At 41.3% G+C, this 254564-nt stretch overlaps 3 protein-coding genes, 2 long non-coding RNA genes and 1 pseudogene across 18 annotated transcripts; 2 read left to right on the forward strand and 4 right to left on the reverse strand.

Annotated features, from left to right (window-relative positions):
- Positions 1 to 17300: 17300 nt before the first annotated feature.
- ZBTB17 (zinc finger and BTB domain containing 17) lies at positions 17301 to 52094 on the forward strand. Of its 2 annotated transcripts, XM_077151173.1 has the most exons (16): positions 17301 to 17439; positions 19352 to 19438; positions 45783 to 45989; positions 46796 to 46984; positions 47617 to 47751; positions 48076 to 48201; positions 48783 to 49024; positions 49127 to 49269; positions 49377 to 49677; positions 50058 to 50145; positions 50233 to 50349; positions 50450 to 50570; positions 50795 to 50925; positions 51231 to 51440; positions 51546 to 51635; positions 51713 to 52094. In XM_077151173.1, the coding sequence occupies exons 3-16, from the start codon at positions 45785 to 45787 to the stop codon at positions 51994 to 51996; spliced, it is 2382 nt and encodes a 793-aa protein (XP_077007288.1). In that variant the 5' UTR covers positions 17301 to 17439; positions 19352 to 19438; positions 45783 to 45784; the 3' UTR covers positions 51997 to 52094. The 2 variants fall into 2 exon arrangements, with proteins under 2 accessions (XP_077007288.1, XP_077007289.1); XM_077151174.1 differs by lacking the exons at positions 17301 to 17439; positions 19352 to 19438 and adding an exon at positions 22116 to 22151.
- LOC143674866 (uncharacterized) lies at positions 50449 to 51560 on the reverse strand. Its single transcript, XR_013171247.1, has 3 exons — positions 51439 to 51560; positions 51194 to 51337; positions 50449 to 51116 (listed from the first exon to the last, which is right to left on the reverse strand). It is a non-coding gene; the product is annotated as an uncharacterized LOC143674866 (long non-coding RNA).
- Positions 52095 to 54273: 2179 nt separating the features above from the next.
- Positions 54274 to 162029, reverse strand: SPEN (spen family transcriptional repressor). Of its 3 annotated transcripts, none has more exons than XM_077151170.1 (15): positions 161358 to 162029; positions 125054 to 125374; positions 121532 to 122008; positions 90342 to 90502; positions 88707 to 88907; positions 80189 to 80340; positions 77236 to 77361; positions 76821 to 76934; positions 75651 to 75764; positions 72245 to 72345; positions 59721 to 67899; positions 55962 to 56474; positions 55599 to 55793; positions 55060 to 55218; positions 54274 to 54600 (listed from the first exon to the last, which is right to left on the reverse strand). In XM_077151170.1, exons 2-15 carry the CDS (start codon positions 125251 to 125253, stop codon positions 54469 to 54471), a joined length of 10824 nt encoding a protein of 3607 aa, XP_077007285.1. In that variant the 5' UTR covers positions 125254 to 125374; positions 161358 to 162029; the 3' UTR covers positions 54274 to 54468. The 3 variants fall into 3 exon arrangements, with proteins under 3 accessions (XP_077007285.1, XP_077007284.1, XP_077007287.1); XM_077151169.1 differs by lacking the exon at positions 161358 to 162029 and adding an exon at positions 153612 to 153965; XM_077151172.1 differs by lacking the exon at positions 161358 to 162029 and adding an exon at positions 152968 to 153129.
- Positions 162030 to 203385: 41356 nt separating this feature from the next.
- LOC143674867 (catenin alpha-1 pseudogene) lies at positions 203386 to 204487 on the reverse strand (annotated as a pseudogene).
- Positions 204488 to 224835: 20348 nt separating this feature from the next.
- On the reverse strand, positions 224836 to 247013 carry FBLIM1 (filamin binding LIM protein 1). 11 transcript variants are annotated; one of them, XM_077151184.1, is made up of 10 exons: positions 246868 to 247013; positions 245186 to 245301; positions 241368 to 241523; positions 240840 to 241109; positions 236475 to 236638; positions 235860 to 235965; positions 233686 to 233855; positions 231114 to 231292; positions 230161 to 230278; positions 224836 to 226296 (listed from the first exon to the last, which is right to left on the reverse strand). In XM_077151184.1, exons 4-10 carry the CDS (start codon positions 241090 to 241092, stop codon positions 226183 to 226185), a joined length of 1104 nt encoding a protein of 367 aa, XP_077007299.1. In that variant the 5' UTR covers positions 241093 to 241109; positions 241368 to 241523; positions 245186 to 245301; positions 246868 to 247013; the 3' UTR covers positions 224836 to 226182. The 11 variants fall into 11 exon arrangements, with proteins under 11 accessions (XP_077007299.1, XP_077007293.1, XP_077007292.1 ...); XM_077151178.1 differs by having other exon boundaries at positions 241363 to 241523; XM_077151177.1 differs by having other exon boundaries at positions 241470 to 241523; positions 246868 to 247012.
- Positions 243056 to 249110, forward strand: LOC143674869 (uncharacterized). Its single transcript, XR_013171249.1, has 3 exons — positions 243056 to 243444; positions 246507 to 247137; positions 247573 to 249110. It is a non-coding gene; the product is annotated as an uncharacterized LOC143674869 (long non-coding RNA).
- The last annotated feature ends 5454 nt before the right edge of the window (positions 249111 to 254564 follow it).

A 254564-nucleotide genomic window follows, 5' to 3' on the forward strand; every position in this document is an offset into this window, starting at 1 on the left:
CCGGAAGACAAAGCTAGCTGACTTCACCGTGTGCCCTTCCAGCTGAGAGAGAAACCCTGAACTTCATCGGCCTTCTTGAACCAAGGTATCTTTCGCTGGGTGCCTTAGATTGAACATTTCTATAGACGTGCTTTAATTGGGACATTTTCTCAGCCTTAGAACTGTAAACTAGCAACTTATTAAATTCCTCCCTGACCTTTTAAAATTTTTGTTGATAAAACAAAACAACATACAAACAGAAACATTCCCAACATGTGAACAAATTCCCCCTTTTTAAAAGCCATTCTATTTCTGGTATATTGCATTCCGGCAACCAGCAAACTAGAACAGAGATGTACCTTTTCATTGTTGGTAGGGAAACTGAGAGGTGAAGCCCTTTGGAGGGCAGTGTGGTGGCCCCATGGGAGGCCAGGGGTGGGGTTGCTATATGATCCTGAAACCCCATTGCTCAGCATCTACCTGGAGGAACTAAGTGTGGGGACACGAATGGACATTTGCACCCCAGTGTCTATGGTGGCAGTGTTTGCAATCCACAATGGATGGAGGCAGCCCGAGGGTACAATGACTGAGGAACAGAAGGGGCAACTATGGTGTATACATACAACAAACTACTGAGGAATGAAACTGTGAGGTATGCAAGTAGGTGAATGAACCTTAAAGACTGCATGTTGAATGAAATGTCAGAAACAAAAAGACGGACATCATCATGCCTCACTTATATGGACTAACTATAATATAAAAACTCGGTGAGGGTGTATGAGTGGTTCAGTGTAGAAAGCTTGCCTTTCATGCAGGAGACCCGGGTTCGATTCCCGGACCATGCATCCAAAAACAAAACAAAGCAAAACAAAAAACAACTCAGGGAACTGAAGTTGAGAGCATGGGTTATCAGGTTGGGGTCTATTGTAAAGGGTCGTAGATTGTAAGCTCTTACAGCAGTCGCATATATTCAGGATTGTAACTGTTATTTCTCAATTCTCAGATGCTGAGTTGTTTGTATATAACCTGGTCATTCCCAGAAACTTCCAGGTTATTTATGTGATACCTGAGACTCACAATCAGAGTTCTGAAGCTATGAAAGTCAGCAGTACCCCATACAGGAGCTATTTAAAAAGCTGAAAAAGGGATCTGACTCCAAGTAGAGATATGTATGAAGTTGATCTGGATAGGACTAAGGTAAGTCCAGGTATCCTGGATAGGATAAAGGATGATATGGTCCATATTTTAAAATTTCAACTTCTGTGTTTACCAAAGGGAGAGATGTTTATTTGGTGCAAAATTTATATTTTGGGTAGCACACTTCCGAATTTGACTTGTATGGTCAATTTAGTTGAACACCCTAAGTATATGGAATCTTGAATAGGGCATGAGACTTTGTTGGTTTGTCCAGGTTAGTATGATGCCCTAAATATCCCAGAGTGATTTAGGCTGTGAATAAAGAATGATTTACAATGTCTCCTTGGGGCACTGGGAAGAAAGGAGGATATATTCCACTTCCCCATTTGGAGAATTTCTGATATTCTCACAAGCAGTGGAGACAACCAAATCAATAGACTGAGCCCTTGATCTTGGGGTTTGTCCCTATGAAACCTATTCCTGCAAAGGATAGGCTAAGCCTACTTAAAATTAGGCTCAAGAGTCACCCCTAAATAACCTGTTTTGTTGCTCAGATATGGCCTCTCTCTCTAAGGTGATGTGGCAAGTGAACTCACTGCCCTCGCTCCTATGTGGGACATGAGTCCCAGGGGTGTAAATTTCTCTGGCAACATGGGACAGAACTCCGGGGATGAGTCAGGACCTGGCATCAAGGGATTGAGAAAGGCTTTTTGACCAAAAGGGGGAAGAGAGAAATGACACAAAATAAAGTCTCAGTGGCTGAGAGATTTCAAACAGAATTGAGAGGTTATGCTGGGGGTTATTCTTACGCATTATGTAGATATTCCTTTTTAACTTATGGTGTATTGGAGTGGTTGGAGGGAAGTACCTGAAACTACTGATTGAACTCTCCTACAGTAGCCTAGATTCTTGAAGATGATTGTCTAATGATATAACTTTTACAATGTGACTGTGTGATTTTGAAAACCTGTGTCTGATGCTCCTTTTATCTAGGGTATGGACAGATGAATAAAAAATATGGATAAAAATAAATAATAGGGGGACAAAGGTTAAAATAAATTGGGCAGATAGAAATACTAGTGGTCAATGAGAGGGAAGGGTAAGGGGCATGGTTGGTATGAGTTTTTTGTTTTTTCCTTTTATTTCTTTTTCTGGAATGATGCAAATGTTCAAAAAATGATCATGGTGATGCATATACAACTATGTGATGATATTGTGAGCCAGTGATTGTATATCGTGTATAGAATATTTGTATGTTAAGATTTGTCAATAAAAGTATTTTAAAAAAAGAAATGTGAACTCTAAAGATACTTCTGATAAGACTTTGGACAGAAATGATGAACACGTCATTGCAAACTGGAAGGAAAGCATTCTTTGTGGATGAAAGGCAGAATTTGTGAGTGAGTGAACTTAGATACCTAGCTGAAGAGATTTCCAAACTAACTATGGAAAATGCAGTCTGGCTGCACCTTGCAGCTTATAGTAAAATGTGACAGGAAAGATAAATTGAGGACTGGACTCTTGGGGACAAAGGAAACAGAAGTTGATGGCCTGGAAAATTCTGGGCTTCCAGAAAGTGAGATCCTAGAGAACAGTGCCCCACGTTGAGTATTCAACCAAACATGGAACCAGTCAGCCATTTCAGGAAAGGCCGGGACTGGAGATGGTGTTATCCGGAAAGGATTTGTGGAAAGTCCTATTGTCTGATGGTTATGATCCCTGCATAGAAAAAAACCAACAGGAGTTGGTTCTATATAAACAGGGATCTATATAAATGGCACCACTGCTAGTCTGGACAAAAAGGGACAGAAAAGGGACAAATGGAAGGAAAAATTACTTCAGAGGCAGAACTGTGGGAGCTAAGGTCTGGAGTTAGGAGGTCTTGGGCCAGGAGGGCACACCCACCCATACATGTGGAGAGGGCGAATTTGCCCCAGAAGCAGAGGGTGGACCTTCCACGTCGCTGAGGAAGAGTTGCTGTCCCAGGTCTTGGAGAGGTTGGAGTGCATAAACCAGGGATTAGGCGGAGCCTGGCTGCCACCCCATTGTTCTGGAGAGGTCGAGCTTGTGCCCAGGAGATGGAAGAGATCCCCGGTGCTTTCCCAAAGCTTGGAGAGGGTGGAGCTGAGAGAAAGGTGGTCTCCCCAATTGGCCCCAGTGTTGCAACTCAACCATCCTTTGGAGAGAGAGAGCAAGTCCACTGCGTAGGCCATTGGAAAGGGTGGGACTGCTGCTTTCTAAAGCCCCAAGGATAGTTGACTCTCAGATATTGAAATCCAATGGCATTTTCCCTGAAGGTTTTCAGGACTGTTTGTGTGACCCCCATTTACTTTTTGATTTCTCTCTATTGCAATGGAAATATGTATTCCTCCTTTGTATACTGGCAGCAGGTAACTTGTTCTGTGTTTCACAGGACCAGAGCCAAAGGAAAATTTTTGCCTTAGAACAGATCACACCTGTAGCTGACTTTAATGAGATTTTTGTACTGGTTTTGACTTTGTGTTTATATTGTTACTGAAATGGTTTAAGACTTTTTGGTATTGTAATGGAATTAATGTATTTTGTTTATGGAAGGAACATGACTTTTTGGGGTCCAGAGGGTGAAATGTGCTGGTTTAAAGCTATTATGTACCCCAGAAAATTCATGTTTTAATCCTGATATAGTCTTGTGGGGGCAGCTCTTTCTTGAAATTCCAATTCAGTATTGCAGGGTGGAAACTCTTTATTAGATTATCTCTGCAGGGATGTGGCACATCCACTTGTGGGTGTGGCCTTTTGATTAGATGGAGGAGTGATTCCACCCAGTCAGGATAGGCCTTGATTAGTCCTTTAAAAGGGGAAGCATTTTGGAGAAAGGCTATACAGAGCTAACAGAGGGAGCCGAAGTAGACGTTTGGAGATCCAGACAGAAATAGCCCAGGTGCTAAGAGAGGACTCACAGAAATAGCCAGAATCTAAAGAGAAGAAAGCTCTGGGCTCACCAAATGCTAAGCAAGCCAGAACCCAGAGTTGTGTCCCAGCGGAACTAAGTGAAGGCCCACAGGTGCTTAGAGAGGAACCACTGGCATCAGAAGCTGGAAGCAACAGAACCAGGAGCAAGGACGAGCGGATGCCAGCCAAGTGCCTTCCCAGCTGACAGAGGTGCTCTGAACAGCATCAGCCTTTCTTGAGTGAAGGTAACCTTTTGTTGTTGCCTTAATTTGGACATTTCCACTGCCTTAGAACTGTAAACCTGTAACTTATTAAAATCCCTTTTTAAAAGCTGTTCCATTTCTGGTATACTGCATGCCAGCAGCTTAACAAACTATTACACAAGTGTTGGAGAGGACGTGGAGAAACAGGAATACTCATTCATTGCAGGTGGGAATGTCAAATGGTGCAGCCTCTGTAAAAAACAGTTTGACAGTTCCTCAGAAAATTAAGTACAGATTTCCCATATCATCCAACAATCCAATGTCTAGGCACATATTCCAAAGAATTGAAAGCAGGGACTCAAACAGATATTTGAACGCTGTTGTTCATAGCCAAAAGGTGGAATCGCCAAAAGGTGGAAGCAAACTAAGTGTGCACCAACAGATGTGTAGTCTATCCATGAACTGGAATATTATTCAGCAGTAAAAAGGAATGAAGTTCTTGCTACAACATGGATGAACTTGGAAGACATCATTTGAGTCACATAGGCCAGAGGCAAAAGTCAAATATTGTATGATCTTACTTATATGAAATAATTAGAATATACAAATCCATAAAGTCAGAAAAAACTAGAATATAGGTTCCCAGGGACTGGAATGGGGAGTTAATGCTTAACTGGTACAGAGTTTCTGTTCTGGGTGATGGAAAAGTTTTGGTAAGGGATGGCGGTATGGTGGCACACTATTGTGAATATAATGTAATTGAAAGCAGATAAGTGGGAAATGTTAGGTTGTATGTAAGATACCAGAATAAAAAACAAACATTTTTGGATTGTACAACACAGAGTGAACTGTGATGGAAACGATGTACCACAGCTAATAGTATAATTACACTATTGTTTCATCAGTTATAACAAAGTTGCCATACTAATGCAAAATGTTAATAATGCAGAAAACTATGTGTGTATGTGGGGGGTGGTAATATACGGGAAGTCCGTATTATGTGCATGATTTTTCTGTAAACCTATAACTGCTCTAATTAAAAAATTAAAAGTGGGGGTGCAAGGGTAGTTCAGTGGTAGAATTCTCATCTGCCATACGGGAGACCCAGGTTTGATTCCCAGTCCATGCACTTTCCAAACAGACAAATGAAAAACCAGCCAAACAAACAAAAATTCAGCAAAAACGGTGCTGCAATACGGGGATACGCACGTGAAAAAAGAATAAAATGTGACCCCCGCCATACAGCATACAAAAAATAAATAAAAAAAAATTTTAGAGTTCATTATCTTCATTGTGATGCAGATATAGTGGATGTCTACATATGTCAAAACCTATTACATTGTGCAATTTAAATGCAAACAGTTTATTACAGGTCAATTATACAACAATAAAGCTGTCTGTTGTTGTTGCCGTTTTTAACTGCCTGGACGGCTTGATAAAACACAGATGGCTGGGCCTATCCCCTAGTATTTCTGATTTAGGGTGGGGCCTAAAATTGTGCATTTCTAACAAGTTCGCTGGTGCTGCTGGGCCCCACCGAGAGAAGCACTGTACTTGAGGGTTACTTCATGGCTAATCAACATCCACAGGAACAGTTAAAAAAAATAACTGTCCTCATGTCATGGAAATGGGCACCTGTAGCTTGGATTAAGATTTCCACGTCCAGGGTGGGCCACGGTGGCTCAGCAGGCAGGAATGCTTGCCTGCGATGCCAGAGGACCCGGGTTCGATTCCTGATGCCTGCCCATGTGAAAAAAAAAAAAAAAAGATTTCCAGGCCCAGCACCTAGGTGGCAGTGAGTGTGCTACACTCCGGACAACTGTGTTTGGTGATTTAGAAAGTGACTGGGCACATGTAGACAGCAGGCACCCCTGATATCACATGATGAGAAGGGCACTCATGTCCACTGCCTCTTCCCCTAAACCCAGAACACAGGGCTAATATGAGAAAAGCACTAGATAAATCCAAATTGAGGGTCATTTCTGCAGCATGCCTGACCAGGACCCTTCAAACTGTCAAGGTCATGACAAGCAAGGAAAGACTGAGAAACCCTCACAGAACAGGAGACGAAGGACGCATGCAGTGCGACATCCTGGGTTGCATCCTGGAACAGAAAAAGGACATCAGTGGAAAAACTGGTAGAATCTAAATAAAGTCTGGAGTTTAGTTATTAGTAATGTACCGATGTGGGTTTCTTTGTTTTGAGATATTAATAGGGGAAATTAATAGGGGTGTGGAGGGTACAGGTATTCTCTGTACTATGCTTGCAACTTTTCAGTAAATGGAAAATTATCTTCAAATAAAAAGTTTATATAAAAAGAAGGGAATGGGGAGAAGTCCCACTGGACATTAGAGGAAGTAACCAGGACACGATCTCCTTATTCTGAAAATTGGCAATTAAAAGGAAGTAAGGGGACACCTGGGAAGCCAAGCTTAAAATAAAATCACACTGGAAATCCCCAGGTATCCTTCCCCCAGTTTTACCCAATGGTAACATATTGCAAAACTGTTGTACAATATCATATTTACATTGATACAAAGTACAGAACATTTCCATCTCTGCAAGAATCCCTTTAGAGAAGCTTAGAGGCTTCTCTAAGCAAAAAGGAAATGGATACAGAGAATTAAATGTGTACAAAATTACTGGAAGGGGTGAAGGTATGGTCTATAGACTGGGCCTCCAGCAACAGTTTCCAGAACACCATCTGTCACAATCAGGATGGGGAATCAAGGGGCCTCCACAGAACACGTCACCATGGTGAGGATCCAAGGATTTAGAATATGGGACAGAGCTCGTTCCTGGGCATTGGGATACTGAGCTTGGCTGCTGCCACCGCCAGATGCTTCCAGACTCTCAGGAAGCTGGAGACTGGCCACCACACATTGTTGCAAATCCCCTTCTCTGCAGGTCCTGGCTTGCTGGCAGAAATCAGCCCAAAGCATCAGGATCATGGCCACTGACATCATCTCTCTAACTGGCAGAATCCATCAGCATCTAGGATTCCAGCTGCAACTGAACCTGAGAAATAAAATGCTAGTTTTTTAGATTCTGGAAGGAATGGATGGCAAGTCTCGATTAACCACATCCAACACAGATTTACACAGGTAGATTGATATGCTTAGTATTGGCAAGAAAAGGGGCTTTCTATCACATTTGTTACTATATTCCCTGTAAAATAAGAGTGTCAACTGCTGATTTTTTTTAGTGTCTCTAGTCATTGACAATAGAGGATAGAGAACTGGAGAGACTGATGTTTGTTGAGGTCCCACCTGTGGCTAGTGGCCATGAATTTATAGGGAACAATCTGCCCACTGGGTACTTTCTCCAACTGTGTTTGGCTATTTGGGTGCAGACAAGGAGAAAAGGGGCAATTGGATTCATCAGAGTGAACATTCTTACCACATCTGTGAGACAAAAAGATAGAGTATTGCTAAAATTATGGAACGTGGAAAATCAACAGATCAGAAGGGAAGAAAGGAGAAAGTCCACTAACTAGAGAGGAAGTAGAGAGATCACTGGCCTGGAGATACAGAGAAGGTGGAAAGAAGGGCTGGTGCAAGTCTGCAAGCACTTTTGTTTCCAGACACCCAAGCCAACAGTGGATCTGCCTAAATAGGGAAGGTGGTTACGGTGGGTTCAGAAGCAAGAAAAACAAAATCAGAAAGGGCTGGCTTTGAAGACACAACTGGGCTCCCATCTCCACTCCACTACACATATGATGTGTGACTATGGGAAATTTATTTGACCACAGTCACTGCTTTCCCCTCTTCAAAATGAGGAGAAGCCAAGCCAGGGAACTGTAAAGAAGGGGCCTTTACTCTGGATTCTCCAACTCAAGACCGATGTTGAAGCTGTGACTTACTGTCACTGATGAGACTGGAAGGAAAAGCATATATGTGGATAGATACATAGAGATAGATGATGCTCAGGAAACACTGTACCCTTGCATTGCTGCTCGGGCAGGTGGGGCAGTGGCCAACAACAAAGACCAATATTTGAACACCTGCATTATCCTTTGCTGACAAATTGAAGAATGGCGGGGCTATTTCAGGGGGAAAAAATAACAACAATAATCCCTTGCTCCCCACTTGCCTTGCTGAATGACGAAAGCAATCCAGGCTGCTCTGACTGTAGAAGTACAATATGACTCTGGTTCTGCCCAGGATATTTGGTGGATGAGCATTCCATGTGTTCTTCCCCAGCATGCTGCCCATTTAACTGCAAAGGAAAACATTTCTGCCACAAAGCCAGAGAAGCTGAAGCAGCAAGACACAACCATCTTTCTAGAAAGAAAGAAAATGCCCTACTTAGAAGGGAGGAGGAACACTGGATAATTTTTTGTGGGCTCTTGACATGGGGCTGCAAAACCCACCTTCTTTCTTTTGCCTCTCCTTACCCTCAACTTTCATGTGTCTTGTCATCATTTGCCCTAGCTCCCTCCTTGTCATCCCCCAGCCCATGCCCCACATACTCTGTGTCCTTGTCCTGCTGAGACCACTGCAGGTGACTCTCCTTTGAAATCAGTAGAAGAGAAGAAAGCAAGAACAGACAACTAAGCCACAGAAAGGGAAGTCAGCACTGTGTGCTTATGGTTTCTCATGAAAAAGGTGAAGCTTGTAGGAGTTTTGTATGGATGGGCTTTTTTAAGTAATGGATGTTACTTATAACAGGAAACAAATATTAAAATAAACAGGGTAGATAAGTATGAAGGTGGAAAAAAATGAGGAGAATGATACTGTCTTAAGACTGGTGTGAGGGTTTAATGAGATCATGAACGTGATATGCTCAGTGTACCTGGCACAGAGTAAGCACTGGACACATCAAAGTTGTTTTCATTATACTGTTGATTCTTATTATTCTCAGAAGTTATGCTGTATGAGGCTGTCACAAACACTGATTTCGCAAATACTGAGTCACTGCTCCTAGGGGAAATGCAGGGTGAGGGTAATCTTTGTTTATTTTTTTTTCAAGATTTTTATTCATATCACTGTACTGTGCAGTACACGGTATGTGCTCATAGTACTGCAAGTTCCGTACATGGGGCTGTGTGTGAGTATAACAGTTAAAATAGTACAATCACAGTACAGTCGAGAACATTACCCAAGAATGCTGTAATTGAAATACAGTTTTATCATAAATATAAAATAAGAAGTACATTTAATTATTTGTAAGAAATGTATAATAAATAAGGTGTCTTTAAACAGAAATACATAGTTAACCACGACAGTGGCACGAGATGCCCCAGGGTGCTGTTTCCCCACAGAATCTTTGAATAACTAGCAAAAATTGGCTAGTTAGAATGTTCCTCAAAATTCTGGAAAATATTTAAAGGATTGCAATAACATGGAAAGTGCTAAATCAAGAAGACACAGCTTTAAAAACCAGTAGGAGAAACTCACGCACCCTTGCTGGCCTCTGCCCGACCCTCTCCCCTGTGTGGTGTGGAGCCAGCCTGTGCTCCCGTTGTGGCCCCCTGGCCTGGCCCGCAGGGAGCAGAGTACCCCCATGTGCATACCGGGGAGTCTGTAGGTCAGAGAACATCTACCTGTCGGCAGCCTGGAAAAATGACCCAGGAAACTCTTCTCAGGCTCACCCTCCCACAACCTGCCCTGCAGGGAGAAGCAGCTTGTGGACAGCTAAAGCGCTGTAAGAAACAGTGAAGTCCAAGTGGCTGGAAGCAAAGGATTACTTGCATTAAGTCATACTCTACGGCACCTGGGAGGGGGAGATAGTCGACTTCATCGGGAGTAGAGGGGGCATTGGAGGTCCTGCAAGCAGGGGAACCCTAAGGCTGTGAGCAAGCACAAGCCAAGGACAAGACACAGGCTTGGAAAGAATGGAGAGGCTCCTGCACTTCCATTCACCTTAGAATGATCTTCTAGATAGAAGGGCTGACCTCTGAAGGATCACCAGCCAATGCAGAGCCAGTTCGTAAAGAATGTGAAAGGTGTTTTTTGCTTTGGTTCATTTGTTTTTGTTATCTCCTAGCACAATCTGTCTTATGACTAACTGGACACAGACTTAAGGGTAGACAGCTCAGGGGCTATGTCTCAGTGCTAACACTTTAAAATATTAAAATGTACAGTGTGCAACCAAGAATTACAGGACAAGAAATAGGAAATGATGTCCCATCCAAAGGAAAAAGATAGAAATTCAGAAATCATCAACGAAGGCCAGACTTAGGACAAACCCGTACAAGGACTTAAAGGGAAAAAAAAAGATCCTCAATATGCTCAAGGAGATAAAACACAGAAAGAGCTAAGACACCAGGAAAACAGTCAATGAACAATATGAGAATCTCAATAAAGAAATAAAAATTTTTTAAAGGAACCAAACAGAGATACTGGAGTTGAGATCCACAATAATGGAAATGAAAAGTTCTCTAGAAGGTTTCAAAAGGAGATTGGAGGGGGTGAGCCATGGTGGCTCAGTGGCAGATTCTTGCCTGCCATGCCGGAGACCCGGGTTCAATTCCTGGTGCCTGCCCATGCAAAAAAAGAAAAAGAAAAAAGGTAGATTGGAGGAGGTACAAGGGTAGTTCAGCAGTACAGTTCTCGCCTGCCATGTGGGAGACCCAGATTCAATTTCCGGCTCATGCACTCCCGCCAAAAAATTTTTTTCAAAATGGTGCTGCAATAACAGGATAATCACATGGAAAAGAATGAAATGTGACCCCCACCATACAGCATACAAAAAAAAAGAAAAAGGTAGATTGGAGCTGGCAGAAGAAATATTAGTGAACTCAAAAACTATGTGTCAAATGCAAAGTACAAACAAAGAGTTCTAAAAGCTACAAGAGAAAAGAAACATGTTATCTACAAAGGAATCCCAATAAGATTGTGTCAGTTTCTCAACAGAAACCATGAAGCCAAGAAGGCAATAGGACAGAATATTTAAAGTGGTGAGAGAAAATAATTGCCGACTGAGAATTGTATGTCTGGCAAGAATGTTTTTCACAAGAGGGAGAAATTGAGACATTCCCAGACAAGCAAAAGTCGAGGGAGTTTGTCACCACTAGATCTGCCCTATAAGCAGTGCTAAACAGAGTTTTTCAGACTGAAAGGAAAGGACAAGAGAGAATAGACGGAGGCAGCATAAAGGAATAAAGGCCTCCTTTCAAGGAGGTAGTTATAATGCCAGTACAGTTGTGATACAGTTGTATCACTCCAGTTTTTACTTCTTACAGGTTCTAAAGTACAAACTCAGAAAAGTAATAATAACTCCATGGTTTGGGATATACAACGTATAAAGATGTAATTTGTACAAATGCAACTAAAATGGGGGGTGGAGGGGTATAAAAACTATGCACTGGTATGCTATTGAAGTTAATTTGTCATCAAATCAAGCATGATTGTTCTAGATTTAGGATGTTGTTTAATCTGAATGGTAACTCTGCCAGTTTGAATCTGCGGTAGACCCTAGAAAAGCCATGTCATTTAATCCTCATTCAATATTGCTGGGTGGGAGCATTTTGATTGTTCCCATGGAGATGTGACCCACCCAATTGTGGGTGGTAACTTTTGATCAGATAGCTTCCATGGAGTTCTGACTCCACCCATTAATCCTTTAAAAGAGGAAACATTTTGGAGAGAGTTCCTTTTTGTAGAGCTACAAGGAAGCCAGCAGATGCTGCCATTTTCGCCACGTGCCCTTCCAGCTGAGAGAGAAACATTGAACATCATCGGCCTTCTTGAACCAAGGTATCTTTCCCTGGATGCCTTAGCTTGGACATTTCCTTAGATTTGCTTTAATTGGGACATTTTCTTGGCCTTAGAGCTATAAACCAGCAACTTATTAAATTCCCCTTTTTAAAAGCTGTTCCATTTCTGGTATATTGCATTCTGGTAACTAGCAAACTAGAACAGTAACTAAAAAGAAAATATATGAAAAAAAAACAATACAGAAAGAACTAAGAAAGGACTCAAAATGGTACAATACAGGGCAGTGAGACGGTTGCTCAGCGGCAGAATTCTCACCTGCTACACCAGAGACCCGGGTTCGATCTCTGGTGCCTGCTCACGAAAAAAAATGTACGATACAAAATGTCAAATAAATATGAAAGCTGGTATTAATGGAAGAATTGAAGGACAAAAGAAGTATAGCACGTACAAAGAATAGCAAAATGGAAGAAATAAAGTCCTTCATGATCAATATTTACTTTAAATTTAAATGGATTGAACTCTCCAGTCAAAAGAGATTAGCAGAAGGATTAAAATTTTAAAAAGCATGACCTAACTACTGCTGTTTATAAGAGATTCACCATAAATTCAAAGACACGAGTATGGTGAAAATGAAAGAATGGAAAAAATGCTATGTAAATAGTACTCAAAAGAGAACTGGAGTAGTTATACTAATATCAGATAAGTTGACTGTGAGTCAAAAACTGTTACAAAGGACAAAGAAGGCCACTATATACTGATAAAGAGAATAATTCAACAAGAAGACATAATGATTATAAACATTTATGTAACTAATGGTGGAGTCCCAAATATATGAAATAAATATTGACAGATTTGAAGGGAGGAATGGACAGTTCCACACTAATTAATGGTAGGAGACGTCAATATGTCACTTTCTGCTAGCTCCAATCTACTCTTTTTTTTTTTTTTTTCTTTGCATGGGCAGGCACCAGGAATTGAACCCAGGTCTCTGGCATGGCAGATGAGAACTGCCACTGAGTCACCGTGGCCTGCCCCCTCCAATCTACTTTTGAAACGTTCTAGAGAACTTTTCATTCCTATTTTTGTGGATTTCAACTCCAGTAGTTCTGTTTGGTACCTTTTTAAAATTTTTCTCTATTGAGATTATCATCTTGTTCATTGACTGTTTTCCTGGTGTCCTTTAGCTCTTTCTCTGTGTTTTCTTTTATCTCCTAGAGCACATTGAGGATCTTTTTTTTTTTCCCTTTAAGTACAGGTTTGTCCTAAGTCTGGTCTTCATTGATAATTTCTGAATTTCTATCTTTTTCCTTTGGATGGGACATCATTTCCTATTTCTTGTCCTGTAATTCTTGGTTGCACACTGTACATTTTAATATTTTAAAGTGTTAGCACTGAGACATAGCCCCTGAGCTGTCTGCCCTTAAGTCTGTGTCCAGTTAGTCATAAGACAGATTGTGCTAGGAGATAACAAAAACAAATGAACCAAAGCAAAAAACACCTTTCACATTCTTTACGAACTGGCTCTGCATTGGCTGGTGATCCTTCAGAGGTCAGCCTTCTATCTAGAAGATCATTCCGAGGTGAATGGAAGTGCAGGGGCCTCTCCATTCTTTCCAAGCCTGTGTCTTGTCCTTGGCTTGTGCTTGCTCACAGCCTTAGGGTTCCCCTGCTTGCAGGACCTCCAATGCCCCCTCTACTCCCGATGAAGTCGACTATCTCCCCCTCCCAGGTGCCGTAGAGTATGACTTAATGCAAGTAATCCTTTGCTTCCAGCCACTTGGACTTCACTGTTTCTTACAGCGCTTTAGCTGTCCACAAGCTGCTTCTCCCTGCAGGGCAGGTTGTGGGAGGGTGAGCCTGAGAAGAGTTTCCTGGGTCATTTTTCCAGGCTGCCGACAGGTAGATGTTCTCTGACCTACAGACCCTCCAGTATGCACATGGGGGTACTCTGCTCCCTGCGGGCCAGGCCAGGGGGCCACAACGGGAGCACAGGCTGGCTCCACACCACACAGGGGAGAGGGTCAGCCAGAGGCCAGCAAGGGTGCTGTGAGTTTCTCCTACCATATTTTTGTTTTTAACTTTTTTTATAGTATAATATAGCACATATACAAAGTAAAGAAAGAAAAAAGCAAGTTTTCAAAGCATTCTTCAACAAGTGGTTACAGGACAGATCCCAGAGCTAGTCATGGCCTACCATACGATCCTCTCAGACTTTTCCTTCTAGCTGCTCCAGAATATAGGAGGCTAGAAGGCATAAATATTTTTCATCATCAAAATTGACTTTTTTTTGAGAAATAACATATATACAAAAAAGCAATAAATTCCAGAGCACAACACAACAATCAGTTATAGAACAGATTTCAGAGTTTGGTATAGGTTACAATTCCACAATTTCAGGTTTTTATTTCTAGCTGCTCTAAGATACCAGAAACTACATGAAATATCAATATAATGATTCAGCAATCATACACATTTGTTAAACCCTACTTTCTCTGTGTAACTCCACCATTACCTTTGTTCTCTCTCCCACTCTTTAGGGGTTTTTGGGCTATGCCCATTCTAACTTCTTCATGTTGGAAGCTGTCAATAATAAGGGGTAGGGAGATCGAACTAGCTGATGTTCTGGAAAGGCTGACCCCTGTGCATTTCAGGACTTATCTGATCGAGAGACCCATTTGAAGATTGTAGGTTTCTGGAAAGTTACCTTAGTGCCTAGAACTTTTGTAGAACCTTATATAATGGCCTAGGTGTTCTTTAAGATTCTCTGGAACGGTTTTGGTTGGGATTTGGAAAGTTATGATAGGTAGCAATGTCTAACTGAAGCTTATGTAAGAGCAACCTCCAGAATAGTCTCTTGACTCTCTTTGAACTCTCTCAGCCACTGAAACCTTGTTACATTTCTTTTCCCCCTTTTGATAAGGATGGTATTGTTGATCCCACCATGCCAGGGCCAGGCTCATCCCTGGGAGTCATCTCCCACGCTGCCAGGGAGACTTTCATCCCTGGATGTCAGGCCCCACGTAGCGGGAGGACAATGATTTTCCTTGCAAATTTGGGCTTAGAGAGAGTGAGGCCACATCTGAGCAACAAGAGGTCTTTTGGAGGTGACCCTTAGGCATGTCTATAGGTAAGCTAAACTTCTCTGCTACATACATAAGCTTCACAAGAGCCTCAAGATCAAGGGCTTGCCTTATTAATTTGGGTGTCCCTCATGTTCTTTCTTATGATTTTTTTTTTTAACATGGGCAGGCACCGGGAATCGAACCCGGGTCCTCGGGCATGGCAGGCAAGCACTCTTACCTGCTGAGCCCCCGTGGCCCGCCCTCCCTCGTGTTTGACACAGTATCAGGGGCTTACCGAGTGGTAAAGTTTAATAGTTTCATATTTTTGTCCCATCCCTTTAGGAACTTTGCCAGTACTTTTTGATTATCTGCTTTATATTCTCCTACCATTCTTAAAGCTGTGTTTTCTTGATTTAGCACCTTCCCAGCTTCTGCAATCCTTTAATGATTTTCCAGAATTTTGAGGAACATGACTCTGCCAGTTTTTGCTAGTTATTCAAAGATTCTTTGGGGAAATAGCACCCTGGAGCATCTCATGCCACCATCTTGGTTAACCATGTATTTCTGGTTGAAGACACCTTATTTAGTATATATTTCTTACAAATAATTATATTTCTTATTTTACATTTATGATGACTGTATTCCAATTACAGCACTCTTGGGTAATGTACTCTACTGTACTGTGATTGTACTACTTTAGCTCTTGCACACACACACACACACACAGCACCACATACAGTACTTACATACTGTGAACAAATATCATACACTGCACAGCATAGTGATACAAAGTCTTGAAAAAATTTTAAAAAAAGATTAAGCATTTAAAGTTTCACAAAGACATTAACTTAATTCTTATTTTCGATGAACTACAGAATGTGTGCGGTAAAATTGTTCGAACTTGACTTTCCCCTGAACACCAAGGGGGAGGTCGGTGGAACTTATTCTGCACAGGAGGAACACATCAGTGAAGACGGCATGTCAATGCCTTGCAGTCCTACCTTAGGATTTTGGCTCTCATAACTCACTAACAGCATTGGAAAATTTCCCTCCCAGACTGTCTTGAAATATTACATCAGCTTCGTCTGCTTGGCTTTTTGCCTGATATCTTTACGTTTCTCCATGTAAGGAGCAAATGCAGCAGAAGTTAGGTGCTAAACTTTGAGGTTCCATTCGAGCATAGTATCACATTCTTCCATGTCACGGGACATTTTTTCCAAGGCAGAATTCTATTCTGATATTTTGGCCACGGAGAGAGGGACAATTCTTGGAGTCTTAGGCTGACGTTTTTTGCTGTCCACGTCATCACCAACTCGATGCTTGGGGTTGCCCTCTCATCCTGATCTCTTATGGTGAGTCCTGTGGCATTCTCTACTAAAATTTCCTCCGTTTTCTTTCTTTGTGCTGTGGAAACCTTCTCCATTTAGTTGATATTTTAAAAATTCTTCTGCAGCCTCCTGATCGGCAGAAGATGCTTTGCTTGCAAGTTTAATATTTTTCATGTTGCAGTGACTTTTGAAACATGTGAGCCAGCCAGCACTAAGAATTTAATATTCTCCTAGCCCTGAGTACCATAACCGTAAATTTCTTTAGCTTTCAGTCTCACAGCAATGCTCCCATAACTTACTTACACTTCTTTTTTTTAATCACTCATCATTTCATGGGGCTACAAATTTACCGACTTTTCCATGCCGTCACCACATACTATAGATGTTACTTTAGCACTTTCCTGCGTGGCCTCAGGTACAGATCAGCAAATTATCCTCTTACTTTTTCTGGATATACTGTATCTTCGGTTTATTAACATTGAGCTCACGGCCAAGACAACTATAATTCATGCATGACAGCTGGAACGCTTAGCAGCGTTACACAGCACTTCAACACTACGTTTGGGGGCCATTATAAAGAATAAAATCACCAGCAAAAGGCAAAAAAAAAGCAAAAATCATGGCACCAGAGAGACAATGAAAAGGACACTTGCTTACAGTACAAGAGCTGAACCCGCGTCGCCTTGTTCAACTTTGCTGGGAGCGTGCACAACGGAGACAAGTTTTTCAGCACTCTGCGCATGCCCTCGAATGTCAGGGAAAGGTCTGCTAGTATTGATTTGGGGCTTATAAGTAAATTTTACAGAATAGGCAAATTCGAAAATAAGGAATCCTTGAATAATGAGGATTGACTATATTCGGAACTGAAAAGCAAGGCAGGGTTATGATAAGGACAATTCTAAGCACAGAAGCACCATAAAGTAGAACTTCGGGATAGCTACGCGCTTGCGTATGTCCCTAGTCGCGCACCTAGCTCTGGCGCTGCGCATGCGCCGGAAGTTGCAGCCGGGAAGCCAGCGAGGTCGGTTCCGCCCGTTTCTAACATGGCGGCGCCCTTTGTCTGCTCTGAAGTGCAGTCCCCGGCCTTCTCGCGGCCGTGATGCACTTCCCTCTACGGTGGGGTCCAGGACATGGCAGGTGAGGGTCGGCAAGCGCCCGGAGCCCAAGGAGTCTGGGGAGCCGGAGCGGAGGCGGTGGAGGATAGGACGCGGGGGGATGCGGGGGACGGTTGTGGGGGGGAGGGGAGGGAAGTGGCATGGGATGGGACTGGGGCTTAGGGGACACTGCGGGGCAGGAGGGTGCGGGGTAGCTGCGTGGGGGGCGCCGCCGGGCGAGCGGGCGGGGAGTGAGCGGACGGATCAGCCGCCGGGCTTGGGGACGCGAGTCGCCTTCCAGGCTGGGTGACTCCCCAGCTGGTAGCATCTCCGCCCCTGCTGCCCGGCTGTCACCGCCCCTTGACCCCGCGCGCCGCGGCGGGTGGGCGTTCTGCGGCCGAGAGGCGGTGAGGTGCCGAGGGCAGCTCCCGTGGGGCGGCCGGGGTTGAAGAGCACAGGCTTGGGAGAGCCTAGGAGATGCCGGCAAAGTAGAGGCAGACATTGCCCTTATAAAACAATTTCGTTCATTCATTCGGTCGTTCCGCAGGCGGTGGTTATGCACCTGATAGGTTTTGAAGATACAGTGATCCAGACAGAATTGACCCCGGAGTAGTGGTTAGCAGCGTGAACCTGGGTTTGAATCCCTACTCTCAGCTATTTCCTTAAGCATGTTAGGTTCTCTCTCAGCCTTGGCTTCCTCATTCTTAAAGCAGAGATGATAATAAAATCTGCCCGCCCCCCACGTTATTTATTATAAAGATTAAATGGATTCATACGTGTAAAGTACTTAGAACACTATTGGCACAAAGTAAGTGCTGTACAAGTGTTTGTTGTTTGTATTGTCAGATCATCGAGCTCAGAGATACATGTGGGAGGTATACAGGTATATAGGCAGTTCTGATACTGCTGTAGAAGGAGAGCGCTCCTTGCTCTGGGAGCAAAGAGTAGGGTGCCTCTCTCATTCCAGGTAAATCCAGGGAGATTTCTTTCCCCCAGGAAGCTGAGGCCTGAAGGATGCTTAGGGGACAGAGGCAGAAAAAGGGGGGAGTATTCTAAGTTGAAGATATAGTTTGTGAGAAAGCTCAGGGCCAGTCAAATAATTGAATTGTCTGTGTGTCTAGAGAGAGAAAGATGACAGATAAGGCTGAAGAAGCAGGCTGTGGTCTGGTCCTATGAGGCCCTGTAAACCCAGTTAGAGACTCTGAATTTTAGATTAATGGGAAGCCATTTAAGGATCAAGTTGGTGGATTAGAAAGATCACATTAGAATGTTTCAATGGCTAAGAAGCTGCTAGAATAACCCAGGTGAGAAACAAGGGTGGCCTCAAGTTCGGGTAGAGGTAGAGGACAGGGAGAGATGTTTTGAAAGAAGAATTGACAAAATTTGGTGGTTGCTTTCAGTGAAGGAATTAGAAGCAGGGAGGAGTCAAGAATGACCCCAGTTTTTGAGTGATAGATGGTGTTGCCACTCAGTGCAGTAGGAAACAGGCCAGGGAGCAAGTTTGAGGAGAGAAGGTAAGTTCTGAGTTGAACGTGTTGAAGTTAAGGCGTCCAGTGGTGATCTAGTAGTTGTCATTCATCAAAGGTCACTAAAGTCGTAGAAGGGGACATGCTTATCTAGGGTGAGGGTATGAAATAAGAAACAAAGTGTTCAGGACATCCCAGAGGATTGTTAATGCTGCAATTAACACCGTGTTATGCTTTTTGTTAAGCAGAAGTTCCCTGGGTATAGGGATTAGCCTGAATTTATTTATCTTTGTGTTCCAGGTATCCAACAGTGTCTGTCAAGTAGCAGGCCACTAATAGTAAAATTTAACATTTATTGAGCACTACCTTTGTACTAGGCTCTGTGCTAAGTGCTCCACATTTACCTGTGTTTAGTGGATGAATGAAAAGGGGGCAGCTCTTAGGAAGCAGGTTCTCACCAGATTTTCCCCTTGGGTATCTTTGATTTAGGTAATGAACTGGAGGAGGGGAGCCAAGCTGGAATATATGCAGACAAACTGTCAGCAAAGAGTAGCCTGGGCTATTTGGAAATCTGAGGTATGTCTGTAATACTCAAGGATGAAACAAATGGGAAGGTTGGTTTGTCTGTCTTTCCCTGGGCCCAGTGTGATTCAAATCACCATTTCATAAAAGCTTTTTCTTTAAAATATATAATGATAACAATATCCTAGTTACATTTTGGTTGGGACATTGTTAATATTATTGTTATTTTACCAATCAAGGCCAGAGTGAGTTAATCACTGGGCAGTGCTCACATCTTGTTTTAGTTGGGTACAGTCTAAAATGCTCCAATAAAACGATCCTAAAATACAGTACCTGGAACAAAATAGAAGTGTATTCCTTAGCCCCTTTACAGTTTAGAAGCACATGGTGCAAAACTTGTAGGGCAGTTAGCTCTGTTCCAAGAGGTCATCCAGGAACAGTGTTCCTTCAGTCATATGGCTCTCCTTGCTGAAACCTGAACTTCTATCTCATGGTCTAAGCTGGCTGCTGCAGCATCTGCCATTGTGTATACACTCCATTTGGCAGAAATGAGGCACGCACGCTCATTTCTTTTAAGGTTCTAATGGACAGAGATACATGTTTTTGTACAACATGATCCCCAAATGTAAACCAGCACTGCATCTGATATACAACCAAAGAATGAATTATGACTATTCCAATGCTGGAGGAAAAGCTGACAGAGAAGATACTCCATCTCCTGTGTGACACTGTCCTAAAGGATTTTCAAGGGAAGGTTTTACTCTTCCCAACTGTAACAGAATTTTTGACTTTGGTGCTTGCTTCCAGCCTGAGGGCATCTCCCCTGACTTGGTATGAGGCCTGGGCGCACTACCTCCCTAAGGCTGGCACTTTCTGTTGCTTGGGCCCGGAGTGTCTAGGTTTGTTTGTTCTTGCAGCGTTATATGGGTCCAGTATGTGTCAGGCACAGTGCTGGGTGCTAGGGACCTGAAGATGAATGAGACTGCATCCCAGGAGCAGGAGAGCTTGTAGCTGTGTGGATAATTATTATAGTACATTGTGAGAAATAACATAGAGAAGAGTTTTGTTTCTTTAGTCTGTTCAGGAATGTGTGGGCACATAGAAGGAGAATTGACTGACGTTGGAAGGCTTTACTGGGGTGGCAGAGATTTAGAATGAATGACATGATCAGCTTTTTGTTTTGACTGATAACTATAAAGGTCACCTCGCGAAGGAAGCTGAGGGCCCTGGAGGTTGAATCTCTGCTCCTCTATTTACTGGGTCTTTATCCTGGGGGTCTGATACTGCGTTACCAAGCTTTGCTTTCCTCATTTGTAAAGCAGGTATAAAAATATCTACCTCATGGAATTGTTTTGAGAATTGAGTGAGGTCAGGTACAGAATTCCCAGTGTCTACTGTGTAGTGTCTGCTTGCTAAGTGTTAGTTACATCCCGCTGCAGAGGGCCGGCTGGTTCAGCGTCAGAGGCAAGTTAGGAGGCGATTGCAGCAGGATGAAGGCCAAGACCTGTGGAAAGCCAGTTTGCCCAGTTCCTTGCTGGAGGCAGGTACTTGATGTATCCAGGTTATATGTGGAGGACCAAGGGCTGCTCTGCATCCTCCCTGTTTTTTATTCAAGGGTTCCGCCAAGCTTTCTAATTAAACTCTTCACTCTGTGGACTCTCAGAGACCATACCTCAAACACCAGAAAGTTCTGGTCAGAGATTTTTTGGGAAGGTGAGGATGCCCACTGCCTATTTAATTCTTTCAGGCTCAGTTGTCTCTGGAAGACCTCTCTGAGACCTACCCAGCCTCTTCCCCACCTCCCCCGCTGCTGAGTTGGGAGCCTCTCCTCTGTGATCTTGTAGCATCCTGGAGTTATCTCTACTAACGCACTTCTCACCTACTATATTTGTAGGTTTCCTTGTCTGTCTCCCCATTAGACCATTAGCATCTTGAATGTGGGGCAGGGTCTTGTTATGCTGATATACCCACTGCATATCTCATTTCCTGGCACAGAGCTGGTGCTCAATAAGTGTTGTTGGACAGATGGATGATCAGCCTTGATTGGCTAAAGTGAAACTGGCTTTTGAGGGCTGGAGAGAACACTGATGTGATGCGGGGTTGGGCATGCTGTTGATTGGAAAGAGAGGAGGACCTGATGGTTTGTTTGGTCCTGGGTTGTGAGATGAGAAGTAGACATGGTGAACACATGGGAGAGTTTAGCTCAGAAGATGGTTTCTCTTGTTTTTCTGTCTTTTTCCAATAGAGCAGCTTTAGTTAACCTTGGCTGTAGTGATATTTGGAACCCGAAAATTCTTTGTTTTAGACGGGCTTCCTTGTGGATTGTAGGAATTCTCCCAGCATCCCTGGTCTCTACCCATTAGATGTTAATAGTGATTCCCCAGTTGTGACCATTAAAAACATCTCCAGACATTGCTAAATGTCTCAGTCACCCATGGTTGAGGACCACTGCAGTACAGGGAAATGGGTTAGATATAGCTGGGCCCATAGCTGGTTCTTATCCTTCCCGGCTTTTGCTTTTGGACCAAGAACTTGACCTCTTTAAGGCTCAGCTTCTTTAGTTTAAAATGGGGATAATGGTTACCTCCCACATAGCTTTTCTTAGTGGAATTATTATTGAAATAATGCATGTGAAATGCTGAGTAGTTTCTGACTCCATAATGGCTAACTGGTGTTATTATGTGTTAGCGGGAGGAGACTGTGGAGAGGATCAAGAGGGGCCAAGTTAAAGAAGAAGGAAAAATTGGCATAAGAATACATGCGCAAGGTACAAAAATCAGAAGATTCTAAAGAATTGAAGTGAGTCAGCTTCCCAGCCCTGCCCAGTTCCCCTCCCGGATAGCTGTGCAGCATGTGTATACTTCCCCAGCGATTCTGTGCATACATTTGTGTGTGCGAATGTCTAAGATGACTAGATTTGTTGCACATATACAGATGTGCCCAGACCTTCCACGTGGTACCCCTGAGCCCTCCCATTTAGAACCCAGAAAAGACATCCTCTGTGGGCGGAGTGTCCGAGTTGTAGCAGTTTGTTGGGGAAAGGCTGGGTGCCCCATTCTCTACAATCCTAGCATTCCCCGAGGGCTGGGGCCTGGTGTGCCTGCAGGATGGTAGGGGGGTTCACAGATGTGGAATCTGGCAGAGTGGGACCTTGTAGGCTGAGGGGCAGCACTACAGGGAGGCACCCCAACCTTAGCAAAAACAAAAAACTCCAAATACGTTTTGTGCACAAAACTTATTGTTCTGGAGATCAGAATCTACTTCTTTGCTGGCTACAATTTTTAACTAATAGAATTGAGAGTGGTCAAAGATTAAGCGTTTTAGCTTAGAATGATTCCAGGACCTCATCTACAGATGTGGAAATTGAGGATCGGTCAGCAGAGGTGCTTAGCACCCTAGGAGGTCTTTAAGGGTATTACCAGTTTAATAGTCACAGGGTGAATTAAAGTTCATCTCAAAAATGTACTCAACACACACACATAGAAGAAACCAGGGCTTGGGCTGGTGGCTTCACATCTGCTTGATAGGAAGTGAAGAGAGAATTCTTAGACCTTGAGCTTCAAGGGAAGGAAGCAAAGAGCTTGGTCAGGAGTGAGAATTGTTTACTCATGTATAAATGACAGCTCAGATGGAGTCTCAACGGTGGGGGTTCCAGCTGAGAGTGGGCACCAGCCCAGAAAACAGGCGTGGTGTGTTCATTGTAACAACAAAAATGCAGTCAGCGATGGGCGATGGGCAGCTTTTGGTCTTGACCTGTCAGGCGGTAGGGCCTCTTTCTCCTCCTCCTGCCCCCCTGCACCCCTGTGCTGCAGCATTAGGCAGTTGACTCTCCATTCCTGAATGGAAGGCTGTCCTGGAATTTCAAGGTCCTGCCCCGAGGGAAGCTCTATCTCTTTAGCTCCGCTGCCCTTCCTATTTCAGTGGTCTTGGGGTCACGTGGGGTCCTGTCAGGTACTTTACTGGCGTCCTGACACTCAGGCAGCTGTGCAAGTTAATTTTTCAAAACGTTGTTCAAGTAAGACAGAACTTTGTGTAATTTTGTAAATTGCTTCTGTTAAATATCAAGTAGATACAAAAGAATATATATAGTATAAAGAATAAAGATACAAGGAACACCCATGTATCCATCCCCCAGTTTAAGAAAAGGAATGTTACCATTTACCTTTGGAGTCCCCTGTGTCCCTGCCCCCCAGGTAGTCACTGAATTTCGCTTCTCTTGCTTTTCTTTATAGTTTTACCATGGGTGTTTGTATTGTTAAGCAATGTGTTTAATTTTGCATGTTTTTGAACTTAATATAAATATTATCACACTGCTTTTTCCAATGACTTAAATATTTGTTCTTGAGATTAAATCTATGCTGTTAAATCTGTTTGTATTTCCTTTTTTCCCCCCAAACCCTGTACTTTTTAAAAGATTTTATTTTATTATGGTAACATATGCACAACATAACCTACAATTCAGTGGTGTTAATAACATTTACAGTTCTGCCACCCTCACCACCATCCATTACTAAGACTTTTCCATCACCCCAGCCAGGAACTCTGTACCCAGTAAGCAGTAATTTCCCATCCTCCCATTTAGTGGTATTTCTTGTTCACTGATGAATCGTAGCCCATCATATGAGACTTGGTTTATGCTTTCCATTGTTGGTGGATATTTGAGTTGTTGCCACATTTTTGCTGAGATGCAGGGTGCTGCTGTGAACATTCCCGAACACATGGTGCATCTCTCCAGCGTGTATACCTGGTAGTGGAACTGGACCGTGCTCTTTAGTTTGACCAAATAATGTCACATTGCCTCCAAGGCCATTTTCCCAAGGAACTCTTCAACCAGCAGTGTGTAAGTGTTCTGCTTGCGTCACACCCTCCCAACAATGATGGCATCAGACTTAATTTTTTTTGCCAGTCTGATGGGAGTAAAATGATATCTCATGTTAATTATTATTATTATTAGAGAAGTTGTATGTTTATAGAAAAATCATGTAGAAAATAGAGTTCCCCTATACCCCCCCTTATTAACACCTTACATTCGTGTGTATATTTGTTACAACTGATGAAAGAATATTATTATACTTATACTATTGGCTGTAGTCCATAGTTTACATTAGGGCTCACTGCGTTGTACAGTCCTATTATATTTTGTCTTTAAAGTTTTTATTCTAGTAACATATATATGCAACCTAAAATTTCCCCCATTTAGTCATATTCAAATATATAATTCAGTGCTTTTACTTATGTTCACAATGTTTTGCTACCATCACCACTGTCTATTATCAAACTTTTTCTATCACCCCAAATAGCAACTCTGTACAATTTAAGCACTAACTCCCTCTTCCCTACCTTCACCCCAGCCCCTGGTAACCTGTATTCGTTTCTGACTCGATGAGTTTGCTTATTCTAATTATTTTATATCAGGGAGGTTATACAGTATTTGTCCTTTTGTGTCTGCCTTGAGTCACTCAACATGATATCTTCCAAGTTCATCCATGTTGTTGCATGTATCAGACAACATATGACATGTGGTTTTGATTTGCAACTTCCTTGATTTTTAATAGATTGAACATCTTTTCTTATAATTATTGGTCGTTCAGTTTCAGATTCTCTGCAATGCCTGTTGTAATTCTTTGCTCATCTTCTATTGGGTTGTTTATCTTTTTCTTATATGTAGAAGTTTTTGTTGTTAATTTTTTATGCTAATCCTTTGTAAGTTTTATGTGTCATTGTAAATATCCATTGTCAGTTTATGGCTTGTTTTTTTCATGCTAGATCTTTTATGGTTAGCAGAAATTCTTTATTTTAATGCCATTTATCAGTTTTTTCCTTTATGGTTAGCACTTTTTGTTTCTTTTTAAGAACTTCTTCCCTATTTCAAGTTCATAAAAATACCTTATATATTCCTTACAAACATTTTATAATTTTGATTTTTATGTGTTACCAAATTGTCCTGGTTCCATTTACGAAAATTACTTCCTTTTCACATGGATCTGTAATGTTACCAGTAATCATTACCTATACCAAGTGAATGCAGCTGTGTGGGTCTGTTTTTGGGTTCTTTACTCTCTATTCTGTCTCTGTGCCAATACCACCTGACTCAATTACTAATTTTTATAGTAATAAAATATTTTTGAAAATTGACATCTGATAAAGTCTTGGCCTTTTGTGCTTCCATATTAATTTTAGAATGTGCTTGTCAAGTTCAATAAAAATTGTTGGGATATTTTATTAGAAGTGTTCTGGATTTATTACATGTCAATTTGGATAGGATTAGCGTTTTTATGATATTGATTTTCCTGATCCATGAACATGGTATATCTCTCTATTTATGTAACCTACTAACATCTCAATTATCCCTGCACCTTGACTTATATTCTATAGTTGTGCATCTTAGTTCTTTTTTTTTGATTTTATAAGACAGTATTAGTTCAGTGTCTATTTAGATTTACCCACTTATTATTTATCACTTTTGTTGCTCCCATTCCTTCTTGAACTTAATACGTTCCTCTAGGAGTTGCTTTTCATCTGTCTAAAGTCTGTCTTTTAGAATGGGTGAATTGGGCTGCAGTCCATTTGGAGACTAATGGTCACCAGTTCGCAGGGGAGAATCCCACTCCCGCCCCCGTTCAGCACCAGATTGATGTAGGCAGTTTTCTGTGCAGTGTTTCCACTAGGTGTAACCTTTTGGGGCCCTGGCTTTATGCTGAGGGCTCTCCCGTGAGACCTCCCTCCTTGGCTGGGGGAGGTGCAGAGGTCTGGCCTACTCAGTTATGTAAATGCCTTTGGGCTACCCAGCGTGGATATTGCACTCACTATCTGAATTCCAGCCTTTGTTTAGTTTTGGTTTGATCATTCAGTATTCATTACTGACCTGCCCATTCTTTGATGCATTTTAAAAGATGTCTCAATATTTTTCTTCACCATTTTAGCTGTTGGCAGTGGGAAAGATAGCCAGAGTACCTGGTGTGCCATGCTTCCAGAAATGGAAATGTTTTGTAGTCTTAATTTTGTGTTTCATCTGACAGTGGCAAACTTCAAAGATTGAAACCAAGATTTAGTAATGTTCTATTCTGGATTTTATAAGCTGTTTTGTAACACTCATGTAGTATAAGGAAAAGGGGTGGGTAAATGCCTATTAATGGCAGAGAATCTGCCCTTTTCTGAGGGCCCATTGATCCTGGCATTCTGTGTCTGTCTGCAGAAGTTTGGCCTTGTCTCTAGTGGAAGCAGCAGTTTTAGAGTAAGATGGCCTTGGCTTTATGTCTGGGCATGGCAGTGAGACATTGCTGGATGACAACCTCTGTTTCTGTTAGTCTTGGTTTGCTCATCTGCAAAATAGGGATGATTTCATAAACACAGTCCTTGTTGGATTATTGAGAGTACTGATGAAGTAGAGGTAGGTATAGAGCGCTTTGTAACGCACCTGGTCCATTGTAGTTTACCGTGGTAATTATGCCAGCTCTCCCTTAGTGCTCTCTGTTAGTGGTGTTCACTCTACATGCTGCTGCCTTTTGGAAATGAAGAGTCTATGGATTGCTCTTGTTAGTAACCCCCTCGCCCCCACCTTGAGCGCTTAGCATGGTGGGCTTTTCATTATTAGTTTTCTATTATTATTCACGTGGTGACACCCACACAACCTTACCAGGACTAGCAATTTCTTTACAGGTTATGGAAGATACTCCAGGAGATTGGGAAATTGTAGTACCTACACCAGGGGCTGAGTGCTCTGATCAGTTGCTTGCTTATCTTGGATAAGCATTGATTTTTTTATTTTTAACTTTTTTTATTGTATACTATAACATATATACAAAGCAAAGAAAGAAAAAAGCAAGTTTTCAAAGCATTCATCAACAAGTAGTTACAGGACAGATCCCAGAGTTTGTCATGGGCTTCTATATGATCTTCTCATATTTTTCCTTCTAGCTGCTCCAGAATATAGGAGGCTAGAGGGCTTAAGTACTTTTTTATCATCACAATTGACTTTTTTTCCTTCTTTTTTTGTGAAAAATAACATGCATACAAAAAAGCTATTAAAAGAAAGCTATAAATTTCAAAGCACAGCATCACAGTTAGTTGTAGAACGTATTTCAGAGTTTAACATGGATTAAAATTTCACGATTTTAAAATTTTACTTCTAGCCGCTCTAAAATACTGGAGACTAAAAGAGATACCAATTTAATGATTCAGCATTCATATTCATTTGTTAAATCCTATCTTCTCTGTATAACCCCACCATCACCTTTAATCTTCCTATCCCTCTCTTTAGGGGTATTTGGGCTATGGAGATTCTAAATTTTTCATATTGGAAGGGTCTGTCACTATTATGGGGTAGGAAAATAAAACTGTCTGATGTTCTGGAGAGGCTGGGCTAGAGGAGGAGGACTTATCTGGACCAGGGACCCATCTGGAGGGTGTAGGTTTCTGGGAAGTTACTCTAGTGCATGGAACCCTTGTGGAATCTCTCCATAGGTGCTCTTTAGGATTGGATAGAATGGTCCTGGTTGGAGGTTGGCAGGTTATGATAGGTAGCCCGAGTAGCCTCTCTACTCTGTTTGAACTCTCTCTGCCACTGATACTTTATTAATTATATTTCTTTTCCCCCTTTTGGACAGGATGTAATTGTTGATTCCATGGTGCCAGGTCTGGATTCATCCCTGGGAATCATCTCCCACATCACCAGGGAAACTTTCTCCCCTGGATCCATGTCCCACGTAGGGGGGAGGGCAATGATTTCACTTGCAGAATTGGGCTTAGAGAGAGTTTAGCCACATCTGAGTAACAGAAGAGGTCTTCCAGAAGTAACTCTTGCCTATAGGAAGTATAAGCTTCTCAGCTACCTACATAAGCATCTCAAGAGTAAACCTCATGACCTAGAGAACATTATGCTGAGTGAGTCTAGCCCAAAACTAAAGGACAAATACTGTAAGGTCCCACTGATGTGAACCGACATTTGAGAATCAGCTTGGAATATATCATTGGTAACAGAGACCAGCAGGAGTTAGAAACAGGGTAAGATAATGGGTAATTGGAGCTGAAGGGATACAGACTGTGCAACAGGACTAGATACAAAAACTCAAAAATGGACAGCACAATAATACCTAAGTGTAATGTAACTATGTTGGAACACTGAATGAAGCTGCACCTGAAATATGGTTTTTTGTTTGTTTGTTTGTGTGTTTGTATCTTTTGTTTTTGTTTTTTTTCTTTTTCCTTTATATATACATATATATATTATTAGTATTATTATTTTAATTCTCTTCTCTATATTAACATTCTATATTTTTTTCTGCTGTTTTGCTAGTTCTTTTCCTAAATCGATGCAAATGTACTAAGAAATGATGATCATACATCTATGTAATGATACTAAGAATTACTGAGTGCATTTGTAGAATGGAATGATTTCTAAATGTTGTGTTAATTTCTTTTCTTTTTTTTGATTAATAAAAAAATTTAAAAAAAAAAAAAAAAAAAGAGTAAACCTCATGATCAAGGTCATGGCCTATTGATTTGGGTGTACCTAAAGTTTGACACAGTATCAGGGGATTCCCTGATGATAAGGTTTAATAGTTCCATATTTTTCTCCCATCCCTCAGGGAACTTTGCCAATACTTTTTGATTATCTGCTTAATATACTCTAGGATTTATCCAGGCATTACAATAATCTGCACAGGATTAAAGGGCCTCTTACTTATTCCGTGCTCCCTGTGTTTTAATTGTTCAAATGAGCTATACAAATAGGTTGAATTAGATTATGCACTACTGAAAATTTCAGCTCCACACCAAATAAACCTTTCTTCCATTGGTCTCAAAGTGAATGTGTGGTTCTAAAATATAGACACTGTCTTTGTTACCTGTATGTCACAAATTATTTTAACCCCAAACTGTTCGGCTTCATTCTTATCTCTGAATATCAGGTTATATATATAAAACAGCCCCTCAAAATCCAGAAATAATAATCACCACTCCGGACTTAACTTGTCTGCTCTAAAAGCTTACAATCTAGGCCCCTGTTTTCTTATAAGCATTTTCTAAAAGTGACCACACTATTCTTGTTCTTTTGTTTCTGGCTTATTTTGTCTTACCAAACATCCCACATGTTCATTCACACCGTTGCATGCTTCACAACTTTGTTCCTTTTTGTAGTAGCACAACCTTCGTTCATAAGTATACACCATCATTCACCAATCTACTTCTCCGTCAGTGCATCCTTCAGCCACCTGCATTCATCGGGCATCATGTAGAGGGTCCAAAGTCCACAGTCCATCAGCATTTCAATTTTAGATAATTTCATTGTTCCCAAGAGAAAGAAAACTGATAAACACACCCTCGCCAAATAGGAAATCTAAACCTCCTCTTAACTCTTGTTCCGCCCCGCATTATTTACTCTGCTGTTGCTGTGATAGTGCTGATGGTTTCCTTTTGAACTTGGCTCTCAGCATGCAATAGCAGTTTTCCCCCTGTACCCTGAACTTAAACACTCCAAGCATTAATTTTTACCGAACCGCTAAATACATTTAAAATTTGTGTCAATACTGGCAAACCACTGTCCAGGCAAAGTGTACCCTGTTGCACTCCTGTGGCCTGGGAATATAACCTGGCCCACAGGGGAAACTGTCATACTTTTACATCTTTGCCAGTCAGTTCCTGGAGGTGGTGTCCTGTGCTTATTTATGTATATTTTTTATTGTTAGTGAGGTTGAATATCTCTTTTTCTGCGTATTGAATATTGACCACTTTTCTTGTGAATTGTCTATTCATTTCCTTGACTCATGTTTTGGGGGGGGGCGAGATTAACCTTTTTCTTGATTAATTTTTATAACAGCTTTATTGAGATATAATCCATATATCATACAATTCATCCACTTAAAGTGTACGATTCAGCAGTTTTTAGAATTTTACTACAGTTAATTTTAGAATATTTTCATCACCCCAAAAAGTAACACTGTACCAATTAGTAGCCATGCCACATGCCCTGCAGCACCCCCATCCCTAGGCAACCACTAATTTTTACTCTTTGTCTCCAAGGATTTGCCTACACTGACCTAAATGGAGTCATTCACATGTGTAGACTTTTGTGCCTGGCTTCTTTCACTTAGAGTAATACTCTCAAGTTCACTCCTGTTATAGCCTGTATTGGTGCTTTTTATTGTTGAATAATACTCCATTTATATCTAGACCACCTTTTATTTATCCGTTCATCAATTGATGGGCTCTGGGTTATTTCCGCCTTTCTGACTGAGTAGGAATAATGCTGCCATGAACATTTGTGTACAGATTTTTCCATGGACATATGTTTTCTTTGTCGATTAATTTTTAAGAGCTTTTTATATATCTAGAGTGTTAACCCTTATTTACCATACAGGCTGTAGATATTCTTCCCCACTTTACAATGGCATTTCGCGAAGTTGAGAAGATAAGTTTAGAAATGTGGATGAAACAGAACATTTCAATTTCTGGCCGATCTTTCACAGCCCTAAGAATTAAGTTTGTACATTAAAGAATAAAGCATTTAAAATCATAAAGAAAAAAAAGAGAATTAAGTTTGTGTACGCTCCCTTCCCACCAGGGTCCCTTCAGTGTAGTCATGACACCGCGTGTGTTTCTGTCTTGGTGTGTGTGTCTGTCTCGGTGTGTGTGTGTGTGTGTGCTGTACCTACACAAGTGTTCTTTCCCTTCCTCCTCCCACCCCCCATCTTAGGGCCTGCAACCAGGCTATATTTGAGGGCAATTTCCGAGTTTCCCTCCGAAGCTCACACTTCAAAGTGGCAGGCTGAACATATGCCAGGGTTGTGAGTCCGCTGTTACCAGGGCTTCCGGCAGGCAGCTGCTGACTCAGTGCTGTAGCAGGTGAAGGGGATTTGAGGGTCTGGAGGGCTGCAGTGCTGTTTGTTCAAGGGCAGCTCTGGGGCACTGAGCCACTTGTAATCTGCCCGGGGCTGTCGCCTAAACCCTGTGCTAGGGCAGCACTTCAGCAACTGCATTCGAGGAGCATAGCAGTTTCAGAAAGTCACTGGGCATTGCAGATATTCCATTCTTGCCCACTCTTTATCTAGGCCTAGCTTGAACTTTTGAGATCCCTCTAAATAGCCCTGAAATATTCTCTTAACTCCTTTAGTTTTTTCCAATCAGATTTTACAAAATTGTAACTTTAGTTCCAATCCTGTTTGGAACAGTAAATGCATAATTTGATGTTGGCTTCTGTCTTTTACAGTTCATATTCATAGTTGGAAGTGAAGATAATATTATAGGGGAAGTTTAAAATAAAAAAATCTGCTCATATACGTACATATCTCATTTTTATTGTCACTCATAGTGTATCTGTTACACTTCAAATGCATGTATTTGCAATTGGCTGTCTCATTAATGAAATCATTCATTTACTCAACGTTTATTAAAGCCTTAGCACTACAAGGGACCTTAGCAAATGAGCAAACAAACCAAGAAAAAATCAGTCTCATGTGAAAAGCTTGTGCTAATTGAAGTCCAACTACATTTACCGCCGAACAGTTTGTATTGACTCTTCTTTCTCTCTCTCTCTCTTTTTTGTTTTTGGCTTGGATTCTTAATCTTAAATAATATTGTGGGACAACTAATCCTTCCTTTGAAATTGTCATATTTCTGTCTTTCTCAAGGAAAGCCTCAATGCTGTTCCAAAATCATTGTGTTCTTTGTAAAAGGAAGGTGGCTTTAAGCATGTATGTTTTCTGGTTATGGTTGAGTGTGGAAGCATTGCGTCTTGAAGGCCTTTCTTTGTCTTTTTTCAGGTTGAAGTTGTCTTTGTGATGGGTGCCTTGGTGACTTATGATATTTTATCATCCTTTTTTTTTTTTAACTTTTTTTATTGTGAAAAATAACATGTATACAAAAAAGCAATAAATTTCCAAGTACATTTTAACAAGTAGATATACAATAGATTTTAAAGTTTGGTATGGGTTACAGTTCCCTGATTTTTCATTTCTTTTTCTCCAAGGCACTGGAGACTGAAAGAAATATCAGTATGTTGATTAAGCAGTCATATTCATTTGTTGAATCTTATCTTTTCTATTATACTCTTCCTTTTCTTTTTTGTGAAAAATAACATATATACAAAAAAGTAATAAATTTCGAAGTACATTGCAATAATTAGTTGTAGAGCAGATTTCAGAGTTTGGTATGGGTTACAATTCCACAGTTTTAGGTTTTTATTTCTGGCTGCTCTAAAGTACTAGAGGCTAAAAGAAATATCAATATACTGATTCAGCACTCATACTCATTTGTTAAACCCAACCTTTTCTGTACAACTCCACCATTACCTTTGATCTTTCACTCTGTAGGGGTATTTGGGCTATGGCCATTCTAACTTTTTCATGTTGGAAGGGGCTGTCAATAATAAGGGGATGGAACTAGTTGATGTTCTGGAAAGGCTGGCTCCTCTGCATTTCAGGACTTATCTGGTCCAGGGACCCATCTAGAAGTTGTAGGTTTCTGGAAAGTTACCCTAGTGTGTGGAACCTTTGTAGAATCTTATATAATGCCCTAGGTATTCTTTAGGATTAGTAGGGATGGTTTTGGTTGGAGTTTGGCAAGTTATAATAGTAGCAGTGTCTAACTGAAGCTTGTGTAAGGGTGACCTCCAGAGTATCCTCCCTACTCTATCTGAACTCTCAGCCACTGATATCTTATTTCTTTCCCCCCTTTTGATCAGGATGGCATTGTTGATCCCACAGTGCCAGGGCTAGACTCATCTCTTGGGGTCATCTCCATGCCGTTGGGGAGACTTTCACTTCTGGATGTCATGTCCCATGTGGGTGGGAGGGCAATGGTTTCACTTACAAAGTTGGGCTTAGAGAGAGAGAGGCCACATCTGAGCAACAAAAGAGGTCCTCTGGAGGTAACTCTTAGGCATACCCACAGGTAGTCTAAGCTTCTCTGTTATATGCACAAGCTTCACAAGAGCAAGCCTCAATATCAAGGGCTTGGCCTATTGATTTGGGTGTCCCTAATGTTTGACACAGTACCTGGGGTTTCCCTGGTGGTTTAACATCCATTTTTAAGGCTTAGGAGATTTGGTTCCTCCTTTTTTCTATGATTTGTCAATTTTGCTGACGTGGGTCTTTGTGTAATGAGAATGATGATGGCCAGCATAGTGTGCTTGTTCAGTACAGGTCTCAGTAATTGGCACATTTGTTTCCCACAACAACTTTATGAAGTAGGAACTTTTATCATCATCCGCATTTTCCAGAAAGGAAATTGAAGTGTGGTGATTTAAATAACTTACCTGTGGTACCTACTTAGCTCTGGCTTGATTCCAGGGCAGGAGTTTTTAACTAGGTCCAAGAAGTTGGTAAACCCTGAAATTGTGTGCAGAGCTATGCACGTGCTGATCTCCGTGGGGAGGAGGTCTTTCACTTACAAGGTCAGCAGGTTTATCTGTGTCTAAAAAACTGGGTAGGTAAGAACCACTGTTTTAGGGGATTTTCAATTTTATTCCCTTAAGAAACTTTTGCTCATAAAGTTTTCCTAGTGTTTCATCCTATGTGCAAATTACCATAATTTTCCATTATTTTTTCCCGTTGAGAAGTTTTCAGCCACCAGGTCTTATAGAAATATCTTAAAGGGTCTGTGGTAACTAGAATTAAAGGTAATTCAAAATGGTAATTAAAATAAATTAGAGCTCTGGCTTTGTGGAAATTTTCCTTTAAATGAAGAGATATGAATTCTCTGCCTGGGTGTGTGGTTTGAGTTAAACAGCATAGCCCGGCCTCCCCTAGCAATAGTCAAGGTATAGATAGGTTCAGGGACTTTGAGCAACTCCAAGAAGAGGTACTTAAAACTTTCAAAGGATGTGAAAATATTTAATGGGGAGACACTTGCACAGGCTGCTCAGAAAGAGCCATGTAAATGTGTGTTGGATTCTGCTCCAGCTTAGCGCTCCCAGTGCCAGCCTGGGATGATATTGTCCATTTTTCACATATGGTGGGTCTAACTCTATGGGATTCCTCACTTGTTTTTCTACTTCTGGACTTCCCCTTTTCATCTATTCTCCATACTAGTGTAACCACAGTGAACTTGCAGAAATGTGAGCCTGACCAGGCCTTGCTTAAAACCCTGGAAGGGACCCCAGTGCTGAGGATATGTGCGAGTCCCGGGCATGGCCCCTGCACCTGGCTCCAACCTCTTCCTGCAGCTGCATGTCTCGCCCCTTTCTCCGCTCTCTCCTTACTTTTGTGATGCTGAGGTGTTCGACCTGCCGCCCCCACCCCTGTCCCCCAAGCATTCCTTAGCTTGCACCCCCCCCCCCTGCCGTTGCCTTTGCTCTGCCTGAGCATTGTTCATGGGGTTTTTTCAGGCTGTGGCTCCATGTGTCCCAGTGCCCTTCACCCTCGGGGGGCACCCAGCTCAGCCTTGCAGCACTCAGCCAGGGGAGTGGAAGAATTCTGGCCTTTCTCCCCTGGTGAAAGGTCCTTGAGAGGGGCTCAGATGTGGCCTTATTCCCCATGGAGTCACCAACTCCCAGCAGGGCACCTGGCCTTAAAAGTGCTCTGTAGTCGATTTATTTTTATTTTTACGGTGGTAACATATATACAATATAAAATTTCCCATTTTAATCCCTTTCAGTAGTATCAGTAACGGTCACAATGTTCTACTACCATCACCACCCTCCATTGTCAAAAATTTTCCATCCCTCCAAACAGAAACTCTGTACCCATTAAGCTATAACTTTCCATCCCCACCCCGCCCCAGGACACTGTAATCTCTTTTCATTCTGTATGAATCTGTGTATTCTAGTGATTTCATGTGAATAAAATAATGCAATATTTATCCTTTTGGGCCTGGCTTATTTCATTCAACAAGATGTTGTCAAGGTTCATCCATGTTGTATCACGTATTAGAACTCCATTCCTTTTTTCTTTTTTTTTTAACATGGGCAGGCATCGGGAATCAAACCTGGGTCCTCTGGCATGGCAGGCGAGTATTCTTGCCTGCTGAGCCACCATGGCCCAGAACTCCATTCCTTTTTGCTGCTGAATAATATTCCTTTCTGTGTGCATACATTTTGTTTATCTGTTCATCCATTGATGGACATGTGGGTTGCTTCCACTTTTGGGCTATTGTGACTAATAATACTATGGACATTGGTGTACAAATGTCTGTTCCACTCCCTGCTTTCAATTCTTTTGGGTATATACCTAGAAGTGAAATTGCTGGGTCAAATGCTAATTCTATACTTAAGTTTCTGAGGAATTGCGGAGCCATTTTCCACAGTGGCTGCACCATTTTACATTCCCACCAAAATCGTACAAGTGTTCTTATTTTCCCACATCCTTGCCAATTCTTGTTATCTTCCTTCTTTTTTTTTTTTTTTTTAATTATAGCCATTTGGTGGGGGAGGGGTGAAATGGTCTTGTGATTTTGATTTGTATTTCCTTAATGGCTAATTATGTCGAACCTCTTTTCATGTGCTTTTTGACCATTTGTATGTTTATCTTTGGTGAAATGTCTATTCAAGTCCTTTGCCCATTTTTAAGATGGGTTGTTTTTTTTGTTGTTGAGTTGTGTGAGTTGTTCATGTATTCTGTATAATAAACCCTTATAAGATATATGGTTATCTTTTCACTTTCTTAATAATGCACTTTGATGCACAAATGTTAATTTTGTTGATGACCAATTTATCTTTCTTTTGTTGCCTGTGCTTTTGTTTATATATTTAGGTCATTGATCCGCTTTGAGTGGATCAGTGGGTTAGGGTCATTGATCCACTTTGAGTTAAATTTTGTAAATACCCTGAGGTAGGGGGCCACTTTCATCCTTTTGCATGTGGAAATCCAGTTTTCCCAGCACCATTTGTTGAGGAGGTTATTCTTTCCCCATTGAGTGGACTTGGTACTCTTGCCATAGATGTCAGGTCTCCTCCATCCCTCCTTCTTTTGTTAGAGAAGCTGTAAGTTTACAGAAAAGTCATGCATAAAATACACGGTACCCATATACCACCCTATTATTAATACCTTGCATTAGTGTGGTACATTTATTACAGTTGGTGGAAGCACGTGCTTATAATTATACAAGTAACTATATTCCATGATTTAATTAGGGCCCACTGTTTGTGTTGTACTGTTCCATGGATTTTAAAAATTTTTTATTCTAGCAAGTGTTTATTACTGAACCCCAAATTCAATTCCATTGGTGTTTATGTCAGTCCTTCTGCCAGTACCACACTGTTTTGATTACTGTAGCTTTGTAATAGGTTTTAAAATTAGGAAGTGTGAGTCCTCCGACTTTGTTCTTTTTCAAGATGGTTTTTGCTGTTTGAGGCCCCTTGCTCTTTTGCATGAGTTTTGTCATTGGCTTTTTCATTTCTTTAAGAAGGTTGCCGGAATTTTGATTGGGATTGGATTGATTGTGTAAATCACTTTGGGTAGTATTGACATCTTAACAATTAAGTCTACCAGTCCTTGACCATGGGATGTATTTCTTTTTATTTAAGTCTTTGATTTTTTTTAGTAATATTTTGTAGTGTTTCTTGTGTGAGTCCTTTACATCTTTGGCTAAATTTTTTCCTAGATATTTGATTCTTTTAGTTGCTATTATAAATGGAATTGCTTTCTTGATTTCCTTTTCAGATTATTAATTGCTGGTATATAGAAACACCACTGAGTTTTGTGCATTGAGCTTGTACCCTGTCACTTTGTTGAATTCATTCATTAGCTCTAGTGCTTTCTTGTAGATTCTTTTGCATTTTCTATATGTAGGATCATGCCATCTGGAAACAGGGAAAGCTTTACTTCTTCCTTTTCAATTTGGATGCCTTTTATTTCTTTTTCTTGCTTAACTGCTTGGACTAGAATTTCTAGTAGAATGTTGAATAACAGGGGTGACAGAAGGCATCCTTGTTTTTTTCCTAATCTTATAGAGGAAAGCTTTCAGACTTTCACTGTTGAGTACTGCAGCCAAAGTGGTCCTTTAAAAATGTTGTCTTCTGCTCTCAACTCTCTCATCACGTCCCAGCACACTTAGAAGAAATCTGAAGACTAAGGTGCTGCTAAGACCCAGGGTGATCTCAGCTCCTTCTACTGCCACCCCCGCTTAGTTCATTCTTCCTTCTGCTTACTCCTCTCCAGACACCCTTTGCTGGGGCCAGGCTGGCCTCAGGACCTTTGCATTTACTCTTCCTTATGTCTGGAATGGTCCCTAGGCTGATAGTGGCATGGGTCACTCAAACACTTCATTCAGGTCTCTTCTTAAATGTCACCTCCTCAGAAATCCTCCTTGACCCCTATCTTAAATATTCAGAGGCCTCTCACCCTGTCCCTTCATTGTGCTTTCTCTTCAGAGCACTTGTGACCTGACGTACTATAAGTTGATTTATTGTCTCTATTCCCGCTAGACTGAAAGCTCCATCCCAGCCCATAAGAAAAGCACCAAGTAGGCTCCCATTACATGTTTGTGAAATTAATAACTCTTTTCTCTATTCCCATTTCCTAATTTGTGGTCTGAGGCTAGAGGGCTCTGAAGTCATTATGAGTAGTGGTGTAGCTGCCTCACACCACAGATTTTCTGTGTATAATGGTAAAATATCTCGTTTATGTAGCCAGAATTGTTTCTCAAAGGAATAGAGATGCTGTTGTGATTAATAGATCCATTTTTCATGGTGATTTTTTGCCTATTATTTTCTCAGTCAAAAGGATCATGACTACAAATATCACATAAGGGCCCATGGAATATTTTGACATTGAGTCTATCTTATTCAAAGAGGCCTGGAATCACTGGTTCCCCTCCTCCCCCCAAGCCTGTTCCCCAACTTGATTTGTAACCATTTGAGAGCAAGGTCTTGGGTTTGGTGCTATAAGGAGTAGTCCCACCCTGTGGGGATTATTAGCCTGGCAGGAGAGCTGAGACAACAGGCTGTGTCTAGGCTCCCTGCTGTGCGTGCAGAGGCTCTTTAAGTATTTGTAGGTGTGTGGGGTGGGGGAGTTAGGGGGATGGATCTGACACTGGGCAAGTCCCACTTGATCTTATTTTGTTTAGTAGCACGGCCCTTAATTTATCTTGCATCAAGCTTCTGAGAGTCCTTGGAGCTGGTACTAGCACAATGGACCTTAAATTGGATACAGGATATCTTCTTTCTCCTGGGCCCACCAACCTTTCCACTCTGCATATTCCTGCAGCTGCGTGTCCAAAATGGGCTAAGGCAGGAAACACCTTCTCCTCTATTCAAGTGTGGCCAAATCTTAGAATGGGGGGAGTTATGATGTTTGAAAATCAGAGTTAGTGTCACAATTTAATTTTATATAGAGATGTTTTTACAAAATGTATTTTTGTTTTTTTTCTAACATAAACTTCAGAAAAAAGAAATGTAACAAATCTTGACTTGTAGGAACATGGAGGGGTTCTCAAGGATGGGGAGGTATTGTCCATTAGAAGGTGTCATGTCAGAATCTAGAATGGTCGGGAGAGATTAAAGCAGTTTTTATATTTATATAAAGGGAAAGTTGATTTGCAAAGTTCAAGAAACACAAGCCTTAAGCAGTGTTTCTGGGCCAGGAGTGAAGTACTAGGACTTGTTTTGCTAATTTTCACTCCTCTGCCCATGTTGTAATGAAAAGGGACCAATTGTAAAACTGGGGTGGGGTGGGGATCAGGCATGTAGGCTTCATGCTTTGCAAGGCCAACTTGGTCTAAACTTCCGTTTCTTTGGCCTGAGTTTGTGTGTGCTACAGAATATACAGGAGCTACCTGTATTTCTAGAAAATCAGGACCTCTGAGCAACTGGGAGCTGGTTGGTGATCCTTTCACCTATTTCAGGTTCCTCCTGGTCCCTGGACATGAGGTGGCCATGTGTGTGTCCAGGCTTGGAACTGGGCACAGGCACAGCATGTTCTGGGGCGCTAGGGACCATAGTTTAGGAAGATCCTTGTGGTAGACCAGTTGTTTCCTGGCCTCATGGCTTCCCTGTGTGCAGCATTTTGGAAACCCTGCCTGCAATTGGATGCTTGCTAGTCATCTGGGTGATATTTTATGTGTGCCAGGTGCCCATTTTGCTCTAAGATTGAGCTAGTTGGTATCTGGGCAGGCTCTGCAGCCTACAGCCAGGAGCGCCCTCAGGGTTTAGTAGAGCTGTGATCCAATATGAAGTGCTTCCCTGACAGAGAAAATTGCTCTGAATGGTTCTGGCTCAGTACCCCCTCCCTTTCCTTCCTCCCTTTCTTTGTGCAGATGTGACTCCTGGATTTTTCCAGATGGCATTTAGAAGGAATAATATTGGGCTATGATTAATAAGGTCAAGTCACCAAATAGTTATTGAATGCACCCGAGATACCCAGCATAAAAAGGGATGTAAAAACCATCATTGGTCTAAAACACCTGTAATCTGCATTTCTGCCTCCTGGCAGTAGTTTGCCGAGTGCTTGTGTTCTTCCAGGCACCGTGCAGGTCTTTACATATGCCATTGAATGAGATCCCTTGACAGCTCCGAAGGAGCATCTTAGCTTTGTCTTTCAGATCAAGAAGCTTTGCTGAGATTGTCTGGCAGTCATTGGTGAAGCCAAGACTCCACACATGCCATTTTGTTGTTACTGGGGACTCTGGGTTCAGATTTTGCTGATTTGAGTAGGTGGATTTCACAACCCCAGGAGAAAACTTTTATTTCATCAGTAGTCTGCGGGTACTTTGCAACTGAAAATGGTTTGTGTTTTTGGCACCCAGCCCTCCTGAATTCCACCCCCCTGAGCCTGGTGGCTCTGTCAGCTACCCTGAAACCTTGCTTGCAGTGCTGCTGGTCCTGGAGGAGGTGGCCAAAATAAATTGGGAACCACCTGTCTCTGTGCTTGAGCCCTGGGCCATGGCTAGAGTCAGTTTGGCACCTGTACCTCACTTTTTTCTTATTAAAAAATTTTGTTCAATTTTGAACTATGTCATTCATACAGAAATTTATGAAATAAAGGTTTCCTGCACTAGGCTTGCCTACCTGGAACATATAATTCCTAAGGTTCTTAAGTCAGATAAATCCTGAAACCCAGAGGGACCATCAATTAATTACATCCCTGTCCTTCAGTGTGGATACCCCTTCTCAACATGAAGAAGTCAGAAGAGGTATTCCCCAAAGATCCCTTTAGATTGGGAGAAGAATTAAAAGAGAAGGAGTGGTGTTCTAGTTTGCTAGCTGCCGGAATGCAACACACCAGAGACGGATTGGCTTTTAATAAAAGGGGATTTATTTTGTTGGTTCTTCAGAGGAAAGGCAGCTAACTTTCCACTGAGGTTCTTTCTTATGTGGAAGGCACAAGATGGTCTCTGCTGGTCTTCTCTCCAGGCCCCTGGGTTCCAACAACTTTCCCTGGGGTGACTTCTTTCTGCATCTCCAAAGGCCTGGGCTGAGCTGCAGGTGCTGAGATGAGGAATGCCGAGCTGCTAGCTGTGCTACATTGCTTCTCTCATTTAAGCACCAGCCAATTAAGTCAAACGCCACTCATTGCAGCAGACACACCTCCTAGCCGACTGCCGATGTAATTGGCAACAGATGAGGTTCACATACCGTTGGCTTATGTCCGCAGCAACAAGACTAGGTATGCTCACCTGGCCAAGTTGACAACTGAATCTAACTAACACAAGTGGTATAACAGACAAAATGGGATTTAACAAACAAGTATGGTTGCTGAATCACTATGTTAATATACTTTTAGCCCCCAGTATTTTGGAGCGGTTATAAGGAAAAATCTGAGATCATGGAATAGTGGGCCATGATAAGCTCTGGGATCTGTTCTATAAGTTACTTGTGGAACTGTGCTTTGAAAATTAGTGCTTTTTTCTTTCTTTGCTTTATATATATGTTATATTGATACAATAGAAAAAAAAATGTATAAAACCAACCAAAGAAAAAGTCTATGAAATGTACCCATGTTTAAATAATAAACCCAGGCATATCCCAGGAAAGAATTAGCACTCCCAGCTTGCCTTTACCCCAACCCCCAACATCCACCCTCCATCCAGAGAGAACCAGTATCCGAGATTTTTTTAACTGTTCCCTTTTATTTGTAGTTTTTCCATTCGTTTCACTTATCTATTGCTGCCAAACAGACCAACCCCAAATTGAACCATCAGTGATTTATTATTTCTCACAATGTGGGTTGATCAGGGAGTTCTTTTGCTCCAGCGATATTGGTTGAGGTCAGTCCTGGGCCAGCATTCAGCTGGTGTCAGGGCTGGAAGGTCCAAGAAGATGTCTCCCTCATGCGGGAGCCTTGGAGCTGTCAGCTGAGGTGCGTTTGCCTCTCTGTGTAGGTGTCTCATCCTCCAGAGCCTTTCCAAATGTCCTCTCTCTCCCACAGAGAGGGAGCGTGGCAGCTGTTTCCAAGAGAGCAAAGACAGAATCTTCCAGGCCTTTTAAAGGCTGGGCCTAGAACTGGTGCAGAATTGCTGCTGCATCCTATAGGTCAGAGTTGCACGGGCCCCTTCCAGACTCACTTGGAAAGTAGGAGGTATGGCAGGTGCTTAGGGGAAGGGAGGAGTTGTTGGTTGCTACTCCCGACACCACCTCCACTGTCCGCATAGTTAAATTATACCCGGGTGGACCCCTACTGCAGGTGTCCCCCCAGTGCAAACGAGATCCTTGGGAGGCTGTGAGGGCTGAGGGCCTAGCCAGGCCACTGGTCATCAGAAGAGCATCCCAGCTCTGACACCTGAGGTCCGGCCACTGATCAAGTATAAAGGCTGAGTGACCGGAGTCAAGGGCATAGTGCCCGCTTGCAGCTGGGTGTTCGTGTAGGAAAGTGAGGTCAGTCTCTGAGCAGCCAGAGGATCTTGGCAAGACATGTGCACCCTCTGGGCTTCATTTCCTATTCTGAAAGGAGGACTCTGGGCTCAGTGGACTCTGATCTTGTTCTGGATGCATTTTCTATAGTTCCATGTTTGGGGAGACAGCCTTGAAGCAAAATGAAGTAAAGGCTAAGGGATCCCCACACTTGTGCTTCCCCACACTCTGAGACATCATCACCTGCACCCAGGCAAGCCTCTCCCCGTCCCTGCTCTTGGGGGGCCAAGCATCCTGCGTGGTGGTCCAGCCAGCTTCACCCTCCTCCTTGTACTCGCCTCTGCACCTCTGCGCCGGGCCAGGGCCTCCCGGGGCTCCTGCTGCTGTGGAGTGGAGAAAAGAGGAAACAGGCTCTAAAGCACTGACCATCCTCGAGGCCTTCACATGGGTTTGGGGGCAGAACAGCGCCTGCTTCTAGCGCAGTACCCCTGAAGAAGGGTGGTGCTGCAGGCCCGCTCTGCACTGGCCACATTCCTTGGGCAGGAAGGGGCTGTTGGCGCCTTTGAGAGGCAGCCAGCTGGTGGAGGAGAGTGTGAAGGCGGCCTGCTGACTCGAAGCTCCTGCTGCTCCTTTGCCGGGAGGGTGGTACAGTGGCAAAATCCACAGCTACAGCCTGATGGTGGCAACATGGGCTCATTTTTGTGGGAAATGCCAGTTAGCATCAGACCCGCCCCCTGTGGGCCAATCCTGGGATTGTGTGTGTGAGTGTCGTTAAGCCGCTGCTTGTCTGTTGGTTGGAACAGGGCTGCTTTTTCTTTTTTCCCCTCCTTTAGGGTCTTTCCTCTTCATCCCACCCCTTACTCTCCCCTTCTTCACTTTTCTTTGATCTTCTCTCTCTTGTCTTTGATTTTGTTAGAATAGATGCTCCTTTATTTGTACTTCCTGTTGACACAGCCTCTGAGCATTACGGATGCCCCTGGTTTTCTCCTCCCGGCCCTGATGTGAGACGAGGAACCCAGCTCTGTTCACAGCCTTTTGGCATTGGGTGGAAACGTTGTTCCGGGGCACCCAGCTGCTCTCTTCGGTGGGTGTGGGTGTTGAAAGGCCTGGAGGTACTGTGGCACTATCCCCCCTACTCCAGGGCCTGGACTGACCTTCCCCCAAAGCCTCTGAAAGTGGCCCCCCTCCCCCATGGGTCCTGCCCCAGAAGGGGAAGGTGCAGTTTGCACAGGGCGGGTTTTGCTGCCTTTTCCCTGGAGGCTCTGGGGTATGTGGCAGGCTCCTAGCAGCTTTGCATCCCGGACAGAATGAGTGACCACCTGACCTTTAAGCCTTAGGCCCCATCCACCATGGTGGCCAGGAATCTCTTCACATGTTCATTTTCCCAGCAAGTCAGTTTTCCAGGTGAAAAGCTCTCTTCTCGGCAGGTTTCTGCCAAGTAGTTCATCTGGTGCTCCTCTGTACTTCTGGGGGCTCAGCTAGTACTCCCTGGGTTGTTTTGGGGCCTGGGAGATATCTCAGCTTAGTTTTCAGGTTGGCTCTTGGTGTGGGTAAGGGAGTTAGGCCCAGGGCAAAAAGGGAAGGGATTGGACCTGACTTGCACGTTCTGACCAGCTTCTTTTCCCCAGCCGTCCAGACTCAGGGCAGGCAGACTGAGGGGTTCCCTGGCATTCCCTCCCCTCTGTGCTTGCTCTGAGGATGGAGAGGCTGATGGTTGATCAAGACCCACCCCCACCCCCCACCTCTGTCCTCATTTCTCTGTCATAGCAGAGAGAAGGCAGCTCTGGGATTGATTTGGTTCCTTCCACTCCATGCCTGGTGATAACCCCCTTCAGGTCCAAGGTCCCAGATACCCCAAGTGCTGGACTGGACATCAGTTCTTTTCCAGGTTATCCATATATTTCTCTGTATTAGCTTTTGTCTGCTCTGAACCAGAGCAGCCCAAGATTCCCCTTACATTCTTTCAGGTCACAAATGGGAACTTGCTTTTTCCAGGACTTGAAGGTCCTAGAGAAAGACGTATTGATGAGATGTCTTGTGTCACTTGCAGCCTCCACCCCACATGGCGAGAACACAGGGCCAAGCTGCCTCGCCTGCCTCCCTCTTGACCTCAGGGCTGGCTTCTGACTCTTTCCCTGCCACAGTCATTTATAAATACAACCACCATGTCTGGGTGTGTGTTTGTGCAGGCCGGCCCAAAAGGGAGCCCTCGGATACGTGAAGGGTGGGAGGGGTCCTGGCTCCAGCAGCAGCACCTCTAACCCATGGCTCCAGCTGGTCAGCCAGGATACCAGGTTCCCCCATCCTGTTGGCTCTTTGCCCACCTACAACAGATACATGGCCCACTTCTGAAAATCCCACAGGGTGGGTGGGCTTTGCATCCTTCAGAACTGATCTGGGCTGGCTGAGCCCTGTGTGTGAGGTGGGGCAGTGCCCTTGCTGCGGCTTCTCACAGCCAGGTGCTCATACATGGTCCCTGAGGCCTCCAGAGCTATAGCCACAGTGACTCACCCTCAAGAGGCTGATGGAACCCAGGAGACAGCTGGAGTCCGTGGGGAGCCAGGGCCCCACATTGTCACCCTCAGCGCCCAGACCCAGGCCACAGAAGAGAGGTTCAAACTTGGTTCTGGAACAGCCAGAAGAGAAACCACTGCCTTCCATCAGATTAAGGGCTGGGGTGGGACAGCCTTGCCCTACTGGCTCTGTGTGACGTGGTCCCAGAGTGGGTCTTGATTGTTATCCTGAAAATTTCTGAAGTTGGCTCTTTCTAGAAAGTATGGCCAGCTTAGTTTCCCTAGAAAAGAACTGATCGGCTGACTCTGGGTGGTGCTGGGGGAGGGGAGAGCTGTTTTAGAGGCTTATTTAGTCACAGCTTGTGCAGTTCGTGGTTACTTGGCGCCAGGCCATGGAATTTTTCTGAGCGTTTTCACTTGGGAGTTGTGGGATTTGCAGGCATGAAGTGAGGCCCCTGACTGCGAGACCATGGCCAGGCCAGCAGCAGCTTGAGATCAGGGTCAAGGTCATTGTTTCTCCAGGGACAGTCAACAGGAAAAGGTGTCTGGAGGCAGTGGACTCCCCAGCTCTATGTGGGCCCGTAAACCAGAGAGAGACCCTGAGTCCCGCGGCTCTGTCCGTACCACAGAGGAGTGGCCCGAGCAACTCTCCACCTTGGCTGATTCCAAAACTCCACACAGCTAAAAGTCTGCTTTGTCTTCTTTCTATACACACATTTCACCTGCCCATGACAGAATGAGAAAATCAGGAACAAAAAAGAAAGTTTTTATAAAGCCAGATGTATCCAGTTGAAAGATCTGTTTATGTCTTGCATACTTTGAAAAATATATGTTAAACTGGCCATGCCTTTTCTTTCTTCAAATGATGGCAGTACTCAGTGTTTTGTTTCCCTTTGTTTTGACGTTTTAATGCCATTACCTGGCATGGCATAAAGGTGGCTTCAATGCTTTTTGCTTTTTGGAGATTTTCCTGGCAGTGAAACCCAGGAGGCGCCACTTACCGGTCTTGGCTTGCAGTGAACATCTGATGTAATCTGTGCCTCTTGTGTGTTTTAATTCTTCCCGACTCCTCTGCCTTTCTTTATCTGGGAAGTTTGGGATTGACAGTTGAGACCAATGGGCATCTCTTTTCCACGCTAACATGACGGCCCTTTGACTTCTGCAGCCATGGACTTTCCCCAGCACAGCCAGCATGTCTTGGAACGGCTGAACCAGCAGCGGCAGCTGGGGCTCTTATGCGACTGCACCTTCGTGGTGGACGGCGTGGACTTTAAGGCCCACAAAGCAGTGCTGGCTGCCTGCAGCGAGTACTTCAAGATGCTTTTTGTGGACCAAAAGGATGTGGTGCACCTGGACATCAGTAACGCGGCAGGTACCCCGTCGGGTCCAGGGCAGGGCTTGTGGGGGGCCAGGAGGCTGTGGCTGGATCTTGGTGCTGGGCAAGGCCTTCCTAACACAGCCCCTGCCCCCTGGAGAGCACCACCTTCAAGCTGTAGGATGTGCCAGGCCTCCACCCGGGCCTCAGGCCAAGCGGACATGGGTACTGAGTTGCTGCCATCTGCTGGGGGCCTCTTTTGGCTGAGGGTGGGGTGGCAAGGAGAGGGACAGCAGGGTGGGCTGGCAGTGAGCTCTAGCCCAGAGTGAACATGGGGCAAGCTCCATCAGGAGGGGCAGAGAATAGGTGGGCTCTGTGCACCCCAGCTCCTTGCCATGGATGAGTCTGGCCTGAACCCCGTACCCCAGTGCTAACCAGGAGTATGTGGTGCGATGGTGGTGTGGCCAGGCTGGGTGTGAGAGGGGACGGGCTGCATCAGGAAGGACTTGGGCTTGAGGGAGGAGCTGGCCTGGATTCAGTCTACCAACATAGGATGGCCGGACATGCTGTGAGGTCAGGGCAAGATGTCATTCCCCATTTCCCAGATGTGGAAACTGAAATGCTAGTGCCGACACTTGAGTTTAGCGCCCTTGGTTGGGAAGTGCGGTGGCTAGGTGGTGGACAGAGGGGTGCCATTCACTGCCCACTATCCTCTGTAGGCCAAGAGTCCCCAGGTGGCCAACTCTCCTCTGGCCTGGGAGATGGGGAGATAGGTGGCCTGCTACTTTGCTTTTCATAAAGCTCTGGATGCCGCTGCTGAGTGGAGTGGCTGGGTCCATGATGGCTGACTGTGTCCCTGGCAGGCCTGGGGCAGGTGCTGGAGTTTATGTACACGGCCAAGCTGAGCCTGAGCCCTGAGAACGTGGACGACGTGCTGGCTGTGGCCAGTTTCCTCCAGATGCAGGACATCATAACGGCCTGCCACGCCCTGAAGTCACTTGCTGAGCCAGGTGTCAGCCCGGGGGAAAATATGGTGGCCTCTGCCTCGGAAGGTAAGATGATTGGCAGGCCATTGTCAAGCAAGTGGCCAGAAACCCCAGCATTTGTTGGGGCTCTGTCTCTGCCTCTCTGTGACACCTCCCTGCATCTCTGTCTCCTCGCCTGGGTCTGCCACCACCATGGGGTACCAGAGAGGCTTAGCTGCAGTGAGTCTGGGAGAGGCCTCTCCAAGGGAGCCATTTTGCCTACACCTTTCCTGGTCCTTCACCAGCTTCCTTCGTGCTCCTCGGCCCTCCTTTCTGCTCACCTTACCTCCTCAAAAGGCCCTCCAATGCCCAGCCATGGATTAGATTCCTTTGTTGTATCTTCAAAGAACCATGCTCCTTTCTTCCCAAGCACTGATCTCTTACCAGTGACTTTGGTCCACATCGGAGGTCCTTCTCTCCAACCAAACTGTGCCCCATGAGACCAGGGCCCATGACTGCTGCTATCCCCATCGTATTCCCATTGCCCATTCAAGAGCCCTGTATGGAGTGAATAATTTGTTGAATGAACAAAACAGCAGACCACTTCTTAGATGTGTTCTCAGGGAGGATCCAGAAGAGTTGGCTAGCTCTGGGCTTGCTCCCCATCCCAGTGGTGGACACTCAGCGGGAAATGGAGGTCTGTCCTGTGTCATGTGCAGGAGGAGACAAAAGAGCCCGAGAGGAGCAGGCTACCTTGCGGAGTGAGCTGGACCAGGCAGGAAGCCATGCAACCCCAGGCCCAGGCAGAGAGCCCAAAGAGGAGCGAGGTGGCCAGGCCGAGAGTACGGCCCGTGGTGAGTTGGGACCCAGTGGCCTGCAGGTGCTTGTCGGCCAAGACACTGCCCCTCTCCTCCCAGCAGCCTGGGCCTGGCCTGGTGAGAGGCTTCCTCAGGGAGGTCCTGGGGGCAAGGAGGTCGGGTGGCATAAGTCAGCTGCACTTCTTGAACGTAGTACCTGGGAAGGACCTATCATTTGTTCTAGGGTATCTTTCCAACCAGAGCCAGGGACATAACCAACCTGAGTTTAGGGGTGCTGGGTCCTGGGTCCAGCCACCACCAGGGGCCTCTGAACAGAGAAGGTCCCAACCCAGCCTCCTGGGCTTCCCCTCCTGCCCCCAGGTGCCGAGCAGACGGAGAAGGCTGATGCCCCCCGGGAACCCTTGCCGGCGGAGCTCAAGCCAGACCCCACCAGCGGCTTGGCTGCCGCAGAAGCCGAAGCCACCTTATCGGAGAGATCAGAGCAAGGTAGGCCCTCCAGCTGGGCCAGCCTGGACTGGGCCCTCAGTGCGCAGCCACCCTCCCCTTACAGCCACCCTCCCCATTTGGACTTCTACTTCCTTCTCCAGCCAGGCCCACTCTCAGCTACCCACTCACTTTAGCTTTTGGACAGATGTCCTTTCCTATCCTTGAATTTGGAGATTGGTTTCTTGGCTGTTCCTCCTGGCCATGTTCCCCATTAGCGCAGACACTTCACCAGTGCAGGACCAGAGTTCTGCTTCTTCCCAGCCTGAGCACTGAGCACCCCCTCCAGTGCCTGCTGGCTCATGGCACCTCTGCTGCCATGCGGCCAGCCTGGGTTACCCCCACCCCAAATTGACTGCAGCCCCACACCTGCACTCCTCAAGCAGCAAATATCTGCTGACTCCCCTGGTACTTCCCCAGTGCTGAGGACCATTTCTTGGGCACTCCCATATGTTGCTAGAGTTCCTGCAGAGAAAGGGATGGGCATGGAGATGAGAAAGAGCAGGGCCCGACCTGGGGAGTTGCCCGTCCACTGCCCCTTCTCGCCTGCCTATGGCTCCTGCATGCCTCCCTTCTCTCTGCAGACATGGAGGTGGAGCTGGCAAGGAAAGGAGAAGAAGAGCAAGAGGAGGCTGGTGCCAGGCCTGCGGTGGTCAAGGAAGAGGGGCTTCCCCTGGAGAACGGAGAGGCCCCCGAGGAGAACGAGGAGTCCGCAGGCACAGACTCCGGACACGAGCTTGGCGTGGAGGCCCGAAATCTGCGCTCAGGCACCTATGGTGACCGCACCGAGTCCAAGGCCTACGGCTCTGTCACCCACAAGTGCGAGGTGCGAGGCCCCCAGGTGGAGCCAGCCCTCCCCCCCCAGCCTGAGTGCCTGGCCCCCAGCCCCAGCAGTCTCTCATGCCCCCTTCCCTGCCGCCCTCTGCAGGACTGCGGGAAGGAGTTCACGCACACAGGGAACTTTAAGCGGCACATCCGCATCCACACAGGGGAGAAGCCCTTCTCGTGCCGGGAGTGCAGCAAGGCCTTCTCTGACCCGGCTGCGTGCAAGGCCCACGAGAAGACACACAGGTAGGTTTGCCCCCACCACCGCTGGCGCTGAGACCCTGCCCCGCCCCCCTGTCCCAGCCCATTGGAACCCGTGCCCCCTTCTCTCCCGGCGCCCCTGGACCCCGCAGCCCGCTGAAGCCCTACGGCTGTGATGAATGTGGGAAGAGCTACCGGCTCATCAGCCTCCTGAACCTGCACAAGAAGCGGCACTCGGGCGAGGCACGCTACCGCTGTGACGACTGCGGCAAGCTCTTTACCACCTCTGGCAACCTCAAGCGCCACCAGCTGGTGCATAGCGGTGAGAAGCCGTACCAGTGCGACTACTGCGGCCGCTCCTTCTCAGACCCCACCTCCAAGATGCGCCACCTGGAGACGCATGACACCGACAAGGAGCACAAGTGCCCGCACTGCGACAAGAAGTTCAACCAGGTCGGTGGGCCCCGGCTGGGAGCGCTGGGGTCTCAAGTGCTGGTTTGTAGGCTGAGGAGAGGGAGAAGAGGCGGCCCTTGTCCTCCAGGAGCTTCCCGCCTAAGAGGGCCAGTGATACTCCAGGGGGGACAGATTGAGAGGGCAGCAGGTGCATGTGTCTGGGGAGGAGGAGGCGGTGGCCAAGGAGACGGGACCCCCACCAGGACGGGGCACTTGACTCCCCTACGGAGGGAACTGGGCAGGCGGGTGGAGGAGGGGCTGGGCTGGGGCAGAAAGAACTGGGGTGAGGCTTGAGACCTGGGACACTCTGGCCTTGCGGAGAGACGGGGCCCGGGGCCGAGTTCTCTGGGGTGGCCTTTGTGACCGCATGCCCGGCACAGGTGGGGAACCTGAAGGCCCACCTGAAGATCCACATCGCGGACGGGCCCCTCAAGTGCCGCGAGTGCGGGAAGCAGTTCACCACCTCAGGTAGGGCCCGGCCGCCCCGCACCCCAGCCCCTCCACCAGCCCCGCCTTGCGCCGTGCCCAGCCCTCCCTCCCTCCCTCTCACTGCAGGGAACCTCAAGCGGCACCTTCGCATCCACAGCGGGGAGAAGCCCTACGTGTGCGTCCACTGCCAGCGGCAGTTTGCTGACCCCGGTGCGCTGCAGCGGCATGTCCGCATCCACACGGGTGGGTCAGCAGGCCCTGCGGGGGCGGGGGCAGTGGACCCAAAGGAGGGGGAAGCTGAGGGAGAGGGGACGCTAATGTCTTCTCCTGGCCCTGTCCCCAGGCGAGAAGCCATGCCAGTGTGTGATGTGCGGCAAGGCCTTCACCCAGGCCAGCTCTCTCATCGCCCACGTGCGCCAGCACACTGGGGAGAAGCCCTACGTTTGCGAACGCTGCGGCAAGAGGTCCTGCCCCCGCCGCCCCACCCCGTCTGGGCACACTACACCTTGCAGGGGCCTAGGAAACAAACTCGGGGCCCATCTGGGGACAAGCAAACTGCTGCCCCAGCCCCAGGCTTAGGTCCCAGGGGTCCTCTCCAATCTAATGATGAGGCAGGAGGCCCCCGCCCAGCTCCCCAGTCCCAGGCTCGGGCTGTTCAATGCGCGCCCTTCCCTCTGCGGCCCTACAGATTCGTCCAGTCCAGCCAGTTGGCCAATCACATTCGCCACCATGACAACATCCGCCCACACAAGTGCAGTGTGTGCAGCAAGGCCTTCGTGAACGTGGGGGACCTGTCCAAGCACATCATCATCCACACTGGTGAGCAGGGGCCTGTCTCTCACATGGGGAGCGGGTGGGAAGTCAAGTTCCCCGTGGGTCCAGTCCTGGGTGCTGGCCTTGCTATAGGCAGTTCAGTTCTGATGAGGATGCCGACGAGGATGGATGGATGAAGCTCCGTTTTCTTGGCGCTTCCAGAAGGTGCAGGTGCCCCTGGAGGCTTCTGAGCACTTCTGCTGGAAAAGACAGGACTGCTGGAAAAGCTGGAGGCCCCTGAGGCCCTCCTACCCCCACCTCCAGCCATCCCTACCTCAAAAGGCAGGAGATAGCCATGCCTTTTCCCCCAGGAGAAAAGCCTTATCTTTGTGACAAGTGCGGGCGTGGCTTCAACCGGGTGGACAACCTGCGCTCCCACGTGAAAACCGTGCACCAGGGTAAGGCTGGCATCAAGATCCTGGAACCAGAGGAGGGCGGTGAGGTCAGCGTAGTCACGGTTGACGACATGGTCACTCTGGCCACCGAGGCACTGGCAGCCACAGCCGTCACTCAACTCACAGGTATGCACTGCATGTGTTGATGTGTGGTCCCAGGTAATTTTCCCCTGGGGTGGCAAAGATGGGGCAGGTACCTCCAGCCTTAGGCCCTGCTGATTCTGCCCACAGTGGTACCAGTGGGGACCCCAGTGACAGCTGATGAAACAGAAGCACTTAAAGCTGAGATCACAAAAGCTGTGAAGCAAGTACAGGAAGCAGGTAAGGAGCTGTCCAGCGTGTGAAGGCTGGTGGATCAGGGGCCCTTTCAATTCTGACCATACTGCCACCCCCTACAGACCCCAACACCCAGATTCTCTACGCCTGTGACTCCTGTGGGGACAAATTCCTGGATGCAAACAGCCTGGCCCAACACGTGCGGATCCACACAGCCCAAGCACTGGTCATGTTCCAGGCAGACCCGGACTTCTACCAGCAGTACGGGCCAGGCAGCACGTGGCCGGCTGGGCAGGTGCTGCAGGCCGGGGAGCTGATCTTCCGCCCTCGGGACGGGGCGGAGGGCCAGCCCACTCTGGCAGAGACCCCACCCACAGCTCCTGAATGTCCACCGACTGCTGAGTGAGCAGGCATCCCTTCTGACTGTTTATTTAAAGACGGATGGCACCCTGGAACTGAATGGGGTGGCCCCATCCCTAGAGAATAAATTTGATTATTTTCTAATGCTGCCTACAGCTCCCTATGGAGGGTGGGGGAAGCTGGCAGCTGTGGATGATGCCACAGAAAAGCTGTCCCAGCCAGCAAAGACCCACTTTTCGGGAAAGCCAGGTAGTTCCTTTTGCAGAATGAGGCAGCACATTAGGGAACAGCTCCACATGCCTTCACCCCTTTCAGCCTTCTCACCTGTTGAACTTGAGGACCTGACCAGCCCTCCCCATGGAGCACAACTGTGACCCTGCTTCCCCTTCACCCCGGGAATTGGAAAGCTGGAAGTGAGGCCGGCAGGCTTACCAGGACCCAGGCAACCCAGAGAGCTTGGCTACTAATGCCAGTCAGGGGGCCATTCAGCTAGAGCCACAAAGTGGGCAGAGAATAGGCCCAGCAGGCCACTGACTCAGTCCTGTTGGGCTTGGGGAAGCAGGAGGGCTTCTCTGCACTCAATTCACCAATAACCCTGACCTGAGGACTTAGGCCAAGCCAGTGCTGTCTGTCTTTCAGGAACATTACCTTGCCCTGAAATTAATGGAGCCTCTACCCCAGGTTGGGGGCTTAGAGGGCCAGGGGTGAGCAGCCAGGAGCTTGATAGGTGAGGAGAGGGAATGCGGCACTGCTTAAACTAGGACCAGCAAGCAGGGGCTAGTAGAACAACTCATTCTGGAATTCGTTTTGTCATCAGGGAGCCATCAGACACAGTCTGTGCACTCCTTTGCAGTTTGCCTCCCCGAGGCTGGAATACCTCACTCAGAGATGATACCATCTTCTTGCACCAAAAGTAGGTTCTATTTATAGGTGCTCCATCTGATACCACAAGAGAGGCCACAGACTCTCTAGTTCCCGTATTCTATGCTGCCTTGCCCCCCTCTCCCATCATCCCATGTGGATACAGGTGCAGGATTAACTGAGCCCCAGGGAGCACCACTTGGCCAGGCAATGACCAATATTTTTGCAGGACCAGCTTTGTACCATACTGGGAGAAGGAAAGAGGTCAAGAGACAAGAAACCAAAGGTCACCTAGGATGTTTTTTTGTGTGTGGGGGATGGTTTTATTCATTCAGAATTTGAAGTGCCTTTGACACTACCTCAGAACCAACCAGGATCTTGAAACGTCAATTACTTCTACCACAACATTGAAAAATGATGAAAATACTGCAACTGTGATAAAATTCTTTTGCACAAGATAAAATGATCCTTGGGGAGGATTTATGATTAAATGGCGGAAAGGAAGCAGGTTCCATAAACAGACTTAACGGAGAGACCGAAGGGCATCTCAGAAAGCAGAAGTGGGGTGAGGGCTAGCTATTCTCTCCCATCCAAATGACAATCACGTTCACACTTGACGTGTTTTATATTTTTTAATAAAGTTTGTAATCCAATGGACACACAAAACAAAACTGCGCTGAGAAAAACAGTCTCATAAATTAATAAGTGTTAGGAAGTTGGGGAAGAGGTCCAGGTAACAGGAGGAGAGGCTTAGCCAGTCTTTTTGTACAGGTGCTGTGTGACACTTCCACGTCACGGGGGCAGAGCCCGTGTTGTAACGAAGCGCACTTATACAAATGAGTGACGATACAAAGTCTGAGTATGAAAATAAGATTTTCTCTGAAAACACATTTTTGGCACAGATTAAAAAAAATGTATGTCGGGGGAATTTGATTTAAGTCAGTATTATATATATTTTTATATATTATATATTTATATATACACATCCCAAGTTCTGCATATCCACCAAGGAAAGGAAATTATCCTTCTGTTTGCTCTTTTTTGATTGTAAACTGTACATCCCATGTGAATCAGAGATGGTGGTGGCAAGAGAATTAAGAAAGATGACATCCAAATGAGCAGGGAGAAGGGAGGGGGTAGGGACAAAAAACCCAATGAAATGTTCCTCGACCCCAAGGTTTCAGCAGAAGTTCCAACTGAGCTCCACGATGTGTGTTCACAGACACCAAGACATCCAGAGTGTCACAGCCTGTCTTCACTGTGCAAAAGTCCTAGTCACTAATTTAGTGCAAAGGCAGTTCCATTTTCTTGTTTCTTAAAAATAAAAACAAACAAACAAAAATAATTCCACTGCCCTGTTCCTTTTCTCCAGAAAGGAGAGAGAAACCCAGCCCCAAGGTGTCTGCGAGTGAGTACACGGTTGGTGGTCTGTTCTTGGGTGAAAAGCATCATGTAAACATACAAGGTAGCAGCACCACTGCCCAGAGAAGGTCTGTCCAGCTGAAGCCGGGCGGGCAGAAGGGCAGGAGGCTGGCCGTCTGGCAGTGGAGTCTGTCCTCTTCGGCAGCTTCCTCCTCCACTTGGCTGGGTTGTCCTGTGTTGACTTTTTGCTGCAGAGCCTCAGGAAAATACACCAAGATGGTGACCACTCAGCAGCTCACACGGAGGCAATGACAATCATGAGGTGGGGAGAAATGTTGGAGATACTGGCAAGGAGGTCAGGAGCCAGGCGAGACAGGTGACTCTCAGAGAACTCGCAGGGTGGGAAGATCTGCAGCACATAGGCGGGCTGAAGAATGGGATAAGAGAGAAAAGTGGGACCCTCTCTCCTCATAGTTGCCTATCCCAGTACCATTCTACCTTTTCCCTGAAGAGGTCCAATGTAGAGAGCCAAGTTAAGCTCAGTTTCCCAACAGCTAACATTTCTATTGTTATGTCTACCAGAACAAATCTAGAAGGTGTCAGAAAACTATTAAAATGACCTCCCTGAGGATCTCTTTTGTAGCCTTAAACTAAAGAAAACTGTGTGCTGTTCTCAGCTGCTCCACTGACACTCTTGCATCCCCTCTGCTGTTCTATCTAAAAGGCCCTTGTGATACAACTCTGAGGAGTTTTTCTGGACTATGCTAGTTGGCACTGAAAATCCATGCAACCGGGTTAGTCAGACTGCCGTTGGATTCCTCACAAACCTGCCCTAGACTAGTTCCCTTCTCCCCCTGTGGCCGTGCAGGAAGCTGAGTGAACTGACCTGATTGGAGCCAGGGTTAGGAACATTGATGATCCCTGCTGCCTGCTTGGCCTGCAGGTAGGTGATGAAGGCGGCCTTGAGGGACTCGGTCTGGCTCACAACGTCCTCCTGGTCACGGCCACAAGGCAGAGCCAACAGCAGGCAGTAATCTGTCTCCACCTGGGGAAGAGAGGCTAGTTCGTCAGTGGTCTCTAGGAGCCTCCTCACCGAAACAGCAGCCTATGGAGTAAGGTCTGTCCAGCCTAGGGTACTGAACTCCTAAGTCTTCAAAAGCCCCACCTACTGCAATGACTCTAAATCCACCCTATCTGTGTTGAATGAGAAAAGCCTTGGGTCTAGAAACATTTCACACCCCTGCCTGAATGCAGACAGGATGTGCCCTTCATTATCCACTTCAAGAATAACATTACTATGTCCTGTGACAAGCCAAAATGAGGAGCAGGGTCATCTATGCCTCTCCTTTGGGGGGAAGGTGGGATCACAGTGGTACTGCCAAAACACTGCCCTCAGCAGTTGCTGACGAGAGGCCTAGGTCTTACCGTCATTCTTCGGGCAACCCCTTCTAGTTGTGAGGCCTCCAGTCGCATCCTCTGGGCGATCCTCAGGGGGGGGCCCCCTTCAGAAAGGGGGAGGGACCGATGGGCCAGGACATTGTTGCCAGAGACGAAGTGAAGCTGCACAGCAGCTGTGTCATTCTTGAGGGCCAGGAGACCCTGCCACACGATGGGATACTTCTGCACCGAGGGAAATAAACAGTAAGTGAACTCCAGGTTGGAAAGCTGAGCCATGGTGGGCAAGGCCCTCAGGCAGCAGCTCACTGGTCCAATCAACTAGGAGTCTGAGGACACTGAACACAGCACAAAGCTTGGGGGACAGGAAGGCAGATCCCTGCCTACACTTACCTTCAGAAGTTGAACCATATCCACAGGTCTCTGGGAAGTCAAGTGTGGAGAAGAATCTTGTTTGGGAGTAGGCTGAGCGTCACTGTGTGGCAGAGCCAGTCCTGGGGGGGTGCTGGGGCCTGAGGTTGTGGGGACAAACAATGGCTGCTTTGGGGCAGCCTGAGCAGGAAGAGGGGCCGGGAGGTCAGGTTTCATGGAGACAGATACTGGGGAAGGGTAGGAAGTCTGGCCTGTTTCCACCTGGGCTCTCTGAACCTGGGCGAGAGGCTCAGGTGGCCTGTTTGCAGGTACAGTTGTGAGGCGAGATTGTTCTACTCCTCCTGTCTGGGTCCCCTTCGCCTCTTGGGAGACCTGAGGCATTTTGCTGCTTGGTGGCTGGCTGGGCTGGCTGAGCTGGGAGAGTTGGCAGGGCTGCACAGGCTGGGTGGGTTGTGTGGACTGGGCAGGCTGGGCAGGTTGCGTAGACTGGGTAGGCTGAGTGGGCTGCACGGGCTCACCTTCAGGTGGAGGGCCCTGGGGCGGGGCAAGAAAAAAGTGAGTCAGAGTCTGCTGTTCACAATACCCTGCCCTCAACAAGTGACTGAAGGGGTCATCTTTCTGCCCACATCTGTGGGCAGGAACCATCCTGTGCTGGTTTGAAAGGATGTATGGACCCTAGAAAAGCCATGTTTTAATCAAAATCCTATTTTGTAAATAATCCCTATTCAATACTGTATGTTTGAAACTGTAATCAGATCATTCCCCTGGAAATGTGATTTAATCAAGAGTGGTTGTTACGCTGGATTAGGTGACGACATGTCTCTACCCAATTGGGTGGGTCTTGATAAGTTTCTGGAGTTCTATAAAAGAGGAAATATTTTGGAGAATGAAGACGATTCAGAGAGAGCAGAAAATGATGCAGCACCACGAAGCAGAGAGTCCATCAGTCAGCGCTTTGGAGACGAAGAAGGAAAATGCTTCCTGGGGAACTTCATGAAACAGGAAGCCAGGAGAAGCTAGAAGATGATGCTGTGTTCACAATGTGCCCTTCCAGATGAGAGCAGAACCTTGACCGTGTTCACCATGTGCTTTCCAGATAAGAGAGAAACTATATGTTCGCCCCGTGCCCTTCCACTTGAGAAACCCTGAACTTCATTGGCCTTCTTGAACCACGGTATCTCTCCCTGGATGCTTTTGATTGGACATTTCTATAGACCTGCTTTAATTGGGACATTTTCTTGGCCTTAGAATTGTAAACTAGCAACTTACTAAATTCCCCTTTTTTTAAAGCCATTCTGTTTCTGGTATACTGCATTCTGGTAGCTAGCAAACTAGAACAGATTTTGGTATTGGAGAGTGGGGTACTGCTGCTACGGTTTGCAAATACCAAACATGTTGGGATGGCTTTCTAAATGGATAAGGGGAAGAATATGGAAGAGGTGTGAGAACCTTGATAGAGAAGGCCTAGAATGCTTCGAAGAGACTGTTGGTAGAAATGTGGACTCTAAAGATACCTCTGATGAAGCCTTAGACAGAAATGAGACGTGTTACTGCAAACTGGAAGGAAGGCGATCCTTGTTTTAAAATGGCAGATAATCTGGCAAAATTGACTACTGACTTTGGCTGGAAGGCAGATTTTTAAAAGCGATCAACCTGGATATTCAGCAGAAGAGATCTCCAAATTAAATGTCGAAAGTGCAGCCTGGTTTCTCCTTGCAGCTTATAGTGAAATGCGACAGTAAAGACATAAGCTGAGAACTGAACTCTTGGGTACAAAGAAACTAGGAAGTGATATTCTAGAAAATTCTGGGCTTCCAGGAGGGGAGACCCCAGAGAACAGTGCCCCACATGAAGATCTGGCCAAATGTGGAACCTGTCAGCCATTTCAGAGAAAGCCAGGATTGGAAATGGAGTTATCCAGGAAGGATTTGAGGAAATTCCTTATGTCTTATGGGCATGATTCAAGGCTACTGCATAGAAAGCCAATGACAGTGCTGTGGGACCTGTATAAACAGAGCTGCTGCCAGTCTGGACTGGGGGGTTCAGAGAAAAGACACAATGGAGGAAAAATAACTTCAGCGGCAAAACCAGGGTCTGAAGTCAAGAAGCCTCAGGCCAGGAGAGTAGACACACTCAAGCACGTGTAGAGGGTGAGTTTGCCCCAAAGACAGAGGATGGGCCTTCCACCTCGTTGCAGTGGAAGAGTCATGCCACCTCAGGCCTTGGAGAGGGTGAAGCATATTCCTTGGGGTTTGGGGAGAGCCTGGCTGCCATCACATCGAGGAGTTGAGCGTGTGCCCCAAAGATGGCAGAGAGCCAGGGTGCAGCCCCAATGCTTGGAGAGGGTGGAGCTGAGAAAAAGGTGTCCTCCAAGGTTGTATTTGGGGAGTGGCAGACCTCTGCATAGGCACTTGGAAAGGGTGGGACTGCTGCTTTCAGAAGCCCCGATGATAAATGACTCAGACTTTGAAATCTAATGGACTTTGCCCTGCAGGTTTTCAAAACTGCTTGGGTCCTGTGACCCCTATGTCCTTCCTCCCTATGGAAATAGGTATATGTATTCTATGACTGTTCCTCCTTTGTATGTTGGCAGCAAATAACTTGTTTTGAGTTTTTATAGGTCCAGAGACAAAGGATAATTCTGCCTTAGAACAGACTATGCCTGTAACTAACTTTGAAAGGAATTTTTACGTTTCCAACTTTGTATTTCATGTGTATTCCTACTGAAATGGTTCAAGGATTTCTGATATCATTATGAAATTAATGTATTTTGTATATGGGGAAACATGTCTTTTTTAGGGTCCAGCGGGTGGAATGTGCTGGTTTGAAAGGATGTATGGACCCTAGAAAAGCCATGTGTTAATCAAAATCCCATTTTGTAAATAATCCCTATTCAATACTGTATGTTTGAAACAGCAGTCAGATCATCTCCCTGGAGATGTGATTTAATCAAGAGTGGTTGTTAAACTGGATTAGGTGACGACATGTCTCCATCCATTTGGGTGGGTCTTGATAAGTTTCTGGAGTTCTGTAAAAGAGGAAACATTTTGGAGAATAAGGGTGATTTGGAGAGAGCAGAGAATGCTGCAGCACCATGAAGGAGAGAGTCTATCAACCAGCGCTTTGGAGACAAAGAAGGAAAACGTCCTCCCGGGGAGCTTCATGAAACAAGAAGCCAGGAGAAGCAGCTAGCAGATGATGCTGTGTTCACCATGTGCCCTTCAAGATGAGAGAGGAACCCTGACCGTGTTCATCATGTGCCTTCCAAATAAGAAATTCTGACTGTGTTCACTATGTGCCCTTCCACTTGAGAGAGAAACCCTGAACTTCATCAGCCTTCTTGAACCAAGGTATCTCTCCCTGGATGCCTTTGATTGGACATTTCTATAGACTTGCTTTAATTGGGACATTTTCTTGGCCTTAGACCTGTAAACTAGCAACTTACTAAATTCCCCTTTTTAAAAGCCATTCTGTTTCTGGTATATTGCATTCTGGCAGCTAGCAAACTAGAACACACCCACTCCAATCGTTCCCATAAAGAGCTCCTGAACTCTGCAATGTGATCCAACGCTTTCAACCTGAAAATTTTAGGAAGGCCCTCTGTGCCCTGCTTTTATCTCATACAAACATACAAAAAAGATTAAAACATTTCAGGGACTATATGGCTTGTTCTCAAATACCCCCGACCACCATCTTGACTGAAGAATGATTTGCTCTGAGCCCTCTGAGCCCCTCAAGTGCTTGTGTAACAGATGGGAGGAGGAAATTTGACTTTCTCACCTGGGCAGGAATCTTGGTCCTGGAAGGAAGGCCAATTGAGGAAGCAGCAGGAAACTGAGTGTGTGTGAGCTGAGCCGGGGCATGGTAGGTGCGGATGTCACCGTACCTGTACTCCTGAAACAACTCCCCACTGGAATGCACAATCTGCACCCCATGAGTCACCACCACAGGTGGAGTCAGAGGCAGCCCTTGGAGCTGGCTGCTGGGGGTGACTGTGAGGATGCGGGCCTCGCTGTGTGGGGCAGCTGCTGCTTTGGTATCTACGGTCTTGGCAGGTTCTTTCCCTGACAGCTGAGGGGCCTTGCTTGCTGGTGGCACCTTTACCACTCCATCGGCTGCCCTGGGCTGCTCACTGACTGCCGTCACATGAGGGTGCACCATGATCCTCACGTCCCGGGGTACGGTGTACGGGTGTAGCCGGTACTCAGACTGCATGACCAGCACCTCAGACTGCACAGGAGCTGTGGCTCGACCAACAGGGAGGTGATAATGTACTTCATCCTCAGGAGAATGCTGGGAGGCCAGAGCAGGTACACCAGCTGTGGCAGGCTGGGGTGTACCTGCGCGCTTCTGGGCTCTGACCTCTATCTGCTGGGGCTGTAGGGGGGCCCGAGGAGAATGAAGTGTCTCTGGCCGGATGCTATAGGTGATGCTGGGCAGCGTGGGTGTGTTCATTCTCACCTCGCCCTGGGACAAGTGGCCAAGGGACACAGTCTGGGTTATGCTGTGGGGTGGCATGATGACAGACTGCTCTGGGTGTATGCTTGAGATGAACTGAGGCACGGGAATGCCTGCAGCCAGCATGACTGTGGCATTAGTGGAGAGAGCTGTGGATGCAGTGCTGCTGGGGTGACAAGCCCTCGGGAATGGGGATGGAGTAGGCCCACTCGGTCGAGGAGAATGTGTCTCTGGCTTTGTGACTGCCAAATGGGAGACAGTTCGATCTGTTGAGGTACTGGGCCCTGAATTTACATGGTTCACTTCTGCAGGCAGTTTGCTGGGCAGAGCAGGAGGGTGATGAGGAGTGAGGGCTGACCCCAGGTTGGCAGGCTGAAGGACCTTTGTCTCAATTTTGAGGGTAACAGGGTCAGCAAGCTTTTTATTAGTGGTGACTATGCTTGGGGTGAGGACCAGCTGGTTATGAACCAGCACTGGGGGTGTGTTTATGCCTTGGGTGAGAACCTTCACTGTGCCACCCTGAGTGACAGGGGTGGACACTGAGAGGTGAATAGGCTCAGGCTTCTCCAAGGATGGGCGATCAGCTTTAACAGATGAAATCACAGGAGATGCGTTGTATGTTTGGGCAGTTAGTACCAGAGTAGAATGCGTGGCTACGTTCGCATAGCCTGAAGGGGCTTGAGGGCCTTTGGGCGGAGGTTGAGAAGGTGTGACAGAGTCAGGTTTGACCTGGGATTTGGACACTGACTGTTGAAACTCAATGTCCATAGCACTGGCTGGAGGAATCTGACTAATTTTGGCGCTAATGCGCTGTGGGCCTTCAGTCTTCTGCCCTGAATAGCTCAGAAGCACAACCCCTTCAGACGTGTTCACACGCAGTCCAGCCCCAGAACCCGTGTCTGCAGGACGATCATCAATCACAGACATAGATCCTGGGTGGAACCGACTGTTTTCGTTAGTATTTGATCTCTGCTTGCCTTTGGCCAATGGGGCAATCACTGCCCCTGCCCCTGTTGTGGCAGTCACGCCACCTGATGCAGCAGTAACTACACCTGCTGGGACTGTCACTGCACCTGTGGCAGTGTTGACAGTGCCTGCAGCAGCATTGACGGTGCCCGTAGCGGTGTTCACTGTACCTGTGGTGGCATTCACTGTGCCCACAGCGGCATTCACCGGAGTGGTGAGCACATTCACCGGCCCCGTGAGCACATTTACTGGCCCCTTTAGGACATTGACGGGACCGGCAGGAGTGTTCACCAGACCTTTCAGAGTAGTCACTGAGCCCTTCACGGGACCCTTCAGGGCACTCACTGGGCCGGCCAGGGCATTAACTGGAACCAGTGAGACATTCACCAGGCCAGTTAGGGCACTCACCAGGCCAGTCAAGGTCTGAGGAGCTGGTTTTGCCAGAGTTATCTTTTGCGAATTTTCCAAATCAATGCTGACAGGCATCCGGCTAATAACAGAAGTAATTTTGGGAGCAATAACGGGAGCCACCTTTTCTTTGTCAGTGGCCACTGGAATTTCTGAAGTCTGTGTGTCGGAGGGGTTTGTAACTGGAGCTGCTTGTTTTTCTTCCAGAAGAGGCTTTTTAGATTCAACTGGAGGGGGTGGTTCCTCGTGTATAGAAGGGGCGGCACTGACAGGTTCTGCAATGGCAGTTGTGACACTTGTTGAAGTGATGCCTGTAGCAGACACATACTTGGGGTCCATAAGAATCTTCCTCAGTGTACTGGAGCTGGTGTCAATGTCAGAGGCTTTTGTGTCTGGGGGAAGAGCTGGAGATGGGGTAGACTGAGCCCGTGGCTCCTCCTGCCTTGTTATCCATTCTGTCACTTTAGTAGGACTCTGATGTGGGATCCCCCCAGAGGCAACAGGGTTTGGGAGTTTTGCTGCAGTTATAGAAGGAACTGTGGGTGTGGGTATGCTTGAATCACTGGGTGGGGTTACTGGATCACTTTCAATAATTGAATGTACCTTGAATCTGGCTTGATGGTCATCATCTACTGGAACTGGTTGTGAAGAAGGGGGAAGGTCTGGAAGGTCTGGAAGCACTGACACTTTGGTTGGAGTCTTTTCTTCAACACTGCTTTCTTGGGACAAATTCTCCCCAGAGGGAGTCTTGCTTGGGTCAGAAGCACAGGACTCAGGAGGAGTGGAGTGGGGCTCTTCATTTTGCTTTTCTTCCTGTGGAGTTTCTGCGGGTTGTTCTGCTGTCCTCTCATTTGTAGCAGGACTCTTACTTTGAGCTCGGTCAGATTCAGAGATATGAGACTCTGCAGCACCCCCTGTTTTCTTGTTTGTATTCCGTTTGCGGCGTGACCGAGTTGTTTTCTGGCGTCCCTTGTCTTTCCGAACACCTTCTGCCTCTTTTGATCCTTTGGCTTCTTGCACTGAGTGGGAGGATTCACTGCCATTCCCTCTGACTTCCTTGGGGTCTGCTGGGCTTGCCAGTGGGCCAGAGGTACTGACTGATGGCCCAGAGGATTCTGCAGCTGCCTCAGTCTCCAAGATGCCAGACACGGCCTCATCAGTCTCAGGCTCCATTCCTTCCTCAGGAGGCTGCAACACTTGAGAATGGGTCTCTAGATCTGTCTGAGATTCTTCTGGGTAAGTTGGAGGTGCTGTAAAGTTTTCTGGCTCTGCAGAAATATCATTAATGATGGAGCCAATGGCTGCGGCAAGTTCTGTTTCACTTGCCTGATGTGCAGGTTTCTCCCTGTCCTCTGTGGAGAGGCCCTCTGGTGTCTCTGTGGCTGCGGCCTTGTAAGTTGAGGCTGAGGTTTCAGTGAGCTTTGCAATGTTCTCCACAGCCTGTTCCAGCTCCATCTGCTTGGCTAACTGAGTTGCTTCTGGGGATGGCTTAGAGCCCGATACATCTTCCTTCTCTGGTTCCTTGACTGGATCAACAGTGTCAACTGTATTACTTTTTACCTGGGATGATAAATGACTCTCCTTTGGGGAACTCTCACTTTTCTCGGGGGAGACTGCTACAACCCCAGCTTCCTTCTCCACGGCCGACCCCGGAGCTCCCACAGCCACACTGACAATAGCATCCACAGTTTTCAGATTTGTGGACTTGTCCACTGCTGACCTAGAATTCCGAGATCTTCCTCTCTTTGATTTGGAGTTTTTTTCAGGGGCTATTTTTTTCTCCACCACTTCCACAGGTGGGGTTTCAAGTGGATTTTTGTCCATGCTGAGTTCTTTTCTGTCACGTTTCTGTTCACTTCCTGCTTCTTCTTTATCAGGTCTGGATTTTGTGTTACCCTCTTTCAAGTTTATCTGGGGACTCGTCTCAGTGGTAGCCTCAGGACGTTCAGCTACAGCATCAACTTTTGGTTCATTTCTTCCCTTTTTCCCTTGTGGGCCACTAGCAGCTGCTGACTTTTGAGATCGAGGGGATCTCCATCCCTCAGCTGCCTTGAGTGTTTCAACTGGTTCTTTTGTCTCAGTCTCATCATCATCTTCAGCTCGACGTCGTGTTTTTGGAGGCCTTCCCCTCCTAGGGGTAGTAGGAACTGCTGCAGCTTCCTGAAGCTCTCGTTCCAATCTCTTCCTGGTCAGTCTTGGCTGTTCTATGGGCTCTTTTACTGGAGAGCGGTTTTCATGGTCACTCATGGTTGCATAAACACTCCTTACGTTTCGGCGCCTTGTTCGGCTGAGGGGCAAACTTGGTTCAGGGTGTTCAGGATCCCCAGTAGAGATTTTAGAAGCAGTCCTTGTAATTTTCTCTGCTTCTATCTTCAATTCTAAAAGTTTCTGTGCTTCTCCCCGAGGAGAATTAGACCGCTTTAGTTTTTCCCGGTCTATTCTCTCACTCTTCCTTGTAACAGGCTTCTCCACAATACTTGCTGTAGCTGCCTGAACTGGGGTCTTGGAACGTTTACTTTTGTTTGGTTTTCTTTCTTTTACAGAAACTGGAGGATCAGCATCTACGTCTTCAGAAGCTTGAGGTTGAACCTCAGGAACTACTTCAGCTTTCTGACTTGTATTAGGCTCAACATTAATGGCTGAGTCTGGCTTTTCTGCTTTTGGCTCATTAGCTTCCTCAGATTTCTGAATTGGTTTTGAAGGTGGTAGGGTACTGTCAGGTTCTGGATCTGTATTCATCTCTACTTGAGAAAATGAGGCCCCGGGAGTTGGAGGCTTGGCATCCAGAGAAGGCAGGGGGTCAATGGATGAACTTTCTTCAACAACTAAAGGAACTGCAACAGCATTTTTATTAGTGTCTACTCCTAGAGGCAAGTCTACTTGTTCAGGTTGTTCTACAGGGACAGAAGCCAGTTCAGATACAGGTTTTGCTTCTTCTGAGACCAATGCAGGCTCCACAGTCTTCTCTTCTGTTACTGGAGGTACCTCTACTGTTTTTTCAGTAGTCAAAGTCTTCTCTAGTGATGATGGTGTTGATTCTGAAGTTACAATTGCGACACTAGGGAGCTCAACTGAAGAAGTTCTCAATTCTGACTCTTTATTTTCAGCAGCAGACTCTAGGGTCTTGGGTTGATTCTCTGTATCTTCCTGTTTCTCAACCTCTTTGGGTTTTTGGTCTTTTTCTTTTTCTTTCTGCTGCATTCGTGTTAGCTCTATAAATCTGCTATGGAATAGAACTACTGGCTCTTGAACTGAATCAGCTGTGTTGTTCACTCCATCAGATGTCTGCCTTCCGTATAACCTACCAGAAATGAAGTCAGATTCTTCATCTTTTCTCTCCAGATGTTGCAGTCGCTTGGAATCTTGTTCAAAGATTGAGCTGTGTAAAAAACGAGAGGCAAATAATTCTTGCCTTTCCTGCTCTTCTTCTTTATGATCATCTTTTTTATCATCCATTTTTCCTTCTGAATCAGTCCTAATTTTCTTCTTTTTCAAGTACCAGGATGGAATAGGTCGTGGAGCAGAATCAACCTTTTCTTTATCTTTGTTGTTACGAAAATTAGCAAATCGGGAGTCCCAATCGAGAAAAGACCAATTTTCTTCTCGAGATGAAGAAAGGGATTTAGCTCTTTCAAGCAAAGCCTTAGTGTCTGGTGTGATTGTCTTATCCAACGCAAAAGAATAAAATTTGTTCCTTTCTAAAGAACTAGAGAGTCTTTCATCTCGCTCACGTAATTTGTCTTCTCGGTCCCTCAATAAAAAAGATAATCGGGAACTTTCATACAATACAGAGGCTCTGGGTGAATGGGATTTGTGTTCACCATCTTCATCAGAATCAGAAGGCACCTCACCAGGTTCCAAGTCTCGTACAGACCTCTTCCGAAGGCTGTCTCTCTTAATTATGCTGTTTGGGAAACTCACATCAAATCTGCTGGCATCCTGTTTCATTTGAGGGTCCCAACGATTTAGTTCATCTTCAGAATTCAAGACAGAGAGCTTTATTTTGGCCATGTCTGCCATCTGTTCTCTCCTGCTAGAATCATAAGGATTAAATTTTAAGGACTCTTCCCTGACTGTTATATTAGAATACGGGAGACCTTTTTCATCTACTTTAGGAGACCCTTTTACTGACATTAGCTTAGGGGAGCCAATGGGATCATCGTCTTCATGGAAGGAACTGTGTCTGATGCTGGGAGAACAACCAGTCCTTTCGGAATCTTCACTGATTTGACGTGAACTTCTATAATTCCTCTCTCTCTTGGTGCTGATATCAAAATCAAGGTGATCCATCCTTTTCTTTTTGCTGGGAGGAGAGTCATCAGTGACATCTTGAGGGGGTTTACCCACCTCGTGAACAAGGCTACGCCTTTCATATTCATCTACATCTTTCTTAGGACTGCCAAACTTCTCAGATTTGGCTACTTCCATCTCCATCTGCTGTTTTCTACGACTCTGCTCCATTTGTTTTCGGTAACTCTGCGTGTGATCAATATCAATGCCAATTTTTTCTTCAGTATTTATTGAATGTGGTTTCTCTTGGCCTGATTTATGTTCAGGTGTTTCATCACGAAGGTTGCAATAGTTTTTCCTAACATCCTCTCTCTCTGGAACTTGATCATCTAGTAGCTGCAGTTGTTTCTGCTGTGGTTTTGAGGGAGTAGGCTTTTTTGATTGTATTTCTTGATTTTCCACAGGTTCACCCACTGTTTCTCCCAGCCTTGCTTGCAGTTCTGTGTTCGGCCTTAAGCCAGCCCCAAGAGAAATACTGGCAAGCTCCTGACAGTCTTTGGAGCTGGGAAGTGTAGGATTAAGTCTATCCAGTTTGATTTTTTTAGATTCTCTTTTAAGAACTTCTTTCCTCACAGGTTTTCTTTCGGACTCTCCCTCCCTTGGCAGAATGGCTTCTCTAGATGAGTCAGGCTGCTTTTTTAGAACTACCCGAGCATCCTCCATCTCTGGACTACTTTTCTTGACTTCTGATTTTTGCCTTTCTGTTTTCAAATTTGAATCTGCAAACCGCCTTTTCCTAGCTTCCAGCTTCTCTAGATCCACAGTGCTTATCACATCAGTAGTCTGCTCTGGTTTTAGGTGCTTCCTGGGCTTAAGCCTGCTTTCCTTATCTACTACTTCAATGTGACTTGAAAGCCCCTTTTCCTTTGGCACTTTTGTTCTAATAGATTCCAGTTTAGAGAGGTCAGACTTTGTAGGCTCTATTTGAGAGACCTGAAGTTTCTGATCTACAGCAGAAGATTTTACAGTATCATTATCAAGCTTCACTTTCGGCTTTTCCAGAGCAGTATGGTCAATCACCTTACCCTCTTTTTCTTTCACTCGAGTCAAAACCACACAAGGCATGAGATCTAGGCGGTTTTTTGCTAGTCCCTCTTTGTCAGCTTTCTCTCTGCTCAGTTTATTAGAACTCCTTGATTTTTCAGGGCTCGGTTCTCTCTCATTTTCTTGATCTGTTTCTGAAGACTGAGAACTAGGAGAAAGAACTTTTCCTTTTCGTTTCTGCTTGTCAGTTTTGTCCTTTTCCACTTTTTCTTTCCTTATTAAGCGTCTCTCTCTCTCTCCTCTCTCAGGATCAAAAGTTCGCTCTTTATCTGGTTTTTCATTTTTTGTATAGCGCTCCAAACGAGATTTGTCAAGCTTATCATACCTTGGTGGGGAAAGTGAGCTACAACTTCCACTCCGGTCTGAGGACCGGCTGTAAATCCTCCTCTCGGAATCACTTGGTAATCTCTCTGACTGTGAGGGAGATGCTCCAGGACTCTGTGGACGCCGCAAGTGAACTGGACTCTGACTTCGCTCAATTGGCCTCCTTTCATGATCTCTGTCCCGGTCAGACTCAAATCTTTCTCGTTCTCTTTCTCGTTCTCTTTGCCTGTAACTGTATTCCCGAATATCTTGTTCATAAGGATCATTCCTGTAATCTCTGTATTCCCGAGGATCATCATAATATCGTGATTCATAGTAGTCTCCTTGGTAAGTTTCCCATTCTGAATAAAATTCTCTCCCTCGAGCTGGATAGTCCCGTCTGGAATCCTCCGGATATGTGCCTGGAGTACGAACATTCTCATAATATGTACGATCTTGGTTATAGTCATAGGATGCCCTTCGTTCCTCTCTGCCAAAAAAATAAGAAATGAGTATTAGTTCATTTTATCATCACTTATGTATTAAATCATATGCATGAAATTGGGAAGCCCGGCTTCTAAAAGTCTTTGCCATTATTTAGATCCATGCTGTCCAATATGGTAGCCACTAGCCACATGTGGCTACTGAGGACTTAAGAAGTGGGTAGTGTGAAGTAGGATGTACTGTAAATGAAAACTACACAGATTTCAGAGGCTTAGTTAAAAACAAACAAAAAAGCATATCTCATTTTATTTATATTGATTATATACTGAAATCATAATCTTAGCTATACTGAGAAACAAATACAATTAATTATACCTTTTTCTTTTTTTAATGTGACTAGTTGAAAATTTTTAAACACATGTAGCTTGCATTATGTTTCTACTGATGACAGTGTTAGTGTAGCCCTTTTTTTAAATTCTTTTGGTAATCGGGTGGTATGTAGTAACATATAATAGACACTAGTATTAAATGGTGACATGTTCACATTTCTGAGTCTTTTGTAATTATTTTTCTGCCAAAAGATATTCTTATCACTTTAGGAAATGTGCTGCTTAGGAAAAGTAGATGATTTAATTAAAATCTTACTGCCTCTGTGGCCTGAAAGATATTAACATCTCTATGTCGATTCACAATTAAAAAAAACAAACAAAACAAAAAACTTGGGGGATTAATCTCACTGAGCTCAGGCCTGACTTGTAAAATGATGATCCTTTCTCCTCAGTGCTCTTAAGGAGATTTCTTAATGTCAGGCACAACTTGGCATTCAGAAAATGTCATTCTTCCACAGCCTGCCAACTAACAAATCAGGAATGTTAACACGCCTCATAAGAAGATTTCCTCAATTTGTAAAGGAGTTCATTGTGAGTTTTCTCACACAATGATCTGTCACACTGTATTCAAAATAGGATTAAATTTACACATAAACACAGTATGCTATAACAAACGAAATACCTCTGTAGTAGAGGCTAATTCTTTCACTTTAGTTCACTCTCAAAAATTTTTGTATCTCAAGCAGGTGTGGCTTGATCATTCTACACAGTATTGCCATTAATGGCTCACTAAACCACACCAAAATTAGAATGTAAGCCTGTTCATAGGGCTTTTGTCTTTTTGCCATGGGTTTTGTCTTTTGGCTACCATTTCTCTAGCTCTTATTAACAGTGTGCTTGACTCATAGCAAATATTCAAATATTTGTTGAGAGAATGAACTTTGGAAACAATTTGTCAATGCCTGCTATTGAATGATGTTCTAATACCTTTTAAAATCAAATGAAACATCTAGACTTAACATGTAAAAACAGAACCATCAACTGCTGAGAATAAATATTGTTACATCAATGGTAACAAAAGTATCATACTAATTCAGAATGTTAATAGGGAACACAGTGTGAGAGGAGTTATATGGGAACTCTGCTCTTTCTATATGATTTTTCTATAAACTTACAAATGCTCTAATTTTTAAAAATAGGAAGCATCAATAACACATTATTATATGCATTTATACTGAACTCCCGCCAAAGAGAGTATTTTCATATAGCTATGATATTTGGTTTAATGTAGTTCAAGATGATCCTTCTACAATTTCAAAGGAGAGTCTATGCCTAAATACTGGCCAGCCACCTTGCAAATAAATATTACTGGGCAAAAACTAGGCTAATTTAACTCACTACCATCATAAATACAAACTCCAAGGACATATCAACTTCATATATAAAAGTGAGCACACTACATGCTTTCTAATGTTATAAAGTGAATACAATACCTAGAATATTCACCAGTTGACTGCCCACATCAATAGGAGGTTTGAAGTCCTATTTTTAAAATACAGTATCTAGGTATTTTAAAAATTAAGCAAACTAAAACTATATTCAAAAATATGAAAAGGTCGTAGAAGTTACAGAAGCATGTGTGTAACATTAGTACTGGAGCACTGTTCAGAGGTTAATAATTATTTTGCACATATTTTGCTGGGCCCTAGGACTACAAAAAGAAATAAAGAATTCCTTCCCTCAAGGAACTCAACTGAAGTGGAGACAACACAAACCCAAACTACCATAAGCAGGAGCAAATTCATTTATGTTGTAATGTGACCCTCTAAATTCATCTTGAGAAGTGGTAAAGTGTTAGGCTCAATGCACTACTAGGAAGAGTCCCTGGGTTTATCCACAGGCCAACCTTCGTAGCCTGTGACCTGATTAGCAAAGTCACTAAGCCATCTGATCTTCAGTTCTCTTCATAAGTACAATGGAACAACAGCCATGGCCCTACATCCCTGACAGAGTATTTAAGGATCAAGTGTAATACTATCACTGTGCTAAAGTGATGTTTGTATTCCTGGGCTGAACTGTCCCAGAGCAAAAGTATTTTTCATTTATGCCTCAACTATTCGGTGGGATGACTTCTTTCCACTCTATGTTCTCTACAGTCAGAGTCTCTAATTCTACTGTGATGAATGCATTCCAAAGGCACTGCCATGTGAAACCAAATGGGGCAAAACTGGGTCACAGTGATGCCAAAGTCTCACACCTTCCCCTTTCCTACTTCAGAAATTAAACTCCATTCTACAGAGATTAATAACTAGAGGTAAGACACAAAGAACAAAGATCACTAAAATGAGTAAATTTAAGTATAATGTACTAAAATTAACACCCACACAACATTATCCAATCTTTACATGACACTGCTCTTTTAAAAATATTTAATCTGCAAAAAATTTAAAAATATAATGGATTTTTTGTATTTTAGGTGCAGCAAGGCCTCCAACACACTTTCCACTCACTTGTGGATAAGAATTCTTGCAAGCACCTAATGTATTTAATCTTTAGTATCACCAGTGATTTCAAACTACTACTTGGGATGCCAATATTAATAAAATTTTTCCTCTCCCTGACGACATATATTTTTGTGTGTGTGCATGCATATATACAAATACATACCACATACCTGCAGAGAAACAACTGTTTTCTCACCAAGACTGACTTTCTAACTAGAAGATCATTTTTGTTTTTAATGGGAGCAATTGTAGGTTTACTGAAAAATCATATAGAAAGTATTCCTCCCCACCTAGTTTTCCCTATTAACATTTTGCATTACTATGCTACCTTTGTTAGAGTTGATGAAGCATTATTTTTATTAAAAGAATTGATTTTTGATATTCTGAAATCTGGATAGTGATCCACTGGTGACAAACCATCAAAACTTTACAAGTTTGAGCTTTTGAGAATTTGGCTGCAGGGGGCATCTTCCATTTAAGAAGTTCCAAGTATTCAATGACTCCTACACAATACTCCACAAGGAAATATCTCAAAGAGATATATATACTTTCTATGATTTAAACAAAACTGAACTGGCAAGGAGAGGAGACAGTAGAAAAGGAAGGCATTCAACAGATTTCTGGTAGCAGGATCAAAATGTGACTCATCCTTATCAAAGAATCCTTTTCATACTTGAACGTAGTGTCTAAAGGTATTTCTCACACAAAGCCTTCTGTTTAACATACATGTACAGGAGTGGAGATCCAGTGGTAGCATTCCAGGAGACTTAACCACAAGGGTATGTTTGGACAAACAATTTTATCATATAGACAATAGTTTCCATTTCCAAATGTGATCAGCTACTAAAGAATTTGGTGACATTAAATAATGATGTTTTAACATACTCACTCTAAAAAGTAATCAATCATCAGTTTGGGGACTGTTAAAGAAAACAGCCTGATTCTTACTGTGTGACCTTAAATGATTCTGAACTGTCATATATTTCCTACAAGTAGTAGAAAAAAAATCAAATATTATATTATTATATGACTGAAAAAATTAACAAGGGGAAATAAGATTTACTTTCCACGCTGCTAAAGCTACCAATTTATACACGTAAACTGATTCATAAATTACTTAAGAGATTCGAATTTAAGATAAAGTTCTTTATCGTCTTTAGAAAGTTTTTTTTTTAAGTTAAATGTATGCACACATGCATGGTGATAACCTAGAAGCTGTCATTACTAACTATATAGGTTATTTAAAAGGGTATAATGTACTTTGACATATGTTAACACATTTGGTTTTAAATGGTCAGGAAGCAGAATAATTGAACTATATTATAGAGTTATAATCTGGCAAAATAGTAACTCTTTCAAATTTTAGGGGCATTCACAGTGATAAATCTGGATAGGTCATTTTAACCCCCTGTGTTTCTGTGTGGAGAGGAAAAAGGAAAGAGCTTCTGAGGGACGAGGATAGGGATAAGGACCAAAAAACAAAATTTAATCCCATCTAAATTTTATGGATTAGAAATTAAAAAATTCAAGCCACAAGGGAAGGTTTAGAATACATTACCTTCTTTCTGCTAACATTTCATAGAAGTCTCTGATATCTTGACCAGATTTCTCCATGCAGTGATAAAATGCCAGCTGACTTTCCCGATTTGCAAAATCCACCTTGAAAAAATAAACAGGTGTCTGATGCAAGCTTCAGATTTTAATTATGGAAAAGATTATCAAATTTGCAAGTTCTTCCCAATATAGCTCTTCTAGAAAAATTTCAAGAAAGAACAATCTATCACAATTTAGTAAGAGTCCTAACTGAAACTATCTTCTGTTAACCTAAAATCTTTCTCAAATTCTACACAAATCTTGATAAAGAATTGCAATTCAGAGGTCTAGAACCTGATCCTGAAGGAGTGGAAACAGTAAAATAGAAAATAAACAATATTTATCAATCAGTATTCTAGGCTGTCAATTAAATAATAAGATCAACTAAATCCATCAATCCCTGTCATGCATAACATTTCTGGAACCACAGAACATAAAAATAAAGTATGGAAGAAATTTAAAAGTTCACTCGCATCTGGGCCTCAAAATCACAAGAAAAATTTTAGAAAAAGCTTTAAAGCCAACAGAGCCTAGAGAGTCTCCCAGCCAGAGATCTTTGAAGATGCAGAAGGAGAACACCCCCAGGGAATCCTTATGAAATGAGAATCCTGGAGAGAAAGCTAGTAGACATCACCATGTGCCTTTCCAGCTGACAGAGGTGTTCTGGACACATCAGCCTTTTTTGACTGACCTCTTATTGGTGGCTTAATTTGGATATTTTCACGGATATTTGGATATTTAGAACTGTAAACTTGTAAATTAATAAATTCATTTTTTAAAAGCAGTTCTATTTCTGGTATACTGCATTCCAGCAAATTACAAACTAAAACAGATTTTGGTACTAGAGAAGTAGGGTGCTGTAGTTTGCAAATACCAAACAGGTTCTAATGGTTTTTAAATGGAAAAGGAGAAGATTCTGAAAGAGCTGAAAGGAGCTTGATAGAGAAGGCCTAGAATTTTTTGAAGAGACTGTTGGTAGAAATTTGGGCTCAAATGATACCTCTGATGAGGCCTTGGACAAAGATGAGGAAGGTATCACTGCAAACCAGAAGGAAGGTGACCCTTGTTTTAAAGTGGCACAGAATCTTGCAAAACTATGTACTACTGTTGGATGGAAGCTAGAATTTAAAGGCAATAACCCGGGTTACTTAGCTAAGGAAATTTCCAAACTAAATGTGGAAAATGCAGCCCGGCTTCTCCTTTCAGCTTATAGTAAAATGTGACAGAAAAGAGATAAGCTGAGAACTAAACTCTTGGGTACAAAAAAAAACAAAACAGAAATTGATAGTCTGGAAAATTCTGAGCTTCCAGAAAGGGAGTCCCCAGAGAATAATGCCCCACATAAGTATTTAACCAAACAAGGAAGCATTCAGCCATTACAGGACAAGTGAGAGTTGGGGATGGAGATAACCAGAAAGAATCTGTGGAACATCCTTTGTTCTGATGGGCATGATCCCAGCATACTATATAGAAAACCGACAAGAGTGTCATGGACTGTATAAGTGGAAACACTGTCAATTAGTACTAAAAGGGACAGAAAAGAGGCAAACTGAAGGAAAAATAACTTTAAAGACAGAACTATGGAACCTAAGGTCTGAAGGCAAGAAATCTTGGGCTAGGAGAGTGGACCCATTCATGTATTTGGAGAGGGTGAGTTTGCCCTGAAGGCAGAGGGAGGGCCTTCTGCCTCGATGCTCAGGATGAGTTGTGCCCCCTCAGGCCTTGGAGAGGGTGGAGCACATTCTTTGGGGACTGGGAAGAGCTCTGTGCCACATTGTTCTGAGGGGGCTGAGCGTGGGCCCTGGAGATGACAGAGAGCCCGGTGCTGCCCTGATACTTAGAGAAGACGGAGCCCAGAAAAAGGTGGTCTCCCCAGTGTCCCCCAAGTCTGCATTTGCAGAGAGCAGGGCTGATGCATTGGCCCTTGAAAAGGGTGGGACTGCTACTTTCTAAAGCCCTGATAATAAGTGACTTTCAAACTTTGAAACCTAATGGAGTTTGCCCCAAAGGTTTTTGAAACTGTTTGGGTCTGGTGACCCTGTGTTCCTTCCAGTTTCTCCCTATGGAAATAGGAGTATGTGTCCTATGACTGTCCTTCCTTTGTATCTTGGCAGCAGATAACGTATTCTGAGTTTTACAGGTCTGGAGCCAGGGAGAGTTTTCCCTCAGGACAGACACAACTATAGCTGACTTTGATGAGATTTTTTACTATTTCTGACAGTGTATTGCATTTGTATTGTAACTGAAATGATTTAAGGTATTGTGATATTGTGATGGAATTAATGTATTTTGAATTTGGGAAGAATATGTCTTTTGGGACTCCAAGGGTGGAATGTGCCGGTTTGAAGCTGTTATGTACCCTAGAAAAGCCATGTCCTTTAATCCTTATTAATATTGCTGGGTGAGTTTCCTTTTGATTGTTTCCATGGAGATGTGACCCACCCAACTGTGTGTGGTAACTTTTGATTAGATGGTTTCCTCAGAGATGTGCGTCTACCCATTCAAGGTGGGGTTGCTTACTGGAGCCCTTTAAGAGGGAAACATTTTAGAAAAAGCTTTAGAGTCAACAGAGCCGATAGAGCCCATACAGCCAGAGATCTGTGGAGATGGAGAACACCCCCAAGGAATCCTTATGAAATGAGAAGCCATGAGAGAAAGCTAGCAGTTGCCACAGCTGACAGAGGTGTTCTGGATCCATCAGCCTTTCAGTGAAAGTAACCTCTTGTTAGTGCCTTAATTTAGACATTTCATGATCTTAGAACTGCAAACCTGCAACTTAATAAATTCCCTTTTTAAAAGCCAAAAAAAAAAAAAAAAACAAGAGATGATATCCATCATCCATCAATACCCTATCATTTTATTTCAGAAAGACTTTTATTTTATTTCAATCTAATCACTGCAGATATCATACAACCCACTTCAAACTACTGTGAAAACTAGATTTTTAACAAATATACTCAACAAAAGATCATGCTTTCAGTGGTTACCTACTTTTTTGTTGTGGAGGAAAGAAGAAGAAAAGACCATTCAGGAAGCTGGAATAATTGAAATTTCTAGCTCTTGGGTGTGCAAATACCCATGGATTACTGTGGGCTAACCAGTACTGAGAATGTTCACATGAGCATCAGGTACCCAGAAGTACAGAGAAGCACACTTCTTTGAATGAGGACTTTTAGGGAATGTCCTGCAGCTAAGGGACTAAAAGACCTGTGACCTCAATTTGCTGAGTATAAAAATTATAATATTCCCCTTAAAATAACACATGACCTGTAAACTACTTCCCTGGTTGGCAACTTGCAAAATGTCAGTTATTAAGGGGATGATATTTAAATACAATTTTTGTCCTGCTTCTACTTAGTCATAATGCACACCTTAATTTTATTCCCACCGATTTTCCTCCCCTTGGTCTCTTTTACAGCTGCTTGTGCATATTCAATTTCATTGTACAGAACCAGGGCCATGCCTTTTAAGCGGTCAAACACAACCTATAAAAAATAAACAAAAAGAGATAAATGAGAGCTTCATCCACTGGACTCACTGTCAGTCCCAACAAACCCTAAATCACAAGGAGACTGCAAAAAAAAAAGAGAGAGAGAGAGATAAATATAAAATTCTAGAAAACTTCTCAGGTTCATCTTAACAATACACAGTGTAGCGAAAACACAAAACAATGTGCAGGGACTGTTTAGGATAGTGGGTATTGTGGCTTGAGGTATATTATACGTCCTTATTTTGTTTTTCTGCATTTTAGTTTATTTTCCTTGTTGACTGAATACTGTACTGTATTTAATTTCTATTGGCTGAAAAAAATATATATATCAATACTTTTGAAAAAGAGAAAAAAATTAGGAATATTGAATCAACAAAGAATTTCAGTAAATTTTGGTTATATAAGTAGCACTGTTTGTCTTAAAGCTGCTGGATCCTTATTTATTCTGGCCATCTTTAAAGATATGTATTTCTCCACACAACAAAAGGTACATTTAAATAAATGTCAAAGTTATATAATATACCCACCAAAGTAAATCTGCTTTTAAGAAGTTAAAATTTTACCTTTATTCAGTGGAAGAAGGCCTAGACACCGTTTTCCTATTACTACAGTGGGTATGTAACATAACAAACAACGGATGACTTTTCTGTTGCGTGAATTTCCTTTTAAAGCCATCATCTTTCATTTTAAAAACAAACAAAACCTCAAGTCTAATAGCTTATTACTAAGAATGTGACTAATTATATAATTACTGTCTAATTCTAATAGAAAATAAAGTGATAAAAATCCCTATTAAACGTTAACTATACCATGCAGATTAGTTTAAAAATTAATCATCCTGGCTAGCTCAAAAAAGTTTTTCAAAATACTCATAAGGTAATAGGTGCAAATGCCACTATAGACCAAATTTTGGCAAAGAAAATTTTACTCCACGAGCTATTTATTAAAGAAAAGAAAAAGGCAGCACTAGAAATTGGGATGTGAAGATAGAATACTAAAAAAGAGGGAATTAGAAGGACCCTGAAACCACACACCAAACCCTTCCACTTACCTTTACCACAGGCCCATATCGGCAGAAATGTCGCGTTAAATACTGATCTGACACATTTGAAGAAAGCCCATCTAACCATACACAGTTTGTAGGCATGCTCTTTCCAAAACCCAGCTGAATATAAAAGACAAAATTTCTATTAGTAAAGTTCACAATTACTATTTAACTATTCTGAGAAAACTAATCCTCAGTAGGAATCTCATCAAACCAACATCTCAGGTAAGAACCACCAGGTTACATTCAGAAAAAAATTTACAAAGAAGTATTTCTACCAAGTTTACCAAGTATTCATTCAGATCACAGTATATACAAAAAAAAAAAGCATACCATGTTTATATGAGCGCGCACACACACACACACAAATTTTAAAAACCAGAGAAAATGATTAACAGGACAATAATTTATCTAAATTTACCTTGAGGCGATTATTTCCAAGGTATTCCCCATCCATCTTCTTAATAGCCTTACAAACGCTGGCAATATCACAATATTGTAAGAATGCATACTGAGGAACTCCATTTACCTTTTTAATATCAATATCCTGAAAAAAACAAATTAATATCACTTAGTGATGTGCCAACAAGAAAATGTCCTAATAAACCAAGTCCATAATGAGTTTATTTCTCAAAAAAAGTCATATTCTAACAATTATTATCTTTGTTAAAATTATAAGTCTCAAAGCAGCTGTAAATCAATAGTCTAAAAAACTGTACAGCACAGCATTTGTAGTCACAAACCATGAAATACTTTCCATGTGAAGCTCTCTGCAGAAGAGCAATGGCATTATATTTCAAAATTTAAAATCCACAATATCTGTGTTAAGAGAAATTTATGATAAAAAAGATAAGGTGGCCCATATAATGAAAATCTAAGAAATAATTTCTTTCTGCAATATCTAAAACCCTTATTAGGGGTCATACCCTACCCTATAAAATAACACAACATGTACTCTTAGGAATGCACAAAACCTGTAGGCATGCCCACATCTCCTTTCCTGCTTGCTGAAAGAAGGTGGTGAGAAAACCTGACTTACATGTGAAAGTAGTCCAGAGAAACCAGACACTTGGATGGTGAAACCTGTACTTAATAATGGCCTAGGCCATACATTGTAGAATAAGTATCATGATTACCTAAGCCTCCTTAAAGGCCACAAACCAATAATCAAAATTTGAAACAGAGAAAAGAGTAGTAATACCTTTAAAGAGCTCTTTGATGGGTATGGAAAAAAGCAGTAAGTTTATATTCAAAATTGTTCAAAATAATGATGAATAGAAGTTTATTCTCATCACTATGTAGAATGAAAAAACAAAACAAAACAAAACAAAACCCACAGAATTACTCCATTTAAGAGAAATGGTCTCCAAAGAATATTGGTGGGTAGACTCATTAGGTTCTTCTGGCAATAGCATAATTTGTTATCAACAGGTTTTGTTATCAACAGGCTGCAGATCATTTTGCCAAAGCTTGTTTATCATTAAACAGTGATGAGATTATAGTTTCCAAACAGAATACTGACATGCCAACCTTACTGAAAACTACAATGCTTTTAAAGCACAATAATTATTCTATTTTCAGCATGGTGGTAGGAATGTTTCCTTGTGTTCAAATACAACTTTTTACACAATTCCAAAATTTGAAGCAGCAACTAAATTCAAATAGAAGTAGGTCTAAAAGTTTAATCAATTCATAGATTTATGAATGCCAAACAGTAAATTAAACAAAAGATGACTGTCTAAAGATGGAAGGAGCTGGAGTCTACAGAGATAAGTGAACTCAACACTACCCATTAAGGTAGACAAATAAAGCTGGACTTAAAAGTATATCACACTCTAACAAAACTAAAAGAAACTGAAAAATGTAAATAGTTGAAAAAGAAAGGAACATGAATGTTTTGTTGATTTATTTCTCTAAATATTTCTTTTTTGGAAAAATAACCAATAACTACTATCTCTTGCCCACAGTTTTGAAAAATAAGGTTTAGATCAGCCACAAATACAGATGAGACTACTTCATGAGACTAGATTATATAAATATCAGAATTTTTGCATAGAGCAACAGAGTACAAAATAAGGATGGATGGACACCTAAAAGAACAATAGGTACTCCTATCCAAAATTACTTTGTTAGGTATTAAAAGTGCTCATTTTAACTATTTTTAAGTGTACACTTCAGTAGTATTACATTCATGATGTAATCACCACCATCCATTACCAAGACTTCTTCATGACCCCCAAACAGAAACTCCTTACCTATTAAGCAATAAAACTTCCCATTCCCCACAGCCCCCAGCCTCTGGTAATATCTAATCTACTTTCTGTCTCCATGAATTCACTTATTCTAGACATTTCATTTAATCTAAAACATTTTTCTACTCCCCAAAGTCCAAATATACCAGCGCAATTTCTTCATTGTTGAGGAAAGACAAAAGAACTTGCCTATTTTTTCAAACACTGAACAAATATGTTGTACCTCAAGGGTACAAAGCTGTGACCAACTCCAAAATATAAAGCAGCAACTAAATTCATATTCAAGTAGGTCTAAAAGCTTTTAGATCTATTTTCACTATGAATTTACTCAAATTTTGAGTCACGGGAAACAGAAAAATCTTTCTTTCCCTAAATCTAACTACTTGCATAATACAAGAAGTGACTTTATTTAAACCTTCAAAGTAGAACTGAATTTCTAGCACGTGACATCTACATTCAACTGATTCTTGAAGACATCATTTTGAGTAAAATAAGCTAAGGACCCAAGGGGACAAATACTGTATGATATCACTGATTTTTAAATAATTAGAATAAGCAAATTCATATAGTCAGAATCTAAGATACAGGTTACCAGAGTTCAAGGTTGGGGAAAGGAATGGGGAGTGAATGCTTAAATTGTATAGAGTTTCTATCTGGGTTGATGAAAAAGTTTTGGTAATGGATGGTGATGATGGTAGCACAACACTGTGTACATAATTAATAGCAATGAATTTTATATTTGAATGTGGTTAAAAAGGGAAATTTTAGGTTGTATATATGTTACTAGAATTAAAAATTTTAAACAAAGCAAAAGAAACAACACAAACAGTAAACTCTAATGTGAACCATGGACTATAGTTATCAGTACAATTATAAAAATATTCTTTCATCAGTTGTTTACAAATGTACCACACTAAAGCAAGGTCTCAATAATAGGGTGGTATATGTGAATTCTGTATTTTCTGCATGATTTTTCTACAAACCTACAACTTCTCTAATTAAAAAAATAAATTAAAAAAACCACACAGAACAGATGAGAAAAAAATTCTTTCCAAACATAATCCGTACTATGTTTTATAGTTTTATGACAAAGCTCTAATTGTTTTTATTGTAAAAACATACCACAATTTCTCCAAAGCGCTGGAAGATATTACGAAGGTCATGATAAGTTGTAGTTTTCTCAAGGTTGCCAATAAAGAGAGTTCTTGTTGCTTTGGGATGAAATTCATCTATCCTTTCATCCAAGGGACGAAATTCATTTTCACTTTCTGTTTCTGTAAGTGGGGTGGGGGCAGAGTCAGAGTTTTAATATATATTTATGTATCATGGGAAAACCTACATTTATAAAACTAAATCCCTGAAATGATGGACTTGAATATTCACACAAACTGAAAAATTATGAACCCCTTCAGACACAGAGGTATTAATTCAAAACCAAGAAAGGAATAGAAGGCTGAGGGAATTTGTTGAAAAAGTTAACAGTAAAGTAACTGTGGTAGTTAGATTCAGTTGTCAGCTTGGCCAGGTGAAGGCACCTAGTTCTGTTGCTGTGGACTTGAGCCAATGGTTAAGTGCACCTCATCTGTTTCTCATTACATTTGCAGTCGGCTAGGAGGCAGGCATGCTGCAATGAATGACCTTTGACTTAATTGGCTGGTGCTTAAATGAGAGAGCACAGCACAGCCTAAGCAGCTCAGCATACCTCATCTCAGCACTTGCAGCTCAGCCCAGGCCTCTGGAGATGCAGAAAGAAGTCAACTTGGGGAAAGTTGTTGGAACCCAGAGGCCTGTAGAGAAGGCCAGCAGAGACCATCCTGCGCCTTCCCAGGTAAGAAAGAACCTTGGTGGAAAGTTAGCTGCCTTTCCTCTGAAGAACTAACAAAATAAATCCCCTTTTATTAAAAGCCAATCCATCTCTGGTGTGTTGCATTCCAGCAGCTAACAAACTAGAACAGTAACACTTTGTTTAAAACATCAAAGTGGATTGAATTTCAATCTGCTCAGTTTGATTTGTTTTAAAAATAATCAGTGATACATTGATTTTAAACCCCAGCAAAAATGGTAATAATGTGGGCCTAATCTTAAATTCCAAAATTATGCAGTAAATGGTCAATGCGGAAAACAAAACTACAATCTGAAATACATATAAATCAGCCAAAATAGATACTTTTTAAAGTAACTTTTAACATTGTATAACACATTTATACAATGTTTGTCATGGTAATTGACATTATAACAACCCAACTATCTAAATGTAGAAATTTGTCAAGACACAAGAATAATAAATTTATCAAAATTAAAGCAGCATTAATGGAATATATTCTTTCGGTGATGCATGATCCCCACTGACAAACTAGAAAAGGCTAAATGACTCAAAGTTTCTATATTTCTGATCAAATGTCCTGGCTCAATTTCCAATTCAATCATACTTTCTCTGACACTTCATTTATTATCTTGGTCTAGGGCAGGTACATTCAAGGTTTTGTTGATGACAATTACATTACATTCTTTGTCTTTATTATTATTTTTAAATATGGAAAAGCTAAAAAAATTTTAACTTTACTTAAAGTGTTTAGTGCCAGCCTTTGATGATGACTAATGACATGAAACAATACTGGTATAAAACAACTCAATTTCAAAAGTGTTTTGTGAACCTGGCCAGAATGTATCTCACTTTCTGGTTACAGTAGCTTGGCTTAATTTTACCAGTTTCATCAAACTTTCAGGGAGTCAAGTAGACCCAGAAACTATCCTGGGGTCATATACCTGTCTTCATATTTTTAGCATATCTCATGGGGGTAGATCTCATTTAAACTTGATTAGGTATTTTTTAAAGTACTTAAATGATAAAGGGCAGACATTTAAGGATAATTCAGAGAGAGAAAGAGAAAAAAGAAAGAGGAAAAAGAAAAAGAGAGAGAGGAAGAAAAATAAAAGACAAAAAAAAAAATCCAGACACATCTTGAGATTTATACTTTAAAAGTCAGAATCAGAAATGCATAGCATGATTTGTAATTATTAAAATCTGTAATAGCTTCATTTCTACCAAATAGCTCAGTAAATTTTCAAAACCACAAATTCTATTTAGCAAAAAAAAAAAAAAAAAAAAGTTTTTCCACATATAATCTTACTCTCAGTCTTAATGACTACACACCTTGAAACAAAACATTTTCTTCCCTGAAATTTAATGTTTGGGGGATTCTAATGGTGTGTGTGTGAGTAAGAATGAGTAGTCTCAGAAGTATCCAAGGGTCTGCAAAGTTGGGTTTCTTAGATTTGGATATTAATTCCAGAAAGTCCTTGACCTAAGCTCAACAGTTTTCAATATAATACAACTTAACCCCCCAACAGTGTAATTCCAATCAAATCTTCACACTCAGATTTAACTGCTTTCTGATAGCCTATTAAACTGGTATTTATTGCTGTCTCAACTGAGAAAAGTATCTTTACATTTCCTATGTTTGAACCAAACCTCTCAAAATCTTAACTGGTAGGTTGTTAAAACTCAACTATTTCCTGTGTTAACTAATTAATTAAAATGCTTTTTACTGTAAAAATCTCTAGTTAGCTCCATCCCTTGGATGAGAGGGTCAGGTCACCTACTGAATGTCCCTGGATTAGATCCTCATTATTTCATAATTATGAATGGCTCTGGAAAATTATATAGATTAATAACATATTCAAAATATTCCTTGAGTCAGTCTTGATCTGTTCAAGTGTGTAAAATAAGAATTTTAGTTGCTCTTAGCCCAGTATAACTTAGGATAGTGGTAGGAGGGAATCTGAAGATACAGTCTCAATTCCCTTTGTAAAGATAATATTCCTTTGGATTTCCACTTTTTTTTTCATAAAATTATGCACATTTTACATTCTCTAACAACTCCAAGCCTGAGTTTAAATATAACATTTGTACATTCTCATCAAGAAAATTCTATTTTTGCCTCTTGTCAAATAAAATGAATAAACCATGTCCAGAGTGTTGCCTCAATAAATCTCAGAAGGATATGATCAGTGAATAAAAAAGTATTTGCAAATCCCCTTAGGGAAATGGTAAGAGAGGGGGAAAATTCAACTTCCCCAAGTGGAGAATTCTTGATATTCTCACAAGCAGTGGAGACAACCAAAGAAATAGGCTGAGCCCCCAATCTTGGGGTTTGTTCCTATGAAACAACCCTGCAAAGAATAGACTAAGCCTACTTAAAATTAGGCCTAAGAGTTCACCCCCAAGAGAACCTCTTTTGTTGCTCAGATGTGGCCTCTCTCTCTCAGCCAACAAAACAAGCAATCTCACTGCCCTCCCCTTCTCTATGTGGGACATGACTCCCAGGTGTGTGGACCTTCCTGGCAACGTGGGACAGAAACCCTGGAATGAGCTGGGACTCAGCATCGGGGAACTGAGAAAATCTTCTTGACCGAAAGCGGAGAGGAGAGAGATGAGACAAAATAAAGTGTCATTGGCGGAGAGATTCCAAACACAATTGAGAGGTTATTCTTATGCATTAAATAGATATCACCGTTTTAGTTAAGGCACAACAGAGAGACTGGAGGGAACTGCTTGAAAATGTAGAGCTGTGTTCCAGTAGCCATGTTTCTTGAAGATGATTATATAATGATATTAGCCTTCACAATGTGACTGTGTGATTGTGAGAACCATGTGTGTGATGCTTCTTTTATCTATCTTATGGACAGATGTGCAAAACATGGATTAAAAATAAATAAATAATCAGGGGAAGAAGTGTTAAAATAAATTTAGTAGATTGAGTTGCTAGTGATCAGTGAGGGGGAGGGGTAAGGGGTACGGTATGTATGAATTTTTTTCTGTTGTCTTTTTCGTTTTCTGAATTGATGCAAATGTTCTAAGAAATGATCATGATGAATATACAACTATGTGATGAAAAAAGCAAAAAAAAAAAAAGAAAGTTCATATTGCATGAATTTTTTTAAATGTTAAAAAAAAAAGATAACTTTCCAGAAACCTACAACCTCCAGATGGGTTTCTAGGCCAAATATGTCCTGAAATCCAGAGGAGCCAGCCTCCCAAAGAGCATCAACTAGTTCCATCCCCTTATCCCATATTATCAACACCCATTTTCAACATGAAAAAGTTAGAATGGGCATAGTCCAAATACTTTTAAAGATTAGAAGAAAGATCAAAGGAGAAGGAACAGTTATAACAGAGAAGATAGGATTTAACAAATTAGTATGACTGCTGAATCATTATGTTGATATTTCTTTCAGTTTCCAGTATCTTGGAGAAGCTAAAAGGAAACATCTAAAATTATGGAACAGTAACCCATACCGAACTCTCAAATATGTTCTATAACTACTTGTTACAATGTACTTGTGAATTTATTGCTTTTTCTGTATATGTTATATTCACAATAAAAAAAGTTAAAAAAAAAAAAAAAGAGCCAGAGGTGTAAGAAAAATACCAGGAATGGCATCTATTTTTCCATAATATTGAGAAAGGGCTAAAATCTTTCATATAACAATTCCACATAGTGCTTAGATAGAAATATTCCTTAGAGAGAAATATGCATTTACTAATTAGTCAATTCATTTGTAAAACACCTAATAAGTTGCTTTGCACTGAGAAATGCAACAGAGAACAGAACATGCACAGTGTTTGGTTCCAGGGTGTTTATTAAAAAATTCATTAATTTTAATTCTGTATAGCTTAAAGTATTACCTAGATACATCCCAGAGTATGTTGAACAGATATTTAAAAGTATTGGCAAAGTCCCTTGAGGACTGGAGGAAAAACATGAAACTATTAAAAATATATATGGAACTATTTAACTATCCCACCTGGAAAACCCCAGATACTCTCTCAAACACTAGGGACTCCCAAGTTGATAGGTCAAGCCCTTGATGTTGAATCTTGCTCTTATGAAACTTATTTCTGTAACAGAGAAGCTAAGCCTACCTATAATTATGCCTAAGAGTCACTTCCAGAGAACCACCTTTGTTGCTCAGATGTAGCTTCTCTCTCTTGGCCCAATTTTGTAAGGAAAATCACTGTTCTCCCCGCTATGTAGGAAATGATGTCCAGGGACTTTGTTCTTCCTGCTACGTAGGAAACGATGTCCCTGACAACATAGGAAATGACTCTCAAGGATGAGTTGGCTCCGGCACAGTGGCATCAACAATGCTTTCTTGACCAAAAGGGGGATAAGAAATGTAACAAAGTAAGGTATCAGTGGCTAAGAGAGTTCAAATAGAGCCAAGAGGCTACTCTGGAGGCTACTTTTATGCAAGCTTCAGCTTAATATTGTTACTTCCCAGGGTTTGCCAAATCCCGACCAACATCATTCCTGTTAACCCTAAAGAACACCCAGGGCTTTATCTGAGATCCCACAAAACTTGCATGCTCTATATTTTTCAGAATCCTAAAACCTCAGATGGTTCCTAGGCCAGATAAGTTCTGAAACCCAGAGGTTCCAAGTCTCTCCAAAAACTTCAACCAGTTTCATATCCTTATGCCATATTGTTGACATCCCTTTTCAACATGAAAAAAGTTAGAATGGGCAGGCCTAAATATCCCTAAAGATTGAGCGAAGGATCAAAGGAGAAGGGGGAATTATAACAGAGAAGTTAGGATTTAACAAATAAGTATGACTGCTAAATCATTATATTGATATTTCTTCTTAGTATCCAGTCTTAGAGCAACTCGAAGGAAACAGCTGAAATTGTGGAACTGTCACCCATACCAAACTTTGAAATCTGTTCTATAACTATTTGTTCAAATGTATCTTGAAATTTATTGTTTTGTTTATATATTTCACAATAAAAAGTTTTTAAAAAAAACAAACAAAAAAATGAATAAACCACGTCTACCCTATGAAGTCCACTCAAACTCTTAGTCAGAGTTCAACTGTCTCAGCTCCATAAAGTTGAATGCATAATTTAAACATTTCTATTCATTCCTTTACAAATTTATTCACAGATTAACTTAAATCAGGGGTTCTCAAACTTGAGTGTACAAATTCTGATTCAGTAAGCCTGGGGGAGGATCAGAGTCGGCATTTTTTTTGTTTTAAGAAGGTCTGTTTCTTTATTTCAAAAGAAATTCTGTCAATTTTCAGTATCAAAATAGTACCACTACTGATTCCTCTTTCTCCCAATCTGCCCCCAAAAGAGACCACACCAAAAGAGGGTACATTTTAAGCCAATAAGCTACAGGATGCACACCTAACAGACCTCACAGAAACCTCACAAAAAGGGAGGGCCAGGTGGGGAAAAGACTTGCAAAAGATCAGCATACTGTCAGCCCAGACTTTAGAGATGGGGTAGCCTGTGCTCCCCAACCCCAAAGAAGCAAAGTTTCAGAATAATATTTAAAAAATTTTAAGTTTTGTATATAAATTATTCAAGATTTCTCTAGCACTGGCTGTTACAAAGCATGAGATGGCACTTTTAGAAATGGCAGCTTCAGATCCAGAAAAGAGTGATGAGATATTTCATATGGCTAAATCAGTGGCAAAACGTAATTTTATTTTCTTTCCTTTTTAAAAAGGAGGTAGGAGAAAATATCAGTAGTTAACCCCAATATAAGGGGCACATGATTCATTCTGTACCAGTTGGGAAGGGGGTAGAGAAAGGACAGGTTAATGATCTGGTCTCAGACCATATTAATTTGGTCACTTCTGATGAAAAAAATAAAATAAAAATGATAAATTTCCCCTAAGGTAAGCTGAAAACCTCAACAGTCCTTTTTTTTTTTTTAAGGCTAACTCCTAGAATCACCTTTCTGGTTTGGCTGGAGCTTTGTATAGAGCAATAAGGTTTCCCTCAATGGATTCTTTCCCTGCTAGGGTCTCAGTGAGGCAAGCCCATAGCTCTTTCCCTCCTCTCTGGAGAAAGTAATACGTATTAAGTTGAAATGCTTCATTCCAAAAATGTGAAAGGGGTTACACTGGGGCTTCAGAGCTATGGAAGTATTTGGAATGTTTTACAAATGGTTGCTACAACAACAAAAAGGGGGATAATTACAAAATGTATACATCACAACATGCTTTTAAAGACACTTGCATTGTGCTCGCCTTCCTTTAAATGTTGTTCCCAAAGGTGCTCAGCCCCTAGCCCACTGCAATCTCTGGGAGAGTCAGAGACAGTTTGGTGAAAAAGACATGAGGCCAGGGGTAGGTGGTGGATGGGTGTGGGGGTATACGGCAAGAGGAAAAAGCAGCCCTCTGGTTAAAGATCAGCCCTCAGGCAGGCTGGCCTCAGGTACACTTGGGGTCAAAGGAAGGAGCTGCAGTAGGGTGGTACTGGGGTGCTCTACATCTCATTCAGGTCAAGAAGTCTAGTCCAGCATTTTTTGTATATAGAGGTGCTCCTCTTTGGTGCATTTTAGTTTATCTTTCAAATCAGTTGCCTTTTCCAGTTTGGCTACCGATCTCTCAGCAATATGGGCATGAATCTCTGCCTCCTTGAGCTTATCAGTAAGAATCTTTATTTCTTCTTCATATTTGTCTTCTTTTTTTCTTTAGCAGTACTCAGACACTTCAGATTCTGCTCCATCAGTGTGATATGCTCATCCACCTCTTGGTGACAGGACTCTGCCAGCTCATCTTGTTCCTCAGTACGTTCCAAGACCCCTTCAATAATCACCAACTTAAAAGCCATCTCCTCATATTTCTGAACTGACACTTTTGTGATGTGCTTAGCTTCTCTGAGTTGAACTTCCTGGAGTTCCATCTTTTCCTCATCTTTTAAAGCCTGGTATAAACAACCTTCGTACCTCCCTCACTCTTATCAGCAGCTTTCTCTGCTTCCTCCAGCTTTTGCAGGGCAGTGGCCAAGCACTCCTGAGCATGGCACACCTCTTCTTCAATCAGTGGATCCAATGGTTCAAGGAGGTTGCCTCAGCTTGTTCCCAGGCCCGTCTTTCTCCTTCCACTTCCAGGTGGAAGTGATCGGCTCTCTCCTCAGCATCAACAGCCTGCTGCTTTAGAACTTGGACCTTGCGCTTCACTGCCTTGATGGTGGTGATCTCGACCATGGTGCCCACCCAACAACTGCTCCCGCTCAGCTTCCTGCCTCCTCTGCTCAGAGTCTGCATTTTTAAACAGGCATTTTTGCAGGTAGTTCTGAAACAGGAGAAATACTGACCCAAACCATACTTACTATTTTACAATAGGTGTTAGAGGTCAGTTCAAGCTCTTGAAATTTTCAATGGGTCCTATCCCTAAGACTTAGACGTTCTTCTCTGTCATGATCTTTCAAGTCATGCAAGAATAACAGATCCAATTTGTGCTGGGCATAATGGAAATAAAATCTGGTCCAACCAGATTTTAAATCTTAAATCATTATTAACAAGTACTTTGCTTTCTAATTCAGAATAATTCTATTGTCATTCCCTTAGAAACTATCTCCTAATCTCAATCAACTCAACCCTTTTAGGAAGCCCTGAACTCAACCAGGGAATAGGCTCTGTCATTCAGACACTTAAAAAGTATTTCTCCTTTACAGAACAATCTTCACCCTCCCTAACCAAAACAATGATTTTATTAACTTGCATAATAAATATAACCACACTTTATTAAAGTTGGAATGGTGTCAACACTCAGAATAATACACTGCTCTTTCATAAATTGAAATACAAATTACACTAAAACTCAGTTTCCTTGTCTCTTACCTGGCCCTATCCATGCTGTAACGTCAATCTGCATGCCAAAGAAAAGTTTTCCTTTTGATGCAGTCAATGCTTTTTCTTGATCCTCTTGCTGTCGAAAGAATACCAGACCATACCTCTCTTCTGAAGTTCCATGTATCTGCACTGATGTCACCTTTCCAAATTTCTTAAATTCATGGAAAAGGCCATCTTTAAGGCTTGTATCTAAATCCCCAAACAAAAATAAGTTACTTATTTTTCTAATTTAGTTAACCCAGTAAGCAAGCTATTAGACTTTCAGCCTAATTTCTGACCTCTAAAACATTACTTTTCCAAATAAAATAGTTCTAAAAAGACATTTTTACAGTTGTGAATATAGACTGAGTATTAGATGATATTATTGGTTATTTGTTAGGTAAGAATGGTACCGTGGTTATGCCAAAAGTGCCCTTATATCTTATAGAGAGATGCAGAAGTAAGTCTGTAGGATATGACATAACAGGAACTCACTTAAAAATATTTTTAAAAAGGCAACAAGAAAGGAAAACAGGAAGACAGAAGACACCTGAAGCAAGTATACCAAATTTTTTTTTTTTAATCTAGGGTATGGTAAGTAAGATTAAAGTTCATTTTGCTATTCCTTCTATTTTGGGATATGTTAAAAACTTTCATAATAAAAAAATTACACATATATATATAAATGTTTAAAGCTTGAGAAGGAAAACCTAGCTTTACAAGAATAATCTCAATGATAAAATTATATGGAAAGGGCATTTAATATGTCAAACTATTTTAATGCCCTTTATAGAGTCATCATACCATCTAGGGGTCTTGTGTTAATTTGCTTCATTATAAAAATAAAACTTTTTATGCAAAGGCAAGCCAAGTTTACCTTCTGTCCATCTCTAAATTTACCAAGCAATCTAAGTCAAAAGTTCATCAACATTTGTGTCTTAGTATTTCTACTCACAAGCTAGTATCTAAGTTTTCAAGGCTGTTTTAATAAATAATTTAAGTAATTACAGAAATGTACTTAGCTAAAAAATACTTTAATTGGTTTTTATTGGGTCAATCATCTATGCTTTTAACTGTTTTCATATTCAATGGAATAAAAGTATAGTATGATCAAGTGCCAAATTAAAAATATTGGAAGTAGAAGAGAGACTACCACACTATAGTTTTTAAACTAACTTTTCCATTATTTACTTCTTTCTCATTTAAAATGTGAATAGTTTCCTATCATAATTTTATGTCCAAATTATTTCACTGAACACAGAACTCCATGCCAACTTATTTCTAATCAAAACAGCATTAGTATTTCTAAAATTTCATCATACCAAATTTTCCCAATACTGAAATGTTTAATACAGAAAGCATATTTAAGTCAATAAAAAAAACCCCAAAGAAACAAACCAGCAGAACCCATGCTTTCTTGCTATACCACCCACCTGGCAATCTTTATATGTATAAAACAAGAGTACCAACCCAGAAATTGAATTGCATAAAAATACAATAATCATTTGCTTTTTAACTACATGGCATTAAATAATGAAACAAAAAAGGGAAACTTGTTTTCACCGCAAAGTATAAAATTCAAGCTGTTCAGTCCCTCATTTCCCATAATGGTAGATAGGAAAGCACACTCATGCGAAATTTTACCTGTAGAGCGTACAGGAAGATTCTGAACCTTGATCCCAAAACTTTTACGCGGCTCATCTTTTTCCAGAGATGAAAGCAACTGGGAAGTGGGTGCAGGGACTGCTGCAGATTGAACTGACCGGGCAGGGGAGTCATCACTTGAACTACTGCTGGATTCACTGCTGCAAGGGGGCAAAAACAAACTTTTAGCAAAAAGCCAAACAGAAAATGGGTACTCATACAAATCTTTTTAAAACTGATAACTATCAATAAGTTACATGTCTAAATTTTAGGTGTGAGATTTCTGGAACCTTTTTCACATCTATCTCATATTTTACTTTCAAAGACAGCAGAAGACAGCAAACACTGGCCTGAGAACGTGGAAGCAAAAGAAGCATTTTTTTTTACATTAACATGCCACCTAAAGATAAGTATATTCTATGCATAATGTGTACAATTCTTCTCAAGTGAAATAAGACCAGTGAATGCAATTCACTTAGGGAAATAATAACAGAATAGTGGATATGGGTTTTGGAGTCAGGTATCTCATGAATTCAAATCGTGGCACAAACATATAGCATGTGTGCTTGGACAAGTCATTTAACCTCTTGCTAAGACCGAGTCTGACATCTGTAAAATGGAATAACAATACCCACCTCACAGGATTAAGAATAAAATAACCCACAGGTTTACAGTATTCAATTAATAAACGAAGCAGCACTGCTTTACTATTACTACCACATGGGGTAATTAATTTTTAGGTGAACATAAATAGAATAATATATCAGATAATTTTAAAATTTTCAAAGAACTAATAAAGAAACATTATGTAAGTTACTTGAGTCTTGTTAGTTTAGGCTCTCTTCTCTGTGGATAATGTAGGAACTGAATCAGTGAAAATGAATGTATATTTAATAAAATCCTCAAAGTCAATTGAAAAAATAAGGAGAATACGTTACCCACACAGTCAGATTAAGAGATGGGTATATTTAAATTCATTATACCTATGAACTATGTGACAAACATAAAATTCTCTTTCTATACTGAATGTGCATAACTGTTGTGGTTTTAAGTTATTTTAGAACACTCTAAAATATTTTAAGAAAAAACTATTTACCGGTACAGCTGTCTTTCTGAATTTTGTTTCATTCCTCCTTCCTATAGTGAAGCCTTATCTTTGAAGTGAAAAACTTTAGGAGGTTAATCCACTTTAAGCATACATGCTAAAGGAAAAGACCTATAGTAGTTTTCGCCATTTGCCCTAAGGCTTCAAATCTCACATCTAGGACTAATCTAGTCAGACAAATCAGCACAGGCCTGAAACCAATTTGCTACTGCTTTTTCAAAAAAATAAAGAAATAAATACTACAGAAAAATAGGGTACTATAACTGAGAAATTAAACAGCATTTTTATTTAGCTCTTATAAGCTAAGGCAAAATATGAAAACTTAATGAGGTTATCAGAGCTTCTTGCAATTTGAAACAAAAGGAAAGAAGACTAGATTAGTAAGAGCCACAGAGAAGTGCTAAAAGAGACAAAATTAAGGATAAGGTTTCAGGATATAAGTGTAAGTCATCATAACCAGGCCTCCTATAAATGACAAGGCTTCAGCTTTCCATCTATAAAAGGGAATTCTTCTCTGGATCATCTGTCAAAATCAGTGTAACTAATACTGAATAAATTATATCTTCAATAGGATGCTAGATATTCACTGAAATTAAAAGTTAATACAATTAATCTTATGTTTTTAGCACAGAAGGGACACATGAAGGGAACAAATGCTTGCTCTACGTATTAAGTACTCCACGCAGTATAAGATTACTCACAAGGCCACAGATGACTACAGTACAGAACCTATTAAGTGACTTAATCAATTTAATAAATTCTAAGGTAACCGTTAAGAAAAATATTTTAATCACAATATTGCCAATAGTGTATACATATAAACTTACAAAAACTCCTTAGCAATGGTGGGCAGAAGTAAACAAACTTGGACAAAAGCAGAATTTCTGGCAACTGAAATAATTTATGAGGCAATAGTGCCTCGTACAATTTTGTATTATAAAAATGAAGGTGGTGATCAATCAATGGTAACAATGATCTTAAAAGTACAAAACAGTGACGGAAACTAATTTGATGTAAATGTCATCATTCTCCTCTGATAAGTTCAGTCCTCTATTACACACCAATTTTGAAACAAGATGTAGAATTTATCTGACAGGATTAACTGTTACTCAATTGGAAGTGGCAGCTAGAAAGGGAAAACTTTTAAAGTAAATTATGAAATTATAAAATAATACGAATTTTGAGTTCGTATTTTCATGCCAACCTAAACTGCAACATACATGTCCATGTATAGTATATTAAATATACAACAGATTTAAACATACGGAATCAAAATGAGAGGACAAATTAAGCCTCCCAAATTATTTTCAGCCCTACTAAACTGATGAGAGAACCCAAATGCCCAGAACATTTGAGTCAATTTTAATTTAAAAAATTCACTTTCATAATTTTATGAAAACTGTGAAATCACAACCTACTCATTAAAGCACATAATATATAATATTTAGTTGTTTCTTAAAAGCCAAAAATGGTTAAAATCGGGAGTTATTCCAATCTAAGCAATCTTAAACAGTAATAAAGCTGTATTGATTAAGTTTTAAGACAGTGGACTTAAAGTTTCCATAGTAGAAAAATATAAGAATAAGCAACTGATCAAATAGCTTATTGATAAGCAAACAGAATATGGGATGCAGTATTCTCTTAATCCAAATCATGGTGTTAGGTAATCAACCATCCCTGTTCCTACAGCCATTTTTTAACACTGGGTATACTTTTCATAAGATGCCTCAGGGCCAAATGTGCTCACAGGAGAGGGACATCCAATGACTAACTTCTACATTCTGAGTCCCTGCTTTAATTGTAAATACTTAATTATGGTGAATATGAATGCATGTAGGTTTTTAAAAGCTGCAAGATTAAAAAGCACTTAACCAAATTAAGTTTGGTTGAAATTGAGTGTATGTTTTTTTTGAGAACAAAAATCTGGCATAAATGTAGATTAAAAAAGTAACTAAAAAACTTTGCAATTAAAACAGAGGATCCATCTGTTAAAAGCAGACATAATCACAACTGAAAATTTTCTAGCACTCTCCTTTCTATCAAGTAGCTAATCATTTTTTTCTCTATATAATCAACACATGATAAGGTCAAGAGCAAAGTGTACAAAATGAAGATCTTACAAGAGACTTAAGCAATTCAAAATGTCCCCACTGTCCTTGGTGCTTCCTTTAGATGAGAAAAAAAAATCATCTAATTTCTGTATAGATTTTGAATGGAATGCACCACCACAGGAGACCATCTGTATTCTATTTTTTACAAGTCTAAATTTTCAACACAATCATACCTTTTTTGCAGCAGTTAGCTCTAAATGTGGTTTGAAGACCTCTTAAAGCATCTAAAAGGTGCTCTCTATTTCAAGTACATATCTCTGTGAGGCTGAATTTTCTTTATATACTTCAACCAAAAGAACATACACTCTCAATTTCAATGTAGCAGTAAATGTGAGTCTAGGTGTCTTTTATTAAGCCAAATATTAAAGAGATTTGAAAAAAAGGTAAAACAATGCTTCTCTTCTCACTAATTTTTTTTTAGAAAATATTTATGTTAAATGAATGAAAATTTTTAAATTAAAAACTTTAATTTCTAATATGGTAAATATATTACCCACAATAAACAAAAAAGGAGGGAAATACTCAACTGTGCAACCTAGTAAGGAAGTCATTTTGCTTCTCTAAGCTTCAATTTCCCTACCAGGTTAATGGACCTTGTGACCTTCAAGGTCCCTTCTATCGCTTACATTCTTTGACTCTCTGCCTACAGCCAATCTTCAATCTCTGATGGTTCCCAAATGTCTACAGAATAAAACCACATTCCATGAAGATGTAGCCATTGCTCTTTACCACTTGGTCTCAAACTAATTTTCTAATCATTCCTGATCATTCCCTTCTTGCTACTCCCCAACCCCACCCACCAATGATCTATCCACACCAATTTCTAGTCACAAGGACCTCCGTTTCTTATATGAGTGCTTTGTTATATTATTTCCTCTCTAATCCTCGATTTTCTTGTGTATGAATGGTGGTTTACTTGTGAAGGACTGCTGTGAAGAGTTAATGAGTTTGTATGTAAAGGGTGCTTATTACTCTACCCAGCATATAGCAAACAGAACTCTTGTCCATATCGTCCTTTCCCTCCTTGCCTGCCTTCAAAAGGATTAGCTCTAATACTGATCTCCTGCTCAATACCTATTCCTGCCATCCCTACCCAATCCTGTAGAACTGACTCCTTAACTTGTGCTCCTAGGATTCTTTTATTACAATATCTATCTCAAATCCAGCCTGCTTTAAAATCTGATACTGGATTTTACAAAATTCCCCTTTGTAAATAGTGCAGGTTGGTGCCAGATATGTAACAGATATGCCTCGAAGAAAATTATTGAATTAAATTGTGCAAATGATTAAGATTAATGTCTAGGAAAGCACAACAAGCTCACTAAATGAAGGCTCTGAATAAACTTATTATCTAAGAATAAAATGGAAATCTCTGATAAAATATTGCTTGGTTACAAACTACAAAGTTTTATGGTTTTTTTTTTTTCTTTGTTTGACATGTCATTAAATAGTCAAGAAAAATAATGGATGTTCTAACTAAGGTTCTAGGAATTTAACTGGCATATTAACAATCTGACTGAGAAGTAACTGCTTACCTACAAAACCAAAAGCCCTTCATGGATCATATTCTCTAGAACTCTGTGGAAGATGATATTTAGAAGTAAACACTTTCCGGGATAAAGGCAGAAGCATATTTAAAATATACACACATACACACATATACACACATACAAAGTTTTAAATGTCTAACAAAGTCCACAGTCTTTGAATTTGCTATTTTATTAAATTCACAAATCCTATAGTTGTGAATACCTACCTACATCAGTGGTTCTCAAACAAGGACAATCCCCCCCTTCCCCCAAAGGGGACATCAGGCAATGTCTGGAGACATTCTACACTGCTACAATGGGGGGCAGGGTGCTACTGGCATCTAGTGGGTAGAGGCCAGGGATGCTACTAAACATCCTACAGTGCATAAGATAACCCCCTAAAGAATTATCTGACCCTAGACATAAATAGTACCAAGGATGAGCAACTGGCCTGCATTATTTCCTTGACTGTTTTCCATTATTTTGAAAATTTCATATTGTGCTGGTTTGAAGCAGTTATGTACTCCAGAAAATGCCATGTTTTTTTTAATCCAATCCTGTGGGTGCAGACCTATTGTGGGTGGGACCTTTTGATTAGGCTGTTTCAACTAAGATGTGACCTAGCCATTTCTGGGTGGGTCTTAATCCTTTACAAGAGTGTAAGGGACACATAAAAAGCCCAGAGAACTCAGAGAGAAACACCCAGAGAAGTGTGGAGAGGTTTAAATTAAAAAGCCCTGGAAGAGCTAAGAGAGGAACCCAGAAGCTCAGAGAGAAAGCCACTGAAGCCAGAAACTATACCTGGGAAAGAAGGACCAGCAGATGCTAGCCATGTGCCCTCCTAAGTGACAGAGGTGTCCCTGATGTCAGCAGCCTGTCTTCAGAGTCCAGGTATCATCAAGTTGATAACTTAATTGGGGCATTTTCATGGCCTTGGAACTGTAAGTTTTAAGTTAATAAATTCCCATTGTAAAAGCCAATCCATTTCTGGTATATTGCATTCTGGCAGCTTTAGCAAACCAAAACACATATGCTAATTTTAAACTGCAATCCAAACATGGGATCCTTAAAGTGATTCTTCCTTATTACCAACATACCACTTCGTAAATCTCTGAATAACTCCTAGAATTACAGGATTTTTTCTTTAAGGATCAACTTCTGAAAACTACTAAGGGAGAAGATGGACTGGTACATGAAAAAACCTGGCATCACTGGATTTTAGAAAACAGATGGTAAAAAAAGGAAATGGAAACCTTTTACAATTTGCCTGTTACCATGTCAATACTAAAGTCAAAGCACTGTTCGACAAAACTGTCATAATTTTTAAATAAATAATGAGTGAAATATATAATATTGGTACCTCTTCTCCAGTTAAGGTTTTACACTAATAAAAACTATTCCATTCACATTGACGTAGCTTTCTAAGCTCTACAGCTTTCTTCCCCTCAACCTAGGGATTTAAGGCAATAGTTTACTATCACAATTAGATTTTTTCCTACACCAAAGTTCCATATTCAGAGAAAGTAGCAAAACTAATGTTTTATATATGCAGCTAAATGGATTTTGCTTTGTAATTTTAAGCCCACTAAAAAATATGCCTAAAATTAATGACTACTTAAGAAGAAGCAACGTGAATGGTTCTTCTCTTTGTTTCTTAGAAAAGACAAAAGACAAACCAATCAATGCAACCAGCTACATATCTGTTGCTTTTTGACAACAAGGCTCTGTTGAATCAAGGGCTCTTATAAACTGTCTTACTTGGGTGAAGTCTAAAAATAAGGACCAATTACCATTTTCTTAGAAATGACTTCAGAAAACATGGGTCTGCTCTAACTGGTGACCTTGCAGCTATTACAAAAGAAATGAGGAAAGCACTGCAGGACTCAACTTGTATCAATTATGAACTAAGTCCTTATAGCCCCAAGTTAAAAGAACAGTTATCCACATTTTTTAAATCTAGGATATTTATCATTGGGAATAACTGCTGATATATCAAAGAGCAGAAACATCTTTTATTATGGGACCAATAATTTATCATCAATTTGGTTTAGGTCCAACAGAATTCTTCTATCAATTAAAACTACAAACATTTCTTATGGGAAAAGACCTGATAAGAGAATGAGATTAACTGAACCAGCAGAATGAAACTGGCAAAAGAACAGAGCTTTCTCTAATTAGACAAAGGAAGAGGTAAAAACAAAGAGAACCACAATCCACCAAAAGTAATTTTTTTTCTTACCACAATCAGGTTTTATCGTTGGTACAAAAAATTAGTAACTTACTTCCTATGGATTTCTGAATATAGCAGAAATTCTAGATCTCAGTAATTAACTTTTCTTAAATTCTCCCAACTAGTTTTCATCTAAACTTCAAGTGTGAGTATTTATAAATATCAAGCATGTCTAAACAGGCACTGACTCCACTGTATAAGCAGGTAAGATCAACTTACATAGGTTTAGTGTTCATGGTTTTTTTTTTTTTTTATTTTTTTATTTTTTTTAAAGGAAAGACAGAGAGAAGGAAGGAAGGATAGAAGGAAGGAAGGAAGGAAGAAAGGGAAACATTTTCTTGTTTTATTGTATTCTGTTTCTCCGTATTTGTTACATGGGCTGGGGCCGGGAATCGAACCGAGGTCCTCCGGCATAGCAGGCAAGCACTTTGCCCGCTGAGCCACCGCGGCCCGCCCGTGTTCATGGTTTTTAAAAAAATGATAGTAAAATCTAATATACTAATTAAAAACAATTGGTTTTATTTCTCTTCTACTCTGAAGTCTAACATTTTACATACAGGAGGAAAAAACAAAACACTTCACTAAAAGACTACTTTTTAAAAAGCACCTCACTTTGGCAGAAAATGCAATTAAAAACTAAGCTCAGGGCAGGCTATGGTGGCTCAGTGGCAGAGTTCTCGTTTGCCATGCCAGAGAAGTGGGTTCAATTCCCAGTGCCTGACTATACAAAAAAAAAAAAATTGAAAAAAACAAAACTGAGCTTCAATATGATATGTGGTTGTCTTGCTCACAAAAAATAACTCTTTAGGATGCAATTACAGCTGCAGCAAATGTTTTTAAGCTTACTGCCATCTTTGTATATAGTGGATTAAAAAAAAGAATATGCTAATCCATAAAATGACCTGCTAGATGATAATCAGAGCTTACAAAAAATATTGAGGCATAGCCTTAAACATTTTGGCATTAAAAATATAATATAGTGGTTTCAATGAAGAGATGCTCAATGTCCCTGGCCATTAGAGAAATGCAAATCAAAACCACAATGAGATATCATCTCACACCCACCAGAATGGCCATTATCAACAAAACAGAAAATGACAAGTGCTGGAGAGGATGCGGTGAAAGAGGCACACTTATCCACTGTTGGTGGGAATGTCAAATGGTGCAACCACTGTGGAAGGCAGTTTGGCGGTTCCTCAAAAAGCTGAATATAGAATTGCCATACGCCCCAGCAATACCATTGCTGGGAATCTACTCAAAGGAATTAAGGGCAAAAACTCAAACGGACATTTGCACACCAATGTTTATAGCAGCGTTATTTACAATTGCAAAGAGATGGAAACAGCCAAAATGTCCATCAACAGACAAGTGGCTAAACAAACTGTGGTATATACATACGATGGAATATTATGCAGCTTTAAGACAGGATAAACTTATGAAGCATGTAATAGCATGGATGGACCTAGAGAACATTATGCTTAGTGAGTCTAGCCAAAAACTAAAAGACAAATACTGAATGGTCCCAATGATGTGAGTCGACACTCGAGAATAAACTTGGAATATGTCATTGGTAACAGAGTTCAGCAGGAGTTAGAAACAGGGTAAGATAATGGGTAATTGGAACTGATGGGATACAGACTGTGCAATAGGACTAGATACAAAAACTCAAAAATGGACAGCACAATAATACCTAATTGTAAAGTAATCATGTTAAAACACTGAATGAAGCTGCATCTGAGCTATAGGTTTTTGTTTTGTTTTGTTTTGTTCTTACTATTATTACTTTTATTTTTTTTCTCTATATTAACATTCTATATCTTTTTCGGTTGTGTTGCTAGTTCTTCTAAACCGATGCAAATGTACTAAGAAACGATGATCATGCATCTATGTGATGATGTTAAGAATTACTGATTGCATACGTAGAATGGTATGATTTCTAAAAAAAAATAATAAAAAATAAAAAAAAAATGGACAGCACAATACTACCTAATTGTAATGTAATTATGTTAAAACACTGAATGAAGCTGCATCTGAGCTATAGTTTTTTTCTTATATATTTTTGTATTTTTTATTTTTATTTTTTCTCTATATTATCATTTTATTTCTTTTTCTGTTGTCTTGCTATTTCTTTTTCTAAATCGATGCATATGTACTAAGAAATGATAATCACACATCTATGTGATGATATTAAGAATTACTGATTGCATATGTAGAATGGAATGATTTCTAAATGTTGTGTTAGCTAATTTTTTTTAATTAATAAAAAAATGTAAAAAAAATATATATATAATATAGTGGTTTCAAATACTATGGTTGTACTAACAATAGCAAAAATGAAAAAGATATGGTAATGGTGGTAGCACAACACTGTGAATGGAACAGCACTGAACTACATATATGAATGCGGTAAAAAGAGGAATTAGGTTGTGCACGTGTTACTAGAATTAACGTTTTAAAAATAAAAAATGTAAAGAAGATATGCTTTTATTAATGTATTACTAAGAACTATGTGACTTATTTTCTGGTGGACTCTGGGTTCTAAAATTCCCTAGTTAACGTTAAGAATTATAAGATAATGAACTAGCAGAGATTCAGCCACAAAGAGCTTCTTACCATTTTATGTTCAGATTTTTTTGGTCAAATACATGTGATCAGATTCTGTTAGAAATATATATTAAACACAAAATCCACAGTGAGTAAAATGAAAAAATCATTTTTCTACATATTATCGATGTGTCCAAAACAAACTTAGAATTTACTCTAGGGCCAAAAAGCCTGAACATGCAAAGTCATTACATTCTTGGCAATGTCTTAAGACTCAGAAAACCTACTACTCAAATAAATCAAAGCAAAAAGCATTGAACATACTGATAGTAACCAAATATCCCTGAAAGTAATAATTGGTTATAACACCTTTGCCTAAGGAAGAAGAAATTATTTTTGTATGGCAGTAAAGTCTTCAGAATACCCAAAGTATGTCTCATCCAAGGGACAAACTGGTGGGAAAATTCAAACTATGGCATAGCAAACTTTTCTCATTCTGTTAATCACATGGTATATAAAATCAATATATTTCCTGTATGAACAATTAAAATGTTTCAAAAAGCATAATAAAAAAATCATACAGATTAAGTGAACCTATTATTTGGTGTACTTGCTAAAAGTTTCCTTCTTATATTTAGAGTTCATTTTACCCACCTAAATGAACTTAGGAATCAATGTTTAATTACCCAGTAAGAAATCCTGGACTAATGTTGGTCTGCTTAAATGTAACTTCTCAGTAGTTTCTTCCAGTGCAGACACACAGCTAGTGTCAAAATGGTTCTAACCCTCTCTAAGCCAACTTGGTGGGTGAACTCAGTGCCCTCTCTACTACGTGGGTCATGACTCCCAGAGGTATAAAATCTCCCTGGGAACCCACCAGAATGGCCATTATCAACAAAACAGAAAATGACAAGTGCTGGAGAGGATGCGGAGAAAGAGGCACACTTATCCACTGTTGGTGGGAATGTCAAAGGGTGCAACCACTGTGGAAGGCAGTTTGGCGGTTCCTCAAAAAGCTGAATATAGAATTGCCATACGACCCAGCAATACCATTGCTAGGTATCTACTCAAAGGACTTAAGGGCAAAGACACAAACGGACATTTGCACACCAATGTTTATAGCAGCGTTATTTACAATTGCAAAGAGATGGAAACAGCCAAAATCTCCATCAACAGAAGAGTGGCTAAACAAACTGTGGTATATACATACGATGGAATATTATGCAGCTTTAAGACAAGATAAACTTATGAACCATGTAATAACATGGATGGACCTAGAGAATATTATGCTGAGTGAATCCAGCCAAAAACTAAAGGACAAATACTGTATGGTCCCACTGAAGTGAACGGACATTCGAGAATAAACTTGAAATATGTCATTGGTAACAGAGTTCAGCAGGAGTTAGAAACAGGGTAAGACAATGGGTAATTGAAGCTGAAGGGATACAGACTGTGCAACAGGACTAGATACAAAAACTCAAAAATGGACAGCACAATAATACCTAATTGTAAAGTAATCATGTTAAAATACTGAATGAAGCTGCATCTGAGCTATAGGGTTTTTTTTGTTTTTGTTTGCTTGTTGGTTTGTTTGTTGTTGTTGTTTTTTACTATTACTACTACTTTTATTTCTTTTCTTTATATTAACATTTTATATCTTTTTCTGTTGTGTTGCTAGTTCCTCTAAACCGATGCAAATGTACTAAGAAACAATGATCATGCATCTATGTGATGATGTTAAGAATTACTGAGTGCATATGTAGAATGGTATGATTTCTAAATGTTGTGTTAATTTCTTTTTTTTTTTTCCGTTAATAAAAATAAAAAATAAATAAAAAAAAACTCTCCCTGGAAAATGGGAAGTGACTCCTAGGAATGAGCCAGGACTGGCTGTTCATGGGATTGAGAAAGCTTCCCTGACCAAAATGGGGAAGAGAGAAATGACATGAAATAAAGTTTCACTGGCTGAGAGATTTCAAACAGTCGAAAGGTTATCCTGGAGGCTATTCTTACACATTATATAGATATCCCTTTTTAGTTTATGGTGTATCGGAGTGGCTCGAAGGATGTATCTGAAACTGTTTAACTGTGTTCTAGTAGCTCTGATTCTTGAAGATGATTGTGTAACTATATAGCTTTTACAGTGTGACTGTGTAATTGTGAAAACTTTGTGTCTGATGCTCCTTTTATCCAGGGTATGGACAGATGAGTTAAAAAAATAATAATGATAAATAAATAAATGGGGGGGGTGTGGGGTTTAAAAAAATTGGGTAGATTATAATACCAATGGCTATGAGAGGGAGGGATAAGGGGTATGGGATGTATGGGTTATTCCTTTTGCCTTTTTATTTCTTTTTCTAGAGTGATGCAAATGCTCTAAATATGATCATGATGATGAATGTACAACTATGTAATGATATTGTGAGCCACTGATTGTATACTTGGTATGGACTGTATGGTGTGTGAAGATATCTCAACAAAAGTATTTCAAAAAAAAAAATTGAGGTGATGGTTGCACAAATATATAAATTTACTAAAAGCCACTGAACTAGCACATACAATAATGAATTTTATGGTATGTAAACTACACCCCAATAAATCAGATTAAAAAATATAGAGAGAAGAAAAAGAATTATCTTTCTATTCCTACAAAATAAAAAGATATTATAGGGTTCATGGGTAGTTCAGTGGTAGAATTCCCACGTGCCATACAGGAGACCCAGGTTCAATTCCTGACCCAGGCACACATGCGCGTGCACACACACTCACACTCCATCTACCAAAAAAAAAAAAAAAAAAACACACCTTGTGAACAAAATTCCCTATGACATATACATCACATGTCTGCCTCTGCATGTGTGTACGTGTATATATATAAGTAGGGAGACAAATTACAAAAAAGATACCACAAAATTATTGTTGTACGTTGAGGCAATCAAAGGTTATGTAGTAAAATGTAGGGGGTGAGTGTTTTAGAGAACTATTAGGCAATAAATAAAAACATCTTATTTTCTCTGGAATTTATGATGGTTGTGGTATTTTTCAGCATTAAACATGTTTTCTTCATAAATAAATATTTGTCTTATTTGTATTTTTTAAAAAAAAAAACTTCAACCATGTTCACTCAACACACGTTCAGGAGGGCCATCAGCCTGCTACCCCCACCACTGAAAGTACAGTAGCATTCAAAAGATCTCAGGACTCCCCAGTTTTGATTGTATAAATCATATCTAGAAGTAATGAGGAAGATGTCTATTAAATGAGTTTTACTGTAATTTCACACCAGAATTCCACTGTATGTTAATAAACACATTTCAAAGAGTTTAGCCATCGCTTAAAAATTACTTTCAGAATTAAGGTTCTTTTTTTAATTAAAAAATAAATAAAAAATAACCGTCTGGTTAAGATGACTTATTCTCTTTGGTGAATTAAACTAATTTAGATAGTAAAGTTTTTTCAACAGTTGAGACATTCCCTTGGACACGCTGGAAACTACTATGCATTTTAACCAGACCAACAACAAATTAGTTATACATGGAATCTGGAAGTAGTTCAGTTTATATTAGTCCTAAAATTCCCCCAAGAGCCTTTTCATTAATCCATAAATTCAAAGAGGGAAGGATCTTGGGAATTTCAAAACCAAAAAAAAGAGTGATTCTGATCTGTTTTAAACAAAATGAAAAACATTAAATTAGATGCCCAAGTTACTTTGTGATATTATACCCTGATACAGCTTGCTTGTAGAACAATGTTGTCAACAGAAACGTAATACAAGCCACAAATGTACTTTTTCTTTTTTAAATTTCCAACTACATTTTAACAAGTTAGTTATAGAATAGATTTTAAAGTTTGGTATGGGTTATAGTTCCAGGATTTTTTGCTTTTTCTTCTAGCTGCTCCAAGACCCTGGAGACCAACAGAAATATCAATATAATGATTCCACAGTCAAACTCACTTGTTAAATCCTACCTTCTCTGCTATATTCTGTCTTCTCTTTAAATAACATTCACATGAAAGCAATAAAATTTCAAAGTACATCACAACAATTAAAATAGATTTCAGAGTTTGGTGGGGGTTACATTTCCACAATTCTGGGTTTTTATTTCTAGCTGCTTTAAGGCACTGGGGGCTAAAAGAAGTATAAGTATAATGATTCAATTCAGCACTCATACTCATTTATTAAACCCAACTTTCTCTGTATAACTCCACCATCACCTTTGATCTTTCTCCTACTCTTAAGGGGTATTTGGGCTATGCCCATTCCAACTTTTTCATGTTGGAAGGGGCTACTGATAAAATGGGATAGGGGGTAGAACTAGTTGATATTCTGGGAGGGCTGGTCCCTCTGCATTTCAGGACTTATCTGGTCCAGGGACCCACCTGGAAGATGTAGATTTGGACAGTTAGCCTAGTACACAAATGTAATTTTGAATTTTCAACAGCCACATTTAAAAAGTAGAATAGGTGACATAATTTTAACAATATATTTATTTAACCCAGTATACGCAAAGTTATTCAACCTCTAGTCAATATAAAACCTATTAACAGATTTACTAAGTTTTTGAAATTCAGTGTACATATTTTTTTAAGCAGTTCTACTGAGATTTAATCTCATACTATAAAATTCACCTGTTTAAAAGTGTACGATTAGGTCAGAGAAGTGAACATGAATGTTTGAAACCTGGCATTGTTGGCTCTGAAGATGGAGGAAGAGGCCATGAGCCCAAGAATAAAGTTGGTCACCAGATAGTGGAAAAAGACAAGGAAAATAAATTCTCCTCTAGGACCCCCAGAAAGGAACTCAGTTCCTTTGATTTTAGTCTTCTGATCTACAGAAGTATAAGATAACAAATGTGTTGTTTTAAACCTCTTACCCCCCAAAAGTATACAATTAATGGTTTTTTAAAATATATTTACTGAGTTGTGCAACCATCACAATAACGTAACTTTAGAACATTTTCATCACCCCACAAGAAATCTCTTACCTACTACCAGTTACTCCCCCATGGTCTTTCACCCCCAGTCCTAGGCAACCAGGAATCTACCTCCTGTCTCTACGTAATTACCAATTTTGGACGTTTCACAGAAATAGAATCATACAATATGTGGTGTTTGGGGACTGGCTTCTTTTGCTTAGCCTGTTTTTGGGGTTCATCCATGTTGTAGCATGAATCAGTCTGATGCATGGACAAGACACAATTCAAGTGTTCAACAGCCACATATAACTAGTGGTTACAGTATTGGTCGATGTTGTTCTAGAACCAAAAACTTCCCCAACAGACAAGTACGTCATTCTTTAAATAAGAAAGCATGTTAAGGCTATTACAACGCTTCCACAATGCTTCTCTTAAACACGGCCCAGAATGTGTGTATATGGGGTGGGGAGTTGGCAAAAGGCAGGGTGCTTAACAAATGCCATTTATGGGAGGTAACCCTTAGAGGTTTAGCATACCTAAAAATAATTGTCACAACATAAAAACTATTAAGAAAAAGTAATATCTTGGTGTCCCCTTAATAAAGTCATATATAATTCTCATTATAATTCCAAATAGCTCTGACAAGTGAGCGAAATGATTCCTTAAAGGACAAATTTTCACTTTAAAAACAGAAAGAAACAATTTTAAAAGCAGACCTCAGTTTCAGGGTGTTTTATCACTTCAAACTTTTAAAAACTATTTTTGTTGATAATTGATTTAAAAAAAAAAACACTCTGTTCAGTGCAAAGTGAACTACACCAGCAGTTCAGGCAAGTTAAAAAAAAAAAACTATTTTCAAATTCATGGCATTAAGAAAAAGTCAGTGCTGAATCATTATATTGATATTTCTTTCAGTCCCCAGTGTCTTGGAGCAACTAGAAGGAAAAACCTAAAATTGTGGAACTATAACCCATACCAAATTCTGAAATCCGTTCTATAACTATTTGTTATAATGTACTTTGAAATTCATTGCTTTTTTGTATATATTTTATATTTCATAAAAAAAATGTTTAAAAAAAGAAAAGAAAGAAAAAGTCAGGTCATTCTGGAGGTTATTCCTATTCATTAGATAGATATTCTTTTTTAGTTTTTGGTATATGGAAGTTGCTAGAGGGAAATGCCCAAAACCAATGAATTGTAATACAGTAGCTTTGATTTTTTAAGATGACTGTGTGATTGTGAAAAACTGTGATCAATCCCTTTATCCAGTGTATGGACAGATGAGTTAAAAAATAAAGACAACAAATAAATAATAGGGGGAATAGAGGATATGGGATGTTTGGGGTTCTTTTTCACTCTTATTTTTATTCTTATTGTTTATGTAGTAATACAAATGTTCAAAAACTGTGATGACGAATGTACAACATATGATGATACCATGAACCAGTGATTGTATCCTTTGGATGATAATATGGTATGTAATATATCTCAATAAAATTGCTTTTTTTAAAAAAAAAAAAAGGTGCACAGGTGGTTCAGTGGTAGAATGCTTGTCTTCCATCTGGGAGATCCAGGTTCTACTGCAGGACCATACACCACTACCCACTCCAACCCCAAAAAAGTCAAATGGTTATTGACTTAGCCAAATTCTAAAAACATCCAGCCCTGCTTTTACTGAACTATAATGTTCTACATACTAAGAATTTTTACTATACTCATCTTGGCATATTTTTCTATCTCTTTCTCTTGTATACCCAAGAAAAGTTTTTAGAATATATTGATTAGAGTTTCAGATTCTTAGGAGAAATTGAACTATATTTTGCAAAATAAATTTTAAATATATTTCAGTTACTATTTGTTGTACAGCAGTAAATTCTATTAACACATACTTTCATGAATGACTAACGATTTAAGTAAATAGAGGGCACTTTTTGGATTTTCTCACAGAAAAAGCAACACAAAACTGTTAGATAAAGGCAATCATATAGTTCTCTGTATCAAAAGTAATACAACTTGTTTTAAAAATCAGGGGATGGATGCTTGTAATACAATCTTGGCTAATTCTGAACGTTAAGAAATGGTATTAATGATCAATGATTAATATTTAGAAATGAGACTACCTTTACTCATTTTCCTTTATTTCTATGCATAGATGAGCCCTTGTTCTGAGCAAGGTGAAATTATACCTGAAGAGTGACCATAGATTGAAATGCCGTGGGTCAATGAGAGGGAGGGGTAAGGGACACAGGATGTATGAGTTCTTTTTTTCTTTTTATTTCTTTTCTGGAGTGATGCAAATCCTCTAAAAATGATCATGGTGAAGAATATTCAACTGCGTGATGATATTGTGAGCCACTGATTGTATAATATGGTTGGGCTGTATATGTGTGGGTATTTCTTAATAAAAATATAAAAAGGGGCAATGCAACGATGGTTCAGCAGGCAGAATTCTTGCCTGCCATGCCAGAAACCCAGGTTTGATTCCCAGTGCCTGCCCATGCAAAGTAAAAAAAAAGTGACCATAAAACCTCCAAGTGAAAACAATGCACAAGGGGTAAAAGAGAAGAACAAAACTGCACTGAGGAACCTGTAACCTTAAGTAAAAATGACTAGCTAGAGGTCTCAATCTCATTATAAAAGTTGCAAACATAAGGAAACGTTATGGAAATTTACATTTTCTATATACCCTGGCATCCAATAAGACAAAAGTAAACATACTCCTTCATTTGTGGCTTTACTCTAATATTTCTTAATAATGTCTAAGTATTCTTTGATCAGAAGTTAGGCCATGCTTAATCATTTAACTCCTTTATTTCTCCAAGAAGTGAGCTAGGAAAGACGTTCTTTATGCACTAGCCATGACACTAAAAATTTGCAAATACTGTTTTGTTTTTATTTTTTTCAAGAATTTATATAGTTTGCTTCTGAGTGAAATACAACTTGGGGTGGCATTTTTAATTTTAAAATTGCTTAAAACTTTAACCTGCTGAACTGCTTTTTTGTTAATATTTTAGGCAACTTTTAAGGAAAAAAATGTACATCAAAGTTAAATTGAATCCAAGATACCAAGTCACAACTTTGCACTAAAACCTATTTTTGTTCTTCCACCTAACAAACAACAGACCAAAATAAATTCCAATACAAACAAATGGAAAGAATGAAAACAGGTAAAGGAGAAAGTTCTTTACTTCAAGCAGACTAATAGACTCTTAACTAAAAGCAAATTTCCTGGGGACTTTAGTAATAAATTCCCTATCCCTAAATGTGATGTGTGTAAGTAGTGGCAGGGCAAAAAATGTTTTCAAGTGTTGACTTCTTAGTGCAGAAGAAAAAGAGTTACAGTTACACTAAGGGGTTAATAATAGAAAGACATATTGAAAATAGAGTTCACACCAGCTTCCAGTCTTGGGTGTTTACCCTTGTCATATCTAACATACCTCCTCCCTAGGAACAAACCTTGGGTATGGCAACCACTGCACAGCTAAGGATTATGAGCACCCCCACTCCCCACCCTCACACACAATCTGGGATACTCAGAACACAGAAACCCACCAGTCAGTCCCCTTTCCCTGCCCTAACCCTCTCTCCCACCACTACTGAGGGCTTGGCAGAAATACCAGCAGAATAAAGAAGCCTCTGGAAGGTGGCAAGCAGCCAATCTAAACTGGATGACTCCAGTTTAAGCTGGTATGAGTCACAAATAGTTCTCAGCTTTTCCCACAATACTCAGACACCATGGATGCCCAGGCAGAACACAATGAGCTCTCCTCTTTTGCTCTCAGAGCTAACTCTACCTTGTTCTCATTACTCTAGCAGGCCCTCTTAAATGGCAGGGTTCCCAAGACAGATCAAATATGGGTCAACTCTAGTACCTGTTTCCAAAACTGACCACTTATTCCACACAGAACCCTAAAACTGACATAACATCTACATTTTCTCAAAGTCCCTCTGAAATACTGTTCTTGACCAAAAAGGGGGGGGGGGACTGATCTATTTATAGATCTCCATAATGGGAGCTAAGCCCACCAAATCAATTAGAAAGTAAACACTTGTCTATTTTCCATATTTAGCACAAAAGAGGCTTGGCAGCTAATACAACCTCAAAAGACAGAGATTATGTATAGCATGTTGCACAATATCAGACAAAGCAAACCATACAGAGGCCTAAAAAGGAATGCATTTCAAATATGTGGGCCCTTCAGTGACCTTTGCAGTTTGCTACCACTGAAAGGGAAAGGGAAAAAAAATTTTTTTTTTGGTATACTTCTCTCCAAACCACACACTGCTAAGCATTTATTCCATGTTGCTAAAATAGCCCCCTAACTTGCATTAAGCACAGGATGAGCAAATGCTTATTTCTTTAGAAAGTAATAGTATTTTAAGATAGCCAATCAAACTGAGACAAAACCTATTGCATATTTTAAGTATAATGGTGTTCTCTATGATTACAGACATACTAATAGGCCTGCTGTGCTCTTTTCCACCAATCCCTCTCCAAGTAGGTAAATTTTTTTTGGATGCTGTATGGAGGGGGTCACATTTCATTCTTTTTCCATGTGAGTACCCAATTATTGCAGCACCATTTGCTGAATTTTTGTTTAGTTGGTTTTTTGTTTGTTTCTGTTTTGTTTCAGGGAAGAGCATGGACCATGATTCGAACCTGGGTCTCCCTCCCCACATAGCAGGTGAGAATTCTATCACTGAACTACACTTGCACCCTCTAAGTAGGTAACTATTTAAAGAAGTTAGATAACAGTATTTCAAGGAGAGAGAGAATCTATAATCAAATGCAGTCAATAAAACCACAAATTGACTTTTACTAGATTCCAGCACATATAAAGCTACAAAATTCAAGATAGAAATTTCATTTAACAGCGGGAAAGGTTCAGAGCAATTAATAACATTTTATTCATAACAGTGATTTTCAGCAAGACAATCTCCCCCTTTCCAATTTCAGATGATTTCACCTGCCTACAAAAAATGAAAACAAGGCTGAAGACCAAAATAAAACAGGCAAAAAAAAAAAAAAAAGGTTTAATATCTAGAAATAAATCAGCTATTTGAAACATATAGTATTTTCCATGTCGGAAACCTGGGTTTGATTCCCGGGGCCTGCCCAAGCAAAAAAAAAAAAAACACCACACATACAGTAGTTTACTTAGGTTAAAAATGTATAAATAAATATTTTCATGTCAAATGCAAATAAACAGCAAAAGAACATATTAAGAAACATCTCCCATCTGGGAAACCCTAGATGCCCTTTCAACTATTGGGGACTCCCAAGAAAACAGGCCAAGCCTTGGATTTTGAGGCCTGCTCATAAGAAACTTATTTCTGTAGGGGGGAAGCTAAGACTACCCCATAACAAGACCTAAGGAAGGTTTTCCTTCCAGGAAACCTCTTTTGTTGCTCAGATGTGGCCTCTCTCTCTAAACTCAACTTAGCTTTTCCCACAAAAAATACTCAGACACCATGGATGCCCAGGCATCCTCTAAACTCAACCCTGCAAGGAAAATCATTATCCTTCTCCTATGTGGACATGACATCCAAGGGTGAAAATCTCCCTGATAACATGGGGCGTGACTTCCAGGGATAAGTCTAGCCCTGGCACTATGTAATCGACAGTGCCTTCCAGACCAAAAAGAGAAGGGTGATAAAATAAGGTGTCAGTGGCCAGGGGGAGCTATTCTAGAGACTGAGCTTATGTAAGATTCAGTTAGACAGTACTAATTGCCCTGGTATGCTAAACCCCAACCAACATCACTCCTGCTGACTCTTAAGAACAGCTAGGGCTCCATCTGAGACTCTATAGAGGTTTTATGCGCTAAGTTTGCTTTCCTGGAACCTATCATTTTGGGAGGGCTCCTAGGTCAGATAAATCCTGAAACCCAGAGGGATCAGCCTCTCCAAGGTTCATCGATTGATTCCCCCTATTCTTTAGTGCTGACACCCCTTCTGAAGATAAAAACATCAAAATGGGCACTACCTAAAGATCCCTATAGATTAGGAGAGGGACAGGAGGAGGAGGAAGAGAAGTATAAAAGGGAAAATAAGATTTAATAATCAGGTGGTGCAACGGTGGCACAGTGGCAGAATTCTTGCCTGCCATGCCCAAGACCCAGGTTTGGTTCCCGGAGCCTGCCCATGTCAAAAAAAAAAAAAAAAAAAAAAAAACTTGTCAAGTATGACTGCTGAATCACTATATTAATATTTCCTCTAGCCTCTACTTTTTTGGAGCAGCTAGAAAGAAAAACCTGAGATTTGGAACAGTAGCACATGACAAACTCTAGAATCTGTTCTGTAACTATTTGCTGAAAGTATGATTTGAAAATTATTGTTTTTTGTATATATGTTATATTTTACAATTTAAAAAAAATTTTTAAAAAAAGAAACGTCCTTACTAAACAACACCCATTATCCTTGACTTTGTCCTCTTAAATTAAAGGCTTCACTCAACCCTTATTGTTCCTCTTTGAAAGTCCTCTGAATGTTCCCAAGGTGTATACTTCAAAGTTGCTGCTATTCAAAAAACCCACATATACCTAATTACTAAGTTTCATATTCTAGTTCAGTATAATTTATATTTTCAATGTTCTCCAAATAGCTATCTTCTCTACACAAACTCAAAAAACAAAAAAAAAATCCCATTTCAATTTAAATGATTCACTTCTAGCTGGCAGACTTACTCAGAGTAGCAAAGAGGGAAAAGGATGATATTACGCAAAACCAAATTCATCCATAATTCTATTTTCACTTCAATCCTATGCAGCTATAAACAAAATAGCCAGGGATGGGGGATCACTGTTTCTAATTACCAACTTCTAAAGTCAGGTTTAATCTCACTTATATCACTTTTTCTGAGATTTAAGATACACTGTCTTTAGTGGTAGTGACATTCTTCTCTTAAAAAAACCAACAGATAACAGGGTGGTCCGATGGTGGCAGAATTCTCACCTGCCATACCAGAGACATAAGTTCGATTCCCGGAGCCTGCCCATGCCCCCCTTCACCCCAAAAAAGACCAATGGATAACAAACAATTTTGATCCCACAAAATATATCTGAGAATAAGGAATCACAGTGCAACAAAATAAAATTTTATCTTTAACTAAATCCAAAAATTCTTTACCTATTATTTTAGAGATCAATTTTAATGACAGAAATTCAGACAAATGTGTATTTCTTATTAAACACTGCAATATACGATAAATTTGAACCAGCGCTACTGAAATCACTAATTGTTCATTTCTTTATTACTTTTTTAGGAAACTTTTACTTCAAATATGTATTATGAAGTTAGCAGCTTCCAGCACGTGACAGTTATCACAGAAAATTGTACAGTCAGGTAATAAAATGAGCATTCCTTCTCCCAACCAACGCCTGATTAACTGTATCTGTAAAGAGGAATAGAATAAAATTCCTATAGGCAACACTACTCTATAACTGCAAGATTTTTCACAAAATGATGTGTACACTTGATCTTTATAGAATAAAAATGCTTCTTATTAGACTAGGAACTTCCATGTAAACAAAAAGAGGTCACATTCCTTTTTATAACTCACATCTGATATAAAATTCAGAATTCATCTGATATATTAATTACTATTTATTCATGATTCAAGTAAAAGAATCTTAAAATTATCTAATTTTTTAAAAAGGCAACTAGAATTATAGATAACTTCTGATATAATGTACTCAAAACATGCAATTTTTAAAGAAATGTCAAAAAAAAGTTTCACATTCATTTCCCTTTATGAAATAAAACATGCATTTCATTTCCCTTTCAAAAAAAGCAAATTAATCTAATGAAAAGCAAATAAATTTAAAGAAGAGAGGAGCATAAAGCATACCATATCTTAACATAGCCTAAAAGGAGAAGTCTCTTTGCTCAAACTTCTATATGCTTTTCTTGTTATTTTAAACAAACACTACAAAGGCAATTTCATGTATTGGTTTTCCCACCCAGGGATAGTATATATATTTGCCTCTGTTTCTCTCCCTCTCCTTCTCATTCTCAAGCTTCTCCCATCTCTCTAAGTTAATGAAAATTCAAAAGCAACTATACAACAAAAATTTGAAGAAATTTAATCAAGTAGATTTTTTAATCAACTCATTCTAATTTTCAAAATCAATTTAAAGAGGTATCTAAGCATGATTTAAGGCCACTTGGCTTTCTGAATGCCACAGAGACAAAACAGACAATTAGATATCACCAAGTAGTTATTTTCAAGTTGTTGTCTTTGCTTATTACTATATTCTTTTTTTTAATTTGCTTCCAGATTTTTTAAATTTATTTTTTTTAATGATTAGCGAGAACAAAGTCTGTAGTTAACTTGACATACTCTTCCCTTCAGACAAACCAACTGGGGTCAGAGAAGCACAGAGGAAAAAGCTGACCAGAAGCTAAAGAAAAATTTAAGGGGCTAGAAGATGGGGTAAAGCTGGAAAGACATACCTAGCAAGATAAATTTAGATACATGGTAAACTTAATTAGGCACACAGAGACCCTCTGTTTCGGATTACCCAAGGCCAATGTTTAATCCAAAGTGACTATTCTTGGGGCTCCATATAATCTGCAATGGAATTACCTTATTCCATAAACTTGGTACACACACACACAGAGTAATATTCATTAAATGAATGATGGCTGAGTATAAATTCAAAAGTTATTTTAGGCTAAAAAAAGACCTAGAATGTTACTTGTCATCAACTTCCTTTCATTATCCTTTCATCCATTCCCACCCCCACCCCTGCCCCAACAATAAATCTTTATAGGGTACAAAATCAAGAGTCAACTGTAGCTATATAAATAAAGATGCCAGGGACCCTTTTTAACAATCTGGTGAAGTCTATGGACCACTTTTCAGAATGCAATGTTTTTTTAATGCATAAAGTAAAATAAATAGGAATTAAAAACCTTGTGTCTGATACTCCTTTACCACTTTTCAGAATTTTTAATACATAAAGTAAAATAAATAGGAATAAAAAGGAATTAAAACCTTGTGTCTGATACTCCTTTTATCTACCTTATCGACAGACAAGTAAAATATATGAATTAAAAATAAATAAATAATAGGGGAACAAATGCTAAAATAAATTTAGTAGATTGAAATGCTAAAGATCAATGAAAGGGAGGTAAGGGGTATGTTATGTATAAATTCTTTTGTTTTCTTCTTATTTCTTTTTCTGAATTGATGCAAATGTTCTAAGAAATGATCGTGCTGGTAAATATACAACTATGTGATGATTTTGTGAGTTATTGATTATCAAGAATGGAATGATCATATGGTAAGAATGTTTGTGTTTGTATGATGTTATGTTTTATAAATAAATAAATAAAATTTAAAAGGGGGAATTAATTATACTCAAATACAGTTATTAAAATATTTTTCAGTTTTTGTGATAGAATAATACTACACATTAAATAGCAAAAGTACCAATGGGCCTAACAGCTATCGCAGTTTCAAGATAATGAACATAAACTGAATTTTGAGATATCTGTAATTAAAATACCTGTGAATTTATAGTAGAGACAAAGTCACACAGGTATAGCACTACTACGGGTTTTTTTGTTGTTGTTCTTATTGTTGTCTGCCTACTTTCAGCATGAAGGTAATACTTAATTCCAGTTACAGGTTAATAAAAAGATGGAATATTTTTTTCCCCACTCAAGTTCAGCAACCCTGGAACCAGCCCAATCATCTTTGGCTGTAATCAAAGTGAGCCACTGAGAAACAAAATTCAGTCAAAACTAGTTTAAGTTATCAGAAAAGAATATGAATAAACTTTACGTCAACAACCACTTAAATTTCTTTACATTGTATTATAGAAAATTTTTACAGACTAAAAAAAAAAATCCAATGATAGGGGATTAGAGAAATAAAATATGTTCAACTTCAATCATGGGGCTTTTAATTATTTACATATTTAGTATTTTCTGTTGAAAGGAAAACTGACTCATTAAATGGCCATGACAGAGAAAGAAAGCAGCACAGTGCTGTATATCAGGAAGTTTATGCTATGAAGTCCCAATTCTCACCAGTTAAATACTGTGAACAATTTTGCAGAAACAGTAGGTGTGTCATTTTTAAGAACTTTACAACTAGACTGCCATTAATCCAATGTTTACTCATTTGAAATGCACTGCTAGGAATCTGTTCACCGAAACTGTAATAATTAAGGTGGATGGAAAATGATTAATTTCCTAGTCAGTCATGCAGACAGAAAAGAGACATTTCCATAGTTAAAATAAAACTATAATTTTATCCACTATAAGTGTTAATTTTAAACATCCTTAAAGAAATTCTGTGAGTGTAATGGTTTCACAATTATAAAGTTTACAAAAAAGAAATTCATCATTTCTTCCAAAGGGAAATTCATCTGAATTTATCCATCTCAAAACATTACACTTTGAAGTCAAAACAATTATAAAGGAAAAGAGGACATCTGATAAAAAAGGAGCAGAAATCTAGGAATAATGGATAAGCTCTGGACATGAAGAATTTTATTTCTGTGTACCTCCTTCAATCACAATTTAATGACCAAATCTTTTTGCTATCTACATCAATTATGCTTTATCTTTCATGTTAATTAAGAATTATATCTATGTATTTCGAATATTTATTGAACATGTACTCTGAGAAAGGCAAATACACTAAGCTCCATGGTGTGCACAAAGGAAGACTTGGTCCTTTTCTCACAGGATAACATTAAAAGACCCATCATTCAGGCAGGCCATGGTGGCTCAGCAGGCAGTTTACGCCCGCCATGCCAGAAACCTGGGTTTGATTCCCAGTGCCTGCCCATGGAAAAAAAAAAAAAAAAAAAGACCCATCATTCAGTCATATTGTAAAAAATTCACTCTATTTTTTTAAAAATCAGCATAATCTGATTCTTTTTTTTAGCACGTGACAAGTCTATTTTTAAATCTAAATATTAGCTCCGCTGAAAGAGAGCCTCCAAAAATTTTTTACAAAATGTTTGTATGCTTGTCAAGGTTTACAATAATATAATCTGATTCTTAATGCAATGTTTCTCCCACCTGTTCCAAGTTAAGCACTCTTACAGTCCCAGTTTTGCTTCTTCACACTACTGAAATAGCCTCCTCACTGGAATCCCTTACCTATTCTAATCTAAAGCAGATTTCAACAAGCTTCTCTCTTCTCAAAATTCTTCAATGACTCATCTCTGTATATAGGGTAAAACCCAAAATCATTAGCATAGCTAAGCCATTCTAAGTTATTTATTGTTTCCAAAACATTTTTCCACTACTTATACCTCCTCAGATTGTTTCTTCTGCCCACCATGCAGCCTGCTGGGCCTAAACTCACCTCTTCTTGGCAAAGTCCTTCCCAGCCCAAATGCCAGCCTCTAGATTCTTTATTCTCCAACTATACTTTTTGTGTACAGATAAAAAATTGTCACTGTACAAAAGTTTCCACTTCAATGAAAGGAAAAGGAATTAAGCTAATAAAACAAGTTCAAGTAACCCATTCTAAAAGCAATCTGTAAAAGTTGGCTGAAGTCTGTAGCATGGAAACTACAGTCTAAGTAAATGTATTATAACCTCGTAGAAGAGAAGATAACATTTTAACAGAAGGAAGAACCTGCAAAGACATAGGAAATATTAAGACACTGTCAGTGAACCCCAAGCACAAAAGTTTTCTGAACCAGAAGATTTCAGTATCCTTATTTCCTTGTCATACATGGTCCTACAGTGAAATCAGAGGTAACAAACTCACAAAAAGCCTGAAATTCTGGCTTATAGAGAAGGTAAAATTCTAGGCTTCTAAACACTGGCAATCATTTAAATTTAAAACACAATGCAAGGTAAACTAAACTTGTCTGCTGTACAAGAGCACTCACTCATAGGAGCATTACTCTCAATAGCCAAAAGGTTGAACAACCCAAGTGTTCATCAACAGATGAATGAATAAACAAAATATTGCATAAATATACAATGGAATATTCAGTGGTAAAAAGGAATGAAGTTCTGATACATGTTATAACCTTGAAAACATGTTGTGTGAAACAAGTCAGACACAAGAGAATATTATGTGGTTGCACTTACATGAAATAATTAGAATACGCAAATTAACAGAGACAGAAAGTAAATTACAGGGTACCAGTACTGACCGTCAGGTTGGAGAAAAAGAGTTAATGCTTAATGGATACAGAGTTTTCTGTCTGGGCTGATGCATAAGTTTGGATAACGATGAGGGTGATAGTGGCCTTAACACTTAATGAAACTAAAACCACTGAACTGTTCCTCAAAAAGCTAAATATAGAATTGTCATATGACCTGGCAATACCATTGCTACGTGTCTACTCAGAGGACATGAGGGCAAAGACACAAATGGACAATTGCACACCAATGTTTATAGCAACATTATTTACAATTGCAAAAAAACGGAAACAGCCAAAATGTCCATCAGCAGACGAGTGGCTAAACAAACTGTATGATGGAATATTATGCAGCTGTAAACAGAATAAAGTTATGAAGTATGTAACAACATGGAGGGACCTTAAGGATATCATGCTGAGTGAGATTAGCCAGAAACAAAAGGACAAATACTGTATGGTCTCACTGATATGAACTGACATTAGTGAATAAACTCGGAGAATTTCATTGGTAACAGAGACCATCAGGAGACAAAAACAGGGTAAGATACTCTGAAGAGATACAGATTGTGCAACAGGACTGAATGTAAAAACTCAGAAATGGGCAGCACAATACTACCTAACTGTAATCCAATTATGTTAAAACACTGAATGAAGTTGAATTTGAGAATGATAGAGGGAGGAGGGTTGGGGGCACAAATGAAATTAGAAAGAAAGATAGACAATAAAGACTGAGATGGTATAATTCAGGATTGCCTAGAGTGTATAATGATAGTGACTAAATGTACAAATTAAAAAATGTTTTTGCATGAGGAAGAACAAAGGAATGTCATTACTACAGGGTGCTGAAAATAGATGGTAATTAATATTTTAAAAATTCAATTTATGTGTGAGACTAAAGCAAAAAATGTTTATTTGGTACAAAATTTATACTTTGACTAGTGCATTTCCTAATATAACTTATGTAGACAGCTTAACTGAACACTGTAAGTACATGGAACCTTGATTAGGACATGAGATATTGTTGGTTTGTCCAGAGTGATGCCCCGAGAAATCCCAGAGTGATTTGAACAGTGAATAAAAAAGTATTTGCAAAGTCTCCTTTGGGGAATGCTGAGAATGGGGGAAAATTCAACTTCCCCAAGTTGAATTCTTGATAGTCTCACAAGCAGTACGGACAACCAAAGCTATAGGCTGAGCCCCCAGTCTTGGGGTTTGTTCACATGAAATTTAATCCCACAAAGGATAGGTCAAGCCTACTTAAAATTAGGCCTAAGAGTCACCCCCAACAGAACCTCTTTTGTTGATCAGATGTGGCCTCTCTCTGCAGCCAACACAACAAGCAAACTCACCACCCCTCCCCCTGTCTACATGGGACATGACTCTCAGGGGTGTGGACCTTCCTGGCAACGTGGGACAGAAATCCTAGAATGAGCTGAGACTCAGCATCAAGGGATTGAGAAAACCTTCTGGACCAAAAGGGGGAAGAGTGAAATGAGACAAAGTGTCAATGGCTGAGAGATTCCAAACAGGGTTGAGAGGTTATCCTGGAGGTTATTCTTAGGCATTAAACAGATATCACCTTGTTAGTCAAGATGTAGTGGAGAGGCTGGAGGGAAATGCCTGAAAATGTGGAGCGGTGTTCCAGAAGCCATGTTTCTTGAAGATGACTGTATAATGATATAGATTTCACAATGTGACTGTGTGATTGTGAAAACCTTGTGTCTGACGCTCCTTTTATCTACCTTATCAACAGATGAGTAAAACATATGGAATAAAGATGAATAATAGGGGGAACAAATGTTAAAATAAACTTAGAGTGAAATGCTGGTGATAGGTGAGGGGGAGGGGTGGGGGGTATGGTATGTAGGAATTTTTTCTGTTTTCTTTTTATTTCTTTTTCTAAATAGATGCAAATGTTCCAAGAAATGATCATGATAATGAATATACAACTATGTGATGATATTGTGAATTACTGATTATATATGTAGAACAGAATGATCAAAAGTTACAAATGTTTGCATTTGTTTGGTGGTTTTGATATTTAAAAAAATTTTTTTTAATTAATAAAAAAAAAAAAAAGGCCAAAAAAACAGATGTAATGGAGAGGCTGGAGGAAACTGCCTGAAAATGTAGGGCTGTGTTCCAGTAGCCATGTTTCTTGAAGATGATTGTATAATAATATAGCTTTCACAATGTGACTATGTGATTGTGAAAACCTTGTGTCTGGTGCTCCTTTTATCTACCTTATCAACAGATGAGTAAAACATATGGAATAAAAATTAATAACGGGGGGGGAAAGGTATTTCTTACATGTTAGAATGTTTATTTGGTACAATGTATGAGCATACATAAAATCATATTTGAATCCCTGAAAGATTTGCATATAATAAACTTTAAATTAAAATAAAATAAAAATAAAATTCATGTCCACCCAGAAAAAAAGCAAAAACAAAAACAAAAAATAAAACCACTGAACTGTGTACGTGAAAGTAGTTAAAACAGGAAACAGTTAAGTTGTGTATATGTTATCATGATAAAATTAAAAATTAAAAAAAATGAAACTGTTTGAAGGATTTGATAGCAGGCAGATAATAAAACATGAGAACAATAAAAAATTTTAAATAAAAAAATAGAAGGAACTAAACAAGGAAAACTAACCTTGTCTGGTGGTCAGATTTGGCCCTCCCTGCCAAATACATGGATAAATCTAGCTTACCATTAACATACTATTGAAATTACCAAAAGTTCTCTTGCTCACCAACTTCTTAACTGTAATTCAGTTGCTTTGTAAATTTCCTAAGTACATTTTGCCCACCTGGCAGTTATCTTTCTAACTGTAAATATTCAGAAGCATACAGCTGTCTTTGATTACGTTAGCAGGAATTCATTCCATCAAATTCATCAGAAAGCCTCTGAATACAATCTTTTGAGCCTACTATGCAATGTCGAGGTGGGGGAGGGGGATACCGAACCAAAGTATGGCCACCAAAGTATAATGCCACCCTGAAGACCTTCTATCACTGTTTCTCCTCTAATTTCAACATCTCTAACAACAGACTGGCTTTTCTGTAAGTTTTGATCAAATTGAATGCAGTGGCATCCCTTTAATGAGGTAGGTTTAAGGAAAAGGACTTAACAGTTGAGCATCTCAGAAAATTCTATGCAGAAGAAAACGGGGCCACAAAGAGGTTTTATAATCTAGTTTATAAGAGTTCAAAGGAATCTCAGCAATCATTTATCTAGACCAATGCAATGATATCAAGAGATGTTAAGCGTTTTCATCCTTATCACAGAGCTTAAAAACTGGAGTCAGATGTAACTATTCTGACTTCCTAACTGCTTATTTCATTACAATACACCACCATCTTCCAGAATATTTTAATTTTATCTAGATAGATATATAACATGCTTCCATTTATTATTTTGAATTAGAAATTTAGGCGACCTAAAGGGAGCCATTCAAGTTTGTGACCATTTCCTAAAAGGAAAGTAATTAGTCTGGGCATTTTAATTAGGTCAAAGAATTTGTATGGGTAAATTTAAAATACATACCACCTAAATAAAACTAGGGAATCTGGGATTAACAGGTTAAATAACAATAACTGGAAATGGTTTGCCCAAAGACTATTAACATATGAAGGAGTGATAACAACTGCTAGCAATGAATGCTTAAGGGCAGTATCTATTCACCATGTACCTATTGTCAGCTAAGCACTTTATATGCTTTTTTTTAAAATTTAATCTTCACACTAATTCTCTGAGGATTCTTTTAAAGTTGAGAAAGCAGAAACTTACAGACTTTAAGTGACTTGTCCAAGATTATAAAAGTAGTATGCTATACCTTCTGCCTAGATCTGAGGCTTTAAAACCCAAATACTGAACTTTAAGCTAAAGTATCCTGTTAAAATTACCTTCAACTTATTGTTTCCATCTAGAATAAAACTCCTTTATGAAAACATTCCCAATCAGTAAAATGAGTTCACTCAGTCACAGTAAATAGTAAAGTTACAACCTACATTCAAAGGAAATTTTTATACTTGGCCACCACCTTGATGTTAAAATATGTATATTCATAAGCTGATTTACTCGTGTACAATAAATGAGTCAGCAATACATTTTTTTTAACCAAATAGCTCTCACAAATCTTGGACCAAAATAATAAAAATGAGTTGGTATTACACATGTAAGAAATGAAAAACAATAAAGAGATGCCACATTTTCAGCAGCACAAGATTCACACAGCTTCAAGTTACTACTTGTCTTCCTTTTTTGGCAATTTATTTATTTATTTATTTTTGGCATGGATAGGCACCGGGAAGTGAACCCGGGTCTCCAGCATGGCAGGCAAGAACTCTGCCTGCTGAGCCAACGTGGCCACCCAACAATTCAATTTTAACATTGAGCATCTGAGGGATAAAATAGCATTTGCAAATCATCACAGCTTCAGGCACCTGACAAAATGATTCATCCAACGACCACATGCTAATTAATAAGTTTCTTTCTCCTCTTTTTTATGTTCTTTTAAAAAATACTACTATGCTAAAATATCATTCCTTCACCAACCACTGATTGTTGAAAATTGTGTGTTTTATATAATAGCTTATCTGTAATAACAAAAAGGCTCTTAACCTACCTGTCACTGCTGGTACTACTGCTGCTGCTGATTGAATCACTACTGGAGGATCTACTCCTAGAGCCGCTGCCACTAGGGGACCTTGTGGGTCTAGAGGCTTGGCTAGCCAGTCTCTGAGGAGACTGATTTCTAGACTGGGATGAATGCGGTGACCGACTTCTGCTGTGCTGGTAATTCCGCTCTGGCCTTCTGCCTCGTACCTCCCGAGTAATATCATCCCTGTAGATATCCCTGTGTACCACACTGGGCAGTGTAAACTGCTCCCGAGCCCTAGGTTCGTATCGGGGATCATGAGCATCAAAACGGTTTGGACTTCGACTCCGAGAAGTATAATAGAGCCCATGTTGTAAAGTCCGCTCTCGAGGATCTCTATAGTAATCCTGATCATAATGTCGTGTCCGATCAAATCCGCCTGTCCCCCGTTCATGATGTCCATAGGCACTATGTTCATAAGCACGCTCCCTGTTATCTGAAGTCCTGCATTTAGGAAGGGGAAAAATATTTAATCAATCAAAAAGAGGCAAGCAAAACTAAAAACAAGACATGCAAACATTCACTTCTGCATTGTCTGTCTCTGCAACTGCTCATTTTCTAAACAACTTAGTAAGCAAACACTAACAAGCTTAACATTTTATTTGACTCAAAATTATTTTCACAGCTAAGCAATCACTTTAATTATATATTGGGCTTTTGTGACTAGTGTTTTCTGCAAGTCAGTTGCTCTTTTTATTAGGAATTTTTTGAATTGTATACAGGAATATAACATGTCATCTCCTGTTCATTTTAAGTTTAATGGAACAAGAAGAAGACTATCATACTTTCTTCTGATTGAAATATAACCAAACTTTCATTTACTTTGCAAAGTTAGTTTAGGTAAAATTTATATGATATATTTTAATATAGATGAGAAAGTCCTACTGTAGTACATGTCCCAGCACTAGGACAGTACTTTTAAAGAAGTCTAGAAAAAAAATTTTAATGTGTAATTTTTCTCATTAACTTTTGACTTCTTGAGTAATTAAAAAAAATGACTGGACAATGTAAATTGCTGTGTCCATACAATCATATTTAATGAAAAAAAAACAGGATTATCAAAATATTGGGTTACATTCTATACTATAAAATTAAATAAATTAAAAACTAAAGATTATTTTATCTCCTTATGCTATCAAATGCCACATAAATTTTTTTTTTTGCATGAGCAGGCACCAGGAAACATTAATTTTTTAAATAAAATGCCCATTATGTGATTCAACTTGTCTATATAGGTACTTAATGGTTATAAGAAGTGTGTCCTCTTGACTTAGTTGCCTACAATGAAATTGGGCAATGTTGGAAACTATAAGATATCTTAAAGTTATTTAACTTATTAAAATATATATAAACATATTTTTTAGTATGATATAAATTATCTGCTAACCTAAGGGTATACAATTGCTGCATGTACAGTTACATATATGCAATTATATGCTAATACTAAAAACTAAAATTCTATAAAGAAATTTCATGTTGTCTACTTTTATAGGAAACTAGAACTTGGTGACTAAATTCTTAAAAGATCATTTCACTTAAATTTCTCTTCATCTCTTGATATACCTTCTATCAAAATGGATCAGGGAATCATGAAAGAAATAGAATTAGAATATCTGTACTGAAGATTATTTGGCAAAAATCCTAAAGCAACTAATATGTACCCAATATTAAATATTGCCTATATGCAAAATCTTTCCACTAATCTTCATTTTCACTCACCATTTTACTTAGGGGCAATCACACCTTTCTAGGCTGTTTTTGCTTTTTTCTGATATTATGAAAAGCAACTGGCAAGGCAGAAAAAAAATTCCTTCCTATTTGAATTTCATTAAATGATTTTTTTTATTAGCTAAAATTCTAGAATTTGGATAGATATTTCAATGCCTAACAAACAAGTAGGTTTCTTTAAGACTTCAGAGAAAATTTCATGAGAATTCATTTAGCACCCTATCAAATGTTAATAATCAGTGAAAGCTTTTTGATATAATGAGGCAACAGAAAATGGTTCTAGGAGAATTACTGCTACAGCTGATATTTTATAAATATGCAAAATTCTTATCCATTAGGAAGATAAAGAAGGCAGGCACAAGAACTAGCAAAGCTGAAATCTAATGGCTATTTTTTGATTCATCTATTAGTACTAAATACTTCTAGAGTTAGTGGGGAAAAAAGAGAGAGTTTGACTTGGGTTAGGAGAGGGCTAATATATACACAGGTCAGGACATACCAACCTTTTCCAAGTGTGGAAACACGACCTATAATCCCAATTAAATCTAGGGAGAGAATTGTGAACATAACTTCCCCAATTTTGGCCCCTCTTATGGGGGTAATCCACCTTCTTAATGGGCAAGGGTGTCAAATGATATTTAGATGAACCACAAAAAAAAAATCTTAGTGACCAGACAAAATAATTCCACTGGAAGCAAGTAGTCCCAGACAAATTGTAACTCTCAAACCCCCAGACTTCTTTCTTGAGATAGCAGAAAATTATAAATTGATCCACATTTATAAAAACTTCCAGCCCTAAGTATCAATCAGGCAGCTGGCAGAAGAGGAAATAACCTCTACAATTCCAATAAATGAGGAACGTGCAGTTGCTCACGAATAGTTCACCTTTGTAGCCATCCAGCCCAGTCAATTTTGATTCTTGTATCCAAAACTGATCATCACCATGTGTTAAATGCTAAAGTACCTTTAATTGATAGCAACTTGCTCAAGAAATGAGCTAGTAATCCTCTTTCTCTCTGCTAATGGAGTCTTGACTGCAGGATATCCCATACATTCCAGCAATTAGAAAAGAATGGCTATATTCCAGGATTTAGGAAGGTCCATCATCTCGATTTTCCCCCATTCCATCAAGAAGTATAATTCCAACAACATGGAAATATGTAGATCCAAAATGGAAAAATCAAGTATTGCCTTCTCTCTTCTTCACCCAAGTACACATTTCCAGGTTTGAGTACTGTTTGTAGAATCCAAGCGGTTGAACACTACGGTCTGTTAAGATTTTTTTGGTGACAATCCAATTTGTAAGCTTTATATAGTGAAAATCGAGAAGCAGATTATCAACTTCTAAATAAATCTGTAGGCTCTAATATTCCGAAAATATTCCATATAGTACAACCACAAAAGCTGTAGCCAAATAACTCCATCAGGAAGAAGGGATATATCCAAGGAAGGCCTTAACATTATCCAAGAGAAGGAAATATTAATTCTAGAAGACAGGTAACTCCAAAAATGATGCTGCCACAGGAAATCTTCCACCACCTTATAACTCAAGAGTAGATATCCAACCAGCTGCAGGAAATATCCTCTATGATTCCACAAGACACCAGCCACTGGGATAGAAATCACTTCCGTTTCCAACCCAAAATAGGAAACATTGAGAATGCCCAAAACTTTAAATCCATCTGGGGCCCCTACATATGAGTTTCTGTTTCTCACCATATCAAATACAAAATACCTGCCTACAGAAACCTTGGAACTTACCCATCAAGTCTCCGCTCATAACGTCCTTCTCGTGCATGAAGTGATGGTGGAGGGCCATAAGCAGGCCCTCCACCACCTCCTCTGAACCCAGAAACCTCTCTACTACGAGATGCTATGGAAACTGTATCATCCAATCCCCGAGCAGCACTCGGAATGGTGCCTGGTTCATTATAATCCGTGCGTAGGTCTCTATCTCCCATTTTGTTGACTGAGTTGTGAGCTTTCTGTGCACTTTTGATGTCCACAAAATCCACAAAGGCAGCCACTCCTCCTTCAGATCCCCTCTTGGGGAGAATTTTGACACTTTCCACGCGGCCATATCTGGAAAAAATTAAGTCAACATTACTTCTGCTTATCAATAATTTTCTAACATGAGTTTTAAAAGCTTTATTTTTAGATAGTTCATATTTTGTATGATGTCACGGGGTGTAACTGCAAAGTGTTCTGCTTTTTTTCATTCACATTTTTCTTTCTCAGGGTAATTATTTGCAAATGTTTAAAACACATTATTATATTATTCTTATTTCTTCAAGAGAATGGTAACTAAACTACCCTTAACTTTTCCAGAACACTTAACTGAAACAATTTCTCAGAAGTTTAGGCACTTTTAATTCCAAAAAAAAGGATATCAATCTTAAGATAGAACCAAGGTAATTTAAAAGCCTTAAAAGAACTTTATTAAAATAAAACCTGTTATTATACTTTGCTATTTCATTAGGGGTTGGTGATTGTATTATATCCTACTTGTTCTAGAAAGGCCGGTACAAGCTCTTTTAAATATAACATTCTTATCTGCTGACAATACAAGATCATATTTTTACATTTGCCCTGAAGAAACTGACATCAGAAAACAGAATCTTTTTTTCTATCCCCTGATTTGATTTAGTTTACTATCTCTCTTACAAAGGAAAGATAATTTTAAATTCCAGTTTTATCAGGCATCACAATTACATAGAAGCAATTTAACTATCTGGTGCAAATGAGCCAAGGGAACAATCTTAATTTGGAAAAAAATTTTGATACAAAATCAAGCAGTTACTTCCATTCAAACATAAAAGAAATACTTTCTGATGTATATGACAAAAGACTTGTACTAGAATATACATAAAGAAACCTTACAACTCAATCTACTTTTTTTTTAATGGGCAAAAGATTTGAAGAGTCTTCACCAAAGATATATGGGTAGCGAATAAGTACATGAAAAGATGTTCAACACCATTTGTCACTAAGAAAACCATATGGTATACAATTTCACACCCATTAGAAGACTAAAATTAAAAAAGCCTGACCATACCAAGTTTCGACAAGAATGCGAGTAGATGGAGCACTGCTGGTGGGAATGTAAAATGGTACAATCTCTTTGGAAAACAATTTGGCAATTTCTTAAAAAGTCAAATATACATTAACCATATGACTCGGTCATTCCACTCCTGGGTATGTTCACACACACACAAAAAAATGATAGCAAATGTCCACACAGAGATCTGTGTAGGAATGTCCGTGCCATCCTTATTTGTAATAACTCAAACCTGGAAATCACCCAAATGCCCATCAATGGTTAGGCTTTCATCCCTATTATTCCAGCAAAACAGCTATTGCAGAGGTGTCAACTGGATGTCTAACATTCATCTCAAACTTAACATGACCATAAAAGATCTCCTGATTTCTACACCCTCAAACCTGCTCCTCCTGAAGTCTTTCCCTGTCTCAACAAAGGACAATTAAATCATTTCATTTGTTCAAGCAAAAAACATGGGCCACTATACTAAGGTCAATCCTCTTCTTTAACACCTCACACATCCAATCTATCAGGAATCTAACCCCATCTTACCACTTCCACTGCTAATATCCTAGTTACTCGCCCTGGTAACTGCAGTGGCCTTGTAATTGGGCTCCCTACTTCCACTAAGGTCTCTATCTGCAACACAGCAGCTAGGGTGTTCTTTTAAGAAGGTGAATCAAATCAGATCCCATTTCAGAGGAAAAAAAAAACCTTACCATGACCTATAAGCACGTACAGGACCTACCTACTCTCCTTCATCTCCTAACCCTCTCTTCCCTTTTCTCAGCTTCAGCTGTACCGGCTTTTGCCACAAATACATCCAGCTCCTTCTGTCTTTCTCCTCGCTGTTTCATCTCCTTGGAAATTATTTCCATCAGGTACATACAGTTTGTGCCCTAACTTCCTTCAGCTCTCTGCTCAAAGCTTTCTGTGACTGCCATCCCTAAAATACCATGTGTTCTCCCACTTGCACACAAACACCATGACTCTCCTATCCTCCTTTTAACTAACCTTTATTCTCCATGGTATGTATCACACCACCTGATCTATCTTATTGGTTATTTGTTGTCTCACCTCTCTAATATATAAGCTCCACAATGGCAGGAACTATTTCTGTTTTGCTCAGTGCTGTATCCTCAGCATCTAAAAGAACATCACCTGGTATTTAAGAGGCACTTCTTAGACTGCTCACAATCTACTAAGGAAAACAAATATTTAAATCAACTATAGTGAAATGTGAGAAATGCTATACACAAAACATTGGGTTACCAAAATTCATCTAGGAGCTCTGCATTCTTTAGGACTTTTCCAGAGTGATAATTACTGATAAAAACTAACCCTTACTAAAAGCTATGATAGGTTTATGGTGGGTTTATAGACACACCATTGCAATTCAATGCTGAGAATTTTAAACCTTTACACATAGCAAACGGAAATCAACATTAAGTGTTCATTAAATCTTACTGATGTAAAAATAAATGTATTAACTGACTTGAATGAAAGAGATGTGACTTAATCACATGGCCTATGTACAAAAGCATCTTGAAATAATGTCAAGCAAATAGACATCACTTACAGTTGTCACTCAAAACTGCCCTAACATTATTGATTCTCTTTTCAAATAAAAAATTCATTTTCTATAAAGATATCAACAGGTAAGTCATTTCTCCAAGGAAAATAAAGAGTTCCCAGGATTTTAAAAGGTTATTAGAATATGATATAGTAAAATTTTAGAACCTAATTTCTATGCCTCAATTAGAATGAATTCAACGGTGATTTTGAGTTAATAATCTTATCACAGAAGTTACACAAAAAGATTACAGATAAACTTACAGAAATACCCAAACGTGGTTTACCTGTGAAATGTGTCTCGATAAAAAATGAAATGGTTGTACAATCAGTATAAATTTTCAATATTCTAAGATTTTACATGACTCAGATTTTGCATTTGAGAATAGTGTGATATGGTAGGGAGAAAAAGCTTAAGACCAAAAGAAGAGATACTTGGATTCTGTTCCTGATTTGGTTATTAATTACATGGACACTGAGATACTTACTGTGTTTCAATGACCAACACAAGGATGCCTGGCCTTGTAGAATTTATTTATGAGCTTCAGTTCCATGATAAGTGAAATAAAGGTCCCTCATACTAAAACTGTATTCAGGAACTCCACAAGAAATTCAGTAATTTCCAAAGCAACATCAATTACACAAAACTGAAGATGATCAATATGCTAAAACCCAATGAATTTTATCAATACCTCTTTTATCCAGAAGGGACTGCTTTCAACTTTTATTAGCCGGGATAGCAACAAAAAGGCAGTGATTAATTTAAAATCCAGCTTTTGCAAGTAACCCTACTAATAAGCAAGAGTAAAGACTGCCACATACTTCATTTTCACACAAGTCCTCCTACCAGAGAACAATCTTCCCTGAGTCATTCTTGAAACAGAACATAACTCCACTTCACTGATGAAAATAACATGTTCACATTTTGCATGCACTACTTCCTTATCCACTTAACTCCTGGAATTAAAATATCACTTGAGTCTTTTATGATCACTAATATTACTGCCCTATTTCCAGGTGAAGAGATCCCTCCCTCAGTGGCTATCCAAGTTTTACTGGCACAGAAGGAAGAGTGGTGGAGTGAAAATAAGAGCATCAACCTCTTGGAAGAGACATGCAATTAGCCTAGCCACACACTCATCTAAAACCCAATCACCCAATCTAAGGCTTTTCAAAGATTACATATTTTATCAAACTACTAGTGGCTTTGAATATTCTCCACTTTTCCAACCTTGCATCCCATTATCAGACTGTTTCTTATTCAAAAGGAAATGACAGGTATGTACAGACAGAAAGTTAACAAATGAACATGACACAATGGATAAAAAGGACTAAGAGACATACATCATAGCTTGTTTGGGCTGCTTCTAACAGTAGAGACAATGTTTGTAGTTTTGTTTTACAACATAAAAAGTTTCATAATCATTCCTCTTTTCACCTCACAGTACAGAAATACATTCATTACAATCATTTACTTGTGAAACTTCATACTCCATACTATCTGGAATAATGCTGTTAACATTAACACATATAGTACTTTTTATGACAAAGTTTTTTGGGGAATGAACTACAAATTTATAAATCAACCCACCTGACTCTTTTTTCCCCTTTTATTAAAATTGTGGTAAAATATACATAACTTAAAATTTACCATTTTAACCATTTTTAAATGTACAACTCAGTGGCATTAAGTACCTTCACTATGATGTGTAACCATCACCACTATTTCCAGAACTTTTCATTGTCCGTAACAGAAACTCTGTACTTACTAAACACTAACTTCCCATCCTCCTCCCCCCACCCACACACACATTTTCATCAAGACTGGTTTCCCCTCTGTGTCAGACCTTTATTTTATTTCCTATTTCTGTGACTGTGAATACTCCCAGTATGTCAAAAGGCAGAAACCCTAGAAACTTAAATAATGCATCACAAAAATATTTAAATTACAGCCATCACATTTTTCTTTATCTTCCAGAGTTGAATTTTTAAAAAATAATCAAAGCCATTATCTGTCATCAAGAAAATTAACAGAAGTAGATATTAAAGCTACTTCATTCACAATTACTGATATCCTCTTATTTCAACACACTAAACAATAAGTTATCACGCAGAATCTCATGCTCAGATCACAAGACACCTGCAATTTGGACAGAAACAGTAAGATGGTGATATTTGTAACATGCACTTTCATCATATCAGGTAAATTCAGTTAAAACCAAAGGTAAAAACAAGTTTTAACAATTCTCCAGCATGAAAAAGACAAATCAAAAAGTTGGTAATTTTAATCTATACCAAGGCATGTACTGAAAGTGGGCAAAAACCTGTAGAATTGAAGAAAACATTTGAAAATTATATATCTAATAAAGAACTTTTACAATTCAACATCAACGATGAAAAAGACAATCTAATTTTAAAACAGTGTTCAAGGAGTATGTATGCAATCTGCTCTCATCAAATGTTCAGAAAATAGGTTGACAGATAATTAGATGATGCACTGATAGATGGTTAGACAGAAGGATACAGTAAATGTGGCAAAATGTTAAAACTACTGGATCTGAGTAGCTGAGCCAGGGGGAGTGGGTATGTTGGAGGTCTCTGTATGGGGTTTGCATTATTCTTGTAACTATTCTGTAAGTTTGAAGTTATTTCAAAATAAAAAGCTTAAAGAGATCACCAAACAACAATGGCAAAGGATTTGAATGTTTTTTTCCAAAGAAGATATACAAATGGCCAACAAGCACATGAAAAGATGTTCAACATCATTAATCATGAGGCAAAAGCAAATCAAAACTTCCTCAAACCTATGAGGATGCCTCCTCAAACCTACAAGGATGGCTAATATTTTTAAAAAGAGACAAAAAAGAGAGAGAGAGAGAATAAAAAATGTTGACAAAAATGAGAAATTTGAACTCTTATAACTACTAGTAATACTGTAAAATGATGTAGCCACGTTGAAAAACAGTTTAACAGTTCCTCAAAATGTTAAAAATAGAATTATCATATGACCCAGCAATTCCACTGCTAGGTATACAACCAAGAAAACTGAAAACATATGCCCACACAAAGCATATGCACAAAATTTTTCATAGCTGCATTATTTATTCATAATAGCCAAAAAAATGAAACAACCCAAATGACCAATAACTGGTGAGTGAATAAACAAAACATAGGATGTGAAACACTGGGATATTATTTGGTTTTAAAAAGGAATGAATTCAATGACACATGCTACAACATGGATGAACCTCAAAAACATTATACTAAGTTTAAAAAGCCAGACACATTTATATGAAAGGTCCAAAACAGGTAAATCTATAGAAATAGAAAGCAGTTTGTGGTTGCCTGTGTCTGGGGGATGGGGGAAGAATGCTAATGCAGACAGGGCTTCATTTTGGGGTGATGAAATGTTCTGATATGAGAACATGGTGGTGACTGCACATTTCAGTGAAAATATACTGAAAACCACTGAACTGTACACTTGAAAAGGGTGAATTGTTTGGTATATGAATTATCTCAATAAAGCTGTTATTATAAAAGACAAAATAATACCTGTCACAGGTCTTTCATACAAAAGATTTAAATCTCTTTTAGTTACAAGTTTCTACATTATCCTAATAGAAATCATTGCAGGCCATGTTGCTGGTAGCTAGGCACATTTGGAAAACGCTTTCTATTTCAAAGAATGCCTGATTAGGAAAGTTACATACTTTTTTATTGATGAATACCAAAACTAATTATTTTTGTTTCAGAGATAAAGAATTTTCCATTAAATCTATTGTGTAGTGAGTTTATTGATAAACTGTTCTTAAATAATAAATATATTCACCTTTTAATTACTTTTATTTTGAGTAAGTAGAAATAATTACTGAAGATGACAAAAGACAAATTCTTAAAGCCAACAAAAGCAGCCAAACACAGAACCTAGTCTCATTTTAGAAAAAACAAATACCCTGAGATGCTTTACTTTTTGAGAAGGAGTGGAGGGAACCATTCCTATTAGCTTGCTGATTTGTTAAAAACTTTGTCCTATATATATATATAGGGTTGTTGTATAATAAGACTAGGAAAGATGCTTTAAACATAAAGTAAAATCTGTAAGTCATAAAGGAAAAGACTGATATATCAAACCACATAAAAATTACAAAACTCCTATAAAGTAAATAAATAAAAAGTGAAAAGACAATCGGGGGGAAATGTTTACAATATATGAGAAATACATGATTTCCTAAGTATACATAGAGTTCTTACAAATAAAAGAAGAGCCAGATGCCCAAACGATAAGGAGGTAAAATAAATGAAATGGAAGTTATTTTTACACACACACACAGCAAAACAACGCACTCAACAAAAGCTACTTAATCCACTCAAAATTTTTAACAATCCAAATTTGAAAGATAGTACACTGTTAGCACAAAGACATTGTAAGTATAAATTAGAGAAATCTCTTATGCAGACAATTTGACAGAGATTACTAAAATCTCAGGGCAAGGGTTTATGGGTGGTTCAGTAGAATGCTCACCTGCTATGAGAGATATTCGGGTTTGATTCCGGGCCTAAGAACCCAAAAAAAGGACAAAACAGCAGAAAAAAAAAAACAACAACAATTCAGAGCACTACCCAAATAGTTCATTCTTAGGCATTTATCATACATGTATAAATGCACATGGCCACAAACTATGCACAAAACTGCTTACTACAGCACTGCTCCTAACAGTTCAAAAAAAAAAAAAAAAGCAAAACAAACAGAAACAGAAAAGAGACATTAGGGGGGGAAATTGGAAGTCCAAATAAAGTGTGAAGTTTAGTCAAGGGATAGGCGGCACTGTTAGGTGTTACAAATGTGCCATGATAATGGAAGACATTAAGGGAAAAGTGGGTGAGGAGAATAGGGGATCTTTGTACTATCTTTGTAACTTTTCTGAAAATCTAAAACTATTCTAAAATAAAGTGTTTTTTTTTTAAGTAAATGCATAGACAATTTCTGGTAAGATACATATAAAGTATAAAACAAATAGTGGTTTTTATTTTGTTCCATTTTTAATTGTATGAATCCCTATAATATTATATTACTATACATTCTTCTAATTTAAAATGTTTTAAAAACTGTTTTATTATATTCCACGAATATTCTAATTATTTGTTGTAAGTATTAATGATTCAATTAAATGTTTGCTGAACTTGTACATGCAGGTGCAATGCTAAACAGCACAGATACACAGAACACTAAGTCTAATCCCCTCAGTTCAATAAATGCATTCCTTCAAAATACAACATAAATGACCTTCACTATACAAACTTGAATGAGCTCAAGGTTCAGTTCTCAATTCTTAAACTAAACTAGCCTTGTGACCTGGGCAACTCATTTATCTAGATTCTACTTTTTTAACTGTAAAAAGTAGTGCTAAATACCTGTCAAACTTTTCCCTTGTGGTGCTTGTAATAAGAAATGAGGTAAGAGCTCTCAGTAAACACTAAAAAATAATAAAATAGCTACAAAATTTAAGAATATATTGTCAATGTTCCCTACAAACTATACTGCTCCAAAGACCAAGATACATCATAAAATGTGGTCCTTAGAACAAACATGGTCCAACCAAATTAAACTGAGTCTAGGTAAAAGTAGTTTAGGAATAATAAATTGTTTTCAGCATCTTATTCTCAACCTGATATCTTCATCAATTCTTAGAGAATTAGAAATCACTCAAAAATAACAGAAAAAATATTTCAAATGACTGAGAGCAAATTGGAGTAAATCATTTTAGTACTTTTATCATGTAGCATGAACATCCAATCCAAATTAAGCTGACATTAACAAAAAAAAAAAAAAAATACTTAGAAAGATGCTTACCTGGTAAATGTCCCAAAAGAAAAGTTAAAAAACAAAAATCATCTTTTACCCATTCACTATAATGAATACAAAGTTCTTCCCAGTATAAAGAATCAACTGTTTAAAAAAAAAAACAACTGCTGAAACACAATTTTTTCATTATTGTGTGATTCCTAAGGAGTTTTACATTTGGTACACCAAAGAAACAATTATTCTTTAAAAAAAAAAAGAAGGTTCTTTATAACTCATACTTTAATTTTTCATGGCTATATTTAAAGCTATATCCATTCTTTTAAGCTATTGCCTGACTGGCTACCTAATATACTATTTTCAAAGAACCCTGAATTCCTTGTCTTTATCAATCTTCAAAGAATCTAAATATCCCAACTGTAATATCTTTACTTGTCTCAGATTCTGAGGTTCATATAACTCCTCTGTATAGAGTTTTCTTTTCAAACAAATGCAATCTACTGGTAACAACAGGAGTCAAGACAGAATTTTTGAACACTTTTTTCATGCAGGGTTTTCTAAATGCCCCAGCAGGAAGTAATCACCTTTCTTGAAGAGCCTTTAGAGAGCCATAAACTCAAAACCAGCAGAAAAGAAAGGTAAGACGGTGCAAGAGACCTAAAAAGAAATTACTCTTTTCTATGGAAAACTAATTGTTCTAATTAGAAAAAGTATAAAGAAACTTGAAGACTGAAAGATGAGCTTAATTCAACCAACAAAACTGTGCCCTTTTTCTGTTTATTAAATCCACGGTATTCAAATTCCTGTACCTGAAAACTTGCTAACTATAATTCTTGGGAAAAGACAAATGTTCTCAGTAAATCCCTTTAATGCCCAAATTCTTCAGAACTGTTTATTATAAGCACCATTACCTCAGCAAAATTATTTTACACCAGTCTAAAGAGAAAGGATTTACTAAGCAGCATTTAACTTTTAACAGGATAGTGCTCAATTGATACCCAAGCCCTTAGCAGCTACTGTTTTTTTTTAAATTTATTTTGTATTATCAAATGATACCAAAACAACATACAAACATGAACAGTCTTAACATACAAACATTCTGTGTATGGTGTACAATCAATGGCTCACAATATTATCACATAGTGGTATATTCATCACCATGATCATTTTTTAGAACATTTGCATCAATCCAAAAAAGGAAATAAAAAGAAAAAACTCACACATACCATACCCCTTTCCCCTCCCTCTCATTGACCACTAGTGTTTCCATCTACTCAATAGATTTTAACCTTTGCTCCCCGTTTTTTTCTATACCCCTTACCACTCCCTCTCATTGATCACGAGTATTCAATCTACTCAGTTTAACTTTTGTTCCCCCTATTACTTATCTATTTTTAATCCATATTTTTTACTCATCTGTCAATATCATAGATAAAAGGAGCATCAGACACAAGGTTTTCAGGATCACAGAGTCACACTGCAAAAGCTGGAACACAGATCTACAGTTTTAGGCACTTTCCTCTAGCCTCTCTAATATACCTTAAACTAAAATCATATTGTTACAATTTTTTTTTTGGTAAAATAATTTTTTAAAATGGCTTGTGAAATTTATTAATACTTCTAATAGTTCACTTAACATTTACCCTTATTTCATAATAATGGTTGCTTACACTGAACAGAAGAATCAAGACAAAAATGTGATTCCACATATTGTTTCTTAATCAAACCTCTGAAAGACTGTCCAACTATTAGTGGAGAAAATGCAAAAGATCCTATGATTTTCAGATTCTACTGGTTAGATGAAAATAAGATGTCTGAATCTTTTAGACAGTCTGGAAAAGAGTGCATAATGTACTTCATCCCCAGAGAACAGGAGTCTACCTGGCAAGAATCACAAACTATACTTCAGGAATTATAGATAATCATTATTACTGCTAAATTAGCATTTGGACATTTGTTCTCATAATAATCCACAAATAACTAAATAAACATTTCTCATTTAGATATGGTGTTTTTTTTCTGGGAAGAACCTGAGGATAATTGTTACTAGAACACAAATTACCATCATGAAGCATTTCTTAAAGAAATAGCAGTAAATAAAACAACTAAATGAACAAAAAGGGAACAAGGCAAGCTGATCAAAATGTGAAGGCTACATAAACGGATCTGGATAGGGCGAAGCAAATCAGAATACAGGGTAAAGGATGATATGGTTCACATTTTAAAACTTCAACTTCTAATTGAGACCAAAGGGAGAAATGTTTATTTGGTGCAAAATTTATATTTTGGGTAATGCATTACATAATTTAGCTTGTATGGTCAGTCTAGTTGAACACCCTAAGTACATGGAATCTTGAACAGAGCTTGAGATCTTGTCGGTGATGCCCCAATACATTCCAGAGTAATTTGGGCAGAACAAAAAAGTATTTGTAAGTTCTCACCTGCCATGCCATAGACCCGGGTTCGATTCCCGGTGCCTGTCCATGTTTGAAAAAAAAAAAAAAAGAAGTATTTGCAGAGTCTCCCTGGGGGACTGGAGAAAAAGGAAGAAATAATTAACTTCCCTATTTGGGGAATTCCTGATGTTCTCATAAGCAGTGGGGACAAGTAAATCAATAGACTGAGTCCTCAATCTTGGGGTGCATCCCTATGAGACTTATTCCTACAAAGGAGAAGCTAAGCCTACTTAAAATTATGCCTAAGAGTCACCCCCAGATAACCTCTTTTATTGCTCAAATGTGACCTCGCCAAGACAACTCAGCAGGTGAACTCACTACCCTCCCTATTATGTGGGAAATGACTTCCAAGGGTGTAAATCTCCCTGGCAACGTGGGAAAGAGCTCCCAGGATAAGCAGGGACCCAGCATCCTGGGACTGAGAAAGCCTTCTTGACCAAAAGAGAGAAGAGAAAAATGACACAAAACAAAGTTTCAGTGGCTGAGAGATTTCAAACAGGGTTGAGAGGTTATCCTGGAGGTTATTCTTATGCAGTCTACAAATATCCTTTTAGTTTATGGTGTAATGGAATGGCTGGAGGGAAATACCTGAAGTTGTTGAGCTGTGTTCCAGTAGGCTTGATTCTTTTTTATTTGGTTGGGTTTTTTTTTTTTTTTTTGGCTTTTAAAATTTATTAAGTTTTAAGTTTACAGTTCTAAGGCCATGAAAATTTCCAAATTAAGGCACCAACAAAAGGTTAATTTCACTCAGGAAAGGCTGATACCATCCAGAACACCTCTGTCAGCTGGGAAGGAATGTGGCTGGCATCATTGGGGTATCTAGCTTCTGGGCACCTCTCAGCTGGGAAGGCACATGGCGACATCTGCTCATTTTCTCTTCTCATGTCATAAGGCTTTCCCAGGGGCGTTTTCCTTCTATGGCTCCAAAGATCTCTGGCTGTGTGGGCCAGTAGCCTTGATTCTGAAGACGTTTGTATGAGATAGCTTTTACAATATGACTGTGTGATTGTGAAAACCTTGTGTCTAATGCTCTTTTTATCCGGGTATGGAGAGATGAGCGAAAAACTTAGGATAAAAATAAATAAATAATGAGGAGGATAAAGAGTACAAAATTGGATAGATGGGGAAATACTAGTGGTCGATGGGGGGGTAAGGGGTATAGGACGAATGAGTTTTGTTTTGTTTTTTTTCTTTTTTTATTTCTTTTTCTGGAGTGATGCAAATGTTCTAAATATGTTCATGGTGATGAATGCACAACTATAAAATGATTTGTGAGCCACTAATTGTGTACCATGTATGGACTGTATGTGTGTGAAGATTTCTTAATATAAATATTAAAAAAAAAAAGTGACGTTTGCAAAGAACAAATTGGTTGAAGTAGCAGAAGCCAATAGACTAAATGGTTCGAATGTAAAAGAAGGGATCTTTTGAAAATGTACTTGCTACCTGGCCTACTAGGACTATTACAGTACAATTTCTGATAAGGAAAGTAACTTTTATCGTTATGATTTTTTTTTTTTTGGTAAAATGGTAATTAAAAAAAAGACTTGTGAAATTTATGAATACTTCTAATAGTTCACTTAACTTTATCTTTATTTCATAATAATGGTTGCTTATATTGAACAGAATCAAGACAAAAACATGATTCCACATATAAAAATGTGCTGCCATATTTTTGTAATATACATAAATTTCATGTTTTTTTCAAATACTGCTATAAATATATATTTTTTAAGTCTCTAAAGATTACCTCTATTTCCAGATAAGGAAATGGGGGTTCTCCTATTTATCTCCTCAACTGTAAAAGGGTCTTGGATTTTTCTTACTCAATTTCAATATTTCATAAACTTTTAAATAAACAGGCTTTCCAACAGTAAAGCCTGGCATGAAATTAACTGCATTCAAAACGTCACTAGACCCTACACCTCAAGATGTTAACAGTCCTTAAACTTTAAGTAACCAAACCTTCCCAGTCAATATCTCTAGAAATAGAAAGACTTTTAAGAACAGTTCTTTCAAAATAATAGTTTCTAAAGCTTAAATTTCAAGTAAGTTCAACATAAAGGAAATCAACTGTCACAATCCTATGAGATCCAAAGCTTTAACGAAAGTTCCTTTAATAAATCTACCCTTAGAATGATAAAGCAAGCTATGCTGAAAAGTTCTATGTCCAAAAAAAAAAAAAAATAGTGTGGAAAGGGTTATTTCCTAAGAAAAAAGAGGTGAAAATCTCAAGAAACACTAGAATATATCCTTATACATCCTAGATTAGTATAAGCACACACCACTTAAAAAAACTCTGCAATATAATTTTAAAACTATTTGAAACTTTAGAAATAGCACTTAAATCTTGACCTCAAGCCCAAATTTCATTAAATGGAATAGCTGGTTAGCAAAATGAGTGATGTCAAAGAAACCAATACACCAATATAATATATAATGGGCTATACAGTATTTCCAATTGTTAAGCTCTTTTATAACCTAATTGATTAATATATACTTCTTTTTTAGCTCACAAATTTAAGTGTAACTTTCTCATAACTGATCTCAATGTTTTTTACAACAGCTTTATTGCAGTATAATTTTCATACAAAACATACATGTTTAAACTATATACTTTGAGTGGTTTTTTTTGTTTGCTTTCTGTAACTACCACCAGCATTTTCAGAAATTTTTCATCATTCCAAACAAAAATTCTATACATATTAAATAACTCCCCATTCCTCCCTCCTTCCAGTCTCTGGTAACCTCTATTCTACCTGTGAATTTGCCTATTTTTAAAAATTCACATAAATGGAATCATATATTTGTCCTTATCTGTTTGGCTTATTTCATTTAACATGTTTTCAAGGTTCGCCCATGTTGTAACATGTTTCAAAACTTTATTTCTTTTTTGTGGCTGAATAATATTCCATTATAGTTTTACACCACTTTTTATTCATCCATTCCCTGTTTACAGACCCTTGGATTGTTTCCACCTTCTGGCTGTTGTAAATCATGCTGTTATGAACATCGGTGATATGGGACTTAAACAGTTCTGTTTTCAGTTCTTTTGGGCATATACCTAGGAGTGGAATCTTATGGTAATTCTATATTTAACTTTTTGAAGAGCTGTCCAATTATTTTCCACAGCAGCTGCATCACTGTACATTCAATAGCAATGCATGAGGGGTCTGATTTATCCCCATCCTTACCAATGCTTATTTTCCTTTTTTTTTATGAAAATAATCATCCTAGTGGGTATAAAATGATATCTCATGATTTTGATTGCATTTCCCTAATGATTAATGATGTTGAACATCTTTTCACATTCAAAAGATGCCTGAACAGAGTTGAGAGGCTACTCTGGAGGTCGCTCTTACACAAGCTTCAGATAGACATTGCTACCTACCATAATTTGCCAAACCCCAACCAAAACCATTCCTGCCAATCCTAAAGAATACCTAGGTCAATATATAAGATTTTACAAAGGTTCCATGTACTAGGGTAACTTTCCAGAAGCCTACACCTCCAGATGGGTCCCTGGACCAGATATGCACTATTGAATCCTAGAGGATTCAGTGTATCTCCAGATATATCAACTAGTTCCATCCCCTATTCCATATTATTGACAATCCCTTTTAACATGAAAAAATAAGAATGGGCATAGCCCAAATACCCCTGAAGAGCAGGAGAAAGATCAAAGGTGATGATGGAGTTATACAGAGATGACTGAATCATTATAACGATATTTCTTTTAATTTCCAGGGTCTGGGAGTCAAGACGTAATGGAGAGGCTGGAGAGAACTGCCTGAAAATGTAGAGCTGTGTTCCAGTAGCCATGTTTCTTGATGATGATTGTATAACGATATAGCTTTCATAATGTGACTGTGTGACTGTGAAAACCTTGTGTCTGATGCTCCTTTTATCTACCTTGTCAACAGATGAGTAGAATATATGGAATAAAAATAAATAATAGGGGGAACAAATGTTAACATAAACTTAGTTTGAAATGCTAGTGAATAATGAAAGCGAGGGGTAAGGGGTATGGTATGTAAAATTTTTTTTTCCTGTTTTTGTTTTATTTTTCTGTTGTCTTTTTATGTCTTTTTCTGAATTGATGCAAAGGTGTGGGAAATGATCATGATGATGAATATGCAACTGTGATGATATTGTGAATTGCTGAGTGTATGTGTTGGGAATGCTTGTGCTTCTTGTAAATTTTTTTTTAATTAATAAAAAATAAAAAAAAAAAAAACTAAAAATGTGAATTTTTAGTCCATACCAAACTCTGAAAGTTGTTCTACAACTAATTGTTGTGATGTGCTTTGAAATTTATTGCTTTTTCGTATATATGTTATTTTCCACGAAAAAGAAAAAGTTGACTGTGATAAGTGCAGAGTTATATGAAAAAATTAAATTAAATTAAATTTTAAAAAAAGATGTGTGAACATCTTTTCACATTCAAAAGATCCTTGAACATCTTTTGGCCTTTTGTATATCTTCCTTAGAGAAGTGTCTATTCAAATCCTTTGCCCATTTTTTAACTGGATTGGATTTTGCTGTTGAGTTGTAGGAGTTCTTTGCATATTCTGAACATTAAACCCTTTTGAGATATATGATTTACAATTATGTTCTTCTATTCTGTGGGTTGTCTTTTCACTCTCTTGATAATGTCTTTTGATATACACACCTAATTTTGATGGAGTCCAGATTGTCTATTCTTTCTTTTGTTGCCTGAACTTTTAGGTTGTTTTTAAAAAGCCATTGCCAAATTTAGGGTCATGAAGATTCCACCCAACATTCTCCTCTTAAGAGTTTTACTGTTTTAGCTCCTAAATTTAGGTCTTTGATCCATTTCAAGTTATTTTTTCTATTGGTGTAAGGTAAGGTACAACTTGATTCTTTTGCATGTGTATCCAGTTTTCCCAGCACCATTTACTAAAAAGATTGTCCTTTCCCCATGGAATGATCCTGGCACCCTTGTCAACAATCAACTGACCATAAATGTGAGGGACTTTTCCTGGGCTCTCTATCCTATTACATTGTTCTATGTCTATCCTTATGCCAGTACCACAAAGTTTTCATTACCATAGTTTTGTAGTTAAGTTTTTACATCAGAAGTATCAAACTTGGTTCTTTTTCAAGATTATTTTGGCTATCTGGATTCCTTGAAATTCCATATGAATTTTAAGATGAGTTTTTCTATCTCTGCAAAAAACACACCACTGGGATTTTGACAGGGACTGCACTGAATATGTGTATTATTTCGAGTAGTACTGTCATCTTAACAATATTAAGTCTTCCAATTTATAAATACGTGATGTCTTTCCATATATTTAAGTCTTCTTTAATTTCTTTTAGTCACATTTTGTAGTTTTCAGTATACAAGTCTTTTGCTTCCATCGTTAAATTTATTCCTAAGTACTTTATTCTTTTTGATATTATTGTAAATGGAAGTGTTTTCTTAATTTCCTTTTTGGACTGTTCATTGCTAGTATACAGAAATATGGCTGATTTTTGTGTGTTGATTTTGTATTCTGCAACTTTGCTGAAATAATTTATTAGGTTGACAGTTTTTTAGTAGATGTTCTTCAGAGTTTTTTACAAATAAGATCATGTCATTTGCAAGCAGGTAATTTTACTTCTCCCTTTTTTGATTTGGGCGTCTTGCATTTCTTTTTCTTGTCTAACTGCTGACTAGAGCTTCCAGTACTGTGCTGACTAGAAGTGGTAAAGGTGGGCATCCCTGTCTAAGAGAAAAACCTTTCAGTCTCTCACCATTCAATATAATGTAAACTATGGGTTTGTCACATATGGTCTTTATCATGCTGTGGAAGATCCCTTCTAATACTAGTTTACTGACAGTTTTTATCATGAATGGGTATTGGGTTTTGTCAAATGCTTTTTCTGCATCAACTGAAATGATCCTATGTGTTTTTCCACTTCATTCTATTAATGTGGTATATTATACTGATTGATTTATATAGGTTGAACCACTGTCGCATTCTAGAGTTATATATTCTCAATTTTCATAGCATTCCAGTGCATTTTATGTGCTATGAAGAATGATAGCAATAACAAGATGTCTTAAACTGAAAAGGCCTTAGAAAATCTTATAGTCCAATACCCTCAATTTATGGAAAGAATTTACCCATTTATATAATACCTATTTTACTGAAGTGTCTTCTCTGAATTTTAGGATGTCTCTATAAACTTGAGATTTTCATAAATCTGGCTTTCTCTAATTAAAGCTGGACCCATCTATATAATAAAAGTCAGTATCTATTAAGGCATTTAATTCCAACTATGGATATGCTTGAAATTCATTTCATTGAAAGAATTCAAGACAAAAAAAGGACAATCTTAAAAGTTAAAAATTTCATGATTTCTAAGATAATGTGTGTATACAGGGGCAATTATAGATAGCTACGCCCACCATAAAAACAGTAGTTCTAACTATGTTAAGTTTATAATGAGGAAAATGGATGGAAGAGATCAATCAGACACAGGACACTGTCTGATTTTCTAGCCCTAAATTTTTTGTTGATTTTTATTTTTTTAATTCAATATTTTATATGTCAAAGCTAAAATTAGTACTCAAGTATGCTACTAGCATTCTATTCTTAATCTAATGGTTAAATAAGGGGCTCTCAACCTTTTTTATGTCATGGACCCCTCTGGCAGTCTGCTGAAACCTATAAATGCCTGTTCAGGATATTATTATTAAATGAATAAAATACACAGGACTACAAGAAAAACAAATTATACTGAAATACAGTTATCAAAATATTTTAAAATAGGGGCCGGCAGGCAACAGTGGTTCAGTGGCAGAGTTCTCGCCTGCCATGCAGGAAACCTGGGTTCGATTCCTAGTGCCTGCCCATACCATAAAAAAAATTTCTTATATAGATCCACTTAGGAAGTCAGAGGAAATATAGACAACAAAGGCCATGTTCATTGTATACCACAGGAGAGGAATGCAATCAGCAAGATGCATACTGTGAGAAATTCTATGGAATTTTACAGAACAATCAACCTAGTTTCCAACAAATAAATTCCAAGAAAAGAGAGAGATTAAAACCTATACAATAAAAGAGACTTAAATAGTCCTAATGCCAATCAATAAGCAAAAAGATAAAAAACAAATTGTGGTATCTTGACTGTGATGGTAGTTACAAGGATATCAATCAACAAACTACACTTAAAATGGATACAATTTACTTTAAGTAAATCATACCTAATAAATTTTTTTAATGACATCACAATTTGTATATCTTATTTATACAGATTCTGAATTAAAAAAAGAAATACTAAGACAATTGCAAATTTGAAAACTGACTAGGTATTTGAAAGTAGGAAGGAATTACTAATTATTTTGGTGTGATAACAATATTGTGATTATGTCTTTTATCTTTCCAAGATAAATACTGAAATATTTTAGAATAAAATATGATGTCTAGGCTTGCTATACAAGTGTCAGCATCTTGGATCTTGCATCAAGGAATAGGGTCTTAACAACTCATTAATGAACCCCGTGAATGGGGCTAAGAACAGTGTAAAGGGAAGAGAAAAAGAAACGGGTTCAGGCCAAAAATGTTTTGAGGGAGGTAGGGTCAGGACAAAATTTTGCTGACTTACCACATAAAATGAGTGACTGACACCCAATAAATGTATTGTTGATGATTCCTAATATTATTCCTGAGAACCAAATTCCCTACCTCCCTCCCCCTTTTCTGAGTGACTCAGAGTATTATAAGAGCTTAGACTGATCTATTTGATGAAGCTTATGAGACAAAGAAAGTCAGTGGTGGAAGGAGAACCCAAACTATAAGAATGGGGTTGCTCTAAATCTGCTTTTAAAATGGCACCAGAGGCAGGTGATCCATTCATGTGTAAATCTTTTCACATGAGAGAAAAAACTGAGGGCAAAAATCATGAGAGTTACTTCTGCTTCCACCTTCCATTCCTTTTTCTAACCCACCCAATGTTGGGTTTCCAAAGAAAACAGCAGTTGAGAGGGAGGGAATGCCATACGGAAGCAATAGGAGCAATGTGTTCACAAGCGGCAAAAAGGTGGAGGAGCCAGTGGTCTGAACGGTTGGGATCTGATTACATTGAGCACGTAACTAATTGTGCAAATAAGTAAATATATTGAAAATAATGGGAGTAACGTTTTTCACTGTCTGAGAAGGGATTCACAAACATCAAAAGTGGGGAGGAGATAGGAAGAACCTTCACGTATTAGAGAACAGGTGTGAACACACAATTTTTAAATGTATAATAAAGATGTATGCATGTATGTATATGTATATACATACATGTAGGTACATGAATATACATACATGTATACTCACACACAAACACATTTCTTTCACTCTGAAGCAATGAGCAATCTGAACACCTAGATCTTGGGATTCTAAATCCCATCTCACAAACATGCTAAAAAACCAAAACAGGGCTTCTTAGAGAAACAGCTGATTTCAGGACTGGGGCAGGGAATATACAAGAGACTTTGTTCTGCCAGAAATAAAGAAATTAGTTTAAAGAATAGTGGGGACATATCAAAAGGATATGGTAGCTAGCTTGAAAGAGATCTCACTGACTAAATCTAGGCTGATTTGGATATCAAATTAAACAAGCATTAGATTAAAATCCAGTGGGAAAAAAAAGAAATCCAAGATTCTTGAATACAAATAAATATAAACAAATGGAGAGAAGGGAAAATTCTTGGCTATAGTAGAATAAATGTAGAAGGAATCATAGTAATACATAATCACCATTTGGCAACCATCACAGCAGTAGGTAATACAGGAAGGAGTTATCAATGGATGCTAAGAGAATAACAGCATAATATCAGAATCTCGCTCCAAAAATGCCAATTACATACAAATGGGAGACACTAATATGACTAACTGATCAAAGTTAACATTGGTAGGGTGGATCAATGTGCCTACTGATCTGATCCTCTGAGAAGAACAAGGCATTATCACTTCTGCAGTATTCCAACCAAGAATGCATGACCAATGTTCTAAAAAATGACCATGATGAATATATTATTATGTGATGATTTGTGAGCCATTGATTATACACCATATATGGAATGTCTGAATGTTAAGAATGTTCGTGTTTGCAATACTACCTGATTGTAGCACAATAATGTAAGGACACTGAATGAAGTTGAGTGTGAGAATGACAGAGGGAGGGCTGGGGGCACATATGAAACCAGAAGGAAAAGCAGACGATAAAGACTGAGAAGGTAAAATTTGAAATGCCTAGAGTGTACAATATAGTGACTAAATGTATAAATTAAAAAATGTTTTTGCATGAGGAAGAACAAAGGAATGTCAATATTGCAGGGTGTAGAAAATAGATGGTTGGGACCAGCAACAGTGGCTCAGCGGCAGAGTTCTTGCCTGCTGTGCCAGAGACCTGAGACCTGGGTTCAATTCCCAGTGCCTGCTCAGTAAAAAAAAAAAAGATGGTCATTCATATTTTAAAACTTCAACTTTTGTGTGAGACTAAAGCAAAAAATGTTTATTTGGTACAAAAATTTATATTTTGACTAGTGCATTTCCTAATATACCTTACATGGACAGGTTACCTGAACACCATAAGTACATGGAACCTTAAAGAGGGCATGAGATTTTGTAGGTTTGTCCAGTGTGATGCCCCAATAAAACCCAGTGATTTGAACAGTGAATAAAGAAGTATCTGCAAGGTCCCCTTGGGGGTATGGCAAGAAAGGGGAAAAATTCAACTTCCCCATTTGGAGAACTCCTGATATTCTCGCAAGCAGTGAGACAACCAAATCAATAAGCCAAGCCCTCAATCTTGGAGTTTGTTCTTATGAAACTTATCCCCGCAAAGGATATGCTAAGTCTACTTAAAATAAGGCCTAAGAGTGACCCCAGAGAACCTCTTTTGTTGCTCAAATGTGGCCTCTCTCTCTCTCTCAATCAACATGGCAAGCAAACTCACCACCCTCCCCCTCTCTGTGGGACATGACTCCCAGGGGTGCAAACCTCCCTGTCAACGTGGGACAGAAATTCTAGAATGAGCTGGGACTCAGCATCAAGGGACTGACAAAACCTTCCCGATCGAAAAGGGGAAGACAGAAATGAGACAAAATAAAGTGCCAGTGGCTGAGAGATTTTAAACAGAGTCGAGAGGTTATCCTGGAGGTTATTCTTACGCATTATACAAATAATTCTTTTTAGTTTAAGATGTATTAGAGAGGCCAGAAGGAAACTGCAGAGCTATATTCCAGCAGCCATGTTTCTTGAAGATGAATGTATAATGATATAGCTTTCACAATGTGACTGTGTGATTGTGAAACCTTATTTCTGATGCTCCTTTCATCTATGGTATGGACAGATGAGTAAAAAATATGAATTAAAAATAAAAATAAATAAAAGAAAATAAAAGAATGTTCGTGTTTGTATGTTTCGGTTTGTCAACAAAAAATTTAAAAAAGAAAAGAAAAAAAAAGAATGTATGACCAGATCTGGTCATGAGGTAATACTGAACAGACCCCTCAGGTGGAGGATCATCCTGCAGAATTAAAGATGGGTGCTCTTAAAAGACTGTCAAGGACATGAGAATAAAAGAAAAACTGAGAAACTGTTTAGGCTGAAAGAAACTGATGAGATGTGACAACTAGAGAAACTGGATAGGATCCTAGACCAGGTAAAAAAAAAAAAGATTCTTTGCTGGGATAGGTGACATCATTCGACTGGGGCCTATGGATTAAATGGTAGTGTTGTGGGTTAATGGGATGTGGGAGTTCTTTACACTGTTCTGGAAACTTTTCTGTAGATTTTAGACTATTTCCAAAAAATGTCTAAAATGAAAAAAAATAATACAGGAAGGAGAGAAGTAGATCTGGGTATGGATAAGGCAGGATAGACCATGGCTGATGGTTGCTGGGGCTAAATGATGAATAAATGGGGTTCATTTATTATTTTATCTAGTTTTGTGGTATGTTCAAAATTTTCTATGAGTTTCAAATATATACCAAAAACACAAACCTGTCATACAGTAATATAAATACTGCTTTATTGATAGGTTAAATAATAGTATCTAGCAAATCTAACAACTAATGTAATTTTCAAGTTGTGATGAACATTAACAATTTGAGAAATCTGCAACAACTATAATGTAAAATATGATAATATACGATTAGTATTAATGATAAAATCACAGTTACTACTCATACTATCACATTGCGTTGTTTCCTGTATTTATAACGGAAAGAAATACTAAATTAGAGTTATTGGGGGAAAAAAGATATATATTTTTTTCTATCCAAATTTAGTACCTCTCCATGAATCTGGTCTAAAAGAAAATACTAGTCACGGAAGAGTCTAGCATCCTTTTGATATAAACAAAGTGATAAATTGTTCTTTTATCTACTTCCTTTTAATCCAATATTACTTTTAAACAATCTTGAATGCAAAAGAGCCTTTACTGCAGATAGCATATCTTTTAAAAAAAAACAGTTAATGGTAAGGACTAAAAATGTCTTGAACCTACACATTTACTGATTTATAAAAAATGTAAATCACAGTATGTCAAATGTGGCTTTATAAAATATAAAATATTTTTTAAAAGAGTATACACTAGTTTTTACAAAGAAATAAAAGAGTTAAAAAAAATTCTTTTAACCAAACAATTTTAAGAATCAAAGAAACTATAATCATTTTATATGTAAAACTACACATACCATATGTAAACAGAATAGGAATATAACAATCTAAGCCCATACAAGGTTTAATTAGAAAATTTTCACTTCATTTTTCAATGTTCTCAAGTTCAAACTCAACACCTAACACAAAGACACAAAGACTCAAATCCCCCTAGGGTTTAATGCTGGGCTAAAAATCTAGCACCAAGTATGCGAGACCCATCGATTCTAAGTGTTTTCCATTTGAATTTTCCCAAAAAAACTACTACTTAACTGTAAGGATTCAGAGTAGTTCCTTATCTTACATAAAAATCTTTAAATATGCTAGATTTCAACTCATCTCTAAACTGAAAACGAAATCATAAATAATTAAATTCAAGAATTCACTAAATTTGTTAGGATTTTTATACAGACATTCCACTATGGTTTTTTTAGGTGCCAATTTTCAACTTGGCAGACAGGGAAACATGTAGGGGGAAAATATGAATATAGCAGTACTTGACAATTATGCTAAGAACATCTTTTTACTGCAAAGCCTTATTTCCACATACTAAAACCCAGCTAGGTATCACAAAAATTACACAGTTTCTAATAAAATGATTAAACACTCTAACTAGTTTCCACAGGAGAGTATACTATTTTCTGTCAACACATGAGTAGCTTTAAAGGGGGAGGAGGAAATAGCAAAGAAGGTTGGAAATTTTACTATTGGTAGATAAATATTTATGGATAGGTGTTCAATTATTTAGTTGTCTTCTTTATCAGGAGGCTAATAAATGTCTGTTTCAAGGTACAGAACAACATTTATTTCAAATCATCCAATAACGAAATTCAGGAGCCGAATTTTAAGTAATGTTTCTGCTCAAGGTATTTTCAGACTATAATGTTTACTCTAAATACTGTAGAATGGTTAACTACAGCTCAAACTAACAATAAAAGAAATATATAGTCTTCAATTGGATATGTTAGCTTTCATTAAATATTTTCAATCTTTTTTTGTTTTTTTAAAAAAACATGGGCAGGCACCGGGAATCAAATCTGGGTCTCCGGCATGGCAAGAAAGAATTCTGCCACTGAGCCACTGTTGACCGCCCTCAATCTTTTTAAATTTAAGGAAAATTTCAAACTAAAGGAAAAGTGAGATTTGGAAGACTATTTAGAAAAGTCTTCACTCACATTATAACTCTCTGTAACTTCTACATAAATCTACCCAAAGAATTAGTACTCACAGGATTAAAAATGCCTCAGAAATCAAGCCTGAAACCTCCTCATAAGCATACCAAATAATACAAAGCCTAAGCAATCAAGAGTCTACAATAAAGGTTGCTGGAAAAAGGTACCCTATACACAAGTGGAAAACCATCATTCTTCCTGGCATTGAGCCCTATATTTTCCTTCAATCTGCCAGAGGCATTCTACTTAGAATATTAACACTTCATGCATTCTGCATTAATTTTTAAAAGGCATTTCTCAAGATAACTCTGATAAAAACTGTTTTATTTTTTAACTGTGTAAAAACAGGCATTCAAAATCATTACATTCAAACTTCTACATAGTCGAAAATGTGTTTTAAAAGAAGAACGTGGCAATGAATGGTGTTGGCAATGGTGAGTTAAATTTGCTTAAGTCTAAAAGAACTCTTCCATAATATTTTATATAGTGTCCCAGAAATAAAAATGTCTGAATTCATATAATGTGCATTCCAACCATTTAACTTCTGAATAACCACAGTGATTAAACTTAGTTTAAATAGGCAAAAACAAAATAATATTAAAACAGGTCTCACAGAATTCTGGCCTGCCATGCAGGAGACCCAGGTTCAATTCCCCACCTGTATACTTCCCAAGCAAACAAACCAAAAAAAACACCAAGCAAATATTCAACAAATGGTGCTGCAATAACGGGATACTCACATGGAAAAAGAATGAAATGTGACCCCGCCATACAGCATACAAAGAAAAAAAGAGAAAGAAAAGAAAAATAGGTTTCACATTCTTTAATAAAATGTTTACATGAGCTGCTACCTCTCTCAACCTCTGCACAGTCTTTAACCTATTCTCTAAAACTAGGAAATGGATGGGAAACTGAATATATAATTTACTTAACATCTGAAAATAAGCTATAAAGAGTTTTTAAATCTTTTAAGGGTTCTATTCATCTGTTCACAGTAATTCAGGGTGTCGCCTTTCACTTGTGTGTGTTTCACACATCTCTCTCCATCTCACAACTAATAAGACAGCAAAACCAATTGTTGTATAACTCCTCCCTTCCCGCTTCAACCCAGCAAACATACAAAGGAAGGGACTAGCTCTATTGTGCAAATTCAGTCTCAGCAATGAATCTTTGTTAACGAAAACCTCATTCAGAAACAGTCCTCGCTTAATTTTTTAAATCAGTATATTGAAAGCTGTGAAGATAATGAACATGGTAGATGTATTAACATTTCAAGATGGGAAAACCAAATTTGGAAATGTTGCAATAATATTTTCATAAGATTTGTTATTTCTTTGCCACCGAAGGAAAAAGCCAAATCAGCATCCTTCCCATAATCTATTTTCCACTGAAAACACTGATTAAAACATAAAGAATAAAATAAAATATTGACTGACCTCTTTCCCTCCCTAAAATGCCTCTAAGCTGCCCTGCCCCCAAAGTTATCTGGTTCAGTTTTTTGTTGTTGTTTTTTCAAATTCAAACACTACAAATGCCTAATCACTGTTAAGAGAACATTCATTTTGAAAACGTTTTACATAATGTATTCCCAGTGTACACCTCTTAATCCTGTAAAACAGTTATTAGTTAATGCTGTAATCAGCTAGGGAAAAGGGTAAAAGCAGGCACTTTAACTTCAGTTTTAATATAGACAGTATGCGGTTTTTCTCATTCTAATATCTCAAATACACCAGAGGTAAATATGCTATTTTTTTTTGCAGAGCCAAGGTTCTGGTACCTCTTTATCCCTTTCACTTAATACATGTTCAGATTCAGTTTCCCTCCCAGTAGCAATCACAGATTTTACAAAACATACTCCACAAAAGGGATAAAAGGTCTTGAATTCCTCCAAACAAGGCCCATTTAGCTCCAAAGTTGGATCAGCAAGAACGTTTCGGATAAATGCATAAAGAGTCTTTTGAAGGATAAACAAGAAAGAGAGATTACCTGTTGGCGAGAAGAAATGGGAAGGGGCAAGTCTAAGGTCAGTTGTGAAGGGGAGATTATTCTCTATGTAGATTTGTATGCTCCTTGAAAGCTTACAAATATACTACTCAAAAGATTAGATACATTTGTTTAAAAATGAAAAAGTCACCTTTAAAATAAAGGAGTTTCAGGGACACACTGTCTTAGTTTTAAAATTACATGCTTTTAACAAAAGCATTTGCTTTTGCTCTGCAATAGGTAAGATACTCCTTTAAATGCAGTCTTGAGCAATGTACCAGCTAAGCCCTCTTAAATATAGTAATGTGTCTCCAGACTGCCGCTTTCCAAGGCAGCTAGCATCCTCCACCCCCTCCTCCTTTTATGCATTCTGAGATCTGCTCGGCAGATTCCCACATAAAGTGGGTCCTAGCCGCCATTTTAGAAAGTCATTCAAACAAGCTGGACCACAGCACCATCCACTTAAAAACCTTCTCAAAGTCCCCTGGTCGATTTCCTCTTTCCTTTCCCTACCCCCTCATCTTGCAGAGAAGTCAAACTCCCCACGACAAACATGCAAAGTCTCTGCAATCTGCATAATGCAAAACGACACATCTGGCCACATATCACCGAGAAGCAAAGAGAATGAGGCGATGCACGTGTTTGCACGTCGGTGCAAGCAAAATTCCCAGAGACCGACAGAGAAAAGTCCACGAGGAGGTAAAAGTGAGCACATCTAAGTTGTCTATACCCTCCAATAATCTGCACCTAAATGATTTTTCCACCAAAACACTGAAGATATTGAGCGGGGGAGGGCGGGGAAAGGGGTGGAGCAGCGCCAGGAAGAGAAAGTTCCCATCAGCTTCCCAATGGAGCCCTAGATCTCCTCTTTATCACAGGGGGACAGAGGCGAATCTTTGCTCCCTGCCTTCCCTTCGCCAGCTTCCTCAGGCACAACGTAGTAAACACAGGGAGAGTCCCTAGAAGCGCGCACCGCCCCCCCCCCACCAACCCTACTAAGGACAGCTTTAGCAGGTTATGAATGGTCTCACAATTCCCAACTCCTTTTCACACGCGGACACGCGCAAAGGCGCGCTCCAGCGGTGAAGATTTAATACCCCAGTAACAGCAACCACCAACAGAATCAATGATCCTCCATTTAAAAGGCTGAGAGGAGCTTTGCTGCCGCTGCTTCCATTTCCTTATCCAAGTGGCTTAAGAGCAAGAGACGCAATCTATTTTTCCCATGGTGACTCACTAATAAGGACGCTCCATAATTTTTTTCACTCACTAAACAGTAAGAAGAATTAAGAGCAAACCAAACTCAAAACCTTTTTAGGGTCTTGAACATCGGAAGAACAATAACTTTGGAGGACGATCATAAAGATTTGCAATGATCCTCCATTTGCACCGTATCTCAGTAAGTCGTTATTTTAGGTGTTTTATATTGAAACCTTTATCAGCCACGGTACACATAGATTTCACAAAGAAAACAAGCGCTAAATGCTACTAAATAAATATGTATCAAGAGCAAACTCTACTCTTATATTTCAAGGACAAATAAAATATTCAGGGAGGCTTAAAAAGCTTCATCTTCCAGTCTTAACAGGCTTGCATTTTTTTTAACCATTTGATTTAAGAACTCGGATGGAGGAAAAGACCGTCCTTTTTAAAGACAGAAAATTATAAGACCAGAGCAGCCGCAGCGGCAGAGGCTTCCCCTCCAGCGCCTGCCTTCCTACCTCTACCGGAGGCTGCTCGGACCCTGCAAGCATTTAGCTCCAGCATCCTCCTCACCCAGAGACTGACGAGGGCTGCAAGAAGGAAGGCGAAAGAGTCCAAACAGAGGCACCAACTCATTTTCTGACATCATTCTCTACTCCACTCCGAAAAAAAAGACAAAATGTTAATTTGCCATTTCCACAGAGCGTCTAGGTCTACAGATCCTACGTGTGAGAGGTCCCGAGAAGAGTCTTTCCAGTTCAGAGATACTCCTTCATTACCTACCAAGACTTCTGGTTTTGTATGATCTTTTCTTTCACACAAAAACCTCTTGAAGCCAGACATTTTACGCGCCCGCGCAGCGGGAAGCTTAGTTGCTGCGGGACTCGGGACTTTGCCGCGCCGGAGGGCTGTGAGGCGGGGACGGGTTCGGGTCCCGGTCCGCCCGCGGCCCTCAGTCGCCTCTCGCTTCTGTCTCGCCGGGCCGGGCGGCAAGGCGCCGTCCCAGAGGCGGGAGAGCGGCTCGCCGCGGCAGCAGGCGCGCAAGGACGCGACCCCACAAGGGAGCTCCACCGAGCGTGTGGCTCCGACCGGCGTCTTCGCCACCCTGAGGCAGCCCACCCCACGCCTGCTTCGAGGAGGCCGAACAACAGTCTCCTTATTCGGAAGGCTGAGGGCGGCAGCCGGGACCCCGCGGGCGCCCTTCGCGGCCGCGGCTCGGCGGCCCGGGCTCCGCCGAGGCCCGAGGCCCAACGCCGGGACGCGGACCGAGCGGCTGACGAGGGCAGCCCGCGCGCTCCGCACCCGCCCGAGGGTCTGGGGCCGGGGTCCTCCTCACCAGTTCCGAGCACGGGGAAGGGCAGGCAACCGGCCGGAGCGGGAAGCGGCGCCCGAGGTGAGAGCGCGGTCTCGGCCCTCGTGTCACTCACCGTTTAAAATGTTCGATGATCTTCTCTTCCCGCACATTCTCTGGTAAGTTGCCCACCCAGAGGTGCCTGGTTTCCCGGACCATGCTGGACGGTGTGCCGGCGACCGCTGCTGCGGGTTCTCCCTCGCCGGCTTCGTACAAGACAGTCAGCGCCAGGAGGCGGGCGCGGCGACGGCGGCGGCTGCGGCGGTGGCGTCGGCAGCGGCGGCGGCTCCTCCGGCTCCCCCCCGTGCAGAGACCATCCCTCTCCCCCAGGTTCTGACTCTCGGGCTCCGCAGCTCAGCTCTGCCGCCACCACACACCCGAAGCCGACCCTCGCGCTCCGGTGGCGCATGCGCCCGGGCGGCGGCGGGAGGGGGGAGCAGGGAGGAGGGGCGAGCGGGACCCGGGCGGCAGCGACTACGACGGAGCTGGCGCTGTGGCAGCCGGACGCTTCCCACCGGCGCGCGCGCGGCCCGCCTCTCGCCACCTCCCCTCGCTGCGGGCGCGTCCGCCCGCCTGCCGGCCCGCAGAGGATCCGAAAGCCTCCCAGCCGGCGCGCAAGCGCGCGGGGGCGGGCGGGGGAGGGAGGAACGCGGGGCGGGGAAGGAACGCTCGCGCGCTCTGTCCTGGTGCGCAGGCGCGCAGCCGTGGGGGAGGCTGGCCGCGGGGCGGTGCCGGGCGCGGAGCATGGAGAGGCAGGAACTGTCTCTGTCCCCTCGCACTGGCGTCCCCAGGCGCTAGCCTGGTGAAAGAAAAGAGAGAAATGGGGTTGATTTTGACAGGGCTGCATGTGCCAGCAGCTTCTACTAAAAGAAGCCAGGTCACCTCCCCAGTACACCCTTCAAAGCAGCGTCTTTTCGCTTCCGGGCACTTGGATCCCCGCCTGCTTGGGAAAGTGGTCAGAACTAGGCCGCTCTTCTCACCGCCCAACTAAGCAATGACGGCTATAGAAACCCATCCCTCCCAAGAATCATTAGCTTGTAACGTGAAGCAATTTTATTTTATATAGGATCTTGCGAAACCTTTTTCAAGATACCCTTGCTGATCGTTACGGTATACCAGGAATAGAAGTGAAATGAAACAGTTATATGTCTAGTATGTGCTTGTCATTATTAAATATTTTACTGGGAAGCAGAGGAAGGGATTAGACCACTGGCCTTTCATGGACTATGGAATTTTGAAACCTATAGTTGAACTTTATATAAAAGTTTATTTAAAAAGCGAGCTTTAAATGTTCTAAGAAATTATTATAGTGATGAATACACACCTATGTGATGATAATGTGAGTTACTAATTATATACCAAGAATGGAATGATCATATGGTAAGAATATTCGTTTTTGTATGTTATGTTTAAAAATAAATAAAAAGCGAGCTTACCGAAATCCGGGTAAGCCCCCACAAAGTAAAGCCAACTTTACTAAACTGAGTCCAGAAAAATGGAATTTTTAGAATAGAACAGTCAGCAACTCCGTTTTCTTTTCCATTTTTCACCTTCAGTAATAGTATCAGAGGTGTGGTCCTTAAGATAGAAGCCAGGTTTTAAATATTTAATCCTATTCATTGTCCCCCTAAGTAACAAACCAACATATCATCAAACTATGTTAACTTTAATAAGAAAATATTGTCACCATAACCAGTGATGATTCAGCGCTAATATCTGGGGTTACCTGTTTATATTTATTTCTTTTCTTCCACAGAAGTTAAAGCTTCACATTGGTTTTTTGTTTGTATAACAAACTTTCTTCATGACTGCGTTGGAGAGAGAGCATACAACTACCTGAGAATCACATCAGACTTTCCTGTACTTAGTTTACTAGTCTACACTGTATTTCATAAATTTAATCTCAGCAACTCTGGTCAACTGAGATTCTTTTCCCTCTCTCAAGACATTCAGAAGGCTAAGCAAGTCCACCCTTTACACAACTGCAACAATTTCTGTCCAAGATGCTCTAGCTCAGGGGACAGCCTTGCAAACTTGGTTGACATTTTTCCATTGAACTGATTTTGGAATTTTGACAAGTTACTTCTAAAACTTCAGATTCTTGGCCAGCTACTACTATAACTGGTTTATTTTATATGATATAGTCCTACCTTATGTTTTCATTTTCTATCTCAGTGCATTTTTTTTTCCTGGACTATTGACTTGAACCTCAGTTAAGAAGCAGGAACGAAGTCTAAAAAGGAAGACTAAATAGAAAGAAAAAGGAAGTCTAAAAAAATTGGAAACAAAGCACCACCACAATCATGGCACACATTCATAATTTAGTTAAGGTATTTAATGCCACTGTGGAGATTGACCTTATCATCCTGCAACCCAAAAAGTAACTAAATGAAATGGAAATTCTGTTCTTGAAAATATTTTAGAATTGATTCCTCCTTCGACAAAAAGAAAAACAACTCAACCTGCATTAAGATTGGCTACTTACATTTGGTCATTCCACTTTCACGACAACTAACACCTGTAAAATGCAGTCAGTACACTATTACCTAAACTCATGAACTATAATACCTTGCATGTGACTGTAGTTAGCAAGCACTGACTTACATGCATTTTTCAATGAGGCATTAATTTCAGTACAAGCAACCACATTTTCAGATACATTTTGAAATGTAATGTAAATTACTCGTTTAAAACCTGATAAGCTCTAAATTAACTGAAATCTCTCTCATGTCACCATGAAAACAGAAGAGGCCCAGCTCAATTATATTTCAAGGGGCAACTGATAAAGAGGAGGTTTCGGAACACAGTATCTTGGAATTAGAAAAATAAAGGGCAGACCTTACCTTGAGTGTAGACTTCAGTTAAAATCATGAAGAAAGAGTCAAGAGCTGAAAAACTGTTTAAACTTCTTTTAAAAGCAAAATTATTGGAAGAGAAACTACTTAATGATTAAATGTGTATTTTATATACATCTATGAGCCCCACAGAGCAATAAAAGGATAAACTAGAACAAAATAAGAACTAATTAAGATGTATTCATAATACCTTCTCCATGGTACTAAAATAAGAGGACAGTAAGTGAAAATAAAAAGCAGCATGCTTAACAGCTAAATACAAAATGAAATGTCATTCTCCTAGGTTAGTTTAAAAAGATCTTGCTCTACAGCTATTCCCCATGTAAAAAACTGAGTAGATAACTTAATTTTGATAATTAAATTCGAAATAGGCAAAGAAGAAATTATGTTAGAAGATTACTAATGTACAAATTGTTAAGCAAAGTCGAGTTAAACCTCTCTCAAAGATTCTTAAAGATCACAGAATGTCAAAAAGATTAGAAGCAAATGTCAAATTAAGATAAAATTTCTCATTTTACCAGAAATGTATAAAACAACCCAGAAACTATTATCTAACAACTTAAAAGCAAGCAAAAATCCTGTTAAACATTATTTTATGGAACCTCACACTCCAATTCTCTTGAAGGGTTAATTTCCAGAAAACTCCCTGTTTTCAGAATTATGGGCATCAAAAACAGCAAAAGAAGTATCCATTTTAGTTTTTTATTTTAATCCAATAGATACACCTCAAAAGTGAATTCTAGGTTTATATGTGTCAATAGTTATCAGTCTAAATAGATATACAGATTATTTAATGAGTAAAACAAATGTTAATTCTTTCCTGTTCAAAATTGTAATATGCTCCTATGATGCCAAAAAAAACGCTACTCTAATTTCATTTAAACAAACTTTTTAAAAGGAAAATTAGCCTTTAGATATGGAGCTAAAATGAGCAATTCAGGTTGAAATTCTACCCATTTCTATAAAAGTCATGCCCATGCATGAATTCTTTCAGGATACTAATTCTTTAAGGATAGCAAACACTACTTTACCTTGAACTTTGGGAAATTTTTAAAACACTGATGATGTCAATGATAGACATCACAGTGTAATGGAAACAGCCCTAGGTTAAGTGTTAAAAATTCCATTTGCAATTTTGTTACAAATATTAACAAGAGCAGAATTTCTTCATAAGAATTCCTCTTTGTATGTTTTCAATAGAAAGGCAACCCACTCTGTTATTCTCTGATGACTTTATATTTATCTTATTTTAACAAGCAACAATCGATGCTCATTGAAAAAGGTCAAAAAGTAGGGGTAATGTCTTTCCTCTGTATGATAAATGGATGGTGAAGTGATTGTCCTCATATAAGTACTAAAGATCACTCAGAAAGGTGACATTAAAGCAGAGCCATTTAAAAAGGGGAATTAAAGGGCAATTAAAGTAGATTTGTTTTTAATCAGGTCTTATTTTCACACTGTGAGGAGCGCCTGTATTTAGGATGCTAGACATGCTCAAAGAGTTCAGCCATGCATAACGGAAGCCAGTTGGGGAAAGCATCTGAGCATCTGAGTCTCAAACTTGGGCTTTTCAATACTAACCTGGCCACCAGAGCAGACACATATTGCTATTTAAACAGGAAAACAGAATAGTCACCAGATATTTAACCTGATATTTTACAAATCAGGTCCCAAGCTACTGAAATTAAACTGTTTAATAATAATGATGTACACTTAAAATAAAAGCATCTGTTCCTGAAGATGTTATATAAAAATATATTAACTTGCTCTAAAATGATCAAAGCCCCAACCACGTGAGAACTTGAAAATACTGCAAACTCCCTTTCTATTATTAGAATCAGTCTTTTTTTAAAAAGTAGGAAATAAAGCAGATAACACTAATGATATGATACTACTATCAGAGTGTTTGCAATCTTAACAGACTCACTGAGAAAGCAAGCACACTCTAGTGAAATGATCTACATATAAATTATTATAACTCCAATCAGCTGATAAGTACTAGCTTGCTAGTACATCTCTAGATAATTCTTTCAGCAAACTAACATTTTAAATCTACTGGTCAAACCTATAAAAAGTTAAATAATTTGTTTAAATTTAGTTTTTCAGAAAACATGAAGATAAAGGCTGATTATTTTCTTTTACAAAATCTATCCTTATGTTTTTACATACTTTTTCCCTGGAAAGTTGCCAAAAATAACTCTTCTCTATATTTAAGGAAATACTGCTGCTGAACTAAGGAAATATTTGCTGAATCCTATTTAGAATAAAATTTACAAATATTTGTGAAATTTGACTAAAAATTACACTGGAAAGATATTCACAAATGTTAATCATGGTATTCCTACACAGTAGAATTTGAAGTGTTTACTTATTTTTAAAAAATCATCTGTATTTTCTAGACATTTATTTGGTTAACATGTATTGATTTTATAATTAGAAAAAAGTTACAATAAAATGACTTGTAAGTTAGCATCTAGATCATTCAAGTTTAGGGCTCCTCTGAAATATTAATACTTGATTAAACCATTAAACCAACATATTTATTTTAACAGACTCTTTAAATAAAGGCTAGGTAGATATGCATTTTCTGAATTAAATACTGGAATTATTTTATTTTTAAGGCTTTAAAAGTTAGGTTCCATTATTTTGATGGAAGAGCTATAGACAGAATTTTTCATGCTTTATACAATAGTCCTGAGACTGTTAGCATCCCTTAACACTTCTATTGGAAAATACTTTGGGTTATAAAAGGAAAGAGTTTCTCAAGATAACTTTCTTTAAAAATGCTAGATTAACTTAAAATGCTTTTCCGAAGAAAGAAAACAACCAGTAAGAACATAACTCAAGATTTCACTATACACTTTCATCTGGTGGAAGGGGCATGGGGTGAACTAATAGAGATTTTGTGTTTTCCCCACCCTACAACCAAGTTTAAACCTTTACTCCAAATTTTCACCAGAAAAAAAAAAAAGCTTTAAAACAGAATACTTTCTTCCTTCTTAATATTCAACTTAAACATAGTATTTCACCCAAGATAAGATCAGCTTCTAGAGATTCTAATTATTAGACAGCACGTAAGAACTTTGATATTATTTAAAATTATAAAATGTACACTCAACATTTCCTTCCCTCTGTTTACTGTTATCCTTGCTCTAGGAACTATGATTTTAACGACCCTGCTTAATCAAAATGTATGCAAGACAGAATACCTAACAAATTCTGCCAATGCGAAGGACATTTGACCCGGCCATTTCCAAGCCTCAAATTATAGTCACGTTAGCAGGAGGGCAATTCTACTGCTTGCTAATATTTAAGCATCCTCTAGATAGCTTTTTATATACTGAGTTTCTTGTAGGAATCTGGCACCCACTCGAAATTCCCACCAGGAAGAAAACTCTCTTAGGCACCACAGTGTGGCTCCGCCCAGAACGATGACCTGGACTGACCTCGGACGCACACACTTGCAGCCGACAAAAGAACTTCAGGGCCAAAATGCGGCCCGTGACCATAAAGAGCAGAACTGCAACTCGGTCAAGCTCCCTTTTTAAAACCTTACATCTACGAGGATCTGAAGGTGTGTTACAAGCTAAAGAATATAGGAAGGAAATTACTCCAACGGAAAGGAAGTTACTTCAAAAGGAAACGTGGCAAGGCAAGAGAGATCTTGGAAAGAAAGCCCCTATTCTCTGTCAAGGGAGTATTAATTTGCTGGATTGCAAAAACCGCGATGGATAGAAATGGCTTACACGACAAGGAAGAGTTTTGTTCTTTTGTTCTTTTCGATAGCCCAGAACCCTGGCAATAATTTCCGCCACACTCCCAAGGAAGAAAAAAGGGGGGGAGGGGCGGCACTTTAAGGAGTAAATGCGGTTACTATGGTTACCACTCTCCAAGCTCAGTTCCGCACCGGGAGATCGAGCTGTACGCAGAGGCCTTTTCTTTGTCTACATCCACACACCGAGGGCAAATCTAGCACCTATGTCCCCGCCAGCCTGAGCACAGGGTTGTGACGAGAACCAAAGACACCTTTATTTTGGCTTAGTGAGCAAGAACTCCAGGCAGCGGCTGGTATAAGACGGCTCAGGCACCACTCAGTCCTTCGGCCCGGGCGGTTCTCTCAAGTATAGAGACGGCTTCACCACACCCTACAGTCTACTGTCACCGAATCCAGCCAGTAGCCGTTCCATATATGGCGTAGGCAGAAGTGGAAGGGAAGCTATCTCCAGAAAGCCTGTGACAAAAAAACATAACCCCGCAAATGGCTAGGGCTTCCGCAAACGGGAGTGGGAACAACGGAACCGGTGAGATTCACTTCACATCAAAGACAGTGCCACAAGCAGCCCGGACAACGCTGCACGGTGAATGAGACACTGCGCAGGCGCGCGGAGCAACTACTCGAGGGTTTCGGATCTGCCCCTCCTTCCTTCCCTCAAAGACCAGGGAAGTTTCCCCAATGCGCTTGCGCGACTGGAACGTGATGGGGGCAGGGAGGCTGGTCCCCACATTGTGAGAGAGAACCGCCCAGCACGGCGAGTGCAGGCACTCGCGCACGTCTCACTCTCACATTCACACTCATACAGGCGCGCCTGGAGCTTTCCGCTCTGCCTGTCGCGCATGCGCTAAAAGGGAGGTAGTGGCGGAGCCTGCGGCTTTTTGCTGAGCTTCCCTGAGAAGTTTCTGGAAAGAAATAACCCTGGGGAAGCTGGGGGATGGGGAGCGCAGAGAAGCGAGCGCTTGAGAGAAAGAAAACGAACTATGCAAAGTACACCGCCACCGCCCTGCATCCAGCCATCAAGCTACGGCCAAAGCAAAGCCCAAGTCTACCGGGACCCTCAAGCCAGAGGGGAAAAAAATGGGGACCGCAGCAACTGCTCCTTCCTCGGCCTGTGCCCAGCCCCCCCAAGACCCCTCACCACAGGGAGAAGGGAGAGGGCAGGGAGTGGGGATGAAAAACCTAAAATGCTCACTGGATGTTTGCATGGTGGAATGAAAGCCGAATCCGCCTCAGGAACTGCCTGCGCCCTCCTGGGCCACCCAGTCTTCGCTGTCCTCTCGAGTATGGGCTCAGTACGTTAGGACTCAACGTGGCCGCCGAAGTATTGCTTTTGAAGGGTACTTTAACCCCTTTTTCCTTAGTTTTCCCTCATTTGGAGGGTTCTTTGATCCCCCCTTTTCCTGTCTTCACTTTGGTGACTGAAGCTAGAGCTGCGAGTTTGTGGAAACCCTGGAAAAGGGGCGCCCAGGGCAGGGGTCACGCTGCAGGTGGGAGATGCTCTGTTTCCAGCTTTTATACCTTTAAGTGAAAGCCTCTCGGAGGGGGGAATATTGTCTGGAAGATCAAAGGTAACACATGAACAAAAGCGCTGTGTCGTTTGTGGGCTCCTGAAGGCATTTGCTGGTTCTGCCCGCCGGCTGAGAAAGCGCCCTGGCCGAGGCGGCGCAGCCCGGTGGGCAGACGGCGGCGGCCGCAGGAATCTACCGGCCATTTGGCCAAGGGAGGCAAGGGCTCCCCAGGACGGTCAGAACGAAGTTCAGGCTCGCGTGGTTGGGCTGGGGGAGGGGGCCAGTCGCCGTTTATTTCTCCTTCAGCGCCCGCTCTGGGCCTGGCCCGGCTGCCATTTTGTGCCACGGCCGCCATTTCGCGTGCCCGAGAGGGGAGGGGCGCGCGGCCCCCTTTGTTCCTCGCCTCTGGTCTCGAGGCTCCGGTCTTCACCGCGCGCGATCTCGGAGTCGGGCTGGGTGCGGGGGAGCCCCCCCCCCCCAAAAAAAGCCCTAGGGCGTGCACGAATTCTCAAATCTTTTCTGCTCTCTAAAGCCCTTGAAAAGTGGGATTTCTCAGCCCCACCCATGCACTGTAAAGGGACCACATTTTACGAGGAAATGCGTAGAACTCAACCGTGGGAAGCTGTAATTTCGCCCTGAGAAGGAAGGCGTTTTCGGGAGCATGATGTGGAGGGAGTAGCAAACCATTTGAACCTCGGGCCTTGAACCTTAATGGCATTCTTCAAATAGAAGTTCACCTGCAGAGCGTGCCTCCTAGTGCCTGGTGAGCTACTCTGAGACCCAACAAAGGTGCTAAAAACGAGTGTGACTAAGAGGTCGGTCTCTTTAAAGAAAAAAAAAAAGCGGTGGCATCTTTGAAGTGCTGTCTTTGAGGGCTGAGCCGTTGTTTTTCATTGGCTGGCTATTAAGCACGCACTGCGCAACTATTTTCAGATAAGGTTAGCTCGCCCATTATTTATCATCTGAGCCATGAACTTGTACAATGGATTGGAATTTGTGTCCTGGGCGTTGAGAACATCTTCCATTTGATTTATTTTGAATATCCCTTGCAACTCTATAAATAACAAACTGACTTAAAATCTCCACTGTGTCTTTCAGCTTTATTTCAATCGTGAAAGAACTATTGTTTTTTTTATTTCAAGGGAAATATTTAAATGTGAATCTTGGCAGGTTATGGTTGTGGCTCGAATCAACAAAGCCAGGAAATTCAAGAGTAATGCTGCTAAATCTGTCTTCAAGTGTTGCCTTTGTGCGAGCTATTTTTGTTTAGTGGGTTTTTTTTTAGTTTGTTTTTCTTCACAGCGGCATGAGTTCATAAACGAACCAGCCTATTGGTCTCACGGCTACAGCAGGGTTTTTTTTCTTCTAAGTGTAATTATAAGGGGTTGTTTTTATCTGTTTCGTTTATAGGGAAGTAAAGCTCATACTGATAGGATGAAAAGGTAAAACATATTTTGTTGTTAAGGGAACCGATCAGGAGTTGATGGCTTCCAGATGCAGGAAACATCTGAGGGGGAGGCACATAGATTGCAAATTTTTAGTTCCAGTGTGACTGAAAGCACGGCAATATAGAGCTTTAAATCTTTATACCTTATCTTAAAGAGCCTGAAAAACACGAAACTGTACATTCTTTTGACAGGGAGAACTTGTGAAACATGTTAAGTGTTTTTCTTCTTTAAATAGTGTTACTTTTTGTCTGCACAATCGAAATTAGTGTGAAACTATTGCTTTTGTTGGTAAAATAGAATATATTATCTTAATGCAGGGAAAATATGTCCCCTCATTAGCCAAGCAGTTGAAATTCAGAGAATGATTAGAACACAACTGTCTTCCTTTCAGTTTGCACAGACAAAGGATTTGTTTAAACAATTCTAATTCCTAGAATTTATTATAAAATAACAGTTATTTCATACTCTCAACTATTAAATATAACTGGAAACGCGCATTTTTTAAACGAAAATAATATCAATTTGTATTATTTAGTGTTTTGCATTTTTCAAATCTCCCTTGTAACCAAGACCATGTATTTGGAAAATAACTGAACAGAAATCCAAGGATAACTGTCCTCCTCCATTGTAATATTGGCCTGGAAGCATCTTCTAACTTCCTAAGTCGGTAAACCCAAACACTGTTGCACAGGTGAACTTTAAATGCGTTGATATACATGTTTAAATAAACAGATTTTGAATAACCGTGATATCATGATCTGTCCCAGTGGGGAAAACCTTTGTATATGTAGTCCTGGGACCCATGGTTAACTCATTTCTTTTTGTCAAACCCAAGAAGGCCGGTGAATTCAAGGATTGCGAATGAATTGTTTCTGTAGTTTTCCTTTGTTATTCTGAAACAAAGGTATCTGGTTTTGTTTCACATTTTTGTTCCCTGAAAGATGCTAGGTGTCAAAACCTATCCTTACTATGGGGCAGACTGGAAGTGATAATGTGCTGGTCCCTTTGGCTTGTGCCTTTGGATTTTTTTTTTTTTTTTTTTTTTTTGGACAATTGGTCAAGTTTATGTGCAGCTTTTCTAGACAATTCATAGAAATAGTAAGTATTTTTATCCATTGTTCCAGAAAAGGACAGTTTTTTATTCCAATCTCTGGCATAGGAAGGAACTTAAAAACAGCAATAATAACCCTTTCCCGGTAAAGATAAATGAGCTTTTTTAGAGACTTTAGTAACATAGGAAGTTCTTCAAAATATTTTTGGCAGCATTTAGCACTCCCACCTACTGTAATAGTTTTTTCGCTTTTGAAGCAAAACGTTAAGATACTTGTAAAATGCTTCCCTTGCGCCTCAGAAGTATTGGAGTTCAAGAAACAGATCTTTGCAGTGAACAGTATGCTTCTTAGAAAAATAGTAAAAATAAAAAACACTTCTGGGAAACCGAATATTTTTTGTCATGCCAGAGTACAAATAATTGTCCCTAAGGCAAGAGTCTATACTGATAACTGTGCAGATTATAAGAAATCTGTAGATCTATTGTTTGGCATCATGGTTTAAATGGCCTTATTAGACAGTGCATCAAAAAGACTTCCATAAGTTAGGATTTTCATTAATTTGTTTATTTAACAAATAATTTTCTAGTGTCAACCTTGTGCCAGATCCTATTCAAAGTGCTTGAGATATATCAGTGAATAAAACAAAGATCCCTGTTATCATAGTGCTTATCCTAGTAGGAGGAGACAGACAATAAACATAATAAATAAGGATATTATACAATATATTAGGAATGGTTTGTGCTATTGTGGAAATGTAAAGAAGGATAAGGAGATGAGGAATGTGTTTTAATTTTAAGTGGGTAATCAGAGTAGACCTCGTTAAGAAGATGATATTGAACTAAGACTTGCAGATGCCAGGGAACAAAGCATGTGGTTTGTTCAAGGGAAGAAGTTCCAGGTAGAGGAAACAGCAAATGCAAAAGCCCTCAGGTGCGAGCATGACTAGCACGTATGGAGAATAGCAAGGAAACCGGTATAATTGAGACAGTGAGCAAGGGGGATATACAAGAGATAATGGTTGTCAAAAGCACAGAGAAAGTGGGATATATAGAACCTGGTAAGCTCTAGGAGACAAATTTATCTTTTAATTGGCATAGAGGGTTTTCAGCAAAAATGTTATGTGATATGGCTTAGGTTTTAGAAGGTTATTCAAAATGTTCAGAATAAAAGGCCAAGCAGGGACCCAGTTAGGAGACTATTTCAGTAATCTAGGTGAAAAGGTGACAGTGGGTCCAATGATCAACTGGTTCTGGATATGTTTTGAAAGTAAACCCAAAACGGCTTTCTGATGCATTGAACCATGCGGTTGATAAAAAAAAAGAATCAAGAATGAGCCCATGTTTTTGGCCTGAGCAATTAGAAAGATGGAATTGCAATCAACTGAAATAGACAAGACCGAATAGGATGGTTTTGCAGAGGAATACGAACAGATCAGTTTGGACATGTTCAGTTTGACATGTTTATTAGATACTCAAGTGGAGCTATTAAGCTGTTTGATATATGAATCTGGAGTTCAGGAGGAAGTTCTAGAGTTAAATATTTTTATATGTTATGTATGATTTTCGTGTGTGTGTGTGTCTGTGCATGCTTCTGAGAGTTGTCACCATATGGATGGCTTTTAAAGCCTAAGACTGAGATGAGAAAGTAAGTATAGATTGAGAAGGAAAGAGAACCAGGAAACCCTGGGGCACTTCATGCTGGAGAGTTCTGAGAAAAGAGGAACTTGAAAGGCAGATGGAGAAGAAGGAAAACCACTTAGGTAGGAGGAAAATCAGGAAAGGGTGGTGTCCCGGAAGTCAAGTGAAGAAAGTATTTGAAGGAAGAGGGAGTGATCATTACTGAGAGGTTAAGATGAGGCCTGAGAATTGACCTTTGGATTTTAGCAAGGTCATTGTTGACCTCGGTGGAATGATATGAGCAAAAGCTTGATAGGACTGAACTAAAGGGAAAAATTAGTAGGTCTGGAGTCTGAACTTTGGGAAAAGTACTGTGAATGGGACTTGGTGGGAAAAATGCCAGTGACTGTGATGGTGGAAAGTTTGAAATGTTAAATATGCAAGAACGGAAAACTCAAGACCTTTGGCTTCAGGAGGAATCATTTACACACCAAGTCTTGTAACCTTATCTCTGTTCCTTAGAGACATGAAGAATATGTTATTTATATGGGAAAGAATACTTCTCCCTATAAAGTCAGCACATTCTGAGTTTGAACGAATTTGGTCAGGAGAACAGAGATCTAACAGGGATTTTTCCTGAAATTTATAGAGCCGTCACTGTTCACCAGTGGTCTGAAGTGATTTGGCCAATCATGGCAGTACTTAGAGATGTAATGAAGCAGCAGACTTTGCCCTGGTTTCTCAAGCATGTACTACAACAATCAGTGATGACTTTGCAGCCTTTGTTGGGCTTCCTGTGAAGGTACTAAATGGTGGCAAACTGATTCCATCATAAGAACATAATGCTCATGAGTTAAGTCCCTCTTTTTAAGAACTAGCCTGCTTTTCTTTTTTTATTGTAAAATATAACATATATACAAAACAAAGAAAAAAGCAATGATTTTCAAAGCACACTTCAGCAAGCAGCGACAGAACAGATCCCAGAGTTTGTTATGGACTACCATTCCATCATCTCAGATTTTTCCTTCTAGCGGCACCAAAACATTAGAGGCTAGAAGGAATATTAATAAATGTAGTGATTCACCAGCTATACTCATTTGTTAAATCCCATTTTCTCTGTTATACCTCCTCCTCCTCCTTTAATCCCTCCGCATCTACAGGGATCTTTTGGGGTATGCCTGTTCTGACTCTTTTCATGCTGAGAAGGGGTGTCCACGTAAAGATGGGATGCAATCAATTGGTAAACCTGAAGAGGCTGATCCCTCTAGGTTTCAGGATTTATCTGACCTAGGAACCCTCTGAAAATTGTATGTTCCAAGGCAAACCTAGTGCATGAAACCTTTATAGAGTCTCAGTTGAGACAACAGGAATAATGTTGATTAGGGTTTAGCAAACTGTGACTATTAGCACTATCTGCCTGTTAACTATTGCCATAGCATGCATTTTTAGAGTCTCCTCCTCCCCATATCCCTCTACCATTGACACCTTGTCTACTCTTAAACCACGCTAATAGTTCATGTGAGAACTTATTTTAGCTTACCTCTTTTAAGAAGTAGAGTACTGCAGTTCCACCAATCCCCAGTGAACAACCGTTAACTGAATTAGCTGGATACTTAATTTGAAAACAATTTTATCATCCTGGATTCAAGCTCTGCTTTCAGAATCCTGGGTACTGATAAATATTGGAAATAAGATTTTTATTTTCAATGTATTGCATATCATCCCTTACTGGAATATGTGATAAAATGTAGAAGTAAATAAAATATTATGTCTGATTGATTTATACTGGAGTACTTACATTGAATCATTGTTCAAACAATTTTTATTTAGTAATATTAAGTTGAATGAAGCCTGGCATTATAATGTAATTAAGTTTATATTTTTAAATTACTCATGAAATTCTGTTCTCTGCAACTTTTGTAGTATAAAATCCTCAGTTGTTTCCCATGTCCCAGCACACACCATATTTCCTTCAATTACGTTGGTTCATTGTACTGGTGATTCATTTAGGGGTTGAGGAGACCTGTCATCCAGGAATAGATTATCATAATTACAGGGGATTCTGGTTTATCTATTTTGTGGCACTTTTCTTCACCTCCTGAGAGTCACTAATGTAGAATTTAAGCTATAGTCAAAAAACAAAAGATCATTTCCTTAACAAACCAGTTAGTTGACTTGATTTTTTATCTAATGGTGTGAGTGCATCAGTTACTGTTAGTGGAATTATGTGTGTTGAAAATTCAACTTCCTTGAGTAGCCCAAGAGAAGTATTAAGGTTTTGTTTTTAATTGTATTGTGGTAACATATATACAACGTAAAATTTCCCATTCTAACCACTTTCAAGTATACAAAGTATTAAGTGTTTTAAAAGATTTTTATCTTCTTTCAAAACAAAATGAAAAAATGTGGCATGCATTTCACTGGGGAAATTGAAACAGTTTGTACAAATATCAAGCTGCTTGTTGGCTGCTTATTTCTAACCACTGGTTATTGTTCTGCCTTTTGGAATATTACAGATCTAGTTTTGGTTTTTGTAACAGCCTCTCAAAAATTTGGATTTACTTTCTTCATACTGAATATCCCTGGTTCATTTACTCTTCATTTGTTCAATAAATACTTGATTAATTTATTTTTCAAATGAAAGAATGGGAGTAGTTTTGCTGCAAAGAAGAGTAGAAAAATGGAGTGGTAATGATGAGGGATGAGAGGCCAGGGAAAATGGTATCAAGATGAATTTGTTTTTTTAGGTGAAAGAAAGTACAACCCTTTTGTACAGCACTGCTGATGTAGTAGGGAATTGTGGGTGGAAGAGTTGACCATATCCTTGTGCTTAAATAGGAGACAAGGACTGCCTAAGTGAAGGAATTGACTTTAGATGGGAGTATAAATAGTTCATTTAACAAAAACTGGAAGACAACATATGGGTGCAGATGTTGGTGAGTGGATGTGTTCCAGTGAGTCTGAACAAGAAATGCTGCCAATTTACTAAGGGAATCAGGGTAAGTTATCTGTGCTTAAATTTTCCAACTTAAGGTGGGAATAATGGTACACTACACAAGCAACAATTATTTGGATTATTTTCTGTGTCCTTGGGCAAGTCACTTAAACATTTTTAGCAGAGTCTTGGTGTGTTTTAATTCTCACTGAATGGTCACCTAGAATAGTGCCTGGTAAACAGTAATTGCTTAATAAATATTCATTTAACTAATTTTTTAAATGAATATTTTAAATAATTATAGTATCTATGTACCAGAACTACTCCCACAGTGTTTATGTAGGGAGCATAAGGATAAAATCCACTGAGTTGTTTTGCTTATTTATTTTGACTCCTTAAATGGGAAACACAACATAATATGGAAACAAAATAATTTGGTTGGATTTTTTTTCTTAGAGGAATGCACCAAGACAGAACAAATATTCCATCAACTGGTTTGATAAGTCTAGAAGATAGAGTACAATATTACACAAAATAGGATTTAGCCCTATAAATCACGTGTTACAAAACTGCAAAAGGTATATACAGAGGGCAGAAAACCATTTAAGTAAATTACCTTTATTTGAATGTCTTGCATTAAGTCCAAATGATATTTTTACAGTACTGGGAATGTGTTATATTACCTTTTTCCTTTCTTTTTCATTGTAATTTCCAAAGCAAATACAATATTAAATTCAGAGTTTACTTTTCTAGGCAGCAGAATAAAGCTTTAAATTTATGGATGTTTCTGCTGAGGATTCCTTTAATGCCTAACTTGTACCCTGTATTAATCAGGGTTCTCTAGAAAATCAGAACCAAAAGGAGATATATTGGCTTAAAAATATTATGTTCCCCAGAAAAACCATGTTTTAATCCTGATCCATTCTTGTGGGGGCAGCCATTTCTTTTAATCCTGATTCAGTACTGTAGACTGGAAACTTTTGATTAGATGGAGATATGACTCCACTCGTTCCAGGTGAGTCTTGATTAGTTTACTAGAGTCTTTAAAAGGGGAAACATTTTGGAGAAACCTCAGATATTACAAAAGCCTCAGAGCTGATAGCAAAAGGGCAGACAGAAACTTCAGAGCAGAGCAGACACAGATGCCAACACTTGGAGAATGGAGACATGGATGTTTGGAGATACTTAGAGCCCAACAGACATCACCATGAGATGTTAAGCTAGCCAGAACCTAGAGAGAGTCAAGGGAAGCCAAGAGATGAAAGTCAGCCCTGGAGAAGCAAAGTGAGGAACCCTCACAGGAACAGAGGCTGAAAGCAATGGAGCCCAGGAGTAAGGAACTAACAGATGCCAGCGACATGACTTCCCAGCTGACAGAGGTGTTCTAGACCCAACAGCCTTGCTTGAATTAAGGTATCTTTACCTGGGTGCCTTAATTTGGACATTTCTATAGGCTAAGAACTGTAAACTTGTAACTTAGTAAATTCCCTTATGCAGATATATTGTATTCTGGGAACTTGCAAACTTAAAACAGAAGATATCTGTAAATAAAAGATTTATAAAAGGGTCTCACACAACCACAGGAATGCAAGAGGCCAAAACCTGTAGGGCAGGTTGCAAGGTTGGCAACTCCAATGAAGAGTCTCGACGAACTCTACAGGAGAGACTTGCTAGCTGAAGAACAGTGAAAATTCTTCTCCCTTAAAAATCTCCAACTGACCAGATCAAGTCTGTTTGATTGGATTATCTCATTTGCAAAGGACATCCTCTTAGTTTGATCATGGATATAATCAACCACAGATGCAGTCAACTGAAGATTTAATAAGCCAGCTGCCTGGTTTATCAACCAGCCACGTGATATCCTTTCAGTAATGGCTAGGCCAGTGCTTTCCTGGCCAGTGACTGGGCATCATCACCTGGCCAAGTTGAAACCAGGACCTAACCATCACTACCCCAAGTACACTGGGCTTTATTTTCATGATAAATCTATATGGTCTTCCCAAATATTACACAACTGATCTGGTAAAAAATTCTGACTGATAAAAATAAGAAGAAAAGATCCCATTTAGTTTATTTCCATTTTCTTAAGCATTTCAGGACTAAAGTAATATACTTCATCGATAAAATTTGAAAGTAAAGTTTCCTGTATGCTGTGGGTTTATTCCTAGGAGATGCCCTTATCTTTGGTCCTAATGAAATACCTCCAAAGAGAAATGAATCAATTCATGCCATCATTTTCACATTTTTCATGAGAGATTAGGATAATGAGCCAGATTTATTCAGGAGAAGTCAGTGGAGCAATTTAGAATTAAATTTAGGGATTAAACGTTAAGAACTCTTGGGGAGTCCTGTATGTATGTATGTTTTTCCCCGTATGTATGTATGTTTTTCCCCGTATGTATGTATGTATATGTGCCTATATGTATTTATTTGTATGGTGGGGTCCCGTCATTTTTTTTTCCCATGTGACTAGCCCATTATTGCAGCACCACTAGTTGAATTTTTTTTTTGGGTGGGAGGTTGCATGGGCCTGGAATCGAACCTAGGTCTCCTGCATGGCAGGAGAAAGTTCTACCACTGAACTACCCTCACACCCACCTCTATATGTGTTTTTAAGTATTGCAATATAAGGATGGGGTCTACTGGCTGTTCCTGCTGTTACACAGCATAGGGCCTTTTAGGATTATTAAAAAAACAAACAAAAAAAATCTCATAAGCCAAGCTCAGGTTGAGAAAATATATTTGCTGAGTAATGCAACCCAATTCCCCTCCTTATAAAACTGGATGTACTGTAGTGTTTTTTCTTTTTTTAATTAGCCCCACCAGATTTCTTTTAGGCATGATTATGCATCATGAAGCTAACCATTTTGCCTCTGGGGATTTGTACATTCTCCGTGAAGAAGTGTCTCTACACCATCTAATGTGTTAGTCTGTTTATGCAGGTTTCCTGTAGATCAGTTCTGGGTCATATTGATGTGCCACATAGTCTTAACCTGCTTTTTCTTTCTCCCACTGCTTCAGTAAACAATAACAGTGATGACGCCCACAGAATATATTCGTAATAACACCGATCCTTGCACCTTGCACAGAATACCTTTTCATCTGGAGGATCTCAAAGCCTTTTGCAAACATTAATTATACTTCATAAATACCTCACTGATACTAACCTTCAAGCCCTACTAGCCCCATTTTATCGTTGAGCATCCCAAAATAAGGAGATGGTACCTCTTAAAGCTTACTTTGAACCAGAGGACAAATCTGGGCCATGAGTCCAGCTCCACTAGCCTATTTAAAACTGTCCCTAGGGCTCTGTGAGAACTAATTTCCTTTCTCCATGTTTCCCCAGTAATCAGGAAACATTTTAAAGTATCTTTGTGGTGCTTCTCTCTGAAATGCCTAGCTGCCTCTTGCCACTGTCTTCCTAGTTAGATAAGGGAATGTTTTATGCTTGAATTAACCTTTGATAATTTGACAAAAAAAAAAAAAAAACAAACACCTCTTACATTTACACTAGTATGCATGCATATTTTCATCAAAAACACTTCTGATCCTTTTTTTTTTTTAGGACAGGACAATGTTGATTCTGTTTTGGTTATATATAGTTAGTACTTTAGAGTCCCTTTAACCAGTGCTGCCGCCTTGAGGTTACAGAGGAACAGCAACCCATTCTAGAACCTAGATTAGATATGTATGAGCAGAGATAAGTCTTGTTTATGTGTATGTATGTATATGTATATATATATGCACACACACATATATGTATTTGTGTCTATATATAAGCTTATAATTGTGGGTATATGTATATGTTAAGTGGTCATTGTCATGTTGAACTGAGAAACCTTTGCTTACCTGCTTTTATATGATAGTGTAGCGAAAAGAGCACTAACAGGGAGCCAAAATTTTCAGTTCTGTCATTGGCTCGCTGTGTGGTCTCAGCCCAGTCACTTTCTCTCTCTGTCTCAAGTTCCCCAACAATAGAATGGTAGCTATTGATCTAGACCAGGCTTGGAGGACCATATTGTCTATGTCGCAAATACTCTACTCTTTTAGCACAAAACCACCAATAAACAATATGTAGCCAAATAAGCAAGACGGTATCCCATTAAAACTTAATTTATAGTTATTGAAATTTGGATTTCATGTACTTTTTACATGTCACAAAACATCATTCTTTTGACTTTTCCTTATTTAAAACTGAAAACCGTTGTTAGTTCCCAGGCTCCAGGCTATACCAAAAAAAAGGGGGGGTAGACCAGATTTAGCCCAAGGGCCAAAATTTGCAGACTACTGGATTGGATAATCTCAAGGATACCTTCCAATGTAATCTAAATTATAAAAGGTAGCTAAAGGATACCTTCCAATGTAATCTATAATTATAAGAGGTAGCTAAACTGTATTCCCCCTTTTTATGACGGGGAGAGAAGAAGACCTACTACATGTTTATCTAGCGTGTTATGAAGGACGTTAGATGACCCCTTGCCCAAAAAGATTCCTGCCTACTTCATAGTTATCAGTCTCAAATATTAGCAGTTCCACTTCTAGAGCTGCACTGTCCAAGTCAGTAACTACCAGCCACACGTGGCTATTGAACACTTGAAATGTGGCTAGTCCAAATTGAGATGTGCTGTAAGTTTGAAACTTAGGATGAAAAAAATATATCCCATGAATATTTTTAAATTGATTATACAATTTAACAATATTTTTAATATATTGAATTAAATAAAATATATTAGAAAATTAATTTCACCTGTTCCTTTTTACTTTTTAAACATGGCTATTAGGAAGTTTTTGTTTGTTTGTTTTGTATGCTATGCAGTGGGGGTCACAGTTCTTTCTTTTTCCATGTGAATATCTACTAGGAAGTTTTAAATTCCATCTGTGACATATATTTAGTGGATAACACTGTTCTATAAAATTATTTATTTTGTTGATTTAAGATGTGTCCCTAATTCAAAAGCAATATAATATCCTTGGTAGTGTTCTAGTTTGCTTGCTGCCGGAATGCAACACACCAGAGATGGATTGGTTTTTAATAAAAGGGGATTTTTTCTTATGTGGGAGGTTGTTCCAACAGCTTTCCCCGGGGTGATTTCTTTCAACAGAACTAGGTACCTTCACCTGGCCAAGTTGACAACTGAATCTAACTACCACAGGTAGCAATAATACATATAACTTTATTGTCATTTAATATTAATGAGGATGTGATTAAAATTTGAGCATGGATTTTGAGAGAAATGGAGGCCCCAGAAATCATGTCAGAATGGAAAGTGGAGACTAGAGGTATGACTAATTAAAGCTGGGGTGAGATAAAGCAAAAAACAAGATTTACCCCACTCATCAGCTTTTTGGAGTGCTGACCCTAACATCTTGGGATTCATGTGGCAGCCTTCTTCAAGGAAAGAATACTGTAGAGGTCAGGAAAACTGGGTTTGTCTTATCCTAGCCTGTATCTTACAGTATAACTTGGGAAAGTCATTTCACTTCAGTTTCCTTGTCTGTAATATGATAAAAATGATCCTACAAAACTCAATTCAACTAGGAATGTGTATGAAAGTGCTTGTGAGCTTTACAATGATCTACAGTAATGTAGGTAACACTTGTCTTTTGAATTCACTATCTCTAAACTCCCATTGACTAGCAAGTTATACTTGTCCCTTTCAGTAGCTATTGCTGCCCTAAAATCTCCATTCCTATATTGGAAGTTAGAGACCAAGAACCCACCCTTTCTTCTTGACAGCTGGTCTAAGCCTTCTGTGCTGGTTTGAAGTTCTGTACCCCAGAAAAGACCATCTTCTTTTGATCCATTTCTGTGGGTGCAGCCCTATTGTGGGTGGGACCTTTTGGTTAGATTATTTCAATTGAGATGTGACCCACCCCATTCAAATGGGTCTTGATCCTTTTACTAGAATCCTTTTTGAGAGAATAAAAGATAGAAAAAGCCCAGAATGGTTAGAGAAAAAAAATCCCAGAGATGCTGAGAGGACCCACAGAACATAAAAGAGGAAGCCACTGGAACCAGAAGCTGAAAGCAATGAAACCCAGGAGTAAAGAGCCAGCAGATGCTAGCTATGTGCCTTGTTATCTGACAGAAGAACCCTGAATGCAGCCTGTCTTCAGAGAAAGTATCATCCTGTTGATGCCTTAATTTGGACATTTTCACAGCCTTAAAACTGTAAATTTTTAAACTATACTAGGTCCACACAAAGGCCAGCCCTAGTATGCACAAGTAAACAGTTGCATTGGAGCAGGAGTATAGTTTAGGAAGTTATTTACTTTTCCAATGGACCAAGGCGGAGGTTGGAGAGGGGAAGACTAGAGAAGTATTTGATGAGCCCTTCCCATTCATCCTGGAATCACTGGCATCTGCGGAATCCGCATCCATGCCTTGTTATTGACTGTGATTGTTTCTCCAGGGCCAAATTCAGTCTTTTCACAACAGACTTGCAAACTCTATTTGAAGTGGTGGTAAACAAACTTGTACTGTAGTGAAGACAGAACACTAGACTTTCTGAAGCCAGAAGACCTGCATTTGAGTGCTGTTTCTGCCACTCTAAGGACTTAATATGTCTCAGTTTCTTCCTTAATTAAATTAGGATCATGCTACCTACTTTAAAAAGGTATAATGAGCTGAAACATTTGAAAGGGTTTTGTAAGCTCTGAAGTTCCTACCAAATACTACTATAAGACACGTCTAGCTCTCTACATGAATGTCATCCCAAACCATTACTCTCCATAGTGTTTCCTAAAAGAGAGAAGAAAAGAATTGACTTTAAGTTTTCTGATTCACCCTAAATAACACTGGATCAGAGATGAATTAGGACACAAGAACTGCAGTCTGGGCATAAGCTTATTGGAAATGTTCCCCGACATTTTGGTTATAATAAATCCCCATTGTAAAAACCAACCCATTTCTGGTATATCGCGTCCCAGCAGCTTTAGCAAACCAAAAAACCTTCCAACTTTAGATGTCCCGAGTCACATAGGTTGATTTATTAAGCCATATCTGTCCCGTAGTCAGTTCTAAAAGAGTGTCTAGATTTGTTTAACTCATATCCTTCACCTCATTGAAAAATAGATACCATTCCATGTAACAATCATTCAAATACACAATGCTTATTCCCACCTCAGGTGCTTTATCTTTATTGTTTCCTCTGCCTGTAATCTCTTCCTTGAGATTGTACATGGAAGACTTAATATCAATCAGATCACTGTTCACATATAATTTACTCACTCTTTCTGACCATCAGATATCACCCCTTCCTCAATTACCTTTTATCTTTTCCTTGCTTTATTTTTCTTCCTTGTCCTTATTTCTACTTGTAATCTCTATTTGTTCATTTGTTTTTGTCTCTATTTCCCACTGATTGTAAACTCCAGTGCCTAGAAACATGGGTAGCAGTAGGCATTCAATAAAATTAATCTCCCCAGCCTTTACCCTCTCAGTTTAAACACCCTCACAGACCATCTGTACGCCAGCCAATCCAATCTCTCTTTGGTACCCCTATGAGTATTCACGCCAGGGCCCCTTCTGAGCACCCTGTAACTAATTCTATCACCATACGACATATTTTTTTAATTATATGTTAGATACTGTGTCAGTCAGAACAGTTAGAAATAACAGAAAATAGTCTAGGTAGTTCATATAGAAGTGAATTTTACATTGGAAATTGATTATAAAAGGGTTGAAGGGCTGGAGGAACAAAAGGAAAAGGAGTCCAGAAGCCCACCTTTGCCATCATGGGTCAGACACCAGTCGTAGTCCAGTTGGTGGCTCTCCTAGAACAAAGAACAGCCTAGCCCTGTTGCCCAGAGAACTAACCAGCTTGAAGAGGGAATCACTTGATTGATACATCCAAAATGGTGTGTCAGAATTTATGTAGGACTGAAATTCTGATTTGTCTTTGTATATGTGCAAACACACACTCAGTGAATGGTTTGTTGAATTGAATTCCTAGCGTCAGCTAATACCTCTATTGTCACTTCTCACCAAAGTATTTTCTTTTCCCTTCTGTCTTGCCAGTCTTACACCCATCTCTTTTAGTTTCCTGGCTGCAAATACCATGCTGTGGGTTGGCTTAGACAACAGGAATTTATTGGCTCACAGTTTTGAGACGAGGGGAAGTCCAAATTCTAGGCATCAGCAAAGCGATGCTTTATTCCTGAAGACCATGGCATTCTGGGGCTGACTGCCTGTCATCCTTGGTCCTTGGCTTTTCTGTCACATGGCAATGTGCATGATGGTGTCTTCTTCCTCTTTCAGGTTCCTTTGACTTCCAGTTTCTTGCTTTCTGTGGCTTCCTCTCTCCATGTCTGAATTTCATTCTGCTTATAAAGGACTCCAGTAATCCAGATTAAAACCAAGACTGATTCAGTTGACTGAACCTTAACTAAAAATAACATCTTCAAAAGGTGGTTCTATTTACAGTGGGTTCATACCCACAGGGATGGATTGAGATTATGAATATGTTTTTCTGGGGTACATAATTTAATCCAGATTACTATCCTTCCAGCTTCAACTCAAGATTCACCTTGGAAAACTTATCCAGGTTCACTGGTCTCTGAGATCTTTTAGCATGCTCTTATTGTCACTCCATTTGGCTTTTTTTCCTAAACAGTTTTGCATGTTGGTGTCTTTTCTCCCTGACTTATATTGTATAGCTCCAGAAGGCAGGAGCAATTCTTTCATGGAGAACTTTAGAGTTGGAATGGATCTTAGCTTTTATTTAATCCAATCTCCCACCTAATTTTGAACTCCCTTTATGTCTCTGACACATTTTGATTTGGTCTCTTGAAGACCACCAGTTCTGGGCCTTCCACTACCCAAAGAGGTCTGGCACAGTGTAGGCATATAAGAAGATACTTAATGTGGGGTTGTCTAATTCCTGCTAGTTCTCCCTGAGACTGAGCCAGTCTTTGGCTGGGTGTGGGATACAGTTGAAGGACAACCCTGAGGACTGAACTACTCTTTAACCAAAATGTCGGGGAATATTTCCAATAAGCTTATGCCCAGACTGCAGTTCTTGTGTCCTAATTCATCTCTGATCCAGTGTTATTTAGGGTGAATCAGAAAACTTAAAGTCAATTCTTTTCTTCTCTCTTTTAGGAAACACTATGGAGAGTAATGGTTTGGGATGACATTCATGTAGAGAGCTAGACGTGTCTTATAGTAGTATTTGGTAGGAACTTCAGAGCTTACAAAACCCTTTCAAATGTTTCAGCTCATTATACCTTTTTAAAGTAGGTAGCATGATCCTAATTTAATTAAGGAAGAAACTGAGACATATTAAGTCCTTAGAGTGGCAGAAACAGCACTCAAATGCAGGTCTTCTGGCTTCAGAAAGTCTAGTGTTCTGTCTTCACTACAATACAAGTTTGTTTACCACCACTTCAAATAGAGTTTGCAAGTCTGTTGTGAAAAGACTGAATTTGGCCCTGGAGAAACAATCACAGTCAATAACAAGGCATGGATGCGGATTCCGCAGATGCCAGTGATTCCAGGATGAATGGGAAGGGCTCATCAAATACTTCTCTAGTCTTCCCCTCTCCAACCTCCGCCTTGGTCCATTGGAAAAGTAAATAACTTCCTAAACTATACTCCTGCTCCAATGCAACTGTTTACTTGTGCATACTAGGGCTGGCCTTTGTGTGGACCTAGTATTGTTTCTTGGACGGCCTGCTTTTAGAGGCTCCTTGATGACAGCGCTGACTTCCCCCATGCTACCCCTACTCAATCTCTGTTTCACTTGAAATGTCACTACTAGAGCTTTTATCCTCTTGCTTTAAATGTGATCCCTGTTTAAAAAACAAACTTGGGAGTGGTACCATTTTAACACCATTAGCAATCACAAATCTCAGTGAATGAGTTTCAGATTTTTTCTTGAGAGTAGTGTTTTTATTTTCATGAAAAAATACAACATATGATATAAGCAATGAGTATTTACAAGAAAGAAGCCTGATTAATAGAACAGAAAAAAAGAGCCCCCAAACAGATCCACACCAGTGTGAAAACTATGAATGGCACTGCTGATTTGGAGGGAAAGGCTGAATTGTTGAGTAAATGGTGCTGAGATAGTTGGTAACCTTTTTGGAAGAAAATGAAATTGGGTCTTATCTTACATGCAAAAAAGTCAATCTCAGATAATTAAAAAAATTAAATATGAAAGTAAAACTTAAAAACTTTCAGAAAAATAGAGGAAATGATCAAATGAGCTGGGGCACAGAGGGACTTAAGACTTTTCTTAAAAATCATAATGTTGTCATATATTTATGTACACATATAAAAATTCAAACTTTAAAAAACAGAATGCAGACCAAAGAGGAAAAGAGTAATAATTACCTCCACCAAAACTAAACAAAAAATACCTTAAAACCAGAGTTCTCGGAACTCAGCATCAAGGGATTGAGAAAACCTTCTTGACTGAAAAGAGGAAAAGAAATGAGTCAAAATGTCAGTGGCTGAGAGATTTCAAACAGAGTCAAGAGGTTATCCTGGAGGTTATTCTTACACATTATATCAATATCCCCTTTTTAGTCTAAGGTGTATTGAGAGGCTAGAGGGAAGTGCCTGAAACTGTAGAGCTGTGTTCCAGTAGCCATGTTTCTTTTTTTTTTTTTTACATAATTTTTTTTTAACACAATAAAAACAGGAACATTCTTAACATATGAGCAGTCCATTCTTGGTATATAACCAATAACTCGCAATATCATCACATAGTTGTATATTCATCACCATGAGCATTTCTTAGAACATTTGCATCAATTCAGAAAATGAGCAGAAAAAAAGAAAAAAACTCATTCAAACCATACCCCTTACCCCTCCCTCACACTGCTAGTATTTCCATCTGCCCAATATATCTTAGGCTTTGTTTCCCCTGTTTTCTTCTATACCCCTTATCACTACCTTTCATTGATCACTAGCATTTAAATGTACTAAATTTATTTTAACATTTGTTCTCGCTATTATTTTTTTTATATTTAATCCATGTGTTTTACTCATCTTGTCCATACTGTAGATAAAGAACGTCAGAACACCAGTAGCCATGTTTCTTAAAGATGATCGTATAATGATATAGCTTTCGCAGTGTGACTGTGTGATTGTGAAAACATTGTGTCTGATGCTCCTTTTATCTACAGTATGGACAGATGAGTAAAACATATGGATTAAAAATAAATAATGGGAACAAATGTTAAATAAGATGGATACATGGGGGAAAATATACCTATTGCAAACTATGGACTGTGGTTAACAGTAATTTTTTTAAGTTTTTATTTTGGTATAATTTCACATTTACAAAAAGTTGCAAGAATAGTACAAAGAAGCACATATCCTTTATCCAAATTCACCAATTGATTTCATATACTTTATCATCAGCTCTTCTCTCTCTTTCTCTCTCTATCCACAATACTCATATACACATAATTTTGTTTTTTCTGAAGCATTTCAGAGTAATTTTAAGTTGTGTCTCTTTAACCCTAAATACTTCAATGAATTTCCTAAAAACAAAGATTTTCTAACAGTAATACTTTAATATTCTTTCATTAACAGTGAACAAATGCATCACACTAATACTATTGGCCAATGGGTGGGTGGGGGGATAAGAGGTATGGGAGAATTTGGTTTTTATTTTTTATTTGTATTTCCTTTCTGGAGTAATGAAAATGTTCCAAAATTGATCATGGGGATATATGCACAACTACGTGATGGTACTGTGAGCCAGTGATTGTATATTTCAGATGGTCTGTATGGTGTGTGAATGTATCTCAATAAAAATTGTATTAAAAAATATATAAAAAAACAAGGTTCTCAACTCTAGCTGCACATGAGAATCACCTAAGGAGCTTTAAAATAACCCCAGTACCCCATTCCCAGTATTTATTTGCAGGGCCAGTGGCGACACACACTTTGGTTTAAATATCTAAAAGTTAGAGATCAAGCTAACAAAATTATAGTTAATATATTTTTCTGTCCTCCCACCTTAACAAATAACATCTTCATAACAACCTGGAAGGCCAGGTTCAAATAGAAAATTCTCAGATTCCTTAGGTTTCCATGACAGGAGATGGCAGTTCAAGGAGAATTGGCATTCAGCCTTCAGCCATCCCCCCTTCACTTCCCACCACCAGTACAATTCTGCACTTTGAAAGCCTCATTCGTGCACAGTAAGGGACTCCCCGGCTTCCACACCAGGCTCCAGTCACACTCCCTGCAAGAAAGAGCCCTTTGACCACTGCTATGACCTAGAGGTGCATTCACCAGCAAGACAGCCCCCCTTCAGAAGAATGGATTCTGAAAGAGGGAAATTGATTCAGAGTAATTGGACAGGGAATTCTAGGGTCCTGAGCACCAGGGCCAAGGTGAAGAAGCAGGGCTGTGGGCTTTGGATTGGCACATCCTCTTGGTTCTTTGGACTTATCACTGAGCAGGGCCCTCTAAAGCATGGGACCCAGTCAGGGTCTCCTCTTGGGTCTTAGGGCAATACTACTTGAGTATCTGTACTTTTCTTTTTATAACTTTTTATTGATGTTCATCCGTACAGATACATGTATGTAACAAATTACAGATACACAGCTTAGTGAATTTCCACAAATACATTGATTAAAGACACATGCGTATGTGATTTATTTTTTTGTTGTTGTTCTTTGTTGTTTTTTTGCATATATGATTCTAAAAACTTTTTTTTTTAGGGAATAATAATTAAAAGAAAGGACTGTTAAACAAAATTTAGGATTTCTTCTGGTAGGGAGGCAGAGAATGGGATAGAGAAAGAATATATTATCAATAATGTTCTGATTCCTAAACTAAACAGCAAGTTCACAGTTTGTGTGTCCTAACTTCAGTATGTTATGGAGATTCTTTTGTACACATCAAGTGTTACATCAGTAAAATCAACTTAAGATCCTCCCATCTAGGAGCACTTTATTTAAGTACAAGAAAAACTAGATCTAGCACACTCTTAAGAAGAAAGGAAAATGAATAATCCATTTTAAAATAGTTCAATGTAAGAGGGTATTTTTAATCTCTTAAATTGATTACATAAAAGTTAAACACCGTAAATCCAAAGAAAGAAAAGTAAAATCTCCCCAAAATGCTTTGTCTTTTTTTTTTTTTTTTTAACATTTTCTATATGTATTGACATTATGATTGTTTTTTGCCAGAATGGGATCATTTTAGATTCTCCCTTCTGCACCTTGTTTTCCACCTAACGATATGCTCTTGAATAGCCTGTTCCTTAATAATATTGTTCTACGGGGAGAAGAGCAAATAGAGATGAAAAATGATTCTCTCCCCATCCTTCCCACAAGTCCCCATCACTCTCATCTCTCAAAATTCAGCTTGAGTCTCACCTTCTTCATGAATCTTAGGATGCCAGGGTCTGGGATACCCAGGAAATCTGCTAGTTTGCTCCTCCCACATGTTACCAATGGGGAAACTGAGACCCCATGAAGAACAGCAATTTGCCCAGGTTGGTTGGCAGGTAATGGCTGAGCTGATACTGGGGACTTGGTCCAGAGATGTTTGCTTCCATCATACAATGTTGCTTCCCTGGGAACCATCATATCCTACAGAATTTAGTCCCTCTTATCACTAATCTTGTGCATGTATGCACTTTATCTCACACAATGAGGATAAATAGATAGATTAGAAAGATAATCGGTAGGTAGGTAGGTAGGTAGGTAGGTAGGTAGGTAGGTAGGTAGGTAGGTAGATAGATAGATAGATAGATAGATAGATAGATAGATAGATAGATAGATATCAACTGATCTCCATTTATTTAACCAAAATTTAAGAAGTGCCTGCCATGTGCAATGGTGAAATGGATGGAGAAGATTTCTGTTCTCAAGGTACTTGTATTCTAGAGGGGGTGTTTGACAAATAAGTAAACAGATAAGACAATTTCTAATAGAGGTAAGAGTGGAAATGAAAAACTAGGTGTGATGAGAGAGAACCAGAGGACAACAATGGCATTGAACATCAGATTCAGTGGCTGACATTCCTAGGCAGGAGTGAAATATGCTGTAGATCAGACAACTTTACACTTAGGTCCCATTACCAGGCTACACAGTCTGTGGTCAATTGTGCATGAATATGTTTATAATTTCCATCACCTTATGACTAACATAATTGCATAGTGACCTGTGTATGGGTTAAAAGGGCTAATATGTTTAATATAAGTATTTAAAATTTAATATAATTTTGTAAACCTACTTTAGCATTTCTTCATTTTGTAATGTACTAAGAGCCTCTCAAAATGCAAATTATTCCAGGACTCTCCTAGTGTTCATCTCACTGAACTTGTAATTGTATACTGTCAACTCTTGGAAGGCAAGAGGAAGTACTATCCCACGGCTGTATTCATATTTGTCAGGCAGATACTGTCCATGAGTAGTTCACCATTGCCTTCTCATTTTTTTTGGAAGAATGAAGCGGGTAAATCACCCAACTAAGAAAGTCAGACTTGGAACTTTGATCTTTTTTTCCCAGAATGCCCAGAGAACACGTCCCAGCTTTCTCTCTCCAGGGTTTCACTTAATGTGTCCTGAGTGTGTGGTCAGTGTGAGCTAGGGCCCAGGAAACCTGAGTCAGCAACAGAAAATACTTCAGGAGGTAATGGACTGATCTGAGAAGCAAGCCTCTGATTCAGCATGTCTTCTGAATTGTTCCAGGATTTGAGAGACAGCACAGAGTTGGCCTCTAAAGATGATCACCTATTTCTCACTCCCAGTCAAAGCTGCCAGACAGTTTCGCTGCACACGTGGGGTCTGTAAGAAAAAAAAGACATATAGACTCTGCCTCAGCCAGGTACAGTGGCACCTGAACTGTGGGCGAGGGGGAAGCCGGAGGCTGGCTACTTTCTTTAAGAGCCAACTACCCCACACATCACCCTCTTGTTTTTGTTTTTGTCCTTCAACTAAACAAATACATGTTTATTGTAAAAAAATTAAAACAATGTAGATTTTGAAGTGGGCAAATGGTAACCCTCATTTTTTTTGTCACTACAAATAATTCTGGGATAAACATCCTTATACATTCATTTTTGCATACCATAACTTTTTTTTAACTTTTCAATATGACATTTATTTTTTCCATCAGAGATCAAAAACTAAAACAAATACAATTGTCATCAGCTTTCTCCACATGGCCTGGCCAGTTTTCAACTTCCAATACATTTCAGAGCCTTCATGTAGACTAAATTTAAATTTTAAGGGAATCTTTAAAAAGAAAATCTTCCGCCAAAATCTCCATCAACAGACGAGTGGCTAAACAAACTGTGGTATATACATACGATGGAATACTATGCAGCTTTAAGACAGGATAAACTTATGAAGCATGTAATAACATGGATGGACCTAGAGAACATAATGCTGAGTGAGTCTAGCCAAAAACTAAAGGACAAATACTGTATGGTCCCACTGATGTGAACGGACATTCGAGAATAAATTTGGAATATGTCATTGGTAACAGAGTCCAGCAGGAGGTAGAAACAGGGTAAGACGATGGGCAATTGGAGCTGAAGGGATACAGACTGTGTAACAGGACTAGATACAAAAACTCAAAAATGGACAGCACAATAATACCTAATTGTAAAGTAATCATGTTAAAACACTGAATGAAGCTGCATCTGAGCTATAGGTTTTTGTTTTGTTTTGTTTTTACTATTATTACTTTTATTTTTTTCTCTATATTAACATTCTATATCTTTTTCGGTTGTGTTGCTGGTTCTTCTAAACCGATGCAAATGTACTAAGAAACGATGATCATGCATCTATGTGATGATGTTAAGAATTGCTGATTGCATATGTAGAATGGTATGATTTCTAAATGTTGGGTTAATTTCATTTTTTCCGTTAATTAAAAAAAAAAAAAAAGAGAAGGGGTAATTGGAGCTGAAGGGATACAGACTGTGCAACAGGACTGGATATAAAAACTCAGAAATGGACAGCACAATACTACCTAATTGTAATGCAATTATGTTAAAACATTGAATGAAGCTGCATGTGAGGTATAGGTTTTTTTTCTCTCTATTATCATTTTAATTCTTATTCTGTTGTCTTTTTATTTCTTTTTCTAAATCGATGCAAATGTACTAAGAAATGATGAATATGCAACTATTTGATGATATTAAGAATTACTAATTGTACATGTAGAATGGAATGATTTCTAAATGTTTTGTTAATTTTTTTTAATTAATAAAAAAAAAAAATCTTCCGCAAATGTCAGATAAGAATGAATATGCAAAAACATCTTTTTTCTTCAATAAGGGCATTGCCCTTATTTCTTTACCTTATAAGCAGTGCTAACTTTTTTTAAAACTTTTTTTAACCATTTTTTGTACTTTATTTTTATTAATTAAAAATTTTTTTTAAATACCAAGAAAATACCAAATACAAACATTCGTAACTTTTGATCTTCTCTTCTACATATATAATCAGTAATTCACAATATCATCACATAGTTGCTTATTCATCATCAAGATCATTTCTTGGAACATTTGCATGTATTCAGAAAAAGAAATAAAAAGAAAACAGATAAAAATTGATACATACCATTACCCCCCACCCCTTCCCCTCACCGATCACCACATTTCACTCTAAATTTATTTTAACATTTTCTCCCCCTATTATTCATCTTTATTCCATATGTAAAACTTTTTAAATTAATTTTTGAAATTAAAAAAAATGTTACAGGAAAGAAACACAAACATTCTTAACATGATCATTCCATTCTACATATATAATCAGTAATTCACAATATCATCACATAGTTGCAGATTCATCATCACGATAATTTCCTAGAACATTTGCATCAATTCAGAAAAAGAAAAAGACAACAGAAAAATAAAACCAAAACAGAAAAAATATATATATATACAATAACGCTTACCCCTCTCTTTTACTGATCACTAGCATTTCAAACTAAATTTATTTTAACATTTTTCCCCCTATTATTTATTTATTTATTTATTTTATTAATTAACGGAAAAAAGAAATTAACCCAACATTTAGAAATCATACCATTCTACATGTGCAATCAGTAATTCTTAACATCATCACATAGATGCATGATCATCATTTCTTAGTACATTTGCATCGGTTTAGAAGAACTAGCAACAAAACCGAAAAAGATATGGAATGTTAATATAGAGAAAAAATAAAAGTAATAATAGTAAAAACAAAACAAAACAAAACAAAACAAAAACCTATAGCTCAGATGCAGCTTCATTCAGTGTTTTAACATGATTACTTTACAATTAGGTATTATTGTGCTGTCCATTTTTGAGTTTTTGTATCTAGTCCTGTTGCACAGTCTGTATCCCTTCAGCTCCAATTACCCATTATCTTACCCTATTTCTAACTCCTGCTGGACTCTGTTACCAGTGACATATTCCAAGTTTATTCTCGAATGTCGATTCACATCATTGGGACCATACAGTATTTGTCCTTTAGTTTTTGGCTAGACTCACTCAGCATAATGTTCTCTAGGTCCATCCATGTTATTACATGCTTCATAAGTTTATCCTGTCTTAAAGCTGCATAATATTCCATTGTATGTATATACCACAGTTTGTTTAGCCACTCGTCTGTTGATGGACATTTTGGCTGTTTCCATCTCTTTGCAATTATAAATAACGCTGCTATAAACATTGGGTGCAAATGTCCGTTTGAGTTTTTGCCCTTAATTCCTTTGAGTAGATTCCCAGCAATGGTATTGCTGGGGCGTATGGCAATTCTATATTCAGCTTTTTGAGGAAACGCCAAACTGCCTTCCACAGTGGTTGCACCATTATTCCCCCTATTATTTATTTTTATTCCATATGTTCTACTTGTCTGTTGACAAGGTAGATAAAAGGAGCATCAGACACAAGGTTTTTACAATCACACAGTCACATTGTGAAAGCTATATCATTATACAATCATCATCAAGAAACATGGCTACTGGAACACAGCTCTACATTTTCAGGCAGTTCCCTCCAACCTCTCCATTACATCTTGGATAACAAGGTAATATCTACTTAATGCGTAAGAATAACCTCCAGGATAACCTCTCAACTGTGTTTGGAATCTCTCAGCCATTGACACTTTGTCTCATTTCACTCTTCCCCCTTTTGGTCGAGAAGGTTTTCTCAATCCCTTGATGATGGGTCTCAGCTCATGCTAGAGTTTCTCTCAATCCCTTGATGCTGAGTCTCAGCTCATTCCACGATTTCTGTCCCATGTTGCCAGGAAGGTCCACACCCCTGGGAGTCATGTCCCATGTAGACAAGGGGGAGGGTGGTGAGTTTTCTTGTTGTGTTGGCTGGAGAGAGAGGCCACATCTGAGCAACAACAGAGGTTCTGTTAGGGGTGACTCTTAGGCCTAATTTTAAGTAGACTTGACCTATCCTTTGTGAGATTAAATTTCATAGGAACAAACCCTAAGACTGGGGGCTCAGCCTATAGCTTTTGTTGTCCACACTGCTTGTGAGAATATCAATAATTCGACTTGGGGAGGTTGAATTTTCCCCCGTTCTCAGCATTCCCCGAAGGGGACTTTGCAAATACTTTTCCACTCACTGATCAAATCACTCTGGGATTCATTGGGGCATCACTCTGGACAAACCAAAAAAAATCTCACATCCTACCCAAGGTTCCATGTGCTTATGTTGTTCATAACTATCTACATAAGTTATGTTAGGAAATGCACTAGTCAAAATATAAATTTTGTACCAAATAAACATTTTTTGCTTTAGTCTCACACATAAGTTGAAATTTTAAAATATTAATTACCATCTATTTTCAGCACCCTACAGTAATGACATTCCTTTGTTCTTCCTCATGCAAAAACATTTTTCTAAATTTGTACGTTTAGTCACTATCATTATACACTCTAGGCATTCCTAGATTATACCATCTCAATCTTTATCATCTATCTTTCGTTGTGATTTCATTTATGCCCCCAGCCCTCCTCCCTCTATCATTCTCACATTCAGCTTCATTCAGTATTTTAACATAATTGTATTACAGTTAGGTAGTATTGTGCTGTCCATTTTGAGTTTTTATATTCAGTCCTGTTGCACAATCTGTATCCCTTCAGCCCCAATTACCCAATATCTTATCCTATTTTTATCTCCTGATGGTCTCTGTTACCAACGAAATGTTCCAAGTTTATTCAATAATGTCAGTTCATATCAGTGAGACCATACAGTTTTTGTCCTTTTGTCTCTGGCTAATCACACTCAGCATAATGTCCTTAAGGTCCGTCCATGTTGTTACATACTTCATAACTTTATTCTGTCTTACAGCTGCATAATATTCCATTGTATGTATGTGCCACAATTTGCTTAGCCACCCGTCTGCTGATGGACATTTTGGCTGTTTCCATCTCTTGGTAATTGTAAATAATGCTGCTATAAACATTGGTGTGCAATGTCCGTTTGTGTCCTTGCACTCATGTCCTTTGAATAGAGACAACATATTTTTAATCCATTCTGTCAGTCTATGTCTTTTGATTGGTGAGTTTAATCCATTAACATTTAGTGTTATTACTTCACAGGTAGTATTTTCTTCTACCATTTTGCCTTTTGGATTTTATATGTCATATCTAATTTTCCTTCTTTTTTACCTTTACTCATAGTCTTCCTTTCTACACTCTTCTCCACACCTCTCTTTTCTGTCTTTTCATATCATTCTCTAGTGTTCCCTTTAGTATTTTTTGCAGAGCTGGTCTCTTGGTCACAAATTCTCTCAGTGATTTTTTGTCTGAAAATGTTTTAATTTCTCCCACATTTTAAAAATTTTTTTATTAATTAAAAAAATTACAAGAAACACAAACATTCCCAACACATACACTCAGCAATTCACAATATCATCACATAGTTGCATATTCATCATCATGATCATTTCCCAGAACATTAGCATCAATTCAGAAAAAGAAATAAAAAGACAACAGAAAAATATAACAAAGAAAAAAAATTTTACATGCCATACCCCTTATGATCCCTTTCATTGATCACTAGCATTTCAAACTAAATTTATTTTAACATTTGTTCCCCCTATTATTTATTTTTATTCCATATGTTCCTCTCATCTGTTGACAAGGTAGATAAAAGGAGCATCAGACACAAGGTTTTTACAATCACACAGTCACATTGTGAAAGCTATATCATTATACAATCATCATCAAGAAACATGGCTACTGGAACACAGCTCTACATTTTCAGGCAGTTCCCTCCAGCCTCTCCATCACATCTTGGATAACAAGTTGATATCTACTTAATGCGTAAGAATAACCTCCAGGATAACCTCTCAACTGTGTTTGGAATCTCTCAGCCATTGACACTTTGTCTCATTTTACTCTTCCCCCTTTTGGTCGAGAAGGTTTTCTCAATCCCTTGATGCTGGGTCTCAGCTCATTCTAGAGTTTCTCTCAATCCCTTGATGCTGAATCTCAGCTCATTCTGGAATTTCTGTCCCACACTGCCAGGAAGATTCCCCTGGTAGTCATGTCCCACATAGACAGGGGAGGGTGGTGAGTCTGCTTGCTGTGTTGGCTGGAGAGAGGCCACATCTGAGCAACAAAAGAGGTTCTCTTGGGGGTGACTCTTAGGCTTAATTTTAAGTAGGCTTGACCTATCCCCTGTGGGGTTAAGTTTCATATGAACAAACCCCAAGACTGGGGGCTCAGCCTATAGCTTTGGTTGTCCACACTGCTTGTGAGAATATCAAGAATTCAACTTGGGAAAGAGGAGAAGATGGCGGCTTAGTAAGACGCGCGGGTCTTAGTTCCTCCTCCAGAAAAGCAACTAAAGAAACAGAAACAATACGAAACAGCTCCCGGAGTCACGACAGAGACCAAAAAGACAGCGTACCCCATTCTGGAACAGCTGAACGGGCAGGGAGAATCTGCTGCGGTGAGATACCCGAGGGGCGCACGTTTTCCCGGCAGGGGCGGCTGGCGACTGGGGTCCCCTCCACGCACGTGGCTCACCGGCCTGACTGGGAACGTTGGATAGCGGGGCCCTCCCGTCACACTTGGCGTTTCGGGCCAGCTGGGCAATTAGGACCGGCACTCTCCCAAGCCACGGCCAGCGACCCCCGCCTCCATGCACGGTTTCCCGGGCCAACTGCGGTGCAGACAGACGAGCGCCACGAGCGCCACCTACTGGGCAGGAAAAGAAAAACAGAGCCCAGAGATTTCACAGAAAAAGCTTTCAACCAGCTGCGTAACACACCCAGGGAAATCTGATCAAATGCCCAGACACCAGCAGAAAATAATGGATGACGCTCGGAAAACTGAAGATATGGCCCAGTCAAAGGAACAAACCAATAGTTCAAATGAGATACAGGAGCTGAAACAACTAATGCTGAATATACGAACAGAAATGGAAAAATTCTTCAAAAACCAAATCAATAAATTGAGGGAGGACATGAAGAAGACATGGGCTGAACAAAAAGAAGAAATAGAAAATCTGAAAAAACAAATCACAGAACTTATGGGAGTGAAGGACAAAGAAGAAAAAATGGAAAAAACAATGGATACCTACAATGGTAGATCTAAAGAGGCAGAAGCTACAATTAGTGAACTGGAGGATGGAACATCTGAATTCCAAAAAGAAACAGAAACTATAGGGAAAAGAATGGAAAAACTTGAGCAGGGGATCAGGGAACTGAATGACAATATGAAGCGCACAAATATACGTGTTGTGGGTGTCCCAGAAGGAGAAGAGAAGGGAAAAGGAGGAGAAAAACTAATGGAAGAAATTATCACTGAAAATTTCCCAACTCTTATGAAAGACCTAAATTTGCGATTCCAAGAAGTGCAGCACACCCCAAAGAGAATAGACCCAAATAGGCGTTCTCCAAGACACTTACTAGTTAGAATGTCAGAGGTCAAAGAGAAAGAGAGGATCTTGAAAGCAGCAAGAGAAAAACAATCTGTCACATACAAGGGAAACCCAATAAGACTATGTGTAGATTTCTCAGCAGAAACCATGGAAGCTAGAAGACAGTGGGATGATATATTTAAATTACTAAAAGAGAAAAACTGCCAACCAAGACTCCTATATCCAGCAAAATTGTCCTTCAAAAATGAAGGAGAAATTAAAACATTTATAGACAAAAAGTCACTGAGAGAATTTGTGACCAAGAGACCAGCTCTGCAAGAAATACTAAAGGGAGCACTAGAGTCAGATACAAAAAGACAGAAGAGAGAGGTATGGAGTAAAGTGTAGAAAGAAGGAAAATCAGATATGATATATATAATACAAAAGCCAAAATGGTAGAGGAAAATATTATCCAAACAGTAATAACACTAAAAGTTAATGAACTGAATTTCCCAATCAAAAGACATAGAATGGCAGAATGGATTACGACCCAGCAATACCACTGCTAAGTATCTACTCAAGGGACTTAAGGGCAAAGACACAGACGGACATTTGCACACCAGTGTTTATAGCAGCATTATCTACAATTGCAAAGAGATGGAAACAGCCAAAATGTTCATCAACAGACGAGTGGCTAAACAAACTGTGGTATATACATATGATGGAATATTATGCAGCTTTAAGACAGACTAAACTTATGAAGCATGTAATAACATGGATGGACCTAGAGAACATTATGCTGAGTGAGTCTAGCCCAAAACTAAAGGACAAATACTGTAAGGTCCCACTGATGTGAACCGACATTTGAGAATCAGCTTGGAATATATCATTGGTAACAGAGACCAGCAGGAATTAGAAACAGGGTAAGATAATGGGTAATTGGAGCTGAAGGGATACAGACTGTGCAACAGGACTAGATACAAAAACTCAAAAATGGACAGCACAATAATACCTAAGTGTAATGTAATTAGGTTGGAACACTGAATGAAGCTGCACCTGAAATATGGTTTTTTGTTTGTTTGTTTGTGTGTTTGTATCTTTTGTTTTTGTTTTTTTTCTTTTTCCTTTATATATATATATACATATTATTAGTATTATTATTTTAATTCTCTTCTCTATATTAACATTCTATATTTTTTTCTGCTGTTTTGCTAGTTCTTTTCCTAAATCGATGCAAATGTACTAAGAAATGATGATCATACATCTATGTGATGATACTAAGAATTACTGAGTGCATTTGTAGAATGGAATGATTTCTAAATGTTGTGTTAATTTCTTTTCTTTTTTTTGATTAATAAAAAAATTAAAAAAAAAAAAACAGATCAAAGAGAAAAAAAAAAAAAAAAAAAAAAGAATTCAACTTGGGGAAGTTGAGTTTTCCCCCGTTCTCACCATTCCCCAAAGGGGACTTTGCAAATACTTTTCCACTCACTGATCAAATTGCTCTGGGATTCATCATGGCATCACCTGGACAAACCAACAAAATCTCATGTCCTATACAAAGTTCCATGTACTTAAGGTGTTCAATCAACTATCTACATAAGTTATATTAGGAGATGCACTAGTCAAAGTATATATTTGTGCCAAATAAACATTTTTTGCTTTAGTCTCACACATTAGTTGAAATTTTAAATCTTTAAGTACCATCTATTTTCAGCACACTGCAGTAATGACATTCTTTTGTTCTTCCTCATGCAAAAACATTTTTAAAATCTGTACATTTAGTCTCTGTAATTTTACACTCTAGGCATTCCTAGATTATACATCTCAATCTTTATTGTCTATCTTTCTTTGTGATTTCATTTATGCCCCCAGTCCTCCTCCCTCTATCATTCTCATATGCAGCTTCATTCAGTGTTTTTACATAATTGTATTACAGTTAGGTAATATTGTGCTGTCCATTTCTGAGTTTTTATATTCAATCCTGTTGCACAATCTGTATCCCTTCAGCTCCAATTACCCAATATCTTACCCTATTTCTATCTCTTCATGGTCTCTGTTACCAAGAAAATATTCCAAGTTTATTCACTAATGTCAGTTCATATCAGTGAGACCATACAGTATTTGTCCTTTTGTTTCTGGCTAATCACACTCAGCATAATGTCCTTAAGGTCCATTCATGTTGTTACATACTTCATAACTTTATTCTGTCTTACAGCTGCATAATATTCTATCTTATGTAAATGTCACAGTTTGTTTAGCCAACTGTCTGTGATGGACATTTTGGCTGTTTCCATCTCTTGGTAATTGTTAATAATGCTGCTATAAACATTGGTGTGTAAATGTCCATTTGTGTCCTTGGCCTCGTGTCCTTTGAGTAGAGACAGCATATGGATGGGTCCTGTTTTTTAATCCATTCTGCCTTTTGATTGGAGAATTTAATCCATTAACATTCAGTGTTATTACTGCATGGGTAGTACTTTCTTCTACTATTTTGCCTTCTGGATTTTATGTGTCATATCTAATTTTCCTTCTTTTTACCTTTACTCATAGTCTTCCTTTCTACACTCTTCTCCACACCTCTCTCTTCTGTCTTCATATCTGTCTCTAGTGTTCCCTTTAGTATTTCTTGCAGAGCTGGTCTCTTGGTCACAAATTCTCTCAGTGATTTTTTGTCTGAAAATGTTTTAATTTCTCCCTCATTTTTGAAGGACAGTTTTGCTGGATATAGAATTCTTGGTTGGCAGTTTTTCTCTTTTAATAATTTAAATATATTATCCCACTGTCTTCTCGCCTCCATGGTTTCTGCTGAGAGATCTGCATATAGTCTTATTGGGCTTCCCTTGTATGTGATGGGTTGCTTTTCTCTTGCTGCTTTCAAGATCCTCTCTTTCTCTTTGACCTCTGACATTCTGATTATTAAATGTCTTGGAGTATGTCTATTTGGATCTCTTCTCTTTGGGGTACGCTGCACTTCTTGGATCTGTAATTTTAAGTCTTTCATAAGAGTTGGGAAATTTTCAGTGATAATTTCCTCCATTAGTTTTCTCCTTCTTTTCCCTTCTCTTCTCCTTCTGGGACACCTACAACACGTATATTCGTGCACTTCATATTGTCTTTCAATTCCCTGAGTCCCTGCTCATATTTTTCCATTTTTTTCCTATAGTTTCTGTTTCTTGTCAGATTTCAGATGTTCTGTCCTCCAGTTTAGAAATCCTATGTTCTGTCTCTCAAAATCTACCATTGTAGGTTTCCATTGTTTTTTTCATCTTTTCTACCGTGACTTTCATTCCCATAAGTTCTGTGATTTGCGTTTTCAGACTTTCAGTTTCTTCTTTTTGTTCATGCCTTGCCTTCTTTATATCCTCCCTCAATTCATTGATTTGGTTTTTGATGAGGTTTTCCATGTCTGTTCATATATTCTGAATTAATTGTTTCAGCTCCTGTATGTCATTTGAATTGTTGGTTTTTTCCTTTGACTGGGCCATATCTTCAGTTTTCTTAATGTGATTTATTATTTTTTGCTGGCATCTAGGCATTTAATTACCTTAATTAGTTTATTCTGGAAATTGCTTTCACTTCTTTTATCTAGGGTTTTCTTGCTGGATGAATTTGTTGTCTATCTGTTCTTTGACATTCCGTTCAGCTTTATCTGGACCTTTAGCTTAAGTTTTGTTTAACAGAGGAGAATTTTTCACTTCTTGTTTTCTTGTTTCTTGCCCTGCTTGTGTGGTGCCTTCCGCCCACACACACACACTTAGGAGGGTCTACTTAGATATTATAGACCCCAGCCAGATTTTCCAGACCAAACTGGCCTCCTATCAGGAGGAAAGAGTCACCTGCATTGGTTTTCCCTGAGGGTAAGACCCAGCAGGTTGAAAGACTTTCCTGTGAAGTCTCTGGACTCTATTTTTCTTATCCTGCCCAGTATGTGGCGCTTGTCTGACTGCAGGTCCCACCAGCTTAAGATGATGTGGTACCTTTAACTTTGGCAGACTCTCCCTGCTGGGGGCATGGTGGAGACAGAGGAGAGGTTGTAGGCCGGTTTTAATGGCTTCAAATTACCAAACCCTGGTGTCTGAATTCCTTGATGGAGGGATTCCACCTGGGTGGGGCTTCACCCCTGCCCTGGGGAAGGCACAGACTCCAGATAAGCCCTCAAAAGAGCTCACTTCTGCCTATGCCTGGCGCAGTTGCAGCCTGAAAAGTCCTGCTGCTGTATCCAGAGGCAGTCAAGCCTTTGTAGATACACAGCCACAAAAACCTCTGTTTCCTTCTTTTTTTCCCCCTTTTTCTGTCGGTCTTGCCTCCTTGGCGCCGGGGCGAAAATGAGCAACCTCCGCTTTGATCAGGTTCACCTAAGCTGGGGGCCTATTTTTAGTAGTCAAAATTTGCTAATTAGTTCCACAATTGGTGTTTGATTGTGCCCAGTCCCTGCTGCTGGTAAAGTCCTTTCCTTTCCCCTCAGGAAGTGGCCTGTGGGGGAGGGGCGGCGGCTGCTGCAGCTTTGGGAACTCACGGTTCGGGGGGGTGCTCGCAGCCGGTCCAGCTGGTCCAGACTGGGGTATGCTGTGTGTCCGGTCATTGACGTGGCCCCAGGAGCTGTTCTGTACTGTTTCTGGTTATTTAGTAGTTGTTCTGGAGGATGAACTAAAATGCGCACGTTGTTAAACTGCCGTCTTGTCCTGGAACTCCCTCTCCCGCATTTTTCAAGGACAGTTTTTCTGGATATAGAATTCTTGGTTGGCAGTTTTTCTCTTTTAATAATTTAAATATATCATCCCACTGTCTTCTCACCTCCATGGTTTCTGCTGAGAAATCTACACATAGTCTAATTGGGCTTCCCTTGTATGTGATGGATTCCTTTTCTCTTGCTGTTTTCAAGAGTCTCTCTTTCTCTTTGACCTCTGACATTCTGATAGTAAATGTCTTGGAGTACGTCTATTTGGATCTGTTCTCTTTGGGGTACGCTGTACTTTTTGGATCTGTAATTTTAAGTCTTTCATAAGAGTTGGGAAATTTTCAGTAATAATTTCCTCCATTAGTTTTTCTCCTCCTTTTCCCTTCTCTTCTCCTTCTGGGACACCCACAACATGTATATTCGTGCACTTTCATATTGTCATTCAATTCCCTGAGTCTCTGCTCATATTTTTCCATTTTTTCCCTATATTTTCTTTTTCTTGTCAGATTTCAGATGTTCTGTCCTCCAGTTCACTAATCCTATGTTCTGCCTCTCAAAATCTACCATTGTAGATTTCCATTGTTTTTTTCATCTTTTCTACCATGCCTTTCATTCCCATAAGTTCTGTGATTTGCTTTTTCAGACTTTCGGTTTCTTCTTTTTGTTCATGCCTTGCCTTCTTTATATCCTCCCTCAATTCATCGATTTGGTTTTTGATGAGGTTTTGTGAAGTCTCTGGGCTCTGTTTCTCTTATCCTACCAAGTATGTGGTGCTTGTCTACCTGCGGGTCCCACCTGCATAAGATGATGCGGTACCTTTAACTTTGGCAGACCCTCCCTGCTGGGGATGTGATGGAGACAGAGGAGAAATTGTAGGCTGGTTTTAATGGCTTCAAATTACCAAGCCCTGGTGTCTGAATTCCTTGAGGGAGGGATTCCATGTGAATTGGAGTTCACCCCTCCCCTGGAGAAGGCACAGGCTCCAGACAAGCCCTCAAATGAGCTTTTTTCTGCCTATGCCTGGGGCAGTTGCAGCCTGAGAACCCCTGCCACTGTATCCAAAGACAGTCAAGCCTTTGCAGAAACACAGCCACAAAAACCTCTGTTTCCTTTTTTTTCCTTCTTTTTCTGTTAGCGCTGCCTCCTTGGCACCAGGGCAAAAATTAGCATTTGTTAATTAATTCTACAACTGGCATTTGGTTGGGCTCAGCCCCTGCTGCTGGTAACGTCTCTTTCCTTTCCCCTCTGGGAAGCAGCCTGTGGGGGAGGGGCACCGGACGCCATGGCTTGGGAACTCACGGTTTTGGGGAGGCTCGCAGCCGGTCCAGCTGGTCCAAACTGGGGTACGCTGTGTGTCCAGTCACTGACGTGACCCCAGGAGCTGTTCTGTACTGTTTCTGGTTATTTAGTAGTTGTTCTGGAGGATGAACTAAAATACACACATTGCTAAGCTGCCATCTTGGCCCGGAAGCAGCACTGCTAACTTTTAATTTTTTTTTTAAACAAAACAAATTACATACAAATATAAACATTCTTAACATATGAGCATTCCATTCTTGGTATATAATCAATAACTCACAATATCATCACATAGTTGTATATTCATCACCATAACCATTTCTTAGAACATTTGCATCAATTCAGAAAAAGAAATAAAAACAAAAAAGAAAAAATTCATACATACCGTACCCCTTACTCCTCCCTCTCATTGACTGCTAGTATTTCCATCTACCCAATATATTTTAGCCTTTGTTTCCCCTATTTTTTTCTATACCCCTTACCACTCCCCTTCATTGATCACTAACATTTCAATCTACTAAATTTATTTTAACATTTGTTCTTCCTATTATTTATTTACTTTTAATTCATATGTTTTACTCACCTGTCCATACCATAGATAAAAGGAGCATCAGACACGAGGTTTTCACAATCACACATTCATGTTGCAAAAGCAATATCATTATTCAATCGTCTTCAAGAAACATGGCTACTGGAACACAGCTCTGCATTTTTAGGCACTTCCCTCTAGCCTCTCCAATATACCTTAACTAAAAAGGTGATATCTGTATAATGTGTAAAAATAACCTCCAGGATAACCTCTCAACTTTGAAATCTCTCAGCCATTAACGCTTTATTTTGTCTCATTTCTCTCTTCCCCCTTTTGGTCGAGAATTTTTTCTCAACCCCTTGATGCTGAGTCCCAGCTCATATCAGAATTCTGTCCCACGTTGCCAGGTAAGTTTACACCCTTGGGAGTCGTGCCCCACGTAGAGAGGGGGAGAACAGTGAGTTTGCTTTTCATGTTGGCTAAGAGAGGCCACATCTGAGCAACAAAACAGGTTCTCTAGGGGTGGGTCTTAGGCCTAATTTTTTTTTTAATTAATTTATTTTTTAAAATACCAAAAAACACCAAACACAAACATTCTTAGCTTTTGATCATTCCATTCTACATATATAATCAATAATTCACAATATCATCACATAGTTGCATATTCATCATCATGATCATTTCTTGAAACATTTGCATCTATTCAGAAAAAGAAATAAAAAGAAAACAGAAAAAAATTTATACATACCATACCCCTTACCCCTATCTTTCATTGATCACTAGCATTTCAAACTAAATTTATTTTAACATTTGTTCCCCCTATTATTTATTTTTATTCCATATGTTCTACTCATCTGTTGACAAGGTAAATAAAAGCCACATCAGACACAAGGTTTTCACAATCACACAGTCATTTTGTGAAAGCTATATCATTATACAATCATCTTCAAGAAGCATAGCTACTGGAACACAGCTCTATATTTTTAGGCAGTTCCCTCCAGTCTTAGGCCTAATGTTAAGCAGGCTTAACCTATTCTTTGTGGGGATAAGTTTCGTATGAACAAAACCCAAGATTGAGGGCTCAGGCTATTGCTTTGGTTGTCCCCACTGCTTGTGAGAATATCGGGAATTCTCCACATAGTAAAGTTGAATTTTCCCCCTTTCTTGCCATTCCCCCAAGGGGACTTTGCAAATACTTTTTTATTCACTGTTCAAACACTCTGGGATTTTTCAGGGCATCACGCTGGACAGACCTACAAAATCTCATGCCCTACTCAATGTTCCATGTACTTACAGTGTTCCATTAAACTGTCCATATAAGATATATTAGGAAATGCACTAGTCAAAATATAAAATTTTTTACCAAATGAACATTTTTTGTTTTAGTATTGCACATAAGTTAAAGTTTTAAAATATGAATTACTTTCTATTTTCAACACCCCGAAATATTGACATTCCTTTGTTCTTCCTCATGTAGAAACATTTTTTTAACTTGTACATTTAGTCACTATCATTGCACACTCTAGGCATTCCATCTCAGTCTTTATCGTCTATCTTTCGTTCTGATTTCATTTGTGCCCCAGCCCTCCTCCCTTTATCATTCTCACATTCAGCTTCATTCAGTGTACTGACATTATTGTATTACAGTTAGGTAATATTGTGCTATCCATTTCTGAATTTTTACAATCAGTCCTGTTGTGCAATCTGTATCCCTTCAGCTCTAATTACCCAATATCTACCCTATTTCTATCTCCTGATGGTCTCTGTACTTGGCTGAAATTCTCCAAGTTCAATCACTAATGTTAGTTCATATCAGTGAGACCATACAGTATTTGTCCTTTTGTTTTTGGCTAATCTCACTCAGCATAAAATCCTCAAGGTCCACCGATGTTGTTACATACTTCATAACTTTATTTTGTCTTAACAGCTGCATAATATTCCATCATATGTATATACCACAGCTTGTTTAGCCACTCATCTGTTGATAGACATTTGGGCTGTTTCCATTTCTTGGCAATTGTAAATAATGCTGCTACAAACAGTGGTGTGCAAATATCCATTTGTGTCCTTACCCTCGTGTCCTCTAAGTAGATACCTAGCAATGGTATTGCCGGATCATTGGCAGTTGGCAATTCTATACTTAGCTTCCTAAGGAACCACCAAACTGCCTTCCACAGTGGTTGTACAATTTGACATTCCCACCAACAGTGGATAAGTGTGCCTCATTCTCCACATCCTCTCCAGCACTTCTTGTTTTCTGTTTTATTGATAATGGCCTTTCTGGTGGGTGTGAGATGATATCTCATTGTGGTTTTGATTTGCATTTCCCTAATAGCCAGGGAAGTTGAGCATCTTTTATTGTGCCTTTTGACCATCTGTTTTTCCTCTTCTAAGAAGTGTCTGTTCATGTCTTTTGCCTATTTTGTAATTGTGTTGTTTGTCTTTTTGTTGTTGAGTTGAACAATCTCTTTATATATTCTGGATACTAGACCTTTATCTGATATATCATTTCCAAATATTGTCTCCCATTGTCTTAGGCTGTCTTTTTACTTCCTTGGCAAAATTCTTTGATGCACAAAAGTGTTTAATTTTGAGGAATTCCCATTTATTTATTTATTTCTTCAATACTCGTGCTTTGGGTGTAAGATCTAGAAAACGGCCTCCTATTATAAGATTTATAAGATATTTCCCTACATTCTCTCCTAAAAGTTTTATGGTCTTAAATCTAATGTTTAGGTCTTTGATCCATTTTGAGTTAATTTTTAAATAGGGTGTGAGATATGGATCCTCTTTCATTCTATTGCATGTGGATATCCAGTTCTCTAGGCACCATTTATTGAAGAGACTGTTCTATCCCAGGTAAGTTGACTTGACTGCCTTATCAAAAATCAGTTGTCCATAGATGAGAGGGTCTATATCTGAACACTCTTATCTGATTCCATTGGTCAGTATGTCTATCTTTATGCCAGTACCATGCTGTTTTGACTACTTTAGCTTCATAATATGCCTAAATGTCAAGTAGTGTGAATCCTCCAACTTCATTTTTCTTTCTCAGAATATTTTTAGCTATTTGGGGCACCCTGCCCTTCCAGATAAATTTGGTTATTGGTTTTTCTATTTCTGAAAAGTAAGTTTTGGGGATTTTGATTGGTATTGCATTGAATCTATAAGTCACTTTAGGTAGAATTGACATCTTAACTACATTTAGTTTTCCAATCCATGAACATGGTATACCCTTTCATTTATTTTAGGTCTTCTGTGGTTACTTTTTAGCAATTTCTTATAGTTTTCTTTGAATAGGTCTTTTGTATCCTTAGTTAAATTTATTCCTGAATATTTTATTCTTTTGGTTGCAATTGTAAATTGAATTTTTTCTTGATTTCCCCCTCAGATTGTTCATTATTAGTGTATAGAAACACTACGGATTTTTGGGTGTTGATCTTGTAACCTGCCACTTTGCTGTACTCATTTATTAGCACTAGTAATTTTGCTGTGGATTTTTCAGGGTTTTCGACATATAGTGTCATATAATCTGCAAACAGTGAGAGTTTTACTTCTTCCTTTCCAATTTTGATGCCTTGTATTTCTTTTTCTTGTCTAATTGCTCTGGCTAGAATTCCAACACAATGTTGAACAGCAGTGGTATTAGTGGACATCCTTGTCTGTACCTGATCTTAGAGGGAAAGTTTTCAGTTTTCCCCCACTGAGGATGATGTTAACTGTGGGTTTTTCATATATTCCCTTTATCATGTTGAGGAAGTTCCCTCCAATTCCTATCCTTTGAAGTGTTTTCAACAAGAAAGGATGTTGAATTTTGTCAAATGTCTTTTCTGCATCAATCAACATGATTATGTGGTTTTTCTGCTTTGATTTGTTGATAGGATGTATTACATTAATTGATTTTCATATGTTGAACCATCCTTGCATACCTGAGGTAAATCCTACTTGGTCATGGGTCATAATTCTTTTAATGTGGTGCTGGACTCGATTTGCAAGAATTTTGTTGAGGATTTTTGCATCTACATTCATTAGAGAGATTGATCTGTAATTTTCTTTTCTTGTAATATCTTGGTCTGGCTTTGGTATGAGGGTGATGTTGGCTTCATAGAATGAGTTAGGTAGCCTTCCCTCCTCTTCAGTTTTCTTGGTGAGTGTGAGCAGGATTGGTACTAATTCTTTCTTGAATGTTTGGCAGAATTCACATGTGAAGCCATCTGGTCCTGGACTTTTTTGGGGGGGGAGCTTCTTAATGACTGATTTAATTTCTTTAGTTGTGATTGGTTTGTTGATGTTGTCTATTTCTTCTTTAGTCTGTGTTGGTTGTTCATGCCTTTCTAGGAAGTTATCCATTTCATCTACATTGTTGAGTTTATTAGCATAAAGTTGTTTATAGTGTCTTCATTACCTTCTTTATTTCTGCAGGGTCAGTGGTCAAGTCTCCTCTTCCATTTCTGATTTTATTTATTTGCATCCTCTCTCTTCTTCTTTTTTGTCAACCTTGCTAAGGGTCCATCCATCTTACTGATTTTCTCCTAGAACCAACTTCTGTTTTTTTTTATTTTCTCAATTTCATTTATTTCTACTCTAATCTTTGTTATTTCTTTCCTTTTGCTTGCTTTGAGGTTAGTTTGCTGTTCTTTCTCTAGTTCTTCCAAGTGGACAGTTAATTCCTCGATTTTTGCTCTTTTTTTTGATATAGGCATTAAGGGCAATTAATTTCCCTCTTAGCACTGCTTTTGCTGCGTCCCATAAATTTTGATATGTTGTGTTTTCATTTTCATTTGCCTCAAGATATTTACTGATTTCTCTTGTAATTTCTTCCTTGGCCCACTGGTTGTTTAAGAGTGTGTTGTTGATATATTTGTGAATTTTCTGGCACTCTGCCTATTGTTGATTTCCAGCTTCATTCCTTTATGATCTGAGAAAGTGTTTTGTATGATTTTGATCTTTTAAAATTTATTGAGACTTGCTTTGTGACCCAGCATATGGTCTATCCTTGAGAATGATCCATGAGCACTTGAGGAAAAGGTGTATCCTGCTGTTGTTTGGTGTAATATTCTATAAATGTCTGTTAAGTCTAGCTCATTTATTGTATTATTCAAATTTTCTGTTTCTTTGTTGATCCTCTGTCTAGATGTTCTGTTCATTGATGAGAGTGGGAATTGAAGTCTCCAACTATTATGGTAGATGTGTCTATTTCTCTTTTCAGTGTTTTCAGTGTTTGCCTCATGTATTTTGGAGCACTCTGGCTCGGTGCATAAATATTTATGATTGCTATGTCTTGTTGTTGAATTGTTCCTTTTATTAATAGTGTCCTTCTTTGTCTCTTTTAATTGTTTTACAGTCTTATTTGTGGGATATTAGTATAGCCACTCTTGCTCTTTTCTGATTGTGTTTGCATGAAATATCTTTTCCCACCCTTTCACTTTCAACCTATGTTTATCCTTGAGTCTAAGATGTAGCTCCTGTAGACAGCATATAGATGGGTCCTGTTTTTTAAGCCATTCTGCCAGTCTACGTCTTTTGATTGGGGAGTTTAATCCATTAACATTTAGTGTTATTACTGTAAGGGCAGTACTTTCTTCTACTATTTTGCCTTTTGGATTTTATATGGCATATCTAATTTTTCTTCTTTTTACCTTTACTGATAGTCTTCATTTCTACACTCTTCTCTCTCCTATCTTTTCCTGTCTCTCTCTAGTGCTCCCTTTAGCATTTCTTGCAGAGCTGGTCTCTTGATCACAAGTTCTTTCAGTGATTTTTTTGTCTGAAAATATTTTAATTTCCCCCTTATTTTTGAAGGACAATTTTGCTGAATATAGAATTCTTGGTTGGCAGTTTTTCTCTTTTAGTATCTTAAATATATCGTACCACAGTCGTCTTCTTTTTTTTCTCAGCCTGAAAAAAGCAACTTTATTTATGTCCTATAGCAAAGTACATTAGTAATTTTAACCATGCATTAAAATTTTCATTTTATGTCATAAAGAGAGTAATTAGTTTTATCCATGACGCATTGTTTTACTGAGTTTCATATAGTTTGTCCCCCTGAAGACCTTTCTGGGAATGTTCCTTCTCCCAGGGCTACTTCCTCCAACACCAGGTTGCTCACTGCTACCAGTCCATGTGCCCCAGCTGCTCCCCCTGAGGGAGTGAGCATCACAGCTTGGCCTGGGGTATTACTAACAACCTAATATGGGGTTTTCTTTTGTTGTGGGATTTTTCTTTTTATTTAAGCTTATTTAAAAATATATAGCTAGAAATATGCTTCTGAATTCTAAAAGCAGTTTTGACCAACTTAAACACAAAAATGTCCTTGCAAAATTTACCACCTAACCAGGTTTAAAATCTGCCTAGTTCCCTATGGAATCTAACATCAGTGTTCTATTTAGTATATACATTTGTGTGGAAGACAGCAGCTGATCTTTAGGAACCCTGAAGGGTGGGGCAGTAGGGGGCAGACTCAGATGCTGTCTATAGCTTTGAACTTGCTGAGGGCCTGCACAGGGTTCACGTGCTTCTTCTGTGATGCCCATTTAATCTTGGTCTGTGTCTCATCATGTTTCTCTCTCTTCACCAAGGGCTTTTTCTCAGATGCCTTCATCTTCCATGATACAGCAGGGAGATTGAGGGAAGCCATACCCTGATACTTCTGGTATTTGGTGGAGGCCACATAGGATGCCTTCACGGTCTGCACCATGGCATTCATCAGGTTCTTGGCTGCCTGGATCAGGGATATGGCGATGTCCACCCCAGAGACAATGAGCTCCCTGCCGAAGTTCTGCACCTCGGCCTTGACTTTGCTGCAGATGTGGAGCTGGTGGCAGTAGAGGGCGATGCTCTGCAGGTAGGCCAGCAGGTCCTGCTTGCAGGCTGAATCTGGGTAGTGGTCTGCAATGGTACGGCCAAGCTTATCCATCTTGGATCCTGCCTTGGCAATTTTCTTGGCAGCACTGATGACATCACATGTATTTTTGAGCAGTCCTTTACCTTGGGTGAAATCAGTCATCTCCATCATAATCATGCACATCTGCTTGGTCAGCACAATGATGTCATTGCCGCTGTCATCCCATTTGGACACTTCGACATCCAACTTGCTCTTCTCTTCCTGGAAGCTGGCTACCTGTTCCGCAATCTTCACTTTTTGCTCCTGGGGAAGCTGAGCCATGATTGCCTGGGGCACTTTGGCCAGCAATCAGCTGATCATCTTCTGTCTGGATGCTTGTTCTACTTCTGAAATCAAAATCTTCTGTCTCAAAGTCAGAGTTTTCCAGCTCCTCAGGAGTCCTTATCATCAACACTGCTTTCCTGATGTCCCGGATGTCATCATACACCAGGCGGGAGGTGTCGATAAACTTGTTTTCATCCATGGGCAGGGCAGGGTCTGAGCTGAGGGCTTCCATTGCTGCTTCCACTTGCTCATACCACAGTCTTCTTGCCTCCATAGTTTCTGCTGAGATATCTACGTATAGTCTTATTGGGCTTCCCTTGTATGTGATGGATTGCTTTTCTCTTGCTGCTTTAAAGATTCTCTCTTTCTCTTTGACATCTGACATTCTGATTAGTAAGTGTCTTGGAGTACATCTATTTGGATCTATTATGTTTGAGGTATGCTGCACTTCTTGGATCTATAATTTTTTTTTTTTTTTTTTTTTTTTTTTTTTTAAAGGAAAGACAGAGAGAAGGAAGGAAGGATAGAAGGAAGGAAGGAAGGAAGAAAGGGAAACATCTTTAAACATTTTCTTGTTTTATTGTATTTTGTTTTTCCGTTTTTTGTTACATGGGCTGGGGCCGGGAATCGAACCGAGGTCCTCCGGCATAGCAGGCAAGCACTTTGCCCGCTGAGCCACCGCGGCCCGCCCTGGATCTATAATTTTAAGTCTTTCATAAGAGTTGCGAAACTTTCAGTGATAATTTCTTGCATTCATTTTGCTCCTCCTTTTCCCTTCTTTTCTCCTTCTGGGACACCCACAGACATGTATATTTGTGCGCTTCATGTTGTCATTCAATTCCCTGAGTCCCTGCTCATATTTTTCCATTCTTTGCCGTATATTTTCTTTTGCTTGTCAGATTTCAGATGTCCCATCCTCCAGTTCACTAATCCTGACTTCTGCCTCTTGATATCTAACACTGTAGGTTTCCCTTGTTTTTTTCATCTCTTCAACTGGGCCTTTCATTCCCATAAGTTCTGTGATTTGTTTTTTTTAGATTTTCGATTTCTTCTTTCTGTTCATTCCTTGCCTTCTTTAAATCCTCCCTCAATTCATTGATTTGATTTTTGATGAGCTTTTCCATGTCTGTTCGAACATTCTGTATTAATTGTTTCAACTCCTGTATCTCATTTGAATTGTTGGTTTTTTCCTTTGACTGGGCCATATCTTCAATTTTCCTAGTATGATTCATTATTTTTTGCTGGCATCTAGGCACTTAATTTCCTTAATTAGTTTATTCTGGGGATTGTTTTTACTTTTTTTACCTAGGATTTTCTTGCTAGGTGACTTGTTATCTATCTCTTCTTTGACATTCAGTTCAGCTTATTCTAGACCTCTAGAATTGTGTTTAAAAGATCAGAATTTTTCAGTTCTTGTTGTCTTGTTTCTTGCCCTCCCTGTTATGTGCCTTTTTCTGCCCCCTTAGGAGGGTCTACTTAGGTATTATAGACCCCAGACAGATTTTCCCAGACCAGACTGGCCTCCTCTCTAGAGGAAAGAGTCACCTGCATCAGTTTTCTCTGAGGGTGAGACCCAGTGGTTGAAAGACTTTCTATGAAGCCTCTGGACTCTGTTTTTCCTGTCCTGCCTGATATGTGGCTCTTGTCTGCCTGTGGGTCCCACCAGCATAAGGTGATGTGGTACTTTTAACTTCAGCAGACTCTCCCCACTGGGGCATGGTTGAGACAGAGGAGAGGTTGCAGTCTAACTTTAATAGCTTCAGTTTTCCAGACCCTGGGACCTGAATTCCTTGAGGGAGGGATTCCACCTGAGGTGGGCCCCACCCCTCTCCTGGGGAAGGCACAGCCTCCAGATAAACTCTCAAACAAGCTTAATTCTGCCCATGCCTGGGACAGTTGGAGACTGAGAAACCTTGCAGCTGTATTCAAAGAGTAGTCAAGCTGTAGAAACACAGCCACAAAGATGAAAAAGAAAAAAAAAATCCCTTTCTGAGCAGGACCCTGTTCCATGGGTTTGCCAATCAAGAGCTTAAGTTGGTACATTGCTTTGTGTATATCCAGGTCCTATGTGTCCCCTCCTTTCCTTCAGGGCCCAGACCCTTTCAAGTATTTTGTGCTGTCTGATCAAAAAACCTGTTGTTTTTTGTTTTCCATCAGCCCTGCCTGCTCTGCACCAGGGCAAAACCCAGCAACCTCAGCTTTTACTTGAGGTTCAGCTGAGCTGGGGGCCTATTTTTAGTAGTAAGAATTTGTCAGTTAATTCCACAATTTGGAGCTTGGTTGCGCTCAGCCTTGCTGCTGGTAAACTCTCTTTCCTTTCCCCTCTGGGAAGCAGCCTTTGTGGGAGGGGTGCCGGCTTCACAGCTTGGAGAACTCACAGTTCTGGGTGGGCTCACAGCCAGTCCAGCTGGTCCAGACTCAGGTATGCTGTGTGTCCGGTCACTGACGTGGCCCCATTAGTTGTTCTGTACTGTTCCTGACTGTTCTGTACTGTTCCTGTACTATTACTAACTGCTCTGGAGGACGAACTAAATCCCACACCTCACTAAGTCGCCGCCATCTTGGCTCCTATCCTAACCATAACTTTTTACTTTGAAATAATTTCAGACTTACAGAGCAGTCACAAAAATGCATAAAAACTCCAATATACTTCCTAACCAAATAACCAGATTTAACATTTTGCACCATTTTTTAACATCATCTCTCTCTCTTCTATTATTGCTAACTATTTTGGATGATTATTCTTTAAAAATAGATTTATTTTTACCTATTACTAAAGAGAGACATGTTCATATGTTTCACTTTGCTAAAGCTGCAGAAATGCAGTATACCAGAAGTGGACTGTCTTTTAACAACAGGGTGGGGGTGGGGTGGTTATTAGCTTACAAGTTATGATTCTAAGGCCATAAAAATGTCCAAATTTTAACACAGGAGGATACCTTCTCTGAAGATAGACTGCTGGCATCTGTGACACCTCTATCACACGGGCAGGTGTCTCCTGGTTCTTTTTTCCGGGTTTCATTGCTTTCAACTTCTTGCTTCAGTGGCCCTCTCTCTGAGTTTCTGTGGGTCCTCCCAGTGCTTTTTCTCTAAGCTCTCTTGACTTTTTCTGTCTTTTATCCTCTCATAAAGGATTCCAGTAAAGGATTAAGGCCCACCTTGAATAGACTGGGTTACATCTCAGTTGAAATAACCTAGCCAAATGGTCCCATCCACAAAAAGTCTGCACCCACAAGAATGGATTAAAAGAACATGGCTTATTCTGGGGTACAGAACAACTCCAAACTACCAGTTCATAGTATAAAAGTAAGAATGACTGTTTGTACCCACATTTAATTCCCAATCCCAACTCTGAGGTTATTAATATATGCTTACAGATTCCTTCTACATGCATTCAAACATTTTTTTTAAACAAAAAGTAAATATTCTATTTATACCAACTCTGCAATTTGCTTTTGTTTTTTCTTCCAGTCTTAAAACGTTTGCATTCACTCATTCAACAAATGTTTATTAAGCCCCTAGTGTGAAGTTAAGCACAGGACTTAAAAGAGCTTACATTCTAGTGGGAGGGAAAGAGAATAGACTGCAAAATAAACAAAGTAGTAGTGAAAGCACAGAGGAAAGGACTGGTGATGAGAGAAGAGGTTGTTTTTACCTCATCTTTTAACAACCCTTGGTTTGCAATGAAGTTTCAAGCTTTTCTCAGTTACAAAGGAAATATCTTTGTCTCAGACATTTGCACATCTATAGGAGCAAATCTGTAATTATGTCAGATATCTTAAACCTCTTTTCTTTTTAGGGCTATTAACTGTTGCCATATCCAAGGCTAAGGTGGCTCTGGTTTACATTAGGATGTGGGAAGCAGAGGAAAGTGGGGAGCTAGAGTGCAGGGGAGCGAGCACTGGATTTGGAGTAATACAGACATAAGATCAAACCTCAACTCTGCCATTTGCCTGCATTCTCTGAACCACCCTATTTGCAAAATGGGACAATCATCTCATCTCACATGGTTATTGCAAGGATTGATGTTTCATCCTCACATTCTTCTTGGAACAGGCTAGGCATTTTTTTCTTTCATTCATCTGCTCATCAAAAAAAGCATGAGAGATCCATCAAAATACATCCAATAGGGACAGATTTCCCTAATGAGCAAATAGCAAAAGTTGTAAAGTGTCATTTCATTCCCTTGTGCTATTTAAATTGTGGCCTGAGAACCAGTAGCATGAATATCACCTGAAAGCTTGTTAGGAAGGCACAATCTCAAATCCCATTTTGCACCAATTGAATCAGCATTTGCATATTAACAAGCTCCCCAGGTGATTTGTGTGCATATTTTAGTTTGAAGTACTGGTTCAGAATGGGAGATTAAATGACAGATAAAAAATTAACTATTTCTTCCTCTCAATTGGGGTTTGAAGAGGGTGTGACCTAAAACATTCCCTGAGGTAGAATTCGGCATTGTTGCCTGGACTACCAATATTACATATTTATCTTGTAATATTGAGAACTCAAGGCATCAGATTATTTCCTTAATGTACGTCTCTAACCAGGTGTGGGAACCCAGATTATCTCAAGATCTTGAGCTGTCAGACCTGGGAAGGGCCCAAGATGTCATCACTCCAGCTCAACCCTCAGTGGCTGCCCTGCCCATCCCACCCCACCCCATGTCACTGGCAAGGCCCTGAGAAATGATTTGCTGAAATCTAACAGCAAGTGGGTGAGGTCTCTGCCCTCCCAGTGCCCATCCAGTCCTTATCCCTTCCCTATCTTGTTTTCCTCCATTTTTTGTTATGGATTTAGCTCATATTTTTTAAAAAGTGAATTTTTAAAAATACTGGTTTATTATAAAGGTGTTATGTGGTTATTATAAAGAATTAAACAGCACAAAAAATGGTGGAAAGAATTACCATATGATCCTAGGCATATAACTAAGAGTAATAAAAATATGTCCACATGAAAACCCATACATACCCGGGTAACTTTCCAGAAACCTACAACCTCCAGATGGGTCCCCAGACTAGATAAGTCCTGAAACCTAGAGGGCCCAGCCTCTCCAGAACATTAGCTAGTTCCATCTCCCTACCCCATATTATTGGCAGCCCCTTCCAATATGAAAAATTTAGAATGGGCATAGCCTAAATACCCCTTAAAAAGTGGGACAGAAAGATCAAAGGTAATGGTGGAGTTATACAGAGAAGTAGAATTTAACAAATGAATATGACTGCTGAATCATTATATTGATATTTCTTTTAGTCTCCAGTATCTCAGAGCAGCTAGAAGTAAAAACCTAAAATTGTTGAATTCCAACCCATACCAAACTCTGAAATCTGTTCTACAACTAACTATTGCACTGTGATTTGAAATTTATTGCCTTTTTGTATATATATTATTTTTCACAAAAAAGAAAAAAGAGTCAATTGTGATGATAAAAAATATGTATTCCTTCTAGCCTCCAATGTTCTGGAGCAGCTAAAAGGGAAAATCTGAGATGATGGTATGTTAGTCCATGACAAACTCTGGGATCTGTCCTGTACCTACTGGTGAAGAGTACTTTGAAAACTGTTGCTTTTTTCTTTCTTTGCTTTGTATATATGTTATATTATACAGTTAAAAAAAATACACAAATTTCAGAGCGGAGTTTTTCATAACAAAAAAATGGAAACAACCCAAACATGCATCAGCTGAATGGATAAACAAAATATAATATACACATACAAGGGTATATTACTTTACAACAAAAGGGACCAAAGTATTGATATACACTGCCATGTGGATAAACCTTGAAAACATGCTGCTGTGTGAAAGAAGCCAGACACAAAGGACCACATATTATATTGATTCCACATATATGAAATGTCCAAAATAAGAACATCTATTGAAACAAAGTCAATTAATGATTTTTGGGAAGGGCCGAGAGGAAGGGGTAAATTGGGAGGATTGCTAATTTGTATGAGGGAGAGAAGAATGTTCTAAAATTTGAGAGTGGTCATAACTATTGAACTTTGTGCATATACTAAAATCCACTGAACTGTACACTTTAAAAGGGGACATTTCATGGCATATGAGTTACATCTCAATACAGCAGTTATTAAAAACGGTAATTTGAATGTAATTAAAAGGGGAGATTTGAAGCTTTATATATGTTACTAGAATAAAAATGTTAACATAGGACTTTATGACACAAAACCCTGAACCCTAATGTAGACCATGGACCACATAGTTAATAGTATAATTATAATAATATTCTTTCGTCATTTGTAACCACGGTAATGCAAGATGTTAATAATAGTGGAGGAATACAGGAACTCTATTTCCTGCATGATTTTTCTGTAAACTTATGACTTCTCTAATAAAAACAAAATGGTAGAAGGAAGAAAGTAAAATACTCTTTAAGTCACCCCAACCCAGACTCCCCCAGGTTGTCACTCATTCACTCCATAAATATTCCTTGAGGCTGTTCTATGCACGCTGTGAGTTGAGGGTTCGGTTGTGAACCAAACCACTCACATCCTAAGAGCAAAGCCCACCAATACTCATGCCCCCATGACCAGTAACTGCACCTCCTCCATAATTCCCACTGGCAGCCTCTCTGGCTCTTACTTCCCTGCTTTTCCTCTAGCACCCTAACTCCAGCAATCCTGTGAGCTCCCTGGAGCCCATAATCCATGAATCCCATGCCTTTTCACTGTCCCCACGTCCACCCCACCTCTATCTATCTATCACAGCCCACATTCCATAGTCAGCCACTACCTCCACCCCTTTGCCATGTAAAACCCCTGTTCTAGTTTGCTAGCTGCCAGAATGCAATATGCCAGAAACAGAATGGCTTTTAAAAAGGGGAATTTAATAAGTTGCTAGTTTACAGGTCTAAGGCCGAGAAAATGTCCCAATTAAAACAAGTCTATAGAAATGTCCAATCAAAGACATCCAGGGAAAGATACCTTGATTCAACAAGGCTGATGAAATTCAGGGTTTCTCTCTCAAGCGGGAAGGCACATGGTGAATACAGTAACAGTTTCTCTCTCATCTGGAATGGCACATGGCGAACACGGAGTCATCTGCTAGCTTCTTCTCCTGGCTTCCTGTTTCATGAAGCTCCTTTTCCTTCATCTCCAAAGGTCGCTGGCTGGTGGACTCTGCTTCTCGTGGCTATGTCGTTCTACTCTGCTCTCTCTGAATCTCCTCCATTTTCCGAAATGTTTCCTCTTTCATAGGACCCCAGAAATCTATCGAGCCCCACCCCAATAGGTGGAGACATGTCATCATCTAATCCAGTTTAACGACCACTCTTGATTAGATCACATCTCCAGGAAGATGATCTGATTACAGTTTCAAACATACAGTATTGAATGGGGATTATTCTACCTTTATGAAATGGGATTAGATGAAAACATGGCTTTTCTAGGGGACATACATCCTTTCAAACCAGCACAACCCCCAACACCGATGAAACTCCATTTTCTGCCTACTCCAACCTACACCTGGGCAGCTGAATGTGGCTGGAGAAAACCCCCCACCTTGCTGGCCCATCTCACTTTAAATTCATGACACGGCTTCCTAGTGGGCCCTCGGTGCCACCAAACCAACTGCTGCATCCTTCCCTCTACGCTCTAGAAAATGGGACAATAACATTCCTGTCTCCTGGGGCTGTGGGCAGAGCTAGCATCTGGCACATACTAGGCCTTCAACCAGGGGTCCTTTTCTCTGGTTCTCAGGTCAGAAGCTCCCTGTTGCCTTGGTCTCTGGGAAGACACATCCTGTAGTCACTAATTTTGTTCCCCTGGTCGGGCAGGCACTTTGCCATATCTGATCAATCTCTCAGAAACTGGAGGGAACGTGGTATGGGGCAGTGAAAAGCATGGCTGAGCTCAGCAGCAGGAGAGCGGAGGTTACAGCTTCCTGCTGGATGGCTGTGCTGGGTGAAGGGTCAGGCCTGAATCAGACTGTGGGGCTGAAATGAAAACTTACCAGGGCCTCAAAAAGGGTGTGGGAGGGGTAGGGAGGGGCGAGGAGGAGGGGGAAGTACAGACAGCTGGCATCCCAGTCTGGAAAATGGCCGCCCCCAGGAATCCAGGAGCCATCTCCCTCCAGGGAACTGAGATCAAAGCCAGGAGGAAGGAGGAAGTGTGAACGTTGCTTTATACATCTGGGGTAAGTCAGGGCTTGCCCCAGCTGGAAGCCTGCCTTCCCGCCCAACTGGATCATCCTGTAACACTGACCCTGATTTGGCCTCATACCTTCATCGCTCCACCTGGGTGTAGAGGCCTTGAGATGTTTGCAGGTATTCTAGTGCCTGCTGTGTCTACCTGTGGAAGGTAATAGAAGCAGTGGGAGGGGTGGGAAAAGCTCTGTTCTGGAAGTCAGGATGTCTGGGGCTTCGCCAGAAACCAGCTGTGTGAGCTTGGCAGGTCCCATGCCCTCTATGGACCTCCATCTCTACTTCAGTAAGAACAAGCAGCTGGAGCTGATGCCTTATGGGTTGCTCAGCTCTAGAATTCTATCAGGGCTTGGGATGGAGGGCTCTTCCCTCTTGCCATTGCCCTCAAAGAAAGGTCCCAACCCTTCACCCAGGCTTTGGGTGAAGGGTTAGGACTTCCGGCGATTTGGTTTCTGCCCAAGGCTGGACTTCAGCCCCTGCCAGGTCCCACACCTCCAGCAATATTGAGCAGTATAGTCCTGAGAGCAAGCACCAGGCACATTCTCTACCTAGCCCCTCACCTGGCTGACCCCTAGTCATCCTTGGGCCCTAGCTTGGATGTCACTTCTCTTTGGGCTGCCTCTCCTGGCACCTGCCAGCCACCTGTCCTTCCCAAACTAAGGCTGTTCTCTTTTTTTTCTTGTCCCCATCAGACTGAACTTTAGGATGAGGACAGTGACTGGCATTCAGAAGGGTCAATGAGATGTTGTTTTCTACTTGAGGTGAAAGTCACACAATGGAAAATTACCATCTTAAAATGAACAATCCAGTTTATTTTAAGAATAATCCATTTAGGACATTCACAGTGTTGTACAACCACCACCTCTAGTTCTGAAATATTTTCATCATCCTCAAAACCCACACCCATTAAAACTTTCTGTTTCCCCTTTCCCCCTTGGTCACTACTAATCTGCTTTTTACCTCTATGGTTTTGCCTATTCTAGACATTTCTTATAAATGGAATCATACAAAGTCACGCCCTTTGTGTCTGGCTTCTTTCACTTAGCATAATGTTTTCAAGGTTCATTCTTCTTGTAGCCTTATCAGAAATTCCTTCCCTTTTATGGCTGCATAATATTCCACTCTGTATATATATTACATTACATTAAACTATATATAGTTTATATATAGTATATATATATATATATACTACGTTTTGTTTATCCAATCGTCTATTGATGAATATTTGGGCTGTTTCCACTTTTTGGTCTTGTGAATAGTGCTGCTATGAACACGCGTATTGTTTGAGTACCTGCTTTCAATTATTTGGGGTATATACCTAAGCATGGAAGGCCAGCGAATATTTTTTGAATGAATGAATGATGTAGAAGTTCCAGGTACCTGGAGACATTGCTTGCTTCCTCCACACGAGGCATGGAGCAAGGCCACCCCACACAAGGCACCAGGGGTCTTTGCTAGGGAGGGGGTGCTGATTGGAGGGGTGTAGATTTTAATGGGAAGTTCGGGTGGGGCTCCCTGCCCTTCCAGAACAGGTGTGAGCACCCCTTGCCTCAGGCGAGGTAACTTGCTCCGGAAGCTCCATACTGCCTGGCCCATGACTTGCAGGCCCCCAAATAGAGCGTTTACTCCTCCCTGCCCTCTCCCAACCTGTCTCCACTCTCCAGCTTTCTCTCCTGCGCAACCCAGTTCTTTCCTATGGGCCTGAAGGTCACTGTGGTTTTCTGGATCCCATTGGCTTTAAAGAACCAGTTTAGGATTTCTCAACTATGTTGTGTGTTTCCTGAGGAATCCTTGCTGTTTATGGAGGGGAAAAGAATTACTGCCCCTGCTGGCTAAAGATCAGCCAGATTTCCTGAGACCCCTTCGCCCCTGCCCCCATCAGCATCTATCTCAGGGGATCACATGGCTGCTGGGATGGAGAGTAACCCTAAGCAGCCCCAGGTATTCAAGGGCAGCCCAAAGCCCTTGCAGCCTGTGTCTACACCTGCTGCCTGCCTGGGTCCCAGTACTGGGAACTTCTCGGAATCCACAGAAACTGGGTGGGGTACCCCTGCCCCCTTTCCAGACAGGCACCCCTGATTGCAGGGATAATCTCATAGCCTCCTCCAGTCCTCATCGGTGACAGGCAGTGTCTTCAGGAACACTATTCACAGGCTTCCCCTTTATTCCCATTACCTTGTGTATTTATTTTTAAAACAATGAATGTTTTATTTTGGAATCATTTTAGATGCACAGAAATACTGTGAAGACAGTGCTGAGAGTTCCCTTCCACCCCTCGCCAGTTCCCCCTGCCGCTGCCATCTGTCAAAATGAAGAAACCCAGATCGGTGCAATGCTATTCACACCAGCCCAGGCTTCATTAGGTTTTCACCACTTTTTCCACTAATGTCCTTTTTCTGTTCCAGGATCCAGTCCAGGAACCACATTGCATTTAGTCATATCCTATTTATTCCCTTTAAATCCAGTGATGAAAGTGTAAATGTCTCCATTTTATGGATGAAGAGGAAAGGGGCTTGACAAGGGCACACGAGGAGGCGGCAAGAGCTAGGGACTTGGTCTTAAGAGCCACATCCCCTAGCTGGGCGGCCACCTGCCTTGGACACCTTGTCTGAACATTGAGATTATAGATAATTACTCAAAGTAGTAGGTGGGTAGAAGGGAAGGAACATGCCCACAGGGTGGCAGTTGTTACATGCGTCGTTCTTACTAAGGAGCAGTGCCTTGATCTCAGACACCCAGGTCCCTAGTTGAGGACAAACCCCAGCCATTCACCCTCGGACAACCCTGGTCTCCGGGAGCCTGAGCACATTTACTGGGGGGGGGGGGGGGGGGGGGGGGGTACCACAGGCCAGACAGACCTTGCTTTGAGCTGGCTTTAAAGAATGGCAGTTAGAAACCCTCAGGTGGAGTTCTGCTGCGGCCACTGGCTGTCCTTGGGCAAGTCCTGGTACTACCCTGAGCCCCAGTGTCCTCACTTTAAAATGGACAATCATGACCTACGTGCAGAGATGTCGGGAGTACTCCAGGGGACGCTGCCGGCCGGGGCGTGTCATGGGAGCACTCTGGCCCCTTGAGAAGAGGGACAGGCGGGTCACAGCCAGGGCCCCTTGGCAGCCAGGCTGGGTCCAATTTCAGTTCTGCCCCTAAGTCTGAGTCTGGGCTCCCAGGCCGGCTCCCTAACCCTGCTGAAGCCCAGCTTCCCGTCAGGGGTAATAAATCATCCTGACCAACCCCGGCCTCACCCCAAATAACAACTCAGGAAATAAATGTTTTTGCTGGCCTTCCTTGCTCTCAGGCTTACAGAGGTTAAGTTTCTCAAGGTCAAGTGCTGGTTAGTGCCTTCTTGCTAAGACCTTGTCCCACCACCTGAGTAGAACCCACCCCACCCCCTACTCCTCTACCTCCCTACCTCCCCCTCCCCACCTCACTCCCCACTCCTCCACCCCCTGCCCACCCCTCACTGTGAGACCATGACCACTGGGAGGTGGTTAGGGGCAGGGAAGACAGCTGCCTCCTGCCTGCTGCTGCCTGACTCTGCTGGATAGGCTGCCCTGCAAGGGACCCCACCACCTCGCCTGTGAACACCTAAGGAAGGAAGCATTAAAAGATGATTCTCAAAATAGGTAAAATCCAAACCATTCCTGCCAATCCTAAAGAACACCTAGGGCATTATATAAGATTCTACAAAAGTTCCATGCACTCAGGTAACTTTCCAAAACTTGCAACTTCCAGATAGGTCCCTGGACCAGATAAATCCTGAAATGCAGAGGGGCCAGCCCTTCCAGAACATCAACTAGTTCCATCCCCCATCCCATATTATTGACAGCCCCTTCCAACACGAAAAAGTTAGAATGCATAGCCCAAATACCCCTGAAGAGTGAGAGAAAAATCAAAGGTGATGGTGGAATTATACAGAGAAGGTTGGGTTTAACAAATGAGTATGAGCACTGAATAATCATATTAATATTTCTTTTAGCTTCCAGTACCTTAGAGCAGCTAGAAATAAAAACCTAAAATTGTGGAATTGTAACCCCTACCAAACTCTGAAATCTGTTCTACAACTAATTGTTGTGATGTACTGTGAAATTTATTGCTTTTATGTATGTATGTTATTTAAAGAGAAGGAGAAGTATAACAGAAAAGATAGGATTTATCAAATGAATATGACTGCCGAATCATTATATTGATATTTCTGTTGTTCTCCAGTGTCTTGGAGCAGCTAGAAGAAAAACTGAAAAACTGTGAAACTGTAATCCATACCAAACTTTAAAATTTGTTCTATAACTACTTGTTAAAATTTAGTTGGAAATGTATTGCTTTTTTGTATATATGTTATATTTCACAATAAAAAAACTTTTTTTTAAAAAAGGTAAAACAATTCTCGTATAGATATAATATGAACATGTTAAATGTTTTATTTAAGTCATAAGGGAGCCAGGCATTTGTTATAACAGGCTCAAAAGGGCAGCAGAGAACATTCACATTTATACGTCAGGGATAGAAATGAATGTGCAAATGGAGGCAAAACTGGTTTTTTCACCAGGGGATAACCTTTCCCACAGGGGAACCTCTACCAGGAAAGACAGAATTTGCATGTCTATCAGTTTCCTACATTTTACAGTTGTAAACTAGTTCAAAGACAGCTAGAAGGGCTAGAATCTGGTTAGAGGAGGGTGTGCTGTTTGTAGACAGTGCAGTGTTTCCCACCGAAGCACAGGTACTTTTTCAGCAGATGGGTCTTGCATCTGGCCCACTCCATGGTCTCTAACACGGATGATCATTCACCAAGATTTAGTATGATTCACACAGTATGCAAATGCCTTTCCAAAAAATCAGAGATTACATCTCGCTTACAAGCAAGGGCTCGCAGTCAAAAAAGCAGTAGCTCTTAGATAAAGCGCTCAAGAAAGTAAGGATTTTTTTCAGCTGGATTTCGGCATCTGGGTTACACGGTGAGTTCGCGAACATGCTAGAACACGGGTGTCTCTGACGTGGGTCCATAGCAGAGGCTTATGGCTGTCACTGGAGCAGATTTGATCCTAACTCTGCTGTAAAGCCTGGGGCAGTTACACTGCCTCTCTGACGTAAGGGGAATAATAGTAGTACCTACTTCATCGATTGTTCTTTTTTAAGTATAGCATTTTTTTAAATTAAGGGACTTATTTTTAGAGAAGTTTTAGGTTTATAGAAAAATTGGGCAGAAAGTACAGAGTTCCTAATTCTGTCTCTCCCCTCCCTGTCATTAACCTCTTGCATGAGTGTGGGAAACTTGTTACAACCAACAAACCAAAATTGATACATTTTGAACTAAAGACCATTGTTTACATTAGAGGTCACACTTTAAATAGTTCTCCTGGTTTTGATGAGTACATACTGTCAAGTATCTACCTTTACAGTCCCATACAGAATAGTTTCACTGCCCTGGCAACAACCAATCTTTTTATTGGCTGTATAGTTTTCCTTTTCCCAGACCGTCATATTGTTGGAACCATACGATTCCTTTTGGGACTTGCCTTTTTTTCACTTAACAACACGCATTTAAATTTTCTTCATGACTTTTCATGGCTTAACAGCTTATTTTTTTTGTTGTTGCCAAATAATATTCCATTGTGTGAAAGTACCAATTCGTTTATCCATTCACCCACCGAAGGACAGTTTGGCTGTTTCCAACTTTTGGCAATTATAAATAAAACAGCTATAAACATTCATGTGCAGGTTTTTGTGTAGACATACAATTTCATCTCGTTTGGGAAAACACCAAGGAGCTCAACTGCTGAATCATATGGTAAGACTATTTTCTTTAGCGTCATAAGAAATTCCAAGGTGGCTGCACCATTTTGCATTCCTACCTGCAATGAATGGGCATCCCTGTTGTCCACCTCATCAGCATTTGTTGTTGTCAGTGTTTCGGAGTTGGGCCATTCTGATAGGTGTGTACTATATACCTCACTGTTGTTTTAATTTGCAATTCCCTAAATATGACATATGATGTTGAACACCTTTTCATATGATCAGTTGCCATCTGTATACCTTCTTTCATGAAGTTTCTGTTCAAATCTCACCCACTTTTTAATTGGGTTGTTTGTTTTTTCACTGTTGAGTTTTAAGAGTTCTTCATGTATTTTTGATACAAGCACTTTATACGTGCTTTGCAAATAGTTTTCTCCCATTCTGTGGCTTGTCTTTTCATTCCCTTAAGGTTATTCATTTCTATGAGTACTTATTCGCTTTATGTGAAATGTATTTTAAACTGAGAAAACCATTTCTTTGAAAATGTTTTGCTGGAAGTCTTTATCAGCCCAGCTATCTCTTCTCTCCCCAGTCCCTTCTTCTACTCTCTTTAGTCCCTCCTTGCTGTGTGACCTTGGGTGAGGGGATCTTGGGGCTGGGGTTATCAAAGGAAAGGCTCGGGGTCCCCAGCAACCCCACCCCATTCTCGATTCTGTGCTCATGAAGCCCAGGTATCCAACTGCAAGGGTAGCCACATGGGGGCTCCTGGATGGGACCCCTAACAGGTAGGAGGAATTCGCTGTCCTGATATGGGTATCCCACTAGGAGGACAGGTTACTGGGAGAGCTACAGCAATTCCATGGCCTTGCCCCTTTCTAATTCCTAATTAATTTTCTTCTCTCATTGTCACTGCAACCATATGTGGTCAGTAGGCAGAAATTATCCTCCGCATTTTGCGTGTGGACAAGCAGAGGTCCCCTTTGAGAGGCATGAGAATCTTGGGGTCCAAGGGCGGGACTCCCAATTCTCCAAACCATGCTGCCCCCTAGTGGCTCAGAGCTGTACCTGCCTCTCAGGCTGCTATTCGCCACACCTGGAGCCCAGGTCAGCCAGCAGCTTCTCATTGGGTTTGCAGAGTCAGGCCAGCCATCGGCAGACCCCAGCAGGGGGAGGCGTCTCCCACTGCAAGGACCTTCTCTCTCTGTTCTGAGCATCTGACATGTCCTCTCACTTTTACCCGGGGCACTCTGTCTGTGCCTAGTACTTAGCAGGAGGCTTCAAAGTGCTTCAGAAAGAGGGAGAGGAGAAGAGAAAAGGAAGAAAGAGGAAGAGGAGAAGAGAAAAGGAAGAACGGGGAAGATAAACACTGCAGTAATCTCGTGAAAGCATTCCCTTATGAGGTGGTTTTCTCCTGTTCTGTAGCTTGTCTTTTCATTCTCTTAGAGTTACTCATTTTTATGAGTGGTTATTCACTTTACGTGAAATGTATTTTAAACTGAGAAAACCATTTCTTTGAAAATGTTTTGCTGGAAGTCTTTATGTAACCTTTTGCCGATGCCTTTGTCTTCTGGGCTGGTTGTACAAGTGCAGCCCAGAAGACAAAGGCATCGGCAAAAGGTTACATATTCATGACAGAAAAAATCTTTGTGACTAAGAGAAGCAGCTCCTGACAATGGGGAGCTGGCCTGGCCCTCACAGCTGGGCACTAGTCTGCTCCTGTTGAACACAAACAATCTCAACACTGACCAACATCAGAGAAAGCCACCCTGTCACTGTGACAAGTCAAAAGCAACACCACTCTGCCACCACGTTCTGAGCACTCAGCGCCTCTATACAAAATAGGGCGGGCTGCTTCGTAACCAATCACAGCTGGAGTGCCACATCCTATGTAAAATGGGTTGTTTCCCAACCACAAAGAGTCACCCCTGGTTCCAGACAGCATATATCCAGAGCCAAACCCTGCTTTAGTTTCTGGGCTGCTAAAAAAAAACCCACCACCATACAATGGGTTGGCTTAAACAACGGGAATTTAATGGCTCACAGTTTTGAGGTTAGGAAAAAGTCCAAACCAGGGAAAGCATCAAAGGCGATACTTTCTCCTGGAAGACTGTGGCCTTCTGGGGCTTGGGGCTGACTGCTGGTGATCCTTTGTCCTTAGCTTGTCACACAGCAAGGCATGTCTCCCTTCTCAGTCAGGTTCCGTTGGTGTTCAGCTTCTGGCTGCTCTCTGCCTGAATTTCATCCTGCCTGTAAAGGCCTCCAGGAGTAGGATTAAGAGACAGCCTGATTGAGTTGTGCCACACAGTAATTTAAGCAACCTCATCAAAAGTTCCTACTTACAGTGGATTCTCACCCATAGGAATGGATTAAGTTTAGGAACACATTCTTCTGGGATACATACAGCTCCTGAACAAACGGGAGTTCATTGGCTCACGGATTTGAAGCTAAAAGTCCAAAATCAAAGCATTGGCAAGGCAGCAAGGCAATGCTTTCTCCCAGAAGATTGTGGTAGTCTAGGGCTGGTTGCTGGTGATCCTTGGGGTTCTTTGGCTTTTGGCAATGTCCTCTCCTTTCTCTCCCCAGTTCCACTGACTGCCAGCTTCTAACTTCTCATAGCTTTCTCCCCGTGGCCTTCTCTAGAAGGACTCCAGTGATATGATGAAAACCCATCCTGATTCGGTTGGCCACACCTTAACTAAGAATAACATCTACCAAAGGTCTTTATTACAATGGTGTTCCAGTTTGCAAGCTGCCCAAATGCAATATACCAGAAATGGAATGGCTTTTAAAAGGGAGAATTTATTAAGTTGTAAGTTTACAGTTCCAAGGCTATGAAAATGTCTAAATTAAAGCAAGTCTATAAAAATGTCCAAATTAAGACACCAACAGGAGGTTACCTTCACTCAAGAAAGGCTGATGAAGTTCAGGGTTTCTCTCTCAACTGGAAAGGCATATGGCGAACATGGCAGCATCTGCTAGCTTTCTCTCCAAGCTTTTTGTTTCCTGAAGCTCCGCCAGCGGCATTCTCCTTCTTATCTCCAAAGGTCTCTGGCTGTGTGGCCTCTTGTGGTTCTCGTGGCTCTCTTGCTCGTGGCTCTCCAACTTTTTCTAAAATGTTTCTTCATATAAAGAATTCCAGTAAACTAATCAAGACTCACCCATCCTGAGTCATATCTCCCGCTAATCAAAAGTTAATACCCGCAATTGGGTGAATCATCTCCATGGAGATAATCTCACCAAGTTTCCAACCTACAGTGCTGAATAGGGATTAAAAGAAATGGCTGCCTCCACAAAAGGGATCAGGATTAAAACATGGCTTTTCTAGGGGACATAATTTTTTGAAACCAGCACAAACGGGTTCACACCTACCAGTATGCAGACGGTGAACAAATCCAAGTTGGGGTACACATGCCAATCCTCCAGAACCCCCTTTCTGAAATCCTCCTAATCTTTCATACTGGTCCAAGACCTAGAACGAGTCCCTCCTAACACTCGCTCACTGAGATGCCCACGGTTCCTGGGCCGCATGGCTGCTGTAGCTACAGCAAGGACAGTGAACCCAACTGTGTTGGTTACAAGACAGTTCCTGGTGATTGACAGGCATCAACATGACCAGGGGGTACTGATAGAGGAGAGCTGGTTACAGAATGCAGGTGACTCATGAGCCAGGAAGAACCCTCATGAGCCCAACATTTCTTTCTCTTCCATCACAGCTACTCTCGATGGTGGGTCTTTGGATTGTTCCCATTTTACAGACAAAGAAACCAAGGCTCAGAGGGTTAATAACTTGCCCACATCACTGAGTACTGGAGCCAGGTCTGAGACCTGAGTTTCCTGCCTCCTAAGCCCAGCTGCCAGTGTAGGAGCTTGCTGTGGGTGAGTGGAGCTGGTGGTGTGCCGAGCATGGCCTGTGGGTAGGTGTTGACTCTGCTCAGGGATGTGGTGGCCCAAAAGGGTCTCCCGGGAGGGTGGGATGGAGGCTCCAGCAAAGGCTCTATCCTGGGCAGCCTGCAGCTGACCCCACTGCTGGAGGCCTGTGTCCAGCAGAAGCACCCTTGTCTCTCTCAAGTTTGGCTAGTACAGGGTTTTTGTTTTTGTTTTTGTTTTTTTTTTTAATTTTTTTATTAATCAAAAAAAGAAAAGAAATTAACACAACATTTAGAAATCATTCCATTCTACAAATGCACTCAGTAATTCTTAGTATCATCACATAGATGTATGATCATCATTTCTTAGTACATTTGCATCGATTTAGGAAAAGAACTAGCAAAACAGCAGAAAAAGATATAGAATGTTAATATAGAGAAGAGAATTAAAATAATAATACTAATAATATATATATATATAAAAAGGAAAAAGAAAAAAAACAAAAACAAAAGATACAAACACACAAACAAACAAACAAAAAAACATATTTCAGGTGCAGCTTCATTCAGTGTTCCAACCTAGTTACATTACACTTAGGTATTACTGTGCTGTCCATTTTTGAGTTTTTGTATCTAGTCCTGTTGCACAGTCTGTATCCCTTCAGCTCCAATTACCCATTATCTTACCCTGTTTCTAACTCCTGCTGGTCTCTGTTACCAATGATATATTCCAAGCTGATTCTCGAATGTTGGTTCACATCAGTGGGACCTTACAGTATTTGTCCTTTAGTTTTGGGCTAGACTCACTCAGCATAATGTTCTCTAGGTCCATCCATGTTATTACATGCTTCATAAGTTTAGTCTGTCTTAAAGCTGCATAATATTCCATCGTAGGTATACGCCACAGTTTGTTTAGCCACTCGTCTGTTGATGAACATTTTGGCTGTTTCCATCTCTTTGCAATTGTAGATAATGTTGCTATAAACACTGGTGTGCAAATGTCCGTCTGTGTCTTTGCCCTTAAGTCCCTTGAGTAGATACCTAGCAGTGGTATTGCTGGGTCGTAATCCATTCTGCCATTCTATGTCTTTTGATTGGGAAATTCAGTCCATTAACTTTTAGTATTATTACTGTTTGGATAATATTTTCCTCTACCATTTTGGCTTTTGTATTATATATATCATATCTGATTTTCCTTCTTTCTACACTTTACTCCATACCTCTCTCTTCTGTCTTTTCATATCTGACTCTAGTGCTCCCTTTAGTATTTCTTGCAGAGCTGGTCTCTTGGTCACAAATTCTCTCAGTGACTTTTTGTCTATAAATGTTTTAATTTCTCCTTCATTTTTGAAGGACAATTTTGCTGGATATAGGAGTCTTGGTTGGCAGTTTTTCTCTTTTAGTAATTTAAATATATCATCCCACTGTCTTCTAGCTTCCATGGTTTCTGCTGAGAAATCTACACATAGTCTTATTGGGTTTCCCTTGTATGTGACAGATTGTTTTTCTCTTGCTGCTTTCAAGATCCTCTCTTTCTCTTTGACCTCTGACATTCTAACTAGTAAGTGTCTTGGAGAACGCCTATTTGGGTCTATTCTCTTTGGGGTGCGCTGCACTTCTTGGATCTGCAAACTTAGGTCTTTCATAAGAGTTGGGAAATTTTCAGTGATAATTTCTTCCATTAGTTTTTCTCTTCCTTTTCCCTTCTCTTCTCCTTCTGGGACACCCACAACACGTATATTTGTGCGCTTCATATTGTCATTCAGTTCCCTGATCCCCTGCTCAAGTTTTTCCATTCTTTTCCCTATAGTTTCTGTTTCTTTTTGGAATTCAGATGTTCCATCCTCCAGTTCACTAATTGTAGCTTCTGTCTCTTTAGATCTACCATTGTAGGTATCCATTGTTTTTTCCATTTTTTCTTCTTTGTCCTTCACTCCCATAAGTTCTGTGATTTGTTTTTTCAGATTTTCTATTTCTTCTTTTTGTTCAGCCCATGTCTTCTTCATGTCCTCCCTCAATTTATTGATTTGGTTTTTGAAGAGTTTTTCCATTTCTGTTCGTATATTCAGCATTAGTTGTCTCAGCTCCTGTATCTCATTTGAACTATTGGTTTGTTCCTTTGACTGGGCCATATCTTCAATTTTCCGAGCGTCATCCATTATTTTCTGCTGGTGTCTGGGCATTTGATCAGATTTCCCTGGGTGTGGGACCCAGCTGGTTGAAAGCTTTTTCTGTGAAATCTCTGGGCTGTTTTTCTTTTCCTGCCCAGTAGGTGGCGCTCGTGGCGCTCGTCTGTCTGCACGGCAGTCGGCCCGGGAAACCGCGCGTGGAGGCGGGGGTTGCTGGCCGCCGCGGCTTGGGAGAGTGCTGGTCCTAATTGCCCAGCTGGCCCGAAACGCCAAGCGTGACGGGAGGGCCCCGCTATCCAACGTTCCCAGTCAGACTGGGGAGCCACGTGCGTGGAGGGGACCCCAGTTGCCAGCCGCCCCGGCCGGGAAAACGCGCGCCCCTCGGGTATCTCACCGCAGCAGATTCTCCCTGCCCGTTCAGCTGTTCCAGAATGGGGTACGCTGTCTTTTTGGTCTCTGTCGTGACTCCGGGAGCTGTTTCGTATTGATTCTGTTTCTTTAGTTGCTTTTCTGGAGGAGGAACTAAGACCCGCGTGTCTTACTAAGCCGCCATCTTCTCCGGAAGTCCTAGTACAGGGTTTTATTGCTGGGTATGAGGAGGGCCCTTTCCAGACACTCACCTTTACTGCATGTCACAGTGAGCAGATGTCCAAAGGAAACATGTCCCCAGTGCCACTGCCAAAGGTCCCCCCCACTCACCCTCAGACCAAGGTTTCCATATGAGATCTCAGATGGAACACAGACAAGCATCTAATAGTTGTGGATTTATTTTAATGTGTTAATAGGAAACAACGAAACTAGCACATCATGTGATTGCACGGATACATTGCTCAGCACAAGGCTAAAGTTGGAAGTGAGTAAAAAATTTATGTTAATAAGGAAAAAATAAAGGAATAATAGAATAGAATAGAATAATAGTGGTCCTTGGTTGCAACAAAAATTGTGGAGGTGGAAGTGGATGTCTCCAGTTTGGGACTTGCTGCACTACACTTAGGGAAAGAAGGTGTGCTCTGGTCTGAAGCCCCTAAAGGGGTCTACAGAGAAGCTCTCTGATGCATTTGGAATCATGATGATCCATCAAGAAGACCCCAGACAGAAAAGTACATTTTAACTTGCACACGGCCCACAACACCATGTCTTGGAAGTCATGCTGCGACATCAGTGAAGAGTCTATGGAAGAATCTTGGTTCAGCTTTGGTGAGGTAGTGGGACGGGGGGGGGGGGGGGGGGAAGGTGCGGGACACAGCCAGGAAAGCTGAAGGGATACTCAACCAGGTACTACCGTCCTGGAGGGGTGTGTGAGTGTGTATGTGTGTGTATGTGCACGGCCCAAGCCAAGGCTGCTGGAACACTCAGAACCCCCACTCCCCAGCACAGAACAGCCACTCAGTTGATGTCTGTTGCATCATTACATCACACAGGAGGAGCACCTGGAGGAAAGTGGAGCTGCCACCATGCTTGGCTATCTGTCCCACCCTCTCCTGCTCCTGCTTGGGCATGACATGTCCCAGAGGTCAGAAGTCCATAGCCATGCCACTAAGTCACATTCTTATACATTTATACACCAAAGGGAGAAGTTTTCTACTAAGGTTTCTCCCTAACCTACCCAAAGAAATCTGTTTCCCATCATTTAAATCTCGAGTTTTCTAAAAAGCACTTTTTAAGGGACCTTGGAGTTTTTCCCCAATAATTCAGTCCTGCAAGACAGAGCTGGTCCCAGCACCCCCTACCAGATAGCTAAAGTGTCAGTGCTAGGGATGCAGCTAGGGATGCAAAGTGCCATCTGGAGACCCTGCAACTTTACCCTGGAAATGGGGCTTGTGGACAGAGCTGCAGGGCTGGGAGCTCCAGGCCTGATACTCAGAGCACAGAAGCCTTCCCAGGGCCCAGAGGGGTAGGAGAGGTTAAAAGTCAGATGGGTGCTGTCCGGAGAGGCTCAGCCCTGGCACCCTGGGTGGGATGGGCCGAAGTGAAGGCTGTGTCCCACTGAGGATCAGAAGGAAAGCATGAGAGAGCAGGTCAGGAAGGGAAACCAAGGCAGGGGGTCCCCTGGCAGGGGCTGCTAGGCCAGTCATGACCCCACTGCTCCAAGGGGGCCTCAGCAGCATCCCGCAGCGCTCCTTTTCACGTGGCACGGCTTGCAGAAGAGACGGTCGTTCAGGGGATAGCAGCCTTGGTCTGTGGGCTCCACAGACAAGAGGATCCTGCAATCCTGTGGGAGGAAACAGCACATGTGCACGTGCCCCAGGCCTGAGCACATCCAGCATGGAGCCCCCAGACTAGGGACTCACATGGTGTTTGCTGGCTACATTAATGTGCTGAATGCACTCTCCGAAGTAAGGCGTGTGGCTCCTTATTCTTGTTCTCCCAGCACACCCAGGCTGGGTCTTCGTAGGGGAAATGAGACACATAGGGGTTTGCATCCACAGACAGCCTAGACCAGAGCCTGGCACATCATAGACATGTGTAAAGAATCTAGTCCAGTCCCTTCATTTACAGGTGGGGAAACTGAGGTTCAGGGAGGGGCGGGGCTTGCCCCAGGACACACAGCCGGTTCCAGAGCTGGGCTCAGACTGGGCCTCCAGGTTCAAAGTTGAGGGGTCTTTTTGTTGCTTCATTGCCCAGCAGCTTCAACACTGGCACAAACTTTAATTTTCCAATTTTTTGAATCACTAAAGGATTTCAGAACCAGGATGGTGATTCGGGGTCCAAACTTTGTCAACCATCACCACTGGCAGCACCAGCACCTCACCTGGACATGTGCTAGAGAGTAATAATGGCAATCGATGTGCAGAGACCCAGTCCGGGACCCAGCTGGTGCCCTAAGGAAGCTGCACTGGTCTCTCAAGCCACCAGAGGACCTAGTCCCAGAGATTCAACTTTGGGGTCACAGGTGACCATACTGTCCCAGCAGGGACCAGGGGCCACTGCATTCTGCCATGGCCCTTGGGTGCCACATCTCTTCTCTGCAACTTCACTGTGAGTCTCTCAAGCGGACCCGGAGCCCTTTGGTCCCAGTATCTACACTTTTTGAAAATGCCCACTTGTGGGCATCATGACAGCATGAAGTTCCAAAGGGGCACCTAGTGACGTCTCCTAAAGAAGAATCAAATGGGATAAACACTTCAGCTATGACTGAATCTCATGAAGTCTGCAAAAGTGCTGTGGGGTGGCCAAAAGCTGGCTGGACCCGGCTCCAACCAGCTCGGGCTGGAACCACTCTTCTGAGCCTCAGACTTTTTTTTTCATCTTAAATGGGGATAACAAATCCCATCTCACAGGTCTGTTGTTAGGGTGAACTAAGGCAATATATATTGCAAAATACATGTGTACAAATTACTATTTCCCTTTCAACAATGGTAATAACTTATACGGACCATGAGTAAGGCAGGAGGGATGAGCCATTTCAGCAAACAAAACCTCTTTTCCTCACTGGAGAAACAGCATCCCAAATCCATTTCCAGGCAACGGTGGTTCAAGGGCCTTACCACAGGAAATGTAACTGCCAGAGTCCAAATTCCGGCTTCTGGCAACAGCCTGGTGACTTTCACAGTAGTCTTGGTCAAGCTTACCCAGGGCAAGTCAGGGAGGGTTTATTTGCTCACCAGCCGGGAAATGGCTGATCAGCCCTGGACCTTCTTAGGGCTCCAGCATGATAACAACATTTGCATTTAGTCATTGTTCTTTCAAGATGTATTATCAGCTAGACCTTGAACTATGATTATGAAGCAATTTATCAACTTCTCTACCAAGCTCCCTTGTCCTGCTTGGTGAAAAATAGCCTCTTGGTTCCACATGTCTGTTTAAATAAAATAAAGGTGAGTGAACAAACTTTTAGAATTACTCATTGGTCGATTAAGAAATTTGTTTTTGGAGTCCCCATTTTGATGACACCCACAGAAGTTGTCACCTTAGTTACCAGAGAAAGCAGAAACTTTGGTGACATGGGGCAGAGAGTGAAGGGGGTGGGAGGGAATTCTTAGAGCTTCCCCAGTAGGACTGGCTACATAATTTGTGTGGTTTGGAACAAAATGAAAACGGGGGCCCCTTGTTCAGAAAATATTAAGAATTTCACGATGGCAGCAACAGTTTAAAGCAAGCGCAGGTCTTTCTCACTGCGGGGTGCTAAGCAACAGACAGGACATTTCTTGCTGGGACAATTGTACCAGCTTTTAACCAGCCTCCCCCCTCCTGAAGCCTGAAGTACAGACACCTTAGCCTGGCACTCGAGGCCCCTTCCTCCTCTCTGGCCTCATCACCAACCCAACCTTCCATACCTACCCAAAGATCTCCCTCTGCTCACTCGGCTTCTCCTGCTGGCTGGTGCCACAGTGGCTTTCCATAGGCCCTCCCCTCTTTCTGGACTTCCTTTCCTCTCTCTGAATATCTGGTCAACTCCTACTCATCCTTCAAAACCAAGGCTAATCTCTCTCTCAGCCAACATGACAAGCAAGCTCACTGCTCCCCCCCCCCCACGTGGGACACGACTCCCAGGGGTGTGGAATTTCTTGGCAACGTGGGACAGAAATCCTAGAATGAGCTGGGACTCAGCATCAAGGGATTGACAAAAACTTTTTGACCAAAAGCGGGAAGAGAGAAATGAGACAAAATAAAGTGTCAATGGCTGAGAGATTTCAAACAGAGTTGAGAGGTTATTCTGGAGGTCATTCTTACGCATTATATAGATATCACCTTTTTAGTTAAAGTATATTGGAGAGGCTGGAGGGAAGTGCCTGAAAATGTAGAGCTGTGTTCCAGTAGCCATGTTTCTTTAAAATGATTGTACAATGATAAAGCTTTTGCAATGTGACTGTGTGATTGTGAAAACCTTGTGTCTGATGCTCCTTTTAATCTACGGTATGGACAGATGAGTAAAACATATGGATTAAAAATAAATAAATAATAGGGGGAACAAATGTTAAAATAAATTTAGTAGATTGAAATGCTAGTGATCAAGAAAGGGAGTGGTAAGGGGTATAGAAAAAAATAGGGGAAACAAAGGCTAAAATACATTGGGTAGACTGGAAATAGCAGTCAATAAGAGGGAAGGGTAAGAGGTATATTATGTATGAATTTTTTTGTTTTCTTTTTCTGAATTGATGCAAATGTTCTAAGAAATGATCATGATGATGAATATACAACTATGTGATGATGTGAGTTATTGATTATATACCAAGAATGGAATGATCATATGGTAAGAAAGTTTGTGTTTGTATGTTATGTTCAAAAAAGATTTTAAAAATTAAAGAAAAGCAAACAAACAAACGAACAAAAACCCTAGGCTAAGCATCACCTCCTCTTACATGAATGCCTTTCAACCCCCCATCCTGGGTAGACTCAATTACTGCCTTCTTTGGGCTCCTGAGCTGATTCCTTCCAGTATCCAAAAGGCACTTCGGTGGTGTGGGCCCATCCAGCATTTCCCTCTCCCTTCCTGTGGTCACAGAAACCACTCCCCGCCTCATATGGTTCAGCCTCAGAGGACTCCAGGGTTGTCAATCACAGCACCAGCCCCCGGGCACAGTGATTGGCCCTGGGTGTTTACAGGACCCAAGGTAGGCCAATCAGTGTTCTCCCTGGAACTGTATGGCTTCCCTGGGTGAGTTGACTCTCTTTCCCTGGGGTTTCCAAGATGGGAAGATAGAAACCTGGGTCATCATGGCCATGCACCACCTCCCCCACCTCACAGGGGATGCCAGCCCACAGGCAGAGAAAATGAGGCAAACACACACAAGCGGCTGGGCTAAGAGAGATGCCAGGAGAACCCTGATGACATCATACGAGCTCCTGGTACCCCCAGCAGCCCTGCCGTGAGCCGGCAGATTCCCAGGCTTGCAGGAAGCAAACTGAGTTGGTTAGGTTGAGTTCTGACTAACAGACCTATGTCTGCAGTCATTCCCACACCGACTGGTCTCTGCTACTGGACGATGAGCACTTGGGAAGCACAGACTCCGACTTATTCCCACGCCCCATCCTAGCCCAGGCCCTGGTCCACAGCAGCTTCTGTGAGGCTCGTGCTGGCCGAGCACATGCCTCACCTCTCAGCATGTTATTAAAGCATCGCGGCCTCACTCACCTCGCACCTGTAGCAATTCTCATGGAAATTTCTTCCCATGCACTCGATCTTGAAGGCATCCTTCCCATCTCGGGGGATGATGGGATTATCGCAGCTGCTGCACACGGGGGCAAATTTCCTAGAGGGAAAAGAAACCCAGGTTCGGGAGGCATTCATGCTGGCAACCACGGAAACCAGCTGTCAGAAATCACAGGCTGCCTCTACTTCACCTCCCAGAGCTATTTAGACTCGTTGCTATGGGACTGCACCTGGAGCCACAACCACAAATGTCTATTTCTTGCTAGCAAGAGCGGATGGAGGGAGCTGTCTAATTAGACTCGGCTTCCCAGGGTATAATTAGCTTGAGGCAAGGAAGTGAATGGGGCATGTCTGAGAAAGCAGAGAAATCTCACGTGTTCAGTGGGGTTGGGATGCATTTCCCATTTGTTTAGTAGCACAGGCCGCTGCTTTTTTGCCCTTCCCTTTTTTTGATCGACTCATCTGTCTCTGCCCTTGGGCAGTGAGCAAGGACAGACCGAGAGGACAGACAGAGTCTCACAGCTACCAGTGACCCTGAAAACTTGCAGGCTTAGAGGAGAGGTGCTATGCTGTGGGGGTGAAGAGCAGGTTGTGAAGGGAGGCAGATGGGAGGGAGTGAACCATGGCTCCAGCGTTTAACTGCTGCGTGCCTCAGTCTCCACATTTGGTAAACTGAGCACTTTAATCGTATTTCTCACAGGATGGGTTTGAGGACAAAAACTCAGGTAACGAGGCTGGCACGCAGTGTAGGTGCTTGAAAAATGGCAGCTGCAGGCCGGGCTCGGTGCAATCTGCGGCAGGTGGCTTAGCAAGGCCTGGAGTAGGATGGGAAGACCCGGGCCCCAGCCCCCCCGCACTCGGGTCTGGTTCCTTTGTTTTGCCTGAGTCCCAGCCCATCTTCCCCACCGCTCCCGGTGCAGGGAACATTCCTGTACCTATAGAAGTCGTCCAGGCAGTACACCTCATTCTGGTTGTCTAGGGCGAAGCTCTCGTCACCGATGCACCGGGCGCAGGTGACACACGTGAAGCAGCTGGGGTGGAAGGCCTGGCCCAGGGCCCTGATGATATGCTCCTGGACCACCTCTCCACACTTGCTGCACTTCTCCAGGGTGGCCTGGGACAGAGGGCTGCTGTTGGAGAGCCTCCCTCGGACAGGCCCACCCCAAGCCACAAGGCACAGCAGGCCCAGGAGGCTTATGGTACAAGACAGTGGCTCATACACACACAGTCGGCCTATAATCACTTCCTAACCTCCACCATCATTTACAATGAGCTGAGTCTGACATCACCTGGCTTGTGCCAAGGAACCCTGCCATGAAAGTGTTATTCCATTTTTTTGTTACTGGGATGTATTTGGGACCAATGTCCACTAGGGCCCAAAGGAGAAATGTCTCTTTGAAAAGGAATTCCCAGAAGAATCGTGTGCTTTTATCTTACAGACAATACACCTTGAAACTGTTTTCCCTTTGGCCACTTGGAATCTCAGAGCCAAATTCCTGCTCCATTTTTAGGAACCATTGTAGGGGTCTTTAATCACAAATTTTGGGATACTAATTTTCCTTCTGGCCTCATCTCACATATCCTACTTTTGTTTTCCTTCTCTTCCAATTTCTTTATTTTGCTCATCATAGTACTGCATGCATTCTTTTAAGCTGCCTCAAATCCCTTCTGGAATGACGGCATTGAAAAAAAAAAAAAGAAGATTCCTGAGGCAGAACAACAGGCTTTCGTCTAATTCTTCCATTTTTTCTCCTAGACATGCTGTCTCTTTCCCTTTCTGGGCTGTGCTCCTGTTCATTTTAACCTGATTTCATCTGGCAGGTATTTTATGTGTTTCCGGGGGCTGCCCCCTAAATGTCACCACAAACTGGCGACTTAAAACAACATCAGTTGATGCTCTCACAGTTCTAGAGGGCAGAAGTCTGAAATCCAGGAGCTGGCAGGACCCTGCTCCCTCTGAGGCTCTAGGGAGGACCCATCCTCACCTCCCCAGCTTCCCCCAGCCCCAGGCACTCCTTGGCTTGCGGCCACATCACTCCAATCTCTGCCTCCGTCTTCACGTGACCCTCTTCTCCCCGTGTGTCTCCATTTTCACATGGCACCCACCTATCTGTGCTGTGTCCAAATGGCCCTTTTCTTCTAAGGACATTGGTCATATTGGTGTTAGGACCCTTGAATCTAACCCATCTTACTAATTACAGCTGCAAAGATCCTTTCTCCAAACGGGTGGATGTGAGTTTTTTGGGGGGGCACCATTCAACCCAGTACAGATATGTCTGTGGGGGGCAGCATTTCCCCCTCCTTTCCCTCCTGGGGAGGCTGGTGGGGATCTGTCTCTCACAGTCACACTGATGGGGTCAGAGGGATGGGCTGCTGGGGGCCTGCCTGCTCCCTCCCCTCCCCACAGTGCTTCACTGCTGTGGTTAACGTCAGGAGGCTATGATTAGATCACTCGGATTTTCCTGGGCAGTCCCAACTCCAAATTTTCAAACTTCAGTGTGCATCAGAATCACCTGAGATTCTCATTAAAAATGCAGATTTCTGGGTGCCACCAATTCACGAGGGTGGGGATAAGCCCGTGTCCACCCAGGCGATTTGGTTGAGTGGTCTAGAAATGCACTGAGAAACAGCACAACAGACCATTAAAGGGTTGGAAACCCAATACATCAGCAACAAATGAGCTTTCCCAGGCTGCATTTGGTGCCCAGAAGTGGCACAAGATTTCCTCTTAGGCCATGCTTTGAGGACCTTGCAGCTTCAGATGAGAGAGTGGCAAGAGCCTGACGGTCTCCAGAACTAGACAGCGCCCAGGAGTAGGGTCCAAGCTCAACCACCTTCTAGACTGGAACCTTGTGTGGGCGGCTGAAGAATGGCCCCCTAAGATATCCAAGTCCTAAGCCTTCGAACCTGTGAAAGTTACCTTCGCAGTAAAAGAGAACGTCAGTGTGGTTAAGTTAAGGGTCTTGAGGTAAGGTGACACTGCCCTGGATTCTCTGGATGCCCCTAAATGCCACCAAAGTATCCTTAGAACAGGGAACCAGAGGGACATCTGACACAGAAGGCAATGTAGCCACTGAAGCAAGATGCCACACTGCTGGCCATGAAGATGGAGGAAGGGGCCACAAGCCAAGGAATGTATGAAATGCAGCTCCAGACGCTAGAAAAGGCAAGAAACAGATTCTCCCCTAGAGACTCTACAGGATGCAACACTCTGTTCACATCTTGATTTCAACCCAGTGAAGTTGGTTTTGGACTTCTGACCTCCAGAACTAGAAGAGAATACATTTACGTGTGGTGTAAGCCACCAGGATTGTGGAAATTTGTTACAGCATCCTACAGAAACTCATACACTGTGGCTGAGCTCCATGCCCTCCCTGAGCTTCAGTTTCCTCATCTGAGTAATGGGTCAGAAGTGCCTGCCTGCCAGGATTTTGTGGGGAAGAAATAAGTTTCTTTCAAGTGCCAAGCTCAGTGCCTGGTGCTCGAGGGCCCACCACAGGGGATTACCTGGTAGCAGGGCTCACAGAGGGGCCGCCCGTCCTTCTGATAGAATCTCTGCCCGGCCAGCTGGCGGCGGCAGGTACGGCATGTGAAGCACTGGGCATGGTATTGTTTCTTCATGGCCTCCACGGCCAGCTCTTGGGGGGACACGGTCTTGTGGCAGAAGGCACAGATGTCTGGGGTGAAGGAAAGGCAGGGTGTCACCAGCCCCCCCGAGAGGGACAGTGCCCAGGCACTGTCAAGAACATCAGAGGCCCAGATTCTGCCTCAGAACCCCTGATTCCTCATCTGGCGTCACGAGGAGCATTTAAAAAAGAATGCAAACAGCCTTTGCAAAACCAAAAATCAATAGACGCGTATTTTATAACCCTGGGTTGGAGCAGCCATTTCTAATTAGGACATCAAACCCAGAATCCAGAAAGGCAAAGGCCAGTACATTTGAATACACCAAAATAAACTTTTTACATATCACAAAACCCACCAAAGACAAATGACAAACAGAAAAATGCCTGCAACTCATAGCACAGACAAAGAGTCAATCTCCCTAGCCCTACCAGGATGGAACTTTGCTTTGCTCACTGTTATATCCTCCATGGCTCAAACAGCACGTGGCATATGGCAAACATGTAACAGCTGTTTATTAAATGAGTGGCACTCAATGCTGCAGAGGCTGTGGGGAAATAAGCACTTGGACACTGCTGGTGGGAGGGTAAATTGGGTTGGCGAATGAGTGCAATTTGGCAAAAGCTATTGAAATTACAAATGCACCTACCTCTGACCACAGTAATTTCTCGGCTCACAAACAAATCTGCACATGGGCAAAATGACGTATGTGCAAGATGAGTCACGATTCATCTCAGCATTATTTGTTAGAGCAGGAAAAGCCCAAGTATCCATCAATGGGATTCTGATCAAATGCATGAGGGTATGTCCCTATCAGGGAATACTATGCAGCTATAAAAAATAATAAGGACGTTTAGGTGGTGTGTGAATATATCTCAACAAAATTGCATTAAGAAAAAAAAAGAATAAGGATAAGGATATAAAATGGTACAGTTGCTGTAGAAAACTGCTGGGGGTTCCTCAAAAAGTTAAACATAGGACTGCCATATAATCCAGCAGCCCCACTCATGGATATACTCCCCACAGAAATGAAAACAGGGACTCAGACACTTGTACACCAATGTTCACAAGAGCATTATTCAAAATAGCCAAAAGGTGGAAACGACACAAGTGTCCATGACCAGAGAAACAGATAAACAAAACCTGATATATTCATAAATGGAATATTAGCCCAAAAAAGGAATGTAGTGCTGGTACACGCGACACCATGGATGCACCTTGAAAACATTATGTTTAGTGAAAAATAAGTCAGGCACAAAAGGCTAAATGCTGCACCTACAATAGGCAACTTGCTAGACACAGAAAGTAGATTAGGGGCCACCAGGGGCTGGCAGGGAAAAGGGATGGGAGTTACTGCTTCATGGATACAGAGTTTCGGTTTGGGGTGATGAAAAAGTTGTAGTAACGGATGGTGGTGACAGCTGCACAATACTGTGACTATAATGAGTACCACTGAACCATACACTTAAAAAATGGTTAAAATGGCAAATGTTGTATATATTTTTACCACAATTAAAAAAAAGTTCCAAATATAGGAAAATTGGGTTTCTAGCAAAAGCAAACAGAAATAAGCAACCGTTTAATGTCCTGATGTGGAACGAGCTGTATAAGCAAAAAGCAGAACAGCGCATGGAGTCTGCTACCACTTGCAGAAAAACAGGAGGCAGAACACACATTGTGTTGGCTTGTTTATGCGTAAAATATCTGTGCACAGACATGCAAGACTTTAAGAACGGACGCAGCCTAGATGGAAGGAAACTGGGTGGCACAAGGATGGGGCAGAATGTAATAAAAAGTGAAAAAAAAAATTTCAAGGCATTTTTGCTGTCGTAGCAAACTTTGCTGATGAGCATTCCAATGGACTTTAAAGTTATAAAGGGAAAAGGGTTAAGGCAATGCAAATGACAGTAGTACACACACACACAAAGCCTTGCACTGAAGTGCGAGCCGGGGCAGACCCTGGTGGCCCCAGCTATCTCAGCTCCCATCTGGAAGCCCCTGCTGGCCCCATGAGGATCCCCAGGGACCAACCCAGATTCCTTCTGCCTGAGCTGTACCTGTGGAAGCTGTTTTGTCAGGGCGGCCGACAGGCTCTTCTAGGGGAGGTGGCAGCTCATCCTGCAGGGGTCCGGGGTGACCGGGCCGAGGCCCGTCCAGTGGGGCCTGGAGGGAGGCAGAGATGGGGTCAGGAGGGGAGTCATCCAGGGGGGACCTGACGCCCAGTCAGCCCCACTGAACAAGGAGGAAACCGAGGCCTGGAGAAGCAAGTGAACCCTCTGAAGTCGCAGGGTCCTGGCCCCCCAGCTCATCGTCCCAGGTTCCCTCAACCGGACGGAGCCACTAAGGAATCTCCTGAAACTGTTTCTCCTTGGACGCTCAACTGACATGGATTCACCACTTGGCCTGGAATCTGGCCCTTCTCTCGCCTTCCCACGTCCACAATGGCCTCTGTCCTATGCAGCATAAGGGATTTAGGTCAGACACAGCGAAACGCCTTCCTCAGAGTGGAAGGGAGTGGCTGAAGGGGAAATGTGATCAATTTTTACCAGCCTTGTGAGAGAGTGCCCTCGAGCAGAATGGACCAAATGACCTCTAGCTATATAATCCTAGAAAGCCCACTCTCCCTCTCCGTACCAATGCCGCTCCGCTCGGGACCACGAGGTTGGCAGTACCTGGGGCAAGGGCGGGGGCGGGGGCAGGTGCAGGTGCTCTAAGTCCGCGATGAGTGACGCCCCCATCGGCGCCGGGAGCTCCTCATAGGCTGGAGGGGGTGGCAGGAGGTCCCCGTCGGGAAGTGAGTCCTCACCATCCAGGGTACAAGGAGGGGGCAGACAGCCTGTAACCAGAGAGGAGGGAGTCTCCGCAGGTGGACAGAGAGGTGTCCACCCACCCAGAGAGACATCGGCACGGTGGCTACAGGCTCCGTGCAGGGTCATCCAAACCTGGGTTACAATTCTGACTCTGTTGTTTACTTGCTGTGTGTCCTTAGGCAAGAGATTTAGTCTCTCTGAGTCTCAGTTTGCTCAGCTGGAAAATGGGTAGCAATTGCTTAGGGATGTAGCAATTTCTGAGTATTAAATTAGACGATGCAATAAAGGGCTTGGCATAGTGAGTGCCCATGGTCAGAACTCAGAAAGTGGTAGCTGACAAAGCCTTCCACACCAGTCCTCCTCTACCAGGTACCTGAGCGCCCCAAGTTCCCTCCCAGAAGGTCCAGGTTAGAAGGCAGGCATAACCAGCCCCCGAGGCGGCGGTTCTCAAGGTGTGGTCTTCAAACCACCAGCAGCAGCATCACCTGACAGCACATCACCTGGGCGCCTCCGAGAAATGCAACTTCTGGACTGTTCCCTGGCCTGAAGCTTCGGAAATTCTGGGGGCGGGTCTCACGAAGCCTCCAGGGATGGTGAACCCGCTGGAGCATAGAAACCCCAACTCCAATGAAATAATAGATTCAGGTATCCATCATCAGGTGTTGAGAGCATTAGGGGAGAGGCTAATGGGGCACGTGCCAAAGGAGGTGTCCAGCTTGTCACCACCCGAAGACACCAACGGACCTCAGGGGACATGGGAGTCTCCTAACGTTAGGGTACAGGGATTTATGGCCTATAAAGCGAGTCAAACAAACAAACTGCAACAAAAGCCCTCAACCTGATCAGGTCTCTCGAGCTAACTTCCATTTATAATAATTATGGATGGCAAGTTAAATGAGACCACAAGGAAGTAAAGGGACAAATGCAGAATGTGGGGCATTCTAGAGGACCTGAACCAATTTCTGGATAAGTCAATGGCATGGGAGAAAGAGGGGGGCTTCCCCAGAATTAAGAGACTTAAGAGACAAAGGATCTTATATTAGGAATATATCTGCACTGTTCAATATGGTAGTCCCCAGCCCCGTGTGACCACTGAGCACGTGCCAGCATAGGATACTGGCTGGTCCACCATGAGATACACTATAAGATGGTACCAAAAAATAAGGTATAGGGCAGTGCAATGGTGGCGCAATGGCAGAATTCTAGCCTGCTGTGCCAAGATCTGGGTTCATTTCCCGGTGCCTGCCCATGTATTTTAAAAATATACATATAAATATATATAAAGAATAATTTTTATACTGATTACATGCTGAAATGATATTTTTGATACACTGGGATGCATAAAATACATTAAAATTAACATCACCTTGTTTCTTTTGATATAATGTAGATAGTAGAACATTTAAAATTGCACAAGTGGCTTGCACATCTGACTCCCATTACATTTTTATTGGACAATGCTGGTCCAGACTTTATCTGGATCCGGAGTCAAAGAATTAATCATTTCATTTAATCATTTAATTCTCGTTTTGTATACGAGGAAGTTAAGGTCCAGAAAAGCCAAATAGGCCACTGAAATGCACAGCCCAAAGGAAAGACAAGTCATTGTATGTAACCCATTCATTTCTCTTACAACCCACTGTCAAAAGGCATTTTAAAGACAATTAGGGAAAACTGAATCTGGACAGAAGATCCTAACCACAAGCATTCTTGTTAATGTTGTTAGATGTAATCCTGGCCTGTGGCAGTGTTTGGAACTGTCCCCTAATAAGGGGCCCAAATGTCATGTTGACAAAATGCTTCACGGGTTAAAAAGGGTGGGGGTGGGCTGAAGCAAACGTGGCAAAAATCTTGATAATTGTTGACTCTGGATACGAGGCATACGGCGTTCCTTGTACTGTTCTCTCCACTATCGGGTGTGTCTTATTTTTTATTAAAACACACCAGCAAAGCACACTGGCGCAAACGCGTTGTCCTGACACGCACAGCTGATGCCTACACCTGTTTCACACGTGACCCGCTCATGTGAAGCCCACAGCCCCGATCGCACCTGCTCGGCACTTGTGGCCCAGAACAGTGGTTCTCCAAGTGTGGTTCCCGGGCAGCAGTATCACCATCCCCTAGGAAGGTGTAAGATTTGCACATTCTCAGCCGCGCCCCTAGACCTGCTGCAGGAGAAACCTGGGGGTAGGGTGGGGCAGCCTGCGTTTGAACAGGCCCCAGGGAGATGCTGATGCAGCTGAAGTTGAAAAGCCGAGCCCAGGTCCGGATGAGCTCCTGAGTCAGGAATCAACTCACCGGGAGGCAGAGCGGCGCCTGGAGATTCTGGGGGACTGGCTGTGAAAGGTGGCTAGTCCCGTGGAGGGCTGGATTTTGAGAGAGGGAAGGAAGCGAGAGCCGGTGGGGGCTGGGAGGCTGGCAAATGGGACTCAAGGGCCTGGGCAGGGCACAGAAAGGGAGGCCGAGCTGAAAGAGATGATTCAGTTAAAGGGAGAGCAGCTTTTAAAAGAGAAGCCGAGAGAGAAACTGAGGAAGAAGGAGATGGTGTGGATGTAGCAGGAGGGGAGAAGAGGTGAGATGGAGACCTCTCCTAGGATGCAAGGGCTAAAAGTGAGGACAAGCACTGGAGGAGGCACTGGAACTGGCAGAGAGGGTGCCAGGTCGCCAGGGCCCGGAGGCGCTGCCAGGGCCAGTCTGTGACTTCTGTGGTTGGACAGGACCCCCGAGCTGCGGGCTAGGGCGTATCTCAGCCCGAGATTCCCCAGGATCTGCGTTAGCAAAGCTGGCAGACCACATTGGTGACAGTCCCACACTGTCAGACCCCCCTCTTTCTGAGGGAGATCTGCTTTGCATTTCCACACGCCTGGTCAAAAAATGTCCTGGAAATTTTGTGATATGAAGAAGCTGTGTTTGCCGGGATCTGTGGATGGGGAGGAGGAAGATCGGAGGCCCCGTCGTCACGGAGGAGCGCAGCACACCCACGCCCACACTCGCTCTCGCACGCAAACAGGAGCGGCCCCTTCTCCAGACCCCTTCCTGGCCTGGGTGATGGGCCTCCCCTATTGGTCCCCAGGTGGTTCGGTGGTGATGGATGGACAGCACTGTCCCGGCCTTGCTCTGGGACAGCAGGACACTTGACCAGGCACTGGGCCACTTGAGGGTTTGGCTGCCATCCTGGGCCTGCCTCTCATCCTTGGCGTCTTGGTGCCTTATTCTAGCAGCTAATGCCTGGCACTGAGCCACCTCCCCTCCCAGGCCCAGGGGGTGCCAACCTTATCTGCTTCCACCCTGCCTGACAGCTAAGACTTTCCATGGGACTGGCAGGACTGGGGCACTCCCTGTCACCCTGGCAAAGGGCCAGCTCAGATCAAACCCGGGGGAAAGGCACAGCCATTTATGAAGCATCCGTCTTGTGACAGGCTTGTCACATACAGGACCGAATGTCCATTTTACAGAAGAGAAAACTGAGGCCCAAACTGAGGAATTAGCTTGCCTCAGATCACACAGCTAATGGGCAGCAGAACACAAAAGACTTGTGCTCTTGCCAATCTCGTTCCTGCCTCAGGCCCTTTGTACTTGTTTCCTCTGCGCTGCACACTCCACCTCCCCCTGGCCGACTGCATCCTGTCATTCAGGTCTCGGGAAACATCGCTCCCTCGGAGCAGCCATCTGACCACCCACAACAGGTTGCACCTCCCCACATCTTCACCATTCATTTCTTTATGGCATTTGTGTTAACCTGACATTATACAATACTATGTTTTTATTATCTCACTACTCCCTCCACTGGGAAGAAGGCTTCATGGAGGCCGATAACCTAGTCTCTTATTCATGTACCAGTGTCCAGTTCAGAATTTTAATAACAGTATGTGATACACTTAGTACTATCTATGTTCCAGGCACTTTAGTAAGCACATCGCATACATATTAACTCATTTAATCCTCCCTATGACCCTCTGAGGTGGGTGCTCTCATTATCCGCATTTAACAAAATAGGAAACTGAGGCACAGAGAGGTTAAGTGGCCTGCCAATGTCACACAGCCAAGAGGTGGAGGAGCTGGGATTCAAACCCAGGCGCTTGGGTTCCAGAGTCTGCCAGGCACATAGTAGGTGCGCAATAAATATTTGTTTCAGTGAATGAAAGAATGACTGCAGGGCCCATCTTTCCTCCCCGCCTCAGAGCTGCTTCTCACCTGATTTCCCACCCAGGGCCCTTGCCCTCTTACCTCCATTGGAGAGCTGAGGTGGGGCAGCTGGAACAGCCGCTGCAGCCCTGCCAGGGGGTGTCTGGGGGCCCTGCCTTCCTGTTGAGCCAGCCCCAAGGGACTTCGTGGGGTCAGGGGCCTCCTGAGGGCGGCCGGGCCGGGCCTCACAAGCAGCCCGCCTCACTTCCTCAGCCACGGCCACATCTCGGCGTGGGGGTGCCAGGGTGATAAAGACAGATGAGGCCACCCGCTTCTCAGGCTTCGCCGCCATCATCTCAGCTCCTGCAGGGGCTGGGGACAGGACAGGGCTCAGACAGATAGACAGCTCATGAGCCAAGGAGCCTCATTCCTCCCCGTCGCCCTGTCCCCATCCCATCCCTGGGGCTAGCGGCCCAGTCCTGCCCAAGAGGAGGCCGGGGGTGCGTGCAGGGCAGGGCAAGGGCTCCCCAGGTGACCTGGCAACAGGAATGGGACCCAAAAGGCTCGACTGCCTCTCCCCTGACCCCACACACCTGAGAGCAAAGGGCAGTGCTGCTGCGCTCACCTCACCCGGCTCGGCTTCCTCCTCTGAGAAGCCTGAGAAGAGCAGCTCCAGCTCCCCACCTGCAGCCTGTCCCAGCTCCCAGCCACACCCCGCCTCACCTCCCTCACCTGATCTGGAGTCTCCTGGGAAAGCCTAAGTCCGGGAGGTTCAGGCCAGCGTCACTGTGGAAGGGAAACGTCAGAGCCTCAGGGCCCAGCTCCAGGAGGCAGAGGGAGGAGAATAACAGTAAGAGCTCCAGTTTACCTACCACCCGCCCCGCCCACTAGTGCCTGGGCAGGCACTAGTGACATCTGCATCCACCAGGTGTGGAAATCGAGACTTCCAGAGGTGCAGTCACTTGTCCAGAGTCCCACAGCAGCAGAGCTGGGATTTGAACCCAGAGCTTTCCTCTGCTGCCCTCCCCCAGCCCTGCCCACAAGCCGGTGCCTACGGGTTCACTCACCCCTGTCTCCACCCCCAGCCCCAAGTTCAATCAAGTCTTGATGTTTCTATTGCCCAAATCTTCAGCTCCACCCCACCCCCCACTCCAACACAAGGGTTGCAGGTTTAGGCATACCAACCTCCCTCAATGGTCTCCAATCCCATTTCCTAATCCTGCCTCTGGAGTGATCATTTTAGAGCACAAATCTGATCATTCTACTGCTGCGCAAAAGCCTTCCATGGTTCCCCAGTACCTTCAGGACAGAATCCATATTCAATCTCTCTTTTGACCACCTCACTGGGGTGGGTCTCCTTACCGGCCTTGAAGTGTTTTCACTATCTGTTTTCTTCCCCCACCCCCACAGAGTGAACCTCAGCTTACTGTTAAAGACTGTTCAAACAGCACCTCCTCCATGAAGCCTCTCCTGATTTCTGACCCTCTCCACAGGGCAGCTGTATGTTTCCACAGGGCAATGACAGCCCCATCACAGGACGCGGCACCTGACTGTCCACGTGTCTGCCCTTCCCTGCCCCTCCCTGCTGACACGTCAGCCTTCAGCTGAGTCTGCGGTCTTAGTGGACTCCACGGACAGCTCACATTGTAAGATCTGGGCACAAGGCGGCACCCCAACGTTAGACATAAGCCCCTTTTCCAGCTCTCTATGGTTCCTGCAGACCATGCTTCTGGGACCAAGGCTGGGGTGGAGCTGTGAGTTGGCCACACCCAGCTGGAGACCACAGGGGCACCCAAGGCTTGTACTGGGGATAAAAACATGCCTTTTTCCTATCTCACCCTTTTCTGGCTATGCCATCCAGACATGGCCCCAAAGTCCAGTCCATGCCTATGTGGGGAGGAGGTTAAATAGGGACCCACAGAGTGAACTTCAAGAAGTGGGGCTGGTCGGACGGAATGATGAGTCCCTGGAATGACCTCCCACCGATAGGCCATCCCCCATCTGTCAGCACCCACCAGGCACCTGGGGCTCTGTTTGGTGACTGGCAGATGATAACAATAAAAACAACCAAGGCACTCACTGATAAAGTGCTTGCTGTGTGCCAGCAACTGGGCCAAGTGCTTCACATGCTTCAAAACCACCTGATTCCCACCCCAGCTGTCAGGAAGGCCCATTGCACCCCCACTTTCCAGATCAGTCACAAGAGGCCCTAGGAGGTTACATAACTGGGCTGAGCCATCAATGGCAGACTCAGAATTCTGAAGCACCTGAAAGCCCACCGCCCGCTCAGACCTGGGACAAGCACATTTTTTTCTTCCTTGGATGGCACAGAGGCCCCCAACTTCTCAGGGCTGTTCTCACCCTAGAATGGCCTAATGTGGACCGGGTATCCTGTGGCCAGTGCACCCTGGGCTTGTCCCCTCAGCCTCCTTCCCACCCTACTCTGACCCTACTCCAGCCCAGCTCACCCTTTCCAGGAAGTCAGATCTGCTTGGTTTCTGGGAAAACGTCAGTAGCGCATCCCAGCACTGGTGCCAGATGTTCACAGCTGGGCCGCCCCATCCCTCCCCACGGTCACTTGCAGGGACTTCAGGTCCCAGGGGAACCGACTGAGCTGGGGATTTTCAAAGTCCTGTCAGGCCCAGAGGGAGCAGGAGCCGCAGTTCCCCTCAGGCCCACCGATGCCCAGATGACCCCGGAGGGGGAGGTAAGAGAAAGTCCCTGTGGGACCGCTTCCCTGCCTGCCGAGCCCAGGGGATCCAGGGCCCCCACTCTTCCTGCCCCAGAGGGCGAATCTGAGATCCAGTTGGGTAAGCGGAGAAAGTGGGAACAAAGGGAAGGAAAGTCATTTCCTGTCAAGAGGAAGGAAGGAGGCTGAGTTCCAGCCACCCGCCCAGGCGGGCTTCAGTGCAGCGCTGGGGCAGGGGACAGGCTGGCTGGGGCGGGAAGCGGGGGGCACTTCCGGCAGCATCCCCCTTCCTCACCAGCCCCACTCCTATCCCTTCTCCCCTTCCCTCTAAAAAAAGAAACACCTCGGAACCACCTCTAAGCTTTGTTCTTTAACACCTTGATAAAGCAGTCTGTGTTTGGGTCCAGAATTAAATTTCGTTGAAGGCGGGGATCGGGGTGGGTCAGGGTTCTCTGTAGGGGATTTGGGGGCCCTGAGTAGGGGTTCCCCCTTCTCTCCCCTCTCCCTGGACCCCCAGATAAGCACAGAAGGCAAACAGCTAGCTTCTACAGCTTTCCTGCTGGGTGACCCTGGGCAGCTCACTAGACCTCTCTGGGCCTTCTTTTTCTTTTTCATAAAATGAGAATGAGGGCTCTCTTGAGGGAGGCCAAGAATAAAAAGGAGAATGGGTGCTCAAGCTCTGAGGCGCAAAGGCTGCCTGGTCATTCAGCCCCCCAAGAGGAGGAGCGGACCTAACTTACACCATTATCAAGAACAGGAATGGGGCGCTGCCCCCACCTCTTTCCGGGGTCCTCAGAACTAGGCCGGCCGCCACGATCACACCCCCCCCCAGCCAACACACCCCGGGGACCCCCCAGTCCCACGACTACCCAGCCCCGACCGGGCTGTAAGGCCCAGAGAGGGGCAGCTCGGGGGCCCCTCCTTTCCCTCGCCGGAGCCTGGCTGCCGAGGGGGGCCCGGAGCTCCGGAAAGCCCGGCGGCCTCCCGCAGGCAGCGGGACAGGGCGGCGGGCCCCGGACTTTAATCCGATCCATGTGCGGGACGCCGCCTCCTTTGTGCGGGCGCTTCCGCCCTGCGCGCCCCTTCCCCCGGCGCCCGCTCTCCCGGGGAGGGCCACGACCCTCCCGCCACTGAGCCCTCCCCCCAGACCTGCCCCCCCGGACTCCGGGGACAGAACGCAGGGCAGGCACCCTCCCCCCCAGCCCCCCCAGCCCCCCCCAGCGTCCCGCGGGGCCCCTCCAGGATCGTCGAGGTGGGGTCTCGGCTGGGGTGGGGCTCCGGCCGGGGCTGCCCGCGCTGTCACCTAAGGGTCGCCGGGCGGGGACGGCAGGACAGCCTTCCCAGCGCTCCGCGCCCCGCTTACCTGGGCCGCCCGCGCCCCCGCGGCTCGGATCCGACGCCCGGGCGAGCAGGACCCGGGAGCAGCGCGGCGCCTCCCGCCCTCCCGCCCCCTCGGCTCCCTCCGCCCCGCCGCCCCGCGCCGCGTTACCATAAAAGGTGAAGCTGGGGGGAGGGGGCTCCGGGATGCCCGTGGGGCAAAAGCGGCCCTTACCTGCCCCCCACCCCCACCTGCCCCGCCGCGCCCCGCGCCGCCCTCCCCCTCCTTTTGTTCTCGGACCGCTCCTCTCCCCTCCGCCAGGCCCGGGGCTGGGAGCCTCCCCCGCTGGCCAACTCCCCGCCCCCCACCCCGCGTCCTTTGTGCAACTTGAGGGGACGTTATCCCACCCCACCCCCAGGTCACCTGGGTTTGCGGCCCCACCTGCTCTTCCTGGTGGAGGGTCCAACACCCATGGTTTGGCCTGGGGTCTCCCAGGTTCCTAGGCGTCAAGGGACCCTGGGCAGTCACTCTGCTTCCCTGAGCCTCAGCTTCCTCATCTGTAAAACGGGGATAGTGGTGCCTAAGTCTCTAGGTTGGCCTGAGGATAAAAGGGTGTGTGGACAGCCTGGATCACTGTCAGAGCTTAATACACGCTGGGTTCTTTTTCAGGGTGTCCCTGGGTGGGGGTCTCAGAGACACCCAGTAGAGCAGGTCACCTCGCTTGACTGTTCAGTGTGGTCCCTGCCTGTCTTAGGGACCATAAGCCTTGGCATATGGCCTGGGAGACTGACCCCTCCAGGAGTACCATGTGCAACTCGGTGGCCCAGGCCCCAGAGGCAGGGCCAGCTGGCCATCAGGATACCTGGCTGCCCACCCCCTACCCCCGGGCTCTGTTGCTGACCCCTCCCCTCCTGTCCCCTGGATTTGCTCCCCTCCCACTCAGGCTGGCAGAGGTTGGACCTGGAGCAGGGAGGGGATAGCAGAGCCTGAGCTCTGGGCCCAGGATGGAGCTGGGATGGGCCTCCCGAGTCCCTGGAGGCCTCAGGCCTCAGAACAGCGCTGGGGAAAGGAATCTGGGTCTGATTCAGAGGCACACAGATTGTTCCTTTGATTAAAGCCTCCGTGGCTGAGGCCAGGGAAGCGCTGGAGGCAGGGCCATCTGGCTCTGGCTCTCCCCTGCGGGCCCCACAGCGACAGTTACCACCGCCAGGATGGCTCTGGGGGTCTGAGAGGCCCACATCCGTGGGAAGGGGCTGCCTGGAGCCCCTGTCCCACACTCCTCCTCCTCGCACCTCCCTAAACTGCTCACCCGACTGCCACCCCGCCCTCCGCCCTTTTTTTTCATTCGATCCGTACAGCTCTGCAAGAGCGACAAGCAGCGAGGGCCACAGCTGCCCTTTACGGGGGCTTCCTCTGACTGGCACCTCACCCGCACAACCTGCTTAGGTTTAATCCCCACAAGAGCCCTGGGCGGGAGGGCCCATTACTCCTGCTTCACAGACATGGAAACTGAGGCTTTGAGAACCTTGAGGTTACCCCAGGGGCAAGGGGCAGGGCTGGGATTCAAACCCTGAGCAGTGGTGCCCCTGGGTGCATGGCTCTGCTCCTGCAGGAGTGGGGACGGCCCTGCAGTGTGGACTCTGAGGCTCAGGGAGGTGGTGAGATGGCGCAAGGCCCCAGGTCAGGTGCACCCCCTGCTCGGCGACCTGCCTCCGCTCTGCAGTCCTGTCTGGGGTGAGACTTCCCTGTGCCCTCCTCACAGGATGGAGGGAGTGGAGGGAGCTGCCAAAGCCGGAGATGGGAAGGACCTTAGGGGAAAGGGCCCAATCCAGGGGGCTGCAGCCGTACAACTACATTTTCAAGTGATTCCTGACCCTGAAGCTCGTTCACAACAGATGAAAACGGTATCGTCCTCCCCCAACCCTGCAGTACCCACTGAGCCCCCTCGCTGTCTGCAGCAGCCCCCCTCCCCAGGTGGAACAGTGAGGCACAGAGGGAGGGGTTGGTGGCCTTGTCCAAGGTCACAGGACTCAGTGTAGGACCCCAGCCTCCCACCTCTGCTCCCGGCTGACACTGGCTTGGGAGGCTCTAGGGGCTGCCAGGGCCCAGCCACCACCACTCACCTGCCATCTAGCAGCCCTGGCCGTCCAGCCTGCTCTGCTGATGCTCCCCGGCCCAAGACAAGAAGCGCGTCCTGGCCAAGGGGCTCCAGGGCAGCCCGGGTGTCAATGTCACCGTTCGGCCGGTGCCAAACTTCCTGCAATGGGAACCCAGGAAGTGCAGTGGATGAGAACACACGCCCTTTGTCTGCCAGCTCAGAGGTCCTGCTCCCTCCTCCCGCCCTGCCAGGCTCAGACCAGCTCACTTCCCTCCTCAGAGGGCTCCGGGGACAGGTGAGAGGACTCCATCTCCTATTTGAGTGGTGACAGCCGAGACCCCTGGTGGCCAGGAAGGGGTGCGAGAGAGATTTTGGGATAAGATTCCGGGTGGTGGGGATGTTTGCTGCTGCCCAGCCTGGCACCACCTGCCCTTAGTGGGCGAGGGGCTTTGAGCCAACAAACCTTCACAAGACAGTGCAGAGCTCCAGCCTCCAGCAAATGAATGCAATGACTACCTAGAGCAAAATGTGCTAGGAAGGGGGTGGGGAGCTGGGACAGAGGACAGGGCTGGGGGCAGATCCTCTCAAAGGAGGTGACATTTAAGCTGAGATGAGGAGGAGCCAGTCACAAGAAGAATGGAAGAGCTCATTCCTGGGAGAGAGAGGCAGTGGGGAAAACCTGGGCAAGTTACTTCCCCTCCCTGAGTTCATTTCTTCACCTGTAATGCAGTGGAGCTGGCCTGGCTACTCATGAGCAGAGACACAAGTGCTTCCCTTTGCAGACCTGTTGGGGACAACGGCACAGAAAGGGCCCACCTGGGGCTGACCCGTCGTGGATGCCTTGAAACTGTAGCAGTTGTTATTTCTACTCGCTCTGGCCTGGTTTCCAGGGCTCTCTGCTCACACCGCCCGCCACACCCTCTCCAGCTAGAACGCAGACCTGGGACCTGGGACCTGGGGCGAGCTGGATGAAGGGGTCCTCCAGCCCCGGGTCACATGACTTTCCTCCTAGGCATCCTGAGGAAGTGAGTTCCTTTCCTCTTTCCACCATAAAGACGTCAGAAGTTTCAGGATGTTACAGTAAGGTGGGCAGACAGCTGAAGGTGAGGCAGAGGCTGGATCCACTGAGGACCTACGGGACATTTATGGTCCCTGCCAGCCCAGTTTCACTCTCCCTGCTTTTGGGGACAGCTTCCAATTTCTATTTGGGGACCCCCCACCCCACTTTCTGTCCCTGGGGTTCGGGTGGGATTGCTGCAACCCCCCTGGCTCTGGATCTGGACTGTTGTTTCTGAAATGAACACCAGACCCAATCTCAGCTGTGGGCCTGTGGCTGCAACTGTTTGGGAAGAGGTAGAGTCCTCCAGTTGGGCTCTTTAACGGGAAGGATGCAAGCTTGGTACCAACCTGCCACCATCTGGACCAACGCAAAGGACAGCAGAGCCAAGAGAAAAGGAGAAAGAACTGACTTCATCCTTTAGGTTGCTGGATCCAGCTATGCCTGACGTCCTACCTCTGTACTTTTCAATGAGATGACTGCACTTTTCAATTACATGACTCAGTTTTTGCTTTTTCTTAAACCAGTTAAATACAGAGCTGTGATTAATCTTGGCAAGACTTCATGGGACAGGATCATTTCCCCCTTTTAGAAAACTCTGTCCCAGTGTTGTCACTTTTGAGGAGACATCCTGACTCCTCCAGGAAAGTGAAAGAGTTGAACACTCCCATGGGTACATCAGCCACTGCTGGTTGCAATGCTAAGCTTTCCTTACCAGACTGAGAGCAACGACACTTGTTGTTGTTGTTTTATTGAGATATAGCCACACATCATACAAACCATCCAAAGTATACAATCATTGGCTCACGGTATCATCACATAGTTGTGTATACAACCCCCATGATCAATTTTAGAAGATTTTCATTACTCCAGAAAAGAAATAAAAAGGGAAACCCAAATTCTCTCATATCCCTTATCCACCCCACCCCCCATTATTGAGCCATGGTGTCGGTGTAGTACATTTGTTACTGCTGATGAAAGAGAATTAAAACATTACTGTCAACTATAGTCCACAGTTTGCAACAGGTACATTTTTTTCCCCCATAAACCTCTCTATTATTAGCTCCTTGTAATGGTGCTACACATTTGTTCTGGTTCATGAAAGAACTTTTTTATATTTGTACAGTTAATCATCGACATTGTCCACCAGAAATTCACTGTGCTATACATTGCCATGTCTTAACCTCCAGTTTTCCTTCTGGTGACATACATGACCCTAAACTTCCCCATTCAGCACTGTTAATTATCCTCATGAGAACAGGGCAGTGTCCTTTCACTCTCTGCGTCCCCAGCACCTGGAGTTGTGCTTGGCACACAGTAGGGACTCAATGATCCCTACAGAAGAAAGGATTATGGGGTCTGGAGGAGCTGTACGCAAATTGTATCAGAAGCAGTAAGAGGTAGTGATCAGGTTAAGAGTTTGGAATTTAAAGTCAGACACATAAATTTAGATCTTGGCTCCCTCGTTTAAGCACATCACTTAATCTTTCTGTATCTTGGGTTTTGTCCTTCTGGGGAGATAGAGGAAACAACAATCAACACCTCGCAGCTGTCCTGAGCACTGGGAGAGAGAGTGTAAAAAAAAAAATACACAGCACAGGGTTATAATTCCTCCATAAAGAGTTGCCATATTAGCAACTCCTCCCAAATGAAAGGCAAGTTTGCTCATCCTTCTCTGCACAGGGAGTAGCCAGGTGGACAAGGTGGGGGCGTCCGGGGAGCCAGGGGACAGGTAACAGAAGGGCCTGACCTCTTCCCGCCCCTCTTCCCCTGGGATTGGCTCCTGCTTCTTCAGCCCTGGCCGGGCCCTCCTTCCTGCCCTCCCCAGACCCAGACGTGGCCTTTGACCCTGGACACTTCTCATCAGAAGGCGTGGCCCAGACTGAGATGTAGTTCCTTCTGGGGGCAGTAGAGGGCGTCGTCAGGCCTGGGCTAAGTGCCCTACATCTGTCATCTTGTTCAATCCTCACAACAGATGGGGAAACTGAGGCACAGTGAGTGACTTGCCCATTAGTCCCTGATGGGCCTCATTCAAGCCCAGGGAGGCTAGGCCCAGGCCCTTTTACCAAACTGGCCAAGTGGGTAGAGAAAAGCTGTTCAGAAGCCACAGGGTTCCCCAACGTGGCCACGGTTACACCCAAGGAGCCCCCCACTCTCAGGCCCCAAGCCTGTGTCCCTCCTGCTCCACCCAGGCCGGCCCAGCCCCCCAGCGCCTGGCTGTGACAGCCATACCCGGGCCTCTGCACCCTCCCAGTACAGGAGCCTGAGCTGACCCAGGGCCAGGCCATCCACGCTGTGAAGCAGCACAGACTCCTGAACGAGGGGGCGTAAGACCCAGCAGGCTGGGAGGCCGCCTCCTCGCCCAGGCCTTGCCAGTTTGAGCCCCTCTGTGGGCAGAGAAGAGGATATAATGGTGCTACTCACTTTGGAGGGTCCCTGAGTCTGCCCCAACTCTGACTCTCACTGGTTCCTTCCCTGTCCCCGGCCCCCCAGCCCCCCGGCCCCACTGGCAGGCTTCATTCCTGGCAGCTTCCATCCCAACATGCCCTTGGCAACATCTACCCCAATTCCGAGACCCCTTCCTTACTAAAGCCTAATGTGGCCCAGACCTGCCGCAGCCACTAACTGGCCTCCTGGCTTCCCTCTCACCCCGTGGTGGGCTTACTTCTCACCCCAGGAAGTTAATGAAGCTGACACTCAGGCAAGAGCCACCAGGAGGACTGGAAGTTGCTGGGAGTTATGGAGTGTTCTAGAAGGGGAGGAAAGCCAGGTTCATACAGGAAACGCCTCCATTCAACACTCCTAGCAAGTTGCCTAGAGAGACGTCAGAACAAGGGGCTCAAATCTCTACAGCACCAGTAAATTGTGCTTTCCCTTCTCACTCCAAATTTTGTGTCCTTCTTCCAAAGCGGGGGGTGAGGGGGCCTTTAGAATTGGATTTGCCCCTACGCTTCCCCCTTGCAATTCATTCCCACACGGGGCTGCACAATCCCTCCAAAGGAACCCCTGATCCGCTGACCCCTGCTCACAGCCCTTCCCCGGCTCCTGAGTGGCCCCAGCCCCTTTTGGGGCTGTATCTCCTGCCACTGTGTTGACCCTTGCTCGGTTTCTCAGCTACATCCACCCTTGCTCGGTTTCCCTCATTGACACTGAGGACATGCCTCCCAAGCCTTCTTCAGAGAAGCCAACCTGAACCCCAGGCCACATCACTCTACCTTATGGCACCTGGTCCTTACACCCCAACCCTGCCCGCTAATGTACCTGCCGAAGGAACCTGCTCCCCTCTCTTGGAGCCCCCCCTCCCTACCCACCCCCGTCTCACACCCCCTGCCTTATTTGGCCAGGTGTTCAGGCCAAAAATCTAGCAGCCACTGGGCTTCCCCTCTCTCAAACCTACTCTAAATCCTCAACCCCATCTACAAAAGATGTCCTTTATCCAGCTGCTGCTGGTTGCCTGCACCGCTGCTACCTTGGCTCCAGCCTCCATCATCTCTCACAGGATTGTTGCACATGCTTCCAAACTGGTGTCCCTTTTTCTAGACTGTCTAGTCTAAAAACGGCAAAAAGAGGAATGCTTTAAAATGGGTCAAATTAGGTCCCTTCCCGGTGCGGAACCCTCCGTTGGCTTAGAGCGCAGGACAGAGTCCTAACCCCTCGCGACGGCCCCGCGCGCTCTGCTCCTCGCCCACCCCAGTGACCTCATCCCCTGCCCCTTCCCCTCCTCCAGGATGCTCCAGTCACAAGAAATTTCCTGCTGTTCCTCAAATAGTCCAAACTTGTTCCCGTCTCAGGGGCTTTGCCCATGTGTTCCTTTCCCTGGCCTGGGATGTCCTCTCAGCTGATTGCCTGGCTTGCTCGTCTCTCCATTCAGGCCTCTACTCAATTGTCCCCACTTCAAGGAAGCCCTCTGTGGAGGCGGCTTCTAAGGTGGCCCACGGTGATGGCCACCAGCCGGATTCAGGTGTGGAATGGACCACCTGACTTGCTTCTAATCGACAGAATAGGACAAACCGTTGGGGTGTCAGTTTCAATACTGGGTTACAAAAAGACTACCTCACAACATACACAGAAATTGACCCCAAATGGATCAAAGATTTAAATGCAAGAGCTAAAACTATGACACTCTTAGAGGAAAACATAGAGGTCAACCTTCATGACCTTGGATTTGGCAGTGGATACTGAGATATGACACCCAAAGCATAAGCAACAAAAGAAAAAATAAATCAGGCATCACAGGAATGAGAACTTTTGTGCTTCAAAAGATACCATCGAGAACATGAAAAGACAACCCACAGAATGGGAGACGGTGTTTGCTAATCATATATCTGATGAGGGACTTGTATCTAGGATATATACAGAACTCCAAAAGCAAAACAATTAAAAGACAAATAATCCAATAAGAAATGGGCAAAGTGTCTGAACGGACCTTTCTCCAAGGAAGTTACAGGCAAATGGCCAGTAAGCCCATGAAAAGATGCTTAACATCATTAGTTCTCAGGGAAAAGCACATCAAAACCACAAAATACCATTTTACACCCCCTAGGATGGCTAGAATCCAAGTCAGATAATAACAAGTGTTGGCGAGGATGTGGCGAAATCAGAACCCTCCTGCACTGCTGCTGGGAATGCAAAATGGGGCAGCCACTTTGGAAAACAGTCTAGCAGCTCCTCAAATGATTAAATGTAGAGTTACCACATGACCCAGCAATTCCACTCCTAGGGGTCTAGTCCAAGAGAAATGAAAATACACATGTATCCATACCAAAATGTACACAAGCATGTTTATAGCAGCATTATTCATAATAACCAAATGATGAATGGATGAATAAAATGTGGTATGTCCATGCAATGGAGTATTATTGGGCCGTGAAAAAATAAATGAAGTTCTGATGCATGCTGCAACCTGGGTGAACCTTGAAAACATTAAGCTAAGTGAAAGAAGCCAGTCACATATTATATGATGCCATTCATACGAAAGTCCAGAATAGGGAAATTTATAGAGACCGAAAATAGAAAAGTGGTCACTTAGAGTTGGGGATCAGAGAACTGGATGGAAGGACTTGGGCGAGAGTTACAGTTCAAGAGTACAAGGTTTTTTTTGAGGTGATGAAAATGTTCTAAAATTGACTCCGGTGATGGTTATACATCTCTGTGACTATGCTAGAAACCACTGAATTGTAAACTTTAAATTGGTGAATTGTATGGTATGTAAATTTGATCTCCATAGAGCAGTTTAAAAAAACAAATGAATAATAATAATAACAATAAACCAATGGGATGTTAATATTGATTAAAATATATATATATATGGTGACTTCTTCTCTGGCTCTCTCACATGGACGGGCCCCAGTGGCAGGGAGACGAGGATGGCCCCTGGCTGTCAGCCTGGAAACTGAATCCTGCTCACAGCCACAGAGTGAACTTGGAGGTTGGTTCCCCCGCCCCAAGTTGAGCCTCACGATGACACCACAGCCTTGGCCAAGAGACACTGAGACAGAGGACCCAGTTAAGCCAAGCCCACATTCCTGTCCCACAGAAAACATGAGATAATAAGCATCTGATATTTTAATCTGCTAAATTTGGAGGTTAATTTGTTATGCAGTGTAGCTAACAGATACACCCTTCCCAATACCCCATCCCCCCTTACCCAGCTTTGATTTCTTTGCTTCACTAGCTGGCACTGACATCACATTGGCTTGTCCATCTCCTCCACTGGAGGGCCACCCCCCAACTCCCCACTCCCCGCCGAGGGCAGTGCCGTCCATCTGGCTAATCCCAGCATCCTCAGGGCCTCTCGCAGTGCCTGGCCGTGCAGATATTCAGAGTTACTTCTTGGATGAATGTGCATGTGAAGGGATACAGGACACACAAAGGGACAAGGCCACAGATCAGAAAAGTCAGAAGTCAGGGGAGGGGGAGTGTGCTGAAGGGTCAGCCAGCTCACTCCAATCCCAGCTGCCCCAGGGGTCACCACTCCCGCTGAGCAGAGGCTCGAGGATTCTGGCCTCCAGCTCTTCAGAATGGTGTTGCCCCCACCCTAGAACCTTGGTCCTGGGCGGTCAGGACCCAGGGTTTGGGGATTCTGGACTCTGTGGAAGAACAGGCCCAGTTTCACCCTGCTCCCAGATAATACATTCACATTTTTCTACACCCCCTGGACTCCAGGACTCTATGCCTTTTTTTTTTTTTTTGGTATGGAATTTGTTAAATGCCTCAGTGTGACCTAACTTTTTTTTATACTTGTTGGATTTTCCCCCAACATAATTTAATAATAAGAAAAGAATTCCATTCCAGCTCATGTGTCCCAATTTTTGTTTGGAAAATGGCCCCTGTGCCCATAAAAAGGAAAGGACTGCTGAGTCTAAGCCCCTATGGAGTCCCAGGCTGTGCTGGGGGCCATGAGGCCAAGGAACCTTCCAGCAAAAACAGGGGGCTCTGGTTGGAACCGGCGCCCAGGCTGGGGCTGGCAAGGGGCTGGCCCTGTGCCACCTGACTGAGCCATTTCCTCCTGGACTGGGACATGTTTCCTGCCCAAAGGGAACTGTGCACATTCCCAAACAGAGGTGGGCTTGGCTTACAGTGGGGAAGGGGGGCATCCACGGGCATTTCCCCTCCTCGGCTACCACACCCTGGGGCTGAGAGGCCTGTGCTGGTGGCAGGGCCAG

The sequence above is a fragment of the Tamandua tetradactyla genome, chromosome 2, assembly GCF_023851605.1.
Source record: "Tamandua tetradactyla isolate mTamTet1 chromosome 2, mTamTet1.pri, whole genome shotgun sequence".
Lineage (NCBI taxonomy): Eukaryota > Metazoa > Chordata > Mammalia > Pilosa > Myrmecophagidae > Tamandua > Tamandua tetradactyla.

What these genes read in the sequence shown, in the direction of transcription:
- FBLIM1 (XM_077151181.1), bottom strand. Translation starts at nt 241,092, where the DNA reads ATGATGGCGGCGAAGCCTGAGAAGCGGGTGGCCTCATCTGTCTTTATC. An exon ending in CGCCCCCGCCCTTGCCCCAG is followed by an intron (nt 235,966 to 236,474) that starts GTACTGCCAACC and finishes GCCTCCCTCCAG; the next exon opens with GCCCCACTGGACGGGCCTCG. An exon ending in TGACAAAACAGCTTCCACAG is followed by an intron (nt 233,856 to 235,859) that starts GTACAGCTCAGG and finishes CCTTCACCCCAG; the next exon opens with ACATCTGTGCCTTCTGCCAC.
- ZBTB17 (XM_077151173.1), top strand. Translation starts at nt 45,785, where the DNA reads ATGGACTTTCCCCAGCACAGCCAGCATGTCTTGGAACGGCTGAACCAG. An exon ending in GCGACAAGAAGTTCAACCAG is followed by an intron (nt 49,678 to 50,057) that starts GTCGGTGGGCCC and finishes TGCCCGGCACAG; the next exon opens with GTGGGGAACCTGAAGGCCCA. An exon ending in GAAGCAAGTACAGGAAGCAG is followed by an intron (nt 51,636 to 51,712) that starts GTAAGGAGCTGT and finishes CACCCCCTACAG; the next exon opens with ACCCCAACACCCAGATTCTC.
- SPEN (XM_077151169.1), bottom strand. Translation starts at nt 153,694, where the DNA reads ATGGTCCGGGAAACCAGGCACCTCTGGGTGGGCAACTTACCAGAGAAT. An exon ending in ATCATCGAACATTTTAAACG is followed by an intron (nt 125,375 to 153,611) that starts GTGAGTGACACG and finishes AATTTTTTCCAG; the next exon opens with ATATGGCCGCGTGGAAAGTG. An exon ending in GGGTTGCCCGAAGAATGACG is followed by an intron (nt 55,219 to 55,598) that starts GTAAGACCTAGG and finishes TCTCTTCCCCAG; the next exon opens with GTGGAGACAGATTACTGCCT.